General features: G+C 50.8%; 8 protein-coding genes and 1 long non-coding RNA gene across 26 annotated transcripts; 5 read left to right on the forward strand and 4 right to left on the reverse strand.

The window, feature by feature from the left end:
- Positions 1–8,705: 8,705 nt before the first annotated feature.
- On the forward strand, positions 8,706–19,955 carry TRAF1 (TNF receptor associated factor 1). Its single transcript, XM_064727660.1, has 11 exons — positions 8,706–8,845; positions 10,105–10,324; positions 10,932–11,016; positions 12,398–12,496; positions 13,412–13,573; positions 15,731–15,802; positions 16,384–16,449; positions 16,649–17,053; positions 17,519–17,696; positions 18,241–18,389; positions 19,434–19,955. Exons 2-11 carry the CDS (start codon positions 10,116–10,118, stop codon positions 19,647–19,649), a joined length of 1,641 nt encoding a protein of 546 aa, XP_064583730.1. The 5' UTR covers positions 8,706–8,845; positions 10,105–10,115; the 3' UTR covers positions 19,650–19,955.
- Positions 19,956–23,831: 3,876 nt separating this feature from the next.
- Positions 23,832–31,681, forward strand: PHF19 (PHD finger protein 19). 3 transcript variants are annotated; one of them, XM_064728048.1, is made up of 15 exons: positions 23,832–23,941; positions 25,048–25,233; positions 25,483–25,564; positions 25,658–25,753; positions 25,826–25,926; positions 26,029–26,177; positions 26,474–26,569; positions 26,839–26,907; positions 27,243–27,363; positions 27,754–27,821; positions 29,339–29,509; positions 29,598–29,679; positions 29,831–29,916; positions 30,018–30,113; positions 30,403–31,681. In XM_064728048.1, the coding sequence occupies exons 2-15, from the start codon at positions 25,057–25,059 to the stop codon at positions 30,740–30,742; spliced, it is 1,734 nt and encodes a 577-aa protein (XP_064584118.1). In that variant the 5' UTR covers positions 23,832–23,941; positions 25,048–25,056; the 3' UTR covers positions 30,743–31,681. The 3 variants fall into 3 exon arrangements, with proteins under 3 accessions (XP_064584118.1, XP_064584116.1, XP_064584119.1); XM_064728046.1 differs by having other exon boundaries at positions 25,826–26,177; XM_064728049.1 differs by lacking the exon at positions 23,832–23,941 and having other exon boundaries at positions 25,183–25,233; positions 25,658–25,742; positions 25,826–26,177.
- Positions 31,682–32,214: 533 nt separating this feature from the next.
- LOC135455137 (protein CutA homolog) lies at positions 32,215–41,022 on the reverse strand. 2 transcript variants are annotated; one of them, XM_064728051.1, is made up of 6 exons: positions 40,898–41,022; positions 38,428–38,576; positions 35,795–35,854; positions 34,299–34,344; positions 33,985–34,034; positions 32,215–33,546 (listed from the first exon to the last, which is right to left on the reverse strand). In XM_064728051.1, the coding sequence occupies exons 1-6, from the start codon at positions 40,976–40,978 to the stop codon at positions 33,444–33,446; spliced, it is 489 nt and encodes a 162-aa protein (XP_064584121.1). In that variant the 5' UTR covers positions 40,979–41,022; the 3' UTR covers positions 32,215–33,443. The 2 variants fall into 2 exon arrangements, with proteins under 2 accessions (XP_064584121.1, XP_064584122.1); XM_064728052.1 differs by lacking the exon at positions 35,795–35,854.
- Positions 38,811–42,018, forward strand: LOC135455138 (uncharacterized). Its single transcript, XR_010442266.1, has 3 exons — positions 38,811–38,998; positions 41,567–41,663; positions 41,800–42,018. It is a non-coding gene; the product is annotated as an uncharacterized LOC135455138 (long non-coding RNA).
- A 354-nt stretch (positions 42,019–42,372) lies between these two features.
- On the forward strand, positions 42,373–49,964 carry PSMD5 (proteasome 26S subunit, non-ATPase 5). Its single transcript, XM_064728050.1, has 10 exons — positions 42,373–42,589; positions 42,747–42,891; positions 43,428–43,541; positions 44,331–44,459; positions 45,092–45,201; positions 45,549–45,691; positions 46,575–46,766; positions 46,955–47,064; positions 47,496–47,636; positions 48,101–49,964. Exons 1-10 carry the CDS (start codon positions 42,417–42,419, stop codon positions 48,356–48,358), a joined length of 1,515 nt encoding a protein of 504 aa, XP_064584120.1. The 5' UTR covers positions 42,373–42,416; the 3' UTR covers positions 48,359–49,964.
- Positions 49,965–50,847: 883 nt separating this feature from the next.
- Positions 50,848–52,476, reverse strand: B3GALT9 (beta-1,3-galactosyltransferase 9). Its single transcript, XM_064727914.1, has 2 exons — positions 52,447–52,476; positions 50,848–51,948 (listed from the first exon to the last, which is right to left on the reverse strand). The coding sequence occupies exons 1-2, from the start codon at positions 52,450–52,452 to the stop codon at positions 50,848–50,850; spliced, it is 1,107 nt and encodes a 368-aa protein (XP_064583984.1). The 5' UTR covers positions 52,453–52,476.
- Positions 52,477–60,003: 7,527 nt separating this feature from the next.
- On the forward strand, positions 60,004–138,090 carry KCNT1 (potassium sodium-activated channel subfamily T member 1). 11 transcript variants are annotated; one of them, XM_064728122.1, is made up of 32 exons: positions 60,004–60,140; positions 72,465–72,644; positions 111,973–112,052; positions 113,517–113,616; positions 114,631–114,687; positions 115,001–115,049; positions 115,182–115,241; positions 115,943–116,017; positions 116,362–116,445; positions 116,832–116,926; positions 117,803–117,983; positions 118,061–118,225; positions 119,152–119,288; positions 120,172–120,235; positions 120,619–120,727; positions 120,881–120,989; positions 122,317–122,466; positions 123,253–123,485; positions 124,958–125,174; positions 125,951–126,056; positions 126,138–126,310; positions 126,509–126,580; positions 126,849–126,983; positions 127,187–127,298; positions 127,545–127,646; positions 127,735–127,818; positions 128,590–128,718; positions 129,026–129,046; positions 129,860–130,163; positions 131,678–131,740; positions 134,130–134,214; positions 134,781–138,090. In XM_064728122.1, exons 1-32 carry the CDS (start codon positions 60,019–60,021, stop codon positions 134,899–134,901), a joined length of 3,774 nt encoding a protein of 1,257 aa, XP_064584192.1. In that variant the 5' UTR covers positions 60,004–60,018; the 3' UTR covers positions 134,902–138,090. The 11 variants fall into 11 exon arrangements, with proteins under 11 accessions (XP_064584192.1, XP_064584193.1, XP_064584195.1 ...); XM_064728123.1 differs by having other exon boundaries at positions 129,866–130,163; XM_064728125.1 differs by having other exon boundaries at positions 129,884–130,163.
- Positions 138,091–141,505: 3,415 nt separating this feature from the next.
- CAMSAP1 (calmodulin regulated spectrin associated protein 1) lies at positions 141,506–176,173 on the reverse strand. Of its 3 annotated transcripts, none has more exons than XM_064727422.1 (19): positions 175,998–176,173; positions 167,625–167,787; positions 157,494–157,756; positions 157,147–157,308; positions 156,427–156,507; positions 155,438–155,470; positions 152,260–152,401; positions 151,159–151,298; positions 150,963–151,059; positions 150,420–150,597; positions 149,752–149,846; positions 149,316–149,400; positions 146,521–148,954; positions 145,702–145,838; positions 145,405–145,613; positions 145,218–145,320; positions 144,776–144,891; positions 144,398–144,516; positions 141,506–143,711 (listed from the first exon to the last, which is right to left on the reverse strand). In XM_064727422.1, exons 1-19 carry the CDS (start codon positions 176,061–176,063, stop codon positions 143,409–143,411), a joined length of 4,926 nt encoding a protein of 1,641 aa, XP_064583492.1. In that variant the 5' UTR covers positions 176,064–176,173; the 3' UTR covers positions 141,506–143,408. The 3 variants fall into 3 exon arrangements, with proteins under 3 accessions (XP_064583492.1, XP_064583494.1, XP_064583493.1); XM_064727424.1 differs by lacking the exon at positions 175,998–176,173 and adding an exon at positions 168,420–168,597; XM_064727423.1 differs by lacking the exon at positions 155,438–155,470.
- A 4,579-nt stretch (positions 176,174–180,752) lies between these two features.
- On the reverse strand, positions 180,753–198,543 carry UBAC1 (UBA domain containing 1). Of its 3 annotated transcripts, XR_010442232.1 has the most exons (11): positions 198,181–198,543; positions 194,352–194,472; positions 194,052–194,125; positions 193,257–193,364; positions 192,624–192,741; positions 191,861–191,969; positions 190,453–190,696; positions 189,199–189,285; positions 188,383–188,521; positions 182,514–186,423; positions 180,753–182,313 (listed from the first exon to the last, which is right to left on the reverse strand). XR_010442232.1 is itself a non-coding variant. In XM_064727726.1 (10 exons), the coding sequence occupies exons 1-10, from the start codon at positions 198,316–198,318 to the stop codon at positions 186,308–186,310; spliced, it is 1,239 nt and encodes a 412-aa protein (XP_064583796.1). In that variant the 5' UTR covers positions 198,319–198,543; the 3' UTR covers positions 182,373–186,307. The 3 variants fall into 3 exon arrangements, 2 of the variants coding, with proteins under 2 accessions (XP_064583796.1, XP_064583795.1); XM_064727726.1 differs by lacking the exon at positions 180,753–182,313 and having other exon boundaries at positions 182,373–186,423; positions 192,624–192,726; XM_064727725.1 differs by lacking the exon at positions 180,753–182,313 and having other exon boundaries at positions 182,373–186,423.
- Positions 198,544–214,436: the final 15,893 nt, after the last annotated feature.

Below are 214,436 nucleotides of genomic sequence, written 5' to 3' on the forward strand. Positions count from 1 at the left end.
CTTTCTTGTTAAAAGAACAAACCAAACAAAATTCTTCAGTTATATGTGTGCCTTTATTATTTGTGTTTTAAGACACAGTCAAATGAAGCAACATCTCCTGTGACCTTGGTGGATTAAAACAAATGTTACCTTGCATTTGATGAGTGAATTTGACAGTTAAAAATCTTGCCTTGCCTCCAGGAAAGTGACAGATGAAAGGCCAATTTTCCTGCTCACAGCTCCTGGCACAAATCACCTTGGTTCCCAGTAAAACTGAGAAGAGAATCTGATACAAAGTACAGTTGCACACGTTTTTATTTGTATTGAGGAGCTGCCCAAAAGCAGCACGTCCAAGAACTTTAAAATTACTGTTTTCCCTCTCTCTTAGGAATATCTCAATCCAGGACATTTAAGATGTGGAAAGAAGATATTCAGAGATGATGCAATTTTTAATTTTGGCTCTGTGAGTATTTGACTTTTTTTTTTATCGTCCAGACTTTCTAAGAAGCATAAGAAGCTCACACTGTGTCCAGTAATAACTGGATATAAACTCAAACTGCAGAGAGCAGTACATGGAAATGCTCAGTGGGGCTGTCTAGACAGGCCACCTGTAAACATTTCTGCTCCTGAACTGGTGGCTGTGTATTGTCAGACCTAATTTTCTCTTTAAATGACAGGAGCGTGTCTTGTTGTCACAGGTGACTTTTGACATTTCAGTTCTGTTGATTTTTAGTGAGCCAGACTGCAAAAAAGGCTGCTGAAGACCAGTTATTTAAAAATAACACATAAAAATGCTGCTCTTAAATATCAAATTGCAGTCACTAGTTTAAAAAAAAAATATTTAATCCTATTTGTTCTCTCTGTTTCTATTCAGAATTAACTCTCCAGTATATCACTGAGATCACTAATGTACTTCAAATGCAAAAGGGAACATTTGTACAGATAATTAGCCCTGTGTAGGATGGAGGTGTGCACAGATCCCCCTGTCAGGAAGATTTCCCTTCCCCACGTGGCATGGCTTGACTTTCACAGCAAAACCACGTGGGGGAAAGGTATATCTGTGTGTCCATCTGCTTCCACATGCAAAGGGTGTTGGCAGATTTCTGCAGGACCAGAGAAGGTGGGAGTGACATGGGAGTGATTTTAGAGCTCAGTGTCAGCCTTGGTGCCTCATGGTCAGAGAGTTCTGAGGCACCAAACTTCCCCAGGATTAATCCCAGCAAACATGGAAATTCTTGGAATAATCACTGCTTAGGTGACTCATCTGTATTATGAAATGGAAATTATTTCAAAGCACATTCTGTCCTTCCAAGCTTGCTGTGGATTCTGGACACCAGAGCTTTCCTCTCTGAATTGTACACAGTGTTTTTCTGTTCCTTGCTTGTTTATGTCTGTGATGTGCAAGTCTCCAAATGTTCCAGCCTTTGAATCCCCAGCCAAGAGCTGTAGTGCTTCCAGAAAAACTCAAATTTCCCTGCCCCACTGCTGCAGTGCTCCCAGAGGCCAGGCAGTGCCAGGTGCCTGCTCTGCCTCCCTGCTGATGAAGTGGCCCCAGAGCTCAGTGCTCCTGCCCACGTTTATCCCCACTTTTCCAAAAAAATTGGGTGGCTGACCTTGCCTGCACAGATCATCTCAAAGCAGGACTCTCTAAGGGCAATTAAATAAGTTTGGGCATTATAGTTCCATTCCTTTTTCATATATTTCCCTTTGAATAAGGAAACTCAGCAGATGCCATTCAAATGTGATTCTCCCTGGGTGCTCTTGGCAGGCCTGAGTTGGTTGAATTCCAGAATTATAACAAATCTAAGGGTTAATACTCTGTTATCCTTTAGCTCTTTTAAAAATACCTATTTCTGTACATTTCCATTTGTATTTTACTGATTTTTTAGACAGCTAAGCATCACAAAATGAACTCATTTCTCTTTTCATTGCAACCAGAAATTAATCTCAATGGCCCAAGCTGGTGAGTGACTTGAATAGCCCAAATTCCAGCCTGTTATGCACAGTGACATGTGAAACTCACACTTTGCTCTGGGCTGAAAGCTGCTGGGCTGTGCCAGAGAGCTGTGACTAATTTAGGGAGAGAGCCAAAGGGTGCCTTTCTCTGGCCTTTGTTCCCCAAGCAGGGAAGAAGTGATTTTGTGTGCAGAATCCTTCAGGACGTGCCACAAACCCTAGGTACTCATACTCAGCCAAGTGCTCTGCCAAGAATGGTGTGGGATTAGGAATACCTGGCAATTTTAGAAGAGGATAAATCCCTATTGCAGGTTAGTGTCATTACTAGTATTACTAATATTATTACTAGTATTATTACATCTGAATACCTCCATAGTGACTGCCACAATTCTCTCCTGGCTGGCCCCAACACATTTATTAAATACTAGGGAGAAGAATGCTCCCATGAGCTAGGAGGGTGCAAGCCCAAGTTAGCACATAATTTTGATTTTGGTATGATGCTCCACTCTCATCTGAAATGATTTGGAATGGGAGAAATATTCACTTCATCCCAGTGAGTTTGCTCAATGCATCTGGGCAATGCAAAGCCAGAATATCACACCAAAATTCTTTTCTGTATTTGCACAGCAGTGTGGATGTTCAGTGTAGGGACAGTCCCTCTTTTGAGTAAACAGGTAGAGCAATACAAAATCCTTTAATAAAATCCTTGTAGGATTCTTTTCCAGTTCAAAACTCTATTAATAAACATTATCAAACACCCATTTCCACAAAGGAGGAGCTGTGGAATCAGCTGGCAGGGGTCTGTAACTCCATTTACAGAAGGGGTGTCAGGAGATGAGGGAACACAGGGTAAGAAAATCCATCTTTTCTTTTGAGTGGAGATTATTTTGTAATTTTAAAAAATCACTGTCTGGGAGCTGCCAATTTGGTGTCCATCCATGGTGGATGTCTCACTTGACCCTGCCTACAGAGGCCTATTTTCAGCCTGTGTAAATGTTAATGTTTAGACATGTCTCCCAGCAAAATGTGTTCTTAATCTCCTGCTGAATTCTTACATCAGAACACACAGAAATTTAGCATGGCTGTCAGTTATTTTTCCAGTAAAACACCCACCTTAGAGCAGTTACATATGCTTTCAATTTTTAGGATATTTAATAATGTTTTCATCTCTAATTAGGAGAAATATCTGGGCTTGGCTCTTTCATTCTCCTGGGAACCAAGAGTTTGCTTTTGCCAATTCCTGGATCATTACAGAATTCCAGTGCTTGTGTTAAATTTTGCTTTTCAAGTTCTGAATGAACTTGGAATTTGGATACATGTTTAAGCAGCAACCGATTTCCTGGAAAATACTAAACTGGATTATACACCACAACTCTCATAAAAAGAACATTCAAGTGTAGAAAACAATAGCAGAGAGATCCTGAGTAAAACTTGCTCTATTCAGCCCTTTCTTTTCTGTCCCAGGAAATATTTGCTACACACAGGGGGTTATTTATAAAATGGTTATATTTACCCACATTCAGAGCAAGAAGTCACGAAATGCAGATTATTCCTAAGGTGCTGTGGCTCAGACTATAATTCCTTTGTTTATTTGCTACTTGACAGCTAAAAGGGGCAATTTCTTTTACAGACAAAGTAAACAAAAAGTTATATTAGACACACTTTAAATCAGCTGAGATATTTAACCCCCAAAATTGGGATTTATAGTGGAAAATCTATTTTCTCTTCAGGGCAGCAGCCCCACTGGTGCCAGTTTAAAGGACTCCAGAGCACACAGAGGTTCAGGGCTGGGTTTAGTGCTCTGAGGCTGCTTCCAGGGAGCCCTGAGGTGGACTTGAATTGTCTAATTTGGCCTCACAAGAGGAGCCCCAGCAGCACATTGCTACCACTGGCAGTTCCCTGCAGTTTGTACCATGAGGAGCACATCCTCAGCTACAACAAATCAGTGGCATTGAAATTATTTTGGAGGCAGCTACACTTGATATCTACATCTGCAGACAGAGGATTTCTTCAACTGCAGCACAGAAAACCAGTGGGAAAATTGCTTCCCAAAGAGGAAATGTGTCAGGAACTCCACTGAAGGATGCACTGTGCCAGTCTGTACCTGCTGAAAGGTGAATTGCAAACTACAGACATCAGCTGAGGTGTTGGTGACAGGCTGGGCCTCAGTGGCAGCTGGGACTGAAATCATTCCTTTGCTGCATGGCTGATTAGCCAGGTTTCCTGCATTACTTATAAAAAGCAATATGCCATAAAAATGTCATTGTCACTGCTTAAATCATAACATTTTCCATTAAAACCTTCTGCCATAAGGTCCTAGAGGATATCCATCCCCAGGCTCTGACAGGGAGGTAGGAATGGGTGTTCATTTCCAGCAGCAGTGAATTCCAGCAGTTTGAAGTCACCAATCTATGTAATATGAAAGGGTGGGCTTCTTTCTAAGCTTCTGTTTTGGTCAGGAGTCTCAAAATCAAGGCAGGATCAAAAGCTTCCTATGGAACCACGAGGGATCAACTTAATCCTTGACATAATTATCAGGATTCCATGGATTTATACCAAAAACTGGAGGGATGTACCTGAACCCACATGAGCTCCTGCCCTGTCCCTGCTGGTCCTGCCAATCCCCGTGCCCAGGGCTGAACTGGGATCAGTCCCAGCCCAGAAACACTTCCCAGGGCTTTGAAACAAGATGTTCATGACAAGAAAAACTCTTGGATGTGACTTTAGAGAACCAGATTTAGGAAATTCTGCGTTTCCTTCCAGGCCATGTGCTGCCCCAAGGAACCCCAAACTTTCCTTGTGAAGCCTCAGCACAATTCCTGCTGCCCTCCAAAGCCAGGCTTTGGTTGTTTGGGTTTCTCCCAGGCTTTGTCTGAGTCTGGGCAGATGGGAGCATTCCCTGTGTGCCTCCTCCTCTGGCGTTGGGGCTCCAACACCCAGTTTGTGATTCAGATGTTGGACATGGAGCTACAAGTTTTGTTTCCTTGGCTGGATTCCAAGGACACTGCTGGGAACACATCTGGGATTTTGGGCTCTTGGGTCCCTCACTGGCACAGCTGCCAAGAGGTCTGGCCTCAGGAGAGGCTCTTTTAATTCAGGAGTTAAACACTTACCTGTTTTCCCTATTCACGATATAGGCTGTTACTCTTTTACCTGATTTCCCCACTTCCAGCTGTAATTTTTCATTCAGGCTCCTCCTATGCTTAAAATTCAGTTTCTTTTCTCCTTGAGAATCCTCCTTAAAGCATCTTGGTTTGTGAACACTCAGGAGTTTTCCTGCTTGCTGGAGCAGTGTTTTGCTGAGGGCTTTGTTTTTCCTTTACAACAGGGATAAAGAGAATTTTGTTTTCCCCTTGTGAAACCTCAGATAATATTTGGAGCTTCTGTGTTCCCTGGGTGTGTTGCCCATAAAATACAGGTACAGAGAGACATGGTGTGGAAATTCCTCAGGATTATGAATCACACTGAAAAATACCATTGGAAAGCTGAGCCTGATGCTGTTAGTCATTCTGCAATAGCAGAGGAATTATGGGCTCAGTGGAGGAGAGACGCAAGTTAGTGCAGAGTCAGTCTCTTTCTGCTTCTGACATGTGGAAAACATCTTCAAGCATCCTTATTTTTCACTGCTATTAGCAAAATGAGCAGCTTCTGAAAGGGTTAAAGGAGTTTTGCCATAACCTTCACTTTCCCCTCAGTTCTTGTCATTTATGAGGATAAATGAAGATGTTAAATAAATCTGATGTTTCCTTTTTCTGTTTCCACTAATTAGTCCCAGTCAATCAATAGAATATCCACATTTTCCCAGCTGGTTTAGAGTCAAAAGATATCTGAAACTGAACTTGTTTTTTCATGTCACATCCAGACTTTGGAAGAGTGTTCTGGCAGCCTTCCCCGTGGGCACAGCTCCCGTTCCCAGAGTTCTCTCCAAGGCATTAAGAATGGAAAGAAGCAGCTCAGAATTTTCCAGTTTAGCTCAGGCTTTCTGTACATTAAGAGAAACAGAAGCACAACCACAAGTAGAGCAGAAGCCTTCATGTGGCCAGAGGGCTGAGCCTCAGCTGGGGAATCTGGCACAAAGTGCTGCATGCTGGGCTCACACTGCAGCCCACGTCTGTCCTGCTCTGGGGCACAGACTGAGGCACCAGGGAGCTTCTCCACATGAACCAGACCTGCCTGGTGGCCTCAGCTCAGAGGTAGCCTCAGAAATCTCTCAGTGAGTTACTCTGAAATGCTCTTGCTTGTAGGAAACCATCAAGGCCACTGGGATAGAGAGAAATACTTTCATTTTCTCTCTGCTCTTCAGGGGGATTCCTTGGCTTGGATTGTGGAAACTGCTTAATGGGTGATTGAAATAAGCAACACACACATATATATATAAATAAAGTATCTATTTTTGGGTGCCTTTCTCCTGTCAAATGCTGGAGAGGTGCTCCAGAGCATCTATTCATTGGAGGAAAAAATTCCTATGATAATTCTGTCTTACAGAGAATATCATCTGGGAAAAATCCTGAGGCAGAGCAGGGATGAGGGAAATAAAATCAATTCCTGATGTCTCTTTGAGGGTTACAGTCCAGATTTATGAAACCTAGAAGGAAACTTCCCTGCTCTTGTAATGAGGGTTGGGCTGGTCCTTGGAGTAGCACCATAACAAAGCAGAGCTACAACTGGTAGTAGGCACAGACAGATCAAACTGAAACATGAAAAAGATTTTATTAGAGACAGGAGGTTGAATTGTGGCAAAGCTGAGGGTAACAATAATCAGATTTAATGATTCTTCTTTTCTAATCTTGAAGTGGTGGAACCTCCCAGACACTGTGTTCCATTCAGAAAACAGGTAATAGTGTGGAAGTTACAGATTCCACATCAGAGCTCTGACCAGGCAGGAATCTTGACTTGCAGCACTGAGCTCCAGTTCCCAGAAGTACTGGATCTCATGGGCACTGGATTTGCTTTTACTAGCAAATTTTCCTTCCTGTGTTTTACTCATTTTCAGGTTTTCCTAGAACGTGTGCACATTTCCAGCTAATTTATACTTATTGAAAATCATGTTTTCATCAAAGGAGACATCCCTATCTTAAACATCTCTCTGAAATGCAATTCTCCTTTTGACTAAAGTCTTTAAAACCCGGAGCATCTGAGCCTAAATTCCATTTTCGATGTCCTATGAAACTTGTAGCATTAAAAGTCTCAACACTTTGGCTTGGTTTATAAGGTAATATTAAATATAGGAATATATTCCCTTATGCACTTTTTCCCTAGGATATAAAGTGGTCATTCCCCCTAAATAGTAACACAGTGCCCTGCAATGCTGAGCACTGCTGGAATGGCTCTACAGTAAAACTAAGCTTCAAATTTTAATCTCTCTCTGAGCCACATCCTGTTTTCAGTTAACTGATCTCATATGGGGGAAATTTACCACAGGAAATCTCTCTAGTTTGGAAAGTACCAAAACCTTATCTTTAGTTTCTTTGTGTAATTCAGCACCTTTGGAGACAGAGCTGCAGCAGAATCACAGAAACTTTCAAGCAGTCTCAAAGCCAGAGGAGTGAGGTAAGGGCACAGGGAAGAGGTGGAGCTGCCACTTCATCCCTGAACCTGACCCTGTGATCACTCTAAAATTAACATCTTTCACCTCTTTGTATCCCCAAAGTTTGAAAAACCACATCCAGAAATCTTTTCGTTTCTGAAAGAGCTTTTAACTCACATCCTGGCAGAAACTGCCCAGGCGAAATTAACTTAGGATGAATTTTAACAACCCAAACAAGGCCAAATGTGTCAGGCCAAGGCCTCACTGGAACTGTGTCACACTTTCCTCTTAGCTTTGAGTTAACACCCAGCCCTGCTGATCTGAACTACAGATCTCCATCAGATGAGCCCAGAGAGGAGGGGAGTGGAGCTGAGGTGTGTGTTGTGTCTGTCTGTGCTCACCCAGCAGGGAAGGTGCCAGGCTCAGGCAAACGCTGTGTGAGGAATCCCTCGGCACCCACACACCCACAGACCCTGCGCTGGTGCTCCTGTTCCTGCCAGGGCAGTGAGCACCCAGGGAAACACCTCTGCTTTTCATTGTCAGTGCTGAACAGGGCCTCACCCCAGGGATATTCCCCACAAGGAACAGTGCACAGATTTGCATGTACAACTCTTTTTCTGACTGAATCCTCTGTCAGAACTAGAGAGGGTGGCAGGCCGTGTCAGGGGTGAGGAGAACCTCCTGCTGATAATGAAACTTTGCTTTGTAGAACCTTCCCTGCGCTCTAAGAAGGCTTTGCAGGCATTGCTGAGCTCCTGTGTTTCCCGGCCGTGCCGCCCCGGGCTGCGTTGGAGCCTGAGGCCCAGCGGGGCTGCCCCGCCGAGGTTTCCCGGAGGCTCCGGAGGCCCGGGGCTCCCGGACCGGGCCGGGGCTGCCCCGTGCGGGGATGTCGGGGCAGGCAGGGCTTGCAGGGCACCATGGCACACCCGGCACCGCTCCGCTTGCAGGACCGGCCGCCACATTCTCCGTTCCGGCGGCGCGGGGGAATTCGCCCGGCGGGGCCTTTCCCCGGGCAGTTCCCCGTGCCCGCGGCCGGCACCGCTCCGCTGCCCCGAGCAGGGGAAGCCCCGATCCCGCCGGCCCCGGGGCGCGGCTCGGGCTCCCCGCTCCTCCCGGCCGGAGCGAGGCAGCATCGCCGACAGCCAGCCCAGCCCCGGTACCGCGGTGAGAGCCCGGTACCGCGGTGAGCGGCCCCGGTGCCCGCGGTGAGCCGCCCCGGTACCCGCGGTGAGAGCCCGGTACCCGCGGTGAGAGCTCCGGTATCCGCGGTGAGAGCCCGGTACCCGCGGTGAGAGCTCCGGTACCCGCGGTGAGAGCTCTGGTACCCGCGGTGAGCGGCCCCGGTACCCGCAGTGAGCGCCTGCCAGGGCCCGGCGGGCTCAGGTACGGGAGAGGCGGGGATGCAGGGAGGGACGGAGGGGAGCGGGAGGGACGGAGAGGAATGGGAGGGATGGAAGCAGCGTGAGGGATGGAGAGGAGCGGGCCCCGCTGCGGAGAACCGCCCGCGGCCCCCCCCCCACACGGGCCCGGTGCCCGAACCGCGTCCCGAACCGCGCCCGAAGGGCAGCGGGGCTGGCCGGGGCTCCTGGCCGCTCTCCGGCCCCAGAGCCGGGGTGGGCTGAGGGACCCCGGGCCGGAGCGCTCCGTGCGCCGGCACCCCCCGAACACTCTCGGTTCCGTGGCGTTTGTGCTGCCGGCTCTAGCCCAGGGCTCTGTCAGCTCCTGCGGGCACTGCCGAGCTCCCGCTCCGGTGCTGCGGAGGGAATTGGCCGAGCCAGGCCATGCGAAACGCTGCTGGCTCCCACACAGAGCCTCCAGCCCGGGCTGTGCCCTGCTCACATCGCGGCGGTCTCAGCGCCAGCCCGGCCTGCCCACGGCAGCCTGCAGTCATTCATTTTCAGATTTCTCAGTCAGCGTGACTGCTGGTAATACTGAAACAGGTTATGGTGTGTCAGTGCTGTCATGGGGAACAAAAAGCTTTATGAAGGGATTATTATAATCAAACTGCACCAGTTCTCTGGGTAAAAATCTTCCTTGGACTCTCCAAGAGACACCAGAATCAATTTTGGCTGCATTTCCAAAAATATCCCACTGCACAGCAACCAAACTGACCTGAATGTGCACAACACCTTGGCTCATATGGCTCCAGGTGGGCCTGGCCAGAGCACAGCATCAAGGGCTTGTGGCCTTGGGATTTCCTTTGTCATTTCACCACAAATCTTATGACTTCGGGAAAGTCACTGTCAACACGCCAGCTGCTCAGTTTCTGTGTGTATGAAGTGAAATCATGAATTTTGAGAATTGCTGTGGTTGGGGATTTACTCTGCAGAAACAATCCTGTGTGATGAGGACTGACGGGACTGGAGCTCATCTTTCTACAACCTAAAAACTCGTGAAAGAAAACCCCAGCCCACCCTTTTTAGGACACTTTTAGGTCTATTTTTGTGTTGTGTTTGAGGGAAATTTTAAAGGTGTAATTTCCTGCTGATGGCAGGTCAAACCCCTCTGTGACATTTGGTCGCGCCTGTCACTGCAGAGCCAGCCGAGCAAAACGAGGTTGCTGCTCAGCTCTGGGGCTCTGCTGCATCCTCTCACATCCCAGTGAGTGTTTGAGCACCTGGATTGTCTCTCCTCTCATCCAGAGCTCGCTGAGATGGCTGAGAGCAGCCCCAGGAGCCTGCAGGACCCCCCCAGCTCTGCTCCTGATGAGAACGAGTTCCCCTTTGGGTACCCCACCAGCATCTGCGAGGACGTGCCTGGGCAGAAGTTCCTGTGCAGCAACTGCCACAACATCCTGAAGAAAGCCCTGCAGACGCTGTGTGGGCACAGGTACTGCTCTGCCTGCCTCACCTGGATCGTCAGGTAGGTGCTGGGCTATGCCAGGGGCTCCCTGGCATTCCCTGCTGCCAGGATTTTCCATGGGGATGCAGGATATTCCCTGCCTCCTCCTTGTTCTGCCATGGGGCCTGATGGAGCTTTTCTGTCTGTGATAAAATAATTCTGATTTACCCTTAAAGGCTGACTTAATCCTTCCTTGGCACTTCATAGCCCTTTGATAAGGATGTTATGGGGTTTTGGTGAATATAATGTCATATATGTCTGTGTCCATCTGGGCAAAATGGGCGTTTTCTGTGTTTGAAAGACTTCAGTTTTCACTCTCTTTTCTACTTTTGAATCATTCATGGGATAAATAGCTTTCCATCTTTATTCCTATTTATGGTTCAGGCTGCCCTTATTTTCCTGCAATTCAGAGAAGATTAATGGGCATAGTCCTGATCTTGAACAACAGAAAAGCAAAACTATTTTGATGCCAGTGTGTTCAATAATTGGCCTTTAGTGAACAAGGACTATGGATTCTGAGTGAAAATCACAATTTTCATGGGTTTATTTGTGGCAGTGCCTATACAGAGACCTCCTGAACTGCAGTACACCAATGGACTGGTATTTAATTTTTCTTTCTTTTTACCAGAAACAATAAAAATGCAATTTGCCAGAAATGTAAAGAGGAAGATCCCAACACTTTAGGTGAGGAAAGCCTATTGGCAGAAGACAGGGTAAGTTGTAGTTCACAGATCATTAATTCATCAATAACCATTCTCTGTAGTCATCATTGGACTGGAGGTCAGAAGGGAATAATATAAAATGCAATAGCAGCTGATAGTTACACATTTTAACTTAAGCTTCAATAACTTGGATTTCCCGGAGTTTTTGATTTTAAAAAGTGCAATGGCAGCCTCAGGACTTCCCAAATCCAGGTTCTGCAATGTAAAATCCCAAACTCTTCCATATGATTAACTTTTTATTGTCTCAAAGTAAGTGGCGCTTTCCTACTTGTAATAGTATGTCTTAACTGTTACTTATTATCCTCAGGAAGTGTTTTAATGGATTTTCCAACCTCATGGTTTCTTGTACCCTTCAAACATGAAGCTGAACATAATAATTGATACCAACTATGCCCTGGCCAATGTTTCATCTGTAATTTAATGGTGCAGATCTCTTCTTGTGTGATTTTCCTGGCAGATTGCTGTGCTGTTCTGTATCCCAAATGCAGAGTGGGCCCTAAGGCCCAGTCCCAGCCTGTCCTTTCCCCCCCTCTCTCATTACATGCAGGGATATCAACAGACACAAAATTTGTCTACATTTTTGGGGGAGAAATGAAAAAAACAGGCAGCTGAATGTGGCATAAAAGCCAAAGTTTAGAAAGCAGCAAAATAATGGGTCTGCTGCTGATGCTGAACTTGGTGATATCCCAGAAAAAACTCGAAATCCTCAATTCTGGAATGAATTTCCCAATGACAGATGCCTTTAACTGTGGCAGGACCCCTATTTTAGTGCAAGGTGTAATATTAAAGTGAGCAATATTTCATCATTACGTAACAATTGTACAGTTCCTCGTGTTAGAATAACAAAAATCCATGTAGTGCAAAGAACAAGCCTCTCTCCCATCTGGTTCAGATTTTTTTAGCTCGCTGCTAAATGGAAGCAGCCCCGATCTGAGCAGTGCTCTCGGTGCAGACTCTCAAGTTCTCTCTGCAGCACGTTTAGGAGGTGTTAATGACCCCGATAATGAAATGCATTCATTAAGGGACCCCACAGGCAGGGTCCTGTCAGCACATCGCTGCATGTGAAATATTTCAGGCTCCTGTGAAAAGAAATGCAAAACGAGAGCTGTAGTTGGGCTCATTTTCGGTAAATTAATATCGTGTCAAATGAATTATTTTTGAGTGCTAAGAAATAAATTATTTCATAATTATTTGGGCTTCTACTACTCCAAGATTAACTTGCCAGGTCACAGAGTCTTATGCAGTACAGTTAATTTTTGAAAAATTAAAGATTTATCAAGGTGTGGATTTCTAGCACCCTGTTTCTATTCCAAGGATGCATCCAAAAGTGCTTTCTGACCAATGTTTTTTTATTACTTTGTTTTCTTTTCAGGCTTTTGGTGATGCTGCCATTAATAAAGAGATTTCTGAGCTCAGAGTCCGCTGTGTGACCCCTGGGTGCAGCTGGTCTGGTATCATGAAGGATTTTGAAGTATGTTCAAAGAGAGTTTATTCAGATTAACATGGGGTGGGGACAGAGAGGCAATGAAACCAGGGTATCAGCAGACACAAATTAATGCAATTAATTGGAATCAGGGTCACTATTGTGATTTATATCAATGTTTTTGTCTAAAAATATGCCGTTAATCTATGGAGATTAATGTGCCATTAATCTATCCCTGCCCATGGCAGGGGGTTGGGACTGGCTGATTTTTAAGGTTTCTTCCAACCCAAATCATTCTGTGCTTCTGTGATCAACTTTAGCAGGGCTTTGCCCAAATCCAGAACATTCTGAATGAAACTCACATTGCACAAACTTACATCAGCTTGATATTTTATCCAGTGGTTTCCTTATTATTTAAATGCAAGGCTGCTACAAGGGGCAGAGCAGTTCAGTCTCCAGGACACTGTTCAGGCAATGTCCTTGGCATGTTTTATTGCAGAAATAATTCCCTTCTCTGTCAATGTATTGATTGTATTCACCATTCTTTTCAGACTGATCTCAAATGCCTCAGTTAAAATATTTAAATGGGCAAGATTTGGCAAATCTGAGTAATGAATACAAGGGAGAGAGCTGGGACTAGGATCATGTTGTTTTTAAGCAAAAGCCCTAAGGGGCTTTTTAAGGCAGACCTCATGTTTGAATTTACCAAATGTTGTTTGGTTTTGGTTTTGAGATTTTTTCAAAATTAATAATTAACAAAAAAAGCCCCAGTAAAGCTGGTGAATTTTTCACCAGTAATCTCAGTAACTTTGTGGGGTGGGACTTTACCCAAGCTTAGAAGAAATGCAGATCAGAGCCCTGGGCTGCCAGAACAGAGACTATTTATAGATAAATGTGGATATCTATTTATAGATAAATGTGAATGAGCACTTCACATGCTGCTTTATAACTCTGTACTTGCAGGAGCATCAGAGTTTGTGTGAATATGCTCTGATCCCCTGTCACACTGGCTGTGGGCACGTGGTGATGAGGAGGAAGCTGGCAGATCACTTGGAAAATGGATGTGTCAATAATGTGACAGTGTGTCAGCAGTGCCACTGCAGCCTGGCCAGCTCTGAGTGCCAGGTAAGAACACTTCTGTCTCAAAGAAAGGCTTTTTATTGATGCTTTCAATGATCTCTGGTGCCATTTTCCCATCCTGATTTCGTTGCACTCGGGGAATATTTAATTTTCCTGAGTTTGATCATTTTTCCACAGGATGTTGGGGGGAAAATGGATGTGATAATGTGCTGGTGGTGTGACAAAGGGCCCTGGTGCTCCCCTGGTTTCAGCTCCTGCCTCAAAATGAGTCCTGGTGTGAGGCAAGAGAAAACCAGAAAAGCACAGACAGCAGCAGGAGGGGATCTTGAAAGTGGCTGAAGTTTATTCAGACCAAAACTACCCACAGATGTGTAGGGCAGGATTCTGTCAGATATTATTTCTATTAGATCTGACCAGGTACAAATCTCCAAATTATCAGCAGTGTCCACAGACCAGGAAGATTTCACCCTGAATCTGCCACAAATACCTCAGTGCCCATTCAAACATATCTGCTTTATATTTTTTATGTTATTTGCTCAAAACAATGAATATTGTTCCCTCCAGATGATCTCAAGAGGATAATTGCCAGCCTTGCAGTTGGGCACAGTGATTAAAGACCCACAGGAGAGGAGGGCTGTGAATATTTCAGAGATGGAAAGAGTTCTGTGTGTCCAAAGTGTCACAAATTGGTGCCTTTCAAATACTGAGCTGAGAGATTTATAAGGAATATGAGTCCTCCTGGGGTAGGAATGGGCTGCTCTGATAAAATCTGCTCCTTGGGCAGTCCTGGCTGCTGAGAATTTTAAACTTTCCGTGCTGAAGGGCACAGACCCCCAAGAAAATTCTGTATTTGACCTGAGGCCGTGCAGAGGGCTTCCAAAATGGGTTGATAGCACTGGGATTCCAGATGTGGAGCTGGATTAAAGTGTGGGATATCTCAGGGTGGAAAACAAGAGCCTTCAATCCCAACCTCAACAAGGTAGAAAAAAGAAACCCAAACCTGCATTGCTCATCCTTCTATGACCTGCAGAGAGAGGAGAACCCAGAGCAGGCTCATCCTGCCTGTGCTGAAGCCAAATCTGAGAGCACCAGGAGGTGGCACCAGGAATTGCTGCCAGCCTTGCTGGGGCTGCAGGGCAGCCTGAGCCCGGCTCCTTTCCTCCCACTCTGCCGCCACCTCTTTGATATTTGGGTTGGGAAACCTTGGTAACCGAGCAGGGGGTTGGCCTTGAGGTGGGGCTTTTGCTCGGCCTCCTTTAGTACGTGTAGAATTCATTATCTGCTCTAATGAATTTGCACCGAGTTCACAATTGTGATTATTTGTGGGTATTCCACGTGTCCACAACCCTCTGGGAGAAAATAGGAGATTTTGGGTGCTGCTCTTGCTCTCTTCATTTTATTCATTCAGTTTAAGGTCTGGTGATTTTTTTGTATTGCTCTATTTTTAAATAAACTTCTCTCCTCTGAAGGAGAGTCCCACTCCCCCTCAAGAAATTGGTGAGCTGGAGGAGTAAAAGAGCAGAAATGAATAAGATCGCTGGCAAGATAAAAAGTGTTAAAAAATGAGTTAGAGAGTGAGAAAACCCCGTGGCTGCATTTCTGAGAACTGAAAGGGAAACCTCAGAACTGCTGTGCAGAGGAGCCTGTGAGGATGAAAGCCACCCCTGTGCAGAGTGAGAGGGGAGAGCTGGCAGTTGTGTGAAATACAGATATTACAGAGCCAGGGGCAGGCATCACTTCACCCTTCCTGCAGGCAGAAAAGGCAGGAAGCTCCTGGGAGTGTGCTGCGTTTTCTGCAGCACATCATGAGGGAGAATTTGGATTCCAGCCTCCAAAGTGTTCATGGCAGGATGCAAGAAGGGTCTGCACATTGAGCAAAGTGCATGGAGTCAATGCAGGAAGAGTTTATATTTGAATTAGAATTTATATTGGAGTTTCCTGTGCTGTAACCTGTTTATCTTCATATATATTTATATATATATATATATATTTGAATTTCCTGTTCTGCTGGTCATTGTTGCTTCCTGCTCTGTAACCCCCTGCTTGTCACTGCATGTATGTGAGGGCACATTTTTGTGTGTGTGCACATGACTTGAACCTGGCAACACCTGCACATTGCCAATCTTGTACCCAATATCCCAGGGTGACCTTCAATTCAATAATTAAATAAGGTACTGAATTTTTTCCTTGTTTTAATGACAGGAGCATTCATGTGAAGGCAGTTTATGCAAGGAACAAAAACCTGTGCAAACAGAAACAGCATCAAAGGAAAAGGTGGGTGAAAGATGAGGGAGTGCAATGCAGCTTTATATCAATAATAAATTTATCTCTTGTTCATTCAGATTAAATAAACACCTGAGAGCATCTTCAGATCCAGCAGTTGTTTCTGGCTGCTCTTTACATCCCAGCAAACCCTGCTCACTGCCTCCCCTCCCCTGCTCCCACAATTACCTTCAATAATTATCCTCCCAATTAACCTTGTAAAATGGGCAAATATTTCTTTCCTCTTGTAGCTTGAGTGAGAGCCACCTGAGCAGGAGGTGCTGTGGAGCATTTCCAGTATCTTTGTGAGGAATTGGGTGATCCCTGTGCTCATTAAATTGTGTTTTGTCATTCTGGGGTGAGATGGACACCTCCCTGCCAGGCTGTGTGCAGGACACTTGCTCTCACCTCCCTCTGAATTGATTTACCATCCATTTCCAGAGCTGGTTGGGCACTGGAAGCTGTGGAATTAACTTGATTTGAGTTAATCTGATTTATAGCTGCTGGGTTTGTGGCTTAGGTGTTTGTAGGGAAATAAAATAATTCCCTTCAATTGGTTTTGATTATTTCCTCTGCTATTTTTTTTTTAACAGAGCCACTCTACATCCTCAGCCAGCAAGGATGGCTGCTGTTTTTCTGAAGTTGGCTGTGCCTTTAGGGTGAGTGAAACAGGTCCCTTCAGGGTGCTCCACACCCTGGTTTGGACATTCCCTTCAGGAAATGTCTCCCAAAACAGAACCAGCACTTCTGCTGCCAGGTGATGGAGCTGCACCTGCACCCTGCAGCTTTCCATCTCCCAGGGGGCTGAAGGGTGGCTGGGGTGGCATGGAGGGACAGTGACAGCTTTGTCTCTTCCAGGGAAGCAAAGAGAAGATCCAGGAGCATGAAAAATCCGCGGTGGGAGCGCACATGCTGCTCCTGCTGCAGCACATGAGGCACCTGCAGGGATCCCTGTGCCCCAAGGGCTTCTCCCCACGGCCAGAGCTGAGCTTGAGGAGTGCAGGGAAAAGCATCTGTGAGCTGCAGATGCCAGCAGAGCCAGAGCTGGACTGCTTCCCTGCCTCTTCTGTCCCCGGGGATGAGTCTGTCCTGCAGCAGCTCATGAGGGAGAAGGTGATTTCTGAGCTGGAAAATAAGCTGCAGGTGTTTGAGAACATTGTGGCAGTGCTCAATAAGGAGGTGGAGAGCTCCCATCTGGAAATCCTGGCCTTCAGGAGACAGAGTGAGCTGGACCAGAACATAATACGGGGCCTTGAGCTGAAGGTAAAAATGACAGCAGGGATTGTCTGGGTGCTTGTTGTGTACACAACCAATGCTCACACACATCAGGGGTTGGGACCAGAACAGGAGTCTGAGCTGTGGAGGGCTCAGATCTGGACACATATTCAGGATCCTTTTGTTGTTTGATACATTTTCAAACGTGGATCTCTAATATTTGTTCTCTAAATCCACGTTTAGGTAGTGAGGTACTGCTGAGAGCTCTGGGTGTTAGTTTGCCATGATCAGGCTGTGAGCAGGCAGCAGAGCTGTTTAATTGCCTGATCCTCTCACAGCAACATTTTGCCTGGAGGCCCAAACAACATCTCTGGGTATGTTTTGACATATTGCTGTCACTTAGGAAGGAATCAGAGCAGAGCTCCCAGAACATGAGGGCTCCAGAAGGATGCAGCCACCCCTGCAGCACAGCCTGCAGCAGGGGCGGGCTCAGGACTGGTTTTTTCCTCTCAGATTGCAGAGCTGCACCAGTGCCTGATGCAGAAGGATGCAGGGCTGAGCAGCCTGCACAAGAGCCTGCTGTTCTCTGAGCAAGCCTCCTACGATGGCATCTTCCTCTGGAAAATCACTGAGGTGGGCAGGAAGCTGCAGGACTCTGTGACTGGCAGGACAGTCAGTTTGTACTCCCCAGGTAAAGCACAGGATGGAGATGTGTGTTCACAAACCCCAACCCTTCAGAATCCTCCCCCATTTCTCCAGAACTCTGCTCCTTTCTGCAGCAGGAGCATCTTTAAGCCAGGCTGCTGTTTGTGCAGAGATCTGTGATGCAGGGCATGGATGTGCTTTTCCAGAGGGCTGTGCTCTGGTTTGGGCTCTCACCCTGCCCTTGGCCCCCAGCACAGCTCCTGCAGTGGATCCATCCCTGCCAGCCCTCAGCTGGTGCCTGCAGCTCCTTCCCGTGGGGGCAGTAACTGGATTAGGTAAATTACACTTGTGTAATTTATAATTTATCGTTTATAATAACAGGTCATTTTCACCAAGGTTTGAGGCACTAAAAGGATTCCAACCACTGGGTTTTCATTGCTTGCAATCTCCAGGGGGTGCTGATTTCTCTGTTCTCCTTTCTGTGAGAGAAAACCACGTCACACATTGCCTTTTCCCATATCCCAGAAGACACATTATTCCTCATTTTTCCCCAAAAACCATCCTTACTAATGAAGAGTTCTGATTTTCAGCTTTCTACACTGCAAAGTATGGCTACAAGGTGTGTCTGAGGGTGTACCTGAACGGGGATGGGACAGGGAAGGGAACCCACATGTCCCTGTTCTTCGTTGTCATGAAGGGAGATTACGACGCTTTGCTCCCGTGGCCCTTCAGGCACAAGGTAAGAAGGGAAACCTTCCCAATCTGATCCCAGCCACAAGGTGACTCTTTCCCTGGAGTTTTGTGGGAGCTGAGTGCTTTTCCACATCCCTTTCCAAAGGTGAGGAGCTGCCCTGCAGCCCTGGGTAGTGATTTGTGTCCGACTGGAGCCCCTCGCAGGGAAAGCTGCACCTGCTGACATTCCAGATTTGCCAGGCAGGATTTTCACCACCAGAACGTGGTGTTTGGAATATTCCAACCTGTGTCCACCTGGGCTAAAGCCAGACACATCCCTTGCTAAACACAGGTAATATCAGTTTAGAGGGAATTATGATTTGGTGCCTGAAGGCATCACAAGGGTGAGATGAGAGTTCCACTTACAGAGGTGTCACAGATGTCTGAGGTGATCCTGGGCTGGTTTTTCCCCAAAGTGAGATCTGGTAATGGCAACAATGGTTAGGAAGGCAGTGAAACCATGGCAGGGCCTGACCTGTGCTCTGGCACTTGCCTTTGTGGGGTAATAATTCTGCAAACCTTTCATATAAATAGTTTTACTGCCAGTTAACAGCCAAAAAATAGAAATCAAAGTTCCCAATACTCACTGTATTAATAGGTTGCTGCAGACCTTTCATATTTCAAGGTAAAGAACAGTGAGTAAATAAAAGGAGTAACAAGGTGGGGATATTTAAATTGTGTCTTTTACATATTTGTGCATTGGCAGCTGAGCTGTTTCTTCTGATTCCAAAGCATAATAACAGAATAAATGCAATCACTGTAACCAAACCCAGGGGCTGTTCAGGTTGTCAGGAGAAAGAGACTTTGGACTGTGCAGTTCTCTACCAAGGAATAACTCCTTACTTGATTTAATTTCATTTCATTTTATGGGTAGCAAAGTTTTAAAAGCTTCATCTGGGAGTTCAGATGAACCGACCTTGCAGGTTGGCAACCTTTGTTACAGTTTGTATTTAATTATCAATGGAGCACCAGCTGCTTTTGCAGCACTTGTGCCCCTGCTTGGTTTGTTTTGCACCCCAGTAACTCCTCAGTGCCACGTTCTGTTTTCCAGGTGACGTTCATGTTGCTGGACCAGAACAACAGGGAGCACATCATCGATGCCTTTCGCCCAGACCTGACTTCTGCCTCCTTCCAGAGGCCCGTGAATGAGATGAACGTGGCCAGTGGCTGCCCCCTGTTCCTGCCCCTGGCCAAGCTGCAGTCCCCCAAACACGCCTACGTCAGGGAGGACACGCTTTTCCTCAAGTGCATCATAGAGACAAATTAGCAGCTCCTCAAGTGTGGCTGGCCTTTAGAATAATTAGTTGTGATAAAATGTCGCACTTCAAAAACACCCACCCCATAAACAAATATTTATCAAAGTTTGTTTGGGAAGGAACTGGATATTCTGTGTATTTTCCTCTGTTCCACCTTTCAAATGTTCTTCCAGGGGCAGAGTACTGGAGTAATTTACCTAAATAGACTATGCTTCTCCTCTCTGTATCACTTTGACAAGTGCTGTATTTATTACAATCATTCATATTTTCTTATGATTTTATTTATTTCCTAGATAAAACTCACTAACTTAAGAAAGGCTTGGTGTTTTATTTCACTGTCAGATAGGGAATTGAGCAGCTTGGAGAGGTTACAGAAACAGCTGAGCTGTGCTACACTTTCCTTCCTTGCTGTTTCCTTTCCTTCTTTCTGGGGAAAGGAAGATCCTGTTGGAAATGCCCAGAACATCTCTGTGTATTGTGTATTTCCCTCAGACCTGCCTGGCTGGGAGAGCACTTCCAGGCTCTTCAACAGAGCCCATGGAGAGAGCTCAGCTAGAAAAAGGGTGGATATGGATCAAATCCACGCTAAATAAACAAACAGACACGAAACCCGATGCCCAGGGCTCCTCCTTTCAAAGGCACAGCTGGCAGAGAGCGGCCAGATTTCATCCTGATCTCAGCCAGATCTCAGCCAGATCTCAGCCAGGTCTCAGCCAGATCCCAGCCAGATCTCATCCTGATCTCAGCCAGATCTCAGCCAGATCTCAGCCAGGTCTCAGCCAGATCTCAGCCAAATCTCAGCCAGATTTCATCCTGATCTCAGCCAGGTCTCAGCCAGATCTCAGCCAGATCTCAGCCAGATCCCAGCCAGATCCCAGCCAGGTCTCAGCCAGATCTCAGCCAGATCTCAGCCAGATTTCATCCTGATCTCAGCCAGATCTCAGCCAGATCCCAGCCAGATCTCAGCCAGATCTCAGCCAGATCTCAGCCAGGTCTCAGCCAGATCCCAGCCAGGTCTCAGCCAGATCTCAGCCAGATCTCAGCCTGATCTCAGCCAGATCTCAGCCTGATCTGCTCTGACTGAGGGTGCAGGCCCCCCTCGGACCCCAGCCCCTCTCCCGAGGGCATTTCCATCCCTGGAGGGGCTCCAGGAGCCCTGCGAGGCTCGTTCGGAGCCGCAGCAATCCCCAGATCCCCTTTCCAGCCTCGGGGCTCCGCTCCCAGCCCGGCCCTTCCCCATTTTCCTCTCCCACCCTCAGCACCAAAGCGCCTCGCTGAGGAAGTGGCCGGCACTGAAAGAGCTGGAATCGGGGAATTATCAAGAGTTCTCTGCTCCAGCAAATCATTCCTGTGCGATTGTGTTTGGATCAAACCAAACGAGGCAGAAACATCACGGAGACTTTGAGGGAGTCAAATCAGCAGCGTTTGCTCCATGTTTAATGGCCAGGTTGGCAAAGAGTCAAAATGCTCCTACAGCTAAGACGGTCTGAAATGGTCAAGGACAAGGTTTGGAGGGAACTTGTTTTTTTAATGGACTAATAAAGCTTAAAAAAAAAAAAAAAAAAACAGGCAAATTTTTGGCTTATAAGCCCTGGTCCAGGATAGGTAAAGGACTTTAACCTTGCACATGATGGCTTGAACTGGTTGTGTTGGTCACTCAGGTGGCTCCAGTGGGGTTGAGACCCTGGGAGCGGAGGGAAGAGAGGGGGAATGACCAACTTGTGGGAGTCACTCCTGTTGTCAGGGATGTGTCCCGTGGAATGGGCTGTTCCTCCAGCTGGAATGGCCCCTGGGAGCCGCTCTGGGCCGCCCATCCACGGCAGCCCCCGGGGCCAGCGAGAGCCGCAGCAGCTCCGATCCCCGCGCCAGGCCTGCAGCTCCCGGCAGCTCCGTGTTTGGGTTTCCATTCAATATTCCTCGGCTTCGGTCTCCAAGGCTACACGCCAACATCCAACCCCTCCTCCCACTCCTGTTTTCAAAGAAAGAAAAACACTGTGAAAAGAGGCTGCAGCGATTTCTGGGCAGTTTTCAAAGCAGAGGCAGCGCTGGGAGCTGCTCTGCCCGCACTCCCCGCGGGCTCTGCTCCGACATTCCCGGGTGCTCCATCCCAGTGCAAGGGGGAAAGCAGCTCCCCACGGCAATTTAGGGGTGTGGGGGAGCAGTTTAAAGGTTTTAAGGAAAAAATGGGAACTTGGAGTATTATCTACACAGGGCTTCATTCAAATCCTCCTTCAAAAGCTGAGTTTTTTGGGAATTCCATAGCTGGGAGCCCTGCCCTGGAGGTGTGCTGGCCCCACTCCCTGGCCAAGGAGGGTGTGGGGCTGCTGCCCTCAGCTTTGGCCACTTTTGGGGTTCTCGTTCATTTCTGTTCCCGTGCTCACAGAATAATCTGCTTTTGACAGCCGGATACCCTGCCCTGCTCCAGCACGGACAGTGGGACAGCCTTGGGTGCCGAACCAGTGTCCAGCTGCTCCAGCTGCTGTCACAGCCCCAGAACCTGCCAGGGACCGCCATCCCACAGGGGACAACCAGGTGGGTGTGCAGAGGAGGAAGAGGAGGATGAAGAGAAGGAAAGTGAGGAGAAAGGAAGATGAGGAGGAAGAGGAGGAGAAGAGCAGCACCCAGTAGCTCACTGCAGTGTGATCTGACGCCAGGCTTGCTGGGTGCTGTGACAGAAACACCTGCAGAGAAACCAGAGTTAAATCTGCTGTATGTTGCTGTAATTATGTTACTAGAAAATACAGGACACATCTCAAATTCTGGTGCTTTTTTCTTTCTCCAGTTTTGTTGGAGACTTTAGTGCCAAGGCGATGTTCCCGTGCTCTCTGTCCGTGCGGAAGGGTTTCAGTCAGGTTCTCCCCGCGTACACCCGCGATGAACTCGCTCCAGCTCTGATTTCCGTGTCTCTCCATCCGCATTCCTGCGGCATCAGCGCGGGGCCGGGAGGAGGGAGCGGCTCCCGGTGCCCCCGGGACAGGCCGGGACAGGAGCGCTGTCCCGGAGCGCGGCAATCCCGGGTATTTCGGGCACAGGCAGCAGCCCCGGGGCACGGAGCGGGGCTGCTCCAGGGTTCTGGGTTATTTTAGTGCCGAGGTGACTCACGCTGATCCCGGTATGACTCAGGGGGAGCTGCTCAGGGGCACGGCTCGGCTCGGCACGGCTCGGCGTGGCACACTTGGCTCACACAGGGTTTTTCTCACGCAGCCCCGCACAGGGAGCGGCGGGGCGGCCGTGCCGGACCCGCGGCTCCGGGAATCGCCTTTCCGACCCCTCCGCAGGTGCAGCCCTCTGACACCACTTTAATGGGAAAGTTTGATTAAATAAATGATTCCCGAGTGCCGGGTGCTGAAAGGGAGGCTCAGGCCGGGCCGTGCCGCTCTGCCCTGGCGCTGCTCGAGGTTTGTGACACGTCTGAGCCCCAGCTCCCGGGGCCGCATCCATCACGGACAGGAAAACGAACGGACTCTGCTTGGCCCAGACCCCGCACTGGGAATCAGCTCTCCTATGGCCCGAGCAGCCTGGAAAACATTGCTTTTCCAGCACCGCTTTCCAACAAACACCAAATCCTACAGATTTCTTCTTGGCACCGACCGAAGCATTTTTACAGCGGCTGATTTTTCTCTGTGAGATTCAGAGAAAGGCTGCAAGGCTGCTCCCTCTTCCAGGAATCGCGGCGAGCACAGGTCGTTCCCTCTCGGGACAAGGCTGCGCAGGCACTGCCCGCATCCCACCCCTGCCCGCCCCCGCCCCGGGGCACCGGGGGAAGCTTTTCCCCGTCTCGAGGGGACAGCGGGGACGTCCCGCGTGTGGCAGAGGGTGACGGTGCCTCTCCACGGCGGTGGGTGCGTGGCCGACCCTGGGTGCCCCGTCCCGGCCCCGGCGATGCCGCCTGCGCTCTCCGGAGCACCGGGATGTGCCGAGCCGGGATGCGCCCTGCCGGTCCGGTCCGCTCGGTTCCTATCGATGCCAGTCCACGCCGATCGGTCGCTGCCGGTCCGTGTCACGCCAGTGGGTCGGTGCCAGTGCGGTCCGGTTCGGTCCGTGCCGGTCGGTGCCGCTGTGTGCCGTGCCGGTCCGTGCCGTGCGGTGCCGGTGGGTGCCGCGGGGATGCGCTGCGCTGCGGTGGGACCGGACCCGTGGGAGGCGGCGGGGGCGGCCCCGCTAATTGCATAACCGGGACGTCAATGCCGGCGGGAGCGCGGGGGAAGCGCGGGAAGATGGCGCCCCGCGCCCGGCCCCCGCCGCGCCCCGCAGCCCCCCGGGCCCGCGCCCCGAGCGCCCGCTGAGCGCCGGGGGCTCCGCGGTAAGGGCGGCAGCGGCGCCGCCGCGGGCACCGCGCGGGACGGGCGGGACGGGCGGGACGGGCGGGCGGAGGCGCCGCGGCCGCCTTTGAATGAGCCAATGGCGGCGGGGCCGCTGCCGCCGCTCGGGGCTGCCCGCGGCCACCCCCGGCAGGTGCCACCGGGGAGCGGGGGACGCGCTCCCGCTGCTGCCCGGCCCGAGCGGCGTGGGGCTCCCGCACGTGTCCGCGGGGCCGGGGGCAGAGCGGGGAGCCCCGGGAGGGAGCGGCGGGGCGGAGGGAAGCGCGGGGGTCCCGGGGGCGCGGAGCGGAGCCGCCGCCGCGCTCGGACGCGCTCCCACGCGGGGACCCGGCGGTGTCGCGGCTGGGGAGCGCCGGGCTCTGCCGGGAGCGGGATCGCTCTGCCCGTCCCGCGGCTCCCGGGGAGCGGGAGAGTCCTCACGGATGGAAGGGCCGGGCAGAGCGGGCTCGTGTCGCGATCCGGACACGCGTGGTACCGTGAGGCCACACGTGTGGCCGTGACGGGAGCCCCAAGGGGAGAAAAGTCCCTTTTGAGTCGTTTCCGTGGCGTCCCTGGGGATCGCGGCTCTGCTGTGGGTGCTTTCTCTGCCTCCTGCACCCCAAACCTCGTGGCGGTGACATTTGGCCGCCTGGGTTCGCTCGCTGTGGGTGGTGCTGGCACATCCCTGCTCCTGCAGCAGTCCCGCAAAACTGCGCGGAAATCGTGATTTTAAAATCACAGCACATGTAAAGCTTTTATTCCTTATGTGCCCCTTCCCAAAAGGGAACCACGCGGACCTGTGGCGTGTCCCGCTGCTGCGGGAGCCTCTCGGGGGTTAAATCCCTCTTGTTCCCCAGCAGCAAAGATTTTGGCTGCTCCCTGGATTTCGTGGAAAGGAACCGTCCCAGCGGCTCTGCTTTGCAGCGTGCTGAGCCCCTGCTGGCGGGGCTGAGTCGCCTCCAGCCTCGGTCCTGCCGGGCAGAGCGCTCAGGGATGCTGTGCCGTGCCGTGCCGTGCCGGGCCGGGCCGTGCCGTGCCGTGCCGTGCCGTGCCGTGCCGGGCCGTGCCGTGCCGTGCCGGCGGCTGACAGCGCGTGTGTCCCCTGCAGGCGGTGCCGATGGAGGGCGCGGAGCTGAGCCCGCTGATCCGCGATGTGTACGCGGCCGCGGGCCGGGTCCCGCCGGCGGCGCGGAGGGGCAGCGGCTGCCGGGAGCTGATGGTCCGGCTGAGCGAGGGGCAGTACGTGCTGTGCCGCTGGACAGACGGGCTCTACTACCTCGGCAAGATCAAGAGGGTAACGTGGGCACCCCCGGGAACGGGAGAAGCCGAAGTGGTGCCGGTGCCAGCGGAGCCGGTGCCGTTCCCCGGCTCAGGGAGTGCTGGCCTGGGCTGCAGTGTGTCCTTGGGTTGGCATCCTTCCCCGGGGTGTCACACCCCAAACCCGAGCGCCCGCAGCCCCGAGGGACGGGATCAGGCACCGGGGAAAGCAGGGAAGTGCTGGCAATGGGAGCTGACCCACAACCGTTCTGCTCTCCCCCGGCAGGTGAGCGGCTCCAAGCAGAGCTGCCTCGTCACCTTTGAGGACAACTCCAAGTACTGGGTCCTCTGGAAGGACATCCAGCATGGTGAGTGTTGCCCATTTCCCCTTTCCCGCTGTGGGACCCTTCCCAGCAGCCCGGGGACGTGGCTGTGCCACCGCTGTCACCCTGCTCCCACAGCCGGCGTCCCCGGGGAGGAGCCCAAGTGCAGCATCTGCCTGGGGAAGAAGTCGGGCCCCAGGAACGAGATCCTCATCTGCGGCAAGTGCGGGCTGGGTGAGTTGGGTGTCCCCCCCGGGCCCTGCCGTGCCTGGCCCGGCCCCGCGGCTGATACCGGGCTCTCCGCAGGTTATCACCAGCAGTGCCACATCCCGGTGGCCACCGGCGCCGAGGGCCCGCTGGGGACGCCGTGGTTCTGCCGCCGCTGCATTTTCGCGCTGGCCGTGCGGGTGAGTGCGGCCGCCCCGGCTCCGTGTGCTGCCCGTGCCCGGCACAGGGGGCAGGACGGGCCCGGGGCGGCCCTGCTGACCCCGGCCCTGCCTCTCCCGCAGAAAGGGGGGGCCCTGAAGAAAGGAGCCATTGCCAGGACGCTGCAAGCCGTGAAGATGGTGCTGTCCTACAACCCCGAGCTGCTGGAGTGGGACTCCCCACACCGAACCAACCAGCAGCAGTGCTACTGCTACTGCGGGGGGCCCGGAGAGTAAGGGCAGCCTGAGTGTCACCAATGCCTTTGTGGGGACAGTAAGGGCAGCCTGAGTGCCACCAATGGCTTTGTGGGGGAAGGAAGATGGGATCAGGGTGGAGATGTTTGATCCCAGGCTTGCAGGGCACTGCCCTGGGGCCAGCAGCTCTGCTGCCTCTGCCAACTGGGTCTCTGCACAGACACACGAGTTAGGGACACTCTTTCTGCCCCTGGCTGGGGTCTGTGTCTGGGAGGGGGCTGGGGCAGTGGTCTCCACACTCTGCCCTCACTGTCACCGCTCTGTCCCTGCCCAGGTGGTACCTGAAGATGCTGCAGTGCCACCGCTGCCGGCAGTGGTTCCACGAAGCCTGCACCCAGTGCCTCAGCGACCCCATGATGTTTGGGGACAGGTATGGCCCTGCTGGGCATGGCTGGGGTGGCTCCATGGGCACACCCCAGCTCTGTGTCCCTGACCCATCTGACACCACCATGGATCAGGTGGCCCTGTCCCACAGAGCCCCTCTCTCCCTGGCCTTGCTGTCACCATTGTCCCTGTCCCACAGAGCCCCTCTCTCCCTGGCCCTGCTGTCACCATTGGCCCTGTCCCAGCTGTCCCATGCCCAGGCCCTGCACGGGGGTGGATGTTCCTCACCCCCAGCCTGTCCCTGGTGTTTTGCAGGTTCTATGTGTTCTTCTGCTCTGTGTGCAACCAGGGACCAGAGTACATCAAGCGCCTGCCCCTGAGATGGTGAGGAACGGGCTCTGCCTCCTCTGGGATGTGCCCAGGTGGCTCTGGGACACCGGGATGTGCCCTGGTGGCTCTGGGACACGGGGCTGGCTGATCCCTGCAAGGGCTCAGCTGCAGGCAGTGTCCCACATCCCCCCAAAGCCCAAGGGATGTTATCCTGGCTGTGGCATCCACTGGGATTCACCTCTGGGCTGGGCTGCTTCCCCTGTGAGGTGTGGGGAGGTTCCAGTGGTGGTTTGGGAGGCTCTGGGAGCTGTAGTGGCCCTGGCAGAACAGGGCATGGGGGTGGCACCATCCTGCCAGGGCTGCTGACCCTGTGCCCCTCTTTGCTGCAGGGTGGACATCGTCCACCTCGCCCTCTACAACCTGGGTGTGCAGAGCAAGAAGAAATACTTTGACTTCGAGGAGATCTTGGCCTTTGTGAACCACCACTGGGACCCTCTGCAGCTGGGGAAGGTACAAACACACCTTGGGCTGGGCTGGAGAGCAGCAATGGGAGAGAGAAATGTCACCCCAGCTTGAGCAGCACTCAGCACGGCAGCTCCTGCTCCAGAGGGGTTTAAGAATCCCTTTCGTCTGTGCTGGGATTTTCCTTGTTGGAGGGTCAGAGCTGACCCCTTTCCCAGCACTCACACCACCAAACCTGTCCCGGGGCAGGACGGGCACTCCCGAGGGTGGCACTGCCAGGCCCGGGTGGCTCTGGCCGAGCCTTGGCTCCCTCCCTCCGTCCCTCCCTCGCTCCCCGGCCCCGGGCAGGAGCCGAAACGCGGAGTTCGGGTTCCCCCGTCTGTTGGGATTGGGCATAAACAGGGCGGGCACTGAGCCCTGCGCGCCCCTGTCCCGCAGCTCACGGGCACCCCGGTGTCGGAGCGCGGCCCCCACCTCCTGAACGCCCTCAACAGCTACAAGAGCCGGTGAGAGCCGGGGGAATGGGCAGGGAGGATGCGGGATGGGCACAGGGAGGATGCGGGATGGCACAGGAGGATGCGGGATGGACACGGGGAGGATGCAGGATGGGCACCGGGAGGATGCGGGATGGAGTAGGAGGATGCGGGATGGGCACAGGAGGATGCGGGATGGGCAGGGAGGATGCGGGATGGGCACAGGAGGATGCGGGATGGGCACAGGGAGGATGCGGGATGGGCACAGGGAGGATGCGGGATGGGCAGGGAGGATGCGGGATGGGTACAGGAGGATGCGGGATGGGCACAGGAGGATGCGGGATGGGCACAGGAGGATGCGGGATGGCACAGGAGGATGCGGGATGGCACAGGGAGGATGCGGGATGGGCACAGGAGGATGCGGGATGGGAACAGGAGGATGCGGGATGGGAACGGGATGCGGGATGGCACAGGAGGATGCGGATGCACAGAGGATGCGGGAGGGCACAGGAGGAGCGGGATGGTGCAGGGGAGAGCGGGGAAAGGGGCAGGAGGATGCGGGATGGGCAGGGAGGATGCGGGATGGCACAGGAGGATGCGGGATGGGCAGGAGGATGCGGGATGGCACAGGAGGATGCGGGATGGGCAGGGAGGATGCGGGATGGCACAGGGAGGATGTGGGATGGCACAGGAGGATGCGGGATGGGCACAGGAGGATGCGGGATGGACAGGGAGGATGCGGGATGGGAACAGGAGGATGCGGGATGGCACAGGGAGGTGCGGGATGGCACAGGGAGGATGCGGGATGGGCAGGGAGGATGCGGGATGGCACAGGGAGGATGCGGGATGGGCAGGGAGGATGCGAGATGAGCACAGGAGGATGCGGGATGGCACAGGAGGATGCGGGATGGGCAGGGAGGATGCGGGATGGCACAGGGAGGATGCGGGATGGCACAGGGAGGATGCGGGATGGGGCAGGAGGATGCGGGATGGGCACAGGAGGATGCAGGAAGGGGCAAGGAGGATGCGGGATGGAGCAGGAGGATGCGGGATGGCACAGGAGGATGCGGGATGGCACAGGGAGGATGCGGGATGGGGCAGGAGGATGCGGGATGGGCACAGGAGGATGCTGGATGGGCACAGGAGGATGCGGATGGGCAGGGAGGATGCGGGATGGGCCCGGAGGATGCGGGATGGGCAGGGAGGATGCGGGAGGGCCAGAGGATGCGGGATGGGCACAGGAGGATGCGGGATGGGCAGGGAGGATGCGGGATGGGGCAGGAGGATGCGGGATGGGCAGGAGGATGCGGGATGGCGCAGGAGGATGCGGGATGGGCAGGGAGGATGCGGGATGGCACAGGAGGATGCGGGATGGGCAGGGAGGATGCGGGATGGGGCAGGGAGGATGCGGGATGGCACAGGGAGGATGCGGGATGGCACAGGAGGATGCGGGATGGCACAGGAGGATGCGGGATGGCACAGGAGGATGCGGGATGCTCCGTGCCAGCCCCGCTGAGGGCTCTGCTCCCTCCCCTCCCCTCCGCGCCCAGGTTCCTGTGCGGGAAGGAGATCAAAAAGAAGAAATGCATCTTCCGCCTGCGGATCCGCGTCCCCCCGAACCCCCCCAGCAAGGTGCTGCCGGAGAAAGCCCCCGGCGAGGGCGAGAGCGGCTCCTGCGAGCTGAAGAAGAGGGGGAAAAGCAAATACGCCCATAAGGAGAGGTGAGCGGCCCCGCTGGCCCCGCGGCAGCAGCAGCAGCAGCCCCTGCCCCTGCCCGAGCCCCCTCACTCACTCCTGCCCTGTTTGCAGCCTCCTCCCGCGGCAGCTCCAGCAGCAGAAGCGAGCGCGGCGCAAGAGGGCCAAGTTCCTGCTGGAGGATGCCATTCCCAGCGTGAGTGCCTTGTCCTCTCCTCCCTGCCCGGCCCTGGGCTGCCCGCAGGTTTGAGAGCTCCTGAGGGCACCGAGAGCTCCTGTGGGTCCCGGGGTGTGGGCAGCACCCCTGTGCCAGGCAGTGAGGAGTGAGCTCTCTGTTTTTGTGACAGAGTGACTTCACCTCGGCCTGGAGCACCAACCACCACCTGGCCAGCATCTTCGACTTCACGCTGGATGAGATCCAGAGCCTGAAAAGGTCTGTGCAGCCAGAGCAGGGCTGTGGGGGACAGGGGTGCTGCTTGTGCCAGGCAGGGGCAATGCTGCATCCCAGCCTGTCCCATCCCACCCCATCCACAGTGCCAGCTCAGGACAGACGTTCCTGTCGGACGTGGACTCCACAGATGCCACCAGCACCTCAGGCTCGGCCACCACGAGCCTCTCCTACGAGTCCAGGTGAGGACTGTGCCCCTTGCCCCCTGCTGGAGGGGTCCCGGTGGCATGGCCAGGGATGAGGGCCTGTGTGTCCCCTCTTCGTGTCCCACCCTGGGGGGCTTTCCCTGCCTGTGCCCCAAAACGGGCTGGGGGTCCCAGAGTGGCGCTTGCAGGGGGTGCAGGATCGGAGCCGTCAGTCCTTGCTGTGCTCCCCCAAATGTGATGGAGCCTTCCTGGCTCCCTTCAGAAGCCACCCGGGGGGGCACATTTTGGGTGCCACCCTCACTCGTGCCCTGTGCCCTCCCCGCAGCCGCAGGACCGTGGGCAGCCGCAAGCGCAAGCTGGCAGTGCCCGCCTACGCCTCGGGGGCCAAGAGGCGAGGAGGGGCAGAGCCGGGCGGGCATCGCCCCGAGGGCAGCGAGAACCCGGCCGGCCCCGAGCGCCCCGACGGCGGCATCGACAGCCACACCTTCGAGAGCATCAGCGAGGACGACTCCTCGCTGTCCCACCTCAAGTCCTCCATCAGCAGCTACTTCGGGGCCGCGGGCCGGCTGGTGTGCGGGGAGAAGTACCAGGTGCTGGCACGGCGGGTGACGCTGGAGGGCAAGGTGCAGTACCTGGTGGAGTGGGAAGGCACCACCCCGTACTGAGCCCTGCCAGCCCCCGAACCTCTCCCGGAGCCAGGGCGGAGCAGATCGGGCTGCTGGGGAAGCCCGAGGCACAGGAGAGGCGCTGGTCCCTCCCGCGGGTGGAGGCAGCGCCCAGGCGGGCAGGGCTGCCCAGCGGTGAAACCTGAAGCCCTGACACTCTGTTTTATTAATGTTAACGATTTTTAGTTCCTTGGCTGTGTTTGTGCAGAGCGTGGCCCAGCCGTGCCCTGCTGATGGAGCCGGTGCTGCTCAGAGCACTGAGGGGGTCTGGCCCCTCCAGAAGGGTCCCCCTGGCACAGCTGGAGCAGCTGTTTGGGGGGCACCCCACACCTGCTCACACAGAGGGACCTGGGCCTGTGCCTGGCACCGCCTGGCTCACCCCATTGTCCCAGCCTGACCGAGCAGCCTCGAGGGGCTCCTGCTGCCCAAACACCAACCCCTCCCCATCCCTGGGCTCCCACAGCTCATCCCTGTGCCCTGGGGAAACTGGGCTTTCCCACCCTGAACCATTCATTGAAGGAATGTGATTTGCTTGATACGGGAGGAAATGCCCCAAAGCCAGCGCAGGTGTGGCTGTTGCAGCCATGGGGCACACGGGCTCTCACCCCACAGCCTGCACTGAGTGTGCTGCTGCACCAGCTCCATCTCCCTGCTCTGACAATCATGGTCTTGGAAGAGATCGTCCAAAAAATCCTCCTTTGCCTTAAAACCACCATGGGCACTGCACAGTGTGCAGCCCAAGGCCTTTGTTCCTACAGGAATCTTCATCCCAAATGTGCCAAACCAGCAGACAAACCAAAAAAGGCTGAGGAGGACAGGGGGGCAGGGGCTGTACTGGGGTCCCTGTGTCCACCCCTGTGGCCCCCTGGCTGTGCCTCTCTCGTAGTGCTGATGTTTGTGAGCACTGGGCTTGATTTGTCTGCAGGAGAGAAGGAGCAGCCCCTCCTTCAACAGAGCAATACTGCCAGCTTGGGCAGGAGCAGAGCAGTTGGCTTTTTTAAAAAAAAGATTCCAGTATCAGATAGATGTGTTAGGTTTTTATCCTTTAGAGAGACAGAGAGGTATTTTTGATGTCATCATCTCTCCCCATCCCACCATGGCTGTCCCAGGGGATGGAGGGAGGGCCATGCTGGGCTGTGGGGTCCTGTCCTACCTGTGCTGGTGGGATCTGGCTCATCCAGAGCAGTGTCCCTTTGGGAGAGGGGCTGCCAGGTCCCCCCATCCCTGGCAGGGAGGGTCCAGCAGCTGGAGAACTGCCTGTCCTGCCTTAGCTTTGTCCTTGAAGGATCACTTCAAACATTTCCCTTTCTTAGTGCCTATGGAGCCCTTCCAAGGGCTGTGCCAGGGCTGAGCAGGGTTGTGCCAGTGGGAGCACCCACAGGATCTGGCCCTGGCCCCTCTCTGCTCCCTCTCTGTTCCCTCTCCTCCTCTCCTGGCTTCTTGCAGAGAATTGAATGTGGAGCCTTTAAAAGTATTTTTGTTGCAGAGTATATTTTGCATTCGCTGTAATAGAGATTATAACAACTCTGTGCACCTTCTGATTTCAGGTTGCTGCTTGTAAGCACCTCTCATTATACCCGAGTTGTAATTAATATGTCTGATGTACAATTAAAAAGTGGGTTTTTTTTTCAAAGTCACTGTTTTTCTGTAGTGTGAGCATTATTGGGTTGGGATGCCCAGTGCCCAGCACGGGTTGTGCTGCTGGGCTGTGCTCTGTGCCAGGTGAGCTGTGCAAGCCCAGGACAGGCCATTCCTCCTGCCCAGATAAGAAACTCCTCTTTATTCCCTTCCCAGTCACATAAATAACCCAAAAATGTCCCTTAAGTTATGTCCCAGAAACCATGAACACGAGGATCCTTTCACAAAGCTCAGCTCAGGTGGGGTAGGGACACAGTGCCAGCAGGACCTTGAACAGTGCAATGGGGAAGAAGGTGAGGGAGTAGAAGTCTCTTTTTAGGCCGATGGGGATTTTGAAGTTTATAATGAATTCTCATTCTCAGAAGGAGGTGAGGCTTTCTGTTCTGGAGTGGATGTAGGTTGCTATTGGGATTGGGCTGATTAAGAAGGAGGTTTTGGCTGTGTTTGTAATTGTGTTGGGGGTGTTCTTGAGGTTGTTGGATAGAAGTGGAAATAGGATGGGGGTGGAGAGGGTTACTAGGGTTAAGAGTATGGATGTATTTAGGACTAGTGAGAGGCCCATTACTTTCACTTGGACTTGCACCAAGGTGAGTGGCTCCTAAAACCATTGGATTACTATTGTCCTTTATACCACTATCCATGGTCCTGCTGGCACCTGGGCTCCCTGACCTGGCCCACCCAGCTCATCCCAGCTCCCTGTGACAGGGAGGGCTGAATCCTGCTGGGGTTTGCTGAGGTTTGCTGGGGTTTGATGGGCTTTGCTGGGGTTTGCTGGGGTTTGCCAGGAAGGGCTGTGGGGACACACGGCACCACCAGGCCACGGCTGGAATTCGCTGCTGACAGCCCCGAGTGTCCTGACAGGGGCATCTCTGCATCCTCATGCACAGCTCTGGGCTCAGGCAGCTCTTCCCCAGCTCATCCTGCACCAGCTCCGGGCTGCCCAGCGCTCAGGGGCAGGCAGAGGAGTGGAGCTTTCCCAGTCCCGAGCTCCCGTGTCACAGCAAACCCCAGAGGATAAAATCTGCCTTATTACTCCCCAAAAATGAGCGGTACTTTGTGCCTCTCAGTGCCGTGGGACGTTCTCCTCCATCCACCGGAGGTAGGCAGGGTTCCCCTGCTCGATGGGCAGGCTGATGATGTCGGGGATTTCAAAGGGATGGATGGATCTAAAGTGGAAACAGGCGCGGAGCAGCAGCGCAGTCAGGAAGCCGCCCCAGCCCTGCCCGGCCCTCCCGCACTTCAAAGCCCCCGCAGCTCCTTTGTGCCACGTGGGAATTCTGCTCTGGGTTTGGGTTCACCGCAGACTGCCGGGGCTGGCCCCAAGCTGAGAGAGCCTCCCTGCCCCGGGAGCTGCAGGAAATCCTGTCAGGGAATGATAACTCTGCGAGGAGCAGAATCCCTCCTTGAACCCAGCAGTTGGTATTTCTGCCACTTTTTCCTTTTTGCTGGTGCCATCTCTGGGCTTTTCTGGCTTGTGAGATACAGCAGGAACACTTAACCCCCTCTGGGTGGGATGGGGCTCAGGGAATCCCCAAAGCTGGAGCAGGAGGTGACAGCCTACCTTGGATGGGACACCCAGTGCTCCTGTGGAGCCAGAGCCTCACCTGACGTAGTTGGACAATTCCCCTATTTTGGACGTCCTTGTTTTCACCAGCTGTGGAGAATAAAACAACCAGAACGAACCTCAAGGGGAGATGTGAAGGGAGATGTGGAGGGATCCTGGTGTGCAGCTTGGCCAGGGTGTGACAGGAACTGTCCCAGCATGGCCAGGGTGTGACAGGAGCTCTCCCAAGGCTCCTCCCCAGGGATGATCCCAAACCCAGCAGGTTGGTGCCACCCTCCCCAATCCTCTCTTTAGCCCCTTTCAGCTGGGGGCTTTTGAACAGGGATTTTTGTGATGCAGGGAATGATCACTTACCAACAGTATTTCAGTGGATTCTTCCAGCTCCCCTTTCCAGAAATACCTGGATTTAAAAGAAAAGCACCATCAGCAAATCCAGCTCTGCTGCAGCCACGCCAACCCTTGGGATCCTTTCCCTGCTTGGTGCTTTTTTGCACGTGGCCATTTCCTTACAAAGTGGCTTGAGAAGCATTGCTGGCCCCAAAAGTGCTGAGCACATGGGTGAGCACCCCAGATTTATGGACAAGAGAGGATTTGCCCAGGGGGGCAGATTTGTCAGGGCAGATTGGCTGGGCTGGGGTGGCTCTGAGCATGGCTGGGGGACAGTGCCTGCAGGGACAGTGCCTGCAGGCTGAGCTTTCCTCCTCTCTTTCCCTGCAGGAGAGGAGCTGCACTTCTCATGAGTCAGATGTGACCTTTGAAAACATTTCCGCTGCCAGGAGCTGTCCTGATCTCATCTGCCTGCAGGGGAGGGCTCGGGCAGGGCAGGATCCTGGAGCAGGATCCAGCTGGAGCTGCAGGAGCAGCTCTGCTCTGCCCCTCTGCACTTGTAGGACATGAGGGATTAGGGGAAGAAGTTACTGCGTTTGTAGGAAATGATGGATTAGGGGAAGAAGGGAGTTACTGGGTTTGTCCTCTGGGTTTGTAGGAAATGATGGATTAGGGGAAGAAGGGAGTTATGGGGTTTGCCCTCTGGGCTTCTAGGACATGATGGATAAGGGAAAGAAGGGAGTTACTTGGTTTGCCCCTCTGGGTTTGTAGGAAAGGATGGATTAGGGGAAGAAGGGCATTGCTGGGTTTGCCCTCTGGGTTTGTATAAAAGGATGGATTAGGGGAAGAAGGGCATTTCTGGGTTTGCCCTCTGGGTTTGTATAAAAGGATGGATTAGGGGAAGAAGGGCATTGCTGGGTTTGCCCTCTGGGTTTGTAGGACATGAGGGATAAGGGAAGAAGGGAGTTACTGGGTTTGCCCTCAGGTGGGATATGGGTTTGCACTGTGGGATCCCCTCCTGAGGGAAGCTGGGGTGGGATCTGCTCCTCACTTCTGCCAGGGGGTTTCTGTGAGGAAAAGCTGTTTTGGGGCTTTGCTGTTGAACCCCTGCAGCAAGTGCAGTCCCTTTGCAAGGACAGCTGAGGACACCTGCAGAGCAGGGCTGGGCCTGTTCCAAGGTCAAACCCGCTGCTCTTCCTGCCTGACAGAGCTGCTTCATTTTGCAAAGCCCTTTTCTGGTCCCTATTTGGCTGCTTTTTAGAGTCTCTAATAACAGGCACCACGTCCTCAGGACCATAAACCCTAAATTGCTGGATGTCTGTGTAGCCAAGCACCCAATAAATGAACGGGCAGTGAGAGCATCTGCCCTCCTCAGTGAGCACAGAGAGGCTCATCCCCACCATCTGCAACAACAAACACACCCAGCAGCCTCTGGAACCGAGCTCTGTGTCCATCCCCTCCCTCCCTCCCTCCCTGCAGAGCCCAGGTTTGCTCCTCCTGGGGGAATGCCCAGCACTACTCACAGGGCCGAGCTCTTGGGCAGGATGTTCACACAGGCAGCCAGCCTCCTGTCCATGATGGCCCTGGGGACACAGGGGGACACTCAGTGCCAGCCCACAGCTCACCCCAGCCTTGGGGACATTCCCTTGTCAGCTTTGGCATTGGAGACTCTGAATTTTGGGTTACTTATTACCCTGAGAAAACAAAGGTGAACTTTGGCTGGGGATATTTCAGATGAGGGCTCTGGGACCCTCCCTGTGCTCAGGAGGGACTTTGGGGGCTGCTCCTGGCCTGGAGGACCCTGCCCAGTGCCAGCCCCGTGCCCCTCTGGCTGTGGGGTCACCAGGGCAGGGGCTGAAATGTGGGACCACAAAAACCCAGCCTGGCTTTGTCTGCCCCTGTCCAACTGTGCCCCTTCCTCCCAGAGCAGCCTGAATGTGCATCTTAAATTAAAAACATCAAGGTTTTCCAACCCAAAATATCCTAGAAAGCTGAAGCCCAGATAGATTCCTCCCCTCCATGAGTTGAGGGCTGTTTGTTATTGCAGAGCTGCTCGGGAAGAAGGGACACCTCAGAGATTACAGAGCACTGAAGCAACCTCAGGGAGGAGTATTAGAAGAAAGGAAGAAGGATTTAGAAGAAGGATTTTTGGAAGATTTTTAGAAGAAATGTTGTGTTTGGTGAGCAGAGCAGTGTCTGGCCCCTCTCACAGAGGTGGCAGCTGTCCCTCAGGCAGGGCACCAGTGACCCCACCTTGGTTTAGCACTGGTTTGGGGGACCATGGATGGAGAGCAGGAGCCCCCCAGGATGCTCAGGGCTGTTTGGGCTGTTTGAGCTGTTTGCTCCCACCATGTGCAGGCAGCTCCAGGCATTCAGTGCTCCTGGAGCATCTTGAGTTAATCTTGAGAGCAACAAAGTGCAGCAGCACGAGCAGAGCCACCCCTGCTGTGCCTGTCGTGTCACACATGGCACAAATCAGTCTGGGTTTGCTGCCTGCAACTTGCAGCTCCTTCAGCACAGGAACCTTTTGGTTTCGGTGCTCTGTCCCCATAAATTGAGATCCTGAGATCCTGAACTCGAGCAACAAGAGGCCACCAGGGGAACAGAGGACATTGTGAGAAGCTGAATGTGATCTGTGGAAAATGCCTGCATAATACATGATAGCTTTGGGTTGGGTACTTAACTGTGTGTTTCTTTGCCCTGAAGTGAGACAGATGAAATATTAATAAGCAGAAAAGCAAAGAAAATGATAAACACAGATCTAAGGGAGCAGTGGGGGCTGGTGGGGTGCTGGGCAATTGGGTGAGGTGCAGTGGCCACACCACCCAGCCAAGGGGGTCAGCTCCCCCCAGGACCGGCCAGAAGGTCTTGAGATGCTGAATTCCACCTGCAGCTCTTCTGCTTTCCCAAAGCTTGAACCCCTTTTTGTGGGGTGGAAAATTTCCTTGCAGACGGATCCATGTGAGTGAGGGCTCCACTGAGCAGGGCAAAGGAAGAACAAACACAGGAAAAGGAGTGGGGGAAAATGAGTGGAGAAGCCCTGTGTCATCCCCTGCAATCAGGGCTCGCTGCTCCCCGTTCCAGAACAAAGGGATAATTACTCCACCAGTAAAACCACAACCAAAGTACACATATCTCAGCAAGGGGAAGTGATTTATCTCCTCTCCCTTCCCTGCAAGATGAGCAACAAAGAGTGGAAAGCATTTGCAAAGCTGCTAAGATGAGGCATTTTCAGGAACTGAGGCTCTTTTCACCAGGTACAGTTGCTCCTTTTTTTATAGGAGACATCGAGCAGAGCAGACATAATTCTATTTGGATTTCTCAACACAGTTGCAGCATTTAAGGTGACACAAACTCCCTTTCAGTAGCCTGTCGGTTCCTGGGCATGTCTGGGAGCCCTTTGCTGGGATGGAGGGGTTTTGGCAGCAGGAAAACAGCGCAGGAGGTGTTGCAGGAAACTCCACGGTCCATCATAAACACTTCCCCAGGCAACACGGGTTCAGTTCTTTGAACAGACCATCCATTGAGGCAGGGCTGACAGATGTGTGAAAAGAACTCTGCATGCAAAATATCACCCTAAGTGTCTCACATATTAAAACAGAAGGAGAAAATGGAGGGAAAGCCCTCATTCCCTGAGGTTTGCCTGGTGAGCAGAGTGGTGCCTCAGAAGTGTTTGTTGTGGACCCTTTTCCCTTTATTTTCATGTCAGAGCAGTGTGCCTTGTCTCTCTCTGTAAATATCCCTCCTGGCATTTTGTTGTCTAGAGGGGAATAAAGGCTGTGGCACATCAGAGAACATCAGCTTGGAGCCTAATCCACCTGAGAACCCAGAAATTCAGGGTTCTTGGAAAATGCAAGGCAGTGAAATGCATGGAGAATTTCTTGCTGTTTCCATGGCATTGACTCCAGAGGCAAATGTCAGCTTTCCTTGGGACAGAGCAGCTCTGGGCAAGGGCTTGTGGTGCACTCAGTGGAAAGGAGCGTGGATGGGGTAAATCCCAGAATGGTTTGGCTTGGGAGGGACCCTAAATTTGATGTCACTGCCATGGCAGTTGCTCCAATCCCAATGTCCACCCCGGCCTCAAACCCTGCTGCTCTGGGCACCCTGAATTGCCAAGGCCAGGGGGACAAGGATAAATTCAGCTTTGCGGCCGTACCTGGCGATGTCCCTGGCGATGTGCTCGTTGAGGCAGGTGACAAACACCACCGAGTGTGTCCCTGGCACGTAGCTGCCCGTGAGAGCCGAGTGCAGCTGCAGAGCCAGGCCCCGGAGCAGGGGGTGCAGGAGCAGCAGCAGCGCCAGCACCTCGGAGAGAACACCAAGGGTGATGGGAGGTGAGATATTGCACGATATTGCACTTGGGAAAAAACACTGGCGCTGTTTGGGGCTGGAGGGACATTTCTCAGCATTGCAGGAATCAGTTAAATTGAATTAACTAATTAATTAATTGAATTCATTCAGTTTAACCAGTTCAATTGGATTAAGGTGAGGATGCTCAGGTGAGTGCATCAAGGTGAGTACTCAGGTGAGTGAATTAAAGTGAGAACCTGCTCCTAGAGGGATTCATTCCCCTCCTAAAGGGCCAATCTCATGCTCAGGGCAGGACAGGGGCACTTTTGAGGCTGTATCAGCCCAAGCCCCAACTGTGGGAGGTCCCCCCCAGACTAATGGGGGTCCCAGACCCCATCCCAGCAGCCAGGACTGGCTTTGTGCAGGAGAATGAGGAGGTAAGACAGGGAATGGGGAGGTTAATCGGGAGGGCTGAGCAGCAGCTGAAGGATGGTGCCACTCTGGGCTGCAGCGCCTTCCCTTTGTCTTTTGTTTTGTTTCTGACATAAACAGCATCTGGCCCTGGTTCAGCTGCAGTGATTTTAAAAATGCTAAAAATATATTCCTTTTCCCCCCTTATTTTCACCCTCCTTTTTCCTCTGAAAAACCTGCCATTACAGCACTAATGTAGAGATCTCTTCTTTTTTTTTCTTTTTTTTCCTTTTTTTTCCTTTTTTTCCCCTTCTTTTTTCTTTTTTAAAAAATTGAATTAAAAATCTCTCTTGTCACCACAAAGCCAGGAGCTCCTTTCCATTTGGAAAATGACTGATGTGCTGTATTGCTCGTCTCCTCTTTCCCAATCCATTTGAGGAAATATTCTTTATTACCACAAGACTTCTCATCATAATTTTTAGAGCTCCTTCTGTGCTCCTTTTTTTCCCACTAAGCCATTTAACAAATATTATACAACAAATCCCAGAAGCTCCTCGGTGAGTTACGAGCCAAACAGAGATGTGCTGCTGTACCTATTTTTCCAGATTAAAATGTAATCATGCTCCTTGCTCAGGGAAAAAAAACAAACATCCAACCTGTTCAGCCTGATGATCATTAATCTTCTTGTGAGATATGATGAGGAAATCCCCAGGATCATTTGTGATTGAATATTAGTACAAACATGAGCACTACCTTGTTTTTTTTTCTGGTGTTTCTCCCCTTTTTTATGAAAAGGAAGATTTTCCACCCCCTTTTTTCCAGAATAATTGTATTTGCTAAGGGATGGTGCAAAAAAAAGAGTGAAACATCAGGATTCCTGCCTGATAAACCAATTAAACTCATGATTGCCAAAATACTGAAGTGAACAAACTGAAAACACCCCTGTGAGGATTTAAGAACTTCACTGAAAAGCAGAAAATGCCAGTTTAGTGCAGAGAGACTCAGATTTCTGCAACACTTCTTCTGGCTTTGGTGAGCTATAAACCACTTTAGGTTTAGACCCTGCCAGGATTTTTGCCTAGTTTTGACGAGATTCTCTTAAAAAACCCCAACTGAACAACCCCACCTGAGCACAACTTGGTGCAATGCTGAGTGTAAAAAAACCTGAAAATTTGCCTTTTTCCCAGCAGATACAGGGAGTCCCCCCCTCCTGCACGATGGCTTTGGGGAGAGGTTTGCTAACAGAGGCACGCACAGATATTGCCATGGTTGCTTGGTGTGGGTTGGGGTCTGTTGTGCTCCCCAGGGATTGTCCCAGGTCCTGGACCTCCATCCCATCCATGTGTCCATCCCTGTGTCCATCCCAGCCCCATGTCTGTCTGTCCTTGTGTCCATCCCCATCCCAGCATCCATCCTAGCTCTGTGTCCATCCTAGCCCTGTGTCCATCCTCAACCCATCCTTGTGTCCATCCCTATGTCCACCCCATCCTTGTGTCCATCCCAGTGTCCATCCCATCCCCATGTCCATCTATCCCCATCCCATCCCTGTGTCCATCCCAGCGTCCATCCCATCCCCATGTCCATCTATCCCCATCCCATCCCTCTGTCCATCCCTGCATCCATCCCAGCCCCATGTCCGACTGTTCCCGTATCCGTCCGTCCGTTCCCGTATCTGTCCGTCCCCATCCCATCCCCGTGTCCATCCCTGTGTCCAAGCCAGCCCCCTGTCCATTCCATCCCTGTGTCCATCCCCATCTCAGCCCCGTGTCCGTCCCATCCCCGTGTCCATCCATCCGTCTGTCCCCGTGTCTGTCCGTCCCAGCGTCTGTCCATCCCCATGTCCTTCCATCCCTGTGTCCGTCCCCGTGTCTGTCCATCCCCGTGTCCATCCGTCCCCGTGTCCGTGTGTCCATCCCCGCACTCACCAGCAGCGCGGTGCCGCGGCCGGCCCGGGCCCAGCCCTGCGCACCGGGGGCCATCGGGCAGCGCTGCCTCGGCCCCTCCATGCCCGGCGTTCCCTCCACCTGCCGTGCCCGAGCCGGGAGCGCCGCCGGACACAGCACTGGCTCCTCCTCCTCCTCCTCCTCCTCCTGCTGGCCTTCCTCCCGTTCGGGCCCGCCCGCTGCGGGGCTGCGGGACCGGACCGGACAGCGCGGTGTGCCCTGCTGCCACCGCCGCCTCTGCCCCCGCCGGGCCGGGGCACAAATACCGGGCTGGGCACCCCAGAGTGGGCTCGGACCCCCGAGCTGGTGCCAAAGTTTCCAGGCTGTCCCTCAGTGCCAGCCCCGGTGCTCTGAGACACGCTGACCCCATTTGTCACCTTCACTTCCATTTCCCTGTCTATAAAATTGTAATTTTCTCAGATTTCGTCTGTTTGGGGGTCTCTGGATAGAAATTGCAGGGCAGCGGCGGAGTCCCGGCGGTGTTTGCACCCAAAATCTCCCGGGAGGAACGCGGGGCAGAGCCGAGCGCTGTTTGTCCCACGTTGGAACTTTATTGTCCCCCGTGTAACTTTGTTGTCCCCCGTGTGACTTTTCACTGTCCCCCTGTCTGTCCCCACGATCTCTAGCAATTCCCTCTTTGCCGGCCCGCAGGACTCGCCCGTTTGTCACAGATTTGAGGGAATCCTGCGCGGAGCTGGAGGCACAAAGTTACAGGAGTTATCTGACAGCATCGATTTGTTCGCAAAAGGTGAGAAAATGAGGGGGTGACACGTTCTCCGCACCGGGAGCTGCCCCGGGCACACACCGGGATGGGACCGGCTGTTCCTGCGCTCTCGGGATCGGCGCTTTCCCTTCCCAAACCGGATAAACGCCGTTTATCGCAGCTTTGCCAAAAAACGGCGACACCGTGCACCGACCTCCGGCCCCGCTCCGGGGATGGACGCCCGTCATGCCGATGGAACCACGCCCCCCTGATTACCGGGGACCCCGCCCCCTGATTACCGGGGACCCCGCCCCCTGATTACCGGGGACCCCGCCCCCTGATTACCTGGGACCCCGCCCCCTCGTTACCGGGACCCCGCCCCCTGATTACCGATGACCCCGCCCCCTGATTACCGATGACCCCGCCCCCTCATTACCGATGACCCCGCCCCCTCATTACCGATGACCCCGCCCCCTCATTACCGATGACCCCGCCCCCTCATTACCGATGACCCCCGCCCCCTCATTACCGATGACCCCGCCCCCTGATTACCGGAACCACGCCCCCTTCTTATTACCGGACCACGCCCCCTCCTTATTACCGGAACCACGCCCCCTCATCACCGAGACCACGCCCCTTCCACGCACAGCCAATAGGACGGACTCAGGGGGGCGTGGCGCGCGGACATTTTGTTTACATTTTGCCAGACGCCAAAGGCGCCCTTAGCAACGGCGCGGCGGTTGCTAAGGGCGACGCGAGTTCTCGCGAGACTGCCGGGAGGTGGCGGAGGCGGCCAAGATGGCGGAGGCGGCGGCGGAGCTGCTGGAGCGGGCGGCGCGGCGGGACGCGGCCCTGGAGGAGCTGCGGGCCCTGCGGGTCGCCGTGCAGGCCGTGCCGCTCGCCGCCCTCCGCTCCCGCCTCGCCGAGCACCACCTGAGGGCGCTCTTCGGCCTCCTCGCCGTCAATGACCGGTGAGCTCCGGTGGGCCTGCCCGGCCCCGCTGCTGTTCTCCCGGAGCGGGGCGGTCCCGCCGCCTCCCCGGCTCATTCCCTGCCCTCTTTCGGGCCGGGAGGTGGCACAGCGGTGTTCCTCTCCTCAAGGGCTCGCTTTTCTCTCCGTCCCGCGCAGGGAACAGGTGTCCGCGTGTGTGTCCATCCTGGAGAGGCTCCTGCAGGCCCTGGACCCGCTTTACGTGATCCAGAGCCTCAGGGAGGAGCTGCACAAGGGCCTGTTCCACCCCGATGACTCCGTGAAGATCCTCGCCATGTCCCAGGTACAGCCTTTCCTGGGTTTGTCTCCATCTGCTCTTTCCTGCCCTTGTGATAAAAGCATGAATTGTATCCTGCACTTGTTCCATTTGGGATAATTTCTGTGCACTGTGTATAATGCTTTGTGATATGTCAATAATAATGTCCAAAACTATGTCCTGACAAAAGCAGGTTGTGAATAAAACTTCTATCACATGTCCTAGTTAAAGCTTTCCAGGCCAGCAGGTGATGGAAGAATTAAAAGCAGCAAAAATTTGATATTTAGGGTATTTTACACTATTATGGAAACACCAAACAGGCTGTGGGAGCTCGACACTTGCTGCATTGACTTTAAAGAAAAGGATTGTGGGATGTTGTGGTTTGGGGTGGATTTCTAGAAGTTCAGCTGAGAGCAGCTGCTCAGGTGTTGTCCAGCTGAGTTTTATCCAAAGACCTCAAAAAAATTGTGACTCTGGTTTCTGTTCAGCTGCTCCAGTGCTTGAGTATCCTTACAGTGGGCAAGAATTTGTTCTCATGTTATTTTCTGTGTCTCTTTGATCAGGTTGGGAGGATTGTTGAGGACTCAGCTGCTGTCCCAGAGATTCTGCACAGCCCCGAGCTGTTACAGCAGATCATAAACTGCATTGGAGAGGAGAAAATAGCAGTGGCCAAAGAGGTAAAGGTGCCTTTATTGTCCCATTCCTCTGCCAGCTGACATGGTTGGTGGCAGTAATAATGAGCTCTCATCAGTGAAAAGTGGATTAGAATTAAAATTAAGTGCATAGCTGTAGTTAATAAAGAGCTAAAATCTGATAGTCTTGGATTTTCTTCTCTGGGTGATTTGTTCTTTTTTAATAATGTGGAAAATGCCAATCACTTGTTTTTAAAATTTTAAAAAGTTAATAGTAATAAAATGGTGATAAAAATAGTAATACAATTAGAGTAATAATCATTTGGACAAATTAAATTAGGACAATAAAAGACAATGGAGACAAAGAGTTACTGACAGCAGCACAAGCCTGAATAAGGACCCACGTTAACAGAGGATTAACCCTTAAAAACAATAACCTGTTGTATATTCACACACCTCATACATGATGCATAAATTCCATTCAAACACAGGATTCTGTCTGGTCAGTGTCAGCTCTTCCTCTGAATCCTAATGGGAAGAAGTTCATTTCTCCTGATAATGGAGCAATAAATTCCCTTTCTCTGAAAGATTCAGGTGTCCTGTGGCTGCTATCTCACTAAGAGTCCTTTCTTTAAAATAAAGTATCCTACATAGCACAGTTTCTATTTTAACATTTTGTTATAACCTAAAACTATATTTAACACACTACTCAAGGGAATTGATACAGCATTACTTTCAAACATAGCACGTGTAATATTCACTTTTATATTTGTGAAAAGCCAATCATAAAATATGTGTTTTTTCACACTAACAAGCTCCTGTTTTGGCTTGCAGGCCATCAAATCTCTGTCCAGGATAGCCCAGAGGCAGGAGGGGCTGGAGGCCCTGTTTGGGAGCAGCTTGCTGGGGGACCTGAGGAGGGTGATGGCCACCAGTGACATCGTTCGCTACCGGGTCTATGAGGTGGGCACACCAGCCTGCCTTTACTGCTTTCACATCATTGTTTCTCACTGCTTCACCCCCTTCCCTTCATGTCTGTGTTGTACCAAAACTAGAAAAGAGTGGGGGATGACATCATGAGAGCCCCCATGCTGCAGTAACTTCTCTTTCTCATTTTTTGTGTAAAAGTGTGAATTGCTGTTCATTTTCTGAGTTGTGGTGCCTAAGGCATTGGAAGGGCTACACAGAATCAGTAAAGGCACCAGAAAGTGTTTGTTTTTCTGAAAATAAAAGTTAGATAGTTAACTGTTGCCTCTTGACTTTTGGATGTGAAGTGCTGCTAAGAGTTTTGGAGAGATGCCAGCTGTCAGTCTAGAGATGTTTGGCAAAGGAGGAATAACACAATTTAATCATTCTAGAGCTTAATGGGGATAGCACAGGAAGAGCTGATTGTGAATAGAGATCAAATGCAAGTGCTGGAAGCTTGGAACTCCTTCTGAAGTTGCTTCAGGCAGACATTTGGGTTAATAATAAAAATGTTATTAAATGTGATTCCATATTTAATATATGTAATGTTAATTAGCCCACAAGATGTATTTGGCTGTTGCTGTGAATTATTATAGAGTTTTATAAACTGTCCTTTTGCTTTTATTTAGTTAATTGTGGAGATTTCATCAGTGTCAGCAGAGTCTCTGAATTACTGTGCCAGCAGTGGGTTAATCTCGGAGTTAATTGGGGAGCTGACTGGAGAGGATGTGCTGGTCAGGTATGTTGGTGAGTGTGCCAAGGACATTTCCACCACTGTTAAAACTCTAACGAATGTACTTGTGTGTGTTTCTTATAAAAAGGAAAACGCTGTACCTGCCTCTCCTTAAACTGTCCTGGGTGTCAAATACCTCATACCTTAATGGAGTGATGATTACCGTGTGTGGCTGCAGCAGAAACATTTTCAAGCTCTTTCCCAAATCTAAAGAGCTGAATGAGCTGAACAGTTGGGATCATTTGAGTTTCTTTGCTAGGATTGTGTCTTATGGGTGTGGTTTCTTTCTTTAATCACTGAGTGCTTCAAGCCCCACTGAAACAACCCCAAATCTGGTTTTTTTGGTGTTGCAGGGCCACGTGCATCGAGATGGTGACAGCGCTGGCCCACAGCCCGCAGGGCCGGCAGTACCTGGCCCAGCAGGGAGTGATCGACAGGATCTCCAACATCATCCTGGGGGCACAGTCTGACCCCTTCTCCAGCTTCTACCTGCCAGGTGCCACTGAATTCCTCCTTGCCAGCCTTTGCTGCCTGCTGTGGTACTGGGTTAAAAGGGCAGTGTGGACAGCCTGGTTCAGGCATGGCTTAAAGAAAGAGGCCATGAAACGATTCAGCTAAAGGAAAAAAAGCAGCCTTTCCCAGGCTTGATTCTGTAAATAATTAGGTTCTCAGCCACCTTTCATATAAACAACAAGATTCTCAAACCGTTCTGTCCTTGGCTGCTGCTGGGAGCAGACAGTCAGTCTGAGAACAGAGATGAAAGTTTTGAGAACTCTCCATATCAGGGTGAGAACACTGATCTTGGTTTCAGTAAACTAACTTTTGGTATTGTAAACAAAAGGTGGAGCTGAAGTTTTCTCTACAACCTATCAGGAGCTCAGATTTTGCAATATGCATGAACTTGATTAACACTGTTATAAAAGGTGTCGGGTTGATCAATAAAGTGGAGTGATGCTGATCAATAAGGGTGGATCTCTCCCTCCGACTTCAATAGGGCAGCACTGCCAAGCCTCTCTGCTGAAAGCTCAGGGGAAATTTTGAATATTAGATTGTCCCTCAGCGTTTTTAAATATCCAATATTGTACATATCCAGTCTGAAGGATGTTCCTCGGTAAGATCTGGGCAGGCTGTGCTGTAGCTTTAAAGTTTGTGTTATTGTTGCCTTTTTTAGGAGTACAAACATCATGAATTAAGCAACAGTCAAAATATTTGGCTTGTTGCTTAGTTCTGTCTTTATTTTGAGCTCTTTACCAACACTGTTCAGCCTTAATAACACATGTTTAGGAACAAATCAGTCTCACGTTAATGTACATTTAATTTTGCCGTTGCTGAAGTTGCTGTTCTTCCACTCAATGCTTTTTTTGGTCTTGTTTTCTCAGGATTTGTTAAATTTTTTGGCAATCTGGCTGTTGTGGACAGTCCCCAGCAGATCTGTGAGCGCTACCCTGTCTTTATGGAAAAAGTCTTTGAAATGGCAGAAAGTCAGGATCCAACCATGATTGGGGTGGCTGTGGACACACTGGGAATCCTGGGATCAAATGTGGAAGGCAAACAGGTTTTACAGAAAACCAGTTAGTATCTTCTTTATTTAATAATACTTTATAATATAAGAATGAATTGGTTTGGGGTGATACAGAAAGGAATTGAAAAATTTATTCACTTATCTAATGAATAAATTTATAATGTAACTGGTGGGTAACTATATTCCTGTAGAGATCTAGCTGAATTAATTAAGAGCACTTTGTTTTTGTTTTGAAAGGAAGTAGATTTCAAAATCTCTTAAGCAAAATAGGGCACCAGGCCAAGAATGCCCCCACCGAGTTACGGCTCCGCTGCTTGGATGCCATTTCATCCCTGCTTTACTTGCCTGTAAGTTGGGCTTTTTTTGTCTTTGTTTTTTTCTTTAAATCTCCAAGAATGCAATCATCACACACCTGAGTAACTGTGGGAGACATTTTGCAGCCTCTAGGTTGGGTGGCAGTGGTGCTTTCAGTACTGGTTTGAAATTCCCTGGTTGGTTTGCTAAAGGTTTGGGTTTGTTTGTAAGGTGCCAGGTGTTCTGAAATGTTCATAAAAGATGAAGTCAGGACTTCATTGATGAGGGAATGAGAGTAAGCAGGTTCACATCCTTGTGCTCAGAGGGATGGGGGCAAACTGCTCCAATCCCTGTGGTCTTTGGATCCAGGGCTCTGGGTTAACAATGAAGCTCTAGAGGGGTGATTAAACCATTTGAGCACATCCCAAAAACCTGAAAGCCTTTCATAATCCTAATCAAACTCTCATTTTTGTGATTTATGCAGCCAGACCAGCAGACAGAAGACCTTTTAAGAATGACTGAATCCTGGTTCACATCCTTGTCCAGCCAGCCCCTGGAGCTGTTCAGGAGCATCAGCACTCAGCCATTCCCTGATCTCCACTGTGGGGCTCTACGGGTCTTTACTGTGAGTGCTTTTGCTTTGAAACACCAGGGGGGGACTTGTGGTGCCCTTCAGTCTCAGATTTATTTATTTCTTTAAAGTGAATACCACCAACTTCTTGTTGAAGCCCAGAGGTGGTCAAAAAAAGGCCTTTTTCCTCAGGCCCCATTTGGCTTCCCCATTTAAATGATGCAGCAGACACATCATGTCTGTAATGCTAATTTTCTAATAAATTGGAGAGGGGGATAAAAAAGGCAAGAGCTGTGCTCCAAGGTGCTGCTTCTCTAGCAGAGACACTGCTGTGATAATTCCCTCAAAACTCTGAGCTCTACTTGTTCTCCAGTGTTAAACCCTGCTGCTTGATTTGAGTGGTGGTTTCTTATATTATTTAATTTTTCCTGTTCCTTGTCCCTGTACAAAACCCTACTGTGTAATTGCTTTTTTTAAAATGTTTCCCCCACCTCTCACATCTTTTGTTTCCTGTTCAGGCCATTGCAAACCAGCCATGGGCCCAGAAGCTGATGCTGAGCAGCCCAGGGTTTGTGGAGTACGTTGTGGACAGATCTGTGGAGCCTGACAAAGCTTCAAAGGATGCAAAATACGAACTGGTGAAGGCCCTGGTGAACTCCAAAACCATTGCAGAGATCTTTGGCAATCAGTACTACCTGAGGCTCAGGGCTTACCTGCTCGAGGGCCCCTATTATGTTCAAGCAGCTTCTACTACAGCTGTGGAAGGAGCAGAGTAATGTCCTGGGTGTCTGGGGTGCCCCTCTTGCAGAACACAGTCCTGGCACAGGTGTTGAGGTACAAGGTGTAAAAACTCTCCACACTGGAGGTGTCTCTGTAAAGGAGTGTGAAGATATTTTGACTCTATTTGAAATGAGTCAGGAGAGCAAATTAAAGGTTGTTTGGTATTTCCCCCTAAAATGTCATGGCAGAAGTTCCCTGTGTGCTTCATGAGGTGAGCACTTGGCAGCTGCTGGCTGTTTTATTTGGCAGAATTTATCAGTGTTTGTTTAAATTGTTCTTGGGTTTGGGGTTTCTGTTGTGTTTTATCAGTAGGTTACAGTTCAGTTAAAAAAAAACCACCAAAACACCTCAAGGTTTGTAACCTCAGATGCTGCCATAATTTATATTCTTTTTTAATTCCTTTTTTTACCTGCCAGAGTTGGCACTTGCATGGAACACTCTGTTCTGTCAGAATCCTGTTGCTGAGTAAGTGACAGTGTCCACATGAGGGAGTATGGACTGGGTTCTCTTGTTTTCAACCTGCTGGATGTGAGTCTTGCTGGAATAAATAATCCTAAATATTGTTTACATTTTCTGCTGAGGGTTTAAAAAGAAAAAAAGGTTTTTAGCCCTTTTAAAAACAAATCATTGCACTCTGTAGGGATCAAACCCACCAGGGAGCTCTGTCCCTGGCTGGCTGTGCTGTGGGGTGGCAGCTCAGTTTAGTGGCTGGAGCACTACAAGGCTATTCAGAACCAAATCTTGAATTGTTTACATTATTTTTTAACAGAGATGCAATTTTTTAAAGTGTTATTTAAAGAAATGTGGTATTTTAGTTACCTGAGTTAGATCATTAAAAGGGATGAGAACACGGAGCTCTTGTGTGCAGGGAGTGAATGAAGTGGGAGTATGGAAATGTGGCATCTTAGGAAGTTGGAATCTTCTTTTGAAGATGCCAGAGCTGTGGCAGAGAATCAGGAGTGGCTGGGCACTCCATGGTGTGTGTCTTTGCCCATAAACAGACCACAGGGTATTTCTGTCAAAGCCTTGTATTCTTTTTGTTGAGGGGGAGCAGAATAAAACAAGAAATTACTGCTTTGTGGCTTTTTTTAGTAAAGTGTGGCTGTGGGGAGCCCTGCCCCGTGTCCCTGTGCTGCCAGGGGAAGCAGGGGGATCTGTCCTGCAGGATCTGAGGCAGGTGGAGGTGCAGCTGGCATTGCCTGCCAAAAATTGCTGCCAGGAGAGCTCAGAGGAGCTGGGGGAGATCCCTTAATGTTTGCCAAGCTGTCTAAATGCAGGTGAGGTGCCTTGTTCCCCAAGATGTCCCTGAGATGTCATCCTGCGTCCCAGTGCTGCTGCTTTTACCCTCAATGTGCCCAATAAAGATCTGCCAGTGAGAAATGCACTGCAGTGTCTCGTGTCTGGATGAGCTCCATGGATCCTGCATCCAGCAAACACTTTAAAGCACTAAAAAGGAAATAAAAGAGTGTACAAGTCCTTAGCTTGCTCTTGTTCTGGGCAGTTCAGCTCTGTTATTTTAGGTGGCTTTGTGTGCTGGTGGCTCTGTACAGCCATGTGCTGAAATGTCAGTAAAAGAAATCAATATATAAACCTGTTCTGCAATTCATGAGCCTCTTCCATGTGTGTTTTCAGCTGGTGCTTTTGAAGGCTACTCTGTGTGCTGAGTATTTAGCATCTGCTTTGCATGGTACATTTGCCAAAGACAATATTTTAGAATGTGCAGAGATGCCAAACAAGGGGATTTTTTTTATGTATACACATATGCTTTATTTTGTTGAGCTTTGAGCTCAGAGTTGATTGATTAATTGATCACTTTCCCCTTATTACTCAGAGGCAGTTCCCTGCCCATGCTGTACATTGCCATATGGATTACATGCTGCTGCTGTAGCTGATAGAAATGACAATTTTGAAATGTGTTCCCCCTTAAAGTAACAGGTGGAAATAATTGAGGAAAACCACAAAATGGAATGCTGGAGAACTGAGGTAACATGCTGAGGTAACATTTGGTTTAAAAAACCCAAAAATCCCAAACCAAACCTTGTCATTTGATGGATGTTAACAAACAGCTTTACTTGAGGAATTTCCATGATGGCTCAGTGTCTGTTCCTGCTGGAGCTGCTCTGTTTCCCTCTGAACCAGCCTGCTCAGAAGCAGCTCCTTTTGTGGATAGAAAGCTTCCCCTTTGTTCCAGAATTCTTTGGAAGTAGGTGATGCCTCACTCACATAAAAAAGGAGTTTTGAAGACTGAAAAGTGTGAAAAGCCATGGATCTAGACAAGTCTGCTGGAATATCCTTTTTTACTTCCATGCATGCACTTGTAGGTACTTAGAGAGGCAGAGGACATCCAGTTCTGCTCTGTCACACTGTAACAGTGAGAATCCATTTGCTGCTGAAGGGAAAAGAGCAAACTTTGGGAGGGCATCCTTTGTACAGGATAACACAGCTGATGAAAGAAAATCCAGCCTCTTCATGCAGGAGTTAAGCATTAATTGACAAAATGAAGGAGCTCGTTTTTTATCCTGTCCAAGCTGAACTGTTTGAAGTTATCAATGTAGGTCAGAACCTTGCAGGACACCAGGCTGTAGTAGGTTTCCAGTAGGGAGCAATCCTCCCCATCGCTCGTTTCCTTCCAGTCCGTAAATAGCTCGTCCTCTCTCATGGCAGAAGAGGTGAAAATGAATTTATAGCAGCAGGGGTTGTAGCTGATGTGCTTGTCCCCAGCGAAGCGGGAGCTGTGCCTGGCACTGATGCCAGCTCTCTTGGCACAGACCCCTACAAAGGCAGCGGGGGGCAGTGCCAGGGGCACCTCCCTGGCAGCCACCAAAACCTTGCGGGCCACGTCCTGGGACAGGAGGAAAGCGCTGCCGTGGCAGAAATCCGGGTACAACTGCTGGGGGTACAGATGGATGGGGACAAAGCCGGGGCTCTGGGGGTCCCTGTCGGGCACTGCATGGTGAACCACCCTGCCCAGGTAGATGTCCTCCTGCTGGGTTAAGCTCTGCAGGTAGCCAGCCAGGCTGGGAACACCCACAAACACGTCCTGGGCTGTGAGAAGGATGAACCTGGCACGGGGACAGAAAATCACCGTCCACTCCACGCTCATCAGCATCTTCTGTGTCTGTGTCTGGGGGGAGTCGATGAAAGTGCCTTCAATGATGTCTCTGTGCCTTTGGGCCTCCTCCTGGATCTCCAGCTGGGTGCTTGCTGAGGCTGCCTTCCCTACAGCAAACACAGTGAGCACACTGCAGCCCCTGGAGGCCGTGGCGTTGCCCCAGGTCTGCCTGATGGCATCGCGCCTCGTCCTGTTCTCCGGGCTGCTGCACACAACAATGAGCAGGAATATCTCCTGGCTGGAGCAAGTCACTGCACTGCTGCTGCTGGAAGAGAGGTTGGCCTTCAGAGGATCCAGATCCAGCTTCCTGGCCCTGTCCCTGATCTCCAGAGCCTTTGCATCGGTGTAGGAGAGGGGCAGGGACTGCAGGAAGTATTGCTCCAGTAAATCTGCCCCGAAGAGCAGCAGGTGGAAGAGCAGCACATTGCAGAGGATGAAGCACCACTGGTGTGTGCGGAGCCTGCAGAGCGTCAGCTGGAACAGCAACAGGGACACTGAGCTCTCCTGCCTCTCAACCCAAAGGCTTTCCCTCATTTTGCAATATAGCCATGCAGAGCAATCACAACTTCTAGAATGGTCTTTGTATTATTAGTGTGAGGTTTTTTTCTCCTAGAAACTAAGAAATCTGCTTGAGGCACAGTGAGATCCCAGGCTGAGGATGTTACCGTGTTGGGAGCTCCTCTCTGTGCATCCATGTGTGGAAATACTGAATATTTGCTATGAATAATTTTTGACTATTTTTAACCTTTTACTGAAGGCTTGAGGTGCCCCTTAATCTGTCCTTGAAGGAGAACTTTTGGTACTTGGCCTGACCCTGCCCTATGAAAGCTGTCAGGGTTAGAATCCAGAGGGAAAGGCTGGGTTGGATGGGGCTTGGAGTAACATGGCAAAGTGGAAGGTGTGCAATGAGATGATCTTTAAGACCCCATCCACCCCAATCCTGTGAAAGCTGTAAGGGGCTGCAGCACTTACCTGCATGGTGCTGGGAGCTGTCCCTGCAGCAGGGGCTCTCTGGGCACTGTCTCCTGGCTCTGGCTGGATCTGGGTCTGCAGGATCCAGTTACTGCCCAGTACCTGCAGCCTGTGCCTTCCACCTCACCTGCCTGGGCACAGGAAAGATGATCCCCAGGGCTGATCATGTTGCAGGCACATAAAACACAAAGCTAACAAAACCCTGGCCCTTCCCTTCTTTAATTTCTGGCACTTGGAGGAATAAGTGAAGGAATTGTTGGGGCTCACTTGATCAGAGGAACCCCTGCTACTGCTGAGTCTGTCCTTGACCTGCTGGCCCTGGGGGTTGTGTTTGTCACAGCTGTGCCATTGTGGTGTTGGTCCCCAGTCTGGGGCAGTTGCTGGGCTCTGCATCTCCTGAGCTGGAGCTTTGGGGTGGGAGCTTGTGGGATTGCCTCGTGTGGGGTGGGAGCTTGTGGGGTTTCCTCGTGTGGGGTGGGAGCTTGTGGGATTGCCTCGTGTGGGGTGGGAATTTGTGGGATTGCCTCGTGTGGGGTGGGAATTTGTGGGATTGCCTCGTGTGGGGTGGGAATTTGTGGGATTGCCTCGTGTGGGGTGGGAATTTGTGGGATTGCCTCGTGTGGGGTGGGAGCTTGTGGGATTGCCTCGTGTGGGGTGGGAGCTTGTGGGATTGCCTCGTGTGGGGTGGGAGCTTGTGGGATTGCCTCGTGTGGGGTGGGAGCTTGTGGGATTGCCTCGTGTGGGGTGGTGGAGGCCCCCTGAGGCCGTGGGTGCTGCTAGGCCGGGCTGGCTGCAGCCCTGGGGCTCTCCTGGTCAGGCTGTGCCTCGGGCTGCTCCAAGTGTTGCTGTTGGCTCAGCCCTGGCTGCGCTGGAGCCACGGGGGCTGGGGAGCCACAGGGGCCTGGAAGTGCTGCAGGGGGAAGTGCCAAAGACACCACAAACAGGATGGAGCTGTCAGCAGGGGACAGTTGGCTTTGGCACTGGGGCTGGGGAGCACTGAGGGGAGAGGGGCTCTGGGGTCCCAGCAGGGCAGGGTTGGGGGGTGGCAATGCTGCTGTTTGAGGGATGGGTTGGGGTGCTCAGCCTTGGGGGAGCTCCAGCCTCCTTGGGAGAGCAGGGAGATCGTGGGTTCTGTTTAATTCTGAGATTTCTCAGAGGTCAGGGTGCGTTTCTGTTCTGCATCCTTGGGTGAAAGGAGAGCACAGCACTGCTCTGGTTTGTCTTGGCTGGACCATTGCAAGGCTCCCTGCAGCATCCTCAGGGCAGCCTGGATTAGCCCGATGTCCCAGGGACATGGAGGAGAGCTTTGATTTCTGCCTTGAGGGCTCCAGGGTTAATCCCCAGCTCTGGCTGAGCTGCTCAGCTCTCCCAGCTGTGTTGATAAAGGGAACAGAGGAATTACAGAACAAGCCAGGTTCCCAAAATCTGCTCACAGCTTGGAAGTGCATCTTACCCCACTGAAAAACCCCAAAACACTCCCAGTGTTCAATTCCCAGTGTGTATTTCTGCTTCAGGCTCTCAAAAAGAGGGAAAACTTCCCCAGGGCTCATGTGTCAGCTGGGCCACAGCTTCATCCAGCCCAACCTCACACTACAATCCTCACAGAAGTTGTGCTTTGAAGCTGGGTGAGCTGTCAGCACGGGAAGTGTCAGTTAAATGTGTGCCCTGAAATAAAAGGCTAATAAGGAAATTTTTTTCATGTACAATAATACAGCCCTGCAACTCCAGATAGCCATTCTGGGGGAAAAAAATTTCCTTCTTTGAAGATATTCTGTTTCCAGCTGAATCATTTAATAATTAGCAAATAAATACCAGCGTTTGAAACCTCTCACATTAAAAATGGAATATCTTTAGAATAATAAAATAATAGTAATAATCAGCCCCACGTGTGTATCATCCCTGGTGCAATTAGGCCCAGCGTGGTGCTGGCAGCCCTGCTGAAGCCATTCCTTTAGCTCTGCTCTGTGGTGGCAGCAACTTTGATACCAAATATATAAAATTAACACTCCCCAGCCCCAGCCAGGGCACAGGCAGCTCTTGGATGTGGGTTTTTATTTATCCACAGAGCCTGGTGGAGTCCCACTGGGAGAAAGCTGAGGAGCAGCAAGGCAAGGACTGCAGAAGGGGAAAGTGAGTGAGTCCCTGAGCTCCAGGAGGTTTGCCTGGGGTGATCCCTCCATCACCTGTAGCCCCAGGTTTCAGCAAACACAGCACCAGCAGCTCAGGTGTGACCTTATCTCCCTTTTCAGGAGGGTGAAATGAAGCTCAGTTTGGGGAATCTTCACTCCCAGGGAGATCCAGAAGTTTCCTGGATAGGAGTGAGTGCAGGACCCTGGAATGGCTGCAGTCAGGTCAGTGGGGATGGGAACACTGATCCTACAGCTGCACTGAGACCCTGCACAGTGCTGGGGGTGTAAATTAGGCAGTCAACCAGGAGAGCAGATTTTCCAGAGCCACAGGGCTGGAATTTGCTGTCTGTGAGATGTTTTCACGTTTTCATTAAATTTTATGTCCATGAAAAACCTCATTACAGTAGCAGGGATGTAACACTGTGAGCAGCTTGAGCTGTCCTAAAGCTGGGAGTGCTCAGACTGGAAGGAGTTTGGGTTTGATTTTTTGGAGAGTGTTTATTTGGTGATACCCAAAGGTCAGAGCAGAGCTGCCAGGAGGGTGGTGGGAGATGCTGTTGAGCAGGAGCAGCCCAACCTGCAGCTCCTTAAACATCTCCTAAAGGCTCCTGGCTTCCCTCCCAGTGCTGGGAACATTTGGAAGGGGGAGCAGAGCCTGGCTTCCCTCAGCTCTGCTCCACTTCACTCTGTGGAAATGCGAAGGCTTTGGATGACGCAGCGTTCTCAGGAGATGGAGCAGCAGAGGGGGATGGATGGGGAAAATCCAGTGAAAATCAGGTTTCCCAAGAAGAATTTGTTCAAATGTGAATGCTTGAACTCAGCCTGCCCTAGATGTCCTTCTGGGCAGGGTGGGCACCCCTCTCTGTGCCCACCATGGTGCCCTTGATGCTCTCAGGCTCTTCCCAAAGCCAGCTTGATTCCCACAGGCAGGTTTGCAAATTTTCTCTTGCTGCCTCCTGCTCCAGGGACGGCTCAGAACCCCTCTAGAACCCACCTGGCACAACATCCCTTTCCACCAGGCATTCCCTGTGCTCTGGTGGATTCACTTGTCTGATTCTCAGGCTCAGAGATGCCCCTTGTCACCCCAGCAGTCCCCAGCCAGGATGCTCTGGGAACACTCCCAGGTTTCCAAAGTGCTTTGGATGCTACACAAATCATCCCCTTTATTCCAACCTGCCTTTTGCAGCTTCACCAGCACACACAGACCTGAGAGCACGAGGGGCTGCAGAGGGACCTGTCTGGTTTTTAATAACAGCATCAGTTGCAATAAATAGAGATGGCTGTTTAGGTCTTAGTCACCTAATAGCAATGTTTGTGCTTGAAGACATGATTCAGCTCTTGCAGGCAGTTCTTCACCTCACATTCTCCGTGGGGTTTGGGAAATGATGGAAGAAGAGGCTTTGTAAGAGTTCTACAGTGTGTGTTTCACTTGTTATTTGATATTTAATGTCCCTTTGGGCATTAAATAAAAGTAGGAAGCTGAAAAGCAAGCCAGCAAACCTGAGCACTGTCAGAGCAGACAAACATCTCTGTGGCTCCCAAAGTGCAGATGAAGGTGTCTTTGCCTCTGATTTAATGGCTGGGTTGATGAGACTAAACCCAAGTCTTTATAGCCAAGCTTCCTGCATTCTTCTTTTTGTTTTGCATACATCAGTCTAGGAGTTACAGAGCTCTCTCCTTTTTTATGGTAAGTTTGATTATTCCTTCTTGAGATTGCTGACAGCTTTGACAATTCCCTACCTCTGCATTCCTGGGTAACGACAGCCTCAGCCCCCTGTGTGTTCTGCAAGTGCTGCATTGAGCCTCAGAGCCCTGAGTTTAACAAGAGCTGAGTGGAAAGAGCAAAACTCGTGTGAAATGCTGAGTTGTGAGGCCACAGGGCGGAGCAGGTTCCCCAAGTGCTCTCCCTGCCAAGATGTCAACTTGACACTGAAGTTGCTTATTTTGCAGCGGGCCTGAAGTTTCCTTGTAGTTACTAATTCTCAGACTGTGCCATGTGAGTTGCTTTTTTGATGCTTTCTTGGTGCTTTTTGCCTTGTCCTTTCATTGCCTGCAGGCTGTATCTGTGCCTGGCAAATGGAGACTCGCTGAAATTCATTTGACACGCACAACATCCGCAGCGCCGGAGTCTGGGCTCGGGCTCTGCTCTGATTAAATTCACTCCACGCTCTGACAACGTTTCCAGCTGGGAGCAGATCTGGTGTTGCTGTTCCTGACGCCTGTGGCTGCTCTGCCCTGCGCTGGGCATTTCTCCTGGGACAAATGGGAGAAGTCTCAGCTGGAGCATTTCTCCTGGGCACCTCCTTGCCCAGGGTGATGCACCCGAAAAGGCAAAGCTTGCCCAAGGTTGTGGGGGAAACAGGAGCTGGATGCAGCTCCTGGGGTTTCAGTGATGCCCCATCCCCTCCTCTCCAGCTGCTGGATGGATCCAGCTGTGCTCCTGCTGGTCCCCAGGGCTGGGAGGGGCTGCAGCCCCCCAGGCATGGCCATCCCGCTGGTGGGGCTGTGCCCATTGCCCCCCTGGCAGGGGGTTATCGGGGGCTGGAGCAGCACAGGGACCCCCTGACACGAACCCCTGGAGCCCTGTGGGTCGCTGGACACGGATGATGTGCTCTGTGCATGACGACTTTCTCTCACTCTGCCTCTGACTCATCCCACTGGTGCCTCCCACAGGTTTATTTATTGTTCTCCCAGACGCAGGAACAGCAGAGTTGAGTCTCCCTGCCCTGTGCGAGGCCCCTCCTCGGGCAGCTGGGCTGGGATTTGTCAGAGCAGCCTTCAGCAGGGCCTGTCCCTGCTCCCAGCCCTGGGGGTTCTCAGACAGAGGGTTTGCCTTCCCTGGGAGCCCCCTGTGCTGCCCCCCGAGCCTGCAGAGCAGAGAGCTCTGTGTTCACACACACACACCCGGCTGTGGAAACAGCACTCGGGGTGTGCTGCTCATCCCCTGCCCAGGCACGGAGCAGCTCCTTGCAGTGTGTGCTCTCCTGTCCAGAATTTGGCAGGAATGTTGGGGTGCAGCCCCTTGCAGTGTGTGCTCTCCTGTCCAGAATTTGGCAGGAATGTTGGGGTGCAGCCCCTTGCAGTGTGTGCTCTCCTGTCCAGAATTTGGCAGGAATGTCGGGGTGCAGCCCCTTGCAGGGTGTGCTCTCCTGTCCAGAATTTGGCAGGAATGTCGGGGTGCAGCCCCTTGCAGGGTGTGCTCTCCTGCTGTTGGGGTGCTGAGGGGGCTCCCCAGCTGAGCTGTCAGGACTGAGGGAATCAGGAGAACAGCCCTGTAGTAGGAGGTACATGAAATCTTTATTAATTGTGTTTTGTGACAATGTCTGCTGGGAAATGAGGACTTGTAGCATCGATAGCATTTTGGGGAGTGCTGCAGTGAGGCAGGAAGAACCAGCTCAGCCCCCAAAATTCTGAATGACACCTTTGCTGAGAGCACTGCCCTGCCTTTCCCTCATGGTTTCAGGGATGCAGGGAATTGCTCCGTGCTGGAGCTGGGAGCAGAGCCCAGGCCCAGAGCTCTTTCCTTAGGCAGGATGCCACCAGATTGCTCTGCTTGTCCCTGTGGTGGCCTGAGCAGCTGCTCATGGTGGGACTGGGATGTCACCAGTGTCAGGGGCAGGCAGAACCATCCCCACTCTGCCATTCAAACTCCAGCATTTGGATGGGGATGTCCTCTTCTTCTGGCTCTTTCTCTTTCATTTTTCATTTCTCTCGGCATCTGACTGTTTTAAATAATTCCTCCCCCACGCCTGTGTTATCACCCAGCATGTCAATACGCTGCTGTGCCACCCACCCCTCTCCTCGGCGAGCTGCACGTTGACACTTCGCACCAGATAATGTGAGGCAATTAGTGAATGGAGAATAACCTTCCCTCTTCAAAGCGGGCTGGGCTGGGAAGCATCGCACGGGTGGATTGCACGGGGAGCATTAATTGCTTTTCTCTCCGGTGACTCCTGGTGTAGGAGAGTCCATATGGAGAGAGAGGAGGAGGAGGAAGAGATGCTGCGGGAGAAACAAAGTCTGCGGTGCTGGAGAGAAGCGCAGAGCGCAGCGCATCGAGCGGGGGCATTTCCCTCAGGCTCCGGGGGCTGGGGCACGGCGGGGGCTGCGGATCCGCCGGGTGCCCGTGGATCACACGGGCCCTGCGAGGGTGGGGGGACCCGGGTCAGCGGGACTGGGAGCTCTGGAGGGAAACCAAAGCCCCGGGAGCTGCGGGATCCCAGCGTGGGTGGTGTCACCTTGCCTGGGTGGCACTGAAGCGCTGGGTGACTGAGGTGGCGCTTGGCACAGAACACGAGGGGCTGTGTGGCCTCTGTGGGAGCAGTTCTTTACCGGGGTATCGGACCACCAGCCCGGCTCCGGGATCCCAAAAAATGGCAAAATAGCGAGCTGCCCAGCGCCCTGGGCTCGGAGAGAGGAACGGAGAAGGAAGCACAAAGGAGAGGAGTGGGGCAGAACTCCCTGCCTGTGCCGGGGCCGCTCACATCTGCCAGGGGACACAATTTTGGGGCGCTTCACATTTGGCCACACCATCACTGGTGGCACCTCCTGGCACACGGGGCTGAGCTTGCAGGGGACGCACCTTGGAGCCCATCCCGTTAACCCTTTCCTGGCGGATGGCGGCTCGTTTCCAGGCTGCCCACGCTGTCCCTGGCCCGGGGCCATTCCCCAGCGGGGCCGTGTTTTTGCAGCAGGGCCCCCCGGCAGGATGAACGCTGCCGGCCCGGCCGCGCAGCACGGCGCAGGAATTGCCGGGGCTTGGCCGCGCTGTTTGCTTTCGGCACAACCCCGAGGCGCAGCAGCGCTCAACACAAATATTTGTGTGGGTAGTGGAAAAAAGAATCCAACCAAATGATAAAGAAAAAGAAATAAAAAAAGAAAAGGAAAACAATAGAAAAGGAAAGGAAGAAAAGAAAGGAAAAAGGGAAAGAGGGGAGAAAGGGGAAATGAGGGGGAAAAGATAGGAAAAAGGAGAAGAAAAAGGAAAATAACGCAAGCCACCCGAAGGTCGTGCTGACAGAGGCCAGAGGCGAAGGGACGCGGACCGGGGGAATCACCGGCTGCTGCCGCACCCCGGGGGTCGCGGGGGCAGCTCCGGGGCGGGAGGCGAGCGCGGCCGCCGGTGCGCGTAGGGCGGAGCCCGGCCCCGCCCGGTGCGCCCCGCCCGCCGGTCCCGCCCTTCCCCGCCCCTCCCCGCTCATCCCGCACCTGTTGCCGCCCGCTCCCCGCCGCGCTCCCCGCGGAGCCGCCCGGCCCCGGCATGCGGAGCTCCCGAGCGGCCCGCGGGCTGCCGCGGCGGCGGCGCCGGGGCGCGCCGTGATGGGCGGCGGGCGGCGGCCCCGGCAGCGGCACCGGCACCGGGACGGCGGCGCTGGCTCTGCCCCTGCCCGCGGCCGGCAGCCCCCGGCCCGCGCCCCCGGCTCTGCCCCGCCTCGGCGCTCCGATGCCGTTCTCGGGCGAGGAGCGGAGCCTGCAGGGGATCTACAAACCGGCCGAGGGGCGGCCCGTGTGCTCCGAGTGCTACACCAACCGCTCCTTCGTCTACGACGATGGCAGCGCCCACAGGTACCGGGGCTGGGGAGGGTCCCCGGGGCTGCCGTGGTGGGGAGCGGTGGGGCCGCTGCAGCGCGGAGCTCCCGGGGCGGCCGGAGCGGCCCTTTCCCCTCCCGGGGCAGGCGGGACCCCCGTGCCCCGTCCCCGCCGCTCTCCCCGTGCCCCGAGGCTGCAGGAAAGTTTCTGCGGCGCTCGCAGGCCCGGCCGGGTCCCTGTGGGTGCAGCACCTCGGGATGGGGCAGTCGGGAGCTGCCTGGGGATGGGGAAGGGGCGCTTGGAGCCCCCCGAGCAGTCCCATCCTTCACGGGAAGAGAGTCTGTGCTGATCCCTCTGGGGGTGTGAGGGTGAGGCAGGGCTCGGGTGAGCCCCGGAGCCGCCCCAAAGCCAAGGGGCACCCGGGAAATGCTGCATTCCTGTCGGGGCTGCCCAGCCCCTGCTCCATCCCTGGGCTGGGTTTGTGCCGAAGTTGCCGTGTCCGGTGTGAGGGAGGGGCTGCTTGAGAGCAGCGGGACTCAGTGCCACCATCCCCTCGTGCCTGGCAGCAGCACCCGTTCCTCACAAGTGGTCCTTGCCAAAATAGCCCAGTTTTTCCTGAAAAAATGCTGTGTATTATCATTGTTCTGGTTAAATTTACTTCTGACTGCCACACTCATCCAGTGCCAGCTGAAGTGTGCAGATGAGTCGTGTGTATCAATTCGTGCTTGGCAGATTAGGACCTTGGCTGGGTTTGTGCCCTGGGCTGCCCAGCTGGGATTTTTTATGTCTTCATCTGCTTGCCATGATTTAGGGAAATGATCTTTTATTACTGAAAACCTAAATGAAAAAAGAAGGAACACGCTGTTCTTTAGCTCTCAGTACCTTGCCACTGAGGTGGATAATTAATGAAATCCTTGAATGTTGTTTTTTTAGGGTTAAGACCCTCATTATTACCTTCTCTCTGTCAGGGACACAATGTCCAGGGCTCCGTGGTGCCTCAGGACCCCCAGTCTGGGTGGCACCGTTTGGTTATTTTGGGCACAGCAGGGTGGCTGCAGAGCACAGTGCTTTCCCCGGCCCTCCCACTGCCTCATTTTGCAGCTGTGCTTGATGTGTCTGCAGAAATTACACCCTTGAGGGGCTTCTTGTGTCTGTGAAGATCAGGGGTGGGTTGGAGACAGCAGCTCCTGGAGATTTCCAACCTCAGCATTAGGGGAAGATGAGGAGTTCTCCTCATTACTGACACCACAGCCCTGCCTGGGTGATTTATCCTCACCTAATGCACTACAAAACCCTTGCCCAGAGATCCTCCTGCCTGTCTCTCTCAATCTGGACTGAGGAACTTTGTTTCCCAATTATTTCTCTGCAGCTCGATGTGTTCCTAACCCCCTCAGGCTCCGGAGAGGTTGAAATGCCATTGCTTGTCTTGCCTGCCCTTGTGCTCAGCCCTTTGCTGCCCTTCTGGAGACATTAAACAATCTGCCCGCAGCCCTCAGGACTCTGCATTTTCCCCAGCTCGGAGCAGGCTGGTGCCTAATGCACTTTTCCAGAGCTGATCAGCTGCAGAAGCAGAGAAGGATTGCTAGAGACAGGCTAAAGAGAGAGGGCAGAGCAGGCAATGAGCACCACCAGGCCATCCCAGGGGCCTGATCTGCTCTTTGCTTTCCTCCTCTGCAGCTTGGGCTGGGGGCACAAATCCTGCCCCAAATGGTCACCACATTTAACCACCTGCTGCCTCTCAGCCCTGCCTGCCACAAGGGTTTGTCCCTCACTCCCCAAGGGTTTTCCCTCCCCTCCAGGTGTGGTTTGTGCACAGCCCCAGGGCAGAGCAGGGCCCAACACCATCTCCCTGTGTCCTCCCTGTGCTTGCAGGTGTGATGGCAGACCAGCAATGTCACCAGAGATGTGTGTGAGGGATGTGGGAGCCAGGGCAGAGCAGCAAAGATGCAGAACACACTCACTGAACCTTCTGCTGAGTGCTCAGGGGACCTCAGCTGGGCTGACCCTGCTGAAATAAGGGGAAACTCAATTATCCCTTCACTTAGCAAATCTAGAGCTGGCTTAAAAGCTGTTAAAGAGAAATTCTGTCTGCTCGGTTTCCTGAGAGTGGAGATGTGTGTGGAAATGTCTGTGAGCTTCCTCCCGCCCCTCTCCATAATGGTCCTGAAAGTCCCTCCCATGTGGAAAGCAAAGGGTTAAATGTAAACGCACTTGAGAGTTTGTTTGGAGAATAAATACACATTTCTGGCACCCAGAGAGGGTACAAAGAGCCTGAATTTCGCTGTCCTACCTCGTGGGAAATGTGGGTGAGTGTTTTCACAAGGATCCAGGCTGTCACTTCGGGGAACTCAGGATTTCCCCGGCCTGCCCATGTACGGGCACGGTGATGGATGGACAGCCAGATGGAAGGACTCACACAAAAATATCCTGCCCGAGCCGGGGCCAGCGGGAGAGGCAGGGCTGGGCGGGAGCAGGTTCAGATTTCCGTGCTCGGCTGAGGAGCAGCGGCTGGAGGGAGCGCCGGGGCTGCTGCTGGGGGCCCATGGCTCTGCCCTAGACGTACGTGCCTTTTGTCCTGTCTGCTCTTGGGGGATCCGTGTGGCTGCTGCTGTTTGCAGGCTGTGGGAGCAGGGATTTGGGAGCTGGGTGTGCAAGGGAGGTGAGTCCAGTGCAGAGAGGCTGAGCTTGGGGCTGGACAGCAGCAAATGCCAGCCTCGGGGTGTTCCTGTGGGATGGCAGCTCTAGGGAGCTCTGCTCTGTCCCACCTGGCTGGGACAGGGCTTTTGGCCTTAAAATTCACAGCGAAATTTGGAGCAGCCAGGTTAAAAATGCCCATAGGCACCTTCTGCCACTCTGGTTAAAGCCAGACTCTGCCACTCTGAGTCCAACGGCAGGAGAAAAGAAAAAAAGCACAGATTATGGATTGGAAATGGGATTCTTGCTAAGTGTGAGCACTCATCCAGGTCCAGGATGGTTCTCCTGCTTGTCTTTCCATGAATCCAAGGAACTGTCTCAGTTTAGCGCAAGGATGGTCCCTGCAGCTGACAGCCTGTTGTTGTCTCTTAAGTTTTCAATTTTCTGCAGATGGATGAGGAGATGCCTCTTTGGCAGAGCTTGCACTGACCCAGGCTCTGTAGCTAATTAGTAATCAGTTCCTCCAGGCGTGATTACCAGCTTGGACATTTGTCAGCTTCCAGAAAGTCAGCCTTGTGCATTGCAACAACAACTGTTGCTTTGGCTGCCCGTGGGCATCCGGGCCTTGCTGTTCCTGGAGAAATTGCAATGGGGAGCCATAAAACACAGGGCCAAACATCCTGTGTTTTCAGGGTGTTTATGTGGCAGAGATGAGATAGAAATTCTGCTCTTGTTCTCCTCAGATGGTTAGGAAAGGAGGAGCACCCACTAGCACACTTGGCTCAGTGGGAAGAGGCTTTGGGACCCTTCCTGGGTCAGTGGGAAGAGGCTTTGGGACCCTTCCCCACTGTTCTGTCCATAAAAGGAGCCCCAGTGTGCTCGATGTCCTCCTCAGGAGCTGCCCTTGGGCTCTGGCATGGCCGTGTCACCCTTCACTGGAGAGCAGCAAAGTAGGTCACTGCCTGTGCTCAGGGCTCTTTCTGCTCTGCAAAAATATTTACAGCATCTCTCTGGATCCTGCCCGTCCTGCAGCGGCCTCTCCCTGACCCCACGCAATTTGTTTTGGAGCCCTGAGCGTTTCTCTTGCGTCCCTGCCAGGCTGGGCTGGAGTGGGGACATCTCATTCATCCTTCTCATGAATCAGCCAGGCCAGGAGAGCTCCGGCTCAGGTGCCCCTGCCCTGCTGTCCCTGGTGACACAAACTGCAGGAGAGGAGGTTCAGAGGGAGCTGGGGAGGGAATTGTTCCCTGTGAGGGTGGGGAGGGTGCCCAGAGCAGCTGTGGCTGCCCCAAGGCTGGGCTGGATGGGCTTGGAGCAGCCTGGGACAGTGGGAGCTGTCCCGGTCCTTGGGAATGAGATGGGATTTAGAGCCCTTCCAACCCAAACCATCCCTGCCCTTGGGAATGAGATGGGATTTAGAGCCCTTCCAACCCAAACCATCCCTGCCCTTGGGAATGAGATGGATTAGAGCTCCACCAACATCCTCCATGGATAATGGATTTAGGCCCTTCCAACCCAAACCATCCCTGCCCTATGGAATGAGATGGGATTTAGGGTCTTTCCAACCCAAACCATCCCTGTCCTTGGGAATGAGATGGGATTTAGGCTCCTTCCAACACCAACCTGTGTGGGGTTCTGTGGCAGGGACAGAGGGCAGGAGGGAGCAGCCCTTCCCAGTGGCTGTGCCAGCCTGGTGGATTCCCTGGGCATTCCTGCTCCCTCCTGGAGCCATTGGCTCTTTCTGTTTCCACAAGGGGATGGATGGAAGCCCTGTGGTGTGACAGAACTGCTGCTGCTCCTTTGAGCTGCTGCCTCTGATTTCCCTGAGCTCCTGCAGCTCCTGTGATGTTCCTGCTCCCTGGTTGTCCTCTCTGGTTTTATCTGCTTTTCATCATGTCTCTCTCCAGGCTGGAGGCTCCTCCTGGTCTATTTGGCCTTGCCTTGCACAAATCACTTTAAAACCCACAGTTACCTCTGGAATTAGTTGAATAGTCTGTTTCTCTGTGCTGTTTCAGCTCTGAGGAGCCAGAAGTGTGTGTGACTCCATGGTGGGCTTGTCTGGAATAAAAAACCTTCCCTGAAATTTGGGGTTTTGATCACCTCTGAGAGCTGTTGTCTCTGTAGCATGTCTGCTGTGGCTCTTTCCTGAGCGCTGATTTGCAGAGCTCTCTGTGTGCAGGAAGGTGATTGCCCCCCTCTCCCTTTGGATCACTTGGAATTTATTGATGCTAATTTTTGTCTGACATTTTATCACAAAGTCGGTCAGTGCCCCAAGATCTTCCTGTTTGCAGTCTGGTTCTGGTTGGACTCCAGTGCATAATTTGCAGCCATCCCCATCCCCTCTGAGGCCCTGCAGGCCTGGAGAGCCTGCTGGGACCCCACTGATGTTTGCTTCAGTGCTCCCCTTCTGTTTGTCTCCTGCCTTCCAATCTCCCCTCATCCCATCACATCCTGGCCCGCCAGGTGTGGTGACAAACCTGCCTCTGGGGGTTTATTTCTGCAAGACTTTGTGGTTTTGAGCACTGTGAGGAGACTCTTCCTCCTCCCACATCCCTCTATTATTTTCTGCTTCCATAGCAGGGGCTGTTCTGCAGGAGTCTGGAGCATAAAGAAGTTTTTTGTCTCCATGCTCCAACCCTTGCTGTTTGTAGCAGCTTGGGGCTGGGCAGAGGGGAGGATTTTCCCAGCAGTTTATTAGCAGGAATTAGCACTTTCCCCGACTTGCAGGCTTTAATTTATTTTCACATCAGCCTGAAAGCTGCTGACAAACGTGGCTGAGGATGTCATGAGGGGAGTGAGACACTGCCAGGATTGTGTCCCTTGGGAAGGCACAGGCTCATGGAAGAGGGGAGGGTTGGCCACTGGCTCTCAGGAACATCTCTGGAGGCCGTACCAAGGGAATTGTTCTCTTTTTAGGTGAATTATCTGTTGAGGTTTAAATCTGTGTTTGTTGGTTGGTGTGAATGATGAGCCTGGTGTTGTTCCTGAAGGCTGGGTGGTTTTCCTGGGGAATCTGGTGTGCACAGAATCCTCCAGAATTCCCATTGGGACAGGCAGGGCCTCCCTGAGGGATTGTTTGTCCGGCAGTGAGTCCTGGTTCCTGCTTTTCTTGAGCCCTGGGCTTGACTGAACTTTTAGAAGGATTTGTTTTGGCTCCCAGGCCACCCTACAAACCCAGGAGGAGAAAGGGGGGATGTCCTTGCTGGGAAGGGATGGAAATCTGCTCCCACAGCAGAGAGGGGCCTGATGCAATCCACAAATAGCCTGGAGAGGGCTGAGTCAGGAATTTCTGGCAGGGCTGGTGACCTTGGCTCTGCAGGCTGAGAGCTCTGGGTCTGCCCCTTCTCCTGATGCTGGGAATGAGCCCTGGGAGCCCAAGGACAGCGATGGGGACAGAGCTGTGTCCTCAGGCCAGCGTGCTTGGGATGCTGTGCTGCAAGTGCTCAGCTGGGCTGATTGGCGTTTTATTTGCATATTGACACAATAGAATGGGCTGGTTGCAAATCACAGAAGGATTTGGGCTGAGGGAACCTTAAAGATCCTGCAGTTCCAACCCCCTGCCATGGAAAGGGGAGCTCCCTCAGCCCAGGTTGCTCAGATTGGTTCCACCAGGCCTTGCACTGCTCTAGGTTGGTTTTTCTTGTTAAAGAGATGAGGAGGCCCCAGGCCAGGCCTGAGGAGTGGGAGCTGCTCCCCTCACCTGCCAGGAGCTCAGGATGAGCTTTCCCTGCCTGTTTTCCCCAGGGTTATTTGGGCTTTGCAGTCCCTAGGGACACCAGCATGGCCTGTTTGCCTTTGTGCCTGCTGGAACCAGCTCTGCCAGCCCTTCCATACCCCTGGACAAAGGGAATGCCTGTGGCTCATTCCCACTGCTGTGGGATCAAAGAAAAAGGAAAAGGTTTTTCTGTGGGGCTGTGCCTCCTGTGAGCCTGTCGCACAAAACATTCATGTGCTGGCCAGAAGGGATGGGGAGGTGTGGGGCTCCATTGCTGAGGCAGGGCTGTCCAATGAGCAAAGTGGCTCTGGACCTGGAAGGTACAATTTCTGCTTTTATCTTCTAGAAAATAGCATTTGCCAGCGGGGGAAAGGCTGGTGGAGCTTTGCACTGACTCACTCTTCCTGTTCATTTTCCACGTGAAACACACAAAATGCTAATTTCTCCGTGAGGCCTGTGGTGCTAAATTGCCTGTGCTTGTTGGATGGATGGATTTGTCACAGGGCTCAGCTGCTCTGCACAAGTTCTGAGCAGCAGCAGCTCCTGACGTGGACCGTCCAGCTGTCTGTGGGGATGGGAGCTGGGATGCAGGAATTTAATCTGGGAGAATTCACACATTGTGAGAGTGTGTGTGGAGAGATGGGTGAGGGTGTGTTCTGCAGGTTTGTACCCAAACCAGGATTGAAAAGCTGCTCAGGCTGCATGGGAGTGATGAGTGGGGTTGGGATGGGTCTGTTCATATCCTCAGAGCTCCTCAAACTCTCTGAATCAGATCTCAAATCCACACCCATCACAGGGGTACCAGTATCTCAATGAGCAGTGACTGTGACACCTCTGGGGAGGGACAGGGGACAGGGGATGAGGGCCTGGGGCTCTTCCTCAGCAAGGCAAGACAGAGCCAGCAGTGACCTGGCTGCTGCTCACTGAGAGAGGTGTTGGCAGAGAAATCAGCTCTGAAATGAGCACCCAGACCCTGCCATGGGCTGTCCCTGCAGGGCTGGGAGGGAGGATGTGCTCATCCTGGCTCCAGGGACCCAACCTGTGCCCCCAAGCACTTCAGCCATTAGGAGACCCCACAGAGGTGTCACTCAGAGGGAATAAACCCCCAAACCACAAAGAGAGGGGAGAACAACTGTAACCTGGTAACCAGAAGAGCTGTGGGAGGAGAAACAAACATGAGATGATTGTATATATTTAAATAACTATAGGGAAAGAAAGGGCAGCGTTTCCTGCATGCCTTGGCTCCCTGGAGGGGCTCAGGGAGCCTGGTGGTGGTTGAGGGTGGATCAGGATGGACCAGGGTGCAGGACAGGCTCTGCAGCCATGGCTGGGACAGGGGGGACAGGACATGGCAGCCCTTGCTGTGCCCAAGGAGCCTCTGGAGAGGTTCCCAGCCCTTGAGTGCCATCCAGACACTCACCCTACCATGGTCTGGGCCAGCAAAGAGCAGCTGGAGGCTCCTGCCCAGCCAGTGCCCGTTTGCTGCCCAGAGCTGGGCAGTGCCAGCAGCTTGCGTCCTGTGTCGGTGCCAGCAGCCAAAGGTCAGAGCCTGTGTGTGGCTCTGCTCCCCTGTCTCAGCCAGGGATTGTCCTTTCAGAGGTGACAGGAGGCACAGCAGCAGCTCTGGGTGCTGCAGGGACTGTCCCAGCTGAGAGGTGGCTTTGCCTGAGGAGGGGACGCGGGGTTGGGCACGGGGTGCTCGCTGTCCTGGCGGCACATCCAGGCTCCCATCCTGGCCTCCTCCTTTCCTGGCCGTGCTCCTGGGGAAGGATGGGCTTGGAGCAGATCCTGCCAGCAGGGCCTGGGCCTCTGCCTCCTTCTGCAGCCTGGAGTGGGAGAGGAGAGCTTCAGGCTGCAGGTTATGCAAGAACCTGCCCCAAATGTAGGTGCACCTGTTCCATTTGCACAGAAGGAGAAGATATCTCCATAATTCTGGTGCTGACAGAGCAGAGGGGTCCCTGAGGGCTCTGGGGCTCCTGGCAGGTGTGGGCAGGTCCATCCCACAGCAGTGTGGGCTCTGTGGTGACCCTGCTGGTTTGTGGTGGGAAGCAGGAGGTGCCCTGTGGTTTTTGTGGTGTGCGAGGAAGCAGAGCAGGAACTTGGGTTCTGTCCTTCCTCTTTTTGACAGACATAGCTACAAACAATAATGGAAATCCTAACATCCATTGCAAGGAGCGCCCTGCCTGTGGATTTTGCTGTGAGGCAGAGCTGCCTGTTGGATGTGGGGAGCTCTGAGGGGCTCCAGGAGCACAGGGCACTGCAGAGCCACACCGAGCTCCTCCTGGGCTCTGTGCTGGCATTTCCAGCCCATGTTGTGAATTGTAGGATGGACCATGATACGAACTGTGCAATGGGGAAGAAGGTAAGAAGAGAGTAGGAGTCTATTTTTAGGCTGATGGGGATTTTGAAGTTTATGATGAACTTTCATTCCCAGAAGGAGGTGAGGCTTTCTGTTCCAGAGTGGATGTAGATTGTTATGGGGATTGGGCTGGTTAAAAAGTGGGGCTCCCATGGCCTGGTGGCACCAGCAAGGGCAGGGGAGGCTGAGCCAGCCCAGGCTCAGGGAAGGATGGAGGGAACCGAGGCAGGCGTGGCTCTGGGGCTCCTGTGTGAGCTGAACCGGGCAGGGATGGCTCTATAGCAGGAGCAGAGGGGTCTGGCTGGGTCACCAGGGCTCAGCCCAGCTCCAGGAGCCTGAGCAGGGCCCTGTCCCCTCCCCAGGAGCTGCCCAGGCTGGGACAGAGACGCTGCTGTAGCTGAGAGTGAGGAGTGGGGAGGTTTCCATATGCTGATGGCAGCACGCTGCTTTAGTGGTACAGGCTTCTGGAGGAAGGAAGGAAAGGGATGATAAAAATAAAGCTGCAGATCTGTATTTAGCTATAAACCACTCCAGGATTATTTTTTTTTTTTCGGTAGTATTTGAAGACTATGCAATAAATGAGCTTGTTCATGAATTTTTTATTTTGTACCACTACAGCTTTGAAGAAGTAGCCAGGTTGCTGTGGCATTTGCATAGCTCAGGATCCCTGTGTCTGGGAGGAGAGGTTGTAAATCCTCAGGAGATTTGTGTGCTGTGCAGGAGCACTTTTGTCTAAGACATCAATGTGCAATATCTCAAAGTCACTGTGCAGTTGATAAAGCCATCATGACAAACAAGCAAATGCAGTATTTCGTGTAGTGAAGCTTCATCCAGAATAAACAAATGTGCCAAAATTTTAAAATTCTGAATGATTTTGTATGCAAGAGTAAGAGAAAATGCATTCAAAGTGTAGCTGCTACTGCCAATGGGAGAAGGAGATCAGATGCAAATAGCAGAAATTGTGTTTCCAGAGCTACTGATATAATTGGATTTTACTACAGATTCTAAGTGCTGATAAAGGACAGTGATGAATATTTGCTTTGTTTCATGATCTGACACACGATCCGAGGCCAGGAGAGGTGGATTAATTGAGTTGGAAATTATATTGTGGAAATAAAAAAGCCAAAGAGAACCCAAACACCAAAAGATGTGTTTGATACCCAGGAGAAGGGCTGGGAATAGCTGTGAGCATCCACAGCTCCCAGAGAGGGCTGGGTGGGGATGGTCCTGCATGCCCAGGAGCTGTGGGTAAAGATGCCCTTTGCACATGGCAGGCAGTGTGTGCAGGGCTGTGCAGCTCAGCACTCCTTTAAACAAGGTGCTCCTTTGAATGGGCACTGGACAATCCCTGGAGAGCTCTGGGTGTGACATTCCCCTTCAAACACAATCACAGTCACCCCCATTTGGAGCCAGGCACCTGGCTCCCCGCTTTAAACCATGGTTATCATAAGAGGGTGGATAATTTTTAAAAATTACATTTTCTCACGCTGAAACTTGCGTTTCAGGGTGCTGTCCTGATGGCCTAGAAACAGCCTGCTTTTGGCCTCATTTATCATAGTTAAGCTCCAAGAGGAAAGACTTAATTGTGGCTTTCTTTTTCTTTTTTTCTTTTGTGCTTACTGTTAGATCCGCCTTTGCAACACGAGCTGGAGGTGGTCAGCAAACCTCAGTGCTTATATCAGTGGATCCAGAGGGAGTGCTTGACTTGACAGGAGCTTGGTTTGATTTATCCTGAAGACCAAGTTTTGGATCAATGAGTAGCACAGAATAACCTCCCCAGTGCCCAAGGCGCTGCGCAGATGCATCAGTCAGAGCAGAGCCCTGGCTGCTCTGTGCACGTGGCAGCTGAGAGGAGCTGAGCAGCTCTGGGGGGGACAGGATTAAGTGGCAAATAACAGCAGGGAGAAGCATCTGAAGCGCTGAGGGCGGGCTGGGCTGTCTGCTGGGGCTGTGCTCAGCAGAATTTCTGAAATCCTGCGTGCTGACTGCTCTTCTGGAAACTCGGGAGCAGCAGCTGAGCAGGGCTTTGGGATCTGCTCGGCTGGGAGATGATTTGCAGGGCTGTGAGTTGGTGGAGAGAGAAGAGGATCTGAGGAGCCTCAGCTCCCATCCCTGCAGCAAATCCCTGATCTGTGCTCGGTGCCGGTTCAGCTGCTGGAGGCTCTTCTGCCTTTGCTTGTGCAGGGTGTTCTGGAGGCAAAGCTGTGGGAAGATGCTGGGAATGGGTTGGAGAGGCTTTGGAGGAGACTCTTGGAAGAACATCAGGCAGGAGTTGGAGCCTTTCAGCTCTTTGCTGCCTCACACTCCAGTTCCATGTGAGGGACAAAGAATCAGCTCAGAGGCACCACGTGTCCTCTTCCAAGCCCTGTCCTCCAGTCTTCCCACCAAGACTCTGAAATTGGTGCTCCTGGATGAACTTCACTGATGGAGCCCAACCAGACAGGATCAGGGTGCTGCCTTTGGGGTCTCTGCAATGGATGGCTTTGCTGCTTTGTGAGGTTTCAGTTCAACCCCAATCTGCTGTGATGGGCAGCAGTGGTGTACCCATGTTCTTGTTGGTGAATGTGCTTTGAGAAAAGAGACCAGAGAAAGCCTTTAACCCTCTGAAAGAGCCTCCTGAGGGCTGGCTGGGTTCCATCTCCTCCCTGTGTGTGGTGGCCACACGCAGCTGTCTGTGAGCTACCACCTTGGGTCTCTGCCAGGCACTGCCCATCCCTGATGGAGCCATGGGCATGCCAAGGGATGGGTGATGTGTCCTCCTGACCATGGGCATGCCAAGGGATGGGTGATGTGGGTGATGTCCTCCTGTCCATGGGCAATGCCAAGGGTTGGGTGATGTATCCCCCTGGCCATGGGCATGGGCATGCCAAGGGTTGGGTGATGTGTCCTCCTGTCCATGGGCATGCCAGGGATGGGTGATGTGTCCTCCTGGCCATGGGCATGCCAAGGGATGGGTGATGTGTCCTCCTGTCCATGGGCATGCCAGGGATGGGTGATGTATCCTCCTGACCACAGGCATGCCAGGGATGGGCAGTATGGGTGATGTGTCCAAGTGCCATGGCCATGCCAAGGGGTGGGTGATGTATCCTCCTGGCCACGGCACTTGGCAGCTGGACAGGCGACTGACTCATCAGCCTCGGCGGTTTCCCATTTAATCCCGGGGCTGTTGGGATGATTTAAGTGCCAGCAGCCCGGAGAGGAGGTTGTGCTTGTGCATCCAGCACGGCTGTGGAGCCATCGCCTTGCTGCCTCCCATCCCTACTTTTGGCGGCGGGGGGAGCCTGGGGGTGGATCTGGGCTTGGCTCTCGCTTATCTTGCGAGCAGTTTGGTTTCCTCCCGGCGCTCGGGCTCTTCCATTGGCTCCTCTTGCTCTCCGTCGCTCCGCCGCTCGCAGCCGATGTCCTGAGCCCGGCGCCGCTGTGCGGGGCGCTCCGGGGGACCCTGCCGGGCCCGGTGCCGAGCGGCGGAGCCCCGAGCCACCCATGCCCCCGGGGGGAGCGCTCTGCCGGGGGGGCGCCGCCTGCCCCGCAATGTAACCGGGGGTGCGGGGGGGCGCGGAGGAGGCGCCGGGGCGGGCGGGGGCGGGCAGGGCAGGGCAGGGCCCCCGCGCCCCCCCATTGTCGCTGTCCCCTCTGTGTGTCTCTCCCGCAGGCTCTCGTCGCCCGGCGGCTGCGGCGGCGGGGACGGCGGCGGGAGCCGCAAGAGCGGGGTCATCCTGGACATCGCCTCCCTGAAGATGACGGAGCTGGAGTCCGAGGTGCTGCCGCTGCCGCCCCGGTACCGCTTCCGCGATCTGCTGCTGGGGGACCAGTCCTTCCAGAGCGACGACAGGTTCGGGGCACAGCGCGGGGACAGTGCGGGGACACACGGACCTGGGGCTCTGCCTGGGCTGGGGGGACACACCGGGGACAGCCGCGGGACACGGAGGGGACACGGAGGGGACACGGGCGCGGAGCTGTCCGCGGTGCTGCTCCCGCCCGGTGCGGAGCTCTCCGCGGTGCTGAGGGCAGCAGAGGCCGGGGATGGCCGGCGCTGCTCGGAGCTGCGGGCGCTGGGATGTGCTGGAGGATCCGGCGGTGTGTGACACCGCCAGGTGTGCGGGTGGAGGCCGCGGGGGCCTCGGGAACATCGGGGTGCCCCGGGGCTGGATGTGCTGGGAGCGCTGTGGGTGCGCCGGCGGTGCTGTGGATGCCCTGGGAGCGTTGGAGGTGCCCTGTAAGTTGTTATGGATGTGCTGGGCCAGCAGAGCTCTGTGGGCACCTGGCTCCATCCTGGAGTCCCACCAGGGGCTGGCAAGCAGGAGAAGGGACCAATGTCTGGGGGAGGTGTGGGATAGTGGAGCTCCCTGTGGATCTGTGTGGAATTTGGGCTGACAGGCAGGGACGGCTCCTCCAGGCTGCCCTCGGAGGCTGTCTTGGCAGCAGGGTGAAGAGCTGCTGCGGTTGTGGTGCTGCTCTCTGTTCCTCACCACAGGAATGGCTTTATTTTTGTGCTGAGCTCCTGCCTGGCTGGGATTGATCCCCAGCTTGAGTGAGCAACAGAGGGAATGCCGTGAGTGGCACGAGGATTCCATGGGCAGAGCAGTTCAATCGAGAGGAACAGGCACCTTCCCTTCAACTCTGCTCATATCATAAATACCAGTGCTAATGGGGAGTCAGAGTTTTATCTTTCCCCACCAATTAATTGCATGATGCAAACAAAGAGAGGTGTAATTCTTGTTGGAGAAAACCTTTCAATTGCTGGTTAGTCCTTGACTAGCTGCTGTGTGCCTGGTACACCTGCATCAAGGTTTTTTGTGCTTTTCTCTTAAGAGATAATTTCTTTTTTTTTATATATACAAGTATCATAAAAAAAAAAGAGTGCATTTGGCTTTGAGACTGTGAATGTGGGTTTTACAAATGTTCTCTATAAGTGTTCCTAACTTTTATCGCTGCATAAAATTGGTCTGGCTCGAAAAGGAATCTGTGATCCTGGAGGTTTTAAAGCCCAGATTTCCTTAACAGACACTTAAACATTAATATAGTTTTATGACACCAAGTGAGAAGTTAACAGGAAATTCCTGCTGCAGAAAATGTCTGGCTTTCAGAATGGCTGTGATATGGCTCATTTGGTCAAGTTTGAAGATTTAATAGTTTTCATATTTAAGTATTTGGAAGCATCTGAAGTATGAAGATGGCAATAGCAGATTGTGTTCTTTATGTATTTCTCCGGTTACACCCCTTAACCTTCATTTTCCTCTAAATTTGAGTCTTTCTGATTCAGCATCTCTCTTTAATTTTAATGTGGAGATGCTCTGGGTTGCTTTGTTAATTCATTAGCCCCATTTCTCAAGAATTCATTAGCATTGTTTCTCAAGATATCTCAGTTTCACCAGCTCTGTGCTGTTTCCTTGAGTTATTTGATTTCCCCTTCATCTGGAAAACACTGATAATTTCATTGTGTGGGGGCATGCAGATCTCTGAGCCCACATTTGCTGTTCACTGGAGTCCACTTGGCTTCCCTGGGAGCTGAGATGAGCTGTGGGCTTTGGGAAATGTTGCTGTCAGGCCTAAATTCCACTCCGAGTCATTAATAACAGTGGGACCTTGTGGCTGAACCGAGCTCGCTGGAGTAATTATGACTAGTTCATTAGCCTGCTCCAAACCCACTGAATCAGGAGCTGATTTAGGAAGAAAAAAACGAGAAGCAGAGAGACTTTTAGGCTTTGTGGATGATAAGCAGCTCAGAGCTGTGCTTTGAAGGATTTTGTTGCAGCCCTGGCAGGGATGTGCTGAGGAAAATCCCCCCACAAACTCTGCAGGGGTAAAACAGAGCTCGTTGGGCTTGGAGATGTAACACTGGAGGAAAGCACCCATAATGCTGAATATCTCATTTATTTGTCAAAGGAATGCTTAAAATCAATGTCTGAAATATCTGATTGCGAATGTTACCCTGGGATGAGTGTGCTGCTGGAAGTGAGGAGGTTTCTGGGGTCAGCAAAGGCTGAAAGGATGGGAGGCCAAAGGGGAGCCAGGGTTTTGCTGCTTCTGGAGAGTTAAAACTGCTCCTGCAGGAGATGAATTAGTGCATCCTCATCACAGGGGATGCTGAAGAGACACCAACCCTGGAATGAGGTAATGCTGGAGCTTGAGGAGATGAGAGCTCGTTGGAACAAGGAGATAATTAGAGAGCTGTGGTACAGCAGGGGGAGAGAGTGGGTCCAGATAACCTCTGAAACAGAAGGAACTAATCAGCGAGTGTGATGTGGAATGGGTAAATTAGGCTGCTCCTAATTTACCTTTGTTTTTGGGATGTGAAAGACGAACGCAGTCGATCTGAGCAGGGCTTGCTCTTTGGCAGGTGGACTGATTGACAGGAGAATGAAATAACACTCTGAACATCCTGTGGTGGTGCAATAAATTGGCCAGGAAGCAAATAGGAAACGGCTGGCTGGGAAGGGAATGTGGGAGGAAAATGGATTTGTGAGACAGAGAGAGAAAAGCCTAATGACAAGCAAATCTAGAGTTGTCAAGTCCAAGTGCTCCTTCCAGGATCACCTCACTGTCTTCAGAGCTCGCTGCCACGAAGGGTGGAAGGCTTTGGGCTCGGCTGTGTTTGAATTCTGGCCGTGACATTTCTGCTGGGCAGGAGGAGCAGGGTTAGGTGTCATTCAGCATTCAGCTCTGAATTCCCAGAGGCTACAAACAGCTCCCAGGGCAGGAATCTGACTGCTGGGGCCTGGAGGTGATTTCTGCCTTGGGCAGGGAAGGTTCTCTTTGGAGCCTTGCAGTTGCCTCTGTTGTCTGGCATTAGTCCTGCCCAGCTCACAAATTCCCTTCCCGTTTGGAAGGGGCTGTCAATGCCAGCACTGGGAGAAAAATGGATTTGTTCTGCTGGCTCCTGGCAGTGCTGCCTTTCTTATCTCACTGATGTTTTGTGGCCACGAAAGCACCCGGAGCCTCTGCAAAGGCAGAGTTTGAGATGCTGAGCCTGTGACAAAGAGAAGGTGAAGAACTGGGGGCACAAAGGCCTGGCTGCCTTTTCACCTTCCTGGAGTGGGAATCCTCTGGGCATGGGAATCCTGTGCGCCAGGGAGATGTGAGAGCAAGGCCAGGGATGCTGGGAAGGGAGGGGTAGAAAATCAGAGCAGCCAGAGCTGGGAAGGAGCGGAGCTCAGCACAGCATCCCCAGAGCGGGTGTGAGATAGGCAGGAGCTGGAAGCGAGCTCGCACAGCATCAGAGCCTGGGAGGGTAGAAGGACGGATCTGGGAAGGAGCAGGCCAACAGCATCCCAGAGCCTGGGAGGTGTGAGAATAGGACCAGGGATGCTGGGGAAAGGAGCAGGAGCTCAGCACAGCATCCCAGAGCCAGCCCAGGGATGCTGGGGAGGGGATCAGGAGTTGAGCACAGCATCCCAGAGCCTGGGAGGTGTGAGAGCCAGGCCAGGGATGCTGGAGAAGGGAGTAGGAACCCAGCCCAGCATCCCCAGGGCCAAGGAGGTGTAAGAACAGGACCAGGGATGCTGGGGAATGCAGCAGGAACCCAACCCAGCATCCCCAGGGCTGGGGCTGCCCAGGCTCCTGTTCTGAAGGGATGCTGCAAGTGCTGATTAAAGGCAGCTGAGAAAGCACATCTGCTGGGCGGGTAAATATTGTTTCACACCCCAAGCTGTGGCAGCTCTTTGATGTTCGCTGTCCTGGCTGTGGCAGTTTTTGATCCTCCTGCATTTCTCTTTTCTTGGACAGTGCTGACAGCTGGGTTGGGGCATGTATAAAAAAAGCCCGTAAGTAAAATTAAACTGTATCTCAGAAAAGTGTTCATTAGGAGCTTATTTGTTGCCTAATTTGAATAGTCTGAACACTTTCCAGAAAATCATCGTCAGAAGCCACAGTCCTATTTACAGGAGCGAGAAGTAATGGATGTCACTTTGATTAAGTGCATTTTTCTGAGGCTAATTATCAGCAAAAAAATCATTTTGATGGATGAGAATGTTTGGAAAAGCTGCTTGTGCAGAAGAATTCAGCAACTTCTCCATAAAATTTTAACATCTCCTATTTCAAATCAAAGATATTTTGGATGTTGCATAACCAAGAAAAGAGGATTTTGACAATTCTTTTAAGTTTCTGCTTTCAGTTTTTTTAAAGAGTCTTACAACTTCTTTGTCTGTGATCCAGCATCTGGTCTTTGTCTCTAATTTGTCACTAAGTGGTGGCTCTGACTCTTATCAGGACAGATGATGCTTGGCATGAGCAAAGTGAAGTGCTGCAGTATCAGCCTTGGAGGATCTCATCCCTGCAGTTTTCATGCTAACATGCCCCAAGTGAGTTCCTCATCAAAATTCATCATTACATTAATGGAGCTGGGGAGTTTTGTGCTCCCCAGGCAGGTTCTGTGGCTGAGTCCTCTCTTCATTGCTATTTGATTTAATGGGCAATTTTCCCCATTTTATTTGGAAGATGCAGATGCCAATTTGAAAATTCCAATTTGTATCCAGAAATTAGAGACATTTATTTCTCTGCTGGTGAGGTAATGGCCAATATTTTAAATCAGCGCACAGTCTGCTCAGGCTGTAGCCTCTGTGCCAGGGAAGGTTTGTACCTGGCATTAGGAAATTCAGCTCTGGTGCCTGTGTGCCCCAAAATTCCCCTGGGGGAGGCTCTTCATCCCCAGCATTTCCCTTGTTTGTAAAGCAGGCTGGATATCATTGCTAATATCCCTTCCCTCAAAAATGGTGTTTAGAGCTATTCCCACATCCCTGGGTGCAGAATCTCTCAAGGGACAGCTCAGTGATGATGAGGTGCTGGGATCCCAGCTGTGAGTCCAGCAGAATTAAATTGCTTCTCCACTGCTCCTTCCACCTGGCAAAGCAAAACCAAACCAATTATTAATGAGATTAGGCTGTTTAATTAATTAAATAATTAGATTAGGCTGTTTCCCTGAGTCAAGGCTTTGTAAGGGAAGTTTCTGTGTGACAGCACAAGCAGGAATTTGCCCCTGCCAGCCCTGCATGGTGTGGGCACCTCCTCACCCTTAACAAGGGCAAAACCAACAGATGCTGCCAGTGGATCCCTGAGCCCAGCCCCAGGTGGGACACACCAGGATGAGGAGCACTGGAAGCCTGAGGCAGATTTATAAAATTGATTTGGGTTTTTAAAAAATTGATTTGGGTTTTCTCGTGTTTGCACAAGATTTTTTTTAATGATAGCATTTTTAATTGAGGTTTGCTTTTCCAGTTGTTCTGAAAGGCTGCAGGGATGATTCCCAATGCTGTGTCTTAATTGCTGTGCTGCTTGGAGTTTTTTAATTGATGTTTCCTTGCAGCTATTGGTGTGCTCTTTTCTCTTCATCTTGCGGCAGGTACCCCTGGACATTGGCAGGAGTATTAGGAAAATTATGAAAGTAATAGAGCAAAGAAGAAACGCAGTTCTCTTGTAATTGTAACTATTATTTTATTTTAAAAAATGGCCATTGCTTTTTTCCAGGGATATTGTTTTCACTGTCAGCAGTGGGCCCTTGCTTGCAATAAAAGCAAGTGCACGTAGCAGGCTGGTGGAATGAGCAGAGGTGTCCCTGGAGTGCTGCTGTGTATGGCTGTGCCCTGAGGAAAAGGAAGAACAACATTGATTTTCAGTTATTTAGTGCAATTTAACACTGTGGGCTCAAATTTCCGTCCCTCCCTGGGGTGGTTTTCTCTTCCCACTTATTTACTTTCCCTTTGGTTTCTTTTCTGTTTGTTGTGGGAATGGGTTTGAAGGAGAAAACAGCATTTCAAGGTACCTGAGTGAAGGGAGGAGCACGGGCAGGGGTTTGGTGAGGTGGGCACATTTCCAGGGCAGCCCCTGGGCTGGTGCTGAGCTCACTCATTTGGGCTAAATGAATTGTTTCACTCCCCTCAAGCAATTGTACAGACACACAGAAAGTCCTAAAAGAGAGATTTCCTGGCAGGCAGAGTGCAGAGGGTGTGAGAGATGCTGGAGTCCTGGCTCCTGCTGTGGGAAATGGAGCAAAGCTCCTTCCACGGGGTCTTGGTGTGGCTCTGGAGCCTGATGGGACATCTCTGGGGGCTCCTGGGGTGGCTTTGGGACATCTCCATGCCAGGGGAGCTCCTGTGCCCCCTCAGCCTGCAGGGAAAGTGTGACCGTGCTCACAGGGGTTTTCACTGGGGAAGAGATGAGGATCTGACTCTATGTTTCAGAAGGCTTGATGTATTATTTTATGATATGTATTACATTAAAATTATACTAAAATAATAGAAGAAAGGATTTCATCAGAAGGCTAGCAAGGAATAGAAAAAGAAAGAATGATAACAAAGGCTTGTGGCTTGGACAGAGAGTCCAAGCCAGCTGGGCTGTGATTGGCCATTAATTAGAAACAACCACATGAGACCAATCACAGATGCACCTGTTGCATTCCACAGCAGCAGATAACCATTGTTTACATTTTGTTCAGAGGCCTCTCAGCTTCTCAAGAGGAAAAACCCTAAGGAAAGGATTTTCCATAAAAGATGTCTGTGACAGGAAAGGGCAGGCTGGGTGTGAAGCCTGGGCAGGGATCTCCAGCACAGGGATGTGCACACACCAGGCTGCTGTTTGTCAGCACAGCAGGGCCCTGTGCCTGCAGGAATCCCCAGGAGGGCTCTGCAGCTTCAGGTGAGGCTGGGTGGGAGGTCGGGCTGAGCCCAAAGCTGTCACTGCTGCTGTAGTGACAGCACGAGAAACAACTTGGCAGCTGTAGCTGTAATTGCAGAGAATGCATTAAATTTTACTGCTGTGTTTTCCCACCACCTTCTCTCATTGCAGTTGCATCTTTGTTCCCAAGGGAAATAATTTATTGCTGCTCTGAAGGTGTTGCTCACTGCTTTTCCTGTGCACAGGCTGTTCAGTGCCTGGCAGCTCAGGCATTCCCCTCTTGGGGGACACAGAGGTTCCTGTCCCTCTGTCCCAGCCCTGTCCCCAGCCCTGCTCAGGTGTGAGCTGCTCTCCCTCAGACCCCTGTGTGGCTGTGAGATCACCAGCACAGTGAATAACTTGGTTGATAAATGCTGCTGTGCATGTTCCTGTGAGGCATCTCACTCATTTTATTGTGGTCTGTGCAGCAGAGTGGCTTAGACAGGAACCAAAGGCTGGAATTTGAATGCAAACCTCTCTGGTGGCGAGAAGTGCCACCAACAGACAGCAGCAATCCTTTTCTATTGCAGCCCTGCTTACTGAGGGATGAGAGCAGGCTGCCCGTGGAGCCCTGCAGCGAGCACAGCTTTCCCTGCCACGCTGCATTTGCCTCTGCTCCACTGGCACCTGCCTGATCCGGAGCAGAGGTGGAGGTGTTCATGTGCAAATTAAACCCCTCCTCTTGCTCCTGGCTCCAAGCTCAGCGTGGCTCACACGGGCTCTGTGCAAGGCTCTGCCAGCTGCTCTCAGCTTCCCACCAAGGCTTGGCAGTGCAGCCTCCCAGCCCCCAAATCTGGAGATTGCCTCAATTATCAGTCCATTAATTTGCTGCATTGCTGCAATTTTTTTTTTAAAAAAATTATCTTTCAGAGAGTTCAGAGTTTAGATTCTGCTGCTCCATCACGCTTTGTATCAATTAACAGCATTGAATTTCATCGGCTCCGTGACCTCATTTCCTCTCTTTGTGGAGCTTTTTGTTGCCATTTTAGCAAATTTCTGGCTGCTGTTTTCCTGCAGGGAGAGGATCAAAGGGCAGCCTGCTGGAGCAGGCAGGTCCCTGTGGTGCCAGCCTGACTCTGCTCTCTGTTCTGTCCCCACAACCTCATTGATGTTTTGAGATCTCCCCTGCACAGCCAGAGGGCTGGAAGGAGGATTTCAGGGTTGCAAATCCCCTGGCAGGTCCAGCATTTCCCCTTTAATTATTCTAGGTGATAAATAATTGATAATGAAGAAGTTTGTGGTGTTAGAGTTGGGATGCGAGGCCTTGGTGAGACAGGAATGCCATGGGTGTCAGCACACTGCCAGCAGATTAGAGGGATGTTTTCCAATGTTCAATGTTTTCCAATGTTCAACGTTTTCCAAACTTCTCAAACTCAGAAAACTTGTCCTTTAAAGCAAGTAGTGGGTGAAGCAGTGCTTGGAAGCATTTTCAGAGTTATTTTCTGTCCTGAAACTCCCCCGGCCATGTGGTGCAGGGGCAGACGTGCCCTGCCAGGGCCATCCGTGTTCCTGGAGGAACTCCAGGAGCTCAGAGCTGCCTTTGCCTCCTTGGGCTGCACTGGGGCCACAATTGCTTGGTCCTGCTTCTGCCTTGCTCCAGACACACCATCTGCTCCTGTCCCTTCAGGAGACAGCCTGGAGCTGTTTGCTGGCCATAGAAATGGTGATTTGTGAGAGGAAAGTGGGAGCAGAGTTTGTGGATGGGCACAACACCTCGGGGTTGGGACAGCCCCAGAACCATCTGTGGCCAGTGCCATTGTGCTGGGTGCCAGCCCTCAGTGTGGGGATGAAGGTTTCTGCAGCCAGCTGTGTTTTCTGCTCTGGTGTTTCCCCTGTGCTTTTCCTGTGATGTTTTCTCCCATGGAACACACGGTGATTTTTGCCGTTTCTCTGCTGTCTCACTGCCGAGGGGCCCTCTGGAGGCCAGCGCTCACATCACTCCCGTCCAGCTCCACAAACCCAGGGAAAATGGCATTTCTTGTTCTCTCCAGGACCTTCTGTCATCACCTGTCTTTGAGCTTTTGGTTGTAGCTTTACATCAAGCTGGCTGCTGTGGGGTGTTTGTCCCTGAGGTGCTGGGTACGCTGTCTGAGGGGTCTAGGGGAGTGAGGAGTGGGTCTGTCCTTGTCTCCTGTCTGTGCAGCCACTCACAGCCACTCTGCCAAGGCTGGAAATTGGGATCCTCCATCCAGGGAGAGTCCTGAGGGATGTGCTGCCATCCTCCTCCCTGCACATCCCAAACTCTTGGAGTTAAACATGGATCTGCAGGTTCCATGGCTCCCTCAGACCTGCTCCTGCTCTGCAGAGGGCTGTGGTGAGTTCCTCTCTCCAGGATGGGCCTTGTCCCTCTCCTGCACTGCTGGGGATGGACACGGCTGCTGTGTGCCCTCAGCCTCTGCTTCAACAGCAGAATTCTCAAAAAGCTTCACTTTGAGGTGAGCCCAACCCCAAGCCCACCCTCTGTGAGTGACTGACCATGGCTGGGATCTGCAGGGGTTTGGGTGTGGATTTCTTTGGGTGGTGATCCCCTACTCTGCACTCTGCTACCTGTGGCTCCCAGGGGAGATTCCCCACTCATTCCCATTCCCATCAGGCAGCTGTTTTCCCATCTCATTCCCATTCCTGTTGGGCTGGTGTTTCCCCAGTTCGTTCCCATTCCCATTCCTGTTGGGCTGGTGTTTCCCCAGCTCATTCCCGTTCTTGTTCCCATTCCCAGACCGTTGGGTTGGTGTTTCCCCAGCTCATTCCCATTCCTGGACTCTTGGGCTGGTTTTTCCCCAGTTCATTCCAGTTCCTATTCCCGTTCCTGTCAGGTTGGTGTTTCCCCAGCACATTCCCATTGCCATTCCCGTTCCCATCGGGCTGGTGTTTCCCCATTCCTGTTCCCATTTCCATTCCCTTTCTCGTTCCCATCGGGCGGGTGTTTCCCCATTCCTGTTCCCATTTCCATTCCCATTCCTGGACTGTTGGGCTGGTGTTTCCCCATTCATGTTCCCGTTTCCATTCCCGTTCCCGTTTCCGTTCCCGTTTCCATTCCCGTTCCCGTTCCCATTCCTGTTCCCATCAGGCTGGTGTTTCCCCATTCCCGTTCCCATTCCCATTCCCGTCGGGCTGGTGTTTCCCCATTCCTGTTCCCATTTCCATTCCCATTCCCGTTCCCATCAGGCTGGTGTTTCCCCATTCCCGTTCCCATTCCCGTTCTCATCGGGCGGGTGTTTCCCCATTCCCATTCCTGTTGGGTGGGTGTTTCCTCATCCCGGAGCGCCGGGGCCGGGCAGGAGCAGCGGGGAAGCTGCGGGAGCCCCGGGGAGGCTGCGGGAATCTGCGGCTGTGTTTGGATCCGGCGGCTCTGCCGCGCTTCCTGCAGCCCACGCAGCCTCCAGAGCAGCCGAGCGCGGCTCTGCAAATTTAGCATCTCCCTCCAGGCGGGGAGCTCTCCTCTCTGGGCCGTGGGCAGAGCCACGGAGCTGCTGTGCGTGCCTCATTCCCCGTGTGTGACTGTCAGCAAAGTCATCTCTTTCCTGGAGCTTTGCTGCAAAGAGTTTCTGGCTGCAGAAATGGACTTTGCGAAAGCCCCACAAGCTGCTCCCAGCCCTGTGGCTCCAGCACAAGCTGAGGTTCAGGAGCTGCTGGAGCTTGGTGGCTCCATGCAGGTACATGTCACCTCCCTGGTGGCTCCATGTGTCACCTCCCTGGTGGCAGCAGCTGCCAGGGAAAAGGTCTCCTCCGTCTAGGAGAGAGCAATGTTTCTGGGGAGCAGGTGGTGAAGATGTTCAGCAAATGTCAGCTTGAGACCTTGCCATCCTGTGGGCAGGAGTGACACTGCTGAGAAATGTGTTATCCTGTCAGAAAGCAGCACAAAAAAAAAAAAAAAAGAGAAAAAAAAAATCCCCCAGGGAAATGTTTACGAGCGAGGCAGGGCTTTGCCAAAAGTGGGCGTTTTTCCAGGATGGAGCCTCGGGAGCGTGAGCTCCTGGAGCAGTGGGAATCCTGCTCCAGCTCACACCACTCTGTGTGCCTGAGCCACTCTGCCCTGGTCTGAACCCCTCAATCACTGCCCTGAGCTGTTTAATCTGACGCTGCCCTTTTCACTGATGCACTATGTTGGTTTGTAGCTGAGCAAAAAGCGGTTTAAACAGAAAAGGGTGCTGCGTATGGGTGCTGTATGGGTGCTAAATACAGCTTTTCAGAGCTAAACACTGCCCAAAACTCCTTTCAGACAAACTCTGCTGGTGGTGGCATTGCAGAGACCCAGAGAAACTCGTTTGCCCAGTGCCACACTGGTGTGGGAAGTGCGTAATTGCATCTGGGCTGAGAGCTCCATATGGCAGTATTGTTTGAAAATTTTCTCATTTAATGAAATGGGTGGTAATTGGCTCTTAGAAGAGAGTTTAATTGGAATAATTGGCATGGACACTAGTGTTAATTTAGTTTGGTGTTTCTAATGCACAGTCACGGTGTTTGCTCAAGAACAGAAGTGGGGATTAGGTGCTGCCCATATTTCTCAGCAAGAAGTTGCAGCTGGGCTCTGGGAAGGCATTTACTGGAGGGAGCTGTTCAGTTGCTGTTCTTGAAGTTGGATTTTGGAGATGGATTTGCTTCATTACAGTTTGATGCAATCACACCCACGCTGCTGAGAGTCGAGGCCTCCTCTGACGCTCAGTTCCCACTTCAGATGATTTGGGATTGGACTTTCTGCTCTCCTGGAGCAGCTCCAGCTCCTTGGCACAGGAACACCCCTGTCCTGAGGTGCTCACACACACACACGTGTGCAGGAATGTGCTCACTCATGAGCCAGCACACCAGGAAGGGAAAATTCATGTTCCCTACCCAGCCTGTCATCCCTGCCTCTCTCAAGCCTCTTAAGACCCATCAGTTCCAGGTCAGTAAATCAGCACCATGAGGTTTTTCCTGTGTGGAAGAAGATTTTACAGTCTCTTTCCAGCGTGGAGATGTCTCAAGCTGTCATCTCATGGCTGCTGTTCAGGGACTGCCATGAGCTGGAGGCTCTGCTGCAGGAGCTGCTGCTCCGCAGGGTCACTCAGAGTGTGAGATGGTGACACAAAAGCCATTACAGCTCCTCAGCCTCTTCCAGAGCTCTAGTTTAACAATTTTTTTCCTTTTCATCTTCCTCCAAAATGCTTTTAAAGCTCGGTTTTGTCACTTTGTTTGGACTCTTCCCACACAGTAACTGCACTTAGAACTGCCCAGTGCTGATGGGGAGATTTATTGCCAGCAGCTATTGTGTGAAAATTGAGAGGAAAAACAATTTTCTGGGCAGCTCTTGTTAGGCCTCTAATGGGAAATATTTCTTTGGTGCTAAGAACTTGTAAATGGTTTTAGTGGTGGATGCTGTGCTCTGTGCCTCAGCAATGTTCTGCCTTCCAGGGTTCAGCAGCACAAATGTCTCTGCTTGCAGGCCTGTGCCAACCTCACTGCGCATGCACGAGGGATGAACTCCTTCCCAAAGGGGAGAATTTTTAAAAAAAAAAACCAAAAAACTCTGACAAACAGCAAAGCTTGGACCTCAGAGCCCAGGGAGTGAGTGAGGTGAGTGAGGGTTGGATTCCAGCAGGAGGCAGAGAGGGGATGTTCCTGCCTGCAGCAGGGATTGTGAGGCTGAGAGCAGGGGCTGGGTGAGTCTGTGCCCTTTGCCAGTGCTGTGTCTGGGTGTGCTGCTGGAATTTCTGTTCCCTTTCAAAGGAGGAGGATTTACAGCGAGTGCTGCTGTTCCAGCACAGGTTGGTGCTCCCCTGTGCTCACCTCAGGATCCTCTTTGGGGCCTCATGGCTGCTTTTCCTGAGAAACTTTGCAGAGCTGGAACAATTACCCAAACTTTTAAGGCCTTTTTTCCCCTCTGAGCTTTTTATGCTCCATTTCCCACAGGCAGATTTTAGGGAGAGAAAGGAGTACAGCTTGAACATGCTGGTGAAGATATTAATCATGATATAATTCAATTTTAATTCCATTAGACACTTTTAGTGATCAGGGAGTTTCTCACTTGCTTTAATCGACTCTTTTCCAGATGATGAAGCTGCAAGCTCTGGCACTTGTTATAAATGTCTGTTTATTAAACCATCCTTCCTAAACCCCTCTGCCTGGCCAGGATGGATATAAATGGAGAGGATGATGTTTGCAGTTCAGTCTTTAAGGAGACACTGTGTCAAAAATTGCAGCCTTCTCTTTTTCATTTTTGTGTCTTTATGTGAGAGATGAGAACAGGCCAAGGTTTTTTTTTTTTTTTTTGCTGTTCTTTTTACTGTAAATGTTGGAGGCAGCCAAGATCTGTGAAACAGCATTTGCTGTCACACCAGCCCCTGGAGCGGATGTTCCCTTTCCAACAGAGGATTTGGTCATGGCAGTTGGACCAAAAGCTGATGGGCAGATAAGGACAGTGCTGGTGGATAATTTAAAATTATCCACCACCTTTTGTGGCTTTAGTTCACCTTTGGTTTCTGCCCTGGCTGGGCAGGCAGCTCTGACATGTGTGAGGCAGCTCTGGGGGCAATTCCAGGGCTTTTTGTGCAAAACTTCAAAACAGGGACACAGTTTCACACATCCTTGCCTTTTCCTTTTAATGCCTTTTAAAGCTGACCCCTGCTTTTGGCTGGATGAGAAAAGGGAGATGGCTTTTGTCACCTCCAGGACAGCACCTGTGTGACTTGGGCATGGCACTCACCTGGCTGCAGGTGAGTCTGGCACAACACCTGGCTGCAGGTGACTTTTGGAGCCCATCCCCTGGCTGCAGGGGCTCCTGGCTCACAGCAGAACCCCCAGCTACAGCAGGATGTTGATGGGTAAGCAAATCTTTCCTCATTGAAGTTAAAATAAGAAACGTTCTTGGAGATCAATGGTCTGGCACAGCCCCCTGTTCTCGTGCTGCCCACACAGCCTGATGAGGCTGTCACAGACTCCATGGAGTTCATGCCTCATTTCTGCAGCACACTGTGAATTCCTCTTTAGGGGGACTTGCCATTTTCTCTGTCTTATATAATGCATCACAAAAAGAATGCTGAGAGAAATGAAAAAATGTCTGGGAAATGGTACCTGGCATCATCCAGCGACCCCAGGGAGGGAGGAAAATGTCATTACCATGAGACATAATTGGCAGTGATGATGGAGAGCCCCAAAGCCAAAATTTCTTCTTTGAATGCCAATCAATTTTTCTTGGATTTTTTTAGAAGCTTCATGGAAGTTTTTAGATGCTAAAATTCTCCGCGTTTTTCGGCAGAAACCCTCAGCACCATTTAATAGGCACACACTGCTTTGCATCACGTTGCAATTCCAATACTTTGGAAGCATTTGGGTGCTGCCCTGCACCTTCTGAGCTCCTCCTGGAGGGGTTTGGGTGCTGCCCTGCATCTCCCCATCTCCTCCTGGCTGGGTTTGGGTGCTGCCCTGCATCTCTCCAGATCCTCTCAGTGAGGTTTGGGTGCTGCCCTGCATCTCCCCATCTCCTCCCTGCCAGGTTTGGGTGCTGCTCTGCATCTCCTAGGCTCCTCCCAGCCGGGGTTTGGGTGCTGTCCTGCCACCTCTGCTCCTCCCAGTGAGGTTTGGATGTTGCCCTGCACCTCCCCATCTCCTCCCAGCCAGATTTGGGTGCTGCCCTGCATCTCCCCATCTCATCCTGGCTGGGTTTGGGTGCTGCTCTGCATCTCCCCATCTCCTTCCAGCCAGGTTTGGGTGCTGCTCTGCTAGCTCTGCTCTTCCCAGCCAGGTTTGGGTGCTGTCCTGCCACCTCTGCTCCTCCCAGTGAGGTTTGGATGTTGCCCTGCACCTCCCCATCTCCTCCCAGCCAGATTTGGGTGCTGCCCTGCTAGCTCTGCTCTTGCCAGCCAGATTTGGGTGATGCCCTGCATCTCCCCATCTCATCCTGGCTGGGTTTGGGTGCTGCCCTGCATCTCCCCATCTCCTTCCAGCCAGGTTTGGGTGCTGCTCTGCTAGCTCTGCTCTTCCCAGCCAGGTTTGGGTGCTGCCCTGCTCCTCCCCATCTCCTCCTGGCTGGGTTTGGGTGCTGCCCTGCATCTCCCCATCTCCTCCCTGCCAGGTTTGGATGCTGCCCTGCTAGCTCTGCTCTTGCCAGCCAGGTTTGGGTGCTGCCCTGCTCCTCCCCAGCTCATCTCTGCCTCCCTGCCCACCCTACTCCTCTCGGGGCTGACTCAGCGCTGCCCAGCCCTGCCTGGAGCTCCCGGTGCTGTTCCCACTGAAGCTCTGGAACAGAGAGTGACCCCGTTCTGTACTCACCTGGAAAAGTGGCTTGGCCGTGCCTCATTACTGTGCTCTGCCTGCAGACGTCTCATGCTTCCCTTGCAGATGTATATTTAGATTTTACCCGAGGGCTTTTGATTTCCTCGCTGGCTTGAGCAGCTGCGACAGGTACCCACTCACCTTCCCTTATTTCCTCCGGCCATTTTAACCTGCCACCGGCTTTGGGAAGGAGCGGGAGGGGATTGGGAGTCACTGAAACGCTTCAGGGTCTCACTGCTCTGCTTGTGAGCCTGCCAAATGCACCCAGGAGGGGCAGCAGTGGCTTTGTAGGGAGGTTTGCTCAGCAGCTGCTCGGGCGTGCTCCATTTCCCCTTCTCCCTGCTCAGCATCCCGAGCTGCCACGCTGGGTTTGCAGCTCTCCTGTGTCGCTGATGAGCCACACTCAGAGAGGTAAAAACGCCTTTGCAAAGGCTGCAGTGATGACAGTTCTGGGATTCAGCACTTACGTAAGGGATGCTCTGGCTTAGGGCAGGGGGAGCTGCCCTCTCTGCTCCCCCAGCCAAAAAGGGGCTCAGTTTGGGAATCCCTCCCCTGCAGCCAAAAAGAGGGGCTCAGTTTGGGAATCCCTCCAGCCAAAAAGAGGGGCTCACTTTGGGAATGCTCCCCATCCAGCCAAAAAGGGGGGCTCAGTTTGGGGATCCCTCCAGCCCAAAAGAGGGGCTCAGTTTGGGAATCCCTCCCCTGCAGCCAAAAAGAGGGGCTCAGTTTGGGAATCCCATTCACCCCAAAAGAGGGGCTCACTTTAAGAATCCCCTGCAGCCAAAAAGGGGCTCAGCTTGGGGATCCCCCCCCCCCCCATCCAGCCCAAAAGAGGGGCTCACTTTGGGAATGCTCCCCATCCATCTGCAGCCAGCAGGGCACAGCTGAGCAGCCTCTTGGCTCTGAGATTTTGAGGCACTGCTCCTGTTACTGGGCACTTTCTGGAGCCCTGGGTCCTCTCCTCTAAACCCTAACATTTGGATGTTGTTAACATTTGGGATGTTAATGCAGAGTACACTGACAAGAGGACAGAAATCAAAGGCTCTTCTGGTACCAGCCCGTCCCCCTCTGGGCTCACAGCCTGCTGCAAGCCCTGGATGTGTTTTCTTACTTTACATAATTTTTCCATCTCTCTCCATCAGCCCAGCTCTTCAAAGGCTTCCTTCTGTTTCCAGCTCTCTTGCAGCTGCTAAATGCACTCTCATCAATGCTTTCCAAGCTGTTCCTCCTTCCCCAAACTCCATTGCTCCAGTTTATTGCAGAACTCTCCCAAACTCTGCTGAGGAGCTGCTGGGTGATGCAGGAGCTGCTGCCTGGTTCAGCTGCCAAGGCTAAATGGGGAAAGTGAGGGAATAAAACACAGGCAGTGAATTCTGCCTGAGCCATGCAAATCTTCCGGGGGGTCCTGTGACCGTGCTCACAGGGGTCTGAGGATGAGGGAAGAGACGAGGATCTGACTCCATGTTTCAGAAGGCTTGATTTATTATTTTATGATATATATTACATTAAAACTAAACTAAAAGAATAGAAGAAAGGATTTCATCAGAAGGCTAGCTAAGAATAGAAAAAGAAGGAATGATAACAAAGGTTTGTGGCTCGGACAGAGAGTCCAAGCCAGCTGGGCTGTGATTGGCCATTAATTAGAAACAACCACATGAGACCAATCACAGATGCACTTGTTGCATTCCACAGCAGCAGCTAATCAATGTTTACATTTTGTTCCTGAGGCTTCCCAGGAATAAAAATCCTAAGGAAAGGATTTTTCGTAAAAGTTGTCTGTGACAGTGGTCCCACCTGGCCAAAGGTCTCTGTGGGTGTGCGATGGTGTCAGTGAATATCGCTGTTCCCCCGCTCCAGGCTGGGTTTGTTTGGTTTCCCCGGGTGCCAAGGAGCCCCAGAGGTGCAGAGGGGATGGAGCAGCCCCCAGCCCCACCGTGGGGGGAGCTGATCCCACAGAGATCCCTGGAGGAGAGTCCCTCCAAAGGCTGGGCTGGCACTCCGGAATGGAGAGAGGGAATTTGGGGTTTTGGCAGCAGCACTCAGCCCAAGCGCTGCCCCAGCCAGAGGCTGTGATGACAGAAATCCCTGCAGTTTGTGAACTTCTCCTGAAATGCTTTTAATGACAGTTTAATAATAACACTCAGTGCTGGGTACACAGCTCCTCACCCCTGGAAGTGCAGGGCTGTGTGAGAAGGGTAAGGACCATTATCCCCCCTGCGAGCAGGGGGAATAGCTGCTTTTATTTGTCAGCCTCATTAGAACAAGTGGAATTAATCAACTTTTCATATGAATGGCGTTGCTTTTTAAAGACAAATGTCAGAAAGGAGTCCTGGAGGGCTCCGAGTGGTGCAGATCCATCTGATGGCTTCTCAGGGAACTCTCAGAGCCTGTGGTGAGAGGCATTAACCCTGCCAAGGCACAGGGAGGAGGGGACAGAAAGGCAGGGCAGGGCACAGGGTGGGTTTGCTGTGCCCTGGGTCCTGCTGGGTGGGTGTTTCTGACCCTGGTGGGTGTTATTCCCCTGTCCTTCCCCTCTCCAGATGCTCAAAGCCCCATGGCTTGGGAATGCAGCTGGAATTCTCCCAGCTCCTGAGTGTCCTCTGATCCTCTCTGTGTAGCACATGGAGAAATTCCATTGAAATTATTATTTTAGTCATTGATTAGTTTTTTAGTGGGAGGACTCAAAGAAGCCATAACCCCTTCCTGTGAAGTCACTGAATTTTGGGCATTTTTCCTCTTTTCTCAGTCCTGCTCTTCATTCCCCTGGTGCCTCCTGGCCCTCTGCAGCCTGCAGGGAGCCCAGGCAAGGGAAGGTTTGTTTTGGCTGTGGCAGTAATGGGCAGTGAGTGACCAAGGCCTGTGAGTGCAGCTGGGAGAGTCCCTGAGATGCTTTCAGTGCTGCCCTGCTGCTCACAGCCCATTACTGCGTGGATCCACCTCAGAGGAAGCCAAAATCCTGGGAAATCCTCCCAATACCTTCGGCACTCAGCTGCAGGGAGTGGGGAAGGCAGGAACCATCACCCTGGGGAGTGGACATCAAGGCAGGATCGGTGTGCAAGTGCTTTGAATTGCAAAGTGGGGCTGGCCCTGCCCTGCTCCAGCACGCAACCTGCCCCAGGAAATCTGTGGTCTGCTGTCCCATGGAATCAGGCCCCAGGGCAGCCCCAGCTCACCTGGATGCCCCTCCTGGCATGGGCAGGTAGGATTCCCCCTCCACCCCGGCCTTCTGCAGCCCCTCAGGAGGGATTTGATCCTCTTTGAATTTTAAATTTCATCTTTGGCAGAGCCCTGCTGGCTCTCCCAGCAGTGCTGAGCTCTGCTCCCATGGCAGGGACCTTCCTCTCCAGGCTAATGGAAAGAAAATGGAGAGAAGTTTTTGTAATTGACTCGGGATCAATAGGTAAAAGTATTTCCTAAAAGCCCTTTTATTAATAAATACCTACATAAATCCCTTCCCAGGCATCTGCTGTATATTGTAATATCTCCAATCTGAGTTAATCAATGTATTGGAATTTTATGTTTGACTGTGAAGGGAACTGGAGCTCCTTGGGTTCAACTGTAATTCCAGGAGCTGATGGAAGTTAAAAATCCTGGCAGAAGGGTTTGTTTTGTTGGGAACAGAGTTCCTTGGGGCACTCTTGAGCAGGGTGTGCTGTTGGAGGCGCAGGAGGGGAGATCCTGGCTGGCCCAGAGGGCTCTGAGGGTGTCCAGGCACCCCATGTGTGTGTGGGAGCAGCTCTGGCACTGCACAGGCATGGAAAGGCCAAGTTCTGCACAGAGCAAGAGCATGAAGCACCAGCATTTTTTATTTTATTTTATTTTTTTCCTTTTTGGCAAATTTACTATTTTCACTGAGACAAATGTCAAGAGGAAAAAAAACATTCTGGTGAGGAAGCAGAAGCTCCTTTTTCTGCGATTTTAACTTCCCATAGGGATAAAGGACAATTACTGAGTAGAGAAAAAAATAAAATTTTTAGATTTCCTCAGAAGTGTGGACATTTCCAGGCAGTTCTGCTGCACAGGGATGTTTCAGCTGCTGTTTTCTGTGCCTTGGCTGCAGGATCCTCAATGGGATGGGGGGTGGTTTTTGCAGGGCTCTGCCTGAGCCTTGGCACCCTCCAGACCTTGGCAGCTTTTGCAAAGCAATTTTGCTGAGTGCCTGGTGACAATGTAGGGCAGTCCCTGGGGCTTGGGGGCAGAGCTGGTGCGTGTGCACTTTGTGACAAACACCCAGCAAGAGGCTGTGCCAGGCAGCTTTGTGCATTTATCTGAGCATTAGTGGAACCTGAAGTTTATTGAGCTGATAATGTCATGCTGTGACATTTGTTGGGGTCCTGAAATGCAGGAGGTGTTTGTGGCAGCCATAAATTACGTGGGATCTTGTTTTTCCTCGGTGTTATTAAATAAAGGCAGGTCAGGGTTGCTCTGCAAAACACAGAGGGGCCATGCAGGGAAAGGTGATTTTCCTAGAGCTGCTTGCCGAGGGTGTCAGGGGTTCCTGGAGGGATAATAATGAGCATTAATGGCTTTTCAGCTCAGGGTCCTGCAGTTAACATTTTTATTTGTATGAACACAGCCCCTCCTTAGAGCAGCAGCTCTGGCAATGTCTCCTGTGAGGTTCTGGCTGCTCATGAGCACAAGCTCCTCTTCCAAAGTGTGTTTTCCCACCCAAGTTACTCCTTGTGAATTTGGAATGGTTTTTGCATTGATGATGATTCCTTTCAAGATTTTAAAATGAGCTGATTCCTTTCACGATTTTAAAATACATTAACCTGGCTTTCCCTGCAGAGGTCCTGCTAGCTAACACCCTTGGGTTGTGTCTGAGCAGAGCAGGTTTGTTTGCCAGAAAATGGGAAAAACTCAACCCCTTCCTGTATCATCAACTGCTTCTAATGGACAGGGTGATGCTTTATTATTAATAAGCTGGATATGTGAGTAAAGGGAGTTTTGGCAGCCAGGACAGAAAGAGGCCTGGATAAAAGGGAGAATATTTAACAGTGCAGTTGCTGTGGATTCAATTAAGAGCAATGAAGAATCTGCTTCTTTCTTAATCTTATTTTCTGAAATATTATGACTGCTGCTCAGCAATTCCCAGCCATGTCTCCAGCCCCCGGCACAGCAGTGGTCTCTGCATCACAGAGATGCTGAAATGAGACATCAGCACTTTGTAATGGGCTCTCAAACTAAAATTAAACATCCATTTCCTGGCTTGCAGTCAGATGGTTGGCATTCAGCTGGCCCGGGAGGTGCTGCTGGACATGAGGAATCCTGATTTGGGCTTTGATGTTCCCGAGGTTGTGTTTGGTTGGTTTTGCCCCCTCCCTGGGAGGAGGCGCTGCTCAAACAAGGAGCTCCATTGGAGTTTGCTGCTGTGTCCCTGGGGCAGAGGCACAGGGGACGTGTCCCTGCAGGGCTGGCTCAGGTGACAGCATGGCTCTTTCTAGGAACAGGCTGTTCCCTGCCAGGGGGAGAGCTCTGGGTGTGCTGCATGCACGGGGCTGCCTTGGCTCAGCTCCTGCTGCTCCCCCTGCTCTGCTGGGCTGGGGGTCAGGAGGGGAGAGGCTGCTGGGCTCTGGGTCTATGGGGGGAGTGGGGAACACCCTGCACTGCTGGGAGAGGAGTGTTTGCTGGTGGAAGCACAGCACAGGGGCTGCTCTGGCTGCTCAGGCAGGGCTGGGTGCCCCAAGTGGCCCTGGAGGATCATCCAGGCTCTCAGAGGTTCTGCTCAGCTTTGCCACCTCTCCTCTCCCCAGAAAGGGAATGATTGCTCTGACCCACAGCCCTGGTTGCAGTTTCTCATGGCCTGGGGTCAGATCATTCCCCTCTCTCTGGATTTCCTTTCCTTGGTTTGTGTTTAAGTGCTTGACAGAAAAGGTGACACCATGGAGAGGCTCCGTGAGGTGACATCGTGGAGAGGCTTCTGTGGGCAGGATCTGAGCTCCTCACGGGGCTCTTCGTGCTTTTTGTCACCTTCTGCACAGCACAAGCATGACAGGAGAGTTTATATGTTCTGTTAAAATTCTCCAGGTCTTTCCCTAATCCCTCCCCAATTCCTGCTGCTGTGTGAGGGCATTAGTGCTGAGATGAATAACTTAAACCTAAGCCCCTTTCCACATCTAACCTCAAGCCTAAAAATAATGTTTTTCTGCAATTAGGAATATAATAGAATATAGAATTCATTCAAAAAGAGACACCTGATTGCCCCACCCCAGTGGCTTTGTGGTCCAGGAGGATTTATCAGGGCACACCAACCCAGAGGGCTGATAGATTATATTTGGTCATGACAGATTATGTTTGGTGTTTGAGGACAGCACCCCCAAGGAAAGAGATGTGGAGCAATAAGTTGAAGAGTCTGAATCAAACCATGAAGCAGAAAGGAATGACTTGGGTGGAAAATTAATGTATTGAGCTAATGAATCATTTCGAGGCAAAACAAGAAATTAAATGTGCGCTGAAAGCTGGCACATTAAGAAAAGGGCTGCGGGTTTTTATCCATTTTCCATTTCAAAATGCAGAAACAAAGTGTGGATGGTGAAATCCCATTAAGAAATAACGCTGTGAGCAGGGAAACCAGGATTTGGTTAACAGGAAATGGGGACTTTGGGGGCTGCCTTTGTGCCATGGGGCAAATGATGGCTGGGGGAAGAGGAGAGGGCAGAGCAGCTCCTGGCACAGGGAGGGAGCAAAGGATTGCCCTTTTGGCCTTTTCTTCCCAGCATTTGGCACAGGACAGTGATTTGGGTGCCCTGACAGCCTGGCAGGGGGTGGAAGGTGTGGTTAGGGCATGGAGCTGTGCCAAAGGGAATTGTCAGCTTTTCATTCTGGAAGGAAAGGATTGGATCCCAGAATTGCCATCCAGGGCAGCTCCTGCCCTGCTCTCCCAGCCCTCTCCCAGCTGCAGGTCCCAAGCTCTGGTAAGACTCTTCCAGCCAATGCACTGACTTTTTGTACAACAACATTTAAAGAAATTCTGTGCTGGAGCCTGACTATTCACATTGATTTAGGCCATGGCGTGGTGACCATCAGTGAATTTATTCTTTATTTCCAGCCTGCAGAGGGGCAGCACTGCCCTGCAGTGGGGCTGGGCCGTGGGGCAGCCCTGCTGTGATGGGTTGGCAGCACTTGGGGTGCCGTGGCAGGAGCTGGGTGACACTGCTGGTGCTGTGGTGACATTCATGGTGCTGTGGTGACACTGCTGTCCGTGGTGCTGAGCCCTGGGCCCCACCCAGGCTGTGGCACCTTGAGGACGTTTTTTGTTCCTGGCTGCTGGCAAACAGCAGGAGCAGCTCTGCGCTGGTGGCATTCCCCAAAGAGGGAAGGACACAGGACCCTTTCCCTGCCCCACCTGTGCCCTCAGGTGTTCTCTCCAGCTCAGCTCTCCCCTGGCCACAGTGAATTCCCTTTCCTGTTGGATATCTTGAGAAATGGATGCCAGGAGTGCTGAAGGAACAGCAGATTTTGCTGTCAGCTGCAGAGGGAAAGGTGAGTCACTGTGGGCCAGGTGACATGCACCTGCCTGGCCAGGTGAGCAGGAGCTGAGCCCTGCTGGCCCCTCTGAGGGAACAGCAGGAGCTCCTCTCTGCTGGCTCCCAGCATTTAGGAGGGGACAGAGCTTTGCTGCTGCTGCGTGCCTGAGGGAGCCAAAGCTGCTGAGTGTGTTCCCTGGCACGCAGCGAGCACGCTGCTCTGTACACAGAGGAACAAGATAAAATAGCTTCCTCCTCCTCATGCTGCTACCAAAAAACAGCAATGGGGAGAGAAAATAATCCTCCAGCCCCTGCCCTGCCCGTGGTGATAAGAGCAGTGCAATCCTTCTTTTGACAGAGCCAGGCAAGGCAATTTCATTATTCAGCAAACAAAGCCTTTTCAGAGATTTCTGCATCGTGGACGTTTTCTTGGCGGTTTTGCACCAAATTTGTTGCGGCAGCAAGGCCAGAGAGTTTGCCTTGACTCCCCTCACTACCAAAATAAATGCACAGGGCAGGATTGTTCCACTGAGCAGCCGTGACTGGGGAGAGAGGAGAAGGAAGGAGATGGTACGTGCCGACAGCTCGAAAGTGATTGCGGGGAGGATTGCTATGTATGAGAGAGTTCAGGGGGGAAACGGGAGCAACTCACACAGGCAGCCAGGGCTGCCAGGATGGCGAGAGCCAAGCTGAAGAATTCCCCTTCAGAGAGCAATGCCCACGTCAAAACCGTCCCAGCAGGCACGACAGAAGATGTGCACGGGGTGAGCCCCTTGTTACCGTCTCGGAGGATGGGATCCATGGGGAGTGATGTCGGACAAAGGTATTGCAGGGCTGCTGGGGGGGCTGGGGGGAGGCAGCACCTTTTCCCTTTGAAATGAGAGGGGATGGATTAGTGCCTGCACGGGCTGGAGGGGTGGTGGATCAAATCTATGTTAAAGAGCCACGGCAGCTCTAAAGTTGGGTTATGAAATAGGGAGCTGGAGCAGAAGGAAACCAGTTCCTTTAAATTTTTTATATGTGCTTCTTGATTTTTATATTTTTTTATATATCTGAATGGCAGCCTGAGACCGTGGGGCTGCCACAGACCACTGTTAACTTGCACTGCACCTTCCCTGTGCAGCAGAAACCCCGAGCTTATTTACACTGCTAAAGCCACAGTACCCACTGTGCATTAGCACCATGTTTGTGTGGCAGGAGAGATGCTCAGTCCCCCATCTGAGCAATAATTCATTTGTTACTGCAATAAAAAAAAAAAAAGCTGCCATAGGAAATGCTGCAGCCTTCCTGCAAGCCCAGAGCTGAGTGTGGAGCGAGGAAGGAGCTGTTTTTCAGGAGGAGGAGGAGGATGCTCTGTGCTGCACTGGGATTTCAGTGATTCACAAGGAGCCAGGTCCCCTAGTTACGATGAGGATGCAAATGTCACTAATTCAGCCCTCATTCTGTTCGTTCCATTTTCTGTTCCATTCTTTCCCCACCATCTCCCCAGCCTTCCAGCCCATCCATGCTGCTCACCTGTGACTGTGTACTGTATGTCTTCCAGGATGTCATTTGCTGCAGACGGGCACGGCAGGGAGGCTCCTGCTCACAGGGGGGGATTTTACTTGTTTGAGGCTTTAGGCTGGAAGGAATCAATGCCTCAGCTCGTGCCTCTTGGCATGTCTGGGGGAGGGAGGCAGGGAGCCAGGAGCAGCAGCTGGGGAAGCCGGGCAGGGAGGTGTGTGCTGGGGAGTGCTGGCGTGGCCGCAGCTGGGCCGGGCACACAATTCGGTCTGCAGGGCTGGGAGGGAGAGCCCAGGCACACTGAGCACCTGGGAGTGTCCCTGGTGAGGTGTGACAGCCCTTCAGGTGGCTCCAGTGCTGGGGCTCTGGTGGGCAAACACTGGGAGCTGGTGGGGCTGACTCTGACTCTGCCAGGTTCACACGTGTGAAGGCTGAGATGGGCATTGAGGGGTGCAGTGGGACTAAATCCCTGGAGTTGATGTGGTCTCAGAATGTTTTGGCAGTCTGGGTGTGCTCCCAGCGCTGGTCAGGCTGTTTGTGGTCTGGTTTTGTGCCTTGGTTTCATTGCTGTAAGGAGGCACCAGGGCTGGGGCTGTCCTGGGGTACCTGAATCTCTGAGGGCACATCCTGGGCAAAGCCTTTGGGGCAGGACTGATTCCTCTCTGTGCTCTCCCCAGTTCTGGTGGTGTCCCCCTCAGGACAGGGTCAGTGGTCAAGCCAGATGTGTAGGGGCCAGGAAAATACAACTGGGAGACTGCTACAACCTCATCCCGCTGACCAGCATTGATTTAAAATCCAAGAGAGGCTTCTCCTCCCTGGCACCCAGGGGCTTGGTGGATTCCTGCCCAAGTCCAGTGGGCAAAACCTTCACCCCAGGGCTGATCCTCCGTGTCTTTTGTGGGAGCACAGCATAAAGTAGGGATGCTGCAAGGCGCTATAGGATCTGGAGGGCAGCAATTCCAAAATTCACATCACTACGGTGTTTTGGTGGACCCTCCAGAGAAGGTGCCCCAGGGCTGCATAAGACTAAATTCCCTGGGTTTCACAGGAATTTTGAGTGATTTGCTGCAGTCTTGTTGTAAGAGGCTGCTGCTGAGAGGTGCAGAAGTTGGTGGAACACTTTGGCATCCCTGGCAGAGCTCTGGGGTTGGATTCCCCACCCCAGGATCTCTCCTTCCCTGGGCACTGCTGCCCAGCCATGAGCTGGCAATTAAAGCTGAGGTTTCTGCACTTCACTTCCCCTGCTGCAGCAAAGGCAGGAAGATGTGTTTGGAAGGGATGAGCAGCGAGTTTGAAATGTTCTGTGTCTCCCAAACCAGACCTCAGCAGCATTACTGACTGTCCCTGGGAGCTGGGAATGAATTCCCAGGTGCAGGTGGAAGGAGATGTGTGTTACAGGGTGTTCTCAGCATGCAAATGATCCCTCCTGATGATTGAAGCCAGGGAAATCTATTCTCACCTACTTGATTTACCTCCTTACTCTGTCTCTGAGTCACTGCAGCATCTTAAAGCTTTTAGGGGTTCCCAGTCAAAACAGGAGGAAAGAATTTGAATTCATCTGAGGGAAAATCCTCTCCACAGCTTGGGAGCAAAAAGGGGAATTCAGGACTGCCCTGGGCACCAAGCACAGGGATATTTCCTGTGTCTGGTGACCTGCAGCTGGGATGGGTCCAGCAAAAAGTCTTGGAGCTCTTCCTGTGTGCCAGGGGTTGCTGTGAGGTGGGGATGGAACTGGGAGCCTCCTGGCCATGCAGAGCAGCTGCCCGGGCACTGAGCCTCCCCTGGCACCAGGTGAGAGTGGCTGGAACCAACCAGGAGAGGCTGAGTCTCCTCAAGCCAGGCTTTTCCTGAGGCAGGTTAGTCCCTTGTGCTGGGGGATTGATGGGGAGAGGTGTGAGGGGAGGCAGAGCTGCACAAAACAATCTGTGCTTGGGAAGGAGCTGCTGGCAGGGGCAGGACAGGCAAACATCAGCTTGGATCCCATCTCATGGGCAGTGATCTCTCTGCAGAACCAGAGGTGTGGGTTTAAAATCACAACAAAGGTGTGGGTTTAAAAACACAAACAAAGGTTTTTACAGATAACCATGTCCTGTTTGTGCAACTCTGCTGGAAGCAGGGGAAGCTCTGACCACTGCCTGTCCCAGGGCACACTGAGGGGCTCCAAACATTCCTGTTTGTGTCTGGTTGGGATGCTCTGCCCCAGCCCTTGGCAGGGCTCTGTGTCCCCTCTGGGCCCCCTCAGCTGTGTTTGTGGAGCTGCTGGGAACAGAGCTGTGACTGCTGAGCTTTGGGAGGAGGATTAGCATTGCAGAGGAGCTGGGCTTGGACAGCACCTGGAGCTGGCCTGGCTTTAAAGCTGTCCCAGCTGGCTCAGGACCAGTCCTGCTGAGTTTTAAACATCTCACTGGACACTTCTCGTCTTCTTTGGGTGCTGGGTTTGGTCACTCTCAGGTGAATAATTGTTCCCTTGCTGATCCTGTACCTGTTCCCTGCTGTCCTTTGCTGTGTGTCCCACAGGAGCCTGGCTGCTCCTCTCCCCTGGGGCAGCCCAGGGCAGCAGCTGGATCTGGATCCTTCCCTCCCTTTCCTTCTCCTTCAGGCTGCACACTCCCACCCCCCAGCCCTGCCCTGTCTCTCAGTTTGAGATATTTTTGGCAGGAATAAATGGGACTCTGCCTCAGCTCTGGTACAGCCAACAAGGTGCTGGAGTCTCCTCTGTGGAAGGAGCAGCACTCTCTGCTAGGCTGAGTTTGATGTAGGTTCTTGGAGGTAAAGCACTCCAGAGAGGGAGGAATTCACCCAAATGTGTCTGAAAATAGAATTTCTGACTGATGGATGCTTGTTCCCCCTCAGGGGCAGCCTGGAATTAACAAACAGGACTTGCTAAATGTGATTTTTTTTGCACACAAAAGAACCCCAGAGAGGTCCAGTCTGGCCCCTGCAGCCACTCAGAGCTTGCAGGAGCTCTCCAGGTGAGGCTCTCCACAGGACACAATTCCCTGCTGAACCATTGCTGTGCTGCAGAACTCCCTCCTGCAGGGACAAAAAGTCAATTTATTTATTTTTAACCTTTCTTTAACAAAAGCTTCTTCCAGCAAAGGCCTTTCAGAGCCCTCTCTGTGTCCTCAGCAAATGCCACATGCTGGTTTGCAGGCTCAGCCCTGGGTGAGGGGGTTTTGTGCAGGAGAAATGCTGTGCCAGGGGCACAAATTCCCTGTGTGGGGCTTGCCCAGCTCCAGCCTGGGCTCTTGTGCTGCTTCTCTGGTGCCTGGGGATGGGGTTTGTGCCAGGAACCCCAGCAGGCTGAGCTGGAGGTGTCAGGATGGGCTGTGCCATGGTCTCTGAGCTGGGGCCACCAGCGTCACCTTGTGAGGGAGGGCAGGGCCTGCATGGCTGGGGAGCCTTTGTGGAGATCTGAAACAGAATCTGGGGGATCTGACAGGTTTTGCTCATGGAGCTCTTTGCCTTTGATGTGCTGTGTTGGGCAGGCCTGGCTGGGAGGTGATTTTGGGGTGTTTTTGGGGCACTGGGTTTGCTGTGTGCTGGCAGCCTGTTGATCTGTGCCCACCCTGGAGCATCTCCCAGCCTTGGGCTCCATCTCCCAGCCCTCCCCTGGCTCTGCTGTCCCCAGGGAGTGCTGAGCCCCAGCCTTGGCTCCTCTGCCAGGCCAGGGAGGTGGCACTGGTGGCCATTTCACTGGGGGTGTTTTCAGGACAGGAATCAGGCAGGAGGCTCAGCTGGGCTCAGCTATGGGGGAAAATGCAAGTGCAGGGCCCTGGTGATCAGGACACGATCCCAGGCCCTGGTGACAGCTGCCATCCCTCACTCTCACCCAAACCCCTTCATCAGCACAGCTCATTCCTGTCAGGGCTCAAGCCTGGCTGCTGCTTTTCCTGCCCCAGAGCTGTTGGAGCTGCCCCAAAGTGCTGGAAAGGCCCCGAGCTCTGCTCACCCTCTGGCCTTGTGGCCTCTCCTCTGCAGGGACAGCATGGCCGTGTCCCAGCCAGGCGCAGCCCTGAGCTCCCTCCAGCTTTTAGAAGTGTCGTGGCTGCTCCTGTGTGTGGTGTGCCCAGGCTCACCCTGAAAGGGGACAGACCCATAAAGAGTTTGCCCTGTGGGCACGGGGCAGTGCCAGCCCTGAGCTGGGTGCTGGGGGAGCAGGCCAAGCTTTGGGAGGGCTGAGCTGGTTCTGGGGGAGCAGGCTGAACTGGGTTTTAGGGGAGCAGGCCGAGCTTTGGGAGGGCTGAGCTGGGTGTTTAGGGGAGCAGGCCGAGCTTTGAGAGGGCTGAGCTGGGTGTTTAGGGGAGCAGGCCGAGCTTTGGGAGGGCTGAGCTCCCCTCCCACGGCCCTGGGGAGCTGCCAGGATCTCGGTGCCCTACATAGCCCTGACAGGCAGCCACGATCTCACCCAAGGATGCCACGCTCAGCACTCGCACTTGGGCTTCTGCTCTGGTTATTTTGGGATCCTCATCCCCATCAGGTCCCATCAGGGCACGGGGATTGGCACGTTCCTCCTCAGGGGAGCCTTTCCTGCCTTCTGTAAGGGTGGCACCCCTCTGGGTGGGGGTCCGTGGCGCACCAGGGTCTCACATCCCACCTCCAAACTTGCCCACAGTCCTTCCCTCATGAGGATCAGCCACAGCAGGGACTCATTTAGCTCATTAGCAAGGGCAGGGAGTTGTGTCAGGGCAGCCTGAGCATCTGCAGGGCCTTTTTGCCCAGGCTTGGCAGTGCCTGCCCTCTCCATATACCTGTAGCCAGGTGAGATCGGTCTCTTCTTGCAAGAAACAATCACTGGGATCAGAGGAAATGGCCTCAAGTTGTACCAGGGGAGATTTAGGTTGGATTTGGGGCAACATTTCCTTACCAAAAGGGTTGTCCAGCCCTGGCACAGGTGGAGCCCCCATGCCTGGAGGGATCTGAATGGTGTGTGGTTGTGGCTGTGGGGTCATGGCTCAGTGCTGGGCTTGGCACTGCTGGAGTGAGGTTTGATGATGGATTTGATGACCTCAGAGGAGCTTTCCCACCTCAGTGAATCTGTGGCTGATTCTGGGAGAGGCCCAGCTCTCTGGAAGGTGCCCACAGGCCAGACTGGCCCCTGGGCTGGGATCAGCCTGTCCAGCTGCAGTGAGGCTGCTGCAGCTCTGGCACCGCTCCCGCTGCTTCCCAAACTTTGTGTGTGTGAGCTGGGAGATGTGAGCTTCCTTTTGCAGGGGAATGCCAAGGAAAAGTGTTCCTGTGATTGAAGCAGCAGCACCCTGGGAGGCAGCTGAGCCCTTACCTGCTGCTCTCTCTGCCTATGGGGCTGCTCTGGTGGCACTGCCTGTCCCTGTGGCACTGCCTGTCCCTGTGGCACCTCTGCAGCTCCTGGTGGGTTTTCCAGGTGCTGGATGAATTCCTCCACACCAGGAATGCTGAGGCTCAATCCCTTTCCCTGGGGCCACCCCTGCTCATCCCACAGCAAGCAGTGGAGCTGCCCTTCCCTCCCCTCTCTCACAGCTTTGTGAGCAGACCTGTGCCTCTTCCTCTCGCCTTCCCTTTCCTCCTGCTCGTTCCTTCTCTCCCCCTCTTTACTTTCTTTTTTCATCTCCACCCATCTGTCCCTCTCACATCAGGCTATTTTGGGCTGAGTTTCTCACTGTCAGTATGGCAGGAGCTGTGGTGCAGGATGAGCTCTGCTCTGGGGAGCCTCCCCAGGCACTCACCTTGCTTGGCTCATCCTCACCCCCCTGCCCTGACCCTGCCTCCAAGGCATCTCCAGAGCAGGGTGAAAAGGCATTAAATCCTTCCCAAAGCCAGAGCAGAAAGCCATCACATTTAATACCTTTCCACCCCGCTCTGGAAATGCCTCTGAGCCTTGCAAGTGGTTATTAAAGCAGCCTGAAGGCAGCAGCAGTGCTGGCAGGTCATTACTTGTGTCTGTAACTTGCAGAGGCTTCAAGTCAAGGCATGAATGTTTTTGTTTGTTTGCTTGGAAAGGATGGCTGTAAATTGAATAGGAAATGCACCACCAGAAGTGAATTTTTAATGCTCTTCATTTACCAAAGATTCAGGAGACAGCGGTGGAAGGAGCAGAGTTTGCTGGGAGGGAGCAGTGTGTCCCTGTGTGAGCTGGGCTGTGCTGAGCTGTCCCTCTGTCCCACTTGGAGCACAGGGACAGCATTTAGCCCCCAGTTACCTGCATGAGGCACAGGAGATCGATGCCACCCAGACCCTGCAGGAGAGCTGGGGCTTGGGGCTGGCTGCATCCCCCTGGAGAGAAGGGAGCTGGTTCTGCTGGCCCAGTTCTTGGGGTGCTGTGCACAGCCCTGCCCAGCTCAGGGATCCCTGCCTTTGCTGGAGCCAGAGCTGAGAAGGTAGGATGAGGTGGAAGGTGCTGCTCAGCCTCCAGCATGGGTGGGCAGGTGATTGCTCTCGCTTTTACATAAGCCAGCTTTATTATGGCTTTGTTCTAATAATAAATGTGCCTTTGTCTCCTCACCTTCTAACAGAGCCTTTCCCTTTTGTCAGGGGCTGGAGCTTGAAAGGTGGGGGCAGGTCTGAAGCAGCCAAGGAGTTCCTTCCCCCTCTGCTCCTCTCCTTACTGCCACCCTTCCCTGCTCTGCTCTGGGGCCTGGGAGGTGCAGTTTGTGCCAGCTTGGCATGGTGGGGATGCTTGGCATCCTCAGCTTGCCCTGTGTGGGGACAGCTCTGCTCTCCCAGCCCCTGGATCCTGCAGGACAGCCAAGGTCCTTTGGCTGCCTGTGCTGTTGCTGTTTTCCATGGGAATGAAGTGAGCTGAGCTCTGTCTGCTCTCACTGAGCCAGATCTGCATGAAATAAAAAGGTCAATTTGAAGTAGATTATCTAAAACACATTAAAAGCCAGAGTAACCTTTCTGACTCCATTAAGTGGCTTAGGTTCTTTATGTCATAAATCACTGTTAAAGTGGTTTTGGGATCTGGAAAATGGCTGTTTTCCAGATGAGATTTGGAATGATTTTTGGTTTTCTTGGAGAAATCTCCATATTTTCTCAGCAGTTGGTGAGAATTTGGGTGCCTGGTGGGGAGAGGGAGAGGTTTCAGTGGGACACCTCAAATCGCTTCTTCCCTCTGTGACCAGCACAGCAAAGTTCACTCATTTGGGAGCCAAAGCACCTTTTTGTAACAAAAAAAAAAGTTATTTTATTGCATATGCTTTAATCACGGCACAGAGTGGCCAAAGCCACCCTTGGGGAGGTTTATTTCTGTCCATGATTTTGGAATCCCTTTTGTTGGTGATGCCTCCATGTGAGTGAGGTGTTTATTGTGGCTGATTCTGGGGCAGGCACAGAGCCCGTGGATTTGGGGGAAGACCCCAAATTCTCCAGAACCCTCGTGTCCTGCAGGACCCCACTGATCTGAGTGGGTTTTTTGGTGTTTTGCTTTCAGGAGTGCTGCTCTGCAGCTGGAATTAGCTCCTGTTCCCCCACCTTTCCCGGCTACCAGCTGGCACCACATGAGGAGGAAACCAAATCATTTGCTGATTTTTTTCGCCATAAAGATCCCTGTGAGGCAGGAAAGGCCCCTGCTCCAAAGCAGGGGCAGGAGGGGCCCGAGCAGCCCCTGTTCTAACAGGGATAATCCAGTAGAGCTGCAGGGACAGTGCCAGCCCAGGCTCCTTCCCAGCTGCACAAACCCAAGGTGCTGGGCAGGAATAAATGCCAGGGCTGCTCCAAGGCACAGCTCAGCTGCAGAGCCACCCCAGGGCTCGATCCTGCTGTCAGAGGTGCCACAAGAGAGCACTTTGGTGGGAATTAATGCTCCAGGAGAAAACTGGAAACGAGCAGGGAGGAGGGGAAATGGCAGGAGCTGAGCTCAGAGAAGAAAAGGCTCTGGGGAGATCCTACAGCAGCCTCCAGCAAAAGGGGCTCCAAAAGAGCTGGAGAAGGACTTTGGATGAGGGCCAGGAGTGACAGGACAAGGGAGAATGGCTTCACACTGGAAAAGCAGGGCTAGATGAAATATTGGGCAGAAATCCTTCCCTGTGAGGGTGGCACAGTGTGCTCCATCCCTGGGAATGTCTATGGCCAGGTTGGACAGGGCTTGGAGCAACCTGGGATGGAGGAAGGAGCAATGAGCTCCTGCACAGAGCAGAGCCCAGCAGTGGGAGCAAAACAAATCCTGTCCCAGGGAGGCTGCTCCTTGTAGCTGAGGATGGATCAGCTTCCTCCTGGCTCGCATTCCTGCTGAAATGTGAATTTATTGCTTTTATTTAGTTTGAACTGTGCCGGAGCGCTGCAGACTTGTAAAGCAAAAGCAAAATGCAAGAAAATCTTTATGGGCTGCAGTGGCCCCTTGGCTGTGATGATATTTCTTGGTGTCCCTGGCTCGCAGTAAATCAGGGAAGGAGGGAGGGCCCTGCTGGAGCAGGGAAGGGCTCAGGATCAGTTAAAGATGGGGACCCAGGGCCATCCCTGGGTGTTGTGGTGACAGCATCATTTTCACAAGGAGATTTTTTGCTTTGCAGCTGGAATTGCTGTGTTGGACAGCCCTGTGCTGTTAGTCTGTCTGTCTGTCTGTCTGTCTGTCTGTCTGTGGGATGTACAGTACATAAGCACAGGCCCTTTGCCTCCCACCCACTCTTGTTTTTCTCTGTGTTCTTCCTCCCCTTGCCTTGACCCTCTCATCCCCCTCATCGTTCCTCTGTTATTTGATTTGAGTTTTGGTTTATTTTTTACTGTTTTCTTTCCCTTTCTCTGCTCATCACTGGTGTCTGTGGAGCAGCCCAGCAGAGGCACAATGCTGATTCCTGAGGGCACCAAACCTGCAAATCCCAATTTCTGTGCACAGGAGTGGCCCCATCAGAGGCAGAGCAGTGAGGCCGTTTGTGAGAACCCCTTAAAAAACAAAAGGCATAAAACAGGCCCAGAACCTGGGATTATCCACAGAGCCCTTGAGGGGCTGTGATTGGCACAGCAGCACTGGGACGTGTCCCAGGCATGGTGTGACCGTGGCTGAGAACTTGGTGGGCGCTGGTCCCTTTGGTGCTGGCACTGCCGGTGGGGACAGCCCTGGTGTGGGACATTGCCAGTGGGACATTGCCAGTGTCACATCCCTGGTGGCACAGCCCTGCTGGGGCAGTTTGGGGCTGGGTTCCCTCACGCTGTGTGTGCTGCTCTCGCTCTTAGGCCTCACGCCGAGGATTTCAGCGTGGATTCCTCCTTCTCACAGTAAGTTCTCTGCCTGCATTGCCCGGTGCCACGGGGAGGGACAGGGGACCCTGGCCTGCCCTGGGGTGAAGCTGATCCTGCTCTCCACAGGGCAAAGCCCCCTTTGGAATTTGGGGTGTTTGGAGCTGGGTGTTGGGCAGTGCCTGCTGCTGGGAGCTGTGCTTAACCTTGGCTCTAATTAATGTGGATTAAGGTGGATGGTCCATCCATGGAAGAGTTCCAGGCCACGAGGGATGGGGTTTGGTTTCTGCTCTAGTGGAATTGGTTTTTGGTCCAGTAGAATTGTCCCTGCCCATAGCTGGGACCAGGTGACCTTTAAAGGGCCCTTCCAACCCCACGCAGCCTGTGGTTCCACCATGATCCTGCTTTTAAGGGAGCTGATAAACACAAGATTTGTCCTTTACTGCTCTGGGCATCCAGGAATTGTGATGGGAGCAGCAAATCCTTCAGCAAGTCCCACCCTGGGGAGGATTCCCAGTTGTGGTGGATCTAGAGCTGGTCCAACACCAGTGCACTACCTGGAATTTATTGACTCATTTCCTGCTGTGAGATGGGATTAGGAGTATGGCAAAGCAGGCTCAAAACTTTAAAAGAGTATAAAGAAAATATCATTAACAGTAACTAAAAGAAAAGATAATAAGAATAAGTTTATTGAGCAGGAATTGAGAGCAGCAAATCAGCAATTATCCATTAACGATGAGCTCCATGCACAGCCCTAATTAAACAATGCAGATTCATCAGCACAAGCAATTACAGGAGCAGACTCATGAGTGTTGCTCTCCAATGTTGCAGAACAAACAGGCCAGAGGGAGCACAGCCTGCCATCCTATTGCTGCTTCCCTTTGGGGTTTTAACCTTTAGTAGAAGTGTAATTATCTTATTTTGGAGCAAGTGGTGCCCCTGCCCAGCCATGAGCACCATCCAAACCTTGGATGGGAGAGGCTGCCCCATCCTGGATGTGCCCAAGGCCAGGTTGGACAGGGTTTGGACAATGGAAGGTGTCCCTGCTCAAGGTAGGGGATGGAACAGGATGAACTTTAAGGTCCCTCCAGCCCAAAGTATTTTATTATCTACAGCTTGAAGCCCTGAGTGTGTGCCTGTTTCCTCCAGTGTTTGGTTTGGTGCCTGGAAATGAGCTTTGCAGCTGCTGGGAGGGATTACAGCTGCCTTCAGGGAACGAGGAATCGATAAAAATCCCATTTCCATTGCAATGTCCTCCCTAATAAAAATTATATATATGTATAAAAGAACTAAAAGTCAAGCAGGAGATTTCTGTTACCTTTCCTCAGGCCCTTGGTGCCCTTTGCAGTCCGTGCCAGCCCTTGTCCCCCTGGCACACCAGGATGAGTTTAGGGCATGGTGAGAGATAAATGGCCCTGGAGGCCAAACCTACGCTTGGGCAGGGTTTTTCCCTGTAGTGACTGCTTGGAATTTGCTTTTCATCCCCCAGAAACACAACTGCAGCATTACTGCTGGAGCCAGGATGACATTACCTGCACCCAGCTGGGTTTAATTTGCTGCAGAGTGCTTGGCAATATCAATTCTTTCTTTGGGCAAAAAAATCACACTCCATAATAAAGCAAGAGGGTTTTTTCTCATTGATTCCCATGGTAAATGCATGAAGCCTTGAAGAAACGAGTCCTTGGGCTTGAGGGGCAGGATGTGCCACAGCATCCCTGGCAGTGTTTGCTGATGTGGGAGTGGATCCTGCTGGTCTGGGATGAGCCTTGGTAGGGAAATAATTCCTGGGGCTTCAGGGGCCAGGAGGAGCAGCTGCCTTTCCTGGCAGGGTTGTGGCAGTGCCACGGTGGCTGTGATGGTGACAGATTGTGGTGGCATCATGGTGACTCTGACAGTGCCATGGTGGCTGTGATGGTGACATGGTGGCTGTGACAGTGCCACAATGACTGTGGTAATACCACAGTGATTCTGACAATGCCATGGTGGCTGTGACAGTGCTGTGGTGACTCTGACAGTGCCACGGTGGCTGTGATGGTGACAGATTGTGGTGGCATCATGGTGACTCTGACAGTGCCACGGTGGCTGTGATGGTGGCATAGTTGTGGCTGTGATGGTGGCATGGTGGCTGTGCCGTGCTGGATGTGACACTGCCTGTGCCAGGCTGGTGTGGGGCCTGCAGAGCTCCTCGGGGCTGGGTGCTGCTGTGATCCCTGAGGGTCACCTGGGCTTCTGGGATGAGAGGGAGAGCAACTTCAGTGCTGCACCTCCTGAGGGATGTGAGATGAGAAAATTCACTGAAAGCGGGCAGATTTGGCCTGTTTGCAATGCTTAGCCTGTTGGACCATGCTGGCCCTGCCTGTGGTGTCCCCAGTGCTGTCTCGTCCCTCCCTCAGCACCTGAGATCCCCCTGTGAGAGATCCCCCTCTCCCCTTCCCTCCCTCCATCAGCAGCATTGGCAGAGGGGCTCAGCCCCAAAGCAGGCACAGCCAGCCCCAGCTCCATCCCTCCCAGGCTGTTTTGAGCTGTTTTGTTTAAAATGTGCCCCAGATTCCCGGGAGGAGCTGCCGCAGTGGGAGCGCTCCGGGTGCTCCGTGGTCCCTGAGAATCCGACACATCCCCGTCTGCAGAGCCCTGGGCAGGGCTCCATCCTGCCAGGAGGGTGAGCCCGAGCATCCCCCAGCCCAGGAAGGACCTGGTGTGGCAGGAGAAGCCCCTGGAGCCATCCCTGCCCGGGTTTGAAGCCGTTCCTCCTCCTTTGAGTAATTGTTCAATTACAGCGGGGGCAGCGCTGCGCTGCCGGTGCTGCCTTTGGCAGGCGCCCAGGCTGTCTGTGAGCACACAGCTGCTCAGCAATTCCCACTCCTGTCCCCAAACCCTGCTCTGGGAGCTCTCCTGGGCAGGGCTGGAGCTGTCCCAGGTTGGATGTCCACCCGGGATTGGATGGAGGAATGCAAAACAGGGCACACAGCTCACCCGTGGCACCCGTCTGGTGAAGCCTCTGTGTCCAAACACCATCACAAAAATGGTGGGAGAAATGGAAAAACATCCCAAAGGGAATCAGGAGGGCTGGAGCTGCCTGGGAATTTCATCAGCAGGTACCTGAGCCCCAGCCTGGCAGGTTCTGTGCTTTATTTGGGAAGGATTCTGGCTCTGCTCAGGTTCCAGCTGGCACCGGCTGCTCCCGGCGCTGAGGCAGCCTGGCCATGGCACGGTGCCCTCAGAGCATCCTGCACAGCCTCCTGGGGCTGCTGGGAGAGGAAATGCTGCAGACCTGCACCGCCAGCCCTGCTCCTCTCCTTCCTCTGAGCCGTGTCTGGTACCCAGAGCCTGCCCCAGGGAGCCCAGCTGGGCCAGCAGCACATTTCTGTAATTCCAGCGTGGTGCAGCCACATTTTCTGTCTGTTTGATCCCTGTGGGTTTGCATGGAGGGTGCAGAGCTGTCAGCTGAGCTGGACTGGAGGGGTGAAGTGGGGTCTGCTGGCACCCACCAGATTGGAGATTTCTGGGGTTTTGCTGGTTTGTTACGTACTTCCCCCCCACCAAAAAAATTCAGAAGAATCTTGTTTGCATCCTGCTACATGATGGGAGAAATTCCTTGAGAAGCTTCCTGGGACAAGAAATCCCTCTATGGGTTAAAATTTTTTGTGTTTTCCTCATGTTTAAGAGAGCTGCCCCAGCTCTGGGGAAATGGAAAGGCTGGAGCAGGGGCTGTGCCCCTCAGTGTCTATTTTAATGCTGGTGGGCTGTGATGTGCTCCTCCTGCCCTTTCATCCTGCACTTTTTTGAACAAACTATTGTGTCTTTTTTTGGGAACTCATCATCTTACAACAAATTGCCTCTAATCTTGGATTAATAAAGTACAATAAATAACCGAGCGAAGAAAACGAAGTCGCTCAGGCATTATGAAGAGCATAATAGCAGTAATTACACTTCCAAGAGAGGGCTGGAACTAAACTTGTACCAAAATCGTTGTTTGCATGGCCTGGGGGGATTCAGTGGGGGAACTGTGGAGGTGGGGACCCTTGGAGTGGTCTGGGATGGGCTGGCACCAGGATGGGAATGATGCTACGGGTGGGAAAAGGATGCTCCAGGTAGGAAAAGGATGCTCCAGGTAGGAAAAGGATGCTCCAGGTGGGAAAAGGATGCTCCAGGTAGGAAAAGGATGCTCCAGGTGGGAAAAGGATGCTCGAGATGGGAAGGATGCCCAGCCATGGCAGCAGGGAGGGGACACTCTGAGCACCCCATCCTGGCTGAGCTGCTGTGAAGGCAGAGCTGTCACGGTGTGTTTTGGGGTGGTGATGATGCAGTCAGAGTTTTGCTTGATTCTCACTCCCAGTTAACTTCCTGACAATGAAATTAAAGGGTATGTTTTACATGAGATCATCTCCTTCCCTCAGCTGGAAATGGAGTAGGAGCTTTGATACTTTGGGATGGTGCTGCTGCCTGGGAAGAGCTATCCCTCATTCAGTGTTGGGGTCTTGGATTCACCTGCAGAGTGGGGCCCCCACAAAGATCTGGGGCTCAGCCTTGGCAGGTTGCCTGCACAGGAACGTGTTCCCTCCACATTATTTTATTTCCTCATCTCTCTGCAGTGTTAAACACCCTGTTCCCCCCAGTCAAGACATGGCTTTTTGTTGCTTTGTTGTTTTCCCAGTGTTCCTTCCTCCTGCAGCCATGGGATGGATGAATACGTGGGCCACTTTATCACAGAGAGTTAGATCTCATCATTTAGTGCTTTTATCCACCAGCAATTACAGCCATTGTCTCGAGGTGGGCCACAGCTCCACAGATCAGTGAACCATCTGTCTGATGGCAGAGATTTATTCAGCTGTTTGTTGCTTTGATCCCAGACAAGTGTCTGGCAGAGGAATCGTGCTCCTGGAGTCTGCGGCTCCTCAAGGCTCTCAATCCTCGGGGGCTCTGATGAATGGGGTGCTCAGGGAGCTGAAAGCCAGCTCCCAGCACTTCCTGGCCATTTTTAATAAGGAGAAGGAGCAATTATCTCGTGTGCAGCACTGTGAGCAGTTGTGACAGCTGATTTATGCCCTGGCACAGAAAAATGATTTGCGGTGTCTGGCTCTGGGAAGGATTAATTTGAGCAGGTGTAAAGGCTGGGCTCTGAGGCTCTGTATTGAGACTGCTTGCTCCTCAAGCCTTGTGCTTATAAATTCTCCTGTTCTCTCTGGCACTGTCCCTTCTCGTGGTGACAGAACCAAGTGTGGTGCAGAGCCCCTCTGGCCACCTCCCCTCCCCTTAGCCCAGCTGGGATGGAGATCTTGTAAAACCCCTTCTCAATTTGATTCCTGATCAGCTGGGCATGGATGTTTGGTAAATATTCATCCCTCCATCCCCAGTAAATCAGGATGTGGTCGGAGCTGGCACCTACATCCCAGAGCCTGCAGTGGCCCCCATCCAGCCCCGGGGAGTTTTGTCCCATCCCTGGGATGTGGGGCTGGCCGAGGGGAGGCAGGAGAAGCCAGGGAAGGTGGGATGGGAATTTCCAGCCCCACCTGCTGCTCCTCCCTGCCGGATGCTGTCAGTGCCCTGGCAGGTGATGCTCTGCCCTGCCAGTGGCCCTGGGTGGGGTTTGGAGCTGGTTGTCAGCCCCTGGGTTTTTCTGGAATGACCAAGAGTGGTATCTTAGCAACAAAGGGAAATTTTCTCCGTTTACAGCGGAATTGGTTTTTTTTTGCAGTTTCCATGCTGGGTGTTTCTCCTCCCCATGCAGAGCAGGGCATGGACAGAGCCAGGACACACTGGCGACATTGGGGGCATTGCTCTCTCCAGCTCCTGCTCTGCTGGAGCAGATAAACGGGGAGAGGCAGCTCCAGAGCTGCTCTTTGGGAGGTTTTGGACGTTCTGAAGTTGTGTGAAGGGAGAAGTTTGTGGCTCTGCTCTCTGGGTGTGTGTGAGCCACAGCCAAGCCTGGGTGCCCAGCAGAGCTGGCCCTGGGGTCACATTGGCTGCTCTGCGGGTCCCTGGGGCTCCTGGCTGGTTTGGGATGGTGGGGACAGCCGGGAGCCCATCCCGAGCCTGGGTCACTATGGGGTGTCAGCGGGGTCACCCAGCGGGGATGGGGCACAGGGGGGCTCTGGGGGTCCTGCCCACCCACCCCACTGACGGCCCCGCCGGGCGCTCTCCCCGCAGGGTGCAGGTCGAGTTCTACGTGAATGAAAACACCTTCAAGGAGCGGCTGAAGCTCTTCTTCATCAAAAACCAGCGATCGAGTGAGTGCTGCGGGCACGGGGAGCGGGAGCCGAGCCCTGCCCGGGCCGGGACAGCCGCGCTGCTCCTGGCCATGAGGAGCCATTGCCACCTGCTGGTGGCCCTGTCCCCGCGTGTCCCCTGCCCGGGGATGCTGCTGCCTCCTGTCAGCTCGGTTTGGGGATGCTTTCCATGGGGAGGAGAGGATGCCTCTCCCTGTGTCCGTGTTCACTGGGGTCCGAGGGTGAGGGAAGAGACGAGGATCTGACTCCATGTTTCAGAAGGCTTGATTTATTATATTTAATATATAATAATATAATATATTATATTTATATAATATGTATTTATATTATATATATTTATATATAATTTAATATATTATATATAATATATTTATACTATATTATATATATTATATTAAAACTGTACTAAAACAGTAGAAGAAAGGATTTTATCAGAAGGCTAGCTAAGAATAGGAAAAGAAAGAGTGATAACAAAGGCTCATGTCTCGGACAGAGAGTCCGAGCCAGCTAAGTGTGATTGGCCATTAATTAGAAAAAAACTGCATGAGACCAATCACAGATTTATTTGTTGCATTCCACAGCAGCAAATAATAATTGCTTACGTTTTGTTTTTGAGGCCTCTCAGCTTCTCAGGAGGAAAAATCTCAAGGAAAGGATTTTTCATAAAAGATGTCTGTGGCATCCCATCACCTCTGCTCGCTGGGGACAGCCACAATGTGACAAACAGCTGGCTGGGGGTAGGGGGGTGTCAGGGGACCAGTGTCCCCATCGGGGAGCCAATGTCCCCATCAGGGAGCCAGTGTCCCCATGGGGATCCTGGCTGTGCCTCCCTGGGGCTCTGGGGACAGCCAGGGCAGGCTGTGAGTTTCCCTCTCCTGCTCCAGCCATGGGGATTAGTCTCCACTTGACTAATGGTGTTTTTATTTTCTTCCTCCGAGATGTCATTAGCTGTCTGGAGGGGGCCTGCTGGTTCATTTATAAATTTGCCTTTTCTTCTCCCGCCTGCATCCTGTTGTCTTGCTAAAAAGCTGTACACCAGGGTGCCCACGGGGAAGTTTTTAATGAAAATGTGATGGATTTCTCACTTGTAATCTGAGTAATAACCCCATGAACTGGCTGGGGAGGCAGAGTGGATGAAGCAGCAGCTTTTCCTCACCACCCCTGCTCTCCTGCAAGGTGACGTGGTCAGTGCTGCTCTGCTGCTGTTAGATGGATGCCTACTCCAGCAGCTCCTGTGTCTCTCTCACATCTTTGGGGTCAGCAAGGAGCTGAGTCATGGTTATTTATCTCTGTGTTGTCTCCTGTGTCTGTGGCACTGCTGGACAAACCTGGGCAGTGCTGCTGCAGCTCCCTGGGGGATCAGGGGGCTCCTGTGCTGGGGGGCTGTGCTGGGGGGCTGCTGGGCTGTCTGGGGTCTGTGGGGATGCCCAGGAACGCTGCCCCATCCCTGCTGCCCTCCCACAGGCCTGAGGATCCGGCTCTTCAACTTCTCCCTGAAGCTGCTGACGTGCCTGCTGTACATCGTGCGCGTGCTGCTGGACAACCCCGAGGAGGGCATCGGCTGGTGAGAGACACAGAGAGCCCCCAGCCCCAGCTGCCCCCAGCCCCAGCCGCCCCAGGGCTCACTGAGGGTGTGCCACGGCTCAGGATGGGTTTGTCACCCCCCCACAGCTGTTTGAATTGGGGCTTTAACAAAATTTCCCAGGCTGGAGGCCCCTGCTCACACCCCGTGGATGGGTGTGGGGGCATCTACTGGCCCTGAGCAGAGCATGGTGGAAAAATGTTCATTTCCAAGTTCTGCCTGACTCTGTCAGGAGCTCAGCCACTCCAGGGCAGCACCATGCAAATGTTTTGTGAAGGCTGAAGCGCTTGAAGACATTAACACTAAATCCCATTGAAGCACTTGAGAGGGAAATACGGTGTGCTGTGTGGATGCTTGAGGTGATGGATGATTCCACACATCAGCTTTGTGCTGGCTTTCTGTATAAGCCTACTTTTAATGTGTCCTTGCTTCGTTTAGCTCGTATATAATGTGATTTTTTTCCCCCAAGAGCTTGGATAATTGGTGATTTGATTTCCCCCTTGTAGAGGCTGCAGACTGCCAAGCACATCTGCACGTTCTGGAAGTGCTTCCAGACCTGTGAGAACGGAGCAGGACACGGATGCTCATCCCTGAGAGCTTTAGCCCAGCTGCAGCTCAGGGAATCCCATTTTCCTGAGGGAATGTGGCAGCAGCAAGGCTGGCCAGAGGGAGCAGAGCCCTCCCAGCAGGGCAGGCAGAGCTCAGCCAGGGCTGCAGCTCAGCACATTGTGCTGATTGTGACCTGGGAATTCCCAGTTCCCTGCAGCTCTGTGCCAGGGAGAATCAGCATTCCACAGCATCTCTGGTAGGGCTGAAGCACCTGAGGGGTTTTGTCCTCCAGTAATGAGATGCCCAAGGCTGCCTGGGTGAGGCTTTTCCTGTGCAAAGCCCTGGCTACAGGAGTCAGGGTGTCTGGATCCATGGAAATGCTGCCTGGGGGTCAATCCCAGCATCCCTGTTCCCTCCTGACTGCTTTTCCCTGCTCTTTCTCCCCAGCTGGGAATGTGAGAAGCAGAATTACACAGCCTTCAACCAGTCCACCAACATCAACTGGTGAGTGGGAGCTGCTCAGGACCCTGGGTCAGCCCTGCCAGCCTGGGGGAGCACAGGGATGGAGGTGGCTCTGCTGGCAGCTGCCTGGGGCTGTTTCCTGGTCCTGGGGCTGCTCAGGGGATGTGGAGCAGCATCCCAGAACCAAATCCTTTGGGTGCACCCTTGGGAATGGCTGAATTCCAGTGCAGGGGCTGCCTGAGCAAACTGTGCAGGAGGGAGCAGCAGCTCCTGAGCCAGGGATGGCCTCAGGTTTGCATTCAGGGGGTGAAAACCCTGACAGCTGAGCTCAGATCCCCTCTGGGTTTCTTTGCAGGTCCCACATCTTTTGGGTGGACAGGAAAACCCCTCTGTGGGCCGTGCAGGTGAGCAGCCCCTGCTGGGTGTGCAGGACCCCAGAGGGGCTGGGCTGGGGGCTCTGCCCCACCTGTGGCACCCTTGGGGGGCTCCCATCACCTGGAGAGAGCCCTGGAGCCCCCCTGTGTGTGTCCCTGCAGGTCAGCATCGCCCTCATCAGCTTCCTGGAGACCATGCTGCTCACCTATCTCAGCTACAAGGTGAGAGCCCGGGCCGGAGGGCTCAGCCTCCTCTGCCCTCCTCAGGAATGGATTCAGGATGTTTGTCTGCCACCTCTGGATGTTTTCCTTTCTCATTCCCCCTCGGGCTGCTGGGTGTGCAGAGCAGAATCTCTGCTTTTTGTGCTTTCTCAGAGATTCAGGGCTGTTTAATGCAGGCTCACTGTTCCTCGTGTCAGGCTGACACATCCCAGATTCCCCGAGCTTGGCAGGGTCACTCCTGCTCTTGCCTCCTGAGGGAATGGCACTGCTCCAAGGAGAGGCACAAGCTGGCTCCTTTGGACCAAAGCCACCTGAAATGGCCAGAAAAAGTGACCTTGACAAATGGCATCTTCTCAGGGACCAGGGGAGGGTTGGCAGCAGAGGCTCAGACCCTGCATCACCCCCTACTCTGAGTGCCAGCCATCTGTCAGTGTCAGTGTCACTGTCCATCCCTGCAGGAAGTGTTGCTGTCCCCCAGCTCTGGGTGGCAGCAGTGACAGACAGACAAACAGACAGACAGATGTAGTGGCTGTGGAGAGGACTGAGGAGTTTGGGAATGTTTCCTGCTCCCAGAGTGCCTGCCATCACCACTGCACCTCTCCTGCACCGTATTTCCCTCATCCAGCAGGGTGGGATCACTTTAATTGTCCTCTGGGAAGTTTTTAAGGTTATCTAATTCTTCTTGGGTTTTAATTCCTCAGGGGAACATCTGGGAGCAGATTTTTCGCATTTCCTTCATTCTGGAGATGATCAACACGGTGCCATTCATCATCACGGTGAGTGTGTCCTGGTGGCATTTAAAGCAGCTCTAAGTGCAGTAATTGCTGTATTTTGGTGATAAAATAAAGACAAATGGGTGTCTGGAATAGTGGATTTTAAGGCTGGCAGGAAATTTTCCCTTCAATATTTGACAATATAATGATTTTCTCTGGAGTGTTATCCCAAACCCCATCCTCCCTTTCCAGCTGCTCTGCTGCAGCCACGGAAGCAGGGCCCTGTTTGGTGGCAGCTCCTGCTCAGCTTGGGTTTGGATCCTTCCACACAGGGAGAATTGGCTGCTTATGGCTCTATTTTTTAAAAGAATGTGGATTATTGCTGCAAATAACCCTTGTTTTTGTAGATATTCTGGCCTCCTTTGCGGAATTTGTTCATTCCTGTGTTTCTGAACTGCTGGCTGGCCAAGTACGCCCTGGAGAACATGATTGTGAGTGATCCATTTCTCCAGCTCCTCGGGGATGTGGAGGGCAGCAGGGCTGGGAGGGGACCCTTGGCTGTCCCGGCTCTGGGGCAGGATTTGGAGCTTGGTGTGTGCCAGGGCATGCCAGGCTGGGAATGCCAGGCTGTGACCAGGAACCCCTCAGAATCCAAACCACAGTGACAGGGGTGGTTGGGGTGAGGTGTTCCACCCATTCCCCTGTTCCCACTGGAGTTCTCAGATCCCAGCCCTGCTGATGGGAATGGACATCCCTTCCCAAGGGCTAAATCCAGGGAATTGCCCTTCACTGGGAAGGGCACTGTGGGAGCCAGCAAGGCAACAGTTGGTGCCCCCAGGCTGTGTGAGCTGCTGGGAGCCCTCCCCTGTCTCCCCAGAACGATCTGCACCGAGCCATCCAAAGGACACAGTCAGCCATGTTCAACCAGGTGCTCATCCTCATCTGCACCCTCCTGTGTCTCGTTTTCACGGGGTGAGTGCTGCTCTCCATTTCCCTAAACCCCCTCCTGACCTTGGGAATCCAGCTGTGCCCACCCTGGGAATCCAGCTGTGCCCACCCACCAGGAATCCAGCTGTGCCCACCCTGGGAATCCAGCTGTGCCCACCTGGGGCAGCTGGCAGAGCTGGGCTCTTGCAGGGCTCACACCTTCCCCTGCTTTGCTCCATCTCCAGCACTCTGAGGGGGTTTTTAAGCCAAACTTCTGATCCTGCCTTGTTCTAGGGTTTGATCAGGGAGTCTTTAGTGAGGGTGCAGCCAGAGGCAGCTGTGGACACGAGGGCAGGGGCAGCAGCTTCCCCCAGGGACAGGTGAGGGATGGCTCATGCACCAGGGATGGTTCATTCACCAGAACCCATCTCACTCCCAGGCTCCAGCCGAGCTCTTCCTCCCCCACACCTCACAGCTCCTCAGGTCATTTGTGTAATTGGCCACTGGGGCTCCTGCTAATTAACTGGGCCCTTTCCCTGCCATTGCCAGCATCCAGGGTGTTTCTTTGGGCAGGGGAGCAGAGCTCATCACTGGCTATTTAGCTCTGAATTAGGCTTTGAATTCTCCTCTGGCTGCTTGCTCTGGGTTGGAGGCATATTAAACCATTAAGTTGCTGAATGGAGGGGAAATGAGGCTTTTAGGCTCATGAGCTTTTGGCAATAAAGACGATGCTCTGATGTGGGTGACTAATGCTATTTCAGAGCTCAGTGGTGCTCCCAGCCCTGCTGCTGGATGAGTTCAGAGGAGGGAAGGTACAATTTGGGCCCAGCAAGGTTTGGGTGACACTTGGGTCCATCAGGATGGCTTTGAGCTGCAGGTGTGTGGGGATCTCCCTGCCATGACCAGGCTTTTCCCTTCCAGGACCTGCGGCATCCAGCACTTGGAAAGAGCAGGTGAGAAGCTCTCCCTCTTCAAGTCCTTCTATTTCTGCATCGTCACCTTTTCCACCGTGGGCTACGGAGACGTGACACCAAAGATTTGGCCTTCCCAGCTGCTCGTGGTGATCATGATCTGCGTGGCCCTGGTGGTGCTGCCTCTCCAGGTGAGACCTGCACAGCCTGGGGGCGCGGAGGGGCTGCCAGCCCTGCCCTGGGGACACCAGCTCCGTGCCCCCTGCAGTTCGAGGAGCTGGTGTACCTGTGGATGGAGCGGCAGAAGTCGGGGGGCAACTACAGCCGGCACCGCGCGCAGACCGAGAAGCACGTGGTGCTGTGCGTCAGCTCCCTCAAGATCGACCTCCTCATGGACTTCCTCAACGAGTTCTACGCCCACCCTCGCCTGCAGGTGAGCCCCAGGCCGGGCTCACACTCTCCCCATAGGATACTCTTGGGGTCTTTGCTGGTCAGAGTGACCCCAAGGGGTTAGAAAGTCTCTTTTCCCAGCCTGGTGGTCAGAGAAGGAGTCAGGGCTCTTCATTTCTCAGTCTCAAGGTTGTTTATTGTATCTTATCTATAAATTATTTCTCTTGGCCTGTCAAGGTCCACTCAGCACGACAGTCGGAGGCACTCTGCCTCCCCAGGGCAGTGTTATCTTTTTATACTAAAAACTACCTGTACAATGTTTGCAATTACTTTCCCATACCTATCACCTATGCTAGACACTGAGCTTTTATTCTAAACCAATCCAAAACTACGTGTACAATATTTACAATTACTTTCCAATACCTATCACCTATGTTAGACACTGAGCTTCTACTCTAAACCAATCCAAAACTACGTGTACAATATTTACAATTACTTTCCAATACCTATCACCTATGTTAGACACTGAGCTTCTACTCTAAACCAATCTAAAACTACGTGTGCAATATTTACAGTTAATTTCCAACACCTATCACCTGTGTTAGACAGTGAGCTTCTGCTCTAAACCAATCTAAAAGTGCCACCATCACAGCAGAAGATGGAGGCCAAGAAGAAGGAGAAAGGCTGGACATGCTCAGATTCCTTGTCCCCTCAACCCCCATTCTAAAAACCTCTGTTTTTGTAAAGTGTTTTGCCAGGAGCGAGAATGTCCAACACTTGGCTTGGTTTTCCTGTTTGTTACTTTGCCTTTTATTAAACCTTTTTGCTTCTAACGCTGCAACAGAAGCCATCCTGCTGATTTTTGTGCTTCCAAAGGCAGCTGAGCTATCCTGAGTGTGTTACAGACCTCCGAGAGCTGATTAGAGGTGGCTGGAGGAGGTTCCTGTAGCAGTGGCCTCTCTCCTGCAGGATTACTACGTGGTGATCCTGTGCCCCACGGAGATGGACATCCAGGTGCGGCGCGTGCTGCAGATCCCCCTGTGGTCCCAGAGGGTCATCTACCTCCAGGGCTCTGCCCTCAAGGACCAGGACCTGATGAGAGCCAAGTGAGCAGAGGGACACTGTTGTAGCCATGATATTTCCCGAAAAATCCCTTTGCCAGGGTTTTTCCTCCTGAGAAGCTGAGAGGCCTCAAAAACAAAATGTAAACAATGGTTATCTGCTGCTGTGGAATGCAATGGGTGCATCTAATTAATTGTGGTTGTTTCTAATTAATGGCCAGTCACAGTGAGCTGGCTCAGACCCTCTGAGTGTCAGCAGCTTTTGTTATCATTCCATTCCTTCCTTTCCTTTCAAGCCTTCTGATGAAATCCTTTCTTCTTCTCTTTAACTGTAGTTTTAATATAATATATATCATAAAATAACAAATCAGCCTTCTGAAACGTGGAGTCAAGATTCTCATCTTTTGCCATGTCAGGGCTGCCTGTAAACTTCCACAGGACACCCTGCACACCCCAGTGACCCCAGTGCCACCCCAGCCTGTGCTGGCTCTGGGGGCTGGCAGGGTGTGGTGGTGCTCACAGGGGTCCCAGGATGAGGGAAGAGAGGAGAATCTTGATTTTATGTTTCAGAAGACTGATTTATTATTTTATGATATATATTGTATTAAAAGAAAATGATATATTAAAACTATACTAAAGAATAGAAGAAAGGATTTCATCAGAAGGCCAGCAAGGAAAGGAATGGAATGATAATAAAATCTTGTGGCTGCTCACAGCCTCGACACAAGTGGCTGTCATTGGTCATCGAGCAAAAATGATTTCACATGCTGGGTAAACAATTCTCCAAATCACATTCCGAAGCAGCAAAATGTGGAGAAGCTGAAGCTTCCCAGCTTCTCAGGAGGATTTTTCATCAAATATTTTTGTGCCAGCAGGGCCTGGTGGGGTGGGCAGTGCAGCTCATGGGGTCTCTGCTCTCTCCTGGCAGGATGGACAATGGAGAAGCTTGCTTCATCCTCAGCAGCCGGAACGAGGTGGACAGAACAGCAGCTGTGAGTCCAGCCAGGGCTGGGCATGGGGCATTTTTTGGGCAGAAGGGACTGGGGTGGTGTTGGTGTCACCTGTGCCTGGCAAAAAGGAGGGTGCTGGGAAGGGGCTGAGTGCCAAGGGGAACCTTGGGGATGGCACAGAGACCTGCACAGCACACTGAGCCCTGTGGGCTCACCTTCCTCCTGCTGGGTGCTGGGTTCAGGGAGCACCAGGGCCAGGAGGAGCCCTTGCTGTACATCTCCAGGGTGGCTGGGAGCTTTGCAGCTCATCCCAGGTGTAGAAGCCTTGGGGAAAAGAAATCATCAACCGAAAAACCAGCAACCAAGAAACCATCAACCAAGAAACCATCAGCCAAGCAGCTCTTGTTGCTCTTGTCCCTGTCCAGGACCACCAGACCATCCTGAGGGCCTGGGCTGTCAAAGACTTTGCTCCAAACTGTCCTCTCTATGTTCAGATCTTAAAGCCAGAAAATAAATTCCATGTCAAGTTTGCAGGTGAGTTGGAGAAGCTGCACAGCAGCTCTTGCTCAGCTGAGAGCCCTCCTGGACTGGCAGGAGGGAACACCCAGTGCCCAGCACCACCCCAAAATGACCCCATTGCCAGGCCCTGTCCCCCTCCCCTCCCTGATGGTCCCCTCTGCCTTTCAGATCACGTTGTGTGTGAGGAGGAGTGCAAATACGCCATGCTGGCCCTGAACTGTGTCTGCCCTGCCACCTCCACCCTCATCACGCTGCTGGTGCACACCTCCCGTGGCCAGTGAGTGCTGTCCCCACCTGTCCCCGCCTGTCCCTTGCTGTCCCTGCCTGTCCCTGCCCTCCCCTACCCCTGCCTGAGCCTGGAGGGTGGCAGAACTGAGGCCTCTGAGCTCAGGGGAGAGGGCTCTGGGATGGTTCTGGGGAGCACAGAGGGGTTTGAGATGGTTCTGGGGAGCACACTGGGGTCTGGGGTCCCCCTCTAGGCTAAAAACAAAATCCCATTTTGTAAGGGGACCACACCAGTGCAGCTGGGCTGGGCAATGCCAACTTTGCAGAGGCTGGAGGTAAAATTATCTTTGTATTGGCACGGTGCTGCTGGCAGGAAGGTGAATTCACAGCACAAGCAGCCCCAGCCCCTGCAGGGTTTTTTGGTGGGTTTATATCCAGCATGGCTGGAAGGAGCTCTGCCAGCACAGGAGAGCAGGGCTGTGTGCCCTGCACTCCTTGACCATCAGAAATGTCTGAATTTTGGGTAAAGTGCCATGAAATCAGTTATGAAACATCCCTGCCAGATGCCTCTGGCCCGTGCTCGGGGCTGTTTGCCAACACGGGCTCTGCACCTCCCCCTGCACTCTGCAGGAGCCCTGTTAAATAAAAAGGCACTTAGAGCCCAAAGTGAGAACGAGCTCATCCTGGGAGAGCACCAGCAGCCCGTGGCCATGTGTCACTGTCACCTTCCTGCTGCCGGGCTCGGGGACAGCTCCAGAGGCTGTTGGTGCTCTGCCCTGGGACCTGTGCTAGAACCAGGGGTCTATCACAGCTCCAGGGGTCTCATCTCATCCTTGAGGGTGCCATTCCAGCCCTGAGGGTCCTATCCCACCCCTGGGGGTCCCATCCCAGCTCCAGGGGTCCCATCCCAGCTCCAGGGAGCTATCACAACTCCAGAGGTCCCATCCCAGCCCTGCTGGGTCCATCCAGCTCCAGGGTCCATCCCAGCTCCAGGGAGCTATCACAACTCCAGAGGTCCCATCCCAGCCCTGGTGGGTTCCATCCCAGCCTTGGGGGTCCCATCCCAGCTCCAGTACCCCATCTCACCCCTGGGAGTCCCATCTCTCTCCTGGGCATCCATCTTAGCTCCAGGGTTCCCATCCCAACTCCAGGGGGCTATCACAGAACCAGGGGGTCCCTTCCCACCCCTGTGGGTCCCATCCCAGCTCCAGTACCCCATCCCGCCCCTGGGAATCCCATCTCTCTCCTGGGCATCCATCTCAGCTCCAGGGTTCCCATCCCAACTCCAGGGGTACCATCCCAACTCCAGGGGTACCATCCCACCCCTGGGTCCCATCCCAGCCCCGGGGTCCCCGCTGACGCTGGTGCTGCCCTTGCAGGGAGGGCCAGGAGTCTCCGGAGCAGTGGCAGAGGATGTACGGGCGCTGCTCGGGCAATGAGGTCTATCACATCCGCATGGGGGACAGCAAGTTCTTCATGGAGTACGAGGGCAAGAGCTTCACCTACGCCGCCTTCCACGCGCACAAGAAGTGAGGGCAGGGGGCTCTGGGCAGGGGGATCTGTCTGTCTGCATGCCTGGGGGCAGGGCTGGGGCTGCTGCGAGGTTCTTTGAGGGGATTTTCCCCAACTGGGAATGCCCAGCCCTGCTCGTCCCACAGGAGGGTGTGACCATGTTCACAGGGGTCTGGGGATGAGGGAAGAGATGAGGATCTGACTCCATGTTTCAGAAGGCTTGATTTATTATTTTAATATATATATTATATTATATTAAAATTATATATATTATATTAAAATATTTTTATTAAAATATAAAATATATTACAGACCGACATTTTAATATATATAAAATTATATCTATTATATATTAAGATATATAATATATGCCATAAAATCTATTTTAATATATTTTTAATGTAAAAATATATTAAAATATATTTTATTATATATATTATATTAGTTTTAATATAATATATATAATAAAATATTAAATAGAAGAATAGAAGAAAGGATTTAATCAGAAGGCCAGCTAAGAATAGAAAAAGAAGGAATGATAACAAAGGCTCTTGTGTTGGACGGAGAGTCTGAGCCAGCTCACTGTGGTTGGCCATTAATTACAAACAACCACATGAGACCAATCACAGATGTACCTGTTGCATTCCACAGCAGCAGATAACCATTGTTTGCATTTTGTTCCTGAGGCCTCTCAGCTTCTCAGGAGGAAAAATCCTAAGGAAAGGATTTTCCATAAAAGATGTCTGTGACAGGAGGGGATTTTTCCAGCTGGGAATGCCCAGCCCCTGCTCCTTCCCCCCCAGGTACGGTGTCTGCCTGATCGGGATCCGCAGGGAAGAGAACAAGAGCATCCTGCTGAACCCCGGCCCCAGGCACATCATGGCAGCCTCGGACACCTGCTTCTACATCAACATCACCAAGGAGGAGAACTCTGCCTTCATCTTCAAGCAGGAGGAGAAGCAGAAGAAGAAGGGCTTTGCGGGCAGCTACGACGGCCCCTCCCGGCTGCCCGTGCACAGCATCATCGCCAGCATGGGTGAGTCGGGGGGCTCGGGGGGCAGCAGGGGCTGGCACACCCCCTCCATCACCTCCCCCACCTTTGGGTTCCTTTGGGTTCCTTTGGGTTCCTTTGGGTTCGGTTTCCTCCCCACATTTGGGTTTATTCTGTGTTTTGCACTCTCCTTGCCATGCTCCTCCCCTCCCCAAAAACCATTTCCATGTTCTCTCCCAGCCATCTCACCAGTAAAATACACATTTCCTTGCACTCTGCGTGCTCTCAGCAAGCTCAAATATCATTATTAAGCCTCGTGATGTCCATTATCATTAAGGGTATTTGCATAAATGCCCCAAGCCTGGATTTAGCCCCCAATCATTTCCAAGGCTGGAGGAAGAAATGCCGTGGGGCACATCCTAAATCACGTTTATGCTTCCCAAGCTGTTGTTCTCCCTGCAGCCAGCGGTGCATTTGTGCAAGTGAAAAATACCATGAGTCATTACTTCCCTCTTGTATCTGGGGAGAACAAGTTTTGGAGCCACACGAGCACATTATATTTCAAGCAAATAATTTATGTGTTTGTACTCCTGAGCAGCAATTTGCATAGATTATCCCCCAGCAGGCCTCGGAGCGCTTTGCTGAGCGCTGTTTGTCACACAGCTCCACTCAGAGGGACCTTTGGCAGGGTGAGGAGAGGGACAGACAGACATGACGTGAGTGCCAGCAGGGCAATGGTGTTTGGCAAGGCCAATGTCTGGGCTCTGCTTCTTGGGACACTCCATCAATGTGTTTGGTTTTTGGAAGCTGCTGGAGGACAGGATGAGGAAGTCTGTCTTGTTGGATATTAGGAAGAATTCCTTCACAGACAAGGCTGTGAAGCTTTGGCACAAGGCAGTGGTGGAGTCACCATCCCTGTTCTGTAGATGTGGCATTTGGGGACATGATTTAGTGGCAGGTTGAGAGTGCTGGGGGAATGGCTGGATTCAATCTCAGAGGACTTTTCTATCCCTAAAGATTCTGATATTCTAAGGCCTGGAGCTGCTCAGGAGGGATGGGGGAGGTTGGTGAGGGCATTGCTGCCTGCCTTCCTCTCCCTGGGGCGAAGGGACATCCACAGGGAGGGCAGTGCCAGGGCAGATGTGGTTCCTGACCCTGCTGGTGTCTCCCAGAGCCCAGGAGGAGCTGTGGGCAGGGGTTGGGCTGCAGGGCTGTCACCTCAGAGACACATCAGCATGGCAAAATCTCCTGCAGAGCCTGGTTTGGCAGTTCAGGGAGCAGCAGGTTCAGCTGGCCATGGAGCTGTGAGGGGAACAGAGAGAGAGACAGCCCCTGGGGAGATGCTGCACACAGGTGGAGAACATCAGTGGGGGCTTCACCTGCACTCCCCATGCCCACCAACAGCTGAGCATCATCCGGGCTGTCATCCCCGTGCAGGGCTTGGGGACAGGAGGCTGCTGTGACATTTCCCCCCCTTAGAGCGTGTTTGCCGTGCTGCCTCCCCCGTGTGTGTCCAGGTACAGTGGCCATGGACCTGCAGAACACCGAGTGCCGCCCTGCCAACAGCAGCAAGCTGGCCCTGCCCGCCGAGAACGGCTCGGGCACGCGGCGGCCCAGCATCGCCCCGGTGCTGGAGCTGGCTGACACCTCCTCCCTGCTGCCCTGCGACCTCCTCAGCGACCAGTCCGAGGACGAGATGACGCAGTCGGACGAGGAGGGGTCAGCAGTGCTCGAGTGAGTCTGGTGCTCTCTTTGGCTGGTTCGTTCCAGTGGGACCTGGTGGGATTCAGGCGCCTCTGGCTCATTGTGGCTGTGTGCTCACCCATCCTTGTGGTGGGGTCACCAGGGGGATGTGAGAGATGAGAATTGACTCTGACTTCTCAGAAGGTTGATATATGACCTATTCTGTTCTATATCAACTATATATATAAATTTATATTATATTATATTATATTATATTATATTATATTATATTATATTATATTATATTATATTATATTTATATATAATAAATATAATATATATAATATTATAATGATATATATATATACATATAATATTATATATTAATAATATATATATATAGTATATATTATATATATAATAGTATATTATAATATACTATAATTATATGATACCATATGATACCATATGATATAATATAATATTGTATCATATCGTATTATATTATATGAAAATTATATACTAAAACTATACTAAAGAAAAGAGAAAGGATACATTAGAAAGCTAGAAAGGAATGAATACTAAAAGCTTGTGACTGACCAGTCCCAACAGAGCTGGACTGGAATTGGTCCTTGAGTTGAAACAATTCATGTGCTGGGTAAACAATTCTCCAAATCACATTCCAGAGGAGCAAAACATGGAGAAGCTGAGGCTTCTCATCTCGCCAGGAGAAGAACGTGTTGCTGTTGAATGTTTTTCCCCTGCACCTCAGTGCTGGATAAATGAAAAGCTCTCCCTGTCCTCACACAGATTTCTCCCTGCTGCAGGTACGTGAAGGGCTACCCCCCAAACTCGCCCTACATCGGGAGCTCCCCGACCCTGTGCCACCTGCTGCCCGAGAAAGCCCCGTTCTGCTGCCTGAGGCTGGACAAGGTGAGCAGGGGCTGCGGGGCTGCCTGGGCTGAGCCCCCCAGGACGTGCCCACTGAGTGCTGGGCTGTCCCTCCCCACACAGGGCTGCAAACACAACAGCTTTGAGGACGCCAAGGCCTACGGCTTCAAGAACAAGCTGATCATCGTTTCTGCAGAGACAGCGGGCAACGGCCTCTACAACTTCATCGTCCCGCTGCGCGCCTACTACCGCTCCCGCAAGGAGCTCAACCCCATCGTGCTGCTGCTGGACAACAAGCAAGTACTTCTCCAGGGGTGTTCTCCCTCCCACAGAGCCTCCCTGCATTGCCTGGGCAGTTCGTGCTGTGGGGTGGGAGTGTGAGGGAGCAGTGGTGCCATTGTGGGGTTCCCGGGCTGGCTGGCGCTGGGGTTTTGTGTCTGTGTCTGCTGCGTGGACGTGCTGAACCACCTCGCTCTCTGTGGCTCTCCCCCCAGGCCTGAGCACCACTTTCTGGAGGCCATCTGCTGTTTCCCCATGGTTTACTACATGGAGGGCACCATTGACAAGTAGGTGTTCCCACGGGTGGCTGTCGTGCCTCAGTTATTGCATTTAGCCCAGCCCAGACTTTTCGGTCACCCCGTGAGAAGCCCCAGGGTTGGTAGCGTAGAGCTGAGCCCACCTTGGGCTTCTCTCGTTGTCAACCCCTCCCTGGGAGATGGGAGCAGGTGAAGAGCAGGTTGGGAGCAGCCTGGGCTCGCCGTGGAACCCCTGTGCTGCTTCCCTGTGTCGTTTCCAAGGGCTGACCCTGCGCTCTTCTCTTTGGGATCTGCCCAGCCTGGACAGTTTGCTGCAGTGTGGCATCATCTACGCTGACAACTTGGTGGTGGTGGACAAGGAGAGCACCATGAGTGCTGAGGAGGACTACATGGCAGATGCCAAGACCATTGTCAACGTCCAGACCATGTTCAGGTGAGGGGACACTACCAGGATGGGTGCCAGTGCCTGGGGTGGTGGCTACGGACACTGGGACACAGCTGGCGCTGGGTTTGCTGCAGAAAGCAGAATGTAACCAGCTGTTTCTGACCTCAGACAGCACAGGGATGACTGTGGTCTTCCTCAGGCTTTAAGTCCTCAGAGACAGCTGCAGGACAACAGATCTCTTTCCGTTGCAGGCTCTTCCCCAGCCTCAGCATTATCACGGAGCTGACCCACCCCTCCAACATGAGGTTCATGCAGTTCAGAGCAAAGGACAGTTACTCTCTGGCCCTTTCCAAGCTAGAAAAGGTAAGAGGAGATTGTTCTTTGCACAGGGGCCTGGGAAGTCAACACTGACAGTGACTATGTCCAGAAAACCCAATCATGTCTCACACATTTCCATGGAGAAAAAATATCTTTTTCTACAGCACAGAGATGCTGCCCTGGTTTCCTCCTGCCACACCCACCATAAACATTACACCTATGCCCTCCCATTGCCAGGAGCCCTCTAATTTTCTGTGCAATCTAAGCTCAAACTTCCCTTTTTTCTTGCAGAGAGAGCGAGAGAACGGCTCCAACCTGGCCTTCATGTTCCGGCTGCCCTTCGCTGCCGGGAGAGTCTTCAGCATCAGCATGCTGGACACGCTGCTCTACCAGGTGAGACAGAGCCCTGCAGCTGGGGCATCCCCCAGGGAGCAGCTGAGCCAACCTTTTCCCTGGTTTTCCTGCCCAAATGTCTCCGCAGTCATTTGTGAAGGATTACATGATCACCATCACTCGGCTGCTGCTGGGCCTCGACACCACGCCGGGCTCCGGGTACCTCTGTGCGGTACGTGCTGAGTCCCTTGGGGTGGAGCCATCAGCCAAGGGGGTCTGATCTGGTGGCATCTGTCACCTGTGCACGGGCTTGGGGGCTCCCCTCTTCTGCAGATCTGGGGGGGAGCTGTGTGGGGTTCTGGGGTCCCCAGGAGGGAGCAGTATGGGGTTCTGGGGTTCCCAGGACGAGGTGAGAGATGAGGATTTGACTCCAAGTTCTCAGAAGGCTGATTTATTATGATCTATTCTATTCTATTCTAAAACTATACTAAAGAATAGAGAACAGATACAGACAGAAGGCTAGAAAAGAATGAATAATAAAAACCCGTGACTCCTCAGAGAGTCTGACACAGCTGGGCTGTGATTGGCCATTAATTAAAAACAATTCACATGCTGGGTAAACAGTTCTCCAAATCACATTCTAAAGTAGCAAAACATGGAGAAGCTGAGGCTTCTCATCTTGCCAGGAGAAGAAATCCTGGTGAAAGGTTTTTTCAGAAAATATCACAGTGACAGAGCATCATCGCCAGGTCATTGTTCCCCTCCATTTTTGGGGAACCTCAGTGCTGCCAAAAGCCCAGGAGCTGCCAAGGACCAAACTCTCTGTTTTGAAGGCTGAGGTCAGAAATGGCCCCTGATTTTCTTGTGGAAATCAGTTTTGGGGTGGTCATGGATGGGCTGGGGTGGAGCTCAGGAGCAGCCTGAGGTGCAGTGGGGATCCATGCTGGCCCTGCATTGGTCCATGTGGCCCTGTGTCGGTCCATGCTGGCCCTGTGTTGCTCAGATGAAGATCACTGAGGATGACCTGTGGATCCGGACGTACGGGCGCCTCTTCCAGAAGCTCTGCTCCTCCAGTGCCGAGATCCCCATCGGCATCTACCGGACGGAGTCGCACATGTTCGCCACCTCCGAGGTAGGGCACGGGCTGGGAAGGGGCTGTGGTGCCAGCCAAGCTGGGATCCAGGAGGGGGCTGGAGCCCCTCAGAGCTGGCTGCAGCAGAATGGGGAGGGAAGAGCAGGGGAAGGGGAATTTTTGTGTTTATTTCGTTCGAGTGGCCGCACTGGGTGGTGCTGTCCTGGTTCCCCAGCTGGGTCTCCAGGCAGTGCTGGATTTTCTTGGCTCTGCCACCCCCTGGGCACCTTGGGGAGCAGGGTGGGCACAGCAGGGCTGCCCTTTGCTGCACTGACTCGTGGTTTTCCCTTCTCCTCCCCTGCTGCAGCCCCACGACATCCGAGCGCAGGTGAGTGCCGCTCGTGCCCGGCCGTGCCCCCTGTCCCCACCCTGGCTGAGCCCTGGGCTGGCCCTGGCCACGAGAGCCACCCCCTGCTTTGTGCCAGCTCCCGGCCCCAGTGCCAGCACAGCCTGCCTGTCCCCATGGACGGGAGATACTGGCTGAGCCTCAGTGCCCTGATGTAATTAACTGGGATCAGGAGCAAGGGAGGCAGCCAGGATCCCTTTAAATACCTTCAGCGTTCAACTTTGTAAGGAGGCAGTGACGGGGAGCTGAAAGTTGACATTTAATTAAATGCAACCCAGCTCCTTGAGAGGCTTTAAAAGGCTTTATTAATAAATTCCTGCTCACCAGTGGGGATTGCTGGGTCAGATATGTGGCAGCACAGATGCAGTAAGAGGGAAGAGTGGGAGATGAGGGCATGGCTGCACCTGGGGCAGATATCCCAGAGGTGATCCTGTGTGAGATGCCCACAAGACTCCCCTCAGCTTTTCCAAGGGAAGCTGTGGCTGGCCCATTCTGGAAAGTTCAAGGCCAGGTTGGACAGGACTTGGAGCAGCCTGGTGTGGTGGACCATGGCAAGGAGTGGGCAAGGAGTGAGCGCCTTCCAATCTAAACCACTCTGGGATTCTGTGAAATCTGCCAGCCTGGCAGTTCTTACAGTGCAGAGAGAAAGTGCTGGGAGAGCCCATTGGGGTCAGAGGAAGGAACCCAAAAAACCCCCAAAAAAATCTCTCCCCATGGGAGAGATCCCACCGTGCCAGGCACAGGCCAAAGCCCCCTTGGCCACCCCCCATCCCGCGTGACCTGCTGGGCTTCTAGTCACAGATCTCAATCAATGTTGAGGACTGCGAGGACACCAAGGACGTCAAGGAGCACTGGGGCATCAAGACGAGCCACCACCGCAACTCGTGCTCCAGCGACCAGTCGGAGCACCCGCTGCTGCGGCGCAAGAGCATGCAGTGGGCGCGGCGGCTCAGCAGGAAGGGCAACAAGCACTCCAGCAAGACGGCCGAGTGGATCAGCCAGCAGCGCCTCAGCCTGTACCGCCGCTCCGAGCGCCAGGAGCTCTCCGAGCTCGTCAAGAACCGCATGAAGCACCTGGGCCTGCCCACCACCGGGTACGGTAAGTGCCGCCGCCGGAGCGCCCGCGGGCTCCTCAGGTAACCCCGGCCCGGCCTAACCCGACCCCTGAGCCAGCCTAACCCCACGCCAGCCTAACCCCATGCCCGGCTTAGCGCCGAGCCCGTCCCAGCCGGGCTGCGCCTCATCCCCGGCTTGCTTGTGCTTGTGCAGCCCCAGGCTGGGGTCCCCCCACGCAGCCCCCCTCCCTCCCCTGGCACCCCCGGCCAGCTGCAGGCAGCCCCCCCATCTCTGGGCTCTGGGATGGCTCCAGGCAGGCGTTGGCAGTGGCAGAGTGGCCCCTGTGCCTGCAGCAGGGCCCGGTGTCCCCGCACAGCCCCGTTTGTGCCCCACTTTCTGGCCATGCAGAGATGGTGGTTCAGGACAGCCCAACCCCAGGTCAGCACAGCCCTTGTGCCCAAGAGCCCCCGTAGTTTGGCAGGGAGAGGCCCAACCCCGTCAGCTGGCGCAGCCCCTTCTGTTATGGACTTTAATCTGTCATAAGCTCTCTGTGGAAAAGCTCTCGGTAGCTGCAGGGCTGAGTTGCTTCATTGCGTGTGACGCGGGTGTGTGGCTGTGACAGCCACGGCGCTCAGGGTCCCTCTGTGCAGCCACATCTCTCGTCAAGCTTGACCTGCCCGTCGGTGCTGGCATCTGTGTCACCCTGGACAGCTCCCAGCCCTCGGTTATGACAAAGTCTGTAGCCCACAGCTCCTTTTGTTTGTTTGGTTTGGGTTTTTTTATTTTCTTTCTTTCTTTGAAGCCATCCTGTGCTGCTGCTTGTCTGCTCCATCCTCCAGGAGTGTCTGTCCACCCCCTGCCCACACTCAGGCTGGCAGTGAGCCCCAGCTGGGATGGGAGCTGATTTTGGGGTGGGATTCCTCCTTTCCCCTCTTGGCTCTAGGCATGGGAAAGATGAGGAGCAAATGTCCAGGAGTGCAGTGCAGGAGTGGTTTGGAGTGGGGGCCCAGGGTGGTTGTGGCACTGCCAGCATCCCCAGGGATGGGGGCAGCAGAGCTGGAGTGTGGTGGGACGGGGCAAGGACAGGGACTGCAGGCAAGGCCTTGCAGGGGTGTACCCCCCTCTCCTTTTTTCCCTTCATTCCCAATCCCAGCAGTTTCTGTGGCAGTTCCAGAAGGGCTGTCTGGCCTTGGTCAGGCTTGAGGCACAGCTTGGGGTCAGGTCAAGGCTGGCAAATTTTGGTTGAAGCAAACTGGGGGAGCTCTGGCAGGAGAGGGGACAGTGAGGGGGTACAGGACAGGGACATGGGCACAGCTGGGGACCAGCAGCTCCTTGGGCACCCAGCAGTGCAGGGACTGTGTGTTGTCACCTTGTGTTGCTGTCAGTGTCTGGACACCCATGCAAAACGTTGCTCTGCCTTCTGCCCCTTTCCTTTTTCTTTTGCTCACGTTTTGGCTGCAGCGCAGGAGCTCGTCTCTGATATTTGCCAAACCATGGCTTGCTGACCTCTCTCTCTCTCTCTGTTTATGTCTGTGCCTTTCCCTGTATGTTCTGTAGAGGATGTAGCAAATTTAACAGCCAGTGATGTGATGAATCGGGTAAACCTGGGATATTTGCAAGGTAATTCCCTTTCCCTGGGAGTCCCGCGTGACTCATGGCGTGCAGCGTACAACAAGATCATGCCAGCTAAGCCCCAACCTCACCCTTGCCAGTTTTCACCTTAGATCCCCGAGCTTTCAGCACTAATTTGTTGGGTGGCGTTGGAAAAGCAACCAGTGTCCCGTGGTGGTGGTGTAAACGCAGGGCTCTGCCTGGTCAGGGAGACAGAAACCTCAGGGACCCTTTTGCAGCTGAATTCCTACAGGGAAATCGCAGCCCTTGGCTTTCATTGACAAAACCCTCCCTCCATGGCTCTGTGAGGGGGTTTTGGGCTGGACAGCCAGTGGCAGCTTGAGGAGGGGGACAAGAGCTGCCTGTGCATGCTGTGATGAGATGCTGGAGCTCCTGCTGGGTCAGCCACACTCCAGGGCAAGGCAGAGCTTTAAAAATCCCTTTGCACCCCTTGGTTTGCCTTCCTGGACCCCTCTCCAGCATCAGAAGACCCCATTTTGTGACCAGGGGTGCTGGGCTCAGCATGAGGGAGCAACAGCAGCCACAGAGGCCACTGGTGCTGCAGCCACCCCGGGCACCTCGTGGGGCTCTGTGGGACCTACCAGGTTTTCCCATCTTTTATTTTTCACCTTTACACCAGGGTGCAACATGCCCTGGAAAGGCTCCTTTTTACTGCAGCAGCCCCAAGATCAGCAACAGCCCATCCCAGCTTCATTTTTGGCTTCACTAGCCCAGGCTTAAGGTGAAACGTTGGCATTTCCTCACAAAGTGTGTCCTCCATGAGCCAGGCAGAGTATATTGCCTGGGGCAGCGGAGGGGCAGCAATATACTCGTGTGCCCAGCAGGGCCTGGCTTGGCTGCATGGGCTCAGGGAACTTCCATGGGGCAGGGAGAGCTGCCAGAGCCAGAGCCCGGCCCCACGTCCCTGTCATGTCACCCCCGTGTGTCCTGTGGCTCCCAGGGTCTGTGTGCCACCCCTGCCCTGGCATTGCCACCCCACCCCTGTCTCGCTGTAAGGCTGAGCACTGGGATGGCCAAAACCCAAACCTGGTGGCCCCAGGACAGGACAGGACACCTGGCACAGGCTGGGGGTCCCAGGCAACATTGCCCCAAGGGTGGTCCCAGGTCCCCGTGGCTGCAGCACCTTCTGTGGCCTCAGAGGGGACAGGGATGTGTGAGAGCAGCCACACAAAGGTCTGGGGTCCCCCTGCAGGCACTGCTGGACGTGGCACAGCCCTGGGGATGCCCCAGGGCTCATCTGGCAAGGACACCTCGGGAAGAAGCTGTTTGTATTCCTGTGGTGGCTGGAGCTGCATCTGAGGGCTGGAGAAAAGCAGTGCCAGGGTGATCTGGCACCCGTTGGCATTGCTGGGACAGGAGACCCTGGCTGGGGGGTCCCCCATGCCAGGCAGGGATGGGGAGGTGGGAGCAGCAGGACAGGCCACAGGAGCAGCCCCAGCCTGGAGTTAATGCCCATCCCAGGGCCGGGTGCCCCCAGAGCAGCTCCATTTGCTCCACCTGCTCCATCTGCTCCATCTGCACCTCAGAGGGGCCTTTCCCAAAGCCTGGAGAGGAGTCCCAGTGAGAAGCCTTGCAGCGAGCTGGTGTCCCCCCGTGCTCCTCATGCTGCCCCCGCGTCCGTCTGTCCGTCCCCTCCCCACCCTGTCCATCCACACCCCATCACCCTGTCTGGAGATGGTGTCACCTGTGGCAGCTTCACCCCCCCTGGCACCCGCAGCCTCGCACCCCCATCCATTTCACCATGATCTTGTTCTTGGCTATTTCGGGGAGCACAGGGGCCCCCCATCACTGACACCCCCTGTCTGCCCCCGTGGGTGCTGCTCTTGGTGGCCCTGAGCCCCCCTGGGAGGGCACTTGGTTCAGAGCCATCCCCAAAACGGCATCGATGGCTCTGGAGCTCCATGGAGGTGATTCCCCCTGGGCAGGGGAAAGGAGCAATCCCTGCACTGATCCTGGGCCTGGATGGAGCTAAACTGAGAAACTGAGAGGGGGAGAGAGGTGGGCAGAGCTCTGGGGCATCCCTGGGGGGGTTCAGCTGCCCTGAGCCATGGTTGGACTCGTGCTGTACCTGACACAGCAGGACTAACCTGTTCCCTCTTTTGCACTGCACCAAGGTAAGACTCTCACTTTATTTCTGGGGGGAGTGGGGACTTTGAAGAGTTACCCAGTCCCCTGGGCCGTGCTGTGGTGGGGAGAGCCTGGGGAGGTGACGAGGGAGGTGGCAGTGACATTCTTGGTGCCCTCCCCATGGCAGTGACATTGCCCACGGCTTCTCCTGGTGAAGGGACCCATTTGCCAGGATGGGATCTGTCACCTTGCCTGTTGGGGTGTCTCTGGGGGTGTCCCTGCCTCACCAGCCCTGCCCCTGCTCTTGCAGATGAGATGAACGACCACCAGAACACCTTGTCCTACGTCCTGATCAATCCCCCCCCGGACACGCGGCTGGAGCTCAACGACATCGTGTAAGTGTCACCTCACCCTGTCACCCTGTCCCCACACTGCCCCCAGCACCATGAGCTGCCCCCATCCCGTTATTCCCTAGGATTTCTCATAAATACCCATAAAAGAGGGTTTTGCCTCTTTCCCAGCCCATTCCAACTCCCTGTGCTCCTGAGCCCAAACCACCTCAGCCCCATCTTAGCTCCCATGGGCACTGTGGGATTCTCCTTTGGTTTTTGCCACTGAGGAATAACTCCTGATTATTTATTCTATTATTTCATGACATTTACATGAACACCTCTTATCATTTAACACTTTTTATTCAAACTACCATGCTCTGCAAGCATGAGGAATAACTCCTGAATATATTCAGGAGCTATTCCTAAGGAATAATTACCATGCTCTGAGGAGTAACTCCTGATTATTTATTCTATTATTTTATGGCATTTACATGGACACCTCTTATCATTTAACACCTTTCATTGAAACAACCACCATGCTCTGCAAGCATCACATCTCCATGGGGCCATCCCTGTGCATCCAGGCCCGAATTCCAGGGGAGCTGTGGTGACCGGGCTGTGTCCTGCAGGTACCTGATCCGCTCCGACCCTCTGGCCCACGTGGCCAACGACGGCCACAGCCGCAAGAGCAGCTGCAGCAACAAGCTGGGCTCGGGCAACCCCGAGACGCGCGACGAGACCCAGCTGTGAGCGCTGCCAGGGCGGGCAAGGACAGCCCGGCCGTGCCCGCGGGAGGATGCCCAGCCTGGCATGGATGCCGTGCCCACGGGACGATGCCCGGAGCCCCGGCACGGCCGGACGCAGCCGGTGGCCGTGTGTGCCCCCGGGGATTTTAACTTTTCTACCGATACCGCAACTAGTGAGACAGCGTTCGCTGGTGCTGGTGGGACAGGGCTGAGCCCAGATGCCAATGGGAGCAGGGCTGGCCTTGGTGTCAGCCTGGAGGGTGCAGGTTGGTAAAGACAGAGGAAAACTGCACCGAAACCCTGCTCCTCTTCCTCCTCCTCCTTCTCCAGGTGTCCCCCGGGGTGCCCAAACTCTGTCGCTCACGTTCTTCATCCTTGGCGGGGTTTCTGTTCTGGGCACTGGGTGAGGACTCTGGTGGCCGTGGTACAGCCGGGATGGAGGGGACAGGGCACGGCAGGGCCCCCACGCCTTGGGACACCTCACAAACCAGGACATGCCAGGGCATTGAGAGCGCGGCCGGCTCTGTGACAGAGCCTTGGGGCACCTCACAAACCCTGGGCACACCAAGCAGGGCCAGCTCTGTGACAGAGCCTTGGGGCACCTCACAAACCAGGGCACCAAAAGCAGGGCCAGCTCTGTGGCAGAGCCTTGGGGCACCTCACAAACCAGGGCACCAAAAGCAGGGCCAGCTCTGTGGCAGCGCCCTGGAGCCCCTGGGTTTGTGTCCTGCTGGGGCTGAGCTGCCCAGGGGATCGGGGATGCTGGGCTGGCTGGGCTGTGGAGGTTTGGTGGCTCCATTCACCCTGTGTGTCCTGGCCGTGTCCTGCTGTCCCTCCCCTCCCCGTGGTCACAGCTGGTGGCACCGTGATGGCAGCGGGTTCTGCCTGTCCCCACAGCCGCCCCTGGCAGCTCCAGCCCCCCTGCTCGGCTCTGTCCCCCCTGTCCCCGTGGCTTCCCCTGCAGCAGAGGTGCATGAACGTCCCCCCCGACCTGCCGGGACCTGGCACCGCCACAAACACCAGATGTGTTTCCATCCTGCTTTTGCACATTCTGCAATGATGTGGAAAGGGTTTATTTGACTGCCAAGTGAATAACTGAGTTGTTGACTTTCTATACTTTCATGTTCATATCTTACAATTCCAATGTGATTTTTTTTTCTTTTTTTTTTAGCAAGGAGCTTGTAAAGCACAACATGGCCATGAAATCCCATCAGCTTCCTGCACTCACTGAATGGTTTATTGCCATTACCATTCACTGTTTGCTCCCCAATGCACCCCCAATCAATGTTTACAAAGAAAACAAGCCAAAACCTGATTTAAGTGAGTTTTAAACAGCTGGAGAGATGCCCCAGCCTGTGGGGATGTGCTGCCCATCCTGCCCATGGCCCTGAGGGAGGGCAGAGATGCCCAGGGCAGGACCAGTGCCAAGGCTGGTATCACCTCGAGAAGGTTGAGAGGGACCTGCTGTGCCTGGATGAGGTTTGGGGTCCAGATTTTATTTTTTTTTTATTGTTGTTTTTTCCTGAAGTGCCAGGCAGGAGCCCCTGAGTGGTGGCACATGCCAGGCTTGGTGAGGTACCACAGGTAAAAGCAAAGAGTGCATTCCTCCCACCCTGCTGAGCTGTGGGCACAAACAGAACTGCCTTTAAAGCTTTTTTGGGTTGTTTTGATGGATTTTTAATGATTCGTTTTGGATCTGTTTGGTTTAGGCAGGCACAATGTTTTATTTATTTCTGTTTGTAGCTTCACATGCCAAATCTGTCATTTAAAAGTGGCAAAAAGAAATTATAGGCTAAAAAGTGGGTGTGGTTGAAGTACAAAAGGACACGTGGGCTCTGTGTAACTTAAAGCCTCAGGATGCTCAGATCATGGAGTGTGAATGTATTTAATTTTCTGAATTTAATATGGATCATTTTCCAAACCCCACTTTGCTTTCAAGGGAGAGTGGAACAAAGCAGTATTACAGGTTAGAAAAAACCAAACCAGCAAACAAAAAAAAACCCAGCCCAAATTAGACAAAAGGTGTGATTATTTGAATATATTTACTGAGAACATTTTTATGATTTTTTGTTTGTTTGGCTGTGAGCTGTGTGTGAGAGCACAGGGAAGCGAGCGCAGCTCCTCAGCTCAACCCTCCCATGGCAAGAAAATTAATTTTTTTTTAAAAACCCTTAATTTATTTAAATTAAAAATTTAAATTTAAATATTCCAGCCCCAGCCCTGAGCAGCCAGGTCAGCCTTGTGGCCAAATCCAGGGTCTGTGCTCCAGAGGCTCCACCGGCCGTGGTGCTGGGTCCCTCCTTGCTCAGCGGGCACACACAGCTCCTTCCTGCCCTCAACCCGGGCAGAAATCAATCCCAGGAGGAAACTCGTGCCAAAAGGACTGAGGCCTCTGTGTGCTCTGTGATATGATCAGAGTGCCCTGGATATTCCTGTATTTTGACAACGCTTCTGTTTGTTCAGTGTACAAATCCCTGCCTTTGAAGCAGAAGCTCCGTGTACAAAGCCTCGGGTTCCTCCTCTGGTGTAAATTTCCAGCCGACCTTCCCGTGGGATGGGGAAAAAACCCTGTAAATACTCACCTGTGGCCAATGCAAGTCTGAGAACCAAGGGTTCATTTTTCTAATTCCTTAGCCTCAGTTACAATACTAATGTAAAAAAACAAAAGCAGTTTATTTTTCTAACGGTCCTGGAAACGTTGATGCAGCGACAAAGAGTCGCTCCTGCCGCTGAAAGGGCCCACAAGGAGCTTCCATGGGAGCAGGAGAATGGCTGCTGCTTCCAGCCATGGAAAAATCCCATTTTCTGCAGGAAATAGTTGTGTTCCAATGCAGGGACCTGGCAGGCCCTGGGGGATGCAGGAACGAGGACAGCTGGGATGTTCCGTGCCCACTGACGGTTTGGTATGGACTAAACCCACATATCCCGCATTAAACTCAACTACTCCAACCAATGTTATCAGCATATTTATTTCCTGTTATCCCCCTTTTTATTTAACCTCTATAGAACAGGACAGTTTTATTCCAAGCTCAGCTCCTGCATGGATTTTCATCAGCAGCAGCGACGGCCGTGGTTCCGCTGCTCTGCTGGATCAGCCAGCCAGGGGAGAGGGTTTTGTACAATTCTTGTGAAGATGCTTCACATTTCTGTAAAGATAAATGACAATAAAAGAGCTGCATGCAGCAACAGGAGACACTGCTGTCTGATTTTTCTGTTTTTTTTTTTTTCTGGGAGTCTGGTTTAAAATCTGGGGAAAATGTGGTTTAAGCTGAGGCTCAAGGCTGCTCTTCCCAACTTTAATTTTTAACTTTATTTTCAAGCTCTTTGTGCCCTCAGGCACAAAGACCCTGGTGTGGTAGAGAAGCTTTTAAAGACTCTTTAATTCATTTATTTAATCTTATTTTTATGATTTAATAAACGCATTAAATTTTGCAGGTATTTAAAGGATTTTTTTTTTACTGATGTTCAGCCAAGATTCAGTACCTGCTCTTCTACCTCCCAGCACTTCAAAATTTGTCCCTGGCTCCAAAGTTTCCAAGGTTTTCAGGGAAGATCCCAACATTTCTAGGGCATGCTACACTCACACACAAAGATTTTAGCTTGGACATGAAATGCAGGTAAGCAGAGATTGGTTTTATTCAGCATTTTAGGCAAATACTGTAAAAATCTATTTATTTAAAATCCCACAGAAGGACACAAACTTAAATAGAGGAGATAATTCTGGGCTGAACACGCACGTGAGGAACTGGAAGCAAAAGGACAGCAGGAACCCAAGTCCCTGCTGAATTACTTTTTAATTATTGGCTTTAAACCAGACAAATCTGTACATGGACAACAAAATCCTCTTGATTTTCCAGAACATCCAAATTGCAATGATTACACCCAAAATAAATCAAAATAAAATAAGGTGATTTTAACACCACCAAGAGCAGCTCTCACTGGATAAAACCCATCCAAGGCTGCAGATCAGGATTTAATGCTCTGCCCAAGGGGATTTCAGCACTTCCCAGCCGTGGATTCTTCACTTTTCCCTCTTGTTCCACCTTCCACAGCAGCAGGCACAGAAAAGAAGAGGAAATAACTCTGCAAAATGAACCAAAATTCATTCAAATATTTGCCTCAGTTGAGGAAAATCAGCTTCTAACATTTCAAATTCATTGATGCAGAGAAAAAAAAATCCAGAGCACTAAAATATACGTTAAAAATAATGGGGTTGGTGTGGCCGGGAAACAAAAAGGAAACAAAACCCAGGAAGGATTTTTTATTTTTGCTGTAAATTCAGTTTTTATGGTTATTCCCTGGAAAAGAGAGTGAAAAGAAAGAGGATTTCCTCTGCTAAGATTTCCAGGTAATGCCACAATAATTTGGGAAGGTTTATGGGCTTCAAAGCATTCTTTCAAGTGTCTCATTTGAATTTTAACAAATGCTGGATATTGAATATTTCATGATCCCTGCTGCACACACTTCCCCAGAGGTTTTTTCTTCCTTCACTACAATAAATGTGTTATTTCCTAACAAGTTCAGAGGGATGGATCAGAAAACTCTGACAGGATTTCAGAAATCAGGATAAAAGTGAATTTATATTTAGCACAGACAAGCAAATTAAATCCACCCTGCAATTTTTACAACTGGAATGCACCTGTGCTCAGCACAGGCTGGAGAAGGAAGGGGCAGAAAATTCCAGTTCTGGAATTGCATTTTCCTTAAAATTTGGGTTATTTTTTTTTTGAGAAGAGCTGAACTTACCACTTGCAGCAGAAGAGTAAAAATGCACATTTTCACTGACCCACAGGGAGGTTGAAATCTTCAAACCCTCTGAAACCAAACCAAGCCTTAACAAACCTGCAACAGAAAGCTCAGGGAAATATTTTTTTTTTTTTTTAGAATAACAACATTTTAAAAACCTGTAATTATTTTTCACTTACTACATGGTAAGAGAAGTCCAGTGTCTGAGTGGTAACCTGGAATTAATTGTAAAATTTTCAGTGCATTGTAGAAAATACACTTAATTATAGTGGACTATATGAATATTCCAATTTTCAACTGGTCTGAAGAAGTTTATTATATAAAGTTTCACTTATCTGAGGCATACAACCCCAAAACACTCCCCAGATTTCTTCAGTTCTGCAGATGAACAGCACTAAAATGGGACCAAATTTCTCCAAAATCTTCTTTTTGGAACGATGTCCCTGGAGAATCCCAGCACAGCTTCATCCCAAGGATGCTCAGCATGTCCTGAGCCCCAAACCCACCCCCTCAGCCACCTGCCTGTCCTTCAGCTGCTGAAAATTAATTACATTTAACCCCCTAATTAACTGCAAGCCACTTAATTGGATAAGCACAGCAGCTTAGGGCACATCCACATGAACTGCTCCATTCCAGGGGTGGGACCAGCACCAAATTCCCAGCTCAGAGTGAACAGGAGACACCTCATTGTTGCTCTATTTAAACAATAAATCAAATAAAATAGAAAGTGAGGGGGTTTGGGGTGGTCTGACACTGCTCTGGTCGTCAGTTCTGGGATTTGTGGGGGAAAAAAGCAAAAGGAATGGAAAATTCAAGTCCTGAGAACTCATTTCTGTCATTCTTACTTCAAACCACAGCCCCAAACTCCAGAGATTTCTACTCAACTCCCCAGTGCAGTGGGGACAAAAATCACCTTTATTTCCTTGGCACCCTCAGCCCTCCCAGTGTAGTTGAAGGCTTCCAAAGTAAATCAGTGTTTTCTAAATTATTTTGGATTATTTTGAACCCTTCCCCCAGCTGAGAGCAGGATGAAAATGGGACAAAAGCACACCAAGTACAAAGAGCACATGGAACACACAGACTGATGGACAGAGCTGGAGGGGCAGGAATTGCTTTAAAGCACTTTAAAGATGCACAGTCCTGGGTTTGTCAGTCAGAAACAGAGAAGGGTCCCAACAGAGCTCCCACTCCTGCCCAGAAACACAACCTGAGTTTTTATCCAGTTCTGCTTGTTTGGACAGAGCTGAGAGGGAACAACCCTGGCTCTGATCCTGGGGAAAACCAACCCAAACAAGCAGCTTAAGCTGCAGGATGCCAATTTAATTCCATTTACCTGCAGGGATCCCAGCCCTGGGCTGAGGGAACAGGATTCCCCAACATTTCCCTGGTTTCAGGGATTTACATGAACTCTGCAAGGACAAAACCCCATTTTCTAAGCAGGGATTTTTAGAAGTTATCAGGGTCCAGATCAGCTTATTAGGATTTTAGGATTTTGTTATGTTGTTATTAGGACATCAGGATTTTCTGTGCTTGGCAGGGAAGGGTTAAACATGAGGTCACTAAATCCTCCGTATTCAGAATTCCATAAATTCAACCCAAACCTCAACACTGACTAGAAAATGACCAAAACTCTGCCACTGAGAGTCAAAGGAGCCCCAGCAGACAGATTTAAGAATCTGATGAAATAAATCTTAAACTATTTCCCATTTTTCTGAGTGTTTTGCAAGCTCTGGTCACAAAGTTACTGCAGCTCCCTGCAGGTGAAGCTTTACCAAAGAGAACAGCACATCTTTAAAGTGAATTAGTTCTGGGAGGGGATGAAGTGTCACACCAACAAAAATACACATGAAATAAAAAGGAAATCAGTTAATGATTTTTATTAAATTTCAGTGTTTCATAAAATAAATATGGTTTATAATATCAAACAGTGAGAAATAAAGCACAAGCATGAAAAGCATGGTAACAAAAGTTCCACTCATGACGGTGTTTAATACTCAGCACTTTAGAAACCATAAAGCCTTTAATTATTTACAAGCAGCAAACTATCTAACATAATTTACAAAGTTGCAGCAGCCTAGTCAGGGAGTCCTGGAAGGGGAAAATCCATGGAAGATCTTCATTCACTCTGCTCTAGCCAGCTTCACTTTCTGCCACCCCCCAGCTCCCCTGTGTACAATAACTCTGCACCTTCCATCATCTCCAAGGTCAATAATTCCTCTGGATTTAGAGATTTAGAGATTTAGAGCTCAGTCCCTCTCGAGGACGGGCAGGGCCTTCGAGAGACACAAATTCAAGTAACACTTCAAAGGAAAGTAAACATGTGCAAACCCAGTCAGAACCCACAGGAGCTGCAGGTCCAAGTGTCAAACCCAGGGAGCAGGAGCTCGTTAGCAGATTAAATTAATTAGGGAATAGCTACAGAAACCTGCTTGGGAACCAGCTGGGGCTAAGAATGAGACATGGGAGTGGTTAAAAATAAAAACAAAAAACAAAAAAAAAAAAGGAACTGCAAATGTACCCTGTTACCACAGACAAAAATTTAATCTGCTGAAACACAAAGACTTTTAAGGTCATAACTCAAGATTTAATATTTCAACATGAAAAGAAATCCAAGCCATTCGACTTATTTGGGCTTTTGAAACAAATGCAAATGTCTCTGTTTAAAAATTGCTTTCAAATGAGAAAAAACAAATCAATATATATTAATATATCACCCAAAATAAAAAAACATAACACACTCTTCATTGTAGAGCATGCTGCTCATTCAGAATAAAGACAGGACAAAGAAAGTAGAATTACATTTCATGATGTAATAAAAACATTAAAATCTGTGATCATTAAGTGCACCATCGTACAGGAGTAGCGTGCTCAGAGTGGAAATGTTCTATACCTACCAGCATCCACCTTTAGTAAAGCAAACAAATCTTTAGGACACTACCTGAAACTGAAATCAGTAATCACTGGGCTCCATTCAGCTTGCTTTAAGTTTCAGCCAGGCACATTCCAGCTAGTAGCACCTGTTATGCCTCTTCATGATTGTATTCCAGAGATCTTTTACATTGCTGAACAATTTTTTATATTTGTTTTTTTTTTTTAGAAAAAGACTGGCTTTTTTTTGCAATCCTTGCAATGCTTATCCTACACAGATCCTGCAAGTAAATAAACTCTGTTCTGAGCAGCACAAGTTGGGGCTTTTATCAGAAATCTGAGAGCTGGACTTACGTTGGCAGTAGGTACAGTACAACAACTGGATGTATTCAACAGTTCCTCAAAAAGGTCTGAAAGGAAGATTTCCCTAAAGACTGTTTAAAAAAACCAAACCAAACCCAAAGCACTTCACCCAAGATCTGTTCAATCCTTCTACCCAAGTTCGGAGCTTGCCAACTTTTAAGAACGCCAGGAAAAAGGAGGGAATGAGGTGGAGAGAGAGAGAGAATTAAATTATTCCCAATTTGTACCGATGAAAAGCTTCAAGTAAAAGGAAATCCACTTGTTCAAGATCTTGCTACATGCACAGTCCCTCGCCAGCTGAGAGCCACAGTAGTTAGCAATTGGGTGTAACAGCAGATTCATCATTCATAAAAAACACTGGCACCGTTCCTTCATCCTCAAGAACTTGCATCCACGGTTCTCTGTCCCGAAGCTTCTTAAAAAATGTCTATGGTTCTGCACATTTCATACCAAACTGGAGGAAAATGGTAAACATGTCTTCTGTCAATGCAATCCCAGTGAGCCAAGCTTCTCCACCCAACCAGGAGCTGGGTGTCATTTCCGAGTCTGGCCCTTCTTTGGCACCGCGGGTCGCTTGGCCTGCCACAAGTGGTTGTGGATGGTGAGGGCGTCCACGCTCACGGACATGGTTTTGGCTGGGATCACGTTAAACTGTTTTCTGTCCGAGCTGTACTTATAGAGTTTATCAATCATTTTCTTGGTGATGCTCTTTGGCCCTGTCCCAGTGAGTTTGTAGATCTCCTCCGTGTCGGGGTAGTAGCAGTAAAGTGCTCGGAACTGGCAGCCGGCGTCGCGGAACAGGATGATGTAGTGGTTGGCATCACATTTCTCCAGCTCCTGCAGCAAAAACAACCAGGTACAGGGGCTGCTCACTGGCACAACCATGCCAAGCTTTAAGCTCAATAATTGCTCCTCCTAACATAATTTTCCAGTCCTTTTATAAACCTAAAAGCAGAACTCGAAATAAAGAGTTCTGAGTAAATACGGGCTGCTCACTGGCACAACCATGCCAAGCTTTAACCTGAATAATTGTTCCTCCTAACATAATTTTCCAGTCCTTTTATAAACCTAAAAGCAGAACTCGAAATAAAGAGTTCTGAGTAAATACGGGCTGCTCACTGGCACAGCCATGCCAAGCTTTAAGCTCAATAATTGCTCCTCTTACCATAATTTTCCAGTCCCTTTATAAACCTAAAAGCAGAACTCGAAATAAAGAGTTCTGAGTAAATACAGAGTAAATACGAGCTGCTCACTGGGACAACCATGCCAAGCTTTAAGCTGAATAATTGTTCCTCCTGACATAATTTCCCAGTCCCTTTATAAACCTAAAGGCAGAACTCTAAATACAGAGTTCTGAGTAAATACAGAGTAAATGCAGAATCATGATTTCCATGTAGAAAGCAAAAAATGCTCTCTCCAGCCACATTCTAGGAAATGGAATTCACACTGCACAGCAGTGGGGTTATGAATTCAGCATTACAGACCCATGTGATTGAGAGTGCATTGATAATTTTAATATTTACCTCTAATATTGAGTTCTTATGTGGTTCGTTCACTTTTCCAGCGAGACAGCAGTGAGATATAGCATTGTGAATAATGGGTTTGTTGGATTTGCTGCTGGGTTCCTTAAATAATTTTGGACCTAAGGAAGATAAATAAGTCAAAATTATCTGCCTGATATTTCTGAAAGCTAAGATTTTCATTCAAAGCAAAAAAAAAGAAAAAACCCTCATTATTTTTCTAGAATGCCTTACTTTTAGAGATATTAAACAGAACAAAATACACTTGACAACTTCTCAGAAATAACATGAAACACACCACAGGTTTTCTTGACCTGGTATTCATAATAAATGAATAAAATAAACTAAACAAAAGCAACTAAACTAAAACAAAGCAGGCACCTGTGTATTCTGCCACTGAGGCAATAGAAGATGCTGTGGAAGCATTCTCCCAGTCTCTCTCTGTGTTTCTGCTGGGATTTCTGCTCAGAATGGGTAAGGACTCCATTGATTCAACTCTGGGAGGGAAACAAATAAAAAATTATATGCTCTGTAATCTCACATAAACGCTGCTGTTCCTGAATGGAACAGAATATTTTCCCTTTTCCTCCCCTGAACAGTCAGATTCCCCTTGCTAGGAATCAAAGCAAAACTCTGACTCCTCTGGGAGAAAATAAAACAAAATTCTAAGTTTGCACAGAACACTGCAGTTGGCAGCCACGTACACCAGAAGAATTCAGCAATGCTGATTGTGCTCCTCTGCCAGCGAGGTGAAGCAAACAGCACTGAAGCCCAAATGTGTTTCATGCCCCAGACAGAGAAACCCCAGAGAAGCTGGCTGTACCTCTGAGAGGGAGTGCCACCAGAGTGAACACTTTCAGGCTCAGTTGTTGCTGCTGAGGCCAAAGACAGACTGGAACCAGACTGAGCACTGCTCAAATTATCAGCTACAAAACAGGAGAGAAAATGTCAAACACGTTTGGTGACAGCACATTGGAAACTCAGGGAGGGCAAACAAATCCAATCCTTACGTGTGGAAGAACACTTGGTGCCTGAATCACTGTAAGACTCCTCACGATGGACTGACTTTGGCCTGGGTTTTTTGGGCTTGGATTTGGGCTTCCCAAGCCCTTGCTCCTCCAAAATTTGCTGCTGTTTTTTCCTCAGATATTCCTGCTTGATGAGCTCTCGCCGAGCCTTCTCCTCCTCTTTCCGTATCCGGTCCTCCTCAGCTTTGCGGCTGCCACGGAACACAAGGACAGTGAATTCAGCATGGAGCAACCTCCTGACCTTGAAATACAGAGAAATTCTTTGCTGGGCATCATTACCGAGCCTCGTCCCTTTTCTGCTCCACCTCAGCCTCCAGCTGCTGCTTCCGCAGCCGCGCCTCCTCGGCCTTGCGCTGCTGCTTCAGGAGGAACGCCGCCCGCTTCTTGGCCAGCTCATCCTCGGCCTTCTGTTCGTCCTGAAAAACCCAAAGGAATGGAAAATCTAAGCAATAGTGGACAGTATATTAAGCTGGACATTACAAGATTGCTGATGATTCCAGGAAAATTTGAAGAAAATCTATTATTTTAGGAAATCTTTACATTTTCAGAATTGATGATAAATCAAAACCTCTTATTGCTCAAGAAAATATTAAGAGAGAGTTTTAGTGTTCCCTTAAGTTTGTGAGGAGAAAAAGGGGCTCATCTTACTCTGACTTGTTTTTAAGTATCTTTAATTATCACAAAACCTTCTAGACCTCCTAAGTACAATGCAGCTATGATGTGGGCCAGGATGCACACCACAAATAATCCTAGTGAATGACATCAATCCAAATTAATCACACTGCAAAGACCCCAAAAGTTAAATTCCCTGAGGCTGAGACTAGTTTGACTTTCTTGAAAGAAATTAAAAGAGAAAGTATCATGTCAGCATGTTTGTGGTATTGAGAATAATCATTGCTAAACACAAATTAGGACACTAAATGTTTTGAGAGCAGATCTCTCTCTTTTTCCAGAAGTAATTGTTTTCCACTGGAGCTTTTTTATATCCAAATATTGCAGCCAATGAGGGCTGTACCCCATCAGGAGCCTGGGAAACACCAGTTGTAATGCTGGGTGAGTGTGTAACAGGAACCAAAGAGAGAAAGGGAACACATTTACCTTGAAGAAAAAACCCACACCAGACTTCTGATCACCTTCACTAATCATATCCGTGGAGCTATCCTGGTTTTCAAGCTCTCCTTCATCTGGAGCTTTTAAGTCAGACAAATCTACTTCAATGAGATTGGCCTTGCTTCTCAGGGGCTCATCCACTGGGACATTTTCTTTTCCTGAGCCATCAGAAGAATTCAACCCTGTTTCCTTGAAGCTGTTATTCACCTCTTTGCCCATTTCAGACAGAATATTTGCATCTTTGGAGGTGGAGAGAACAAGTGCTCTTTGATTGCTCTCATCATGGAGTCTATAGGTATCAAAGAAACACTTCTCTTGGGAACCACTCCCGTGGTCAGGGCTGCTTTCCAGTCCCACTTCCGTGGGTGTCTTTGCCAAGCTGTTGGGTGGGAAAGGTCTCAAATGTGGAAGGTTTTCTAGGCTGGGAGTTGGGGTTTTAACTCGTGCTGAATTCTGCTGCCTGTCCTTGGGGACTTTCAGCTCCGAGGGCCTTCCTGGCCGGGGAGTCCTGCCCTGGCCGAGGCGCGGCGGCTTCCGCAGGCTGCTCATTCCAGTCGGAGACAGGGGCTCAACAAAATGAATTGAAGGCTTCACCTTTTGGTCCTGAGAGTTACTTCTGCTTCCTGGGGATGGCACTGTTGGAGATTTCATGAGCAGCTCCTGCTGCTGGGATATCTTTAGGATGGCCTGCTGCAGGGTGCTGATTGTTTCATTCAGCTTCTCGATAGAAAGATCACATTCATTTATATCTGCTTCGGTCACGTTGTCTTCTAGGAGGGCAACAGAAATAATATTACTTTTTTCCAGATCGTGTATAGCAGCAGGGTCTTTTGCTTTGTGTTGCTCAGCAAAAGCCAGGCTTTCCTGCATTTTTTTTGCTACTTCTTGAGAATCATTGAGCATTTCTTCTCTCTCCTCATCTTTCACAAGAAACTCCTCAGATTTGGAACTCAAAGAAACTTCATCTAAATCTTCCCCATTGTGCCGGGAAAATTCCTTTCCAAAATGTTCTGGTTTAACAGGTTGTGGACCATCAGGAGACTTCCCTTTTTTAACAACATGCAGGAAAGCTGCCTTGCCCAATTTTAGTCTCTGCCTTGCTGATAAGGCTTCCATCTTCTTCTTCTGAGCCTCTATGGCCCTGCGCTTCTCTTCCAGCTGCATGTGGAGCTGCACCAGCTCCGAAGCTAAAAGATTCACATTGTCCTTGTTCTGCCTGCTGGGGCTCTGCTCTCGCTTCTGTTTCCACGTGGTCAGTGGTGCTGGGCAGCTTTCTGACCCATCTGGGGTGGTTTTTTGGGAGCTACTGGTGCTGGACTTGGTCTCGTAGCTGTTGAGCCTCTGCAGCTTCCTCTCAGCAAAGCTGGTCATGCGGACACTGCCGCTGGCCATGGACACGCTGCTCACCTGGGAGATGGTGCTCAGGCAGGGGCTGGAGCGCCCACTGGCATCGTCCTTGTCCTCGTGCTCCTTCACCTTCATGTCCTCCTGCAGCTTGGCAGACTCCTCCTCACCAATGTACTTCGTGACTATGGGATGGTTGTCGATGGCCACCAAATCCTGGTCAGCATCTTCCATGTCCAAGAGATCTGGCTCTGAGTCGTGTCTCACCATGGTCCAGGTTGTATCCTGAACGTGCAGGCTGAGACCCTTCCCATAACTCACATTGACTTTGCTTGTTACCTCATCATCAGCTTTAGCAGCATGAAGAAAGAATCCTCCAGCGGATAGCTCCTGAGAGGAAGGATCTAAACTGCTACTGGCCAAAGGTCTGGAAGCTTCTATACCTGCTTCCCCCAGGGCCATTGCATCTGCAGAACTGGCATCTGCAACTGGAGTGAAATCAGAGCTAGAAATGGGAGTAAAAGTCCTATTGAGGTCATGCTCACCATGACTGCTCGCGGCTTTCTTGCGGATCAAAGACAAGTGTCCTTCATTTAACCTCTTGGTTACAAAACTCCTCTGTTTCCCCTCCCCACACTCATCCTCTTTATTGATGACCTGTTTTTCCTTGGCTGGCTTCAGGACTGCAGGCATTAAAGGCTCCAGGTAAAAGCTCTCAGCTTTGCTGTCTGCAGGGTCACTGTTTGTTTTTGGAGACCACGCTGTGGCCACTATGCTGGGCACCCTGGCTGCTGTGTTCTGCACCTCAGGGTCACCACGGTTTGGCCTTTCTTCAGATCTGATGATTGCAATGAGCTCTTCATCTTCATCCTCCATTTCTACATTGTTCAGCAAACTCTTCCCATTAGCTTTCACTGATGGAGGGTGGGGCTGATTTTTGGGGGTTACATTGACAATGTTGGAAGCAAGACTGTCCTTGCTGATGGACCTGGCCAGGCTAATGCTGTCACCAGAGCCAGGGTCCACATCAGTACTGGCAGAATGATGAAGAGCAAATGGTGTTGGCTGAGACAGAGGCCTAGAAAACATAAGAAGAATCTACTGACACTCAAGCACGACAAGGTACAATTTGTTGAAATAAAGACCATGATACAGAGAGCTAAAATAGTTGCTTTATTTTTAAAATGCATCCTGTACCACGAGTGACCAGCAATACCAAGCAGCAACTTCAGACACTTCCATTTTCAAGAGCACTTGCTGAAAATCACGGCTAACGAATTTTCAATTGCAAATCTAAAATCAGTCAGCTCTGAAAGTGCACATAAGGAGAAAACAAAATTAAGTGACTGTCAGTGCAGTTCTAGAGCAGTGATACCACATTACCACAATCAAATTGTCCCAGTATCATTTCCTCAAGCAATGCTGTAATAAATAATTACCTGGGTTTCTTCTCTGGCCACGCCAGCACTGCCCCTCGTGGCTGCCCATCAACGCGGGTCAGAGAATTCGAACGGTGCCGATGGCCTGAAAGGGTTTTTAATTGGTAATAGTTTAGAAATGTCTTTAAACCAGCACTTCTGCCTCATTTAATAGCAAACAGAAACAGTCAACTCCTTCCCCAACAGATGGCAGCAAAAAACAGATTTGCTGCAGCTGCCGCCAGACAGACAGAGAAAATAGCCAGAAAATTAAAACTCACTATGTTTCCCAAAAGATCTTTAAGATTTACTGTAACTCAGTGTGCTCACCCACTTGTGTTACTGCAGATTAATTCAATTCTGAATCATTTACAGAAATTAACTTATATTTTAATTAATTATTTTATTGACATTGACAGTCATTGCTTTTTGAAAGGTGAATTCAAGGCAGACTTACCAGGGCTGTCTTCTCCCTGTAAAGATTTTTGTTGCTTTTGCCTCAAAGGCAGCAGTGGATGGGAAGGGCTGAAGGCAGGGCTTGCTCCTTTGCCACTAATTCAGAAAGGTAAAAATTCAGACTTACTACAAAGAATTTTTTTTTCTATAATCAGAAGAAATATCAAATTGCAAAGTCACATTGGTAAATTACCCTCGTCCTCTTTAAAACATAGTACCAGGGATTTTTTAGAAGTTCCTTAACAAGAAGTTTTTCACATGTAACAACACAAAAGTGAACTCATTACCTAAATTAAACTAAGTTTCTAAATGCAGTAGATTTAAGACAATGCTTATGTAAATAGTAAATTCAAGACAAAGCAAAGGCTGAAGTAACTTAGAGGTCACCATTAAATTTATGCCAGATGAAAATCCTTTTCATCAACCACATCAGATCATGCTGAAGTTTGTTTTCACAGAACCCCAGAATGGTTTGGGTTGGAAGGGACCTTAAAGACCATCCAGTTCCATGGACACCTTGCACAAGAGCAGCTTGCTCAAAGTCCCTGGGCAGCTCTGGAGCCCCTTTGGGCACTTTAAGCTCACCCAGTTTGTGTCAAAATGACAACACTCAGCAGCACAAACCCCCAGGTTACCCAAAGAGAGGCACAAAGATGAAGACACACTCACAGGTAGTCAGGCTCCTCGGGGTGCAGGTAGTACCTGCTGCAGGCCTCAGGGGCTGCCTGGGCTGGGGGCTGCAGCTCTGCAGGGCTGGGGCTGGCAGGGCTGGCCAGGAAGCTGCGCTTGGTGGCGTTGGAGATGGGGACAGGGGGGCGGCTGCTCTTCTGCTGCATCACTGCCTTTGCTGGGCACAAAGGGACAGCATCAGCACAGGGTAGAAGGGAAATGTCTACACTGCAACCTCAAGTACTGGTCTTTATTTAAAATATCTGTATTCTGGTGAGCGTAATGAAAGTTACAAATTAATAATTAATTAGTGGGTTTGAGGGGGGAAATTATATGCTCAAAAATTATCCATCCAAAAAATTAGAACTCAAGTGGATCTAGGACTAATTTCCTTCTACTTTATTGGTTTTCAAAGACCCCCAGCAAGAATAAACCTTGGGGAGAAATAAACCTTCTAAGGAAACACCACCAGGCAACAGTTTCACTGAAATGTAAGTATTTTCTAAATAACATGCTATCAGTTATCTGTGATTACAAACTTACCATCCTTTATTTCCTGGATATCTCTTGGCTGTACAAAGTCTGGTTTGACATTCTCAAACCACCAGAAGAGTTCTGCAATGAACACCATGACATTAGGCTGAAACAGAAAAAAAGGAGAATTACAGCTCACATTAACACAACACTCCTGATTTACCCACATTTTATTGAAAAATCCATCTTTTGTTATGTTTCTTACCTTTAAAACCAAAGGAGCATACAACATGTCCTCCAAGGTGAGGTAAAAGCATTTGTTTAGGTACTCATTTGAGAATTCTCTCAAGAGCTGAATGTTATAGAGGCTGTCTGCAATGGATGTCACCTCCTTCAAACAGATATCTGGGAAGAGGAAAGGGCTGAATAAGTTCTGGCCCTTTCCCAAGGGATCACCCTTCCATCCCCAGCTCACAGAAACACCAAATACAGGAATTCACAGACTCTACAGCAGCACTGGATATTTACTGGCTGCCAGTGACATTTCTCTACCTGCTCAGGGCCAGAGGGACAGGAAAAGGAGGAAGAAAACCACAGAGAACAGTATCAGTTCTGCATTCAGTTTTGAATCCACAGGGGATTCTGTCTAGCACAGCCACAGAAAAGGTAAACAGGCTACAGAGAACACACATAATGACAAAATACAAAAGCAATTAAAACCAGACATCTTGATTTGCATATAATAAAGGGTTACTCCTAGGATTCACAGTGCTGGTTCCTTCTGAAAACACTCAGGAGCTCTGCAAGGTACAACAAATCTGAGAATTTAAAAACCAATACAAAATGTGGATTTGCAGAAGTTAATGCAACAAGGACATTGATTTATTAAGAAAAACATTTTCTGGGGAAGAGAACTCAAGTTTTGCAATGCTCAAGAGTGACAGTTTCTGCAGATTGAGAGAAACTATTTCATAATCTAGATTTTCAAGTGCCAAGTTATGCCAAGAAAAAAAAGAGAATTAATCAGCTAACACTGGTGGACACGTACTTCATTTTTATGGCATTGAAACCAAGCTCAGTTATTTGAGCAAAGAAAGCCACATAATCTAAAACTGGAAAAGAAAAGATTCTTTTGTGGCTCATAATATACAGAACACAGTCTTCTAAATACAGTAAGGAAAAAAATCAATATCCAAGAGAGATTCTTTTTAAAATGCAGATTCCATATGTGACCTGCCTCCAACCTGCCAGACTCCACTACCCATTAAATGTGCTGCATTTTAAATTTTTTATGTATTTCTAGTTCAGCTTTCAAAGCCTGAAAGCCTTTTATTCCTTTGATTCCCTCCAAACCTTTATTACATACCATCCAGTTTCATTTGCTCTGGACAATAATAGTGAATCACAGCTAGAAGAGCAGCACCATCACTACCATCCTTCATCAGATCTTCCAGCACAGGGAAATAGGGTAACTGCCTGCTGGAGAGGTGGTCCCTCCTGTAACGCACCTACAGAGAGAAACAAGGGTTCACATCATGCTGAAGAGGATAAAACACAAAAAAAACCCAAAAAAGCAAAGAAAAGGAATCTGTGTTAAGCACTGAAAACTCTTTTCGCTGGATCCTTTCTGCCATTCTGCCCCAAGTCAAACCCAGCTGGCAAAGTTGTGCTTTTCTCCCTGTGGAAGCCAATTCTGAAGGAAATGGTGTTTCCCTTTTAATCCTAGAATGGTTTGGGTTGGAAGGGACCTTAAAGATCACCCAACCCAGCCCCCTTGCACTAGGGCAGGTTGCTCACCTGCCATTCAGTCTCCTCATGGCCAGGAGCAATCTGTGCTGCTGGATTCCTCACTTCTTTCACACATTTTCATTTATTATAATCAATTTAACTCAAAACCCTTCCCCACAGATGCATGAATGCAGCAGATCCAAAGAAAGAGACATGGGGAACTACATGAGAACACTTAAAGCTTGGGAGAAACAAAACACAACAAAAATAATTCTGAGGGGCTGGAGATCTCTCACACCTTACCCACATCCATGGGTCTGCTGCTGTGCCCACAGACAGCAAAGCTCTCTCAGAGGGAACCAGAGCATGGCACATCTGTGTGCAACACAGGTGTTGTGCAAAAATAAAAACTTCCTTTTTCAAATAGTCAGAGAGGAGGAGGCCTTGACATCCCCAGCAAAACTCCCCTTGATTTACTAGAGATCCAAATCAAGCTGTGGTGCAAAGCACCCTGCAGCCCTGAGGGAATTTGGAGCAGTCAGCTGAAGAACAAATCTTGGCATTGCTTCTTGCAAGTTTTGCAAGTTGCAGGGCTGCTGTTTCCTGAGCATCCACACACTATGGGAGGCTGTGTCTAAACTGAGCAGCAAAGCAGGTGGGAAAGCAAAAGCAGAATGCACTGCAGGGCCTGGCAGTGCTGGGAAAACACCCCTTGGACACCTCAGGGCATTGAACAGAATCTCCTGCCTGCTCTGCAGACACACCAATCACACACTGAGGCATCAGGGTTTTACCAACATCCTACACTTCCCAAGCCAGCCTGGGAAAGCTCTACACACACACACACACTCCTAGGTGTCAGTTCAGGATGGCACAGGCTGTGAAAAAATCTGTTCAGAGCAATGAAGATCACTTGGAGCAATGAGAACCAGTTTCTTCTCTTTATTTTGCATATGCTACCCCAAGTTTCCCAAGGAACTCAAAGCTATCTCTGCATGCTAATGTTATTTTTCTTGTCCTTTTCCCAGGTGCAAATTGGGTTTTTCCCCAGCCTGGAGCACTGCACAGAGATGGAATGGGATGGGAATCATACTGTACCACACGAGCATATTCCACTGGCTCCAGCATGCAGTGAGATAGGGCATGCATCAGATCAGGCTTACAGAGAGAAACAGTGAGATATAGGATGGTGATTATTCAAACAAGAAACAAATCAAAGGCATCAGCAACATCCATTATGCACTAGAAATGTGGGTGTTAAGTCTGGTAGAATAAGTGTGCACACCAAGGGAAATTGGTTAGCTTGAAAGGGTCAGCATTTATCCACTTTAAGTAAGCATATTAAAAAAAAAAACTTCAGAAATTCTTTTTTCAACTTTAATTCCTCCTGTAGTTAAAGTAGATAAAAATATTTCTTTTCCAATAGGCTTAAATGGAATTTAAATCAATGATAGTCACTACCAACAACTAAAATCTGTAAAGATTCCTTGTTTCTTTTGGCTTTGGTAAAAAACCCCACACATTTATCAAAGAGGGTTTTTATGGATTTAATTTTTTTTACTCAGCTGTTATTCTCTTAACCCTTCAGTCTTTTACACTGAAAATTTTGAATTCTTCCTTATTTTCTAAGCCAAGAGTTGTGGTTTGTCACCCTCCTGCCCATGCATACAATGAATGACATCTGTATGCAGTAATTGCAAAAACAGTGCTACTGAAATAGAGATTATTCTATTCCAAACAAAAAACACAAAATAAAAAAGCACAGAATTGACAGAACCTGACAACAACTTTGAGAGATTTCAAAAACTGCCAGTAAACCATTACAATCTAAGTGGGCTAGAAGCGAGGCAACCTTTGTTTACTCCTTCCTTAATTTCAGATATTTCAAGTTTTGGCTCAAACAAAGGATTAGGAGGCTGCAGTGGGACTGAGCTGCCCGTGGGAGGGCAGAGGGATCACACCTGCCTTTCCCAGTGCTCTGCCCTTTGGAATTAACAACTGAGACAACAGCTCATCCTCCCAGAGAGAAAATCAGTAACAGCAGCTCCTGCAAGGGCAGGAGAAAGGGCAACACAGCTGAGGAAAGCAAAGGAACAAAGGAAAATCTCTGAAATTGAAATAAACCCAGAAAACTCTGACAAAAGAAAGCAGGATTTCTAGAAGCACAATTTTTGTTGGTCTGGGATTTTTTCTTTATATATAGTGGAGTTGATATTCCAATTTCACACTTCAGCAGAAAGAAAAATCAGTGTTTTGTTCCACTGTCTTCCCTCCCACTGTGCCAGCTCCAGGCTCCTTAACTGAGCACACAATCCCAGCAAACTCATCTCCTGCCCCACCTCAGTGAGCAGCAGTGACAGATTCACAGATCTGCAGCAGAGCAGGTGCAGGAGCAGTGTAAGAGCATTATTTAAGCACAAACATCTGAGTATCTTAACTATGGATTCCAAGATTAGGCAGCCCTTTAAGCTGCCCAGCTTTTCTCTCACCTCAGTGCTGTCATCAGTTCCTACTCAAACCCAGTAAATGCAATAATTTCAACCGGTAATTTTCTATTTTTTTTTATTTTTTATTGCTACTCCAGCTCCCTGAGTCCTGAATGTGGAAGCAATTTGGAGGTGCTGCAAAGGGAGTATGCTGTGTGCTGTACAGTATGCAAAAAGCACGGCATGGAAACAAAGCCTGATGACCCCAAAGCTCACACAGGTGTTTTTCAGAGAGCAGCTGAGAAGCATTGCAATGGAAGCAAACACTCTGAGAAGTTTAAAAAGCCATGGTTTTGTGGATGACAACTGGTGTAAAAGTAGTTCACTTACAGGTACTAATTTCCAATACCATTTGGAAGGAGACTGCTCAGGAAGCAAGGAAAGGAACGTAGGAACAGGAAAGGAACATCAGCAATGCAAGTTAAAAGCAGTAATACTTCAATGCACTTCAGCAACAAACACTTTCATATTTCAGAGGCCTTGCAGCCTAGAAATTTAGATTTAAAGATACTAAATGAGACCCAGTAGCCAATAGTGCCAAATAATTCAAGAGATCCTTTAGACCACAGATCAATTTGTAAATTAAGCAGCTCTTTTTTGATGAAGGATATTATTTTCCATAAAAAACAAATAAAAAACCTTCACCACTAACATGAAAATTAAAGTGTGCCTTGTTCATAGGTCACACTTTGAGCCCTTTGCCTGGTAATGCCAATTTGAGGAAAGAATATGTTATCTGTAATTTAAGGTTTTATGAAATCACAAATTGGGAGTTCAGATAGATATTATGCTGGAGAAAGACCTATTTGACATTCTCCAGAAATGAAAGTGTGCTATATTTTGCAATATTAGTGCATTCTAATATAATCTCAAGGGAAAAAGCTGGAAAAAACTACAAACACACACATATAACATTTGAATGCCAAGAGTATCCTTCCTGGACAGAACCTGAGTAAGTCCCTAAATACACACTGGAAAAAGAACATGCAAAAAGAACATGCCCCAAGAGCTTTCAAAATATATAACATATATTTTGTGCTGTGAAAGCTGAGTCATATTTACCCACAGACAGTTGATACAGGTTATTTTAGTTGAAACAAGTTGTTTTCATCCTACTGAAACTTAAAGGAAAGTCAGGAGATACCAGTGGGCTTCAAGGCAGGGAAGGGCACTGATGACAGAGACAAAACAAAGTGCATGCAGAAAATCTCACTTTTGAGGATTGGAGCCCTCATACCTCCCTGACAAAGAAAATACTGATATTTAAATCCATTCATCATCAACACACAATATCACAACTGAAGACAAATTTGTTTTACCTTTTGATGCCCTGGACTTTCCATGAGTTGTTGTTTTAATTTAATCTCTTTCTCTGTTATCTCTCTCATTTTAAGGTTCACCTAAAAGAGAAAAATGAATTAAAATACAACTGAATATCTTTCCACAAGTGTCCTCCTTGCTTCTGTTACTTTAATAATAAATTCATGCTACAAACATAAAAAGTTCATAGAAAAGCATGGCACAGCAGTTTTCTAGACCAAATCTCAGTGAGAAGGAGCTGAAATCACAATCCTGGGTTTGCAAGGACATGTTCCCTTTGGAATGTGACTCCTGTCACTCAAAAGAATTAGAGTAACTTAACTGCTGCCCTTGGAAAAATTCCAGCACCTTTGTTAAATGTTCCATACAGTCAGAGTTAAGTCCATCCTCTTATTTAGCATGAAACAGTGCTTCCTTCACCTTAAAAAAACCCCACCAACCAAAAAAACACCTCATAGCAACTCCTCTGAGAATAAAGAATCCATTTTTTAAAGTTTTTGTGAGTTAGCTCCTGATTATCTTCTTTATTTTTAAATTTACCAGCTTTATCCTTCCCTAAGAAAAACAAGTAGAAAGGATGCTAGAAAGTAGATACTTGCTAAAGTAGAAGGGGTGGTAGAAACACACAAGTAAGAAAGGAAGAGACACACCAGAATCCATTTTAAAAATCTGAAAGGCGACAAGAAAAGACAGGCAAGCTTTTCCAAAGTCAATTTTACCTTGTTAATCCAGAAAACCATGGCATCCTCCAAATCATAGGGCAGTTCTTTTGAGGCACTGAATGTAGAGAAACGCTTGACACTGGCAACCACCTTCTCAATGCTGATCATTTCTACAGTGTAGGCCATCATAAGGGCATCAATCATTGCCATATGAGAACTCTGAAAGAGGAAAACAGAGAGGATTGGAAAATAAAATCCCTTTTGAAAAGGTACGTTCTAACTGTATTTAAACCAAAACATCGCTAAGGTTAACGACCCAGAAATTAAAATAGTAAATGGAGTGAAGAGCTCTTAACTAGCGTTAAATAAAAAGCAGATGATTAGGTGGATTTAATTAAGCGAACCATTTTGATTGGTGCAGAGGCCAGATCAGACTCAGCCACAGGTGTATCATCGCTCTCCATGACGTAAATCCCCTTGCGAGCCAGCGCCTGGATGACGGACTGGTGTCCCTGCAGAGCTGCCACCTGGTCCCCCTTGAGGATGAGGCTGCACACGCGGCAGTAGAGCTCGCTGGAGAGCAGCAGCTTGATCACCGGGGGCTTGATGTGCTCCTGCTCGTACTGGTCGATGTAGAACGGGTCCTTCAGCTCCTCCGGGACGTTGTCTGCAAGGGCAGAGAGAGCAGCGACACTGCAGCGTCACCAGCAGTGGGATTCACATTTTATTTGGGATTTTTGTGTTAGGTCACAGGTTAAAACGGGTGTCAGATTGCAGAGGAGGGCATATGTGGCCCGAAGTTTAGAGTCCGGCTAGCTGAGGGCGAAAGGCCGACGCCCCTCTGCAATTCCTGGCCAGCGCCCTTCGGCGTCTGAGGGCCTCGGGCTGTGCTGGCTGCGGACTGGCTCACACCGCTGGTATAGGGGAGGAACGGAGCTGACCATTTCCCGGGGGTTAAACATCGGTTTATTGAAGGTGTAGCGGGATCCAAACACGGGGAAACCAACCGGGAAAAAGTTCATCCATAGGGGGTGAAACAGGATTATAAAGGAGGGGGGTGGGTACAGGTGGAACCAATCGGGAAAGGTGAGGGGATGAACTTCACAGAACTGACACTCCATGGAGACCAATAATCAAAAGGTAAAGGAGGTGTCCTGTCGGATCTCAGGATCTCAGTCCTGAGGTGCTGAGCCACCGAGACCACCCTTGGGGGGCTCGGGAGTCCTGGAATGTTGCCAGAAGTGTCTGGTGGCTGGACTTTGATCCCACACAGGAGACGACACCTGTATGAGGATAGGAGGATTTCACCGGGGTGAATGGTGAAGGGATTAGTTAATTAGAGGGTGAGACACAGGGTTTAGGATTTATGTACAGGGGGGTTTAGAGAAGTAAGATGGAGGAATTGGGGCGTGTCCTGTCCTTCTTCTTCTTCTTCTTCTCCTCCATCTTCTTTGGTGATGGTGGCACTTTTGGATTGGTCATTACTGAAAGTGCACCGGGTAATAAGAATAAATGGTATTGGGGAAAAATGATAAATATTGTACACGTAACAATGGGTATAAAGATAGGTGGCTGTCCGGAGGACAACACAGTGTGCTCATGGCTGACTGCTGAGCAGAGCTCTGTCAGGCTGAAAGAACATCTTTTAGATAAACAATTAATAAACATAAAAACCAAAAGAAGAACTGAAGCCTCTTCTCGTCCTTTGATACGCGGGCTGCCCCAAGGCCACCCCGGGCCTTTCCAGGCCCTTCAAACAGCCGAAAACCGGACAGTGTCCTGGGACCCCAGCCAGGCACCATCTCCAGAGAGGAGAAGGGTCTCAAAACCTGGGAGGAGAAAGGGAGTGATTGACTGGGCCCAGGGAGGAAACAACTTTCACTTATAAGGGAAACCAGGGGAGGAGCAATTACACATCGGCAACTATGAATAGCGGTTACTATAGCAACTTAGCTGACAGGCTAGCAGTGGCGGGAAAAACTGGGGGAACGAAACCATTTTACACATAATAGGGGAGAACAATACATAAATTGGGGGAATAACACAAGAAACTTAACAACACACTGCAACAGTGTTGCGGGATCTAAACGCGGGGAAACCAACCGGGAAAAAGTTCATCCATAGGGGGTGAAACAGGATTATAAAGGAGGGGGGTGGGTACAGGCGGAACCAATCGGGAAAGGTGAGGGGATGAACTTCACAGAACTGACACTCCATGGAGACCAATAATCAAAAGGTAAAGGAGGTGTCCTGGGACCCCAGCCAGCCACCATCTCCAGAGAGGAGAAGGTTCTCAAAACCTGGGAGGAGAAAGGGAGTGATTGACTGGGCCCAGGGAGGAGACAACTTTCACTTATAAGGGAAACCAGGGGAGGAGCAATTACATATCTGAATAGTGGTTACTATGGCAACTTAGCTGACAGGCTAGCACTGGCGGGAAAAACTGGGGGAACGAAACCATTTTACACATAATAGGGGAGAACAATACATAAATTGGGGGAATAACACAAGAAACTTAACAACACACTACAACATCAGATGGGCAAGGTTTATCCAGATCTTCACAGCAAAATCCCAAAGCATCCGTGCCCAGCAAGGCTCCGTCACCAACAGGGTCTCTAAACTAAGGCACCAATTTCTTAATGAATTTTGGCCGTTCAGAAAGAAAAGACCAAAATATCTGACTAAAACCTTGAACATTTCACAAACCAACCAGCTAATTATCTATTTTTTGTCAAGAGCATTAATCAAACTCTTTCAGCTTTTAAATAATTCAAGCCTAGGAAGCAAAACCACTCCAGTTGGATTAAGCAGGAACTTTAAACCGAGTCTAAAATGGAACTTCTTCTGCCTTGGCCCAATTTCCACAAGTTGTGTGAGGATTTTATCAAACTGATCCTGGACCCTGAGTGTAGTAACTCAGAAGAAGCCAAAATTAGCAACACACAGGGCCTCACCCTTGCACACCACCAGCCACAAACACATTTTTACTACTCCCAGCACAGCTCAGAGCTGTGGAGAGAAAGGCACTAACAACAACCAATATTCCAATCACTCTAAATATGTCCAAGACATCTCAAATCCATCTCTTGCTCTATATCCCAAAATAAATCCTTCTCCTCATGTTGGGTAATCAGGCTGGAAGTTATTGATCTTTATAACAACTGAGCAGGAATAATGAGAGTCTGCAGCTCCAAGAAAAATATTTTCTAGCCTCAAGTGTATTGTCTTAATAGAAGCCTGACATTTCCTAAATTTCAAACATAAAATTCCATCTGATGCTATCCAGTCACTCTGAATATCTTTCCCCAAAGTCACTTAAACAATTCATTTTAAATATATACATCTACACTTAAAAGTATTATTAATTTGGCAGCATATTTACTTTTCATTCAGCTCATTTCCAGAATAATTAAATTTTGCCATTCCAAGAAACTCCTACCCATACACAATAATTAATTCTGCAGAGCACTTGATGTTCATGAAGAGGGATGGAGACAGAGTGTTATTGCATGAGCCACATCTCACTTGGATAAAAATATGCAGAAACCAGTGTTGTCTAACAGCTCCTGTCAGTCAGACAGCGCTGGTCCTTTTGCAAAATGGGAAGGAAGTTAAAAAATCTTTCTGAATTTTTTAAGAATTGAGATAATTATTTTTCCTTTCTGTGATACAAAATGTGACTTTCCACTGAAGGTGGTGGGAAGAGACAAAATAAAACCCACTGGCACCATCTAAGTAGCATTTGTTAACATGGATGTCCATTTTTAGTGAAACACATCGTAAATTCAGATATTTTTAATCTTCTTAACATTAGTCAACCTGACCTAAAATCAAAGGCTGTTGAAAGCTCATTCCAGTTAATGGCCATTCCCATTTCCAGATAGAGAACTCAAGCTTCCATTTCTAAAGAGTGAGAAAAGATGCAAAAATCCAAATGCAAAGCAGCTCATATAATTCAACATTTTAGTTCATCACAAGCAGCTACACCTTTAACAACCAAAGACAAGTTGCTTTGTACTAGAATTATTTGTGAAAGGAAATAATCCAAGCTCATAAAATATCCATGAGGTTGTACATCTCTGGCAGAGCATCAGCACCACTCCAAAATTTAAAGGCTTTTTTTTAAAACAACACAAAAAAAAAAATGCAAATTCCAAAAAGTCTGCAATCTGAAGCATTGGATGAGGGGTTTTGTTCCAACACCTGCTCTCCTCCAGCTCAGGAACTGAGGTGACTGGGCTGGAATGGTGGAAAAAGAGCCCTGAAACCTCTCCTGCCCCTCAGGCTGGATTTTCCTGGGGATTTTCCCTTCTCCACAAGGTAGAGAGACTGGGATTATTTTATAGAAAGGAAAAAGGATTCTCTGCAGCCCTGACACGCCCAGCAGGGCAGCAATCCATGGGATTGGGGTCTCACACACATTACTGACACAGGAGAGGCCATGGAACTGAGCCCCCCTGACAGGGCAGGCAGAGCTCCCACATCCATTTCTGATTAAAGCAGCTCCATTTCAATGATTTTTAAAAGCCTTTTCTAGCACTAAATGGATCTAGTTCTTAGTGAGGAGATTCCATGTCACAGAAATCAATATGTTAAAAAAACCACAAACCCAAACAAACAATCCAGAACACACAAACAAAAAAGAAGGGAAAAAACCCAACTTGTATCGTGTCATTCAATCTCAAAGTCCAGTCAACAAACCTGCAATCTTTTTCTTTTATATTAAAGAATCCTCTAATTTCATGTTTCTGATCTCCATATAACTGCTTAAGGACTGAATGGATTTGGATTGAGCAGGATTAAGGGTAGGGCTGGGTGGGAAGAACTTTTAGTACCAGGATTAATAATTTCACTTCCTACTATCCCAGGAAGTTATTCATCAACATTAATCCTCTCATAATTGCAATTTATTTCAGTGTAAACACTTGCCCAGGTTTACTTTTCACATTAGTAATGTCTGTCACACATAGGAACAGTCCTGTAGCTGATTTATGTCCTGACTAATGATCCACAAAAAAATTAAGATATAAAAAGCCTAAGAGTGACAATATTAACTTTACAATTTCAAATTTATTTCATGCTGGACATAGTGACAGGCACAAATAAAAGAGAAATAAATGGCAGGAAACTTGTAATGAAAACAGGATGCTAAATAAGTGTATAACTCTGAGTTGGGGAACTCCCAAACAGAATTGATGTCTGTACTCAATGCAGTTCTCTCAAAAGGGGTAACACAAAACAGACCAAAAAAGAGCTTTAATTGAGAGGTGTCTTCAATATTTGAAATCTGCATCTGAAAGTGCAACTGAAGACCCTGATCTTACCTTTCACTCCTTTCATTATCCTTACCTGCAGCACCCAGGGCTGCTCCTTCTCCAATCCCCTTAAAAATGACAAAATTCCCACCCTGCCAGGAATCCCAGGAACCCCCTGTCACTTTTAGAACAATTACACCCCATCAGATTTACCAGTGCTAATTAAATCACACACCATGGCCACAAAGCAGCCCCTGATATCATGGGTGCCTTTTCTCCTCACTTTTTATGGACCAGACAAACCAAAGGTGTCCCAGGCTTTGTGTCACTACAGAATGTACCAATGCTCTTTTGGAAGAAAATGTCCCAGGCTTTCCAAGCCCCAGTTTCTATCAGCATCTTTTCCAGCACCTTCTTTCCATGACCTATAACTGAACTTGGGGGTTAGAAAAGTTCTGTTCATTAAAAATTGAGTTTTTAAATATTTATGTCTTGGATTTTGAAGAAAATCAACACAAAAAATTAACTCCTGAGAAATTAACACCTAAGCTGTAGCTAGAAAAGTTTCTGCTTCAGCAGTTTAACAAATCATACTAAAAGAAATGAAATTAAATCATGTCCTCACTTTTTGCTTATAAAAAGCCTCCAATAGAAATTTTTCATTCAGCCATTCTTTTGGCCAGCTCCATGGTATCAATGGGTTCTAGTATCTCAAAAACTGTCAGCTCTGAGTATAAATCTTCAAGTACAAAAAAATCCTTGAGAGGATTACAAAAATAACTTAACTTACAACAACTGTCAGAGACACAATTATTGCCAGACTCCCCTTGCTTCAGGGGAGATTTCTTTATCATCTCCCTTACAAAAACCTGTTCAAAGACAAGCACCAGATTCTGACTTGATAAAGAAAAATACAGTAATGTGAACAAATTTGACTTATCCCTTGAACTGAGGGGTGGATCCAGCCCAGATGTTATTTTACCTGCAGAAGCACGAAGAACTGGTTTCACCTGGAAAGGGAGCCAAGCTGTCCTGGTAAACAGCACGGAGCTCATTCACATTCTGAGGAGGATTTCATCAGTATCAGTGTCTGTTCCCAGAATTATTCAGCACTGCTGAATGGCCAGGCTGAGCACTAACTCCACCTTCTCAGCACTAAAACCACCAGAATATAAATATTTTGTGTTGGTTCTCATTACAGCACTGAATTTTAAAGCCTGTAAGTGATCTGGAACAGGACACATGAAGATTTACATACAACAGGCAGGAAAACCCCAAGCTAAAGGCTTTGCAAACTGCTGGGAGAGTGACTGCACTTATTACCATATCTTTTGATCAAGGATAAAGCCACAATCCTGGATAAAGCAGAAGAAACAAAATAATAATTATGGGATCCTTCACGCCTGTAAACTTCACACAATAACACTCAGTGTTTATCAAACAGGAGCTATTCAAAAAACAAAAGTTGAACTGTTAATATTTGCTAAACACAACAGCTTTCTTAAAAGGATTTTTACTATGAGCCTGACAAAAGACAAGCAGGGAATGCAGGGATTTAGGGAATTTAGCCCAGGAAACATCCTCACACTGCCTCTACCAGCTGGTAACTGTGGGGAGCTATTACAGCACTGCAAAACCTTGTTTAGCAAGCAAATTCAAAGTATTGAAAGACCAAAAAAACCAAACCTGCATTTCCCCTCCAATGCATTCCATTAGTCCTCAGCTCTCCTGCCTGCATCTTGCCAAAGGTTTCAGGCTACTGTCAGCATTAAGTCTGGAAACTATGTAAAGCTCCCAGCCCTGATAAATAAGTAAAACCCATCAGGTCCCTTTTGAAAAATCCCAATTTTGCACATTGTTTTACAGAACCAACAATATCTGCTATGGAAAGGTTGGAACACTGAGACACTTCCATATCCTTCAATACCTAAATTTTAATATTACAGCCATGATGATGGAAAACATAATTTCCACCCATAAATTAGTGCCACATTAAATCTGCTGAGAAATCAGGGTTTTTCATTGTCATTGTCCATTTTTCCCAAGTGGAACCAAATGAAACCATCCTGAGTTTGTTCTTTCCAACTGCTGCTGCTCCAGTGGGGCTGAAGGGCCGTGTCCCCCTCCCAGTGCTGGGTGGCCTCATTCCTGCCTGGCAATCTGGATCATTCCAACACTGTGGAAAAGTGATCTCCCCATGGAGGGCTTGCCAAGGCTCCCCAGCCCTCCCACACTCACCCTCTGTCAGATGCAGTTCCCCACTCTCAGTGGCAGCTTTGCTCCTCAACCCTGTAAACATCAGGAGTTCCAATTCCCTGAAGTGGCTGTTGGGCTCTCATCAAAGTTTGAGGATGAAAAAAGCTAATTCTGGTCTAATTAAACTCCATTTTCTCCAACCACTGTCTCAGCCAAAGGGACTCAGAACCTTTCCAGATGTGCTCAGGGTGAGAGTGATCCGTGTCAGTACTCCCAGATTTATTTGGGGAGATGGATGACAGTGAATGGAGAAAACCCTTCCTCCAACCCATCCTTCCCCTCTGCCTTCTGGAACCCAGACAAGCTCCCTCTGGAGCCCATCTGTGCCAGCCAGGAGCTGCAGGTTTCCAGGAACAAATCATCCAGCCCAGCTCCTGTGCAAGAAGAGTTTGTGTAGAATTCTGGCAGTGTTTGTGTCACTGCTCTGTTGTTTGGCTACCAAAATTCTCTTTTCATGGCCAGAAGGTGAAAAAAAAAAAATAAGGAGGATGCATCATCTTGTATTAGCAAATAAAACAAAGCCCAAACTAGGATTCAAATTGTTTGTCATGCATGCTGCCAGTGATTTGTCCTTGAGGAAAAAAAACAAAGGATGAATGAAGAATTTTCCTATTTAAATGCCAGCTTAGAAGCTGAGAATTCAAATATCCTTTAACAGCAAAGAGGAAATACAGAGTTGCAGGGAGAACCTGCAGTGATGAATGACTTTCAGTAACAGTTTACACCAGCATCAAATTCCTGGTCTTGACCCTTTCCACTCTCCACCATGAGCTCAGCCTTACCTGAGCTCAGATGAAAATTAAATGCACCAGAATTTGAAGGATTAAAGCACAAAATTATGTCAATTCATAAATCCAAATCCAAAGAAAAATATTCATTCACGTGAAGGCTGTTATGGAAACCTGGTAAGATTTACTTCAGAACAGAAGTGTTTGAATGTTATAAACAGATAGGCTTTTTTTTAACCAAATTAACCATAAACAAGTCTAAAATAATAAAAAGTCCTCAAACCCTTTAATAATAAAAAGTCCTCAAGCCCTTTAATCTGCATAGTGAGATTTTAAATAATAAAATCACAACTGATTGTAGCTGCCCAAGACTCATTGAACATCATCCAATATCTTAAAACTAAAACACAACCCTGAGAGATGACAAGTAATGTGTTAAATTCAAGCATTATTCAAAATTATAATCACACAGGAAACCTTCTTAAACCCATCTCTCTATGAATTAAAGAGGCTTATAAATTTCTAGGGATTGTGCAATGCTATTCCAGCAGTAATGGCTAACATGTGACAGAGACTTGCAGGAGCCATTTCAAAAATCAAACTACATTTCCACGGGCCACAGTCCTGCTAAGACACACACAGACACCAATGGGGAAAAAATGACTTTTTCCTATTGTTTGTGGCATTTAAATGTTGTTCTTTGTAATGTGAACAAGCCTAACTGCAAGGAGAATAACTGGCAGAGGCTGCTGCAGCCAGAGATCCCAGCTCTGCCATGGGAAAAGCTGATTCTTTTTGGCTTTTAGTCACAGGAAAGCCAAATACTTTTACAACCTGTGTTGTCAGGAGCATAAACAGACTTGCCATTAAGCAATTAACTGGTCCAAGAGGTTCAGACAGAGCCCTGAGTGCTGGAGCAGACACCACCCAGCAGCAGCACGAGGCCACCGGGCTCTCTCTGCAGCGTAGGATCCGTGCCAGCCCCTGCCCATTTAGGATCAGCTCTCCCTCGACACAAAGTCACAACATAAATAGTGCATCCCCAGGTCTGGAGCAGCTGTTTTATCAGGGATGGCTAAAAAGTTTCAGGAAATGTTACAAACAATTCCAGTAAGTGAGAAATATTTACATCAGGAAGGGCTTTTCTGTCCTTTTGAGTTATCAGTGCTCCACTGACACCCTCCCAAATTCCCACATTTTCAGACATCATCTGATCCGTGGGGTTTTTTTGCCTCTTGTTGCTTGTAAACCCCATGATTTTTTTTTTTTTGCCCAAAATCACCAAGATGAGGGAGACACTGACAGGGCTGGAAATGTTTAAGAAGAAAAAGAATTGATAAAAAATATTCCAGCACGGATTAATATTTAATGGCAGGAATGGACCACTTTTCTTCAGCCTTGTCACCAAGTAAGCCAGTGCTAATCCATTAAGCATATTATGAGTTTGGAGAATTAGACTTAGATTAACAGGGCCACCTCATTTTCCAAAACAAGACTCTATACACGTTTTTATTATATCTTTTGTTCTGAGTATTGCATCCCATTTCTTCACAATGAAGCTACTTAAACTCCAGATGCAGCTTGTACAGCGAGACAGATCTAGTTCAAAACAAAAGAGCATATTTCAATAGCTGCCAGAAAGCACTGTACAAATATACTCCAAGAATATTTATTTTTCCACGTTTGACAGTAAAAGTTTATGGCAATGTGAGGGAAGGAAGAGCTCCTCTATCCCCTACAACCTGCTCTTTAATGTCACACTGCCCAAACTACACCTGCTCATTCAACATTTCTTTCCACAAAAGAAAAATGCTGGTGAACATAAACAGATTATTTTTCAGAACATTTTGAATGTAAGACCACAATCTGACAGAAAGATGAAGTCCTAAATGAGCATACAAAGGGTGTCAAGGTCCCAGCATCTGTTGGCCAAGACAAGCAGACAAGGAAGACCCTAAAGCCCGGAGGGACTTGGGGCCTGCAAGCAGTGACATAAAGCCCTGTGGAACAAAGTCTGCTTAGCTAAAGCAAGGATTTAAACATTTTGAGGCAGGCAGTTCTTGCCAAGCACCATCTGGGAGCATTCACCATTAGCTTTGCTGATTCAGGGCATCTCATACAGTCCCGTTATTCCTGTTTAAGGTATCAGCAAAGATACAGTATGACAGGAGAACAGGCTGCCATATTATTGATATTTAAAACAAAGCCAAATTTAATTACTCCTCAAACAGCAGGGGAGACAGAAAAAGCAAGAACAAAATCAAGAATGACTTCTTGACAGAGGTGATCTTACCTATTCCGTAGGCTTTAGCACAGATCCATTGTAGATTAGCAGCTATTTTTGCTCTGGCTGAATCATAGAGCTCCAAAGGGACAATCTCAACTGCACTATCTGTCAGAGCATCCATTTTTCTTCTGGTACTATCTCCACCCGCACAAACATCAACATCCACCATCTAAAACAAAAACAAAAGGCAGAGACTTTGACACGAGCCGACGATCCATTCTAAAGGCACACAGGAGAGGGGCTGGCCAGGCTGCACACAACAGGCCCGGCATCCTTCGGGATTTCCATCGGCAGGGCTGATGTAGCGATTCCAAAGCCGCTCGGAAATCAAAAGGCATCGGAGCCCGGGGCGAGCATCCCTTATTGTCAAGGGCAGGGCCTGGCTCGGCGAGCCCCGGGCCGAGGCAGCGGAGAAAGGCGCAGCCCCGTCACCTGCCGCTGGGATAAAGGGAGGATGGGGCTCCCCGAACAATGCGGGCAGGTACCGCCGCCCCCTCCCCGCCCGCGGCCGGGGCAGCACCTGCGGCTCCTTCCCCCGCCGCGCCCCCGAGAAGCAGCAGAGGCTCCGCGCCCGCACGCCCATGGCCGGGCCGAGCAGCACCGGGGGCCGGCGGCGCCCCCTCCCCGCATCCCCGCCCCACCCGGGCGGAGGAGGAGGCGGCGGCGGCGGCGGCGGCGAGGGCGGGGGAGGCGGGGAGGGGGCGCAGCCCACCCGGCGCCGGCTCCGCGCAGGCCCCCGCCGAGCCCCCGCCGCCGCCGCTCCCCCCCGCCCGCCGCGGCCTGCAGGCCCCGCCGCCTCACCTTGCCGCGCTACCGCCGCCTCATCCCCGGCGCGAGGAGGGGGCACGGCGGTGCCCGGAGCCCCGGCGGGGCGGGGGTGGGGAGGCTCGGCGGGCCCGGCGCCCGGTGCCGGTGAGAGAGGCACGGACGGAGCCGCCGCCGCCGAGGGGCCGCGGCTGCCACAGCGCTCGGGGCCGCGCGCGCGCATGCGCCCGCCTTCCGCCCCGCGCGCGCGCCCGCGCCCTCTCTCCGACCCCCCCCACCCCTCCCCGCCCGCCGCTCCCGCCGCTCCCGCCTCGCCCGGCCCGGGGCGCGCGCGCGCGCGCTCTCGGCGGGAAAAGGGAGAGGCGGGAGGGAGCGGGGAGGGGAAGCGGGAGCGCCTGCGCGTGCGCGCGCGCGAGGGGTGCCCGGCCGCCCGCCGCCCGCGCGCGCGCGCCAGGCAACCGTTGCCATGGAGACCGCGCCCGGCCCGTGCGCGCGGGGAGCGCGGACCCGCCCCTAACGGCCCCGCCGCCCGCGCGGCCCCTCACGGAACCACGGCCCGTTACAGACACACAGCCCGTTACAGATCCCCGAACCCTCACGGAACCACGGCCCCTCACGGACACACACCTCTGGCACACCCACGATCCTCATGGAGCCGCCCCACCTCACGCACACACAACCATCACAGTCCTCCTGCCCTCGCAGCCCTGCCTTCTACCCCATCTTGAGGCGCACGTGGTGACCAGGGCTGCTGGGGGAGCAGCGGGGTGCAGCCTGTGGGAGTTATGATGGAGAAAGAGCCTCTTTGGTTAAAAATGGGGTGAACGAGAGTGACTTGAGCTGTGCCCCACTCCTGTGACCTGTCAGGCAGGTCCTGGCCCTCCCAGCCCACAGCCCGAGGGGAATGTGGGGTCTGCAGGGGTTTGGGGGATCAGCTCCTGGGCAGGAGGTGGAATTGGGGCTGCTGAGCCCCCATCCCCATCCTCACCCTATGGAGTCACATCCCAGCCTTCCCTTTGGATCCAAGGAAGCACAGAAATGCCAAAGAAATTGCCTCCCCCCAAAAACCACCAGCTCTGGGAACCTTTAGGTGCCTGATGGATTCCTCTGTACCAAAGCAGTCATTTTATTAAGTGCAGGAAGGGTTGAAATTTCTCTCTGCTGTCAGCACAGCTCAATAAAACATTGGATTTGTATCAAAAAGTACCAGCAATACTTTTCTTCATGGTATTACAAATAATGTCCTTCAAGATTTGCTGAGTTACTCCCTGGTCACCATCAAAGGATGTCAGACAGTTTTTCAGGCCAAAACCTGACTTACACATCTTATGTTTCTTGGCAAAAAGAGAATTTCTTTCCCTGCTTTATGTCGTGATCTGTAACAACAGCAAGAAATGTGTGACAGGTTTAAGATGTGGGGTTTTCTTGCTGTTAGACACACTCTTGTCTCTCAGCCCCATCTCCCATTGTCCTGCTGTCTGCACAGCAAGCAGGGGTCACAGAGTCCTAGAATAGAATCATGGAATATCCTGAGCTGGAAAGAACCCACAGGATCAAGTCCTACAGTAGAATCATGGAATATCCTGAGCTGTAAGGAACCTACAGGATCAAGTTCTAGAGTTGAATTATGGAATATCCTGAGCTGGAAGCTACCCACAGCATCACTGAGTGCAGCCGTGTCCCCGCACAGACACCCAGCCATCCCCATGGCCTCCCTTGGATGCTCTCTGACAGCTTTAGATCCTGCTTATCTTGTGGTGCCCAAAGCTCTGTGCAGTTTTGGCCACCACTGTGTACCAGGCTCGTGATCAAAACCGGATCCTGCAGATTAGCTCACTTGACAAGAGACTTTTAGGGCTCGTCTGAAAAGTGAAGCTGCATGATTGAGCTTCGAGCCTTTAATGCCTGTGCTGGCCAGATGAATTATCTTCATATCCATCTACTGAAACCATGATTATAAGTTTAGCTGCACAACAGCGATAGCAGACTGACCTTATTCTACCTAATTTTGTTATGATTCTCATAAATTATTTTCCTGCTGCATGTAGATTATATGAATATTTCAGAATCATTAAAGATTCATTTGGGTCTGTTTTAAGATTTAACGTTCATTTCCCTGTGTCTTCTCAAAGTGCAAGGGGAGGGCATTCTTTGTTTGTGTCACCAGGAAATACAATCTGGTGTCCAAAGGTTATTCCAGCCTCCATCACTCTTCCATATTGCAGGACTGTGTGCAATTAAATTGTCTTTGCAAACAACCTGCTGGTTGTTTAATAATCTCTGTTCGAAGGGTTTGGTTTTCAACACAGTGGTTGCAGGCTGTCAGTTTGTGGGGCTATCATCAGAACAAGCTGCTCTTGTTTTTAGATTAAGCATTAAGGCCGACTCCAAATCCCCTTATATTTGAGAAGAATGTTTTCATTTTCCTGGTGGATTGGGCAATAGGAACAGAACAGCCCTTGGATTCCTGGAGCAGGTGACCTGTGTTGAGGGTGAAGGTGTAAGCAGGAGAAAACTGACCTGCATCTTCCTCTGACATATTTTTCTTTGAGGTAGAGAATGGATCCAATTGTTAAACTTATCAGGAACAAAAATATGCTCTGGGAAGGTGACAGAAAACCCTCACAAAACCAAGCCAGTATCACTGCAACTCCTGAAACTCTTGGAATAAAAAACGGAAAAAGTACAAAGGGGAGTGCTCTCCTTTCCCAGGCCTCTGCTGCACGGAGGATCCTGGCCCTGGAATTCCCTCTTGCTCTGCCCCTTTTGCTCCTCTCTGCACCTCTTCCAGTCTGTGTGGAATGTTCTCCACTTCTTCCTCTGTGGTAATTCCCTCCAACTCTGCTATTGAGGCCATTTGCATGTCCTTAAGTGGAAGCCAAAATTGATGTTTTGGGAAACTTTCTGGGTGATGATGAAGTGGTTTGTCAAGAACTCGGCATCATCCCACACCAGCGTCCTCAAACTTGTCCTGGAGATAAAAAGCCTGCATTTAAAGTGGGAGGGTCACCAGTGCATTGCTGAGCGTGTTTGCCTTTTCCATGAGAAAATAAATGACTCTCCCATATTCAGCAGCAACAAATTCATCTGTAATTTGCGTGCTGCTTGTTTCTTTCTGTGCTCCAAGGCTTTTCTTCTGGAAGATGGTAATACATTGCTTTTGTACATGAAATAATTTTCCTATTAGTCTCCTGGATTCCTCACGCTCTGAGTGGGTGTACACGTGAACTGACACAACTTGTCTTCCAGCAGAGCTCTGAGGTTAATTACTGGCAGGCAATGCCTTTGAGAAATCACCATATTCACTCATGACACTCACTGCAGGTAGCAAAGCTGGACCCTCGTGCTTGTTTTCTGGATAAAAGCCTGGGATTTTGGTTTCTTCCACCTCACCTCAATTATCAATATTGAGAGACTACAAATAGAATAAGAGTATCAGTTCCCAGAATACCTGATGTCCCCAAGGACAGCAGATCTAAATTAATGCTGTAAAAAATAGTATCTTCTGTAAAAATATAAATGTGCTGTGGCCTGGGACTTACAGGCTGAAGATAGGTCCTGGGTATGTAGAGGAAGAGCTTCCATTCCTGGAATGGTTTGTGTTGGAAAGGACCTTAAAGATCATTTTGTTCCAAACCCCTGCAGTGGGAGGGACACCTTCCACTGTCCCAGGTTTCTCCACGCCCCATCCAACCTGACCTGGAGCACTTCCAAGGATGGGCAGCCACAGCTTGTCCTCAGCAGCCAATAAAGGCAGGTGGCTCTCTCTGGGAAGAGATTTTTTGCCTTCAGTCTTGCCCAACAGCTGCTGCCTGTGCTCTGCAGAGCAGGCAGAGAAAACACTCAGATGAATGAACATTTCTATCTTTTATCCTTGCAAAATTTCCAAGACAGCCATGAGAGCTGGGGATGGCCCCAGCAGAGCAGCGAGCAGCTCATGCTCACTCACAGCCCTGGCTGCTTGCAGCTCTCTCCTCAGGGCCCTATTTTCAGCCTGGACTAATTTTGAACCCTGCTGGAGCTGCTTGCCTGTGCTTAGTTCTGCAGGGCCTCGTTTGCCCCGGTGCTGAGCACTTAATATCCCCAGCCAGGATTGACTTAGAGCCTGGGCACAGCCCGAGGTCACCGCGTGGGGCCAACGCTGGCACTGCCTGGGGTCTGTCTCCTCTGTGCCCATCGGATTGGTATCCTAAACATACCACAGAGATCAAAACAAAAGTTACATCTTACTAGAAATTCCAGAAAGAAAAGGAGATGTGGTCAAGAAGACATTTGAAATATCTCCTGACTGACAGGAGCCTGGGTCCCATCACACGAGGGGGAGTGGGAGGGCTGGCAGCCTCCTCATGCTCTTGCTGCTCTGACAGCTCCACGTGTCTTTTCCTCCCTTGTACAAAGTAGTTTCCTGTGACAGCCCATCAGCAGGGCAGCCTCGGGGAGCAGAGAGCAGGACATTATTCTCGGTAATGGCAGCGTCACTTCAGTGCCATTCCCAGCAGCACGGGAACGTTTCTGAGGCACAGCGCCGCTGTCAGCAGCTCCTTATCTCCACAGGAATATGCAGTGGCAAGGCCTTGTGCATCAGGGAACCACAGGCAACGAGCAGCATTTTTCATGTAAATAAAGAAAACAAATGAAGTGCAGGTAGTAGGGCTCTATTTCATTCATGCTTTTGTGTTATTTCAAAGGTGATGTATATGCAACTCAGCTGTTATGCTGATGAGCGCAACAAGTTATTCAGATTTATTTCTTTTTCCGCTGCTTGGAGTGTTGGATGTGTATCAAACCCAAGAAATGGGATGGGCGGGGAGCACAGGCAGCTCTGCTCCTCACAGAGAGGGGCTTCCCCCAGCCAGGGACAAGCCCCATCACTTTTAAAAGAATCCTTGTGTTCAGCACTTATCTTCAAAGTGCTGTGCAAACATTAATTAATGACTCTGTTATTGCCAGGGGGAAGAGCTGGCAGAGGGAGGGGTGACAGCTCAGCCTGCCTGCCTTCCTTGCTGGGAGCCAGAGCTTCCTTCCCCAGCTCTGGGGAGCGGGATGCTCCATCCCCAGGCCTCGGGTTACCTCCAGCAACCACAGCTCTGGAAGCCCACATCAATATCAGGAGGGGGTTTCATCTGTAAGATATTTTTATCCATGAGATTATTTATTTTTAAAGTCCCTGGACTATGTTTAGGAGGATAATGGGTCAATAGCATTCAAGCCCAGCAGGTTCTCCTGGGAGTCTCATCCCACCATGCCTTGTCATTCCTCAGGCAACCCCACGCAGGGAGACCCCAGGGACGAGCTGGGTGAGCGCTGAAAGGGTTCTGAGTGTTGTCATGATCTAATTAATGAGCAAATGAGATGTTTCTATCTTCCCATGTATCTTTATATTCATTAAACCACTTTTAGCAACTACATTTGGGTAGTGCTCAAACAAATCAGTTTCAATTGGGACTGTTGATTTTTTTTCCCCAGATAATTCCTTTCTAAAATGCATTTTTTTCCTAAGGACACTTTGAGTAAAACTATATTTACCACAACTGTACAACTATGCAAAGACAGAATGACTTATCCCTTACTTTTTCACCACTTAAACATTAGAGGAAATCAATGAATAAATGAAAGACAGGAGAAAAAACAAAAACCAAGGAAAAAATAATTGTATTACAATATACAACATCTTCCCCCTGCTCCTGGCCGTGCAAAGTGCAGGAGCCCAGAGCAAAATGGAACCTACTCAGCATCACCATCCCAATAAATGCCATTGAGATTGTGGAGCAGTAAAAATCCCTGGCACAGGAATAGCCTGGCATCCATCAGCATGGCACAGAGCCCTCCTCTTGCCATGAGCTGGCACGTGGTTGTCCTCAAAAACAACATCCTGATCCCCTGCTAAGCATTACCTTTGGGAATTCACAGCCAACTCAGCCAACCCTTTCCAAAAGGGTTACAACACGGTGATTTTACCAAAATGTTCTACATCCATCACACAGAGGGAGGGAACAAATCCAGGGCTGCCTTGTTCCAGGTCCCCCAGGGGATGCACAGAGGCAAACGCTGCCTGCCAGGCCCTGGAAAATCCATCCCAGCCACGGGAGGGATGTACCTGACCCAGCACTCCCCATTCCCTGTGGCAGGTTTGAGCTATGGCCCTGCAATACAGAGGATATTTTGAGGACAGGGCTGTCATTTCTGGATTTCAAGGCTTCTTCCTCCACATATATAAACCTGGGGCCAGCACAGAAACTCGCTCTGGGTGATTTTGATGTGCTTCAGTCCAGCAAAAACTGCCTCAAAAGCAAATGAAAGCTCCTCTAATTCCCCCACAGCAGGTCTGGCGGGGGTGGGCAGCGGCTTCCCACTGCATTTTGCCTCATTCCCGTTCAGTATTTTTAGCTCCTGGTTTTCTGGTGGGATGCAGCTCCCAGCTCCCCTTGCTGCCAGCTCTGTGCCACAGCCAAAGGCTTCACCTGGCAGCCCTGTCCCCTCCTGTCCTGCCTGCAGGGAGGTGCCAAGGCAAGCACTGCCCTCCTCACCCGCTTGGGCCCCAGCCAGCTTGCACATGCTCCAACACTCTTAAATCTGCAGCCAGACAAATATGGGAATGTACAAATTAGTCAGAGGGATTGAAACATCTCCATCCTGCTCATCCAGGTCTTATTTACAGCAAGAACTTGACGACTGTAAAATTGAGACACCGAGCAGGAAAGCAAACCATGCCAGAGCCTCTGATCCCCTGGCAGTGAGCTCTGGCTGATGGAGCTCAGAGCAGGATCCAGGACAGGGGTGGGCAGTGCCCAGCCTGGTCCCCACTCTCCTGGCAGGGATGGCAAAGCCCAGGGGCACACAGAGTGTCCATCCCTGCTGCAGAGCTGGGCACACACAGGGGGTCCTGCATGCCCTGGGGTGCCCATCCCCAGATTACCCCCGCAACCCCTTCCAATGGCCTTGGCACCTGCCGAGGTTGGCAGAGATGTGGGCAGGACACAGCCCCACACCAGGACGGGTCTGAGCAAGGAGAGTGACCACGACACCATGAGCAGTACCTGGGGATGGACACAACATGGCTCGTGATGCTGTGACAGGGCTGGCCCCTCTGTCCCCATCCACAGAGCCGCTCACTTGGGCCATCAGCTGTGGGTGCTGCCCACACGGGTGGGGCTGTACAGCCCTGGTGCCATCGTGCTGTGCCATGCCAGCTCCAGGGCCCCGTGCTGTGCCATCCCAGCCCTGGTGCCTCATGCTGTGCCATCCCAGCCCTGGTGCCATCGTGCTGTGCCATCCCAGCCCTGGTGCCATCGTGCTGTGCCATGCCAGCCCGCTCCCCACGCGTGCCAAGGCTGCTGCCAGCCCAGCACCTCCTGCCTCAGGCTCCATTCCCTCCCCGGGGATCAGAACTGGCTAAGGGCAGCCCGTGCCCCTCAGCTGGCCCTGGAACCGGGGCGATGAGACCCCCAGGAGCACGTGGAGCTGCGAAGGACGCCCCTCTCCGCGGGGCTGGGGCACTGGTGCCGCTGTCTGTCCTGCCGAGCGGACACACGGCAGCTCCGAGACCCCGAACCGCCCCAAGCCCCCCGGGAGCAGCCCCTGAGCGGTGAATCCCCGGCAGCATCGCTCACTCACCGCCCGCCGCCGCCATCCTCGCAGCCTCGGGGGTCGCGGGGGGCTCGGGGCAGCTCCCCGTGGCATGGGAGCCCATGGCACGGCCCGGGCTCAGCGCCGGGGGGCTCGGTGCCCGGCGCTCCCCGGGCAGGGCTGGGGGCAGCGGGGCAGCGCTGCGCTCCCCGGCATCGCCGGCATCTCCACGGCAACTGCGGCTGACTCACGCTCCTGCCGAGTGACATCAGGGATGCGGAGGAGGGGGCCGGGGGCTGCGGGGCGATGCCGGCAGCAGATATTCCCGCTTTGCTTTTGGTTAAAGCTGCAAGGTTTTGTGCGGGGAAAGCGTTCAGGTGTAGCCCCGCAAGGCAGTGTCACGCCGGGATCTTGGCTTTTTTGGGGTTTTTTTTGCAGGAGAGCCACGGAGTCAGGAGGGGGAAGATGCTGGAGCCCGTCGGCTCTGAAAGGTGCCCAGTGCTGGTGGCGTGGCAGGACTGGGACAGAGGCAGAGGGACAGATGAGATCCTGCTCCCCCATACTGCCCTTGGACCTCAGTTCTGTTCACAAAACCCCAGATTAAGGAAACAGTTGAGAAATTACTTACTCTGGGTTCCCTTGGCACCAGGAATGGGTGAGGGTCTCTCCTCAGAGGGGATGCACTGGGCCCCTCACGTTCAGGCCCGATTCTCCCACACATCCTCCCTCTGGAACGCTGCCCTGCAGTGCCCAGCACTTGTGTCCGGCATGGTGGCAGCTGAAAAGGGACCAAAGCCTGGAAACCAGTCAGGAGCAGGCAGGAATGTTTGCTGGGCACACACACAGGGGGCTCAGCACCAGCACAAACCAATGCTGCACACACAGAGGTTCTTCAGAGGGATCTGGCAGCACATTTGCTCAGAGCTGGGCCATGTGGGGTTTCCTCACGTGCCATCTGGTAGCCACAGCCAGGAGCACTGATGGCTCCATCCCCTCCACTCACAGGCTCTGTTACACTGAGCCTGATGAGACAGAGGAAGTATTTTTAGTGGGATGAGAGTCCTGCACGAGGCTCTGTGCTGAGCAAGAGCAGCCAGTGATGCAGCAGCTACATCATCTCCAAAAAATAAACTTTTATCAACCCTCCATGGGAGCAGCCCCCAAGGCATCACAGCCCCAGGCAGCACCCCCCACCAGACCCCTCCTGGGGGTCCTGGGCATCCCTCCTTCCATGAGGTTGGGACCAGGGAACCCAACACTTGGGGATTTTATTTTTAGCCCAGCAAACTCTAAAATACAGCCCAGGGTAACCCATGGGAATCTGAGGGACTGCTCGGCCCGGGAAGTGACAGCACCAGGGAAACCGAGGCTGCCAGAGCTGCAGCACCAGGGTTCCAATGGGCAGGGCTCTGTCCTACTTCCAGGCACCTGGCCTGGATGGAAACACCTCAAAGCTCCTATGGATTGGGCTGCACCAGGCCCAGGGCTGCTGCAGGGGGAAAAAGGGACTGGCAGGAGTGGGTGCTGCTTGTCGCTGACAGGAAAGGGGAAAGAGGGATGGGGAAGGTTCACTGGAGGCCAAAGCACAGATTTCAGGGGGAACTGTGCATTTTTTCTTTTTTTGGTGAATGTTCCCAATGTGTGGGAGCAGGGGAGTTAAGTGCCTGTCTGTGAGGACACCAGGAGTAGGGGGGTACAGGCAGAGAGCACCCCGTGATTCATCCCAGGCACCCTGGCAACCAGCTCCTGTTAGGGGGAAACACAGATGGAACAGGGATGCTGCAGCACCAATCCCACAGCATGGCAACAGCCACCTGGTGTGCTCTGAAGGATGAATTTGAAGGTCTGAACTATTCCCTTCTCTTGCACACTTCATGGAGGAGCTATGTGGGGCTTCTGGGGGTCCAGCAGCTCCTCAACCCCACTAAGGCCATGGGGACAGAGCAAAAAGTCTCATCCCAGCCAAGAAATCCAGAGAGTTGTTCAAAACTCCTCTCCAGCCCTTGCAGAGCACAAAGGGACAGAGGTTGTGCATGGCTGAAGCAGCAGGGTCAGCACAGCCCTGGGGCTGTCCTGCACAGCCACATCGAGGAGGAGCTCAATAAATAATTCAACCAAACCTGGGGTGTGTGGGAGCTGCTGTGGCTTCAGGACTCCTGGGCACAGATTCCCTGAGGAGCAGCCCTTCCTCAGAGGGCAAAAAGAGGTTCACAGCTACATAAATGTGGTTTATGCCTAAGCTACAGCTCATAAGAACCAAGAAACCACATGATGCATAAGCACAGCAAGTCTGCCATGAATAATTCAGTCTTGGGGTGCAGCAGCAGCCACACACCTGCACAGCCCCAAAGGCTCCAGCAGCCCTCACCAGGATTAGGGGTGAGGCCTCCAGGGCCACCACTCACATCCTGCACCCAGAGCTGAAGCAGCTCCTGCTCCACACTGCTTCCCAGAGTGGGAGAGCTCCTTATGCAACTGCTGATGGATGGCTAACAAAACCTGTTGGAGAGCTGGGACTCGCCCTGTGGCACTGGGGAAGCTGCAGTGCTGCACCCCAGGGTGCAGGGTTGGTGCAGGACCCCAGCACGTGGGGTTTGCATCCCACCTGCAGCCCTCACCTGGATGTGCTGCTGGAGCCAGCAGTGACCCCCTGGCATCACAGCTCTGAACTCAGCCCTTTTATCTGGGCACCAGCTCCTGTGCCAGGCATGTGAATCACAGCCCTGGCTCACAGAGCTGGTCACCTCTCCAGGTTTATTTCAGTCCAGCGTGGTCTGGTCCAGCACAGCTCGAGTTACTGGAGTCCCTCCCCCAGCCCCAGCAGTGCCCACATTCCTGGTGACACTGGATCTGCAGGGCTCGGGCTGTGTCCCAGCCCAGGTCACACTCACTGGCACTCACACTGAGCTCACACACGTACACTGCAGCCCTGCCCTCCTCCCAGCCATTTTCCAGCACCCACATCCAGCTCACAAGTCCTACAGTTGAACTGAAAGCTTTTGAATTACAAGACAAAGTAATTTCTCCCTTAATTCTGCTCCAAACCCAATTTCCCTATACCAAATCATCCCCAGCAGCCTCCAGAGCTGCTGTTCCTTTGGCCAGTTCCTCTTATAATAAAATCAATTCTAAAGAAAGGCATGATCAAGCAGAGAGCACATGACAGGATTGTCACCAAGGGGATGGCAGCCTGGCCTGAGCTCACTGGGCTGTCAGGGCACAGGAGCTCCCAGGGGAAGCATCTGCTGCTTCCATCTGTTTCACAGGCACAGAATGGCTTGGATTGGAAGGGACCTTACAGAGCATCTTGTTCCATTCCCTGCCACCAGACCAGGTTGTTCCAAGCCCCATCCACCCTGGCCTTGAACACTTCCAGGGATGGGGCAGCCACAGCATCTCTGGGCAGTCACTCTGGAACCCTGTCCAGAGGAGCTGATGGGTAATTGTACAATATTCTGCTCCTTTTTAAGGGGAATGTTGACCATGACCATGAATTCATGGGAGAGAGCAAACACAGGGAAGGAGAAAACCCAGCCCAGCCCTGGGATGGCACCGGCACAGCGCCCATGGAGCGCTGGGAACCACTCTTGCCACACCGCTGTGCTGTCAGCAGTGGCTCACCTTGCCAACACCAAGCTGCTTCTCCACAGCCCAGTGCACCCTGTGCTTCCCTTCCCACCCTTGTGATGGATTTGGGCCCTGCTGGAGGCGGCTCCCGGGCTGGAGCTGCTGCTGATCCCTGCTGGAGCACCCCGGGACACGTCCCTGCCAAACACACGCCAGCTCCAGCCCCTCCTGTCACTCACACAGCAGCACCTCTTCATCTTCAAGGTGTGCATCTCTGCCCAGACCTGCTCTACCAGTTCAGGTTCACAAGTGTCATTATCTAATGATACATCCCCAAGCTGCTTTAAGGTAATTTTTTTTTTTTTTGTTTTAATTGTAAATTAGTGGAGAGCCAAACCTTTGAATTGTCCTGCTGCTGTGCTGTGCATTACAGCAAACCTGAGTTAGGGCCTGACACCACAAACACCTGCATTTAACACCACCACAATTACCAACATGATCTGAACAAGGAGCATTTTGATGTCTCACACTCTAACCCTCCATCTCTCATGGGACACAATGAAAATCACTCTGAACTCCTCAGTAGCTGCTAAATAAACAGGCTGCTGGCAAGTTCCTTGCCCTGAACGTGGAAGAAAATGCTAATCAATTAAAAAACCCCAAATGAACTCTACAGATTCTCTTTCCTTTACAGAAATAAGCTGACACATTTATACCCCCATCAGTTACCTCCAAGGCGCCACAGAAAGGGCCAAGGCTTGGAAGTGCTTCCCAATCTCCCCCAGCAGCGCTGGCACCACGACAGCCAGATGGGAATTTTGGTTACCTCACGTGCAAGTTGCTGCATCCCACCAGCTGCTGCTTGCTGGAGCTGATTTCCTTAATGAGGGTTCCCTTGTTGGGAAAGAAAAGATTTCAATTTGTCATTCAACAACTGTCAAGATAAATCCATCTTCAGTGGCATTGGAACATCCCAGGGGATCACCAGATCGTGTTTCACAAAGTCCTTATAATGAATCTCCCCAAGTGCAACTTTTCCTGAAAAATACAGAAATACCTTCCAGGTGCAAAACCAGCTGCTGAAGCAGGATTTCCTGCACAAACTCTGCATGAGCAGCTCTCATACCCCACTTTCTGAGAAACAATTCCAGCAACCTGCAGGTACAAGGAACATTGACAACGTGGATCCACAAACCTTTGCTGCTCCTGCAAATGATGGTTCCAAACACCTTGTAATAAATCAAAAAACTTTATTTTGAAGATATATTATAAATGTACAGCACACACAACATCAGTGTCTGGGGTTATGTGTGAGCAGGTTTAAAGTCTCAGCATTCACTCCAGCCCCGGCCATGGGTTCCACATCTCCACACAAAACAATTCCAGGCTGAACAGGTCTGGCTTTGCCAACACCTCCCTGACTTCCAGGAATATATTTCAGAACAGCAACTGCTTCAAATGATCACAAATTTGCAGCATTCCTTGCTTTTGGCCTGGAGGATTTCTGCAGGGAGCAAATCCTGCTGGTTTTCCTGCTCAGGGAGGGGTCAGCGACCCACGCGAGCGTGGCCAGAATGAATCCCGAATTCCACAGGCTCAGGGATGTCTGCCCTAGTTTAAGCTTCAGAAAAGTAATGTTACACCTTAGGAAGAGCTGTGCATGCCACACACCGGCATCAGAGCCAGATCAAAGTTATCCTACGCAGTACCTAATTGCTGTATACACAGGTGAAATGAGAAAATGTGAAGTCAGTACCTTGCAATGTAATTTTACTGGTGCTGCCTCGTGGGAAGTGCTGGGTAGCAAATCACATTCGTGTACAGTTCATTAAGCCATGATAAAAATATGCAAATTAAAAATCTCTACAGGCCTCTGTTACCTGCTGCAACAGAGACATTTGGGTTTGTGGGGCTTCGTTTAAAACGTGATCCAATTTCCTCCCTCTCCCCAGAGCTTGATATAAAACTATACCCAAATTCAGTAAGAATTTAATGCATTTACATTTCCTGAAGTTCACATGCTGCAAACAGGATCTGCATTGAAGATCTTCAAATCTAGGGCAAGAGGTCCTTAAAAAAACCCTTTTGCTACACAGGATGTGGGGATGGAGGCGAGAACCACCATGAGAACATTCACATGGATGTAACACCCCGTGCAGGGAGGAGGGCACTGCCCCCACTGCCCTGCCACAGCCAGCACAAACCCTTCCAAGGAGGAGCTGCCCCAGAGAGGGGGATCCAGGCAGGATCTCCAGCCCCAAAGCTCCAGGACTCTCAGTTGGATGGAAATACCAGCTGGAAGCTGTTCTGTTGGTTAATAAAAATGGTATTTATTATTAAAAGTAGAAAACCAGGATGGTTCCTTTGGATGAAACACTGGCTTATCCTTTGCACAAGCCTTTGGGAAAACTGCCCCTGGAGCAGAGCTCACAGTAACCTGTGCCCCTTCCCCAGGCAATGTCTGCTGACAGTGTCGCTATACATTCGTTTGGTGCGATGCTTGTTTTGGTGTGAACGCCTACAAAAAGGTAATTGTAACAGTCCTAACTAAAAAAGCATTTCAAGAACCACTAAAGAGTTGCTTGGATATGAAAATCAAATCTCTGAAATGGAAGTTTGGTTCCAGGAGAGGAGGAAAGAAAGGGGCAGGGGTGTGTCAAGCTTTGGGTCAGGTCTGTGACAGGGGCTGCCAAGAAGCAGCCACGAGCTGGAGGCCCTGGAACTCGTGCAGGAGAGAATCTCCCACCTTCCCAGAGGAGGAGAGGCCCTGGAACTCATGCAGGAGAGAATCTCACACCTTCCCAGAGGAGGAGAGGCCCTGGAACTCATGCAGGAGAGATCTCACACCTTCCAGAGGAGGAGAGACCCTGGAACTCATGCAGGACAGAATCTCACACCTTCCCAGAGGAGGAGAGGCCATGGAACTCGTGCAGAGAGAAGCTCCCACCTTCCCAGAGGAGGAGAGGCCCTGGAACTCGTGCAGAGAGAATCTCACACCTTCCCAGAGGAGGAGAGGCCCTGGAACTCGTGCAGAGAGAAGCTCCCACCTTCCCAGAGGAGGAGAGACCCTGGAACTCGTGCAGAGAGAATCTCCCACCTTCCCAGAGGAGGAATGCCCTGATGGCTGCCTTGGGAACTGTGCAAGTCCACTCTGCAGCTGCATGGAGAGCACAAACGTCCTTGAGATGGAGCAAAGCCCAGCAGGGTGATGCTGTGTGACCATTGCCATGCAGGGATGCAGCAATCCCAAAGGAAGACTCACGTCCCTGCTCACCAGGAGAGGAGGAATGGCAGATTCTTTGGGCTGGAGCAGGGACAGAGGTTCAGCAGGAGAGTTACAGCAGCTCAGGCTCACAGGTCAGGACAATCAAGGTCCAAGCTGTAAAGTAGCCACTGGCCTCTTTTCCAAATACATCCCTTTAAATGCATCCCCCTAAAAAAGGAGTATAAATACGAAGCCCTGAGAACAAACTTCCATGTAATACATTGCCATTAAAAACATCAGTGTTTTGGTGACACAATTATAAGTTAGATATATTTCAATAAATAGCTGGCTACTTGCAAGAGGCCTGCAACATCAAAAGGTACAAGATTGTCTGGCTGCCAGTGGGGCAAAGAGCAGGAACTGTAAGAATCACACTATTAGTCACCCACCACCCCATCCCTTTCCTGCTCCATCTGCCAGGCTTCCAATAATTTTCTCTTGACCATGTTAAGAGAAAATTAACTCTGACATGTCTGTGCTAGTTGGAACTTGAACACCCAAGGTGCAAGCACAAGACCTGAGCCTGTAAATCCTCACTGCTGGGAGCAGCTCTTCCTCACAAACCCTGCTGGTTTTATTGAACAAAAATCCTTGCTGTGTGTTCAGGGATCTCTCACTGCACCCAGGGACAGCACAGCTCCTCACCAGGCAAAGCCTCTCACATTCCCTGTGCCCCATGGCTGCACCTTCCAGCTCCACAGTGCTGACACCTCAGCTTTTGCAGGTTTTCCAAAAACTGGGCCTTTCCAAGCACAGGGGACTCAACTCCCCTCTGCATTTTCTGGGATGAACAGCAATCCCAGCCCTGGGGTGATGGGACACAGCCCCTGCTGTAATTCACACCCCAGCACCACTGATGTCTGCATCAATTCCTTCAACCTCATCAGGAGAGTTTTTGCTGGGTTTAAATCAACTCCTGGGCCTTGCTGCAAACACCACACCTCCTAAATTCTGCTCTCCTTCAGCTTTTGGCCACTGCAAACTTCAGTTGTCACAAGCCAAGCAGGGCTCTGTTAAAGCCATCCCAAACAACAGCTCATCTGTGGAAGTGTTGAGCTCTGCAATAACAAAATCCAGAAATAACCACATCTTCTCAAGCCTCCCAGCACCCTAAAATGCAGAATTCTTTTATCTCTAGGGTCTCCCAGCTGCTGCTGCTGAACCTGGGCATTCTCACCTCCTATCACATCAGGATAATCTGTTTTACTGGTGCTTTTCCCCACCCTTTATAACAGCTCAGGGGCACTGAGGGCTGCTGCCATTCTGAGCTCTGCAGTCCAACCATGGCCTCCTGAAATCAAACCCAGCATTTCCCAAGCCTTTACATTCTTCAAGGGCCACAACTGCCCCAAAGGATCTGTTTGCTCATTCTGAACCTCTCCTTATCCATTCAGAAGCCAAAAAACCTCCCACCAAACTACAGGGTAGCTTTTCCCAACTTTGCCTTCTAAAAACACTCATTAAAAGGAATATTAACCACAATCCTGACTGCAGAGAGGGACATTTCTCTCTAACATTAAGAGCTTCAAGTAAAAGAGTCTTCTGGTATTATTACAGGTAAAAAGCTTCAGGAGTAAGCAAAAAAAAAAAAGGATTAAATAATCAAAACCTTTTATAAGACCACAATATTCAGTCACAGCTACTCATGAGTAGCTGTGCTGAGCTCACTGGGGTGCAGGATCAGGCTCCTGGCTTCAGTTACAGGACAAGGTTATAATTTCATGTCATCTCAGTCTATTCTTAGCAAGAGCCCACAAAAATGGTTTTACTGTCCAATTTGAACAGAAGAAACATCTCTATAAAGCTTGGAATTTCTAAATGTAGAAGTAAATATTTCAGCAGTCATCAACTGTAAAGCTTAATATGAAATTACAAAATTAAAAAAAAAAAATAAAAGAATCCTGGGATAGTAAGACAAGATAAAATCTCAGGCTGTTTTGATTTCCCCACCCTTCATATTAATGATGAGAAATTGGCAACTTCAGTGCCTCAGCTGCATAACAGCACAGAGCAGATGCCAAGTTCAGGCCAAAACTTGTTGTAGGGTTTCGGGTTGCATCTTGCTGCATTTTTGTTTAAAAAAACCCAACTGCACCTAAATCCCTCCCACAGCTCCGAGGTGACTTGCTCAGGATCTCCCTGTCTGACAGGAAACCTTTGTGCTGTTTAAGCACAGGGTCTCCACCTGCTTTCTCTGCAAATTTTGCCTCTTCTGCCTTTCCTGCAGGGCTGTGAAGCACAAGGCATGGCAGGGATGATGACAGATGTCAATCATGTTGCACTGAGTTGAAAATAAACCCCTTTTTTTAGCAGACTGCTAAAAAAGTAACACCTGCAGAGCCCAATCATAAACACCAGCTGGATATTCACAGTGAGTTCTGTTCTTAATAGCTCAGAATTCCTCTCTGAAATCTCAAGTCAGTCTTCTGGCAAAATAGGAAAGACCCAGCCTGACATTCTTGGTATGACCATGGTAAAAATAAGGATAAAGAAAACCCCACTTCTAACTCAAAGATAGCAATTTCAAGCGTGCTTTAAATACCTTAAACAAGATAAAAACCTGTGTGGTTCTGCTGCTTTACAGAACCCCAGCAAACCCCCCCATGCAATTCAGCTGCTTTTTTTTTTGTAAACAGAATAAAACCCCCACAAGCCCCTTGCCAAAACTGTGCACATAAAAATAGGAAAAAAAAAACCACTGTGTGAACATATCCCTCCTTGCAATGGGATATGGCAGAGTGTGAGCTTAGGAGTTGCAGCCACTTGGGAATCCAAGCCTTGATGTGGTGAATTCTGTGGTGAAAGAGATCCTGCACCTTTATGGTACCTGACAGAGAACCTCCTGCAAGTACAACCCCAGTGGGACTGCAACAACACTAACGCAGCAAATAAATAGGAAAAAGTAATGCTATTTATTAGAATTCCATCTCTGAATGATTCTGCTTAAATTAGAATGCCAGATAAACAAGCTTGGATAGAAATGTGCTTGCTTTCCCAAGATTTGGGCTTTTAAAAAACATTTCCTAAGAATCAATTTTTTTTTTTTTTTAAAAAGCAGTTTTGCAATTTGATAAGAGCTATAAATTAATACTGTATGGAGATGATTAATATCCTATGCTAGTGGTCAGTGACCTTTTGTAAACACCAGCCAGATCCTAGCAAAACTGGCCAGAAAACTGTCACAGGCCTTTTGAACGAGCAATATTTCTTTCCAACAATCAGATTCTTAAATGTTTTCACAAAACCTTTTTCCTATTTTTTTTTTGAATAGATATACTTTATTTTAAACCTAATACCTGAAAACATGAACAAATCCTCAAACCTCTTCCACTAACACTAAATCCACAAGGCAACTCACTCCTGTTGGCCGTAACTATGAACTCTCTTGTGTGAGAGACCCCTCCAGCCAGGATTTCCCCCTTCCCTCCCTTCCCTCCACCCCTTCCCAAGCATCCAGGCAGCCTCCTGAGGAGGTGGAGGGGGAGTGAGGCCAGGGGGAGGTGGCACAGTGCACTGGCAGCTCCCTCTACGTGCGGTTCAGTGTCTGGAAGATGCGGGAGATCTGTAACATCACCGGCCCCGTCTCGGGATCGTTCATCCACTGAGTGCTGTTCAAGGGGTTTTCAAGCATATCCTCGAAGGCTGCCAAGAAAAAAGGGATTGCAAACTGTCAGTCCTTCAATGTTTGGGAGGTTTCACCAGCAGGGCAGTGAGGAATAGCTGCAGTGCCCAGGAATGGTGGGGATGCACGTTGGGCATTCCCAAGGGTCCACAGCCTGGGATGGTGGCACAGGCTTTGTGCTTTCCTCACTGCAGACAGTGATTAAATGCTCAGCCTGGATTATAGGCCAGCCCACAAACCCTCAAGGACATGAGGTTGAAAAGGTAAAGCCTTAACAAATGTGTCCAGGCCTCTGTCTCCAGGATCATGCCATGGAATTTATCCATTGCTGAACACTCTCCTGCAGCTCCACTCCTCTGACCAAAGCTTTTTCCACATCCCAGCCTGGATTTCTTGCACCAATATGCTTTTCCTCTCTGGTACTTAGCCAAGACAGTTCATGGAAAGCACAGTCACCCCTTGTCTGTTCCCTGTGCTAACTGGTCCAAATATTTAATATTCTGTCTCTACAATAAGCTTTGCTGTTTGTTTGCCTTTCTGTTGTTTTCTTTGACTGTTTCTAGTTATGACTTTTCTACTCATGCTGAAGGAACCAGGCAGCCACTGCAAGAGCTGAGCTGCCAATCTGGCAGAGGAATGGGCCAGGCACTGATTTAAGCCCTTGGACAGCCACTGAGCTGGGCTCCTGGACATTTGGAGCCAGTCATCACAGAATGGGACAAAAAAAGCAGCTGCACACTCACCCAAAGGGCAGTGTTGTAAGAGCCTGGCCCAAGGTCAGGGTTGATTTTCCCAGGAGTGTCAGGGCACAAAGCTCAAGGGCCATCAGTGGGAGCTGGAGGTGCCCAGCACCTCTGAAAGGCTCCTCATTAATACCTTGCTCAAGGTCATGCAACTTGCCTCCAGGAAAGCCCAAAATAAAACCCAGATCTCCTCTTTCAGCACTTGAACTATTTTCTTTAACACAGACTCAGAAGCTTAAAACTAAAGATTTATCAATATTCTGTAAGGAGGTCATTAAATGCAAACCCTCATTATTAAAACCTGTGACATAAGCAATTTGCAGATGTATCATGAGGAATTTATTCTCTGATGTTCATCCAAGCTCCATGAGCTCCTATAATGGCATTTCATTTTCTATTTATATTCTGAGCTGCAGTGTGGAACCCCTGTTGGAAATGAAGAGACCATTTGTTCAGAAATCAAGAGTGGGAAGGTTCTGCTCTTGAATTATTTAAAGGCTTGCAAACTCTCCTAATTACATTTAAAGTAGTATTTTTAAAGGCTCTCTTGAATGAGCTGTGCACATTTAAAAGCATTGCTTCAAATAAGTTTTGAAGCCAAAGATTAAATGCAAAACTTTTTATAACTACATGGGAGAGCCAGTCATTGTTCTGTGCTGTCAAAAAGAACAATTCCTCAGGGATTTGGGGCACTGTCAGTCTCCTCAGCTGGGCTCACACTGTGCCCACAGCCTTTCTGACCCTGAGCACACAGACTTTACCACAGAGCTCAAACTCAGGCAAGGGGAAAGATGTTTTCCCATTTTATCTCCATTTTGATAGGCAAAGCCTTAGCTCAACCTTCTTGTTGGGTTATTTTTCCACAAGTTCCCTTCTGACCCAGTGATGAGGCCTCACACACAGGGAGCTGCACAGCCTTGTTTTTTCTGTGAAATAATCAGAGTTCTAGACAGACATTCCTGATTTCTCCCTTTGTGGCCAAAAGGGAGCACACAAAAGGTCTCCTAAATCCACAAAGCACTGCAGCCAGCAGCTACCCAAGTTCAGCAAGTGTAATCCTGGGGAATTACAGCCACTCCTGGGACAGCCCCCAGGCCTGCTCTGGGCTCAGCTGAGCTGCAGGATGGAGCAAACAAACAGCAGAGCTGCAAGGGAGGAACAGGCTCAGAGGGGCTGTCACCATCACCTCTGCTTGGATTTCCTGGCAAACCCAGCAGGAACCCACACAGCACTTACCTAGTAGAGTTTTAGGGTTGGTGAGCCCCAATTGTACCACTGGGTTTTCTAAGATGGCTTGGAAGAGAGGGCTGTTGGTGTCAATGCCCTTATCTAAGTCCTCTGGAGAAGGTTTTCTGTCTCCCAGCAGCCACTCACACTGAAAGAAATCAGCAGGCACATCAGATTTCATTAGCACCAAAGTGGCTCTACTCAAAAGTTTTGCTAATGTGGCATTTTAAAAATACTTTTCCCTCTCCCAGTTAAAGCCTGAGCTGTACATTTCTTTTCACACATTCATTTGTGCCATCCAACCCAATATCCTCTCTCCAACAGCAGCCAGCACTGGATACTGAAGAGAGGCTTCCCTGGCTGCCAGCTGTGTCCACAAAATTATCCTTAATATACAGCAGGGGACTAATTAATCTTGGAAAAACTTCTTGTTTTCTGATTCCAGAAACTGTGGGAGCATTGCTGCCAAATGGTAATTTACACATTACATGGCTTGAATCCATCCTGGATCATTGACTCCTGTCCTAAACCAGTTATTCTTGGGAATATCTCCTTCCTATGACAGCACAATCTCACACTGTGGGGAGGGAGTTCCTCAAAGGCTTTTTGACAGCCCAGCCTCAGCCTGGCAGGCCCTGAGCTCTCAGAGGAGTCCAGACCCTTTGCAGTCATTCCAGTTGTGTATCCAACTTCAAGGAGGCACAGAATTTGTGCTCCTGAATCTTCAGCAGGAGTTCACTGTCTGACAGATCAAAATATGATCCAGCCAAGGAAGAGAAGCATCAGGGGGACAGACCCTTGGAGCAGGAAGGATTTTGTACTCACAGCTGCATTTTGCTGGTTGTTGTTCACTCTGAGTGCATCCACCACTTCCTTTTCATCAAATCCCATCTCCATCAGGGCAATGACAGCCTAGAGCAGAACCCCACAGCTTAATAAATTTTATATTTAGATCAGAAATGAGAGCAATCATATCCCTTCACCTTCTGTGCACAGCTTTATGTGAGGTAAAACCCCATCATTATCTCCACATGCAGAGCACTCAGTAATTTTATTAACAAAGTTTTCAATATTCTATATCAAAAGTGTCTTTAAAGTGGAAGAACAAAAAAATCTTAGGAGTGAAGGTAGTTCCTACCCTCAACACTGGAAGCTGAATGCAAGGCAAAGAGCAAGTGTACCTGGGGCAGAAAAGAGAAGGAAAATGAGGGAAAACTCCTCATTTTGGAGCTCCTCTCTTGTTCACACCTCACTGAGAGATCAGCCTTGAGGAGCATTTGTGGTTCTCTCACCCCATTTAATTTCACTTCCCAGATTTATTTCACTGCTGGTGAGTGTGATTCAGACAAACATACCCAGATAATGGCACCAGAATGTTTCATTGTTTAGAAATTGAACCCAGGCTATCAAACACATTTGCAGCTCTTAACCCAGATCTCAGAGCAGCCAGTTGTGAAGCCAAGGTGCCCCAGAGCCCCTCCTGGTGTGCTCCCAGTGGGACAACCACACATTCCCACTGCAGGTAATGCTGTGCTCTGAACAAAGGGCAACTCCTGTCCTTGCTGCAAGACTCAACCTGCTGGTGGCTCTTTGCCTTGCTCCCTAAAACAATAATGTCCTTCTGTCCTTTCCACAGAATCATGGAATGGTTTGGGTTGGAAGGGACTTTGGAGATCATCCAGCTCCAACTCCCTGCCAGGAGCAGGGACAGTTTGGGTTTTCTGACCCCATCCAGCCTTTTCTACAGGCAAAGGATGTACTCCTGTCCTGCCACCCTTCCTTCCCAGGCTGCAGTGAAAACAGCAATGCCAGGGGTCTGGAGCTCATGTCAGTCCCCTCAGAGAGTTTCCAGGTGCAGAAGTAACAGTGCCTTTCATGTAGATCCTGCTGTCCCAGACACTGATGCATTCCTGAGGTAAAATCCCTGAATTTAAACACTCCCTGAACACCTCACTGAAACACTGCCAAGCCAGCACAACACCCATCTACCCAGAGGTCCCATTTGAAACATTTGGATTTTATGGTGCCCATGAAATCCCTCCCAGTCCCACAAGCCCCACAGGGATAAGCAGCACCCACCCGTGGGTCTGGACGAAATTCTCTTTTCCTGCGGATCTTCTTGAAGATTTCAGTCAGCTCATCCTTGGCCTCCTCCCCGCCCTCCTCAGAGCTGGGCCCTGCAGCTGCCTCAGCTGAGGAGGCAGCACCTTCAGCTGGGGCTTCTGCAGGGGCTTCTGCAGGAGCAGCACCTGGCAGAGGAGCATCCACAGAAGGGTCATCAGCGTGTTCTATCAACCACTCCATGGCCTGGGTCACAGACATGCTGCAAAACACGGGAACAGCACTGAGGATGTGCAGCCACCTCCATGTGCACTCATTTATCCCCATGCTGGATGAACCTGCAGGCTAATTAGCACCTCAAAACTCATAAAGAAAGTTTTGGAGCAAACAAAACACCTCAGTTCTCTGAGTATGTACAATTGTCTCTGAATCTGGGAAAAGAAAGGCTCCAAGTGCAGCTTGGACCTGCAACCCAGATTCTGAAAGGCATTTCTGAGGGGGTCACCTCACTGTGCAGCATCTGCTGAGTTTCCCAAAGTTGGCTGTTTGCAGCTGTGGACAGAACTGCCAGCAAAGCAAGTTCCAAATCTGCACTGGAGCCACATCTCAGGTGCCAAGGGCTCTGTTCCTCAGGGACAGGGGAGCAGAACACCATGGGGTGACACAATAATTTCCTGTGCAGTGTCACTGCTCCAGCTAAGGGAGCCTCAGAGCTCCCCAACACCTCTCCCCAACAGGTAGAAAAGGCCAAAATAACAGTAGTGCAAGGAATGTGTAATTCCATTTCACACACAGGAATTACTGCATATTCACAGAAGGGAAAGCCTTTGCCTATTTGGCTTTTCTATTACAATATGAAAGCTGCAGGACAGCAGGGGGGAAAGTCTTCCTGAGAGACTGGAAAAGTGTGATTGGATTATGTTGTGGACTCTATCACCAAAACTTTTCAAGAATGGCCTAACAAACCCCTCTGAGGAGTGAGGCAGTACAGCTGCCTGTTCTTGGGGCATGAGAAGAACTACATAACCTCTCCGATTTTACTGCAGTTGCTCTCTGGACTTCACAATATTCTTGGATTTTTTTAAAGATCAGCACAAAGTATATTTCTACAGCTGAAAGGCCAGTGCAGACAGGCTAAGTCTGCCCTTTCCTCTGTAAAATCAGAGTTTGAAAGCTAAAGAAAATGTGAGTTTGATACTTGGAAACAGTGCCAGCCTGGCAGCTCTGTGACCCCCAGACCTTGCAGAGCACATCCAGCCCTGATCCCCCTTCCCTGCACCACCTGCACTGTGCCTGAGGCAGCACTTCTTGGAGCTCAGGCTTCCTCCAGCCCCCACTGAGGTGACCCATATCAGGAGACCAAAAAGATGCAAATTTGTGTTAAAGCTGATCTGTGTTAAAGTGCCAGGCAGTGCTGGCCACTCACTGGTTGAGCCTGAGGGCTTTGACAGCTCTGCTCTCTGGGAATCCCATCTCGGTGAGCTGGCGCAGCGCGATCTCGTCCACCCTGTCCTCCTCATCCTCATCCAGCATGGCTGCACACACACAAACAAAACAGAGCTCACATTCATGCCAGCCTCACATAAACCCCTGTGTCAATGGAAAGGCATGTGTTAAGTTCAGGCCCCATTCTCTCTCCCATCCCTTCTTTTGTTTCTGCCCCCACTTTGCCACCTCATCATGTTAATTTGCTGCACTCAGCTCGCTCTGGCTCAAATTGATTCTTCCAGGACAAAGATTTTGCCCAGATGTGTTCAAGATCTCAAACAAAAGCCCACTGACTCCCACATGGCCATGGGATTTCCACACAATTACATATATGAGATTCACTGAAGATCTATTATTCATTTCTCTAGAAATTAAGTTGGATGTGGCCGTTGCAGATCTCAAGGATGGGCATTTCCTGCCAACCTGATCAAAAGCCACCATCTCTCCTCATTTTACCACATCCTTGTGAATTTTCAACTATTCTTTACCATCCCTACTAATAATTTTTAAATAGAACTTCTCACCCATCCCAAAGTGACATTTTATATCCATGATTTTTATCCACAGGGTGAAACTTTTGCCACAAAGTTTTCAGCAGCTTTGCTGCCACATCAATGTCTGAACTTCACTCTGAGCCCATTCCTATGCTCCAAAAACAAATTCCCAGCATTGAACCAACAACTCTAAAGATATGTTCATACCATTTGCCTTCTTAAATAGTTCAACTGCATCTGGGTTCAGTGCTAGCAGTTTCTGTGCAACTTCTATGAGAGACACTAAAATCTTCCGGAGCTCTGTCTGGAACTGCAAGAAAGGAAACTGTCAAAGCATTTAGACAGGAAGTCACCAGCTATCACTGAATCTTAATGTATCTATTGTTAGTAACACAGCAGCAGCCTGGTCCTCTGGACACTAAGTTGCTTTATTAGGGCTTGATTTTCATTGTTTAGTCTCTCAGGAGGTCTGGGACCTTCCTGTGAAGCGTTACATGGAAGCAAAAGCTCCTGGGCAGAAAGTTGCTTTTAATTTCCACCACACCCCATGGGCAGTGGTCAAGGAAGGGAAATAAACCACAGGAAACTGCTGAATTAGTTAAGATTGAAGAAATAAAACTCCATATCTTCACATTTTCCAGATCTTTTTCCAAGCACAAATAAAATGTCTTAAATCATAATTTAGGACGGTATTTTATTACCACGTGTCTAAACTTTGAGCTATTTAATAAACATACAGACATCTAAATTTCTCTTCTAGAAAAAAGAGAATTCTATAAAAATAATTATAAATCAATAGAAAGCAGCCTGTCAGGGTGTGGGTGAGCTCAGAGCACTTACATCCCTCATGTTGTGGTGGGTGACGCTGCGGTCCGCGCTGCGGGCGGGCAGGTTGGCCGTGGCTTTGAGGATGGCATCCTTGTCAGGAGCCTTCTGCTCCTGCTTCCTCTGCAGGGAAGGGAACAGGAGCAGGTTTCATAACCCATTAGGCACAGCACAGAGCTTCATATTCCTCCCCAAGCCACCAAGCAGGGCTCTGTCACTTGTAATGCCATGGATTAACAGCTCCAGTGTCACCCTGCAATTACAGAGCTGCCCCACTTTCAGTCCTCACACCTAAACATGCAGGGAAATTCCAGCACAAAGAGGGACAGTGATGGATCCCAGAGAACTTGGAGGCCTCTGAGTTTATGTGATACATCAACGTGCACCAACACCATCCTGACTCTCAGGAACATCTCCAATAAAACAAAATAAAACAGGCAAGGGCAACATTCCAGCTCCAGAGGCTGGATACAGGGTGACAGAAGGCAACCTGACAGCAAGCCAACATATTTCTTTGGGTTTTCTAACAAACTAAGGCACTTGCTGAACTGTATTTTAGTTATTAGACATTGGTTCAAAGATCAAATCTATAACATTTTCACAGAGTGTACCCGTGTGTTTTATTTTAAGGCAAATGTTCTCAGAATGACAGCTAAAAATGCAAAATCAGCTTCCTCTAAGTTTGGAAGAAATAAGCAGCAGTTCCTGTAGAATTTAACTGGCAGCATGTGCCTCTCCAAGGAGAGTACATCACAGAAACCCTTCCCATATCATCAATAAAACAGTTAATCCAAAATGTTCCAGACTCACTTTCTCCTCTGCAACCACATCTGACATCTTGGGGAGCAGCGTTGGCGCGCGCTTCTTGACCAGCAGCAAAACATCTGTGAGAGAGAGAAAAGAACACTGACAGCTTAGAGAGTCTGGGAGAGCAGCTCTGCAAGATACCCCAAAATTTAACTGCTCCTGGAGATAAATTTTGTATTAGTTCCATTTATTTAGCTTCCTGTGTCAGAGCAGAGAGAAAATCTTAAAAACGTTTGGAACGTGCCAGATGAAACCCCAGCTCCTCCTTCCAGACTGATAAAATTCCAACCCAGACAATCTCACCTCTGTCCTGAATGTTCTCCTCCAACACTGTTTTTGTGTCTGTCAGCACCTTCTCAGAAGTAGCATGGATCAGCTTGTGATGTGTCACAGTTTTGGGATCCTCCAAGCTCCCAGGAAGACACTGCAGGAGACAACAAACACTGCAGATCAGAAATGAGAAATTGGCACTCAGGATCCTCCACATACAAACTCTGCATCATTTCCTGCCTTCTCAAGAGCTTAAGCCAGAGGTCAGTGCACATGAAGCATTTTATTAAAGAAAATGAGGTTTGATTTGTGCCTGTGTGGGAGGATTTGTGCTTTCTCAGGAATCTCACACTAAGCTCTGGAAGTGCTGGAGATTTGGAGCAAAGCAAGGATGCTCCAGGACCCACTGCCACGTTAATTCTGAACACTGAGGTCCCTCAGAAACTGGTTTCACAAAGTAAAAATGCAAATCTACCAGGAGCAGCAGTGTTGTACAGGAGGGAAGGCTGGAATGATGCTTGTCCTCATTTGGAGTGTCCAAACAGGACAGACTCCCTGCCTCACCTCATAATTATTATTTACTCTCTGAGCAAACAGGGCACTGCCAGCAGGGATTTTGGTTTCTCTGACCTTAAACTGGGCAGTTTCTGCACCTTGTTTCAAGCTGAAATAGAAGATTTGGCTGCTGGAGCCCTAACCTGGGTTCCTGCTGAAAGGGCTGAACTAAAGTTCCATTCACAGCTCTTCCTCCCAACCATAAATAATCTGAACACAATGGGATTTTTTTTTGTGCTCATTCCTTTATTGCAATTCTAAATTGCATGTCAATTAATTCACCAGGAAATCAGTTCAAATCCTAAAAAAAGAGTGCTCACACAGGCCTTGAGCTGCCTCCTCCTCACACCAGAGTGGCTCCAGATGCACAGTGAAAGATTTCAGGAACATTATTCCATCAGAGCATCTAGAGGCTTCCAATTTGTTTGAGTGCAAGGCAAAGAAAGCAAAGTGCTTGCAATTCCAGAAAGGCAAGATTAGAAATAACAACCTGAAATTGCTGTTCTCACCACAAAACAGGACACTTCACACTGACCCTGCCCACAGCAAACAGCTTTTAGTGCCACTTCCAAGTGTTCCTACCAAGCCACTTCCACCATGTCTGCAGAAGAGAGTGCTCAGCTTTTGTGCAACAGAAATCCCACTAAAAATCCTAATTTTGGTGCTGCTCATCCTGCAAAGGAGCCTTTTCAGTCCATCCCCACCCTTCCTGCTGCCTGCAGCTGATGGAAACAGCTCCCTGCTGTTTGTCCAACAGCACAAAATCCCTGTTCCCAACACAGATTCTAAAATTCCAGCCCTCACCTGAACCTGGCTGTGGCTCTGATGCCTCCCTGAGATTGAGGTGAGAATCTCTGAGTGCTGCTTTGTCTCACAGGAGCCTCCAGCCCAAGAAGTGCTGAACCCAGGCCAAAGAACACATTACCAGCTGGGAGCACCTCCTGCAATGGAGCTGATAAGGGGCCCCAAAATGCCCGGGGACATCAGTGGAACATCTCTGCAAAGCAGCTCAGAACATTCCTGGTACAGATCCTGAGGTGAGAGGAGCTGAAAGGGGCAGCTTTGGGGTGGGCACACAGATCTATTTTGGGGTGGGTACACAGATCTATTTCCATTTCCCTCAGCACATATAAAAAAGTAGGTGGGGATAATCATATAATAAATGTGGGCAGAAATTAATCATAAAACTAATCAGGTAAAAGTTTAAGCAAAAAAATTGAAGTTTTGTGGATACCAATTCTTATTTCCTGTTCTTCCAACCTCTTTAGTAACAACTGCAGAGAATAACAGGGCAGATGTGGGCACTAGAGACACCAAAGAGGCTGCTGAGTGAAACTCCTGCCTTATCTTCACTGGAAATAGAAAAACCACCTGACCAGCAGTGCCTTTACTCATTCTCACCTTTGCTTTTTAATTCTGGAGTTGCCAGCAGGCTGCTCTGCCTGGCAAGGGACAAGCATTGGTCACAGGTGCCTGAGCAACTGCTGAAATCCTAATCCCTGGTGATGCCAAACACCTCTTGCAAAGCTTGGAATCCTGGTAAACCACAAGGCTTTGTTTGCTTTAAAGAAAAAAACTTTTTTTTTTGTTTGCTTTTAATAACAGAAACATTCGAAAATAGCCCTGACACTCCCTCCTATTAAACTTGGGTTGTTTAAACAAATATTACAGGTAAGGGGAAGAACCAGTGGGAGAGGTTTATTTCTTTGTTTAACAAAAGAGCCCAAAACACCAAATTTGGGGGAAATAAAGACATCAAGAGTGGCACTTCAGAGATCAGCCAGCATCTGAAGGTTATGGAGGGAAAAGTGGCCACATCCCGAGCTGCAACCTGTTACAGACACCTCCCTCTGCTTCCTGAAAGATTTCAGATTTCAGAGACATTCAGGACTCAAATATAAATCTCCTGGAAGAGCTGGCTGTAGAAATTATCTCAAGGTGTTACCAAGATTCAGTCCATGAGCAGGAGCCATGATCTCTCCAGGTCTATTTTATCCCTCCACAAAACTATTTATTATCCATGATGGTTATGGAAATCCACCCCAGGATGGATTTGTGCACAAAGCAGCAGAGATTGAAATCAAATATCACCCTGAGCTATCAAATTGTGCCTACACCTGCTCTGTGTCAGTGTGAAGCCATTTCTCCTTGTCCATCCCTCTCTCCCTGTTTCCTTCAGGTACTGGAAGGATTCCTGGGCACTTTTATTTCAGTCAGGAAACAAAACCTTTAACCCTTCAAACAGGAGTTAAGTGGTTACAAATTACAGGGGTTTTCTCCTATTGCACAGGTTTTATGTAAAAAACAAGCCTTTGCATTACTTTAAAGGCAAACCCCCCAGCATTAAATGAGATTTAGTGCATTGTGCTGGCAGAGGGAGGGGCTGGGGCTGCAGCTTTGCCAGCTCTGGGGTTCCATGTGTCCCTCAGGGAGCAATGCAGCAGCTCGGGGGTGCAGCTGCCAGGCCAGGCTGAGCTCCTGGCCGTGCTCACAGCCCCAGGCTGCTGCTGTCACTCAGGGCAGCAAATGTGGCTGTGCCTGAGCCTCCTCCCAGCCTGGGGGCTCTGGGATCACCCAGTCTGTGCTGCCCTGCCCTGCTCCCACTGCCCGGGCCCTCCCTGGGCACCTTCTCCCTTTGGCCACCTCCACTAGGTTCTTGTTTAAAGCATGGGAAGAGCGTTAGGAGAGCTTTGATCTCCCCCAAAACCACCTCGGCTGCACTCAGATTTTAACAGAACAGGCAATTTCTCCTCCTCAGTTCCTACCTTCCTCCTGTGCTCAGACACAGAAACAAACCAGACTAGGGTCCAGCCAAACACAGAAACAAACCAGGTAAAGTTCAGCTCCCACAGCACGGGCAGGAGCCGGGCATCTCTGACACCGCTCCAAAACACACCCCAAACTCTGGAACCAAACATTCCCAAGTGGTCTCTGCCCAAATCCTCCTGTACCAACACTTAAAACTCTCCAAGAAGGGGTTTAATTTCTATTTGGAACAGTTTTACAGCAATTCAAGGGGAACAGCAGACACAGCGAGCCAGGACACAAAGCCACCTGTGCACCTGAGCTCATTCCCCTCTCTCTTTTTAAAGCCATTTGCAGGGCAGTTGGAAAAATCAGTTTTCCTCACGGGATAGTTTTCCTTTCCCCTGACTGTTAATTCCGGTGGTTCCCCCAGTCCGCGATGATCTCCAGCCCCAGCCCCGCCGGGTTCCGGGCGCTCCCGGTGGCTCAGCCCGGCCCCCGTGGCCCCAGCCCGGTGGCTCAGCTCGGCGCCGGTGGCCCCAGCCCAGTCCCCGTTCCTTACGTGCTTCAGGCACCGCTCCTTGAGCTTCTCCACCGTGGTGTCCTCGGGCACCTCCTCCAGCCACTCGGCGCCCTCCATGGTGCACACATGGAGCCTCAGCACCTTCCCCGCAAAGATCTTCTCCTCCTGCACGAACATCGCTCCGGCTCCCGGTGCCGCCGGTCCCGCCGCCGCCGCCGCCTCAGCAGGCCCCGGGCCGCTGCCGCCCGCCCATGAAGGTGACCCCGCCCGGCCCGGGGGAGCGGCGGCGCGGCCCGGGCGGCGCGGGGAGCGCTCCGGTGGCTGTGCCCGGCGCGGCCCTGCCCGCTGTCACCGCCGCTGTCACCGCCCGGGCCCCGCCGTCCCTCCGGGGACACGGCGGCGCTCCCGCCGCGACCGGAAACGGAAATGCTGGGAACGGCAGGGGCATGCTGGGAAATGTGGTTCTACCCAGGGGGGGCTCCTCCGGAAGTGAAGGCGTAAAACCCCCCTCCCTCTCACGCCCCTGGGCGGGCAGATGAGTTTTAAATCTCTAATAAGCCTTTAATAAACCTTCAATGAATTATTAATGACACTTAATGACGTTTAATGACGTTTAAGACCGTTTATCAACGGCTCCGCAGCGCCGCAGTTAACATGGAGTTGCACCGATGCATTGTGGGATCGCAGTTTCTCCCCGTGCCCCGGTGCGCGCGGGGACGCGGCGCTGCCCGGTGCATGCCGGGAGTTGTAGTTCCGTCCCGCGGCGCTCGGGGGTCCGTGAGGCGGCCCGGGCAGGGCTGAGGGGTCGCGGACACTGCGGGGACACCGGGAGGCACCGGGGCGGTGCTGCTGTCCCGGGTGGGGCGGGACGGAGCGGCCGGGGCAGCGGGCGTTCCCCGGCGCGCCGTTAGAGGGGGCCCGCGGGCCGCTCCCGGCCTGCCCGCGGACTCAATGGCCGGCAACGGGAATTATTTCGTTTTATATTTTATTATTAAAACTTTAAATGTGCCATTCAAGTAGTGTTATTCCCTACGGCTCGTGCCTGAGCTGCGCCGATCACTTGGGTTTGGGTTTACAAGCGTTGGACAGCAAAGTTTTCACGAGTTTAAAGCACCGATTTATTTAAATTACATCCATAAATTCCCTCTAGAAATGGCTCTCCGGCTTTCCAGCTCCAGGGATTGAGAGTGTGGGTTTCTGGTGGAAGCATTTTGGGGTCCGACAGCCCCAAAACACATCTGTCACATCTGTCCCACTTGTGCCATGTGAAAAACACCAATCGCCTGTTTTTAAAATTTTAAAAGTTTAATAGTAATAAAATGGTTGTAAAAATAGTAATGCAAATAGAGTAATAATAATTTGGACAATTTGAATTAGGACAATATGAGACAATAGAAACAAAGAGTTATGGACAGTCCGGGTACCTTTTTCTGGGCAAAATAAGCCCAAAAAAGGACCCAGTTAACAGAGGATTAACCCTTAAAAACAATAACCTGTTGCATATTCATATACCTCATACATGATGCATAAATTCCATTCAAACACAGGATTCTGTCTGGTCAGTGTCAGCTTCTTCCTCATAATCCTAACAGCATCATCCTGCCCAAGCAAGGCAGGAAGAAGTTCGTTTCTCCTGATAATGGAGCAATAAATTCTCTTTCTCTGAAAGATTCAGGTGTCCTGTGGCTGCTATCTCACTGTGAGTCCTTTCTGTAGAAAAAAAAATACAATACACAGCACAGTTTCTATTTTAACATTTTGTTATAGCCTAAAACTATATTTAACACACTACTCTAGAGAATTAATACAGCATTACTTTCTAACACAACACATATAATATTCATTTGAATGTTTGTGAAAAGCCAATCATGAAATATGCATTTTTCACATGCCACATCTGTCCCAGCTGTGTTGGATGGGGAATTCTGCAGAGCAGCCCCAGGATCTGTCTGTGCCCAACAAAAATCCCACTGAACAGGGCTGGCCATGCTCTGTCTGCACCCACATATGCCCTGACTTATTTTCCCACTCTTTCCTGCACCTGACACACTCTGGGGTTTTTTAGTGTTAAATACACCATTAAAGGGGGTTTGAAATGAAAAATGGGCACTGGGGTTTATGGATTTAGGAGATGGAGCTGTTCTTGTTCTGAAAATAAAAGGAATCTGTGATGTGTTCGTCCCTGAGAGTGAGCCCTGCACTGTCCATGTGTGGGGTTGGCTAAACAGCTGGAACTGAGATAAATCCTGCTGGAACCAGGCCCAGAGACAATAAAGGCAATAAAGTGTCGTGTGAGGAGGAGCTGAGAGCTCTGCAGAGCCAGAACTGGAGCCCATGAAGGAGCAGGGTTAATTTGGGGCTGCCAAAAGCTGTCACAGGGAGCCCCAGCCCAGGGCCGCCTGTCCCTGCTGTTTGTCCTTGTCCTGTGCTGGAGCAGAAGCTCCCAGAGCTCCAAGGGGACATTTCCCATCCCATTTTCCAGCCTGCCAAAGAATCCCAGCCCTTTCTGCCGTGCCCAGCCCCAGAGCCCACGAGAGGGAGCAAATTCCTGCTCTGCAAACTCCTCCAGCAGCAGCTCCCGCTAGGAATAATCCCACGAATTTCCCCAAAACCGCAGCCCTGGATCTCCTGGGTGACCCCAAGTCCTTGTGATGGGCTGAGCATGACACCAAACCCGCCCTGAAAACTTCTCTTTCCTGCTGATTCCCGGTGGTTTTGCTGCTTCCACCCTTTCCCTGCCCCATGGAGGGAGCTGAAGTTTGGGGCTGGCTCGGGAGGTGCCACCCAGAGCCCTGGAGTTGGGGACAACCAGGATAGAGCTTTGCTGGGAGTTGTTTTAAAGCAGCCAGGGAGCAGGGAGTGATGTCCCAGCAGGAGAATTCCAGAGGTCTGGAGCTCCTGGTGTGCCCAGGACCTTCCACAGCCATGCAGGGGCTCCCAGCAGCTGCTGCTGCAGAGGAGAAGCAATGTCTGGGAAAAATAAAAGAGATTTCTGCTCTCTGGCCATCTCTTGCATTGAAGCAGCTCTTGCCTAACAGGAGTGGAATACTTTATTTCTGTGCTTTGAATGCAGCTCCAGTGTGCTTGATAAAATGAACCCATAAAATTGCAAATATGAGGCAATTTGACTACTGATGGCTAATGCATCACAAGGGCCCAGGGAACGGGAGCATTTAAAAATACCCCATCGAAACACTGGGCACTGCCTCCTTGCCTTGCTCTACAGCAGAATAAATAAACAATATGTGTCTATTACCTTGGTATTGTCCAAAGCCTAAAAGAATGAGTGCACAGTGTGCTACTTGCTTTTTATGGCTGATCCATTATGCCCAGAGACCAACGTGGGAATGAGGAAAAGGGGAAGCAAGAGCTCTTTCCCTTGGAGGAAAGGCTCCTCTTGTTTCACATCCCCAGGGGAATTATTTTCTGACCTTGGCCTGGGATCTCCTCCAGTTTTGGGGTGCCAGCAGAGCCAGGGGAGAGGGGACAGAGCCCACAGCCCTCAGACACCCCTGGCAGTGCAGGGAAACGGTGAGGGAGCAGCTCAAGATCAGTGTTGATTCCTGCAGGAAACAAAACCCCAGGGAGCTGACAAGGAGCACAAAAAGAGACTTTTCACAGGGGTGGGGTGCCAGGACAAAGGGGAATGAATTCAGACTGACAGAGAGCAGGGTTAGGTGGGATCTGAGGAGGGAATCCTTGTCTGTGATGCCCTGGCACGGGGTGCCCAGTCCTGGCAGTGCCCCAGGCCAGGCTGGATGGGGTTTGGAGCTCCCTGGGACAGTGAGAGGTGTCCCTGCCATGGCTGGGGTGGGATGGGGTCACTTTTAAGGTCCCTCCCCACCCAAGGTGTGGGAGCAGGAGCTGTGCCCTCCCCAGTCCCATTGCTGGGCTGGTTTCTCCTCCTGCAGGGGCTCCAAGAGCTGATTCCAGAGCAGGCAGAGCTGGCAGAGTGGGAACATCCAGCCTGGGGGAATCCACGCCAGCACACCCCGTAATCTCTTCTAAATTGTCTGAGAGTGGGAGGAATAAAAGAGACTGAAAATTACACACCTTCCCCCCCCACCCAGCTTTTCCTGGGCAATCTCAGAATTTATGGAGACAACTCCTGTGGGATGCTCCATCATGTCATCCAAGACTTGAGTATCGACTCCTCTCGCGCCGCCGCCGAGGGAAGAAATATGATAACGGGTGGGATAATGAAGCAGACACGTTTGCTCCAAATCAAAGCTGCTCTCCCTTCAGCCGGGAGAAAAGGGTAAAGAACTTCCCCTTCACGATATTTTTCTCAGTAATGTGTTTTGACAATTTAATTTAGAAGTCATAGAGTAGCGAAGACAAAGTCACCCGGTGGGTGGACACCGGCGAGTTCAGTTGCCTTTGTGATGAATTGGTGATAGTACAGAGATGACAAAACAACACAGGGGGACAAGGAGGAGGCTGGCAGCACTGTCGAGAGCAGGCACAGGATAAATTGAATGCTACACTTCATCCTGGAGCTTCAACATTCCCAGGCATCCCGACGTAATTTATGAATTGCAATTAGCATTTTATTACGGCTCGTGCCCCAGCTCTGCCTATCACTTGGGTTTAGGTTTTGCAAGAGTTGCAGAGCCAAGTTTTCCCTAAGTTTAGAGCACCTATTTATTTAAATTGAAGTGATAAGTACTCTCAGGAGCTGGCTTTGCTGTTCTCCAGGTGGAGAGTGTGGATGGGTTTCTGGTGGGGGGGTTTGGGGCTCTGGCAGCACACACGTGTTCTGCTGCTGTCCCAGGGATGCTGTGGGATTGCTGTAGGATCATCAGCACAGCAGCCCTGGGCAGCAGCAGGACCAGTCTGTGCCCCACAGCCCCAGTTTGGGCTCTGAGCTCTGCCCCTGCTGCCCACTGGGCTCTGACTCCTCTCTGTGCAGAGCCCCATCCTGATCTCTTGGGTCTGATGGCTCCCAGATTTATTTCTCCTTTACCTGAGACGTGGAAACTTCATTCTCTTGCCCTTCGGTGACTTCTCCAGTGGGCCAGCAGAGGAGCAGCCACTCCTGCTCCCTTTCCCATCCCTTCTGCTTCCCTTGCCCTGCAAACAGAAAATCACCTTAAAAACCTTTCTGAAAAGGGTGTTTCAAGCTGGAAACTGGGGGACTTTGTGGGCAGCAACCACCAAATTTCCAGCTCTGCTTCAGGACCCGGAGCACCCCAGGAGGAGCCAGGCAGGGTCAGGGATCCCCCTGCCCACCCAGCTCTGCCTGGAGCTGCCACCCCCATGCAGGGACACAGATCCATTGTACAATTTAACTCCAGAGTCACTCTGAAAGGCCCCTGACTGTGTTCAAAACGACTCTGCAGGTTGTTATAAATATACAAAGCTTTTTGTGGGGATATTCATGAAATTCTATCACCACTTACCCTGGCTGGTAATGGCCTTGTTTATGTATGGGCTCTCTACCTGGCTTTGCAGCCTCTCCAAACACAATTCCATTACAGTGTTTAACTGCTCTATCAGTGTAGTACTTAGCTCTCCCTGCTTCCCAGCACAGCTCCTTAATGGCCAGGGAAGGTATTAGGCACTGCAGTTTGTGAGTATTCAAAAGAAAGTTCAAATCTCACCATTTCTTTATTTTAAAATTCATGGAATTTCTAAGTACCAACTTGTAAGCCATGACCAAACAGTCATTTCTTCCTTAAACAGCTTTTTTTTTCTCCCCCTCCCTCCTCTTTCTCCTCCAGCAGTTAATGTGATCTCAGCACAGCCCTGCAGGTGCCAGTCCCTGCTTGTCCCACTGAGTGTCCCCAGCACCCTCGGGGTCCCCAAGAGCTGCCACAAGCAGGGGGACATCACTCTGGGGGCACTGTGGGCTCACTCTGGGGTTTGCAGGGGCTGTGGACCAGCTGTGCCCTCCCCAGGAGTGCAAGGAGGGGAGCAGGATTAGAATTGAGGAGAATATTGAGAAGGATGAGCAGTACCTGCGTGAGGAGGGTGGCAGGATCAGACCCCTGGTGGTGCTGGGGACACAGCAGGGCTGGGAATTGTCCCCCAAGTCCTTCCTGAGCAGCAGCTGTGGTGGGGTGGCCCAGCTGGGCCCCAGGTGCCACCAAAGCTGCTCCATCAGTGCCACCCTCGCTGCCCTGTGACTGCTCACAGGGTTCCTGGGTTGGGGAAGAGATGAGGATCTGACTCCCTGTTCCACAAGGCTTGATTTATTATTTTATCATATATATTACATTAAAACTATACTAAAAGAATAGAACAAAGGATTGCATCAGAAGGCTAGCTAAGAATAGAATAGCAAAGAATGATAACAAAGGTTTGTGGCTTGGGCTCTGTGTCTGAGCCAGCTCACTGTGATTGGCCATTAATTAGAAACAACCACATGAGACCAATCACAGATGCACCTGTTGCATTCCACAGCAGCAGATAACCATTGTTTACATTTTGTTCCTGAGGCCTCTCAGCTTCTCAGGAGGAAAAATCCTAAGGAAAGGATTTTCCATAAAAGTTGTCTGTGACAGCCCTCCACCCCCAAACCCCTGCCCCACAAACCCAGCACATCAACCTTCTCCTTTATGGCACTGCATGGATCCAGCTCCCAAATTCCTCCCCTTCACCTTCATACCTGGAGCCCCAAAGTCCCAATTCCCACAGAGGAGGATGAATCCCACCTGCAGCAGGCACGGCCTCATCCATCAGCTGCTGCTTAACCTGGGCTGCCACCGTGGCACGGGGTGGCAGGAGGCAGCTGGGAGGGTTTGCCTTCTCTTTCCAGCTGATTGAGAGCATTTTCTCCTTCCCTTGCCTGTTTTGGCAGAATGTCACAATTTAATTGTTGGAAACAAGAGCAGGAAATATTAGCAGCACTGGCACAATAGGATTTTAATTTAGCTTCAGGACAGAAATGGGGCTCTAGCAGAGTGCCAGGCTCCAGGATTGCCTGTGACTACGAGGAGCCTGGAGTTTGCCTAATAGTTTAGCACAACTGGGGTAATTCTGCAGGGATGTGAGGGACTTAATTGGGCTGATGCTTAAACACCCTGCTAATGCGAGGCACACTGCGTGCTCCCAGCATCGTTATTAAACAGCCCATTTCCCTTTTTAATGATCATCCTGGATCACTCCAGCAGCGATCAGCCAATAATCCCGGACAAATAAACATCTGTCTGCAGTGCTGCCACAGCTGGGGCTGGGACAGAGCGACAGCAGTGCCCCCAGCCCCCAGGGACCCCAAATCACCCCATCCTGGGGGGCTCACAGGTTGGATGGGCCCCCAACACCTCCCCTTGGGCCACCACAGTGTGCTCAGGCAGGAGGGGCCTCCCCACCCACCCCGACATTGAGGTAAAACATGGGGCACCACTGAATTATTCACTTGGCGAGAGGGGCTCTCAGGACGGCGTGTTGCTCTTGTGCAGTGTAATTAATAGTCTTTAGATTAAATATGAAATCATTCCTGCTCATTAATAATTCAGCGGCAGCGTGGCGATCTGTGGAGAGCAGCAGCACTTCATATTCCTCCCGAGCCCGGTGCCTGCAACGCTCTGGGGGAGGCAGCCGCCCTTTCATCCATCTCAATTACAGCTGGGGCTGCTCCTTTCCTTCCCTGGGTTTTGCAGAGGTGAGAAACTTCCCTGCCCCTCCTGGGGCTGCTCTGCATCCACTCAGTGCCAACTTCTGCTGCTTCCCAAGGCGTCCATGGGCAGTGCCAGGAGGTTTTGGGATGGATGGAGCTCAAACACACCTGCACGCTGCTCCTCGTGGGCCCTGAGTGTGCAGCCCACAGCCAGGGCGAGGTGGAGGGATGGGAAAGAGCTCCCGGTGGCCGAGGTGCCTGCAGTGACACTCCTGCCATCGTCCTTGGTCACGGCGAGATCACCAGCACCAGCTCCACAAAGCCAAAACTCCACAAAAACCTGCAGCTCCCAGTCCCTGCTCTGCAAACCCTGCAATTCCCACTCCCATCTCCCCAAAATCCTGCAATTCCCACTCCCAGCTCCCCAAACCCTGAAATTCCCACTCCCAACTCCTTAAACCTGTGCAATTCCCACTCCCAGCTCCCCAAACCCCTGCAATTCCCACTCCCAGCTCCCCAAACCCTGCAATTCCCACTCCCATCTCCCCAAACCTGTGCAATTCCCACTCCCAGCTCCCCAAACCTGTGCAATTCCCATTTCCATCTCCCCAAACCCTTGCACAATTCCCACTCCCAGCTCCTTAAACCTGTGCAATTCCCATTGCCAGCTCCCCAAACCCTGCAGTTCCCATTGCCAGCTCCCCAAACCCTGCAATTCCCATTCCCAGCTCCCCAAACCCTGCAATTCCCAGAAACCAGGAGCTGCCCCACTCTCCTGCACTCCTGCCAGCCCCAGGCTCCTCTGCTGTGCTTTGCAGGCAGGATGGGGACAGTGGGTTTTGCTAATGCTGACAACAACCATAATTTACCTTTACACCAGCACTAAAAACTGAGAAAAAATTCATGTCCTGGGACATCTGTGACACAGTTGCTGCTGAGGGTGGATTTATGGGCAGCCCCAGCAGCTCCCAGCTAGGAAAACACCCTGGTGCACACGGAGAGGTGAAACAGCCTGGTTTGAGTGCAGCCTTCTGTGGGGACCAAGCCCTGCTCCAGCTGATCCCAGTGCAGCCAGTGGGATGGGGAATGGAGGGAGGGAAGGCAAATCCCTGTCCTGGCGCTGCTGGTGGGCACAAGCAGCAGATGGACGGCTAAACCCCCCTGAAGATGGCACCTGGAGCAGCAGGAATGATTTGGGATGCCAGGCTGTGCCAGCAGCAGCTCCAGAGGGTCCCTGCTTCTTGCAGAGTGCCATAATTCCTGTTCCCAAAGAGCAAACAAATGTGAGACAGCTGCTGCAGGAAAAACTGAAATCAAAGCCCTGGGTGCTGCGGGCAGGAGGGCAGGAGGAGGCTGATCCCAGCTCAGGGCAGGAATTGCAGCCCTGGGCTTGGATGGCTGCTGGCAGCAGCTCTGGGGGTCCCAAAAGCTGAATGCCACCTGTCCCAAATGCTGTCACCTGTCCCAAGGAGCCCCAACACCTGCCTGGCTGCTGTGACCTTTGTGGAGCCCTCCAATTCCCCACGAGCTGCTGCAAGAGGAGGAACTTGTTTGCACACCTGGCTGGCTTTAAATAGGTTTGATTCCTATTTTAAACAGGTTTAATTCCTATTTTAAGCAGGTTTAATTCCTATTTTAAGTATGTTTATTCCTCCATTCCCCCGGTGAGTGAATGGCTCAGCTGAGCCCACGGCTCCGGGAGCAGCCCTGGCAGGGCTGGCACTGCCTGGGCACCAGGGCATTGGCCAAAAGCAGCCAAATGCTGCTTCTGTGGGGTGAGAGGATGTGGGGTCATGGATGAGGAGGGGCAGCAGGAGGCCAGGGACACTTTGGGGGGTCAAAAAGCCTCCAGAGGGGTCCCGTGGAATTGGGCATCCTCCCAAGAGGGGCTGGTCCATAAATCCCCCTCTGGTGCACAATGGGATCCCCACATCCTGTGGGACAATTCTGGGGCAGGGTCCATCCCCAAATCACCCCAAAGGTGCTGATGTCCCAAATTGGGTGTGAGAGGAGCCAAAGCCAGAAGGACCCTGAGCATCCTGAGATGTCAGATCTCATCCTGAGATACCCAAGGGGTGACTCCTCATTAAACTGGGCACAAAACCAGGCAGGGATCACAGGGCACATTCCCAAGACCTGCTTCTTTTGGAGACCCTTCTGCGTGGTCCAGGGGGATGGAAAGCCAGAGCCATGAGGGAGCATGTTAATGAATCTGGAATCCTTCTTTTCGGGTAGTGCTCGCTCATAAATGAATCCACTTTATAGAGCCATAGCTGGGAGGAAATGACTGCTCGGAGCCTGATTTATCTGCTCAAATGCTTTGTAGTACTTCAGATTAATAAAAATATTTAATAAAGAATCAAGTTGGTTTATGCAAAGAGAATCACATCCCCTGTATTTTTATTACTGAAAAATTGGAAGCGGGAAGGAATAATGATATAAGCTACTGTATAAATGACAAAAATACCCATTCTAGTTATATGCATTGCTGTACAATCTTTTTCTATCCTATAAACATAATATATTCTTATGCCTATTTCAACTGATTCAGTAGTCATATGCTGCATTGTGCAGTTTAATACCATCCCGTCCTCAACAGCTCTGGCAAGTGATTAAATAAGAAATAAATTTTGCTGTCATTGCATTTAAAATCAAATCAAGGATCATTTGTTACCCCAAACGAACCAGTTATCCTGCTCTGCTCATAAGGAGGCTGCTGTTTGCTGAAGCATTTAGAAATGTATATATAGTAAACTCTTTGCATAATGGCTTGTACTGTAATATGATCTTTATGAGCCTCCCGCTCCGGAGACGCTCGGCAGCGCCAATAAACAGCACATTGCTTTTTTAATTTAAAGTTATAGGTATGAGACACTCCATGTTCTCCTTGTGCTCCTCTGAGCCCTGCTGGCTGTGCCAGGGAGCTGGGGCAGAGCTCTGTGTCCCCCAATGTCCCCAATGTCCCCCAATGTCCCCAATGTGGCACCTCAGTGGCACCCCCAGTGCTGGCAGCTCCTCCCAGGGACAAACCCAGCCTGGCCAAACCCCAAACACGCAGGGAATACACCCAGAGGGCACAGACAAACTGTCCCATCACCAAGTGCATTAAATTTAATGTCACCGCCTCGTTAATGGCCCCTCACGTTGTAATGTGTAATATAAACCTACAAATTAATTGTGGTACCTCTGAAAGCTTCTTTAGCTGCTGCCAGAATGAAACCTGGCTAATAACCATCATTTCAAAGTCCTTTCTTCTTAGAAGATTGTGTCTGACCAAACTCCTTTTGTTGGCTCATTATCTTAATTCCTCTCCAGGAATTCCCATTTTTTGGCCACCTCCACATCCTCACTGGGATTTACCTGAGAGCAGCTGCTCCTTCCTCTGGGATTTCATCCACAGGTGAGTCTACACCTGCCTCGTGCTCCAGGTGAGCAAAAGCCCGTGGAGGGAACCTTTTCCTTAAAAAGAAAAAAAAAAACAAAGCATTTTCATTAAAAAATGACCACTGTAAGGAAAAGGAGGTTCCTGGGGTGCCCTGTTGGGGTTTGGGCATCACCAGTGGCTCCCAGCCCCTCACCATCATCAACAGACCCACCACAAACCCCTCCAAACCCACTGGGTAAATTATTTGTTGCAAATTATTTGCTCAGCTTTAATTATCAAGTTTTGGCAGCCATTAGTTAAACCGGTTAATTTTATTACGGAGAAAACAACAAATCACACGGCTGACAATAATGAGGATGAACAGGCATTTAATTATCCTTGTTCTAGACAGAACAATTATTAATTTTAAACTGCAAAAACTCATTTGGAAAGTTTGGAGTCTGGAGAGTTCTGGTGGGGAGAGGGGATGTTGTCTGTGGTCAGCGGCTTCATTAATACCAGGAGCTCCAGGAAATCAATTCCTGCACCATCCTCTTGGGCAGGGCAGGAGTAAAACCAATAAACTCGTGAGTTTGGGGCTGTTAAAAGAGATTTGGAGTCGCTCCTTGTCTTGGTTTGGAAAGACAGGAGTCTGCTAAGGAAGGCAGGAGCCTCCCCTGAAATGGAGAATGTAAACCCTCCCCACCCCTCCCAATTGCTGTAAATTTTAAATTAAGGGGCTCTCAGACAAAAATATGGGAGCAGGAAATAACAGTTCTTTAATAGGGAAAAGAAAAAAAAATTAAAAAAGGATAAAATAAACAATGCATCACACTAGAACAGCACTGACAGAGTCAGAACCCAACCTGACACCCTGTGGGTCAGGGTGTTGGTGGCAGTCCCATTGGAATTGTGGCTCAGCCCTCCTGCAGTGTCAGGGGTGGTTCTGTTGGAGCAGGGATCTGTAGAGAAGGATGGATTCTTCCTCTGAAGATCCAGGGGAAGAAGAGGCAGCTGCTGTTCCTCTGGGGAATCCAGTGGAGAAGCCGTGCTGGTGTCTCAGAACCTCCAGATTATATCCAGGTAGGAATGCTTGGCTCCTCCCTCTGGGCGGGGCATCTCCCAATGGGATGTTATAGTTCTTATCAGCCATGCAGTGACATTCAATAGCTGTTATCAGCAATGTCCCCTCCCAAGGGAGGTGTGAATGTGGTCACTCAAAGGCAAACTGCCCCCTTGACAAAGGGAATCTGCCATACAGATGGTAACTGAAAACATCTTGCTTTGCAATCTTCAACACTCCCGCACCCACTGCAAGGAGGATCCTCCCAAATTTGGGACAGCACAGACCCCTCCCCTCAGACCCTTCCTCAGGGCATCCTCAAGGAGAAGCAAAACCACCCAAAAATAAAAGTTGGGGGGATGAACCTGAAGAGGGGAGGAGCAGCTGGAATCTCATCATTCATCCCCAGTGGTCAGTGGCACAGATAACATTTTTCAAAGTGTAATTGCAGTCAATTGTACTTTCCCCCCAGTGCCCGTCAGCTCAGCTGGGGTGATAAATGTTGGCTTTTAAGCAAGAATGGATTGATTATTAATAGCTTAGATACCAGTTACAGGAACTGCAATAAAGCTAGATTTTAATTTCCCTCTCTATTAAGGGATCTCATGTTTCATTCAATGTAGAGGGAAAATGGGGGGTTTTGCAAAGATATTAGATTTACTGCCACTGTAAAAGATCATTGATGCACCCAGCCCTGGGCTGTATTTGATTTTTCAACAAAAGGCAGCTCAGGGGGTCACTGAGCCCCCTGTGCCCAGCCCTGAACCTCCCTGGCATGAGGGAGCAGAGGATTTCGTGGAAACCCAGAATGGTTTGAGTGGAAGGGGCACAAAACTCATCCAGTGCCAGCCCTGCCATGGCAGGGACACTTTCCACTGTCCCAGGGTGATCCAAACCCTGCCCAGCCTGGCCTTGGGGCAGCATTTCCACATCTCCAGAGCTCCTGATCTCCCTCCTGTGCACTCCTACTCCCCATCAAACCCCAAATCCCAGCAGAAAATCACTTAATCGGGGTAGGGATGTTTTGGCTGTGATTTGTGTCTAAGTCAGGAGCAAAAGCATAAAAGCTGCCTTGACTGAAGAACAGAGTTGTGCATTTTAATCTCTTATAACTTACTTTTATGATGTAATTCTGAATTATGTTATTGCATTTGTATTTAGAGAGCACACCAGATGGTGCATGCAGTAACACTTTAAATTAGGGTTTCCCAAATACACATTAAATTTAGATTTAATAAGACAGTTATCACATGGGAATTAAATACCAATTGATTATTTGGAAGGTGCCACAGCTCAGCAAAGTGTGCAGCTCCTGGCACTGCAGCTGGCACAGGGGAGGTCTGTAAAAAAAGCATTTAAGATCCTCTGCTGCCACCAATTTAATTTTTTATTATTATTATTATTTTTGTTATTATTATTATTCCGAGCCACAATGTGCTGCTCATAGACTGCGGGTAATTTACTTTTCTAATCAAATTGATTTCCATTCAAATGAATTCTCTTGTCCATCTCCATTCCAGTAATGTTATTTTAAGCGTGAGCTCTGTCTTGGTACAAATGTCTAATCAGATGGGGAGATGCAGAGGGCAGCCTGGTGTGTCCTGGTGAATCACTCACAAGCGAAATTAGAGATGCTTTTAGGTGCAATAATTTATGTATTGTAACTTCTGGTGAGGCCCAGTGAGTGAGATTACATTGCCCTCCTGCATTTGTCTGCCTTGGTTTGTGGCTTGGCATTTCTGCCTTTTCTTTTTCCCCATTTTTGCCCTGCCCCTGAATTGGGCTGACATAATTCCTCTCCCAGAGGGATGAGGGTTGGTCCCTCACGATCCTGCCTGAACCTGGCAAGGACCAGATCCACCATGAGGGATTTGGGTACCAAAACACCAACCCTGCCTCATCCCAAGACCCACCATGAGGGATTTGGGTACCAAAACACCAACCCTGCCTCACCCCAGCCCCAGCACAGCCAAAATTCGAGTTCCTGCCTCACCTGAGCAGCCCCACGCCGGTGGCAGCTTTCCTGTGCCAGTGCCTGCATTGTCACCGTGTCACTGCAATGGCCAATATATGAAATGCCCACCCCTGCAATGCCCAGACCCTTCTGGCCCTGGGCTGCTGATCCCTGGTCCCGGTGTCCCTCCAGTTTTGTCCCTGGAGGCCCCTGATGGGCACAACCTGCACCTGTGTGGGTGTGAATAAAGAGCCAGACTCAAGGAGTTCGAGCAGGTGCAGTGCATCTCTCCCTCTGGAGCAGATCCCAAGGAAATTAAGGCAGGTGAAGTCCTAAGACCACACCAATAACTGATTTTTAATGCCCTGGGGAGGAGCACACCCATGGATGCCCCATTGCCTCTCACCCACCTCTGTCTCATTCTGGCTCTGCCAAAATCACAACCCCACCCCAGGCAGGGGGAAATGCCTGTTTTATAACAACAGCAATAAAAACAATAACACAAATGCACAGAAAATCCCCTTTTCACCCCCAGGCTCGCTCCAGCCCCTCTCCCCTGGTGCTGCTGCTGCAATCCCGGGCCCAGCCAGCCCGAGCCAACCCCCCTGCGCATTTTCCCTCAGCACATTTCTACAGCAACGTCGTTTACTTGGTTAAATAACTCATTTATCTTTTTATACTCTCTGCAGATCATAATACACCCACTCTGACAATGCCGCACACCAAAGCCCTAATTTTAGCGCTGGTGTTTAGAAGTAATCAGTTTGAAATATTGGAGCGGGCCTACGATGGGCTTGGGCTTGGTTTTTTCTTTTTTTTTTTTTTTTTCTTCTTCCCCCCCTGAAATACTGACGTTTGCAAGAAAGCTGCTCATAAGGAAAATTCTGATTATAACAACTCATTTAGAATAAATCAGTTTGAAATGGTTTATGTAACGCGGCGGAATGCGCCGCGCGCCAAGCACCCGAGTTTCTGTGTTTTTCCTTCCCAGTGAGATGAGATTAAATGAAACCCCAAATGCAAGTGGTTTTGGGCACTTCTATTTTGCTAAGCTGAGGAAATGCAGCTTCTCAGCAATTTTATGGCCAATTGGGTTGGGAGGGGGGGTAAAAAAAGGGTAAAGATTAGAGAGAGGAGAATTACCACTCTGAGAAAGGAGAATTACCAACACCCCCAGCCCTCTCTGCCTTTGAAACCTTTCCCATCTTCTCATCCTAAAGACAGCAACAACCCCAGGACAGCCCCATCCTGGGCAGAGCCTGGGATGCTGCTTGGAGATCCTGGTGCTCCATCTGCCCTGCTGGTGCCTGGGTACCTCCCCTTGGAGCAGGGGAAGCAGCGCTGCTTCATCCCCTGAGCATCCCCTAAATATCCCCCTGAGCATCCCCTGAGCATCCCCTGAGCATCCCCTGAGCATCCCCAAATATCCCCCAAACATCCCCTGAGCATCTCCTGAACATCCCCCTGAGCATCCCCCAAACATCCCTGAGCATCCCCTGAGCATCCCCCGAATATCCCCCAAACATCCCCTGAGTGTCTCCTGGGGCATCCCCTGAGCATCCCATGAGCATCCCCTGAGCATCCCCTGAGCATCCCCTGAGCATCCCCTGAGCATCCCCCAAATATCCCCCAAACATCCCCTGAGTGTCTCCTGGGGCATCCCCTGAGCATCCCATGAGCATCCCCCAAACATCCCCTGGGGCATCCCCGGAGCATCCCCTGAGCATCCCCTGAGCATCCCCCAAACATCTCCCAAACATCCCCCAGAGCATCCCCTGAGCATCCCCTGAGCATCCCCCAAACATCCCCGGAGCATCCCCTGAGCATCCCATGAGCATCCCCCAAACATCTCCCAAACATCCCCCAGAGCATCCCCTGAGCATCCCCTGAGCATCCCCTGAGCATCCTCTGAGCATCCCCTGAGCATCCCTCAAACATCCCCTGAGCATCCCATGAGCATCTCCCAAAGCATCCCCTGAGCATCCCCTGAGCATCCCCCAAACATCTCCCAACATCCCCCAGAGCATCCCCTGAGCATCCCCTGAGCATCCCCTGAGCATCCCCTGAGCATCCCCCAAACATCCCCCAGAGCATCCCCTGGGACATCACCCTGAGAATCCCCCAGAGCATCCCCACCCTGCCCCAGGGCCCTGGGACACCCTCTGAGGCCTGGCAGTCTCATCACACGTGTCCCTTGGGGGCTGACAGGAGCCTCCTGCCCATTCTCAGAGCCTGGGGAAGGATTTTCTCCAGGGGAGAAGAGGGGAGCTCACAGCAGAGTAGAGCACAGGAGGATTTCAGCTGCTGCTGCATCCTCCAGTCCTGGCCCCACTCTCTGGAAGAGCCCCAGATT

The sequence above is a fragment of the Zonotrichia leucophrys genome, chromosome 17 (assembly GCF_028769735.1).
Source record: "Zonotrichia leucophrys gambelii isolate GWCS_2022_RI chromosome 17, RI_Zleu_2.0, whole genome shotgun sequence".
Classification (NCBI taxonomy): domain Eukaryota; kingdom Metazoa; phylum Chordata; class Aves; order Passeriformes; family Passerellidae; genus Zonotrichia; species Zonotrichia leucophrys.

Coding starts and splice junctions, on each gene's coding strand:
- TRAF1 (XM_064727660.1), top strand. CDS start 10,116: ATGGCTGAGAGCAGCCCCAGGAGCCTGCAGGACCCCCCCAGCTCTGCT. Junction 13,574..15,730: donor TGGCCAGCTCTGAGTGCCAG/GTAAGAACACTT, acceptor TTTTAATGACAG/GAGCATTCATGTGAAGGCAG. Junction 17,054..17,518: donor TACGGGGCCTTGAGCTGAAG/GTAAAAATGACA, acceptor TTTTCCTCTCAG/ATTGCAGAGCTGCACCAGTG.
- PHF19 (XM_064728046.1), top strand. CDS start 25,057: ATGGAGGGCGCGGAGCTGAGCCCGCTGATCCGCGATGTGTACGCGGCC. Junction 25,754..25,825: donor CTGCGGCAAGTGCGGGCTGG/GTGAGTTGGGTG, acceptor GGCTCTCCGCAG/GTTATCACCAGCAGTGCCAC. Junction 29,917..30,017: donor GAGATCCAGAGCCTGAAAAG/GTCTGTGCAGCC, acceptor CCCCATCCACAG/TGCCAGCTCAGGACAGACGT.
- LOC135455137 (XM_064728051.1), bottom strand. CDS start 40,978: ATGGAGGGGCCGAGGCAGCGCTGCCCGATGGCCCCCGGTGCGCAGGGC. Junction 34,345..35,794: donor CTGCCCAAGAGCTCGGCCCT/GTGAGTAGTGCT, acceptor TTTTAAATCCAG/GTATTTCTGGAAAGGGGAGC. Junction 34,035..34,298: donor AATCCACTGAAATACTGTTG/GTAAGTGATCAT, acceptor TATTCTCCACAG/CTGGTGAAAACAAGGACGTC.
- PSMD5 (XM_064728050.1), top strand. CDS start 42,417: ATGGCGGAGGCGGCGGCGGAGCTGCTGGAGCGGGCGGCGCGGCGGGAC. Junction 45,692..46,574: donor CTCCAGCTTCTACCTGCCAG/GTGCCACTGAAT, acceptor TTGTTTTCTCAG/GATTTGTTAAATTTTTTGGC. Junction 46,767..46,954: donor ACAGGTTTTACAGAAAACCA/GTTAGTATCTTC, acceptor TTGTTTTGAAAG/GAAGTAGATTTCAAAATCTC.
- KCNT1 (XM_064728122.1), top strand. CDS start 60,019: ATGCCGTTCTCGGGCGAGGAGCGGAGCCTGCAGGGGATCTACAAACCG. Junction 115,050..115,181: donor CCCCTCTGTGGGCCGTGCAG/GTGAGCAGCCCC, acceptor GTGTCCCTGCAG/GTCAGCATCGCCCTCATCAG. Junction 123,486..124,957: donor CAGCATCATCGCCAGCATGG/GTGAGTCGGGGG, acceptor GTGTGTGTCCAG/GTACAGTGGCCATGGACCTG.
- CAMSAP1 (XM_064727422.1), bottom strand. CDS start 176,063: ATGCCACGGGGAGCTGCCCCGAGCCCCCCGCGACCCCCGAGGCTGCGA. Junction 155,471..156,426: donor AAAGTCCAGGGCATCAAAAG/GTAAAACAAATT, acceptor CTTCCTGAGCAG/TCTCCTTCCAAATGGTATTG. Junction 152,402..155,437: donor GGTATTGGAAATTAGTACCT/GTAAGTGAACTA, acceptor TTCTCTCTGTAG/GTGCGTTACAGGAGGGACCA.
- UBAC1 (XM_064727725.1), bottom strand. CDS start 198,318: ATGTTCGTGCAGGAGGAGAAGATCTTTGCGGGGAAGGTGCTGAGGCTC. Junction 194,473..198,180: donor AGGAGCGGTGCCTGAAGCAC/GTAAGGAACGGG, acceptor TGTCTCCTGCAG/TGTCTTCCTGGGAGCTTGGA. Junction 191,970..192,623: donor ACTATTTAAGAAGGCAAATG/GTATGAACATAT, acceptor GTGTGTGTGCAG/CCATGCTGGATGAGGATGAG.